At 48.2% G+C, this 288358-nt stretch overlaps 3 protein-coding genes and 1 non-coding gene across 7 annotated transcripts; 2 read left to right on the top strand and 2 right to left on the bottom strand.

Annotated features, from left to right (window-relative positions):
- Positions 1-14467: 14467 nt before the first annotated feature.
- On the top strand, positions 14468-14605 carry LOC114807021. The gene has a single exon (XR_003755074.1). It is a non-coding gene; the product is annotated as a small nucleolar RNA SNORA7 (small nucleolar RNA).
- A 16112-nt stretch (positions 14606-30717) lies between these two features.
- On the bottom strand, positions 30718-55915 carry SLC26A2 (solute carrier family 26 member 2). Of its 3 annotated transcripts, XM_029052000.1 has the most exons (4): positions 44011-44242; positions 37770-38424; positions 32348-33877; positions 30718-31890 (listed from the first exon to the last, which is right to left on the bottom strand). In XM_029052000.1, the coding sequence occupies exons 2-3, from the start codon at positions 38397-38399 to the stop codon at positions 32354-32356; spliced, it is 2154 nt and encodes a 717-aa protein (XP_028907833.1). In that variant the 5' UTR covers positions 38400-38424; positions 44011-44242; the 3' UTR covers positions 30718-31890; positions 32348-32353. The 3 variants fall into 3 exon arrangements, with proteins under 3 accessions (XP_028907833.1, XP_028907832.1, XP_007671512.1); XM_029051999.2 differs by lacking the exon at positions 44011-44242 and adding an exon at positions 55896-55915 and having other exon boundaries at positions 30718-33877; XM_007673322.3 differs by having other exon boundaries at positions 30718-33877; positions 44011-44241.
- Positions 55916-81576: 25661 nt separating this feature from the next.
- Positions 81577-137228, top strand: PDE6A (phosphodiesterase 6A). Of its 2 annotated transcripts, XM_001506033.3 has the most exons (22): positions 81577-82050; positions 93465-93617; positions 94074-94163; positions 94872-95012; positions 98834-98908; positions 102053-102117; positions 103259-103325; positions 103560-103607; positions 106986-107135; positions 111400-111543; positions 112664-112729; positions 113223-113369; positions 114875-114982; positions 119088-119197; positions 120229-120316; positions 123952-124052; positions 127165-127272; positions 131680-131743; positions 132984-133058; positions 134565-134648; positions 135168-135315; positions 137049-137228. In XM_001506033.3, the coding sequence occupies exons 1-22, from the start codon at positions 81577-81579 to the stop codon at positions 137126-137128; spliced, it is 2586 nt and encodes an 861-aa protein (XP_001506083.2). In that variant the 3' UTR covers positions 137129-137228. The 2 variants fall into 2 exon arrangements, with proteins under 2 accessions (XP_001506083.2, XP_028907266.1); XM_029051433.2 differs by lacking the exons at positions 93465-93617; positions 94074-94163.
- A 6321-nt stretch (positions 137229-143549) lies between these two features.
- PPARGC1B (PPARG coactivator 1 beta) lies at positions 143550-225148 on the bottom strand. The gene is made up of 12 exons (XM_039910156.1): positions 225038-225148; positions 181093-181311; positions 174214-174429; positions 170866-170982; positions 166302-167460; positions 165779-165815; positions 165319-165383; positions 161398-162226; positions 156575-156650; positions 154095-154216; positions 152865-153019; positions 143550-151996 (listed from the first exon to the last, which is right to left on the bottom strand). Exons 1-12 carry the CDS (start codon positions 225146-225148, stop codon positions 151893-151895), a joined length of 3210 nt encoding a protein of 1069 aa, XP_039766090.1. The 3' UTR covers positions 143550-151892.
- Between the last annotated feature and the right edge of the window lie 63210 nt (positions 225149-288358).

Here is a 288358-nt window from a genome sequence, read left to right as displayed (position 1 = left end):
AAATACTATTGAATGAATGAACATTAAGATTGAGTGATGTCCCTTTATTCTTAGATTGTGAGCCCCTGGAGGGAGGGATGGGAAACCATTTTTAATTTAATGTCTATTTAACTCTTCCCCAGTGCGTAGTACCTTGCTCTGAACCCAACTGGCACTTAATAAATAGGAAAGGAGGGAGGAAGGGAGGATACATGCCCAGAGACTCTCTCTTTTCTGGACTTCAAAGCCCCAAACTGATATTCATTCCAGGCAGACTGTCTTCCAGGAGACCACGTATTTTTCTTTTTTTTAACGGTAATCGTCAAACCTTAAGGTGTTTCAGGCACTGTAACAATAATAATAATAATAATAATGATACTTGTTAAGCGCTGACTATGTGCCAAGCCCTTCTAAGTGCTGGGGTAGATACAAGGTAATCAGGTTGGATGCAGTCCCTGTCCCACATGGGGCTCACAGTCTCATTTTCCATTTTACAGATAAGGTAACTGAGGCACAGAGAAGTGAAATAATTTGCCCAAGCTCACACAGCAGACAAGTGGCAGAGTCAGGAATAAAACCTATGATATTCCGACTCCCAGGCCGGTGCTCTATACACGACACCATGCTGCCTTTCAAGCTCTGTACTAAATTCCGGGGTAGATAATACCAGATAATCAGTTTGGACACACGTGTGGGCTCACAGTCCAAGTAATCTGAATCTCCACAGATGAGGAAACCGAGGCACAGATGACTCATTTTATCCCAACACGAACTTCCTTTCTCTTGGAAGCTCTTGCTCCTCCAGCCCAACTTCTCCCAGTTGCCGAGGCTGCTCAAGATTTTGAGAGAACCCTTGCTTGTTGAGCAGGCAACGTTCCCGTGACCAGCAAACTCCGGGGTTTCTCCTTTTCCCAAAAAGTCAAGGATGCATCTCTTTTTAATAATGTTTTCGTCTAGGTGAAATCCAAATTTCCCACTGGAAAAGCACAGTGAGACTAATGTTATCAAAGTCTTAAAATGAGGTCTAAAAGAATCAACCCATTCCTTGAATCGAGTTCCAGGAACTCCTTAAAATAGCAAATCCGGATTCTCAGACATGCTGAACGGATCACTGGAAAGTTTACAGGGATGCCCTTGTTTGGGTAAGAAAATGAATTTAATTAAGGAAAGTTGAAATTGAATTTAACTCATTCAGTGTGCTATGCTTTGATATAAATAGGATTTTTTTAATTTAGTCATCTGTGTCGTGCATTATTTACATATAGGTATGGAGCAGTCTGGGGCACCGAATCGAATGAGTTTTCAAAATTCTATTTACTTGTCTGATCTGCCAACTCCCTTTGGGCAATGGATGACCCTCAACCCTGCCTAAGATAGACTAGTGAATACTTTTTCAAATTCAAACTTGTTCTTTTGATTTACCTGAATGAAAAGTGAAAAAAAAAGAAAAGACCTAATGCAAAAAAGATAGGAAGGCATCCTAAATGAGGACAAAGATTAGATTAATAGAATTATTTGTATGTATATATATTCTTCACCGATTAAAGGAATAATTCTGATGATAATAATGATTATAACATAATAATAATGGTTTGATTGTATTAGTAGAATAATAGATCATTCTATTAATCTATAAAAGGAATATAGAGTTCCACAAAGTTACGACTATAAATCGATTGTATTTATTGAGCACGTACTGTGTCCAGAACACTATACTAAGCGCTTGAGAGAGTACAATATAAAAGAGTTGGTGGAGACATTTCCTGCCCACAGAGAGCCTCCAGACTAGAAGGGGAGGCAGATAACTAGAGATCGTACCACTATCGACAGGGAAATTTACCTGTGGGTGAGCGTGGCTCCAGAAACCTATGGGGTCCCAGAACCCCAACCCCACTGTAAACACCCGGTCTTAACCTCCTTTGAGCTTTCATGGTTGTTGTTTACAATGCCCGACACTGTACCCAACACTCTGACACTGTGGCTTCTCTAATTCACGATCCTGAGAAAGTCTCCGCTCGAGCCTGGGCTTCGGAGTCAGAGGTCACGAGTTCGACTCCCGGCTCTGCCACTCGTCAGCTGGGTGACTGGGGGCAAGTCACTTCACTTCTCTGGGCCTCAGTTACCTCATCTGTAAAATGGGGATTAACTGGGAGCCTCGTGTGGGACAACCTGATTACCCCGTATCTCCCCCGGCGCTTAGAACACTGCTCTGCACATAGTAAGCGCTTAACAAATACCAACATTATTATTATTATTATTATTAAGAATAATAAAAAAGACCAGCTCCTTCCCTGACTGCAGTGCGCTATGCCGGTCTGCCTCTAGTAGTTTTCACCTGTGACCCCTCCTTGTCTGGATCTTTATTTTATGGTCTTGTCCTCCTTTCTTTTGAGTTCCCAATTTCAACGCACCTTAGGGAAGCTGCTTGGATATCTATTAGAAAGAACCACAAGAGGTCATCAGTCACTCATTCATTCAGTCGTATTTGTAGAACACTTGCGTGCAGAACATTGTACTAAGCGCTTGGGAAAGTGCGACACAACATTATCTAGTGACATTCCCTGCCCACAACGAGCTTGAAGTCAAGAAGGAGGGAGACAGACATCAATACAAAGAAAATTACAGATATGTACGTAAGTGCTGTGGGATGACTAGACTGTAAGCCTGTCAGTGGGCAGGGATTGTCTCTATCTGTTGCCGAATTATAATAATGTTGGTATCTGTTAAGCGCTTACTATGCGCAGAGCACTGTTCTAAGCGCTGGGGGAGATCCAGGCTAATCAGGTTGTCCCACGTGAGGCTCACAGTCTTAATCTCCATTTTCCAGCTGAGGTCACTGAGGCCCAGAGAAGTGAAGTGACTCGCCCACAGTCCCACAGCTGACAAGTGGCAGAGCTGGGATACGAACCCATGAACTCTGATTCCCAAGCCCGGGCTCTTTCCACTGAGCCACGCTGCTTCTCCATACATTCCAAGCGCTTAGTACAGTGCTCTGCACATAGTAAGTGCTCAATAAATACGAATGAATGAATGAATGAATGAATTGGTAGGGAGGAAGAGCAAAGGGAGCAAGTCAAGGCAATGCAGAGGGAATGTGGAGATGAGGAAAGGTAGGGGCCTGATCTGGGAAGGCCTCTTGGAGGAGAAGTGCCTTCATTAAGGCTTTGAAGCGGGGGAGCGTAATTGTCTGTCGGATTTGAGGAGGGAGGGCGCCCCAGGTCAGAGGCAGGGTGGGGGTGAGGGGTCAGCAGCGAGACAGATGAGGTCGACAGTCTCAATCACCATTTTACAGTTGAGATCACTGAGGCACAGAGAAGTTAAGCGACTTGCCCAAGGTCACCCAGCAGAGTAGTGACAGAGTTGGGATTAGAACTCAGATTCTCTGACTCCCAGGCCCGTGCTCTTTCCACTAAGGACCACTGCTTCTCGCTACTGCTACTTCTCCTGCTCCAAGCAGGTTCCCAAAGCTCTTCCCTCGCCATTCCCTGATGACCAAGGGTTTCCAGAGGAACGTCTTCCTCCCCCCCGGGGCCTTCATCCTTCCGACGGGGAAGCGCGAGGAGAAATTTCATTTAACCAACGGAGGCCTCATTTAACCAACGGAAGCCAAGAAGACATCCTCTCTTTGAGCGTGGGTAGTGAATCTATTCTAGGTTCAGGCCTTCCAGCTATCGGTCATTAATAATAATAATAATAATGTTGGTATTTGTTAAGCGCTTACTATGTGCAGAGCACTGTTCTAAGAGCTGGGGGATACAAGGTGATCAGGTTGTCCCACGTGGGGCTCACAGTTTTTAATCTCCCATTTTACAGATGAGGTAACTGAGGCACAGAGAAGTGAAGTGACTTGCCCACAGTCACACAGCTGAGCTGGCTTCCCCCTGCTGCTTCTCCAGTCCATTCATTCAATCATGCTTATCGAGTGCTTACTATTAATATTGGTATTTGTTAAGCGCTTACTATGTGCAGAGCACTGTTCTAAGCGCTGGGATAGATACAGGGTCATCAGGTTGTCCCACGGGAGGCTCACAGTTAATCCCCATTTTACAGATGAGGGAACTGAGGCACGGAGAAGTGAAGTGACTCGCCCACAGTCACACAGCTGACAAGTGGCAGAGCCGGGAGTCGAACCCATGACCTCTGACTCCTAATGTGAAGAGCACTGTACTAAGTGCTTGGGAAAGTACCGAACAACAATAAACGGACACTTTTCCTGCCCACAGCGAGCTTACAGTCTAGAGGGGGAGACAGACGGTAATAGAAATAAATAAATAACAGATATTTACCTAAGTGCAGTGGGGCTGGGAGGGAGGATGAATAAAGGGAGTAAGTCCGGGTGAAGCAGAAGGGAGTGTGAGAAGAAGGAAAGGGATGTCGGGGGCCGGGAGCGAGGCCGTTAGGCCGTGGTTCGGAGGCCCAGTTGGGGACAACGGACATCCTGTGCCCGCGGTGGCCTGTCAGACAGCTGCCAACAGCTCCAGAACAACTCGGGGAGATGGGAACCCACCGCCCGAGAGACGTTTCAGGTTTGATCAGCCTTCCATGAAACGTTTTCTGTGACGTTACGTGATGCCGTGTATATCTGTCCGCTCAGTACTTTCAAAAGTCACCAGAAGCCACTCTAGCAGCCAACCCAATAGGCTAACTGCCCTTCTGCCCCAGCTTCCGCCCCCCGATCCCTGCCTAGTCTCTCTAACCCTCCCAGGTCACTGGGCTAAGAATAGCCAGGCATCTAGCTACAGGAAACTCTCCCACAGAAACTGAACAAATTGTGGTATTTGTTAAGTGCTTACTATGTTCCGGGCACTGTACTAAGCCCTGCGGTGGAAACAGGCAAGTCAGGTTGGACACAGTCCCTGTCCCATGTGGGGCTCACAGTCTCGATCCCCATTTTACAGGTGAGGTAACTGAGGCATAGAAAAGTGAAGTGACTTTCCTGAGGTCGCAAAGCAGGCAGCTGGTGGAGGTAGGATTAGAACCCATGACCTGCTGAAGACAAGCAGAGAGGAGAGGCAGAGGGGAGGGGGGAACGCGGGAGCTGGGGAGCCTCAGTTAGGAGCCTGTGTTTGAGTTAGTTTACGGCTGTGTGCCATTTAAGTTGTCTTGCCACAGCAATCAGTGAATAGTAATAATAATGATAACAATAACGATGGTATTTGTTAAGTGCCTACTAAGTGTCGAGTACTGTTCTAAGGGCTGGTGTAGATACAAGGTAATTAGATTGGATACAGTCACTGTCCCACATGGGCTCACAGTCTTAATCCCCATTTTATAGATGAGGTAATTGAGGCCCAGAGGACTTAAATGTCTTGCCTCAGGTCACATAGCAGAAAGTGGCAGAGCTGGGATTAATAATATTGGTATTTGTTAAGCGCTTACTATGTGCAGAGCACTGTTCTAAGCGCTGGGGGTGATACAGGGTAATCAGGTCGTCCCACGTGAGGCTCACAGTCTTAATCCCCATTTTACAGATGAGGTAACTGAAGCACAGAGAAGTGAAGTGACTTGCCCACAGTCACACGGCTGACAGGGGGCAGAGCTGGGAGTCGAACCCATGACCTCTGACTCCGAAGCCCAGGCTCTTTCCACTGAGCCACGCTGCGCACTGTATTCAGATCTTGGGAGAGTACAATTCTCCTCACAATGAACTTACAGTCAACAGGTGGAGATGGATATTAATATAAATAAAAAAAGATAAAATGTATTTATAGATATGTACATAAATGCTGTGGGGCTTAGGGTTGGGCGAATATCACACCAAATGCCCAAAGGTCACAGACCCAAGTAAATTTTACTATATTCTTAATATCTGCCACCTGCAGTCCCTTTCCCTGAAATCTTCTTTCTCCCTGCCTTTCCCCCGGTAACCCAATCTCTCCAACAGGTGTTTCTAAATGGGGTAAGTGGCATGGTTCCTTTAAAGTCCTGAGCACGTGGGGGCTTTTTCCTTCCTCAGGTAAGACTTATGAAAGGGAGACAGAGCTTGGCCCTCTGAGGTCTGGTGAGTAGGGAGTTGTGGTTGTTCTAGCTGCTTCTCCTCTTTTCTTTTTATATAAACAAGTTGGAGCTGCTAATGTGTAGGAAGGGATGGAGGGCTGGCTGGAAGTGGGAATTTGGGAAATGTCTATAGAGCGATGACTCAGATATAATTGGGTTGCTGATTTGTAGGGATACACAGGGTTGGACCGGGGGGTGAATAGCGTACAGGGTGAAAAATGTGCGTGGGGGGATGAACCTGGAAGAGGATGTATTGATGTCTTTTATGATATGGGTGATCCAGGTGTTAATTGTGATGATGGGGCTTGACGGTTGGGGAATGCCGTTGTTGCATCTATTGATAGAAATGGCCCAGAGCTGGAGTGGGTGACTATTATGTTCAGGGGGTGGGAGAGACTACTGTATAAATTTGTGTTTTAAAACTACAGTGATGGGCCAGGTGATGTGTTTTATATTGCTAATAATGGGACTGGAGGAGGGTATGGAGACAGTGGGGAATGAAGGGTTGGTGGAGGTTGCTGTTGCATATTTTAATTCAGAAAGGTGACTGATGTTCTACATGTCTACTGTATTGTTGGGCTGGTGGGGTGTGAAGGGGTTATAACTCCCTGACTCTAACTATAATGCGTAGCCTGGGGAAAGTAAGATGGTCAGAAGAGGGATGGCTGATGTTGAGGCTGGCTGACCAGGAGGAGATTTAATGAAATGGGAGAGTGAGAAGCATTACATTGGCCAGCGTGGATGACCAACAGTGGGAAGGGGTTGTTTTGACCACCCGAGCTTGGGTGAGGAGAGGACCTGTCGAGGCTTGAGGGTGATCGAACTGGGATTGAGAAGCAGCTTGGCTTAGTGGAAAGAGAATGGGCTTGGGAATCAGAGGTCTTGGGTTTGAATCCTGGCTCTGCCACTTGTCAGCTGTGTGACTGTGGGCAAGTCACTTCACTTCTCTGGGCCTCATTTACCTCATCTGTCAAATGGGGATTAACTGTGAGCCTCACGTGGGACAACCTGACTACCCTGTATCTACCCCAGCGCTTACAACAGTGCTCTGCACATAGTAAGTGCTTAACGAACACCCACATGATTATTTTTATCAAATCCCAGTCAGGCAGAAGACCAAAGCCACCTTATGGGTACATGTGGTGATGTGCATCCTCTGTCATCTGCTACTCCTCCATGCCTCAGTTAATTAGCCTTTCCCACTACACTGAGGGCAGCAATTGCTTGTGAGTCCTTCCCCGAGCTCCTCCGCCCATAATCCTTCTGGTGAAGGAGGATTTGCTGCTAACGTTACAACCCTGCAATCAAGTCTCATCTCTTCTACAGCAGCTTCTCCATCCTCAATCCTCAACCTACTTCTTCTCCATCCTCATTCTGCTTTACCAGCACTGGTGTTGTCTGTAATACCTCCTCCACCCTCGTGTCTGGTCTGAGAGCCCTTTACCTAGGGCATGGCCCCTCTGTAATGGTATTTAGGCCGTAAGCCCTCTACTGATGGTAAGGCTGCCACGTGTTAGCATCAGGTTATAAGCCTTCTGTCGAGGAGAGGGGCCTGTGTGGGGCCTGGTCAGGTTGGGAGCCCCACCACTGTAAGGACGGGATGGCCTTTTGGGGCCTGGTCAGGCTGTGAGCCCTGCCGTCAACCTCCTGTGGGTTGTTAAACTGGTCCCTTGAGGGCAGGACGTGTACCTTCTCGTCCGTTCCTGAGTTGAGGGTGCAATCTGGGGAATCTTTGAGCTACTCCCTCACCATCCCCACCGCTTTATGGGCTCTCTCTGTGCTGTGCCAAGACTTTCCCTTCCCAAACCCTCAGGCTGTTACCTTGAGCCCGGTTCTCTCACTTGGGCAATTCCTCTCATCTGGCATAACCCAAAATTCTCAAGGAAAGTCCTACTAACATCCCAGGAATCATCTGGGACCGACAGCGTGTTTGGAAGGGTGATCTTCAAGGAAAACCCCTCCAGGTGGGTCCTGAAGACCAAATATCATGACAGTTTCAAAAAGACAATCATCACTGCACTCTAAGCTCCTAGTGGGCAGGGAATGTGTCTAACAGTTCTGTCATTATTGTACCCTGAGTGCTTAGTACAGTGCTCTGCACATGGTAAGCTCTCAAGTGATTGAAGGAGGGCTGAGCTCGCAAGTTGTTAAAGCCCATGCTGTAATGAGCACTGGTTTAATGAGAGCTAGACATTAATATAAACTACAGATATGTACCTAAGTGTTGGAAGCGAGGGGGAAGAAAGGAAGCCAGTCAGGGTGATGCAGAAGGGTGTGGAAAAAGAGGGCTTAATCACAGAAGGCCTCTTGAAGGAGATGTGCCTTCAATAAGGCTTTGAAATTGGGGAGAGTGTCTGTCGGATAAAAAAAGAAAGGGCGTTCCAGGCCAGAGATAGGATGTGGATGAGAGGTCGCCAGCGAGATAGAAGAGATCGAGGTACGGTGAGCAGTCGGCATTAGAGGAGCAAAGCGTGAGAGCTGGGTTGAAGTAGGAGAATCGGGAGGTGAGGTAAGAGTGTACAAGGTGGTTGAAAGCTTTTAAAGCCAAGGGTAAGGAGTTTCTGTTCTATGCAGAGGAGGATGGGCGACGCCTGGAGATTCTTGAAGAATGGGGAAACGTAGGCTGAACGCTTTTGTAGAAAAATGATCTGGGCAGCAGAATGACGTATGGACCGGCGTGGGGCAGGCAGGAAGATGAGCAAGGAAGCTGGTATAGTAATCAAGGCGGGTTAGGATAAGTGCTTGGATTAACTTGGTGGGATTTTGGATGGAGAGGAAAGGACCGATTTTAGCCATGTTGTGAAGGTTGAACTGACAGGATTTAGTGAGAAATTGAATGTGTGGATTGAATGACAGAGTGGAGTCAAGGATAAGACCAAGGTTATGGGCTTGTGAGAGATAAGGATGATGGTGCTGTCTGCAGTGATAGGAAAGTTAAAGGGAGGACAGGGTTTGGGTGAGAATTAATACTTCCATCATGTTATATCCAAATAGTGTATTAGGGAAGGTTATTACTCCCAACACAAGTCTGATCTGGTCCAATCTGATCCAAGTTGGTGAAAAATTGTACTTTCCAAATGCTTAGTATAGTGCTCTACACACAGTAAGTGCTCATGAAATACAACTGAATGAAAGAAGCAACTATGAGCAATAATAATAATAATAATGTTGGTATTTGTTAAGCGCTTACTATGTGCCGAGCACTGTTCTAAGCGCTGGGGTAGACATAGGGGAATCAGGTTGTCCCACGTGGGGCTCACAGTCTTGATCCCCATTTTACAGATGAGGGAACTGAGGCACAGAGAAGTTAAGTGACTTGCCCACAGTCACACAGCCGACAAGTGGCAGAGCTGGGATTCGAACTCATGAGCCCTGACTCCAAAGCCCATGCTCTTTCCACTGAGCCACGCTGCTTCTCACAGTTGGCATCAGTTGTACTGCTTCTACAAGATTGTGCAAGAAATGTGTTTGATATTGTACTCTCCCAAACACTTAGTACAGGGCTTTGCACACAGTAAGAACTCAAATACGGTTCATAAATAACTGTGGTATGTGTATTAAGTGTCTGGGTGGATAAAGCAAATAGGGTTAGACACAGTCCCTGTCCCACCTGGGGCTCACAGTGTATTCATTCAATAGTATTTATTGACCGCTTAATATGTGCAGAGCACTGTACTAAGGGCTTGGAATGTACAATCCAGCAACAGATAGACAATCTCTGCCCACTGACGGGCTTTGTTTATTGTTGTCCTCTCCCAAGCCCTTAATACAGTGCTCTGCACACATTAAGTGCTCAATACATATGATAATAATCAGTCAAGGTGTGTGATGCTGCTACTCCTCCCCGCCTTACTGTTCTGTACCCTACAAAACTTTGTGCTTGGGAAACTTTACAGTATTTAACACGCTAAGACGAGTGACAAGGATGACACATCTGGGGAATGCCGAGCCTAGCTCCATTGCTGTCACTCTTTCTAGGCACATTCCTCTATCTTATCCATTAGAGGACTCATTAAATCAAAGGAATTTTTCCCTTATTATAGGGTTCTTTCATGGCACTGCTATGCAGTCATTAATTCTGTCAGAGCCCCTCCTTGGGAATGACAAACACAATCCCTTGTCAGGACTTTCCTGAAGTGAGGCAGCATGGCCTAGTGGATAGAGCACAGGCCTGGGAGACAGAAGTCCTGGGTTTTATTCCCCACCGTGCCACTTCTCTGTAGTGTGATCTTGGGCAAGTCACAACTTCTCTGGGACTTAATTATTCTAACTGTAGAACGGAGATTCAAGAAATGCGAGCTCTATATGGGGGATGGACTGTGTGGTTAGGTCAGTATCTGGCACATAGTAAGCGCCTAACAAATACCATTAAAAACAATAATTTGAGGCAAGGGGAAGACTAGGAGAGGAGGGAGGAGGGAAGCTGGGATGCAGAGGAGCCCAGTGGGAACACTTTGGAGGTGTCAACCTCAGGATTGAATCAGCCATAGTTAGAGCAATGTTGCTTTTTCAAGGGAAAATCCCAAGTCTGTGTTTCATCATGCCACGAAAAAACATTCCAAGGCGCCTCTCCAAGAAACCAAAGGGAGACTGTACCACTAAAATACTTGGGCCAATTTCAGGATTGATTGAAAGCCTCTCTTCAGTCTCTGCCAATAGAATGCTTGGTACATGCCATTCTCCTGGGTTGTGCTCTCACTTTGACAGCACACAAACTCTTTCTGTCAATGACACACCACTCTGTGTCCAAACAGGCTTGTGTTGTCAGATGACGGTTCCCAGGTGCTGCAACAATGTGTTACTGAAAAGTCTTTCTAACTGAATTAGATGTAATTGCATTCTGATGTCACCCACGTGCAATGGATAAATAGCTGCCTGTGAAAATAGGTGTTAGGTGTAGCTAATATTGCGGAGGAATATCATAAGTAGAGAAGCAGCATGGATTAGTGGCAAGAGCACAGGCTTGGGAGTCAGGAGTTGTGTGTGTCCGGCCACTTATTGCTGTGTGACTTTGGGCAACTCACTTCACTTTTCTGTGCCTGAATTACCTCATCTGTAAAATGGGGATTAAGATTGGAGGCCCTTGCTGGGACAACCTGATTACCTTGTATCTACCTCAGTGCTTAGAACAGTGCTTGGCACATAGTAAGCACTTAACAAATACCATCATTATTATTAGTAGTAGTAGTCCAAGTTTGAACTATCAGAAGGGCAGTCTTTTTTTGATTATATCCATGTAGATCACATTTTTTAGAAAATTAAAGAATAATCATTACTTAAACTAAGCCTCCTGCTTTAGCTGAGAGGGAAAAAAATATAACATTCCTCATTTATGGTACACCTGATTTTTTTTTTTTTTCAAAACAGTACAGTTCTCTGCCTACAGTAGGCCATCCAATTTATAATGGTTTAGAGACTACAAGAGAATCAGCCTCTTCCCTGTAGAATCTTATAATCCAATGGGGGAAACTACTTGGAAATAGAAGAAAAGCTTAGGTGCTACTGCCTACATTAAAAATATCATCTTACATACTCCACTTATTCATAAATTCTAAAGTGACTGAGGTTATATGACCTGGGAGTGGTGGAAATTAAAGCTCCCCCTGAAAGCCTTCCACATCCAGAAAGTTTACCCCAGTTAGGGGGAGAGGTGGTGGCTTTGAAGGTGGGGAGAACTTGAAGTGCAGGCCCAAGTGGACAGAACATAAGGACGGGGAGTTGGATGACACAGGTGTTCAAGTTCCAGCTTTACCACTGAGTGACCTTGGGTAAGTCACTTAACCTTTCTAGGCCTCAAGGTTTTCAGATGTCAAACAGGGATGGTAGCCCTGTGTGGAATCAGGACTGTTGATTGACCTCAACAGAAAACAGGCCCTCTGCTCCGCCTCCGCGCCCACAGCACTTGTGTATACTTTTACATATTTATTATTCTATTTTATTCTATTTATCTATTTTGATGCTACTGATGCCTGTCTTGTTTTGTTGTCTGTTTTCCCCCTTCTAGACTGTGAGCCAGTTGTTGGCTAGGGATTGTCTCTATCTGTTGCCAAAGTGTACTTTCTAAAAGCTTATTCATTCATTCAATAGTATTTATTGAGCGCTTACTACGTGCAGAGCACTGCACTAAGCGCTTGGAATGTACAAATAGGCAACAGATAGTCCCTGCCCTTTGACGGGCTTACAGTCTAATCGGGCGAGACGGGCAGACAAGAACAATGGCAATAAATAATAGAGTCAAGGGGAAGAACATCTCATAAAAACAATGGCAAATAGAATCAGGATGATGTACATCTCATTAAACAAAATAAATAGGGTGATGAAGATATATACAGTTGAGAGGACAAGTACAGTGCTGAGGGGATGGGACGGGAGAGGGGGGAGAAGAGGGTTTAGCTGCGGAGAGGTGAAGAGGGAAAAAGGGGGGAGCTCAGTCTGGGAAGGCCTCTTGGAGGAGGTGAGCTTCAAGTAGGGATTTGAAGAGGGGAAGAGAATTAGATTGTCAGAGGTGAGGAGGGAGGGCGTTGCAGGACCGCGCGCGAGACCGAGGGACGGTGAGGAGGTGGGCGGCAGAGGAGCGGAGAGTGCGGGGTGGGCAGTAGAAAGAGAGAAGGGAGGAGAGGTAGGAAGGGGCGAGGCGACGGAGAGCCTCGAAGCCTAGAGTGAGGAGTTTTTTGTTTGGAGCGGAGGTCGATAGGCAACCACTGGAGGTTTTTAAGAAGGGGAGTGACATGCCCAGAGCGTTTCTGCGGGAAGATGAGCCGGGCAGCGGAGTGAAGAATAGACTGGAGCGGGGCGACAGGAGGAAGGGAGATCGCACACAGAGCTCAATAAATACGATTGAATGAATAAACCTCATAACTACCCCAGTGTTTAGCACACAAGGCCTTAATAAATGCAGGAATTATAGGTGGTGGTATAAGGGCTTTCCCATACTGAGCCCTCCCTTTCCTTCTGCCCCTCCTCCCCTCCCACAGCACTTGTGTATATTTGTATATATTATTACTCTATTAATGATGTGTATATATCTGATTCTATTGATCTATTTTAATGATATTGATGCCTGTCTACTTGTTTTGCTGCCTGTCTCCCCCGTTTAGACCGTGAGTCCGTCGTTGAGCAGGGATTGTCTTTATCTGTTGCCGAATTATACATTCCAAGCGCTTAGTACAGTGCTCTGCGCACAGCAAGTGCTCAATAAATAAGATTGAATGAATGACGGGTGACAAGTGCTCAATAAATACCACTGATTGACTGAAGCCATGTTGAAGGAACCAAGAGGTTTCATGGTGTATTCAGTCAGTGATATTTACTGAAGGCGCAGCTCCTCCAAGAGGCCTTCTCTGACTTCTTCTTCTCCCACTCCCTTCTGGGTCGAACTTGGATTTATTCCCTTTATTCACCCCTGCCTCAGCCCCACGGAATTTATGTACATATCTGTAACTTATTTATATTAATGTTCTCTCCCTCTATACTGTAAGCCCATTGTGGCAGGATGCGTCTACCAACTCTGTTTTATTTTACTCTCCCAAGGGAGAGTACAGTGCTCCGCACACCGTAAGCACTCAAATAGGGTTGATTGGATGGCGGAGGAATGCATTAAGGACGTGGGAGAGCGCAGTACGGTGGAGTTAGGAGACTCGATGTCTGCTCACAAGCTTACAGACAGAGCGGAGTCCACTGGATGTCACTGAGGAATTCATTAGGAACTTGAGTGAGTGAGGTGAGGTTGTGGCAGAGGGAAAGAAGTGAAAAGTAAATTGGAGAGGAAGTAGAGGTTTAGTGTTGCCTTGTTTGAGAAGCTGAGTCATGGGAGAAAGGAAAACGGATGCCTGAGGGGAGATTCAATGCGGGCCCTTTTAGTGCAGAAGAGACTTGAGTGTGTTTGAAAGCAGAGGGGAAGTAATCAGTGGAAAACCAGAGGTTTGAAAGCAGTGTGGCCTAGTGGAAAAGCACAGGCTTGGGATCAGAGGACCTGAGTTCTAAGCCTGACTCTGCCATTTGGCTGCTGTGTAACCTGGGGCAAGTCACTTCACTTCTCTGTGCCTCCGTTTTCGTCACTGTAAAATGGGGATTAAATAACTATATTCTCCCTTCTACTTAGACTGTGACCCCCAAGAGGGGCAGGGAGTATGTCCAACCTAATTAATTGTACCTACTCCAGTCCTTAGAACAGTGTCTGACACATAGTAAGCGCTTAATAAATGCCATAGAAAAAGGCTGAAGATGATGCAAAGTGAGGACAGGAAATGAGTGCAAGTGCTTTTAGGAGGTAAGAGGCAATGGAGTCCAAAGCAAAGGGTCTTTTAAGAGGAGAGGCACCTGGAAATGAGGAGAATGTGGACTTTATTTGAGGACAACAGGATTGCAGAGGCTAGAGTGGCACCTGGGGGAAGTCTTCATTTCTTATTGTTGGCAAAACAGAAACCAAGCATGCCCAGTTTTCTTTAACACAGGGTTTTGTAAGAAATGATAATAACTATGACATTTAAGTCTCCTCTCAGGATTACATCTGGAGAGTTTCCAGTACTCTACCAGTCTGGGGTATGAGAGGGAGAGTCGAGCAGAGGCCTATCCATTCCATTCCTAGCATGGGCAGTGGCTAGCGAGAGGAAGGCCATCTGCTACAAGTCACAATTCACCAGGCTGGGCAGCAGCGGCGTGGGAGAGAGTCGAGGACGGAGACACAAGTTTACTGCAGGGAAGAAGGCGATGGTAAACCACTTCCATATTGTTACCAAGAAAATTCTATGGATACACTACCAGAACAATTGAAGATGGAGGTGGGGGCGTTTGGGAAGAGATGTGTCCATGGAGTCGCTATGGGTCGGAGATGACTCGACAGCATAAGAGGAGACACTCAGTTTTCTCTAACGCGGGTTTTATAAGAAATAATCATGGCATTTAAGTGTTTACTATATGTAAATAGTTCTAGATGTAGAGATAAGTTAAGGTTTATCAGGTTGGATGCAGTCCCTGTCCCTCATGAGGCTCACGGTCTCAGAAGGGGGAACAGGTAGTGAAACCCCATTTTACAGATAAGGAAAATGAGGCATGGGGAATTTGAGACTCGCCCAAGATCACACAGCAAGCGAGGGGATGAGCTGGGATTAGAATCCAGGTCCTCTGACTCCCACGTCTGGGCTCTTTCCATAAGGTCATCGCTGTTTCGCAGTAGAACCCACAGTTTAATACTTAGCCGTTCTGGACACACCACAGTCATGCATAAACACCAGTTTTTCTGACAACATAGAGCCCCAAATCCAAATAGGGAATGAGGGCTCTTTCATCCACCAATGCAAGCCTGATACTTTTCTGGCCAAAAGGCATGGTGAAAATGCACTTTTTTCCCTGGCATCAGCGGGGATAGAAGCTGGAGAAGTTGGGGGACGCTGGAAGTCTTAAGAGCGGGTTAACAATCCAAGGGAGGTGATGACAGCTGCAGGCATGAGTGTAAATGAGGGCTGTACAATACGGGTGCTGAGCAGAAAGTGTTATTCCTACCTGTTAAAACTGTGGGCTTGGCTTTGTGGATTTATGCCAACAACACTCTGCTTCCTGAGTGCAGGAGCAGGGCTTGTGGGGGTGATCCTTAGTGGGGGGTTAATAATATTTATGATATTTGTTAAGCTCTTACTAAGTTCCAGGCACTGTACTAAGCACTAGGGTGGATAGAAGCAAATCAGATCGGACAAAGTCTCGCGTGGGGCCCACAGTCTTTTTTTTTTTTTTTTTTTATGGTATTAAGCGCTTACTATGTGCCAAGCAGTGTTCTAAGAGTTGGGGGTGGCTACAAGGTAATCAGGTTGACCCATGTGAGGCTCACAGTCTTAATACCCATTTTATAGATGAGGGAACTGAGGCACAGAGAGGTGAAGTGACTTGCCTACAGTCACACAGCTGACAAGTGGAGGAGCTGGGATTAGAACCCGTGACCTCTGACTCCCAAGCCCGGGCTCTTTCCATTGAGCCACGCTGCTTCTCTATGGTCTTAATGGCCCTAATCTCCATTTTACAAGCGAGGTAAGGAGAAGTGAAGTGACTCGTTGGAGGTCACACAGCAGGCAAGGGGCGGAGCTGGAATTAAAACCCATGACCTTCTGACTCCCAGACCTGTGCTGTAATCTCCGTGCCACGCTGCAGTACAAGATTTTTGAGGAGATGGGGGGAAAGTGAGTTCTGTCAGGAAGATATCTGATGAAAGTGTGGGCTGTTGTATTAAAGGTGGGAAGGGTTGACAGGAGGCCCAGGAGAGGTATTAGAGGCAGGTGGAGAAGGGCCAAAGTTTGGTGGTCTCTGAGGCAGGTGAGGAGAGTTTGGGATGTTGAAGGGAGAGAAGCAGCATGGTCTAGCGGATAGAGTAATGTTGGTATTTGTTAAGCGCTCACTATGTGCAGAGCACTGTTCTAAGCGCTGGGGTAGATACAGGGTCATCAGGTTGTCCCACGTGAGGTTCACAGTTAAAGAGCACAGTCCTGGGAGTCGGAGGACCTGGGTTTTAATCCCAGCTCCATCACTTGTCTGCTGTGTGACCTCGAGCAAGTCACTTCACTTTGCTGTGCATCAGTTCCCTCATCTGTAAAATAGGGATTAAGGCTGAGCCTCACGTGGGATAGGGACTTGAACCCGATCTACTTGTATTTACCCCAGTGCTTAGTATAGTGCCTGGTGCGGAGTAAGCACTTAATAATTATTGTGGTACTTGTTGTTGTTGTCATTATTATTACTGGGGCAGGTTAGGAGATCAAGATTGGAAAGTAGAAATTTAGAGTCGGTGAAAACTAGAAAAAGTCACAGCATCCGGTGATGACAAGGCCCAGGGGTTGCTGTCTGAAGAACTAAGTGGGTTTTATGGTTATCGAATTAATTCTCATTATATCCAGCTGGAGGCTGGTTTGATGCTTCCAACTTTGCAGAGGAGGAAGGGGGCTAGAAAAATTCAGTGACTTGCTGAAGCGGGTACTGAGGCTGAGCCGGGATGAGAGCCAGTTTGCCGGCCTCCAAATCCAATGTTCTTGTTCATGCATTTATGAAAAGAGCCTTGGGCAGGATGCCTAGGATAACTTTTTTTTCCTTGGAAAACAAAATGGCTTTCGCTTTTCTCCCTCTTTCTGTCCTTTTCATCTGATTCCGTGCACCACCGGTAAAGTGCAGCCCTTTCTAGTAGCCGTGAGGGGGCAGGAAGGAACCGTGGAAAAGTCACCTGTCTCAAATCACGTTTTCGTAAACCCAGTTAAAAGACCAGGGAGCCACATTCTGCTGTGGCCAAATGGATGGATCTCCGACGAAAAAAACAAAAGCTTGGAGTGAAGGCCATTCCCTGCCATCCTTCATTTGGGGCCCCAGAATACTGGGATGGGTAATCATCCTAAAGCCACACTTCACTGTCCTTTATTAAGCGCTTACTGTGGGCAGAGCACTGTAATAATAATCATAATGTTGGTATTTGTTAAGCGCTTACTATGTGCAGAGCACTGTTCTAAGCACTGGGGTAGATACAGGGTCATCGGGTTGTCCCACGTGGGGCTCACAGTCCTAATCCCCATTTTAGAGATGAGGTAACTGAGGCACAGAGAAGTGAAGTGACTTGCCCACAGTCCCAAAGCTGACAAGTGGCAGAGCCGGGCACTGTACTAGCCACACTGCTGATCTACAAGCCCCTAAGGAATCGGTATTAACTGAAGTTAAAGAAAATCAATCATACTGAGCACTGACTTTCATTCGATCATTCATTCAATTATATCTATTGAGCACTTACTGTGTGCAGAACCCTGTACTAAGCACTAGGGAGACTATGATACAACAATAAACAGACACTTTCCCTGCCTACAACAAGCCTACAGTCTATAGGTGAAGACAGACATTAATATAAATAAATAAAATTCAGATATGTACATATAAGTGCTGTGGGGCTGGGAGGGGGCGATGAACAAAGAGGGTGCCGAAGCAGCATGGCGTAGTGGATAGAACATGGGCCTGGGAGTCAAAGTCATGGGTTTTAATCTCAGCTTGGCCAATTGTCCGCTGTGACCTTGGGCGAGTCACATTTCTGTGTCTCGGTCTTTTCTATAAAATGGGGATTAAGACTGTGAGCCCTACCTAGGGCAAAAAACTGTGTCTAACTCAATTTGCTTGCATCCACCCCAGCACTTAGTGCCTGGCACATAGTAAGCACTTAAATACCATAATTATTATTATTAAGAGCTTGAGAGCATACAATCCAATAGTGTTGGTAGACATGTTCCCTGCCCATAACGAACTTACAGTTTAGCAATGTTCTGCTGGAGAGATTTGTTCATTTTTACTGTTTTCTTATTATATTGTGTGGGGAAAAAAAACACGGTAAGCAACATGGAACATAATTAGTATAGGGAAAATGGATATATCCTAGGTGAGTGTCCCAGCAGATTTCTGGGTGAAAGCCAATAGCTCACACACCTATTGCTCAACTGCAGAAACTCCACACTGTTTCAGGGGTTGGTTGATGTGGTAATCACAATGTGGATGAATCGATCCAGTTGTGTTTATTGAGCACTTAGTGTGTGCACGATATGGTACAAAGTGCTTGGGAGAATACAGCAGAGTTAGTAGACATGTTCCCTGCCCACTCTAAGCTTAGTCTACAGGGGGAGATGAACATTTAAAATAAATGATGGCAAATCTCCTCCAGCGGGTCTTCCCTAAACCCTTCTTTCATCTTCTCCCACTCCCTCCTACATCACCCTGACTTGCTCCCTTTGTTCTCCCCTCCCGGCTGTAAAGCACTTATATATACGTTTGTAATTTATTTATATTAATATCTGTCTCCCCATCTAGACTGTAAGCTCGCTGTGGGCAGGGAATATATTTGTTGTTATATTGTACTCTTCCAAGTGCTTAGTACAGTGCTCTGCACATAGTAAGCACTCGGTTAATACGACTGAATGAATGAATTATGGGTATGTACCGAAGAGTTGCGGGACTGAGGGTGGGGTGAATAAATGATACAAATCCAAGTACAAGGGAGAGGAAGTAGAGGAAATGAGGGCTTAGTTGGGAAACTCTCTTGGAGGAGATGTGATTTTAATGAGACTTTCTCCCTCTGAAATATTCCACTTGTATCCACTACTTGTCAGCTGGGAAACATTTCCTGAACACTGGGGAGAGGGAGAGTTTTTGATCCCCTGGTACAAAGGAACAGAACCGTGTTTCTTCTCAACTCACATAAAAATTGATTCTGGTTATCACAAGAGCTCTAACCGAGTGCAACCGAGGCAGCCAGCTCACATTAGATTTCACAACCATCTGATTTCAAAACATGCCTGTGGGTGGAAAGGGTCTCAGATACCTGTCAGGTGCTGTTTAAAATGTCTACATGCACACAGCTAAACAAGTACTGGGTGTGTTCCATGAGGTAGTTTTGGGTGAAGCCTAGGGTTGAACTGAGGGAGGAGAAAAAAGGGAATTGCAAGGGAAAAAGTCAAGGAATTGTGAAGGATGGAGGGTGATAACTATCAGGCAGCTGTAAGGGAGGTAGTTCTTTGAAAAGGCAAGGTCGATCAATCAATGGGGAGAGCATTCATTCAATCCTATTTTTTGAGCACTACTGTGTGCAGAGTACTGTACTAAGCGCTCAGGGAGAGAACAACACAACAGAAGTGGTAGACATGTTCCCTGGCCAGAGTGAGTTGACAGTGTAGAGGGTCTAATGTAAAAAGCCTGGGCATGGCAGTCAGGAGACCCTCTGGTTTTATTTTTTGTTTTTATAAGAGTATTTAAGGGCTTACTATGTGCCAAGCACTGTTCTAAGCGCTGGGATAGATACAAGGTTATCAGGTTGTCCCACGTGGGGCTCACAGTCTTAATCCCCATTTTACAGATGAGGTAACTGAGGCACAGAGAAATGATTTGCCCAAAGTCACCCAGCTGACAAGTGGCGGAGGTGGGATTAGAACACGTGTCCTCTGACTTCCAAGCCCGGGCTCTCTCCCCTAAGTCACACTGCTTCTCTGAGCCATACACTGGGCTAAGGGCTGAGGTAAATACAAGTGAATCAGTTTGGAAACAGTCCCTGTCCCTACATGGGGCTCACAGTCTTAAACCCTGTTGATAATTATTATAATAATGATGGTATTAAGTACTTACTATGTGCCAAGCACCGTTCTAAGCACTGGGGTAGATACAAGTTAATCGGTTGGACACAGTCCCCGTCCCACCTGGGCCTCACGCTCTTAATCCCCCTTTTACAGATGAAGTAACTGAGACCCAAAGAAAGTAACTGAGGCCCAGAGAAGTAAAGTGATTTATCCAAGGTCACACAGCAGGCAAGAAATAGAGCTGGATTTAGAACCCAAGTCCTTCCGACTCCCAGGCCTGTGCTCTTTCCGCTAAGCCACGTAACAGAGATGAGGTAACTGAGGCACAGAGAAGTTAAACGACTTGGCCAAAGTCACACAGCAGACAGGTGGTAGAGCTGAGATTAGAACCCAGAGTGAGTCTCTTAAACCTCTCTGGGCCTCAGTTTCCGCCTCTGTAAAATGGGGGATAGGATGAATCGTGAGCCCTGTGTGGGCTGTACCTGACCAGATCTTGTACCTGAGCCAGTGATTTCTCCTTAGTAGTTATTACTGCTGTTGGATCCAAGCAAGAGATGATCAAGCGGTGGTATTTACTGAGTGCTGACCCTGACCAGAGTGTGGAGCAATGAGGCCCTTCTCAAAAGGCCCAGAATCTGACAGTCGACTCACTACGTCGGCTTCTGGAGCTCTTAATAACTGTAAAATTCCTCTTTCTAAGCACTAAGGGCTTCTGCCTGCCTCATCCACCCTCATCAGTCAGTCATATTTACGGAGGACTTAGTACACGCAGAGCACTGCGGAAGCAGCGCGGCTCAGTGGAAAGAGCCTGGGCTTCGGAGTCAGAGGTCATGGGTTCGACTCCCGGCTCTGCCACTTGTCAGCTGTGTGACCCCGGGCAAGTCACTTCTCTGTGCCTCAGTTACCTCATCTGTAAAATGGGGATTAACCGTGAGCCTCACGCGGGACAACCTGATTACCCCCTATCTACCCAGCGCTTAGAACAGTACTCTGCACATAGTAAGCGCTTAACAAATACCGACATTATTATTAGCACTGAACTAAGTGCTTGGGAGAATACAACAGAATTAGTGGACACATTCCCTGCCCATAACAAGCTTACAGTCTAGAGGGGCAGACAGAATACAAGAGGTGCTCGAACTCCTCATCCCTAAATTCCATCCCACCCCTCGATTTTCACATCTCCTCCAATAGACTTTCCCAATAAAACCCTCTTTTTTCCTACTCCCTCTCCCTCCGGTCACCTATGCGCTTGAATCTGTACCTTTTAAGCACTTGTTGCTCCCCCCACCCTCGGCCCCACAGCACTTATGTACTTATCCATAATTTATTTTTATTAATGTCTGCCTTCCCTTCTGGACTAAAAGCTCCTAATGGGCAAGGACACTTTTCTACCACTTCTATTGTATTGTTCTTTCCAAGGCGCTTAGTGCAGTGTTCTGCACCCATTAAGAATTCAATGAATAGCGAAGCAGCATGGCCTGGTAGAAATAATAATAATAATGTTGGTATTTAAGTGCTTACTATGTGCAGAGCACCGTTCTAAGCACAGGGATGGATACAAGGTAATCAGGTTGTCCTACGTGGGGCTCAGTCTTAATCCCCATTTTACAGATGAGGTAACTGAGGCACAGAGGAGTCAAGTGACTTGCCCACAGTCACACAGCTGACGAGTGGCAGAGCGGGGATTCGAACCCATAACCCCTGACTCCCAAGCCTGGACTCCTTCCACTGAGTTACACTGCTTTTCTAAGAGCACAGGCCTGCGAGTCCAAAGACCTGGTCTCTTATCCCAGCTCGGCAACTTGTCTGGTGTGTGACGTTGGGTGAGTCACTTAAATTTTCTTTCCCTCAGTTACCTGATCTGTAAAATGGGGTTTCAGACTGTAAGCCCTGTGTGGGGCATGGACTGTATCTAATCTTATTATCTTGTATCTACCCCAGTGCTTCGCACAATGCTTGGCGCATAGCGCTTAACAAACACCGTTTAAAAAAAAAACCTACAAAAAAATACTCCTGATTGATCGACGATAGCCAGCCCTTACAGGGCTGCTGAGTTCCCCCCTTACAAAGTCTGTCTGCTTTCAGGACTTCCTCTCAGTGTTGCGCTTAACACAGTGCTCTGCACGCAGTAAGCGCTCAATAAATACGATTGAATGAATATCGCAATCTTTGCAAACCCGCTGCCTAAAGAAAGCGGTACAAACTTTTCTGTCTGCTTTGTTGCTCTCCCACCAGCCTTCTGTTAGGTCAAGCTGTTTAACGCTATTTCACTGCATGTTTAGTTCATCAGATCTGCCCTCCTTGGGATCAGGGACGTATTCTCCGTCACCATTCAGGAGAGGTTTGCATATCCAATCACCCGTTCTCTTTCCACCTGCGCACCCTGCATGTAACAGATGGCATTCCAATACTAACTTATTGGTCACCTCATCCTGAGTGTTCATAATTACTTGGACTATAATAATAATAGTACTTGTTAAGCGTTTACTATGTGCCAAACACTATTTTAAGCACTGGGATTGTTACAAGTTAATCAAGTTGGACAGGGTCCCTGTCCCAAAAAGGGCTCAGTCTTCATCCCCCTTTTACTGCTGAGGTAACTGAGGCACAGAACAGTGAAGTGACTTGCCCCAGGTCACACAGCAGACAAGTGGTGGAGTGGGATTAGAACCCAGGTCCTTCTGACTCCAGGTCCGTCTCTAGCCACTAGGCCACGTTGCTTCTCCATGCGGGGGGAACGGCACCAGAGGTTAAATGGGTCTTATCGATCCGGGGTTCCCAGTCACAGAGGAGGTGGCCAATGACTCCATTCTAGTTTTTGTGCGTCCGGTTATCGTCGATATGTTGTGGAATCTCGTGTCGCCAAACTATCTGTTAAGGCGTCGCCCAACTATCTGTTAATGTCTCAAAAAAAAAAACCCCATGCTGTTCTTTATTTGGTGTCCTCCTTTTTAATCTACTCCTGCATCAGTGGGTAGGGTCGTGTCTAGGAGAATGTGATGACCTCATTATATTCTAAATCGCTGATGGATATCTCTGTTGCAGGTAGGGTGAAGGGTGGAATTTAACTGGTTTCCTTCAGGCTCCTCTGTCCCCAGAATGTGCTGAATCTGCCAAACAATTCATAGTCGTTTTCCTGGGTAGGCGACTCAAGAGGTTGAGCATGGTGGAGTCTTTGAGGTTCACATCCCTGAACTGCTGTTTTATGACGATGCTCTTTGAGTTGGAAATTCCCCGGTGGATGGGAAGTGGATTAGGATAGATTCCAGAGTGCTGGCAGCACACAACAGGTTTAGCAGGACTGAATCTCCCACCCAGATTTGCTTCAGGCCATTCCATTGTGGCAGCCATCTTTGTCAGAGCCCTTGAGTCTTTCGGTGGTGTGGTGGCCTCCTGGTTTTTTCCTGCAGCAAAGTAATTTGTTTTAATTGCTTTTGAATTTCTGACAGACTTGAAGATTTTTAGGTCTGTCAAGGCGGTGAAGCAATAGCCTTCTGTGGGCAAGCTTGCAAAACATGAGCCTGAGCTTTCTCTATCCAGAAAGATCTCGAGTTTAAAAGGACAGACAAAAGGTCCTAGAGGCACAGATGGATCCTGCCATTATATACAGGGTAAATGTCGCCTAGTAATGATGATGGTATTAAGCATTTACTATGTTGCAAGCACCCTTCTAAGTGCTGGGGTAGATAGAGGGTAATTGGGTCGTCCCACGTGGGGCTCACACTTTTGATCCCCATTTTACCGATGAGGGAACGGAGGCACAGAGAAGTGAAATGACTTGCCCCGGGTCACACAGCAGACAAGTGGCAGAGCCGGGATTAGAACCCGGGACCTTCTGACTCCCAAACCCACGGTCTTCCCACTAAGCCACACTAGGACAAAGAGCAGGGCATTTTGTCAGATTGATTCTAGTCCCAGATCTACCACTCGTCTGCTGCGTGACCTTTGTCAGGTCACTTATCTTCTCTGTGCCTTAATTTCCTCATCTGTCAAGTGGAAATAAAATACCCGTTCTCCACAGCTCTTAAACCCCAAATCCCATGCGGGGCGGCGGGCTGTGTCCGTTCCGACTGGCTCGTATCTCACCTCAATGCTTAGAGTGCTTGGCATCTAGTAAGCACTTTACCTTCCCAAATTAATTTTTATTAACTTAATAACAGGCTCCACTCTAATAGGCCACCAAATGGCTTCATCTAGCTTCTTATTTCTTCAGTAATGAACTCCAGTCTCACAGGAATAATTCAGACATGAAACACAAATGCAAAAGGTAAGAACAGCTATTTATTGGCAGATAAAAAGTTTCCAGGAGGGGATTTCAAAAACATACAAATATTTTCCAGGAACATGCCTGGGATCTCAGTACCATAGGCAAACAACATGAACACCACTCCCATTTTCTGCTTAGGGTACCCGCCCCTCCCTAATATGGGCTGCATATGGAGATGCCCTCTAGACTGTAAGCTCGTTGTGGGCAGTGGACGTGCCTACCCACTTGGTTATATTGTGCTCTCCCAAGCGATTGGTACAGTACCCTGCACACAAAGTGCTCAATGAATATGACTGACTGATGTCCGCAAGGATAGGACCCACTGCATTCTATTAATCTGGCTCTCCTGGCCTTGGTTAGGTTTATCACAGTCTCAAGGCACTTTGTATTCAAATCCTCATGTTACACTGTCCAATTTCTTAACAAAAGCGCAGGTAAGAGGCTGAAAATTTGGGCTTAATTCATCCTCTGCCCAAGTCACAGGCTTAGGGCACGAAGATTCAGGAGAAACACTGTGTCCACAAATAGATTCATTTTTCACCTCCCAGAAATCACGGGGTTTTTTAGCGTTGGGGCTCAGAATTCACAACATGTAACACACTCTTGGAGAAAAACAGATGGCTGGTATCAGGTATGGCAATTTTTTGGAAAAAACATTCCTCAGTGGGAATGTTTGGCTAATACCAGGTTCATCGTAAAGGAGGCTCCTTTGCCTATAAGCAAACCCTGTAGACAGTCAATGGTATTTACTGAGCGCTTACCGTGTGCAAAGCACTGTACTAAGCGCTTAGGGGAGTCTGATGCAATAGACACCTCCAGGACACCATGTTTATATTTTATTATCAACTCCATTGGTTATTTTTTTCCTTCCCGTGAATAATTCCGAAACCAAAAAATGTTATTTAGTGAGTGCCTACTGGTTTGCAGAGACATCCACCAGGAGCAAAAGATATGATGTCTGTCCTAAAGGAGCTTACAGCTTCATCAATTAATCAAGGGCATTTTTTGAGCACTTACTCTGTGCAGAGCACTGTACTACGCTTGGGAGAGTATAGTACCAACAGAATTAGCAGCCACATTTCCTGTTGATGGGAAGCCAAAAGACTAGCCCAGTTTTTTCCCCTTAGAAAAGGGATAGGTTCGTTACCTGATACTCTGCAGCCAAGGAAACAACCAAACCAGAGGTAGTAAGAAATTTAGTGAATTATCTTCACCCACAGAGATTCTATATAAAAGCAATTAACATTTACATAATTCCAGCTTTTAAATGGTAACAAACTCCCACGTATTTTGTACAGCCCAAACTTCGAAAAATAAAAATGACTGTCAAAGCATATTTAGCCAACTTATGTTCCTGATGATATTTAAGACTAGCAAAAGAAGATCATTAGTAAGCCTTTCCATTTTAGAAATGGATGCTTCCATAAACGGATTGTCAGGCTAAAATCACTTATAACAGAAACAGTCTACAGATTGCCTTCTCTCAGTGCATTTCCCAAAACTGATTAAAGAGAATCTGAAAAAGGTAACACTTCATTGCTCAAATGAGTAAAATGCAAGGCTATCAGGTTTAAAAATAAAACACGGTCATTGATTTTTCTTTTCCCTTAATTTTTGGTCTGTTTCACATTCCATGCACAAACGAATTTAGATTTTTATATATGTTCTTAATGTTACCCATGAAATTAAGCCATAAATAATCCCATCGAAACACTTCCTCCAAGCTCTATTTATTAAAAATCCACCTTCATTAGGTCGGCCGAACTTCCGGGCAATATGTTCTTAATCCCCATTCCAGTTTTTGAGGTATTTTAGCCCCAAATATGAATCAAAAAACTCTCCAGTTACTGCTTCTTTACAACAAAACAGAGGAAAGGAATGCAAAACCAGTTTACGACCTTTAGCAATAAATTAGAGAATAAATAGAAAGCAGCAATTCACAAGAAACTAATTCACAAACATCACTGAGTAGTGACCAACCGAAAGAGTTTTATGGTTTATTAGCGGCACTATCCTGTTTTCTTCTGGGTTAGAGGGATGATATTTTTTTCCATTCTCTCGTTCATTTTTCAGTTTTCCTCCTAGTGTTCTTTCCTTGATACTTTCTCCTCCTGACCCTGCACCCGTCGCTCATGCATGAACAAGATAAGGTAGAGTCTAAGTGTTCGGTAGATACTAGGGTCCTTGGCCACACATCAACACTGAGTGCCCCAGAAAATGCTTGTTTTTGTGTCTACTATGAATGGGATGTGTTTGTGTCTGTGTGTGTGGTGGGTGGAAGACGGGGGCCACTGCACATGGTAAACGGAGTTATGTTTGTGTGATGAGGAAAAGAGGACCACTTTACGCGTACATACATTCCCAGGAAATTGTCTCCCTTTTAATAACGCGGAGATCCAAGCTACCTCGATGATTATTGAGTGCAGTGGGTCCAATGTGAACGATTGTCCACCTAAAATAACAGCAGCTCCTCTATTTTAGAAAGTATAACTAGGTGTGTTTTTAACTATTCTCACTAAATTCACCGTACTGGTAGACTTCAATTCTTGCTCTGCTCAGAAACTGCCCGATGTTTAGAAAGTGAGGTCACAGAGGGGCCGAGGAACTTGAGCAGATGTAAAATAACCGAACCCACCTGCCATCCCCCGTTGAGGGTCGAGAACCCTGCCTCCAGGCGACTTGTAAAATGATTTCCCCAAGTCTCCTAAGAGAGACTGTTTTAATTGGGTCTCAACCTTGTGGCATTATCCTGAAACTACCTAGTTGAGAGACTCGTTTCTGCTACATTGTTACATGTGTTCTCGAAGAGCCTATTTTATGGGAAAATTGCATTCCAGCAGCCAACGATTCAATGAGAATTAGTTTGGGGTAGATGGCTTCAAAAAAAACCAACCACTTCGAAAGATATTTTTCAGTAAAAATGATTTCATTATTATCTACATCTACCACTAACAGAATGTTTTACACCTTTTCCTCTAAGTGTCTCTGTATCTATGCAACCTGATGATGATTCCTGTGGTAAAATTACAAATATATCCATGGAGTTGCTATGAATAGGAAGACTCGGCACTTAATAATTATAACAGTAATAAAATTACAAAGGAGGCTGGTAAACAGACAAATCCCACCTTGATTAATGCCTTGTGTGTGTTTGTCTGTTTCTTCCTATACGCCATCTAGAAGGACCGACCTGTGGCCCATGTTATACCCAGATCTGTACCGCGGGAAGAATGCTCCCGAATACTTCCATCGTGTCATTCGCAGATCATGTCATGAAACTAAAGGTGGCGGTCATTTTTCCTATATAACCAAGGCTTGGAGGCAGCATTACTAATTGCATTGTAAATTAATAGTTCCCTTTTGTTTGGTTAAAAAAAATACATTTACATAGTTCATACCCTATCGTTTGTGCCTTTTCATCCCTGGTAAAAGATCAAGTGCTGGCCACCACTGTACTGCAGTGGATGGAATAGTTACGAACAAGAGAGAATCTCTGAGACTTCCTAGTGGAAATCTGCATTTTCTTTCACTGCCTTATCAACAGAAACCAACATGACTGTAACATGGTTGTTCCAGAGCTGGCTATTTTTACATCCCCTCCACGCACAGACTCTACACATATGTGAACAGCATTCCGACAGATGATATGCACGGGAGAAAACATTCAGAATATTGTAAACATTTCAGAAAGTTGAAGATCCTGTTAATGTTAGTATGACTGAATAATAGAGTAGCAGGCGCTTACTGCGTGCAGAGCACTGTACTAAACGCTGGAAGAGGAGAATACAACAAGTGGAAATTAGACTCAGTCACTGGCACTCGGGAGGATGGGGGGTTAAACTGAGCAGCAATTAAAACCAAGGAAACATCACAAGACATACTGCGTCAATTATTCAGATATTTTGAAGTCGATCTTAGAGTGATTTAAATATTGGCAGTCGTCGGCCTTAAGGCGTAAAGTTCAGGATCCAATTGTGGCATAAGGAGGAACTGATTGTTTTGATAGTAACGGGATAAATGGGGGACTTGGTAAAATCAGAGACTGATCTTGGTTTCAGAACCAAAATTATCCAGAATTATCTTGTGAATCTATATCACGAACTCAATGAAGGGGTCAGTGAAGTTCTTTATCGGGAAAGCCAGCTATGTTATTTATTTGCATTAATGCTATTGATGCCTGTCTACTTGTTTTGTTGTCTGTCTCCCCCCTTCTAGACTGTGAGCTCGTCGTTGGGTAGGGATTGTCTCTATTTGTTGCCGAACTGTACTTTCCAAGCGCTTGGTACAAGTGCTCTGCACACAGTAAGCGCTCAATGAATAGGATTGAATGAATGAATCATAACTAAGATGGACTTTCTGGTCATCAGATTGCCCTCCCCTTTTAAATGTTTTTTAAAGGTACCCGTTAAGCGCTTACTATGTACCAGGCACCGTACGAAGTGCTGGGGTAAATCAGGTTTGGACACAGCCCCTGTCCCATATTAGGCTCACAATCTTAATCCTCATTTTACAGATGTGATAAGTGAGGCATAGAGAAGTGAAGCCACTTGCTCAAGGTCACCCAGCAGACAAGCGTGACCTGTGACTCCCAGGCCTGTGTGCTCTTTCCACTCTGCCGCGTTTCTTCCTCAAACTCCCATAATTTCCCTCTCCCCACCCCCCAGCTATCACCATGCCCATCCCCAGAGATTAATGCCACAAAGAAGGCTAGTGTTGCAAGACAAAAAAGGGTGCATCCGTAGAAACAGTAAAAGCCTCATTCGTCCCAGCTCGAAACATTTCACCCCGGATTGTCACTGAGAGCTCAGCTCTTAGAACAGTGCTCGGCCCATAGTAAGCGCTTGGCAAATACCGTCATCATCGAGTCTTTGCCGAGATGTGAGGCAACGAGCCTCTGGTTAGCTACATGGAGCGTGTGAATCCGAGAAGGGATCACGGACACCGACGAACTTGATTCTCCCTCATTTTAAAGGACGTAGAAGCGAGCAGGAGTGGCACAGGGCAAAGGTATCGCAAACAAGAACAGAGGTGACTTGCGGGCGTTTACAACTACCTTTGTCCACGTAAGCCTCCCAAATGAACTTACGCCACACAACTCTGAGGTAAAACATAAGTTCATTTAAAATTACAGCTTCACTGGCAATTCCTCATACTGCTCTTAAAAAAAAAAATTGATCTTGGTGCCCTCCACTTTACTTGGGCCAGAGAGCTACCATTTATTGCTTACTGCTTATCCATTTTCTCTTTGAGTGGGTTATATAGTTTTACGCCACTTCTACTGCAGAAGTACACTCAGAAGAGCGGGTTTTCTTTTATCAGAAGGAAAATCCTCATTTGGGAGCCACTCAGAGCAGCAACTGGACCCCCTTATCTTAAATTGTGTGGAATGTAGCTGGGCATCCCCCTCCCGTGTTTTAAAGAAGCTTCTCATTTAGGTAAGACTGCAGGAGGAGAGGCACCGTAAATCCTGGCAAATCATCGCTCTGTTCTGGTTGGGGCTCCATCACCCGCTCCCTTCAAAGGATGAAAATTGAGGTCCATGAAAACCCAGAGATTTCTGTCCCTCAACCCCACCCAACCCTCCCAGCTCCATATCTCAAATTTCAGTTCCTCCCAGGTAATGCTTGCCACTCAAAAAACAAATAATAATAATAATGTTGGTATTTGTTAAGCGCTTACTATGTGCAGCGCACTGTTCTAAGCGCTGGGGTAGACACAGGGGAATCAGGTTGTCCCACGTGGGGCTCACAGTCTTAATCCCCATTTTCAGATGAGGGAACTGAGGCACAGAGAAGTGAAGTGACTTGCCCACAGTCACACAGCTGACAAGTGGCAGAGCTGGGATTCGAACTCATGACCTCGGACTCCAAAGCCCGTGCTCTTTCCACTGAGCCACGCTGCTTCTGTAGCCACACTTCAACTGAACAAACTTCTTCTAGTCCCGGTTTTAAAAAGCCATGAGAGAAAAAAGCGCCCCAAGGATCCAGCAGTTTGAACAACGGTAAGTCCGATGTTACTAATCATTGTTTTTCTACTTGAACAATATTCTAAAGGACAGCTATTAAAATTTTGTGCCCTATTAACGGTAGAAACGTGACTCTTTAGAAAGATAAAAATTCAAGTTTTTCGACGACAGTTTAGCTTTTTCGGAGACACCAACGAAAAGTGATTTGGGTATTCCCTATGAATGACAATCGGTGCCTGGTAGGGTTTTATGAAAACACCTGATTGATTTCAGCTTCAGGCTAGCTTCCTCCCTTTATAATAACGTCGGTATTTGTTAAGCGCTTACTATGTGCAGAGCACCGTTCTAAGCGCTGGGGTAGATACAGGGGAATCAGGTTGGCCCACTTGAGGCTGAGTTAATCCCCATTTTACAGATGAGGTCACTGAGGCACAGAGAAGTGAAGTGACTTGCCCACAGTCACACAGCTGACGAGTGGCAGGGCCGGGAGTCGAACTCATGACCTCTCATCCATTCAATCCAAGTAATGAATTTTTATCTTTACGGATGGCAAGGGTGATCGGACCGAAGGCGGTTTTTACCCACCAGGCTGGCGATTCCCAACCGTTATAGAAAAAATGTATCCCCGTGGTCTCAAGATTTCACCGGTAGAATCTCTAGACCCTCTCCCCGCCACCGGTTTGCTCCCCAAACTACCATGGGCAGATACACCCACACGACCCTCCACTCGCTATAAACAGAGAAACACTCACCGGTGCTAAGGGATCTTCCTGCTGGAGAAGAGAACAGCAGCAGACGGCCCCGGGACACTAAACAAGGAAATCTCATGTCCCGGCTTCAGCCTGCCTACCTGCTGCGGAGGGAAGGACGGGCTCCCGTGGATCCCCATAATGGCTGAACCCCTTAATGGCTGCCACCCCCTGTAAAGCTTTGAAACTACCCCTAGGGGTTGGAGAATCCCATTGACAAAGTACACCGGGCAGAGGATCCTGCTGACTGGAAAAACAAGGTCAGGTCCAGAAGCGTCTCAGAAAAAGCATCGTTTCTCCGTCGATTCAGAACCTCCCAGTCGCTGCCTAAAGCCAGATGGAGCGCTGCAAAATCTTTAAATTTCCTGTCACTCAAGTGCATTTTTGCTTTCTCTAAAGGGTAACTAATTTTTAAAGAGCAAGGGCCTCTAGCTTTTTGGCACAGAAGGCCCCAAAATATAATTCAGCAATAAACATTTGAAGAGCATCACAGTACCGAGACATTCAGTTTTCCTTTATGCTCCAGTATACGCGTACTTTGGCCGCTGCCATGATTCTTCTGACATGATAAGCGCGATACCCAACGCATGGTGTGGGAAGAACACCTTCTGCTTTGCCAAAACACATAGTAAAGACTCACACTGTGGAAGAAATGGGTGTGTTTCAGAGGCACGGACGGATTGCAGGGACAGATATTTTGGCCTACAAAAATCGACGCTCGGAGTCCGCTTCCTTAGCACCGCAGTCCTAAAACACTGTTGCCCGCTATAAACCGCTGCTTCGGAGCCCATCTAACGGGCACACCCTCCGTGGCTTGAGAGCGGACCCTTCCTTGGACCGACAGGAGCTCGATGGATCCTAAAGAGAGGGGATTAGAAAAGAGCTCATCTTGGGCAAAGTGTCCGAGACCCATTTAAACAGGTCGCTGGCTAGTCAGGATAAGGGGCGGGGAACTAACGGGAAGGCACAATCAGAGGCTGAGATTCAAAGAGTCGGCTCCGGAAAAATGGCGAGGAATAAAATGGAGCTCAAACGTGGAAAATGCAGCCGTCTCTCCCCGGACCACGCACTGGCTGTCCGTCCATCCGGACCTGAAATCCCCTCAACACGCCAGTCGTCCCACATACCTATTTACCCCTGTATTCCCACACGGACTTCTATCTTCCTTGGTAGAAATCTGTATACCCGGATTACATTTCCCCTCTCATCTTACGTAGCGCTGAGATCTGCTGGGCCGGCCTGCATTTCCCTCCCCAAAATAGTGACCCCAGTGTCTTCAGAAGGAACTCGATTTGTTGCCTTCCTGGCCCCTCACCGGTGTCTAATCGCCGGGAACGTACATCCCATTGGAAGCACACTGTCCCCTCTGGGGGTGGGACTCCAGGGCAAAGCACACCGCGTCGTGCACGCTATAGAAGAGGAGGTCCTCCTCCCCCTGCTTGCAGTACTCGCCCGAGCTCAGGGAGTTCCTCACGGAGGGATTGCACTGGGCCAGAAGAAGCTGGATGCCGATTTCCTCGTAGTCTTTGCGGACGGCCTTGAGGGTGGCGATTCCCGCCGTGTCTAAAAACTGCACGGCGCCGCAGTCGACGACGACGGTGTGGTGAGCCAACGGCTCGTGAACGAGATGAGCGGAGACTTTCTCTTGGCTGCCGCTGAAAGTCACCGCGTCCTCTCTGAGCCTCCTCTTGGCCGCCGCCTTCCTCTCCGCCGTCACCGAGGCCGGGTCGATCCCCGTCGTCCTGAACAGCGCGGATTTGAAGCTCTCTTTGTTTACGTAGTAGAGCGGGGCGACGAAACGGAAGATCTTGATGCCCGGCGGGGTCCGGAGGTTCTTGTAGGCGGCGGTGGACTCGTACGTTTCCGACTCTTCCACCAAGCCGAGCGAGGAGGCCTCCGGCTTCTGGGTGCGGAGGATGACGCAGAACATGGAGAAACACACCCCGACCAGGAGGCCGATCTCGGTGCTGATCAAGGCGGACGCTAACATGGTGACGAACCAGATCACCGTATCGATTCTGCTCAGCTTCCACATCCTGGGGAGATCCGAGAACTTCCGCAGGGCCCCCCGGAGATTGACGATGGTTATCACCCCCAGGACGCACTTCTGAAGGGAATAGAATAAGGGAGCGATCACGAGGAGGACCAAGAGGAGGACCAACGCCGTCACCACCCCCGAGACCTGAGTCTGGCAGCCCGTGGACTCCTTGACCAGGGTTTTGGCCAGAGCGGCGCTGGTGGTGAAGCAGTGGAAGAAGGCGGGGACGATGTTGCAGAAACCGATAGCGTACATCTCCTGATTGGCCTTGACGGTGTAACCGTGCTTCTTGGCGAACATCTCGGAGAGCGACACGGTGATGGCGAAGCCGATGACGGCTATGGCTATCGCGTCCACGGCCACGTTCGGGATCAGGTTCCAATCCGGCGCCTTCGGGGGCAGGAACCCGGTGGGGATGTGTCCGGCCACGCTCGAGCCGTACTTCTCTTTCAGTTGGCCGAAATGAGAGGCCAGCGTGGCCGCCACGATCACGACCAGCTCGATGGGAATCGGAGCCTTGAGCTTGGCCTTGAAGTGCTCGTTGAGCTCTTTGGTGGGGACCAGGACCAGGAGGGACAGGATGCTGGTGATGAGGTCGCAGAGGTTGGTCTTGTGGATGTTTTGGAAGATGTGTATCCAAGTGGTGACGAGCGAGCCGACGCCGTTACTTCGGGGAATGTTCAGGCCCAGGAGATACTTGGCTTGGGACGTAAGGATGGTGAAGGAGGCTCCGGTGACAAAGCCGCTCAGCAAAGCGTCGGAGAGATAGACGGACACGAAGCCCACCTGAAAGAAGCCCATGGCGACCTGGGAAGAATCAAACAAGAGGTTAAGTGTGCAAACGTCCCCTCCGGGGGAACGTTCATTCTCGGCCGCTTTCAAAGATGAGATGCTTGGGGCACCTGTTGTTATCCTTTTGTTTATTATAAGTACTATCATCGTCACTATTGATAACAAAATAATCGAAATGAATAATGATGTGATGTTTGTTAAGCGGTTATTATGTACCAAGCACCGTACTAAGCAGGTTAATCAGGTTGGGCATAGTCCCTGTCCCTCCCGGGGCTCCCAGTCCAGGGAAGCAGCATGGCGTTGTGGATAGAGCACAAGCTTGGGAGCCAGAATAATAATGGTGGTATTTGTTAAGTGCTGTTCTAAGCGCTGGGGGGATACAAGGTGATCAGGTTGTCCCACGTGGGGCTGACAGTTTTGTTTTTTTTAATCCCCATTTTACAGATGAGGTAAATGAGGCCCAGAGAAGTGAAGTGACTTGCCCAAAGTCACACAGCTGGCAAGCAGTGGAGCGGGGATTAGAACCCACGACCTCTGACTCCCAAGCCCGGGCTCTTTCCACCGAGCCACGCTGCTTTGGGTTCTAATCCCGGCTCTGCCCCTTGTCTGCTGTGGGATCTTGGGCAAGTCACTTCACTTCTCTCGGCCTCAGTTACCTCATCTGGAAAACGGGGATTAAGACTGCGAGCCCCACGCGGGACAACCCTACCCCAGTGATTAGAACAGTGCTCGGCACAGAGTGAGCGCTTAACGAATACCCATCATTATTATCTGTGAAACGGGGATTAAGAACTGTGAGGTTCATGTGACACATGGACTTTGTCCAACCTGATTAACTTGTATCTACAAACCTAGAGCTTAGAATAGTGCCTGGCACATATCAAGTGCTTAACAAATACCATTTTAAAAGAATGGCAAGAAAGTCGACAATTTTCAAAAGCGACCATTTCACCCCATAGTATAGGAGACAGTAAGTGCTGATAGAGGAAAGAGCCTAGTGGCAATAGGAAAGAACACAGAACTAGGAGTCAGAAGGCCTAGGTTCTAATCCCAGTTTCGTGGGTCAATTTCCTCATCTGAAAAAAGGGTATAAGGGTAAGTCCGGTGCAGGAGAGAAGCAGCGTGGCGCAGTGGAAAGAGCACGGGTTGGGAGTCAGGGCTCATGAGTTCGAATCCCAGCTCTGCCACTCGTCAGCTGTGTGACTGTGGGCAAGTCACTTCACTTCTCTGTGCCTCAGTTCCCTCATCTGTAAAATGGAGATTAAGACTGGGAGCCCCACGTGGGACAACCTGCTTCCCCTGTGTCTACCCCAGCGCTTAGAACAGTGCTCTGCACATAGTAAGCGCTTAACAAATACCAACATTATTATTATTAGAACTGTGTCCAACATGTATCTCCCTCAATGCTTGGCACATAGTAAATGCTAAGTAAATACAATTTTAAAAAAATCCAGGCATTAAAAATGAGATTTTAAAATGTGAATGTAAATCCACATTTAAATCAGTTCAAATCCCCAAGTCACATCAAATTCCATGGACGAGTTTCCACTAGATGATTAACAGCCACCTTGGGGTGAATTCTTATGATTGGTTCTATAAAAATCACTTGAAAGTCTGATTTGGAGGAGAAAACAATCCAGGGATTTCTTATATTTGGAAAAATCAGACAAAGAACAAAAGTTATACAGAAGATGTGACATCTTTATGGCTCAGAAATTAAAAGACAAAGTATGTACATATATTTGTATATAAACATACATATGCCCAAATTTTACAAATTTGTAAAATTTACAAATTTACATATACAAATATACATATTTGTGTGTGTGTGTGTGTGTGTGTATATATATATATACACGTGTGTATTCTCTCTCTCTCTCTCTCTCTCCCTGTGGCCAAAATGTTTCTAAGAGTAACAGAGGCCAAGACAGAACAAAGGAAAGAGCGTGGAGTCTGTGAGATTCCTGGAACTACGGCAGAAGCCAGCACTCTAGCAGGTTTCCCCTCTTGCAGTGACGGTGGTTGGAGCCTTAACGGAAACATCGGTTCAGAAGGGTCAGAACGCACAGTCCTCGGGCTCAGAAGGTCTCATCTCTGGAGACCTGATCAGAATCAAGGAAAGGTTAGTGGATGGTCAAAAACTCTGGGATTATGTGTGTGGGAAAGCCAACAACCTTCTGGCCATGAGAAAGGTTTTCATAAAAGTGAGAAAAATGACCCTACCCTCTTCATTCATTCATTCAATAGTGTTTATTGAGCGCTTACTATGTGCAGAGCACTGTACTAAGCGCTTGGAATGGACAAGTCGGCAACAGATAGAGACAGTCCCCGCCGTTTGACGGGCTTACGGTCTGATCGGGGGAGACGGACGGACGAGAACAATGGTGATCCTCTTGTGTGTGTGTGGTATTTCTTAAGCCTTTATTATGTGCCAGGCACTGTTCTAAGCGCTGGGGGTGATCAGGTTGGACAAAGTCAACGCCCCACAGACAGTAGACAAAGATCACGTCTCCCAGTGGTACTATATTTTCCCAATCAAGCAACTGTATTTATTAAGCACGCTGTGTGCAGAGTGCTGAACTAAGCACTTGGGAGAATACCACAGAACAGTTGGTAGACCCATTTCCTGCCCATAATAATGATGGCATTAAGTGCTTACTATGTGCCACGCACTGTTCTAAGCGCTGATGATAACGATGGCGTTTGTTAAGCGCTTACCAAGTGCCAAGCGCTGTTCTAAGCACTGAGGTAGATACAAAGTAAGCAGGTTGTCCCACGAGGGGCTCACCGTCTTAATCCCCATTTTGCAGATGAGGTAACTGAGGCACAGAGATAAGTGACTTGCCCCAAATCACACGGTTCACAAGTGGCAGGGCCGAGATTAGAAACCACGACCTCCGACTCCCAAGCCCGTACTCTTTCCGCTAAGCCACGCTGCAAAGAGCTTACAGTCTAGAGGAGGCATTGAGCACAATGCTCTGCACACAGTGCTCAGACCATACCACTGATTGATCAAGCTCCTACAGCCTTAAAACACAACCGGCTCTGGAACCTCGGAATCAAGCGATGGTATGTACTGAGCGCTCACTGTGTGCAGAGCACCGTAATGATAATGGTGGTATTTGTTAAGCGCCTACTACGTGCAGAGCAGTGTTCTAAGCGCTGGGGTAGATACAGGGGAATGAGGTTGTCCCAGGTGAGGCTCACAGTCTTCATCCCCCTTTTACAGATGAGGGAACTGAGGCGCAGAGAAGTGAAGTGACTTGCCCACAGTCACACAGCCGACAAGGGGCATGTGCAAAGCACTTTTCTAAGCGCTGGGGGGATACAAGGCCATCGGGGTTGCCCCACTTGGAGCTCACAGTCTTCATCCCCATTTTCCAGATGAGGTGACGGAGGCACCGAGAAGTGAAGTGACTTGCCCAAAATAATCACACAGCTGACAAGCGGCGGAGCCGGGACTAGAACCCACGACCTCTGACTCCTAAGCCCAGCTCTTTCCACTGAGCCACACCGCTCCTCAACTAAGCGCCTCTGCACATAAAGCGTTCAATGGATACCACTGACTCATTCATTCATTCATTCAACTGTATTTATTGAACACCTACTGTGTACTAAGCGCGCTTGGGGAGAGTACGGTGTAACCATAGGCGGACACATTCCCTATCCACAACGAGTTTACAGTCGTTTAGAGGATCGACTGCGGGAGCACGACCTAACATTCGTTCCATCGTATTTATTGAGCGCCTACTGCGTGAGGAGCGCTGTACTAAGGCTCGGAAAGTACAATTCGGCAAGAGACGGAGACGTTCCCCGCCCACAACGAGCTTAAGGATTTAAAACTCCGGCCGGCGGCCAACCGATCCCGATTTTGGCAAGGGGGACGTCCCGCCCGGCTGATTCTCACCTGGTAGACTCCGGCGACGAACGTCACGGTGGCTCCGACGGTGATGGCGTAGCAGCTTCGGTCGCAGCCGAGTCCCGACGTCTGGTTCGCGGCCCAAGGCCCGGCGGTGCCGTTCACCGGGCCGGCCGCCCGGACCGCCTGCTCCGCGTCATAACCGGCTCTGTGCACTTCCCGGTCCACCACCTGCCCGATCATCAGGCACAAGACGCCGAAGATCCCCACCGAGATGTGTCGGGAGGTTCCCAGCAGGAAATAAATAATACTGGCGAAGAAAGACGTGTACAGCCCGTAGATGGGCTCCTGACCAGCCAGGAGGGAATACGCGATAGACTGAGGGACCAGCAAGATGCCCACGATCAATCCGGACATGACGTCTCCCAGGATGTATTTTTTGAACTTGTATTTGGGGAGCCACTGCAGGACCGGGAGGAAACTAAAAACGCGCTCTTTGACTTTGGCCGCGGAACACCTGCACGGGCCCTTCAGCTTTTGGATCGCAAGCTTCTTCGGGTCAACGGGCTCTTTCTCCAGCGGTTCCAAGAGGATCCTTGGATGAAGACACCACTGGTCGCTTCCTCTGACTTGGGCATCAGGTGCGTGGACAAGGTTATCTTCTCCTTCCTCTGACATTTCTGGAGATGGAGGTCTCGGGGCCCTAAAACGCAAACGTCAATTGTCAACGGAGGTCCTGACGGGAACGGGCTGGGAATCAGAAGGTCATAGGTTCTAATCTCAGCTCCGCCACTTGCTGTATGGCCTCGGGCGCGTCGCTTGGCTTCTCTGTGCCTCAGTTGCCTCGGCTGTAAAACGGGCATTGAGACCGTGAGCCTCTCCCATTCCCTTGGAGAATCCATCCGCTCCCATGGCTTCGACTACCACCTCTACGCAGAGGAGCCGTGTGGCGTGGTGGAAAGAGCCCGGGCTTGGGAGCCCGCGGTCACGGGTTCGAATCCCGGCTCCGCCACTTGTCAGTTCCCTTCTCTGTGCCTCAGTTCCTTCATCTGTAAAATGGGGATTAACTGTGAGCCTCCCGTGGGACAACCTGATTACGCTGTATCTCCCCCAGCGCTCAGGACGGTGCTCTGCACATGGTATTTGTTAAGCGCTTACTAAGATTATTATGATTCCCAAATCCACATCTCCAGTCCCAAACTCTCCCCTTCTCCACAGTTTCACATTTCCTCCTACCTTCAGGACGTGTCTACTTGGACATCCTGGTGACACCTCCAGCTTAACATGACAAAACAGAACGGCTCATCTTCCCACCCAAACCCTGCCCTCCTCCTGACTTTCCCATCACTGTAGACACCACCACCATCCTCCCTGCCTCAAAAGCCCATAACCTTGGTGTTTATCCCTGAATAACCTTGGCGTTATCCCCGACTCACCTCTCTTTCATCCCGGATATGCAGTTTGACACCAGATCTGGTCAGTTTTATTTCCAAACCAACTCTGGGACCCACCCATTCCTTCCCTCCAAACTAACTGTACGTCCTTAGCGCTTATTAGGTGCCAGGCACTGTACTAAGCACTGGGGTAGAAGCAGCGTGGCTCAGTGACAAGAGCCCGGGCTGGGGAGTCAGAGGTCATGAGTTCGAATCCCCGCTCTGCCACTTGTCAGCTGTGTGACCGTGGGCAAGTCGCTTAACTTCTCGGTGCCTCAGTTACCTCATCTGTAAAACGGGGATGAAGAATGTGAGCCCCACGTGGGACAACCTGATTCCCTTATATCTACCCCAGCGCTTAGAACAGTGCTCGGCACATAGTAAGCACTTGACGAATACCAACATTATTATTATTATTACTACAAGTTAATTAGGTTGGACACAGCTCCTGTCTCACAAGGAGCTCACATTCTAAGCAGGAGGAAGAACCATTTTTTTAAATATTGTACTTACTAAGCACTTATGTACCAGGCACTATACTAAGCGCTGGGGTGGATACAGGCTCATGAGATTGGACACAGCTTCTGTCTCAGATGGGGCCCACAGTCCAAGCAGGAGGGAGAACCATTCTTTAAAAAAAATTGTTCTTATTAAGAACTTATCGAGTTGAAAGTTCAACAGCCAAAAAAGGGAAAAGACACTGTCTGAAATGTGAACTTTCAACTTTATTATTTTCAATGGCTTACTTTCAACTTGATTTATTTTTTTAAAGATATTTATTGTTTACTATGTGCCAGGCACTGTATTAAGCACTGGGGTGGATACAAGCTAATCAAGTTGGACCCAATCCCTGCCCCACATGGGGCTCGCAGTCTTAATCCCCATTTTACAGATGAGGCCCAGAGAAGTTAAATGATTTGCCCCGGGACACACAGTGGACAAGTGGCGGAGCCAGGATTAGAACCCAGGTCCTCTGACTCCCAGGCCCGTTCTCTATCCTCTAGGCCACGCTCTTTCTCTCCTGACTTGGCCGGAAGTTAAACTAGGCTGCCTAGGGCTAAATAAATAAGAAATAAATCAGGAAATGTGTGTGCACGATGATGGACGGTCAAAGAGTCAAAACGGTGACATTTAGCCACTGGGTTCTTGGTTCATCATACCTGCCTGGGCAAACAGAGGATTATTATGGTCACGGGGCTCCAGTCAAGACAAAATGAGGCCCAGCCATTAACCCATCATAATAATAATAATGTCGGTATTTCCATTATTTCCAGGCTCTTTCCACTGAGCCACGCTGCTTCCCCATAGTATCACCCATGACGACGAACGGTTTGAGAGAATATGTAATCTAACGAGACCGTGTAACAATAACAATAATAACGTTGGTACGTGTTAAGCGCTTACTATGGGCCGAGCACTGTTCTAAGCGCTGGGGTAGATCAGGTTGTCCCACGTGAGGCTCACAGTTAATCCCCATTTGACAGATGAGGGAACTGAGGCACGGAGAAGTGACTTGCCCCACAGTCACACAGCTGACAAGTGGCAGAGCAGGGATTTGAACCCAAGAGCTCCGACTCCCCAGCCCGACGACGGCGTCAGCCTCCTCGCTGACCTCCCTGCCTCCTGACTCTCCCCACGCCGGTTCAGACTTCGCGAATCCGCCACCTGGAGGGACTCTATTTATCCCAAGCAGCTGCACTGAAAACGAGTAAAGGAGAGTGGAAAGAAAGAAACCAAAAAAACAACCACCCGGCAACCCAGGACTGACTCAGCGCGTTTGCAGAGCTTGGACATCTTTTCCCGAGCTCCTCCTACTTCCAGTAAGTTGTGGTGCCACACGGCTATTCAATAGCACTGATATAAAACTGATGATTGCTGAGTCGGGAGGTTCAATCGATGAATCGATGGCATTTATTAAGCTCGTGTGGGCGGGGAACGGGTCTCTGATACCGTGTCGCCTCCTCCCGGGCCGTTAGCGCGGTGCTCTGCAGTGAATACTCCATAAATACATCGATTGATTGACTGACTTGCGGTTGAGCAGACTTTCCGTGGGTGGGAAAAGAGTGTCTTGGTCCAAGGAGTGTTTATTCCTTCTTGTTGGGAATGAAATGAGCTAATGTCCCTATTACAGTAAGCTGCTTCTACTTGCAGCTGGACCAAATCACTGTAAAGTGAAACTTACCCTCCCTGCAAGTCTAGATAAGAGACAAGGAAAGGGCTCAGAACCTCCCGCCCCAATTTAGACTGTAAGCTCGTCGTGGGCAGGGATTGTGCGGGTTTATTGTTGCGCTGTACTCTCCCAAGCGCTTAGTACAGCGCTCTGCACACAGTAAGTGCTCAATAAATAGTAGCAGCGCTCAGCGGCGAGAGCCCGGGCCATGGGTTCGAATACCCGCTCTGCCACTTGTCTGCTGTGTGACTGTGGGCAAGTCACTTCACTTCCCTGGGCCTCGGTTACCTCATCTGTAAAATGGGGATTGACGGTGAGCCTCACGGGGGACGACCTGATTCCCCTGTATCTACCCCAGCGCTTAGAACGGTGCTCTGCACATAGTAAGTGCTTAAATACCAACATTATTATTATTATTATTATTATTAAATACAATTGAAAGAATGAATGAACCTCAACCCGCCGGTGTTCGGATGAAGCAGTGTGGCTCAGTGGAAAGAGCAAGGGCTTTGGAGTCAGAGGTCATGGGTTCGAATTCCAGCTCTGCCACTTGTCAGCTGTGTGACTGTGGGCAAGTCACTTCACTTCTCGGTGCCTCAGCTACCTCATCTGTAAAATGGGGATTAAGACCGGGAGCCCCACGGGGGACGACCTGATTCCCCTGTGTCTGCCCCAGCGCCTAGAACGGTGCTCTGCACATAGTAAGCGCTTAACAAATACCAACATTATTATGAAGGAGGAGCAGACAGCCACATGTTTTAATGGGTTTTGTTTAGCGTGTACTATGTGCCAGGCACTGCACTGAGCACTGGGGTGGATACAAGCAAATAGAGTTGGATACAGTCCCTGTCCCACACAGGGCTCACGGCCTTCATCCCCTCAGCACCGTACTCGTCCGCTCAACTGTATATATCTTCATTACCCTATTTATTTTGTTAATGAAGACGTACATCACCTTGATTCTATTTATTGCCATTGTTCTCGTCTGCCCGTCTCCCCCGATTAGACTGTAAACCCGACAGAGGGCAGGGACCGTCTCTATCTGTTCCCTATTTGTACATTCCAAGCGCTTAGTTCAGTGCTCTGCACATAGTAAAGCGCTCAATAAATACTATTGAGTGAAAGAATGAATCCCCATTTTACAGATGAGGCATCTGAGACAGAGAGAAGTGAAGTTGCTTACCCAAGGCCACACAGCAGACAAGTGGCAGAGTCTGGATTAGAACCCATGACCTTCTGACTTCCAAGCCCGTGCTCTATCCACTAGGCTACGCTGCTCCGCAATGCCTGGCCTGGTTCTCCGCCCACACAACTCTCAAGTTCCAGCCTCTTTGTGGGTGTTAAAATATCTCTGCATGCGTGGAAGGATCTAGAGACAAAGGTGGCTTTTAAAACTAAACTTGCCCTGTGGACCTCTTAGCCAACGGGTCTATTGCTCCAAACCCTGCATAGCTTGGTCTGGTGGATAAAGCACAGACCTGGGAGTCAGAAGGATCTGGGTTCTAATCCCGGCTCTGCCCCTCGCCTGCTGTGTAAACCTGGGCGGGTCACTTCACTTTCTGTGTCTCAGTTGCCTCATCTGTAAAATGGGGACTAAGACTGAGGTCCATGTGGGAAAAGGGAGCTGTGTCCAACCCAATTTGCTTGTATCCAGCCTAGCACTTAGTACAGTGACTGGCACATAGTAAAGCCCTTAAAGACCACAATTATTGTTGTTATTATTAAGTGCTAGACTATAAGTTCCTTGTGGATAAGGAATGTGCCAACCGACTCATATCGTGCTTTCCCAGGTGCTTTAAATCTTCTGCACACAGTTTTAGCCCTCACTAAATACTGTTGCTTGATTCAGTAATGCTGGCCACCCCGGTATTTGCATATGAAGGAATTCAGTCCACCAGGAAATTTGAATCCAAAAACCCTGCCTTAAACAAAGGTTAAGACGAGAGAATCTGGAAAAACAAGAGTAATGTTTGCCGATGATGATAATGGTGCTCTTGCCCAGAGCTGGATGGTTCATTGGGATTCCTTTAAAGATGGAGGATTGAGTCTCCCCGCGCGAGAGAGTGACGGATGAACTTCATTGCTGAGGTGGCCAGGCTGCGTGACTAAGACTTGTTCAATTGTTACCAAAAAGTAACCTTAAACTGCCCAGGCTCCTCACAATCCTTTGAATGGGGTAATATGGAACAGTCCGGAACCCCTGGGTGAATGGCCCAAACCTGAACCCATGGCTGGCTCCAACCAGACCAACTCTGCCTATCTGAGGTAAACTTCATAATAATAATAATGATGGTATTTGTTAAGTGCTTACTATGTGCAAAGCACCGCTCTAAGTGCTGACTTAACCAACTGCTCTCAGGCAAGATGAAGTAAAGTGAATACGAGATGGAGCCCGTCAAACGGCAGGGACCGTCTCTATCTGTTGCCGACCTGTTCATTCCAAGCGCTCAGTACAGTGCTCTGCACATAGTAAGCGCTCAATAAATACTATTGAATGAATGGGAAGAAGTGACGCTCTATCTTTAAGTACTCATGATCCCGGTAGCACTTGGGTACGCTTCTTATACGCTCTACTCCTGCTTCCTATCCATAATCTAAGTGTCTGTCTCCCCCTCTAGATGGTAAGCGCCTGGAGGGCAGGGATCCTGCCTACTAATTCCAATGTGATCTCTCAAACAGTACGTACAATGATCCGCACAAAGTAGATGCTCAGGAAGTGCTCTCAGTTGATGAAAAACATGCAGTCGACCCGGAAAAATGCTAGGAAAGAACGTTAACGTTAATTCGTTAATTGGTGTGCAGCAGAACGGTGGGTCAAAATGACCTTCACCCCGAGGTAGCGTGAAAAGGAGGGGCCTGACCAACAAACAGCCACTACATCACCCATAGTTCTTTCAAATATAGTGGTCCTTCTGTACATTTTTTTTTTTTTAAGTGGTATTTGTCATCTGCTTACTATGTGCAGGGCACTCTAACAAATACTGGGGTAGATACGTGCTGATCAGATCGGACGCAGTCCACGTCCCACATGGGGCTCAGTCTCACCGTTTTACAGTCGAGGGTAATGAAGAAGAGAGGAAGTGAAGTGACTTGCCCACAGTCATACAGCAGACAAGGGGTGGATTAGAACCCAGGTCCTTCTGACTCCCAGGCCCGTGTTCTTTCCACTAGGCCACGCCGCTTCTCCCAGCGTGGAGACTGGGGAGGGACGGGTTAGAGAAAGCTCCACCAATGCCAACCATCTGCAGGCGCTAAGAGATTGGTAGCGTGGCTCAGTGGAAAGAGCACGGGCTTTGGAGTCAGGGCTCATGAGTTCGAATCCCAGCTCTGCCACTTGTCGGCTGTGTGACTGTGGGCGAGTCACTTAACTTCTCTGTGCCTCAGTTCCCTCAACTGTAAAATGGGGATGAAGACTGTGAGCCCCACGTGGGACAACCTGATTCCCCTATGTCTACCCCAGCGCTTAGAACAGTGCTCGGCACATAGTAAGCGCTTAACAAATAACAAATAACATTATTATTGGTACCTTTTTTTGTTTAAAAATGATACGTTTGTATGCAGTCATGGTTACCAGAGACTTTGGATGAACCAAGACTGCCGACACTGGGCAGTGCCAATCCTCGTGTTGAGCAGCTTTGGCCATTGTTTTTACGAGATGTTCTTCCCCTTGACTCTATTTATTGCCATCGTTCTCGTCTGTCCGTCTCCCCCGATTAGACCGTAAGCCCATCAGACGGCAGGGACCGTCTCTATCTGTTGCCGACTTGTTCATTCCAAGCGCTTAGTACAGTGCTCTGCACATAGTAAGCGCTCAATAAATACTATTGAATGAATGAATGCATGAGTCTCCCCTCTGTCCGCGCTACCGGAACACAGCCAGGAATACCACTGGGTAAATTATACTGACGGTCTCGATTTTGGGTCCAGCCAACTACAAATAGGCAAACGCCAAATCTCTGAATGCCAAGGGACTAGGCTTTAGTATTCATTCAATGGTATTTATTGAGCGCTTACTATGTGCAGGGCACTGTACTAAGCGCTTGGAATGAACAAGTCGGCAACAGATAGAGACGGTCCCTGCCGTTTGACGGGCCTACGGTCTGATCGGGGGAGACGGGCGGACGAGAACGATGGCGATAAATAGAGTCGAGGGGAAGAACATCTCGTAAAAACGCTGGCGACTAAATAGAATCGAGGCGATGTACATTTCATTAACAAAATAAATAGGGTAATGGAAATATATACAGTTGAGCGGACGAGTACAGTGCCGTGGGGATGGGAAGGGAGAGGTGGAGGAGCGGAGGGAAAGGGGGAAAAGAGGGTTTAGCTGCGGAGAGGTGAAGGGGGGGTGGCAGAGGGAGTAGAGGGAGAAGAGGAGCTCAGTGTGGGAAGGCCTCTCGGAGGAGGTGAGTTTTAAGTAGGGTTTTGAAGAGGGGAAGAGAATCGGTTTGGCGGAGGTGAGGAGGGAGGGCGTTCCGGGACCGCGGGAGGACGTGGCCCGGGGGTCGACGGCGGGATGGGCGAGACCGAGGGACGGTTAGTACAGTGCCTGGCACATAGAAGGGCTTCAATGCCCTAAAAAGAAAAAGAATTCCACAGACTAAATAACCAACCCCAAATATCTGGCTCTTTGGTTTTTCCCCTTTTCACTCCACATGGGAATATTCTAGTTATTTACTCAAGTATTTACAATAATATTGGCTATTATTGGCTACTCCCGAGGATTGGCAGAAAAGCTAGAGAGAGAAAATTCACTTGGGCTGATCTGGTTGTAACTCCGGTTAAATACTTTTGGGGTGAAAGAGGCTGAAGTTATTAGCTAAAATGAGATTTTCACTGAGATGAGAACATAACGTGTGTGTCCAATCAGGATTAAAAACTCCCTGGGTGAGGCAAAGAATCCCAGCTCTGCCACTTGTCAGCTGTGTGACTGTGGGCAAGTCACTTCACTTCTCGGTGCCTCGGTTCTCTCATCTGTAAAATGGGGATTAAGACGGTGAGCCCCACGTGGGACAACCTGATTCCCCTGTGTCTACCCCAGCGCTTAGAACAGTGCTCTGCACATAGTAAGCGCTTAACAAATACCAACATTATTTTATCCTATAGTACTTTTATAATGAGAGAAGGAAATTGAAGGGCCTATTTAATTTGATCTCAGTTTCAAAAGGAGAAAATTCAGAAAGAATTGACAATCGATTTTATTTACTGAGTGTTTATTTTATGGAAGGCACTGTACCGGTATAGATTTGGGAGAGTACAATAGTTAGTAGACATAATCCCTGCCTTGAAGGTGCTTATAGTCTAGCGGGAGAGAGAGGCGTTAAATGTATTAGAGCCAAGAGGAAGCAACGGAGTCTAAATATACAGAATTTAGATGATATGGAACTGCTGAAATGGCATCTGGGGAGAAATGTGGTGTAGCAAGAGTTTTGAAAATGCTGTGGTCAATCATTTTTTAATAAGAACGCACAGGGTTGTCAGAAAGGAATGCTTCGTCTAGGTAGATAAATGCCAAGTAATCAACTATATTACCGGAGAGTCGAAAGGAAAAATCAACCCACCACAGCAGCTACGAAACACAGGGAGAAAAATCCAGAAGTGGGCTGAACGTATGAGGCTGAAGAACATGCTATTAAAGGCAGCTACTAAAAGGGGATGCTATTGAGTGGCAAATTTGAGGCTTAAGGGCGATAATTTTCCAGGAGGCACAGACTTTAAATGAAAGCTTAAATGTGTTTATACGTAGTTTTAACAGTTGCAATTCGTGCCCGACAAACTACAGGCATACCTAGTAGGTTATAACTTTAACAGCTCAGGAGCGAGAAGTCCAGTCACTTATTATAGTATTTGTTCAGTGCTTACTTTATTAAGCCACTATAATAAGCGCTAAAATAGATAAAAGCTAATCGGATTGGACACAGTCCATGCCCCAAAGGGGGCTCACAAGCTTAATCCCCACAGAGAAGCAGCGTGGCTCAGTGGAAAGAGCCCGGGCTTCGGAGTCAGAGGTCATGGGTTCGAATCTCCGCTCTGCCACTTGTCAGCTGTGTGACCTCAGGCAAGTCACTTGACTTCTCTGTGCCTCAGTGACCTCATCTGTAAAATGGGGATTAAAACGGTGAGCCTCACGTGGGCCAACCTGATCACCCTGTATCTACCCCGCGGCTTAGAACAGTGCTCTGCACATAGTAAGCGCTTAACAAATACCAACATAATTATTTTATGAACGAAAGTAAAGGAGTGGAATTACTTCGATGTTTCATTTTTTTGACAGAGAAGGTGAGTGACTTGCCCAAGCTGATAAGTGACAGAGTGGGGATTAGAACCCAGGTCCTTCTGACTCCTAGGTCCGTGCTCCATCCACTAGGCCATGCTGCTTCTCAGGTGTGCAAGAGAACACTTAAACACCCCTCCGTCCCAAGAAAACTAAGGGGCCATGCTTAACTTAGAGCCTATGGACAGCCTGATGACCAATCTTCCTCTCAGTTCCAGTTTGCTGCAGCGTGGCTCGGTGGAAAGAGCCCGGGCTTGGGAGTCAGAGGTCATGGGTTCGAATCTGGGCTCTGCCACTTGTCAGCTGTGTGACTGTAGGCAAGTCACTTCGCTTCTCTGGGCCTCAGTGACCTCATCTGTAAAATGGGGATTAAGACTGTGAGCCTCACGTGGGACAGCCTGATGATCCCGTATCTACCCCAGCGCTTAGAATACTGCTCTGCACATAGCGCTTAACAAATACCAACATTATTATCATTATTAAATCGCTTAACCTCTCTGAGCCTCAGTTTCCTCTCAGGCCTGGGGTAAGGATAAAATGTAAGCCCTTGTGAAAGATACAGAAGTGCTCTAGGAATTCAAGGTACAATCTGTATTCTTGAAGAATCCCATGCCAAGGAAACTAGCTTTGTCGTTCAAACCTTGCGCTGCCTAGCGCTCACATTCATAACCATTTCTTCCAACCCCGGACCACGCTCTAACCAGACAGACGTCAGTTGTCAGCCTAATTCTCCCAAAACACTCCATGGAAATGTTTTAACCAAAACACGGAGTAAAAGTAGACATTCTGGGAGGCTGACTGTGCGGAAGTATCAGAAGTGAGCATTTCAAAAGTCACTGAGTAAACACTGTCTATTCTGTCTTCCAAAAAAAACACCCTGTAATGTAAATATTATCATCCCCGTTCTGTACCTGAGGAAAATGAGGCAAAGAAAATTTTAAAGTGTCTTGGCCCTGATTTCAGCAATTGCCCTCTTTCCATTTAGGCACTACTTTGGGTGGAGCTGCTGAGTTTGCAAATTTAAGTTACCTTGGGGCCGTTTTCAGTTTTGTCTCCCCCAAATTGTGATCTTCTCCAAGCTTCTACTCAGAGCAACTAATTCCTGCTCCCACCCTGTTCTCTGGTCTTTCGGTCTCGTCCTACTCTTACACCACATCGTTTCAGCGTGTGCTTCTTCTGGGTCTTGATTGGGTCGGGGTTGAGGGGATTCTAGCCCACCAACTCTACCGTCCCGTGTTATAAGATGGAAAATGATAATACTAATAATTGCGGTATTTAAGTATTTACTATATGCCAGGCACTGTAATAATAATAATGATGGCATTTTGTTAAAAGCTTACTATGTGCAGAAGCACTGTTCTAAGCGCTGGGGAGGATACAAGGGGATCAGGTTGTCCCACGGGAGGCACACAGTCTTAATCCGCATTTTACAGATGAGGTAACTGAGGCACAGAGAAGTCAAGTGACTTGCCCAGAGTCGCACAGCTGACAAGTGGCGGAGCCGGGATTAGAAGCCATGACGTCTGATTCCCAAACTAAGCCACACTGCTTCTCTGTACTGAGCCCTCGGGTAGAATTCCTCAACCGCAAAATAATAATAATAATAATAATAATGTTGGTATTTGTTAAGCGCTTACTATGTGCCGAGCACTGTTCTAAGCGCTGGGGCAGATACAGGGTCATCAGGTTGTCCCACGTGAGGCTCGCAGTTAATCCCCATTTTACAGATGAGGGAACTGAGGCACAGAGAAGTTAAGTGACTTGCCCACAGTCACGCTGCTGACAAGCAGTGTTTCAATATCTTTCCTCCTTTTTACTAAAATTGTGATCCTCACATGGGACTGCTGCCACTGGGCTTTCAATATTGGCAGTGCCAACCCCCGCCAAAAAAAAAACAGCACTAGGCATGAGTAGTTATGCCTTGAAACTACCAAATTAGAATCTAAGCCTCCGCCCAAACCATTAACTTGTAATCGCTTTACTTTTCCAACTGTAAAATGTTATGACCTGTACTATACTGATTCCCAATTCACATCCGCCCCAAGCGTGTCATTTAGAGTCCAGTGTCCGGCGATGTGACACGATGACATGTTCATCATCTTCTAAACACTATTTGAAAACCAAACAGTAGTATAATTAACCGGTAAAGTTCTTTGGTTTCCAAGTTCCCTGGAAAACTGGCAGGCTTACAGTAGACCACTGTCTGCATCTGGACAACAGTCTTTTTAGCCTATTCTGAAAGGGTCTTTCACAAAATAGGCCTCACCTCTGGTAAAAAAGGTGTGAGTCCTCCACTTCTATTTCACATAGCTTTCTGATGCAACCTTAATAATCCAGCCAACAGTAGCTAAAACTAGAATCTCTCCTCAGATGGAAAAAGCTACAAAACCTGAATTCAGATGTAGGATGCCGCATCTCACATTTTGGAAAAAGATTTTCCAGAGCGAGTTCTCTGGGCCCATTCCCAGGCTTCGAATTCAACGTTCCCAGTAGCTCCAGCCTCAACGGAGGCTTTGAGAAGCTTACAATTGCCTCATAGTCAAGAATAATTTGCTATGAGAAAAAGAGAAAACAGGAAAAGGGTAGCATAGAACGTTTAAGCAAAACGGTCTGAGGGAAAAGTTGATAATTCTGATCCTAAGATAAGACATGTGTTCATTCTGCCCTAAATATTTTTCTAAACTCAACACACCGAATATAGACTAAGAGCCTCCTTTTCCTAATGGAAAAAATTTCAGCCTTAGAGACTGATTAAAGACAAGATCACTTTACTTCTCTGTGCCTTAAAAAAAAGAAAAAAAGAAAAAAGTTACCTAATCTGTAAAATAGGGATTAAGACTGTGAGTCCTATGTGGGACGGGGACTGTGTCCAATCTAATTATTTTGTATCTTAATAATAATAATGTTGGTATTTGTTAAGCGCTTACTATGGGCCGAGCACTGTTCTAAGCGCTGGGGTAGACAGAGGGGAATCGGGATGTCCCACGTGGGGCTCACAGTCTTCATCCCCATTTTACAGATGAGGTAACTGAGGCAAAGAGAAGTGAAGTGACTTGCCCGGGGTCACACAGCTGACAAGTGGCAGAGCTGGGATTCGAACCCAGGGCTTAGTACAGTGCTTGGCACGTAGTAAAGGCTTAACAAATACCATTTTAAAAAAAAACAAACAACCTCTTCACAAACACTTGTAATGCCATTTTTTTGGCCAGGGCTATCTTGACCTTGAATCCTGTAATAGACACTTACAAACTCAATTGAGCATTTAAAAGAAGCATTCATTAACAGCCTAAGCGTAGGTAATGTTTCACTCGATGTGAAAAAACATAAAAAAGGCTCACGTTTTCTTCCGACATACCGTAATGGAAAAATAATCGACAACATCAAGGACATTTGAAGAGAAACACCTAATTTTCCCCCTCTAAACTGTAAACTCCCTGTGGGCAGGGAACGTGTTTTGTTATATTGTTCCGCTGTATTCTCCCAAGTGCTTAGTACGGTGTTCTGCACCCAGGAAGCACTCAACAAAAACAACCGATTAATAATAAAACAGGGAGAATGAACAGGAACTACCTACTTTACATCAAAAGTCCATGCTTTAGTGTTTCTGATATTGAAAAATTCAAAAGGATAATTTGAAAACATAGCCAGATTCTTTTCCCAAGAGACACGTGCCGGTATTTCATTTGCTCAGGCCAGAAATTGTAAATTACTAGCAATGCCTCTTAGAAAGGTATAACTAAGTCAGAATTTGGTTTCAAAAACTGTGTAGTTCCTACATCTTTTGCAACCCAGAAAGGATAGGATCTTTTGGAGCTGAATCTTTGGAAGGATCCTGTTCTTCCTCTGGGACAGGGACTTGGGCGGACCTAACTTCTATCTACCCAGCATTTACAACAATGCCTGACACAAGTACACATTTAACAAATACCACAAAGAAAAAGTTTTCCCTTCTGTCACCGGTCCCTTCTAGATAGCCGCAAGGTTTCTTCTCCCCCCCACCCCGGCAATGGTTAATGACCTTTTCAGAGATCACGTAAAGAAAGCTTAAGCTCTAAATCTGATTTTAAAGTGACGGCAATGAATCTGCTCCCCTTATCTTCCGTCTCTTCTCGGTTTTTCCACCCAGCAAGCCATCTTCCACGTTTAACCTTGCGGAAGTACATTTAGGGGATCTGGTTTGTGCAGGGGAGAAGGGAGGAAGATTTCTCCAATAATAAGATCCATGTCCAAATGAACAACATTGATGGTTCTCTGCTCTAAAATTCAACAGCTCTTTGGGGAAGCTTCTTTTCCTATTCACTCTTGCAGCCAAGTTCATCGTTATAACCACATCTTTGGCGGGAGATTCAACAGAAAGGGCTATTTTCACAAGTTACGCGGTGAGGTGAGTCCAGAGGCCTCTCGGACGAGTTCCGTTCTGCCTCCTCGAATTCCCCCGCCCCACAACCCGGTTCTTCCGGCGTCCTAAGAGCACGGTGCAAGAAGATCTCTTCCAGGTGAGCCGGACGGGAATCCTGAAACCGGTCGGGGGCCGCTAAAATTCCTGAACCCCTCCATATTTCTTTCCACCTCTTCCTATTTTGTGGGAATTGAAAAGAAGCTTCAGAGACAAGGATCCTCTTCCCCAGTCCGCTCACGAGAGCATGGAATAAATGGAATCAACCCACTTTCCTGACCCATCTCACGATCCACACGGGTGATCCTGGTGGGAAGAGCCACCGCAGGGATGACAAGCAGGGCCTACGACAGGTCTTAGTGAAGCGGAAGAAGAAATCATCTACTCTCCTTGTCATCCATCGATCAGTGATATCTACTGAGGCCTACTGGGTGCAGAGTGCGTTCTAAGCACTTGGGGGAATAATAATGTTGGTATTTGTTAAGCGCTTCCTATGTGCAGAGCACTGTTCTAAGCGCTGGGGGAGATACAGGGGAATCGGGTTGGCCCACGTGGGGCTCCCGGTCTTCATCCCCGTTTTCCAGATGAGGTCGCTGAGGCCCAGAGAAGTGAAGTGACTTGCCCACAGTCACACAACTGTCAAGTGGCAGAGCGGGGATTTGAACCCATGACCCCTGACTCCCAAGCCCGGGCTCCTTCCACTGAGCCACGCTGCTTCTCTACAATACAACAGAGTTGGTAGACATGTTCCCTGCCCGCCGCGAGCTTACGATCTAGAGACTGTCATCCTCTTGATTGATCAATCAGTAGTATCTATAGGACACGTCTGTGTGTAATACTGTCATGGGGCTTTGGAAAATAGAATAGATGCTAAAGATATGGTCACTCGCCTGAAGGTGTTTTCTCTAAAGGAGGAGAGTCAGGTCAACCTAAATCATTAATGATTAGTAATAATAATAATAATGTTGGCATTTGTTAAGCGCTTACTACGTGCCGAGCACTGTTCTAAGCACTGGGGGAGATACAGGGGAATCAGGTGGTCCCAAGCGAGGCTCACAGTCTTAATCCCCATTTGACAGAGGAGGGAACTGAGGCACAGAGAAGTGAAGTGACTTGCCCGCAGTCACCCAGCTGACAAGCGGCAGAGCTGGGATTCGAACCCATGACCTATGCCTCCTAAGCCCAGGCTCTTTCCACTGAGCCATGCCATATCACCTCAAACAGACCCTATGTGTCCTAGACCTTTCTCCTTTCCTGTCCTTGATTAAAAGAAAAAAGTAGTATTTAAGTCCTTACTTTGTTCCAGGTACCGAACAAAGTGCTGGGGGAGATACAAGCTAAAAATAATCATAATAATAATGCTGGTATTTGTTGAGCGGTAACTATGTGCAGAGCACTGTTCTAAGCGCTGGGGTGGACACAGGGGAATCAGGTTGTCCCACGTGGGGTCACAATCTTAATCCCCATTTTACAGATGAGGTAACTGGGGCCCAGAGAAGTGAAGTGACTTGCCCACAGTCACCCAGCTGACGAGGGGCAGAGCTGGGATTCGAACCCATGACCTCTGACTGCAAAGCCCGGGCTCTTTCCACTGAGCCACGCTGCATCAGAATAGACATAGTCCACGCTCCACAGCGGGGCTCCGTCTTAATCCCCATTTTTACAAATGAGGTAACTGAGGCACAGAGAAATGAAGTGACTTGGCCTAGGCGACACGGCGGACGCGTGGCAGAGCCAGGACTAGAAGCTAGGTCCTTCCGTCTCCCAGCCCCTGCTCTATCCATTAATGTTGGTATTTGTTAAGCGCTCACTATGTGCAGAGCACTGTTCTGAGCGCTGGGGTAGACCCAAGGGAATCAGGTTGCCCCACGTGGGGCTCCCAGTCTTAATCCCCATTTTCCAGATGAGGGAACTGAGGCCCAGAGAAGTGAAGTGACTTGCCCCCAGTCACACAGCTGACAATAAGAAGCAGCGTGCCTCCGTGGAAAAGAGCCCGGGCTTCGGAGTCAGAGGTCATGAGTTCGACTCCCGGCTCTGCCACTTGTCAGCTGCGTGACTGGGGGGCGAGTCACTTCTCTGGGCCTCAGTGACCTCATCCGTCAAATGGGGATGAAGACCGTGAGCCTCACGTGGGACGACCCGATTCCCCCGTGTCTCCCCCGGCGCTTAGAACGGTGCTCGGCACATAGTAAGCGCTTAACAGATACCAACATTATTATTATGCTAATGATGATCATTGCTATTATAATTGTCTCATTATGATGCTGATCATTATTACTATTATTATGATCATCCCTATCTGTTGCTGAGCTGCCCTTTCCAAGTCACTAAGCGCTCGAGAAACACGACTGAACGGGGGAATCGAATCCACCCCAGCGCTTAGAACAGGGCTGAGCGCCTAGGAAGCCCTTCACAAATCCCATCATCATTATTCTAATGATGATCATTATTATCATTATCTGGGCAAGTCACTTCACTTCTCTGGGCCTCAGTTCCCTCATCTGGAAAATGGGGATGAAGACCGTGAGCCCCCACGTGGGACGACCTGATTCCCCTGTGTCTGCCCCAGCGCTTAGAACGGTGCTCTGCACATAGTAAGCGCTTAACATATACCAACATTATTATCATTATCTCGTGATGATGATGATGATGATCATTATTATGATTATCCCTATCTGTTGCTGAGCTGCCCTTTCCAAGTCAACCAAGCGCTCGAGAAATACGACTGAACGCGGGAATCGAATCCACCCCAGCGCCTAGAACAGGGCCGAGCACCTAGGAAGCCCTTCACAAATACCGATCATCACTATCATTATTATTATTATTGTCTCATTATAATGATGACCACTATTATTATGGTCATTATTATTATTAGAGAAGCAGCGCGGCTCAGTGGCAAGAGCCCGGGCTTGGGAGTCAGAGGTCACGGGTTCGAATCCCGCCTCTGCCACTTGTCAGCTGGGTGACTGTGGGCGAGTCACTTCTCTGGGCCTCAGTTCCCTCATCTGGAAAATGGGGATTCACTGTGAGCCTCACGTGGGACGACCTGATGACCCTGTGTCTCCCCCAGCGCTTAGAACGGTGCTCTGCACACAGTAGCGTGGAGAAGCAGCGTGGCTCGGTGGAAAAAGCCCGGGCTTTGGAGTCGGAGGTCATGGGTTCAAATCCCAGCTCGGCCACTTGTCGGCTGGGGGACTTTGGGCAAGTCACTTCACTTCTCGGTGCCTCAGTTCCCTCATCTGGAAAATGGGGATGAAGACGGCGAGCCCCACGGGGGACAACCTGATCACCCGTGCCTCCCCCAGCGCTTAGAACAGTGCTCGGCACCTAGTAAGCGCTTAACAAATACCAACATTATTATTATTATTATTATTATAGTAAGCGCTTAATAGCAACGTGATTAGTATTCTAATGATGATCCTTACTATCATAACTGTCTCATGATGATGAGGATGGTTATTACTGTTATTAGGATTATGCCTATCGGTGGCTGAGCTGCCCTTTCCGAGTCACTGAGCGCTCGAGAAACACGATGGAAGGAGGGATTGAATCCACCCCAGCGTTTAGGACAGTGTTGGGCGCATCAGAAATCCCATCATCATTAGGATGCTGATGACTGATTTCCAAGTCAGAGGTCATGAGTTCGAATCCCGGCTCTGCCACCTGTCAGCTGGGTGACTGTGGGCCAGTCACTTCACTTCTCTGGGCCTCAGTTACCCCATCTGGAAAATGGGGATTAAAACGTGGAACAACCTGATTCCCCCGTGTCTCCCCCAGCGCTTAGAACAGTGCTCTGCACATAGTAAGCGCTTAACAAATACCAACATTATTATTATTATTATTATTATTATTATTCTTTACCGCCCCGGCCCGTCCCTTCCCGTGCCCGCGCTCGACTCACCGGCGGTGTCGGGTCTGGGCGGTGCTGGGCGGTGGCGGGCGGCGCGGGGCTCTTTAAGGCGTCCGGGGGGCGGGGCCTAGCCGGACGTCGGCCTATCCGGGGAAGGGGGCGGGGCCTGGACCACGGCGGGGACCAATGGGATCGCGGGGAGGATGGGATGGGCGGGGCTTGGCCGGAGGAGGACGATCGGGGAGGGGGCGTGGCCTAGAGGGGCTGAGCCTATCCGGGGCAGGGGCGGGGCCTGGACGTCGGCGGGGGCCAATCGGATCGCGGCGAAGACGGGGTGGGCGGGGCTTGGCCGGAGGTGGACGGTCCGGGGAGGGGGCGTGGCCTAGAGGGGCTGAGCCTATCCGGGGAAGGGGGCGGGGCCTGGACGTCGGCGGGGGCCAATCGGATCGCGGCGAGGACGGGGTGGGCGGGGCTGGTCCGGGCGGGGACTCTTCGAGGGGGAGGACGATCGGAGAGGGGGCGTGGCCTCGAGGGGGCTGAGCCTATCCGGGGAAGGGGGCGGGGCCTGGACCACGGCGGGGCCCAAGTGGGATCGGGGGGAGGATGGGATGGGCGGGGATCCTCCCGAGGACTGTCAGGGGGCGGGGCCTAGAGTGGGATTAGCCTATCAGAGGGAGTGGGCGTGGCCGCCTCCCGAGGACTTTCGGGGCGAGGTCTACAAGGGATGAGCCAATCCGCAGCGCCCGGGGGCGTGGCCTTCAGGGGAGCGGCCTATCAGAGGCAGTGGGCGTGGCCTCCCCAGGCCTATCAGGGGGCAGGGCCTAGAGGGGATTGGCCAGTCCGGAGGGTCCGTGGGCGTGGCCTGGTGGATAATAAGCCTATCGGAGGGCGTGGGCGTGGCCTTCTCCCCCCTACATGGCGGGGTTGGTTCCCCCTCCGCGCGCCGGCGAACCGTGGGCCGCGGCCCCGCCCCTCCCGTCACGTGACAGGGCGGCGGCAGCCAATGGCCAGGCCACAACCGGCCTTCGGTCGCTCCCCATTGGCCGCTCGGGAGCACGTGATCCAGGCCCAGGGGGTGGGGTTATTAATTTTGAAAGGTTGAGGAGCGCAGCGTGTTGCGGCGAGTGCGAGCGCTCCTTCTCCCTGCCGGGAACCCCCAGGGGAGGGCAGAAGCCCCGTGGCTTCATTCATTCATTCATTCATTCAATCACGTTTATCATTAATAATACATTCATCAATTATTAATAAACAATCAACAAATGATTGTTAACATTTATTAAGAATATATTATCAATGACCATAATAATAATGCCGTTATTTGTTAAGGGCTCGCCATGTGCAGAGCACTGTTCGAAGCGCTGGGGGAGATAATGGGAATGGTATTTGCTAAGCGCTTACTATGTGCAGAGCACTGTTCTAAGCGCTGGAGTAATAATAACAATAATAATAATGATAATGGTCTTTGTTCAGTGCTTACTAGGTGCAGAGCATCGTTTTAAGCGCTGGGGTCATAATAATGGTAATTATTAAGCACTTACTATGTGCAGAGCACTGTTCTAGGCGCTGGGGTAATGGTATTTAAGTGCCTACTATGTGCAGAGCACTGTTCTGAGCGCCTGGGTAATAATAATAATTATAATTATGGTGGTTGTTAAGCACTTACGATGTGCTGAGCGCCGTTCAAAGGGTTATCAGAGTGCCGCACGTGGGGCTCACATTGTTTCAAACCCCCTTTCGATCCCCATTTTTCCAGATGAGATCACCGAGGCACCGAGACGTTAAGCGAGAAATCACACAGCAGGCAAGTGGCGGGGCCGGGATTAGAACCCACGACCTCCGACTCCCGAGCCCGGGCTCTTGCCACCGAGCCGCGCTAATGAGGTCGTTCCACATGGGGCTCGTGGTCCTAATCCCCCTTTTCCAGATGAGGCGACTGAGGCACCGAGAAGTCAAGTGACTTGCCCCAAGTCACTCAGCTGACAGGTGGTGGAGGCCGAATTAGAACCCATGACCTCTGACTCCTAAGCCCGGCCTAGGCTGAGCCACCCTGCTGCTTCTTGTATCCACCCCAGCGCTTAGTACACGCGCCTCTCGCGTAAAAAGCGCTTAATAAATACCGTCATTATTGTGATCATTATTATTATTATTATCATCCCCCCTCTGCCACTTGGCTGCTGGGTGATCTTGAGCAAGTCACTTCCCTTCTCTGGGCCTCGGTCATTTCATCTGGAAAAGGGGGGTGAAAACCGAGTCTTAGGGGGAACGTGGATCGTGTCCGACTTGTCCTTCATCCAGTAGTATTTATCGAGCGCTTACTATGTGCAGAGCACTGTATTAAGCACTGGGAATGTACGATTCAACCCGATTACCTTGTACCTACCTTCGTGCCTGGCACGTAGTAGGCGCTTAACAGGTCATGGGTTCGAATCCCGGCTCGGCCCCTTGTCAGCTGTGTGACCGTGGGCGAGTCATTTCACTTCTCGGTGCCTCAGTTCCCTCATCTGGAAAATGGGGGATGAAGACCGTGAGCCCCACGTGGGTCGACCCGATTCCCCTGTGTCTACCCCAGCGCCTAGAACGGTGCTGGGCACATAGTAAGCGCTTAACGAATACCAATATTATTATTCATTATTATTATTATTTAGCGGGGGTACGCTGGCGTCTTTGGGGTGCAGGAAACCCAGTGGTGCGCCTCTTCCCTTCCCGCCACCGCATCCCCTGCCTCCCCTCGCCTCCCCCCGTCCGACGTCATTTGGCTCTCACTCTCCCGGGTCTAGGAACGACATGAACAGTCCTTTGGCTGCTGTATGATGTACACGTTTTCTTATAATAATGTTGGTATCTGTTAAGCGCTTGCTATGTGCCGAGCACCGTTCTGAGCGCTGGGGGAGACCCGGGGAGTCGGGTCGTCCCACGTGGGGCTCACGGTCTTCATCCCCATTTTACAGGTGAGGGAAGTGAGGCACAGAGAAGTTAAGTGACTGGCCCACAGTCACACAGCTGAGAAGTTTGCAATTATCTGGGACGACAGCCCTAAGAAAATACCGCGTAGCATCAAAACCTTGAACAATCCACCGTTCCTTCCATGCGCACTAAAGCCCAGGAAATAGAACCATGAAATTTTAAAACATTCTAAACCTCTCCCGGAAGGATTCCGGAGTTAAGGACGTGGATTAGAGCTCGGTCCCTTTCTACCCCAGGTCTGCGCTTACGACGAAGCCGTCGTTCTGAGCCTCCAACTGACTGCATCCCATCCGAGTGTCCTGTTATCGCTTCAAGCAAACGATGCTTTAGTATGGCTGATGTTGGCCAAGAAGAGGCAAAAGATGCAAGACGCTTCCGGTGGAAAGACTGTACTACTCCTAGCAGGCAACGAGTTATCCTAATGAAAATGTACACTTAACCTCGAGGTTCGGAGTCGGACTGATTGATGCTTATTCTGGGCGGTGGCCCTTGGGCAAGACACCTGCGTCCCGAGTCGCATTAACCGATAACTGCTCCGGGTAGGGGATTCTATTCCGAACACCTGTGGCAGGAAGTAGAGTCGCTCCAGTCGATACCGGACTCGAGCAGATGAAGAGCCACAGCCGTCGTAGTGAAGACCTCCCGAATCCGGGACTTTCAAATTTCCGATTTATCTTGGGGGTCCTCGGTTATTCTCCGGGACTACTTCATCCTATGGGACTGTCGCTGAAAAGAGGGAGGGTGGTTTGTGCCATCATGGGTTCCGATCCCGGCTCGGCCGCTTGTCAGCTGGGTGGCTTTGGGCAGGTCACTTAACTTCTCGGTGCCTCAGTTCCCTCATCTGTAAAATGGGGATGAAGACCGTGAGCCCCACGTGGGACAACCTGATCCCCCTGTGTCTACCCCAGCGCTTAGAACGGTGCTCGGCACATAGTAAGCGCTTAAATACCAGCCTCATCATTATCATTAAGGATCGATCAAAAGTACGTATGGAGCGCTTACTATCTGCGGAGCACTACAGTAAGGGCTTGGGAGAGTGCGGTCCATCAGAGTTGGTAAATCTGCTCCCTGCCGATAAGGAGCTTACGATCTAGAAGAAGAGGCGGGCAGTGAAATAAATTACAGAGAGGGGAAATGATAGAGCCTAAAAGCATTATATTTAAGCGCCGTGGGGCTGGCGAAGTGTTTCAGCAATAAACAGCTAAGGTCGCGGTCAATGCAGAGGGAAGGGCAGATAGGGGAAATTAGAGGTTGGGGACGGGGGGGGGGGGGGAAGCTCCTTGGGGGAGATGCAATTTTAGGGCTGTTTTGAAGATGGGGAGTGTGGTGGACTGTCAGATATAAAATAGGAGGGAGTTTTGGGACCCAAAGGGAAAATGTGGGCAAGAGCTTGGCGTGGGACAGGCGAGGTCGAGGTACGGAGAGTAGGTTGGTATAAGAGAAGCAGCGTGGCTCAGTGGGCTGGACCTGGGAGTCAGAGGTCATGGGTTCGAATCCCAGCTCTGCCACTTGGCAGCTGTGTGACTGTGGGCAAGTCACTTAACCTCTCCGTGCCTCAGTTACCTCATCTGTAAAATGGGGAGTAACCGTGAGCCTCACGTGGGACAACCTGATGACCCTGGATCTACCCCAGCGCTCGGACCAGTGCTCCGCACCTAGTAAGCGCTTAACAAATACCAACGTTATTATTATTATTATAAGAGGACCAGAACGTGTGGGTTAGGTTACAGTAGGGGTTACAGAAAGTTAGGTAAGAGAGAGAGCTGATCGAGCGCTTCAGAGCCAATGGTTAGGAGTTTTTGTTGGATGCAGATGTGGATGGGCCACCACCGGAGGTTTTTTTAGGAGTAGGGAAAGACTGGACAGTATTTCACAAAAATGATCGGAGCAGAAAAGTGAAATACGGAGAGGAGAGAGGATGCAGGTAAGTCAGCAGGTTGATGGGATAGTCATGGGGGAAGTAAGTATTTGGATCAGGGTGGTAACAGTTTGGACGGAGGGGGGAGAGGGTGGATTCTAGGAATAATTTGAAGGTAGAACCGACAGGGTTTCATGACAGATCGAACGTGCGGGTTATATGAGAACAGTGAGTCAAAGATACTCCAGGGTTATGGGCTTTGAGACAGGGAGGAAGACGGAGCCGTCGGCAATGCTAGAAAAGTCAAGGGGAGGACAGGGTTTGGGTGGGAAGATGAGGAGTTCCGTTTTGGACGTGTACAGTTCGGGGTGTCGGTAGGACATCGAAGTTGAGGTGTCCTGAAGGTAGGAGGAAATGCAAGGCTGCAGGAAAGAGGAGAAGTTGCGGCTAGAGATGTGCATTTGGGAATCATCGGCATAGAAAGGGTAGTTGGAGTGAATTTGTTTTCCAAGGGAGTGGGCGGAGATGGAGAATAAAAGAGGACCCAGAACTGAGCCTTGAGGGACTCCCCCAGTTAGGGGGTGGGAGGCAGAGGGGAAGCCCGTGAAAGAGAACCGGTGGTCAAACGGATAGGAGGAGGACCGGGAAAGGACCGTGTCAGGGAAGCTAAGCTTAGATGATATTTCTAGCGGAAGGGGTTGGTCCTCAGTGACGAAGGTAACGAAAATATCAAGGAGAATTAGGATGGACTGGAAAGCCATTGGCTGGGCAAGAAGGAAGTCACTGGTGACCTTAGAGAAGGCCGTTATCATGGAGTGAATACGGCGGAAGCTTGCAGGGGCTAAAGGAGAGAGATGGCGAGAGAGACGGAGGAGAGGAAGTGGAGACGGCATGTGTAGAAAACTCACTCAAAGGGTTTGGAGAGGAATGGTGGGAAGGAGATGGAGTGGTAACTGGAAGAAGTGGAGTCAAGTGGGGATTTCTTTTTTTTTTTTTTTTAGACTAGTTGGTACAAGTCAAAGCCGTGAGGAAGGAGCCATTGGAAAGTGAGTGGTTGAAGATGGTGGTCAGGGAAGAAAAATGGGAGGGGCAATTGTTTTGATAAGGGGCGAAGAGAGGGGTTTGGAAGCACAGGAAGGGGCAGGTAGAAGTTGAGAAGAGGCAGGAGGTCTCCTCCTAAGGCACTGCTAGGAAAGATGGGAGAGTCGAAGAAGGGGCGGCGGGAGGGAGAGACTGGAGAGGAGCAGTGGGGATTTTAGGGAGCCCACGCTCGATGCGTTCAGTTTTATCAGTGAGGTATGTGGCCAGGTCATTAGGAGGAAGAGATGGAGAGGCCATGAGGGAATGGGATTTTTGGAGGGAGTTAAAAGAAACAGATGTCGCAAGCAACGGTCGTGGGGGTCAGAAAAGATTGAGAAATAAGATTGCTGGGTGAATGAAAGGGCAAAGTTAAAGCGGGCGAGGACTTTTTTTTTTTAACGACACTTATTAATTAGAGCGCCAGGCACTGTATTAAGTGCTAGCGTCTAGAAACGAGATAAATCAGGTTGGACACAGTCCCAGCTGGGGCTCGCGGTCTAAGTCAGAGAGAGGATCGATTAATCCCCATTTTACAGATTAGGTAACTGAGCCCCAGAGAAGTTAAGCGATGTCGCCAAGGCCACAGAGTAGACCGGTGACGAAGCGGGGATTACAACCCATGGTCCTTCGATTGCCAGGCCCGTTGCTCTTTCCACCAGGCCACGCTACTTGCCGGCATGAATTTGAGATGGAGCAGGTGGGCCCGATAGCTAGATTTCGTCCGGCACCACTCTGCTCTGCTGAAGGTGAGACTTCAGCTTCAGGAAATAGAGTCCTGGACCGGTGAGCCAGAAATTGGATCGGATGAGCTTGGACTTCTGGCGTCGACATTCGTCGCTACGATTTCTGACTTCTCGGTTTAATTCGTTCTCTCCGGATGTGCCGTGTTTTTGTCGTGTTTGAAGCTTCTTGAGGGTAGAGACTGCCTCTCACATGTCATTCTCAACTCTCCTCGGCGTTTAGCGCGGCTCAAATACGAGTTCTGTCCCGAAGCGTCTGTGAGAGGAGTAGTGAGGGCCCCCGATTTATATCGCAACTTAACCGTACGGCATTTCTGTGAGGTTAGGGAGATGCTCTTAGTATTATCTTATTCTAACAGATGAAGAAACTGGGAAGCAGTGTGGCTTAGTGGATCGAGCCCAGGCCTGGGAGTCAGAAGGATCTGAATTCTAACCGTGGCTCTAATCCCGAGAGAAGTCACTTCTCTGAGCCTCAGTTTCCCCATTATCCCCCCTAGATTCTGAACCCCGCGTGGGTCAGGGACCGAGCCCGATCTGATTATCCGGGATCTACTCCAGCGCTTGGCACGTAGGAAGGGTTTAATAAATGCCACCGTTCTATCATTATTGTCATCGTTATTACAGATAAACTCCAGACTTGTGAGAGACGATCGGTGACCTGCTGAGTTACCTCCTCTGTCCGATGAATAATTCAGTGAGTTAGATTCCCTCCTGCTTCAAAGACTGAATAAATGGGCTCTGTAGAACGGATGAGGATTAGAAATATTCTGAATGGGATTTTTTTGGTCTGCTGTGGGAACCCGGGCAAGTCACTTCTTCTCTGTGCCTCACTTCATCTGTAAAATGGGGAATGTAGGAGGCACGTAACAAATGTCATTAAAAAAAAAAAGAGACACAACTAGGAACAGCTTCACTACTTGCCTGTTCCGTGTCTCTGGGCAAGACACTTGATCTTAGCAGAAAGAGGCGGAGCTTGAGAGTCGGAGGTCGTGGGTCCTAATCCCGGCTCTGCCACTCAACGGCTGTGCAACTTTGGGCAAGTCGCTTACCTTCTCCGTGCCTCAGTTACCTCATCTGGAAAATGGGGATTAAGACTGTTAGCACCGCGGGGGACAACCTGATTACCTAGTATCTACCCCAGCGCTTAGAACAGTGCTCGGCACATAGTAAGCGCTTAACAAATACCATCATTATCATTATCTGTAAAGCGGAGGTTAATAATAATGTTGGTATTTGTTAAGCGCTTACTGTGTGCCGAGCACTGTTCTAAGCGCTGGAGGAGATCCAGGGGAATCGGGTTGTCCCACGGGAGGCTCACAGTTAATTCCCCTTTTACAGATGAGGTCACTGAGGCACAGAGAAGTGAAGTGACTTGCCCACAGTCACACAGCTGACCAGCGGCAGAGCCGGGATTCGAACCCGTGACCTCTGACTCCCACTTTTTCCACCGAGCCACGCCGCTTCTCAAGACTGTGAGCTCCGCGTGGGGCGTGGACTGTGTCCAGCCCAATTTGCCCGTATCTACCCCAGTTCTTAGAACGGTGCCTGCATATAAGTGCTTAACCAAAACCGTAATTATTATTGCAGCAGTTGACATATCTGCATTTCCTTCATAAAGAGGTTGTAAATCATTTCACAGATAAGCTTTTAAGATTTCAGATGATACTTTGCAGTTCCGGCCTAGTAACCTAGGGAACGTAACACTTCATTTACATGATTTTTTTGTTTCAATTCAGCTTCCTGGCCTAACCAGAACCGGGAAGTATAGAAATAGTAAAACATATTTATAAGGGGGAAAGACTGGAGGGGAAAAAAAAAAAATCTCTCCAGTGCCATTCAATCCTTAGGTCCCGATGTTGATCTTTTAACGGTTTGCGTTTTTCTGTTGGCCTAATCAGTACGCTGCACCCTGAGTTTATTATATGACCCCTCGGTGGTAAAGGAAGCCAGGACATAAAGCTCAAAGTACGACGCACTGCATCTCACTGCAAAACTGTCGCAAAGACGGCCCGTCGTCTGAACCGGCCCCTCAGATTGCAGCCTTCCATCTCCTCCGCCATGGCCATAAAGGGGAAGCCGGTTAGGGTGGTGATAGGGGTGAAGCGGTGGGGTCTAGTGGAAAGAGCAGGGGCCTGGGCGTCAGGGAGCCCGGCTTAATTAATTAATTAACATCGGTATTTGTTAAGCGCTTACTCTGCTGTTCTAAGCGCTCGGTAGACACGGGGGAGTCAGGTTGTCCCACGTGGGGCTCACGGTCTTCATCCCCATTTTACAGATGAGGTCACTGAGGCCCAGAGAAGGGAAGCGACTTGCCCGCAGTCACACGGCTGACAAGTGCCCCCCTCCACCACTCGCCTGCTTGCTGGGTCACCGTGGGCAAGTCACTTCTCTGAGCCTCAGTTTCCTCATTATCCCTCCCCCAGAGACGCTGAACCCCGCGTGGGTCAGGGACCGAGTCCGATCTGATTATCTAGTGTCCGCTCCAGTGCTTGGCACGTAGTAAGGCTTTAATAGATGCCACTGTTTTATTATTACTGTCATTATTATTACAAACGAACTCCAGACTTGTGAGAGACCTGTCGGTGACCTGCCGTTACCTCCTCTGTCAGATGAATAATTCAGTGAGTTAGAGTCCCTCCTACTTTGAAGATTGAATAAATGGGTTCTGTAGAATGGATAAGAATAATAATGTTGGTATTTGTTAAGTGCAGAGCACTGTTCTAAGCGCTGAGGGAGATACGGGGTCATCAGGCCGTCCCACGTGAGACTCACAGTTAATCCCCATTTTCCAGATGAGGGAACTGAGGCACAGAGAAGTGACTCGCCCACAGTCACACAGCTGACGAGTGGCCGAGGGGGGATTCGAACCCATGAACTCTGACTCCCGAGCCCGGACTCTTTCCGTTGAGCCACGAGAGGATTATAAATATTCCCAATGGGATTTTGGATGGTATTTAAGGGTTTACTATGTCCCAGGCACTGTACTAGGTGCCGGGGTAGATCCAAGCTAATCAGGTTGTGTCTCAGCCCTGGGGATTGCTCCCCCACCCCCAATATCAGGCCTTAATTAGCCCTACGAGCCCTTTGCCGGGTATAGTCTCTTAGAAAATGGCTTCTGCCTTACAAGATGGAGTCACTCTTGCTCACCACAGGTTGGACGCAGTCCATGTCCCCCCATGGGGCCCACAGTCTTATTACCATTTTGCAGATGAGATAAATAAGGCCCAGAGGAGTGAAGTGACTCGCCCGAGGTCACACAGCAGACAAATGGCAGAGCTGGAATTAGAACCCAGGTCCTTCTGACAGCCAGGCCCGTGCTCTGTGCAGGAGGCCTCCCTCCTTCTGATTATCCTGGATCTAATCCAGCGCTTGGCTGGTGATAAGGGCTTAACAAATACTGCTATTCTATTATTATTATCGCAACTTATATTATCACTGCTAATACAAATAACCTCCAAGCTTGTGAGAGAATGATCAGCGGTCTCTCGACTTTCCTCCGCTAGCAGACGTGTGATTCTTGACTCTATTTATTGCCACCGTTCCTGTCCGCCCGTCTCCCCCGATTAGACCGTGAGCCCGTCAGAGGGCAGGGACTGTCTCCGTTGCCGATCTGTCCATTGGAAGCGCTTAGTACGGTGCTCTGCACATAGTAAGCGCTCAATAAATACTATTGAAGGAATGAATGATTCAGTGAGTTTGTTTCTTTCATATTTTAAAGACTGAATAGATGTGGCTCTGTAGAATGGATGAGGATTGTGAATATCCTGAATGAGATGTGGTAACCACTCCGGAAGAACTACCGTGGTCTGGAATTCCTGTGTTCCATGCGAGCCCCCCAAGTCTGAAATGACACACCTCTCTAAATAAAGGAGAATCAATTCCGTACGTGTTTAGAGATTCCCGGTTTGCTGAGAGAGAGTTTCCTGGTTTCTTTTGATAGGATAATAATAATAATAATAATGTTGGTATTTGTTAAGCGCTTACTATGTGCAGAGCACTGTTCTAAGCGCTGGGGTAGACACAGGGGAATCAGGTTGTCCCACGTGGGGCTCACGGTCTTCATCCCCATTTGACAGACGAGGGAACTGAGGCCCAGAGAAGTGAAGTGACTTGCCCACAGTCACACAGCCGACAAGTGGCAGAGCTGGGATTCGAACTCATGAGCCCTGACTCCAAAGCCCGTGCTCTTTCCACTGCGCCACGCTGCTTCCTGATCTAGAGGAGGAGGATCTAGAGGAGACTTGGGTGAAGACGTGAGTCTTGGGTTTAGTGCCCAAAGTAAAATAGAGATCAATCAATCGGGGATATTTATTGAGTGCCTGTCGATAATGTTGGTATTGGTTAAGCGCTTACTATGTGCAGAGCACTGTTCTAAGCGCTGGGGTAGACACGGGGAATCAGGTTGTCCCACGTGGGGCTCCCGGTCTTCATCCCCATTTTCCAGATGAGGGAACTGAGGCCCAGAGAAGTGAAGTGACTCGCCCACAGTCACACAGCTGACAAGAGGCAGAGCAGGGAGTCGAACTCACGACCTCTGACTCCAAAGCCCGGGCTTGGGGGTCGGAGGTCATGGGTTCGAAACCCGGCTCTGCCACTTGTCAGCCCTGTGACCGTGGGCAAGTCACTTCACTTCTCTGGGCCTCAGTTCCCTCATCTGTCAAATGGGGATTAACTGTGAGCCTCACGGGGGACGACCTGATTACCCTGTAACTACCCCAGCGCTTAGAACGGTGCTCTGCACGTAGTAAGCGCTTAAATACCAACATTGTTATTTCAGTGCATTAGACAGGACGCCCAAAACCAAGGACATTGTCATCAAAACCTAGATGATGACACAACCTAGGGTAAACCCTCAAATATATCACCGAAGTCATAAAGTGCATTTATTTAAAGGGCAAACCCGTTGAATTAGGCAACTCCAAATCTAAATCGCATTTTAATCTAACATCCGTTGGCCGGCTCGTGACCTTTTGCCAAATCCGTATCGCTTTTATGTGAACGTGCCCTGCCAAGCCGCTATCTAGTGGACTTTCTCCTCCTCTTTTCTGGTTACCTTCTCCTCACATCAAAAGGAAGGTGTGGCAGACTGTACTCGATTTCTTTTCGTCTATCAGCCCCACGGCACTTCTGTACAGATCCATAATTTATGAATATTAATGTCCGTCTTCTCCTCTAGACCGTAAGCTCGGTGTGGGCAAGAACGTGTACTCGCCCAAGCGCACAGTAGAGCGCTCGGCACCCGTCCCCGCAGTCGTTGAATCCGGACTCCCAGATCGACTCGTCCCAAATGTCTGCAAAGACCTGAATGAACACCGTGAGGGCCAGGGACAGTGTCCCGATCTGATTTTCTTGTCTCTACCGCCTGCGTTTAGCGCAGCACTCACAATCAGCACATAGTAAGCCTTAAAAAATACCACAAATACCATAGGATGTAGTCCAAACGGGGTTGTGAAAACCCAAAATGGCGGCTTCCTGGCCTATTAATAATGTTGGTGTTTGTTAAGCGCTTACTATGTGCCGAGCACTGTTCTAAGCGCTGGGGTAGGTACAGGGTCATCAGGTTGTCCCACGTGAGGCTCACAGTCTTCATCCCCATTTTCCAGACGAGGTCACTGAGGCCCAGAGAAGTGAAGTGACTCGCCCACAGTCACACAGCTGACAAGAGGCAGAGCAGGGAGTCGAACTCACGACCTCTGACTCCAAAGCCCGGGCTCTTTCCACTGAGCCACGCTGCTTCCCATTATCATTATTATTATTAGCCCTTTGAAGCCTTCCCCTTTCCCTGCCTAATAATAATAATGATGATGATGGTATTTGTTAAGCGATTACTATGTGCCAAGCACTGTTGTAAGTGTTGGTATTTGTTAAGCGCTTACTCTGTGCAGAGCACACGCGGGAATCAGGTCGTCCCACGTGAGGGTCACAGTTAATCCCCATTTTACAGATGAGGTAAGTGAGGCACAGAGAAGTGAAGTGACTTGCCCACAGTCACACGGCTGACAAGTGGCAGAGCCGGGAGTCGAACCCCCGGGTTCCCGTGCCCCTGGACTCTTCCCCCCGTTTAGGGAGGAAAGGGTGTGCATACCCACCTTCAGCCTTCGGTTTCCCCGCGTAAATTTACCTGGGCAGGGTTGGGGTGGGAAGGTTATCGAAGTGCCACTCTATACCCCTCGGCAGGGACCGTCTCTCTCTGTTACCGATTTGTCCATTCCAAGCGCTTAGTCCAGCGCTCCGCACATAGTGAGCGCTCAATAAATACCGTCCGATGAATGAACTCGCTGCTCTCCTTCTGAAGCCCAGCCGGCAAGCTTCGTTCCTTCTAGGAACTAACCTTCTAAGGTTAGTTAGGAACTAGTTGGAAGCCAGTCGGGTCCTAACTGGTTCCTAATTAGTTAGGAACTAACCTAAGACGTCCGACTCTTCTATCTCGCCCCGACCTCTTGCCCTGCCTCTGGCCCGGAACGCCTTCCCTCCTCGAATCTTACGATGACTCTCCCCCGGCTTCAAAGCCTTATTGAAGGCCCGTCTCCTCCGGGAGGCCTTCCCTGATTAAGCCCCCCTTTCCTTTTCTCCCACTCCCTTCTGCGTCGCCCTGACTTGCGTCCTTTATTCTTCCCCTCGTTCCAGCCCCACAGTGCTTAGTACGGTGCTCTCCACAGAGTAGGCACGCCATAAATACCCCTGATCGATTGATCGATCTCCTTGGTTACACCACTGTCAACGCTAAATGGGGCAGATCGATCTCTTGGGAGCCTTTTCTCCGATAGGTTTCGCTAGAGTCCGTGGTGTCCGTGACAGAGAGAGCGGTACGCAGAGCAACTATCCTTTGCCAGCGGTGGGGCCTGGTCCCGCGGGAGCAGGGGGGTTGTTCCAAGATGGAAAGTTAGGGTGGTGAATTTATGGGATCGAGCGTAAGCCGGGAATTTTGGAGCTGACCCTGTGGTGTGGAGGGAAGGGAAGAAGGGAGCCGCGGAAGCGGAAAAAGAAAGGGGAGGCTGAATCTGGGGAGCATCGGGCAGTCCTGGAGGAAAACTGGAGGGGTTGGTTGGGGAGGAGGAAGGAGTGAGAAACTGAGCCGAGGGAGAAGGCAGTTCTAGGAAACCTGGAATCTAAAAGGGTGGAAATGGAAGTCAGGGAAAGTAGGGAACCGAGTTGGGGGATGAATACAAGAGAAAGGTGTTGGTCACTGAAATAAACCCCCTTTGCCTCCGCCCCGACAACCCCTTTGCTCTATCCTCTCTCCTCCCCTCAGCGCTCGTGGATATATGTCTTGTCTTATGCCGTCGAGTCACTTCCGCCCCACGGCGACAGCGCGGACACATCTCTTCCGGAACGCCCCGCTCTCCGTCTGCAGTCGTTCCGGTAGTAGATTCAGAGAGTTTTCTTGGTAAAAATAGAGCAGTCGCCTCCTTCTGTGCGGTAAACGTGAGTCTCCGCTCTCGACCCTCTCCCGTGCCGCCGCTGCCCGGCACGGGTGAGTTCTGACTCGTAGCCGATGGCCTTCCGCCCGCTAGCCCCTGCCCGGGCTAGGAATGGAATGGACAGGCCTCTGCTTGACTCTTCCCTCCCGTAGCCGAGGCTGGTAGAGGACTGGAAACTCTCCAGCTGCAACTCTGAGAGGGGAGTGTATACGTGTACATATCTATAATTCTATTTATTTATATTAATGCTTGTTTACTTGTTCTGATGTATCTACATCTACATATAGATGCCCGTTTACTTGTTCTGACGTCTGTCTCCCCCCTTCTGGACCGTGAGCCCGTTGTGGGCAGGGATTGTCTCTGTTGATGAATTGTACTTTCCGAGTGGTTAGTTCAGGGCTCTGCACACGGTAAGCACCCAATAAATATGATTGAATGAATAAATGAATGGGCGAGATGACCACAGTAACTGCCACTGCCTATCTGCTATCAAATGATCCCATTTATTAAGTGCTTACTATATGCAGAGCACTGTACTGAGCGCTTGGGAGAGTATCTTCGATCTCAACGTTGGTAAGTCATCCTTTCGGTTAACCACTATCCACTGTTTCATCCGAAGCTAAGGAAGTCAAGCCTAAAGCCATCGCGGGCCGATCCACGGCCGGGGAAGAAATATTCTCTCCCCGGTCTTTAACCGCCTGCCAAGAGTTGATATCTTTCCTTTACAGTCAGAACGAAGCAAAGGCCAGCCGGGTTTTATGCCGTGCTTTCGAGACCTGAGAAAACACTTTCAATCTTCAAAAAATATAGCAGGAGGCATCTGCCTCTGGAGGCTCTCGGCTTTAATATTCCTTTTCCCTTGTAACATGATGAAGCCTTTAATGTCTATCATTTACAAAAAGCTTTTGCTTGAGGATGTCGAGCAGTAAACTATTTATATTGCTTATGGTTTCTGCCTTGGAGTATTTTTCATTCACGTGCCTGGAGACCTCATCCCCTGATAAAATCCCATCACTTGAAGGAATTCCATAAATTAAGATGGATTAGAGAACGAGTAGTTTGAAGATCGCGGAGAAATCGTTGCTCTGACACTTTCAACAATCTTTTCATTTCTCCACTCTGCCGCAAAAAAAATCCCTATCCAGTGGAGCTTTTCCAACCCTGCTGGAATGTTTTAATTTTACGTACCGGGAAACCTTGAAGACGAGTGATGGATTGAAGGAGATAAAGGAGAGGATGATGACCATGCAAATCTTATTTTGTAATCCCCGTTTATGCAGTTCATCCCGGCCGGGATAAGAGAGGAAAGCTGTGGCAGAAGGACGGGATGAAGGGGAAAGAGGTCACCGTTGTTTCCGCCCTGTCCTTTCCCTTTTAGATGTCAGTCAGTCGTATTTTGGGAGCACTTACTATATGCAGAGCACTGTCCTAAGTGGTTGGGGGAGTACAGTATAACAATAAAAAGACATATTCCCTGCCCACAGTGAGTTTACAGTTTAGAGGGAGAGACAGAAATAAATTAAGACATCAATTCTGTGGCAAATTACAGATATCTACATCATTTCTGTGGCGTTCGTTGGGTGTGACATCCGTGAAAGGTGCCTTCTCCCTCTGCCCACCCGTGGTCTCCGCCATGCTCCTCTAATCCCACCCACTCCCGTCCTTCTCCTTCCTTCAACCTCAATGCTGTGCTAGCACGTTGCTCGTGCCGGGGGAGGGAACATGTCTACCAGCTCTGTTGTACTCTCCCGATCGTTTAGTACCGTGCTCTGTACGCAGTAAGGGCTTAATAAATACCTTTGATCCATCGGTCTCTTCAAGAGTTCTTATTACTCAGTCCATCAACCCCACATCCTCCCTCACAACTCATCCCAAAAGCCTATCCTTCTCCATTTGGCCGGCAATTATGATTGTTTTTGTCCGTCCGTCTCCCCCGATTAGACCGTAAGCCCGTCGAAGGGCAGGGGCCGTCTCTATCTGTTACCGATTTGTCCATTCCAAGCGCTCAGTACAGTGCTCTGCACATAGTAAGCGCTCAATAAATACTATTGAATGGTCATTCTGTTTAGTGCCGGTCATATTCCTCTCTCACCAGCAGGCCTTGCTTCTCAGCTTCATTAGGCAAAATATCATCCACGTAATTTGGACCGTATCGGTGGGAAGTAAACAATTCTTTCAAGTTAACTCTTCAATTGCTTGTTTCAGGCTTACGTGTATCCTCTATGTCCAAACTCCTATGGGACTTATATCCTAATCATAGTCTGTTCATTTACCGATTAATAGTCACTTGGTCAGTTTTATCATCTGGGAGTTATACAAGACGAATAGTCTTCCGCCGTACACTGGGTCACTGTGACTGCCGTGTCCGCTTCGAACTATCTTATAATATCAATCGGTGGTATTCATTGAGCACTTACTATGTGCACAGCACTGTACTAAGTGCTTGGGAAGAGTACAGTATAACAGAATGAGCAAAAATGCCCCCTATGAAGTGGATGTCTTGGAAACTGATCCATAAATGATCAATTAGCTCAATCTAGTTGCTTTCCTTCAGGTGTGGTTTTAAATCTTTTCTCTGCATGTGAACTGGGTGTTTCTTCAGCTCTTTAATTGCCGGTGGTTAATTCCTCCCAACTGTCAGAAGCTTTGATGTTTCATCATCGATAATTCGCCCTTCACTGGGGCAGTGAGTCCTGCTTTAACCATTTCCCCCAACTTGAATTTTTCCCTCTTAAGCCCCAACGTTTCCTATCATTTTTAATAGCCAATGTAGCTTCGTTCTAGAATTGACCTAGACTTCAAATTACCCATTTGGAGCAAATGGCTGATCATTTGAGGTTGACTTTGATGTCTTACCTCAAAGCTGTCCCCTTACTTGCTTTACTTAGAGGATTCGTTCCCAAAACTAAGCAAGTCTCCCTGAAATCTGACCTCCTTCATCAGTAGCATCCTTAATCTAACCATAATCAATCGCCCAGTCAGTCAATCGTATTTGTTGAGCGCTTACCGTGTGCAGAGCACTGAAATAATAATAATAATAATAATAATTGTGGTATTTGTTAAGTGCTTACTATGTGCCAGGCACTGTACTAAGCACTGGGATTGACACAAGCAAATCAGGTTCCAACTGAACTGAATCAGGTTCCCTGTCCGCCTTGGAGCGCACAGTCTCAGCGTGGCTCAGCGGAAAGAGCCCGGGCTTGGGAGTCAGAGGTCATGGGTTCGAATCCCGGCTCTTCCACTTGTCAGCTGTGTGACTGTGGGCAAGTCACTTTACTTCTCTGTGCCTCGGTTACCTCATCTGTAAAATGGGGATTAAGATGGTGAGCTTTACGTGGGACAACGTGATTACCCTGTATCTACTCCAGCGCTTAGAACAGTGCTCTGCACACAGTAAGCGCTTAACAAATACCAACATCATTATTATTATTATTTTACAGATGAGGTAACTGAGGCACAGAGAAGTGAAGTGACTCACCTAAGGTCACAGAGCAGACAAGTGGTGGAGCCGGGACTGGAACCTATGACCTTCTGACTCCCAGGCCCGTGCACTTTGCCCTGCTAAGTACTTGGGAGAGTACAAATAACAGAGTTGATCCAGGTAGAAGGGCAGAACGCCTACAGAAAAGATAAAATATGAGAAACAGCATGGCCTACTGCATAGCACATGGACTTTGAAGCCTGAAGGACCAGGGTTCTAATCCTGGCTCTGCCACTTGTCTACTGGGTGACCTTGGACAAGTCACTTCACTTCTCTATGCCTCAGTCCCCTCATCTGGAAAATGGAGATGAAGACTCTGAGCCACATGTGGGACACGGACCGTGTCCAACCTGAATGGCTTCTATCTACCCCAGCGCTTAAGACAGTGCCTCGCACATAGTAATCACTTAACAAATACCATCGTCAACAATAACAACGACCCTGCAGCCCAGTCTTGGCCCCTACCGAATGACGTGGATTCGGGTAGAGGAGCGGTGTGCCCTCGGGTTTAGAGCTGGGTTCTAATCCCAGCTCTGTCTGCTGCGGGACCTTGGGCAAGCCACTTAATGTCTCTGTGCCTAAGTTTCCTCATCTGTAAAGTGGGGATTCAATATCCGATCACCTTCCTGGAGCCGGGTCTCTAACGGTCTCCTCTCTCCCGTCCGCTCCCTTCGCTCTCATCAATCAATCCCATTTACGAGGCCAGAAGCGGTCAGAGGTCTTGACCTCAAGATTCACTAATGCTGGTTCTTCTCGGGTCTCCTGCCGTGTTCTTCGGCCGGGATGAGGAGAAGTGGCAGGGGGGGCTAGCGCTGGTACGGCGGTAATGGTGACTTTTCACTGCTTCGTAACTGCCGGGAAAAAGGGGGAAGGAGGAAGTGGTTTAGTAGGGTGCGGCACGGGCCTGGGAGTCAGAAGGACTTGGGTTTTAATCCTGGTTCCGCCACTTATCAGCTGTGTAACCTTGGGCAAATCACTTAACTTCTTCCTGCTTCGGTCCCCTCATCTGGAAAATGGGGATTAAGACTGTGAGTCCTATGTGGGACAGGGACCGTGTCCCATCCCATTACCTTGTATCTATCCCAGTGCTTAGTACAGTGCCCGGCACGTAGTATTGAATGAATGAGTGTCCGTCCCCTTGATTCTATTTATTGCTATTGTTTTTGTCTGTCTGTCTCCCCCGATTAGACCGTAAACCCGTCAATGGGCAGGGATTGTCTCTATCTGTTGCCGAACTGTACATTCCAAGCGCTTAGGACAGTGCTCTGCGCATAGTAAGCGCTCAATAAATACGACTGAATGAATGAACATAGTAAGGGTTTAATAATAATAATAATAATAATAATAATAATAATGTTGGTATTTGTTAAGGGCTTACTATGTGCAGAGCACTGTTCTAAGCGCCGGGGTAGATACAGGGTCATCAGGTCGTCCCACGTGAGGCTCACGGTTAATCCCCATTTTACAGATGAGGTCACTGAGGCCCAGAGAAGCGAGGTGACTGGCCCACAGTCACACAGCTGACAAGTGGCAGAGCCGGGATTCGAACCCATGACCTCTGACTCCCAAGCCCGGGCTCTTTCCACTGAGCCAAGCTGCTTCTCAGCAGATACCACAATCATTATTATTTTCATTGTTATTATTATTAAGGTGGATTGGGAGAACAGATGCTGGGCTCCTCTCTCCTGCAGGGGTGGAAGTAGAGCCTGATAATAATATGGTATTTATTAAGCACTTACTATGTGCTAGGCACTGTTCTCAGTACTGGGGTGGATACAAGCAAATCAGATTGAACATACTCCCCGTCCCATGTGGGGCTCACAGTCTCAATCCCCATTTTACAAATGAGGTAACTGAGGCTCAGGGAAGCGAAGTGACTCGTCCAAGGGCACGCAGCGGGCAAGTGGCTGAACCAGGATTAGAACCCATGACCTCTGAGTCCCAGGCCTGAGCTCCAGCCACTACGCCATGCTGCTTCTCCCTGATGGGTCCCCTCCTCTCTCGACAGTTCAGAAAGCTCATGAGACTCGGGGCTCAGAGGGTGTAGGGAAGCAGCATGAAACGATCAGAGCGTAGGCCCGTCAAAGGTCAGGGACCGTCTCTATCTGTTGCCGATTTGTACATTCCAAGCGCTTAGTACGGTGCTCTGCACATGGTAAGCGCTCAATAAATACGAATGAATGAATGAATGAATGAAAAAGAAAGAGCCTGGGCCTGCAAGTCGGGACCCGAGTTCTCATCCTAGCTCTGCCGCCTGCCTGCTGAGTGGCCTTGGGCAAGTTACTTAACTTTATTGTGCCTCAGTTTCCTCTTCTCTCTATCGATCACATTTATTGAATGGCTACTAAATGCAAAGCACCATATTCAACGCTTAGGACAGTACAATAGCACAGAATTGGTAATAATAATTGCTCTATTTGTTAAATGCCTACTACGTACCGAGCACTGTTCTCAACACTGGGGAAGATACAAGGTATTCAGGTAGACATGTTCCCTGCCCACAGCGAGCTGACAGTCGCGGAGGGGAGACGGACATTAATATAAATAAACTGAGACGCTTCCCTGTGCCTCAGTGACCTCATCTGTAAAATGGGGATTGAGACTGTGAGCCCCACATGGGACAGGGAGTATGTTCAATCCGATTTGCCTCTATCCACCCCGGTACTTTGATATGAACAGAAGTGCCGGGCCGGGCCGCGGGGCTCGGGGAGGGGTGAATAAAGCGAGCAAATACAAGTTCAAGGATGATGCAGAAGGGGAATGGGAGAAGAGGAAGTGATGATTTAGTCAGGAAAGGCCTCTGGGAGGAAACCCGCCCACCCATTGTCTAAATGCTGCATTTCCCCCATCCCGAAAAGTCTATCCGGCCCCACTGTACTGCTGTTATCTCCATTTTGCCAGTGGAGTGCCGGGAGACCAGAAGCTCATATCCAACGTCACCCAGTTCTTCAGAGAAAGAGGTGGAACTTTTGCTCCTGTCTTCTGCCTCCCTGGGTCAGAGTTCTGTCCACTATTGAGCTTGCCTAACTCCTATTGATTCAAGGTCACAGTTACCCCATTACCTAGAAAAGGCCTTTCCCTGCAACTGCTGTGTAATCTACATTTTGTTCCCAAGTGTGAGCCTCTAGAAAGTCTGAGAGGCACCCGGGCAACCTAAAAGGACTCAGAACCTGCTTCGGTTTCCTTCCCCCTGCACACAAAAGGAGCATTCATTAGGGATTGTAAAATTGTCCCGCTCAGGTCCCTTCAAGACTAGCCGCTCCTAAATGTTTTCCGATGGCGTTTTATCAAGTGTTAGCCCTGATTAGGAAAGCCCGAACCCTCTGGACTTTGCCTATTAAATGTTTAAATACGCTTTTAATTTCTTAGCTACAAAGTGGGCAAATAGTCGCGGTGGCTCTATTTGTGTTTGGTTTGGGAACTCCAAGGAAAGGTTGGAAAAACAAGAAAAATTGCGCGTGGTTATCAGATCTGTGAGTTGAGTTCTGTCACAGAAGTACCTAGGCCCCAAGCTCGGTCGATTTGTGTTTATCGAGTGTCCCCTGTGCGCTACTGGAGGAGACACTTCAACGCAAACCGAGAAGGAAAATATATATTTGTCCTAAATAAGTGATTCTTGAACGTTTTCATCTCTTAGCTCCCTCATGCCCTCCCACCGAGGTCATGATGATGATGGTATTTGTTAAGCGTCTACTCTGTGCCAAGCACTGTTCTAAATGCTGGGTTAGATACAAGGTTATCAGATTGGGTGCAGTCCCTAACTCGCGCGGGCCTCAACGTCTTAACCGCTATTTAACAGATGGAGGCACAGAGCAGTGAAGTGACTTGCCCGAGGTCACGCAGCAGGCACGTGGCAGATCCAGGATTAGAACCCAAGTCCTCCTGGCTCCCGGGACCGTGCTCTATCCACGAGGTCACGCTGCTTCATGGGAGTCAACTCTTCATAAATAGCTTTCGTCAGAAAGTCCACACCCTTCCCCAGCTGGGCAAGAGGTCCGGAGGCTGTGATGATTGTAAGAGGGAAGAAAACATGCAGAAAAACAGGGGAAGCTGTGGTTAAAAAGAAGACTCCGGCATGCAGGAATTGGAATGAACACCAGACACAATAATAATAATAATGTTGGTATTTGTTAAGCGCTTACTATGTGCCGAGCACTGTTCTAAGCGCTGGGGTAGATACGGGGTCATCAGGTCGTCCCACGTGAGGCTCGCGGTTAATCCCCGTTTTCCAGATGAGGGAACTGAGGCACAGAGAAGTGAAGTGACTTACCCACAGTCCCACGGCTGCCCAGTGGCAGAGCCGGGATTCGAACTCCTGACCTCTGACTCCCAAGCCCGGGCTCTTTCCACTGAGCCACGCTGCTTCTCTATAATGGGGGAAAGGGGAAAGGGGAGAAGATTAGAAAGGAAGCAAAATGGGGGGAAGGGTCCAGCGGCGAGGGCCGTCTCTCAACATTTAATAATATCAATAATATCAATTGTCAGATGCTTAATATGTGCCAAGCACTGTCCTAAGCACTAGGGTGTAGACACAAGATAATCAGGTTAGATAGAGTCCTTATCCCACAAGGGAATCCCTCTCTAATAATAATAATAATAATGTTGGTATTTGTTAAGCGCTTACTATGTGCCGAGCACTGTTCTAAGCGCTGGGGGAGACACGGGGGAATCAGGTTGTCCCACATGGGGCTCACAGTCTTAATCCCCATTTTGCAGATGAGGTAACGGAGGCCCAGAGAAGTGAAGTGACTCGCCCACAGTCACACAGCTGACAAGTGGCCGACGCGGGATTCGAACTCATGACCTCTGACTCCAAAGCCCATGCCCTTTCCACTGAGCCACGCTGCTTCTCTAGACTTTATTACTATTATTAATAATAATAATGATGGTATTTTCTAAGCACTTACTATGTGCCTAGCACTGTTCAATGATTGATGTAGTCTGGGACCACCCACTGTGTTATATTGAACTCTCCCCAGCGCTTAGTACAGTGTTCTGCACACAGTAAGTGCTCAGAAAATATGATTGATTGAAATATCAAATTGTTATTGTTATTACTCCCAGGGTCCCTAAATCGGAATCTTTTCCGATTATATACAGTGTTCCGCATACAGTAAGTGCTCAATAAATATGATTGATTGAAATATTAAATCATTATTATTGCTATCATTATTCCCAGGGTCCCTAAATCGGAATCTTTTCCAATTATGCCATCTTCAACCCTTCTATCCACAGCTGGAGAAGCTAAATCTGAGGCAGTTCTGATAGGATGGCTCGGAGAGAAGAGCCCGGGCTCGGGAGTCAGAGGTCATGGGTTCTAATCCTGACTCCACCACTTAGCTGTGTGATTTTGGGGCAAGTCACTTCACTTCTCTGGGCCTCAGTTACGTCATCTGGAAAATGGGGATTAAAAACTGTGAGCCCCATGTGGGACAACCCGATGACCCTGCATCCTCCCAGGGCTTAGCACAGTGCTGTGCGCATAGTAAGCGCTTAACAAATGCCACCATTATTATACGATGAAGTCGTACTAACAAGAGTAGTAATAGTATTTATTCAGCACCTTGTGCAGAACACTGTACACGGGTTGGAATTAGATGCAGGCCCCCTCCTTCAAGGGCGTCACAATCTCTGAATATGAGAGGAGAGAGGACAGGAGGCATTAGTTGCATCGACTGGCTCGGTAAAAACCAGCGCAAAGAAAATCTTTACGCCCCATGTCATCTGAAATCACCATTCAGGCCATCAATCTTCAGAGAACAGTCAATTAAGAAACTCCACCTCCTGCTCTTATTAAGCTAAATCTGGGATGGGAGGAACCCCCGAAAGGCACACAATTGAAGGGCCATAAATTCTGAGTCCATTTCTCGGATGTCCACGTTCCATTTCATGAATTTAATGGCAAAATCCAAAGCAGAGGGGAATACAGGAGTAGACTAGGCAAGTGATTCTGCTGTGTGCATTCCCCTTCACATTTGGAGGAGCACTGGCATTTAGCTCTCTGAGGTTCAGAGGGAGGGAAACCTCCTCACTCTAGGCTCACACCAAACTTGAGAAAACCCGGGATCTTTTTCCTACAAAAGTGTTCAGGACCTGTCACCCTGCTCTTCAGAGAACCCCAGTGGTTGCCCATCCACCTCCACATCAAACAAAAACTCCTCACCGTTGGCTATAAAGAAGTCCGTCAGCTTGCCCCCTCCCAAGCAGTAATAATATTATTATTAGAGAAGCAGCGTGGCTCAGTGGAAAGAGCACGGGCTTCGGAGTCAGAGGTCATGAGTTCGAATCCCGGCTCTGCCACTTGTCAGCTGTGTGACTGTGGGCGAGTCACTTCTCGGTGCCTCAGTTCCCTCATCTGTAAAATGGGGATGAAGACTGTGAGCCCCACGTGGGACAACCCGATTCCCCTGTGTCTACCCCAGCGCTTAGAACAGTGCTCTGCACATAGTAAGCGCTTAACAGATACCAACATTATTATTAACCTCTGCTGCTAACCCCCTCACTGTGCCTCCTTCTCGCCTGTCTCACCACCAACCCCTTGCCCACATCCTGCCTCTGGCCTGGAACACCCTCCCTCCTCTAATTTGACAATCAGTGACTCTCCCCCACTTCAAAGCCTTATTGAAGGCCCATCTCCTCCAAGAGGCCTTCCCAGACTCAGCCCCTCTTTTCCTCATCTCCCCCTCCCTCTGACTTGCTCCCTCTTCTCTTCCCCCCTCCTATCCCCTCAGCACTTATTTACATATTTTATTTTATTTATTTGTATTGATGTCTCTCCCCCACTCCCCGGACTGTAAGCTCACTGTAGGCAGTGAATATGTTTATTGTTGAATTGTATTCTCCCCAACGCTTAGTACTCCGCACACAGTAAGCACTCAACAGATATGAATGAATGAAGGAATGAACCTCTCCCCTGACACCGGAGTCGGTCACTCCGTCAATCATATTTATTGAGTGATTACTGTGTGCAGAGCACTGTATTAAGCTCTTGGGAGACTACCATATAACAATAGACAGACGCGTCGCCTGCCCACGATAAGCTTACCGTCTTCAGGGGGAGACGGGCGTTAACATAAATAAATTACCGATTTATTCATTGTCCACAACCACTGCCCAAGACGCCTCCTTACGTCAAGACGTGATTATATTACTGTCTGTGTCGCCCTCTGGACTGTAAGCTCACTGTGGGCAGGGGACGTGTCTACCGACGCTGTTCTTTTGTACTCTCCCAACTGCTTAGTGCAGAGCTCCGCACACAGAGCTCTCAATAAATACCACTGATTGAGTTCCAGGCAGTAGTGGCCACAGGGATCATGGAAGAATTTCTGTTCATACGTGGCCATGAACGCTGACCCCGAGGATGCCTTGACCGTGAACTACATGTCAGGGCTGGGCCGGAACCCCCTGAGTAGAGTCAGTTCATGTATGTGGGGCGGGGGAGGTGTGGAAGTTTGTATATCCGCTGGTTAAGCTCCGGAGGGGCTTTGCACAAACCATTTCCTCCCTGGCCTCTTTATTGTGGTATTTATAAATGCCACTGATAGTTTATTGTGAAGCATTTAAAATGCAGACAACCGGAGAGAGTTTTTACTTCACAAAATAATCCCGAGGGATGAATAGAAGACCGCTTCCTCTAGACGGAGAGCTTCTTGAGGGCAGGGGACATTTATGCCAACTCTATTATATCGTACTCTCTCAAGTGCTAATACAGTGTTCTCAGTAAAAAATGCTCAATAACTGTGATTGATTGAAAACAGGCATTTCAAAAACTTGCAGATATTTTTTTCAGTCAACATAGAAGCAATGTCTTAGCTAAAGCTTCTTTAGGGATTTCAACAGACCAGTGTTAAAAGGGAGTTAAGACAACTGCCCAGCTTTCTTGGCAGCACCCGGAGCTACCAGTTTCACAACGTAAATCATGATTAACGTGCAGATTAACTCACTTTAGATCCACATAATCCTCTTTTACCATGTTGCTTTAAGATACCACCATCTTTCTACCCCTCCAGGTCAGTTCTATCGTTCCTCTCCGCTTCCTCTGAAGCCGGGACGTATCCTGAACCGAGCTAATTAGTTCCTTCTATCCCGGGCGGACGCCCGGGGGTCTGTTCTTAACAGTCAAGGCAACCTCCCCTCATCTCTTGCAAGAGGAAATTGTCAAGCTCAAAAAAAAAGCTTCTCTTCAGCCATGGGTGAAGTGACCTCAGAAGAGGTAGAAAAGTTCCTGGATTCCAACTTTGTCTTCGCCAAGCAGTACTACGATCGCAGATTTAGAGCCAAGGTCATTTCTGAGCTTTTGGGGCCCAAAGAGACCTCGGTGGATTTCAGTCACTACCACACCTTGACAAGTGCGGAGGAGAGCGAAATTGTCTTTGAACTTCTCCGCGACCTTCAGGAGAACCTGCAAGCTGAGAAATGCATCTTCACCGTCACGAAGAGACTGTGTTTCCTCCTCCACGCGGACCGCATGAGTCTCTTCATGTACCGGACGAGAAATGCCGTCGCCGAGCTGGCTACTAGGTTGTTTAATGTCCACAAGGATGCTGTCCTGGAGGACTGCTTGGTGGCTCCCGATTCTGAGATTGTCTTCCCTCTGGATATGGGAGTGGTCGGCCACGTTGCCCACTCTAAGAAAATCGTGAACGTCCCAAACACAGCTGAGGTATTTCTGATTTCATTCATTCATTCGTACTTACTGAGCGCTTACCGTGTGCAGGGCACAGCACTAAGCGCTTCGAAAGTACAATTCAGCAACAGAGAGAGACGATCCCTGCCCACAGAGGGATCAGTTCTAGGGGAGGGGATGATGGTGTGTGAGGAGAGTGGGGGCAGGTCTTGGCCCTGTTGGGTGTCTCTTTGAGGGTCCTTTCTTCCATCTTGGGGCTAATAATAATAATTATGGTATTTGTTCAGCGCTTACTGTGGTTAATAATAATAATAGCTGTGGCATTTGTTAAGCACTTACTATGTGCCAGGCACTCTTCTAAGCACTGGGGTAGATAAAAATTTGTCAGGTTGGACATAGTCCCACATAGGGTTCACAGTCTTAAACCCCATTTTCCAGATGAGGTAACTGAGGTCCAGAGAAGTGGAGTGACTTGTCCACGGTCACACAGCAGACAAGTGGCAGAGCCGGGATTGGAATCTAGGTCCTTCTGACTCCCAGGACCGTGCTCTATCCGCTACGCCGTGCGAAAGGTGTTCTCTGGGCCCACAGAGCCATCTTTCCGCATGGGTCCTTGCTCCTTTCTCCTCTAGCATCTTTAAGACGATGGCTTTCTGTTGGAGGAAGTGTTGCACTCAAGGAGCGGCAAACCCTGTCTATTCAGTAGCAAAGAGTAGAGGTTAAGCTACGGTCCTAACCAGCTCTGATGTATGTGTTATTTTAGTGGAGCGATTCCGATAACGTTTAGTCAAGGCTCCCACTGTCACGAGGAAATTCATGCTGTTTTAAGATGCTAAAGCTTATCACGTGGTTAGCATTTCTCGAGCTATGGTGCGAGCCTGGTTGATTCACAATCTTTCATAGTTTTCTCTTCTCTCAGTATTCTTCTCTGATTCCTCTTTTGGCACACTGAGGTGCCACAGGAAGCTGAAATTGTCTTGAGTTTCTTGACAAAGACCCCGCTCACTGTCAGCACCAAGTCATTCAGTCAGTCAGTTGTACTTATTGAGTGCTTACCGTGTGCCGACCCCTGTTCCAAGCGCTTGGGAGAGTACAGTATGGTGATATAACGCCCACATTCCCTGGCCACAATGAGCTTACGGTCTAGAGGGGGGAGACAGACAGCAATATAAATAAATAAATGACAGCTATGTACAAAAGTGCTGTGGGGCTGGGAGGGGGGATGAATAAAGAGAGCAAGTCAGGGTGATGCAGAAAGAAGTGGGAGAAGAGGAAAGGAAGGCTTCTTGGAGGAGAAGTGCCTTCAATAAGGCTTTGAAGGAGGGGTTAGTAATTGTCTGTTGGATATGGCCAGAGGCAGGATATAAGCAAGAAGTTGGTGACGAGAAAGATGAGATTGAGGTGCAGTGAGAAGATTAGCATTAGAGGAGTGAAGGGCAGCCCGGTGCAGTTATTTTAAGCTGGAAATCCTGAGGGTGGTAAGAAAGAGAATGGAAATGTGCAGAGGAGCGTCCTTGGCATTCCTAACCAATGAGAGGTGTGGGGAATCTGGTGTCTGCTTATTGAACAATGACTATTTCCCTTCGCATCAGATCTGGAGCACTGGGATGGAGCTTCCATGTACCGGATTCTCCCCTGAACAGCGGTCGGGGGGGAGAATGACTCACACTGGGCTTTGAAAATGGGCTCGGTTTGCAGACATCCTATAATAATGAGGATATCTGTCAAGTGCTTACTGCGTGCCAAGCACTGTCACCTAGCTTATCAGTCACTGGTATTTACGGAGCACTTACTGGGTTCGGAACACCGTACTAAACACATGGGAGAGTACAGTACAGCAGAGTTGGTATGTATGTTTTTAGTAAACCCCTTCTGGGCAGGGAACATGTCAACTAACTCCATTAGATGTACTCTCCCAAACGCTTTGTACGCTGCTCTGCACACAGTAAGTAATAAACACCATTGATTGAATACTTTCTCAGGCAATTAATTGTCCGTTAGCTTTTCCTCACTATGACTTGGAGAGCCCCTCTAGGGTGCAGCTGTGGAGAAGTCACCGCCATCATCTTGAAAAGAATGTATCCCGGTGGAAATGTCAGAAGTGAATGTGTTCTTTTTACGGAATCTGTCAAGTGCTTAGTTTGTGCCCGACACTGCACTGAGCACAAGATAATCCAGTTGAACACGGTCCATGTCCCAGACAGGGTTCACGGTCTTAATCCCTATTTTGCAGATGAGATAACTGAGGCACAGAGAAGTGAAGTGACTGGCCTGAGGCCACACAAATGGCGGAGCCAGGATTAGAACTGTGAGCCCTATGGGGGACAGGGACTGTATCCAACCTGATTAGCTTGTTGATTCTATTTATTGCCATCGTTCTTTTCGGTCCATCACCCCCAATTAGACCGTAAGCCCGTCAAGGGGCAGGGACTGTCTCTATCTGTTACCGATTGGTACATTCTGAGCGCTTAGTACAGTGCTCTGCACATAGTAAGCGCTCAATAAATACCATTGAATGAATGAATATTCCAGCCCTTAATATAGTTCTTGGCACATAGTAAGCACTTAACAAATACCATTAAAAAAACTGAGTATGGGGTGTGTGAAGAAACGCTGTGATTTATATTTTGCAACTTGAGAAGCAGCATGTCCTAGAGGAAACAGCACATTCCTGAGGGTCAGATGACCTAGGTTCTAATCCCAGCTTCACCACCTGTCTGCTGTGTGACCTTAGGCAGGTCTCTTAACTTCTCTGTGTCTCAGTTCCCTCATCTGCAAAATGGGGTATCTGCAATACCTATTCTTAGAGAAGCAGCGCGGCTCAGTGGAAAGAGCCCGGGCTTGGGAGTCAGAGGTCATGGGTTCAAATCCCGGCTCTGCCACTTGGCAGCTGTGTGACTGTGGGCTTCGCTTCTCTGTGCCTCAGTGACCTCATCTGTAAAATGGGGATTAAGACCGTGAGCCTCATGTGGGACAACCTGATTACTCTGAATACCCCAGCGCTTAGAACAGTGCTGTGCAAACAGTAAGCGCTTAACAAATACCAACCTTATTATTATTATTATTCCTCCTACTTAGACGGTGAACCCCATGTGGGATCTGATTACCTTGTATCTCTCCCAGCGCTTAGTTCAGAGTTTGGCACATAGTAAGTGCTTAACAAATACTATTATCATTATTCTCAATGGGAGAAAGTATCCTCTAGACTCTAATGTCATTCTGGGCAGGGAACATGTCTAGTAGTTCAGTTGTATTGTACTCTCCCAGTCCCAGTCAGTCAAAATTATTGAGCTCTTACTGCGCGGAGCACTGTACTAAGTGCTTGTTATACAGTACAGTATAACAATGTAACAGACACATTCCCTGCCCACAACGAGCTTACAGCCTAGAGGGGGAGACAATCATTAATGGCTTAGTGGAAAGAGCCTGGGCTTCCGAGTCAGAGGTCATGGGTTCGACTCCCGGCTCTGCCACTCGTCAGCTGGGTGACTGTGGGCAAGTCACTTCACTTCTCTGTGCCTCAGTGACCTCCTCTGTAAAATGGGGATTAACCGTGAGCCTCACGTGGGACGACCCGATGACCCTGTATCTACCCCAGCGCTTAGAACGGTGCTCGGCACGTAGTAAGCGCTTAACAAATACCGACATTATTATTATTATTCTAAATAAATGCAATTACAGATATGTACGTAAGTGCTGTGGGGCTGGGAGAAGGGAGGAATAAAGGGAGCAAGTCAGGGTGATGCAGAAGGGAGTGGAAGAAAAAGAAAAAAGGGCTTAGTCAGGGAAGGCCTCTTTTCATTCATTCATTCATTCAATAGTATTTATTGAGCGCTTACTATGTGCAGAGCACTGTACTAAGCGCTTGGAATGAACAAGTCGGCAACAGATAGAGACGGTCCCTGCCGTTTGACGGGCTGACGGTCTAATCGGGGGAGACGCTCTTGTCAGATATGAAGAGGGAGGGTATTCTAGGCCAGAGTCAGGAGGTGGTCAGTGGTGAGATAGATGAGCTCGAAGTACAGTGAGAAAGTCGCCATGAGGGGAGCAAAGTGTGTGGGCTGAGTTGGAGTAGGAGAGTAGCTAGGTGAGGTAGAAGGGGGCAAGGTGACTGAGTACTTTAAAACTAAACACCATTAAATGAAGGAGGTTTTTTTTCCTAAATACCTGGATTCTAAAGACAACCCACAGAATAGAACCCAAAAGAATAGAAAAAGTTCCCACTTCCCCTTCGTCTTCCCTCCCGACTCTAAGAATGAAAACACCCCGAGAAATGATGGAAAGACATAGGCTAGAATGAGGGCGAGAAGGAGGAAATGAGAAGAGGGGGATCAAGGAGGTGCTTAACGAATGCCTCAGTTTTGTCTCTTTAGGGGAAATCTTAATTCTAATATTGCTTACAGACGGACACCGCTCAGAAAATAACTAGCTCCGTCGCAAGCACATGTCCTCCTAAAAAACGTTTTGGCAACACTTGCGAAATGAAATCGGACACATGAACCGGATTGAAAGAGCCGACTCAGACCCGTCTTTATGAATTTATCGTGCCCTCTTTGAGACTGTCATTTCCCAGTGGATATCCTTAGTGATAGGCTTGTCTGATCCTTGCCTCCGAATTGAATTGGGACAACGGAGGCTTAACGTAAAGTCTTTACCCTGTAACCAGTTTGCAGCATAATTAGGCAGGGCCACTCTGTTGTTTATTTACTTAGCCATGCCCCCCCGGATCAAAAGAAAAATATTTACCTCATGGCCAGAAAGTTTGAGTAAGGCAGTAGTCAAATCTGAGTCATCATTAGTAGCCCAATTACGTAGAGAAGCAGCGTGGCTCAGTGGAAAGAGCGCGGGCTTGGGAGTCAGAGCTCACGGGTTCTGATCCCAGCTCTGCCGCTAGTCAGCTGTGTGACCTTGGGCAAGTCGCTTGACTTCTCTGTACCTCAGTTAGCTCATCTGTCAAATGGGGATTAAAACTGGGAGCCCCACGTGGGGCAACCTGATCACCTTGTATCCCCCAGCGCTTAGAACAGTACTTTGCACATAGTAAGTGCTTGACAAATGCCACAATTTTTATTTCCTAGAAGTTAGTATTATTTGTTAAGCGCTTACTATGTGCCGAGCACTGTTCTAAGCGCTGGGGTAGACATAGGGGAATCAGGTTGCCCCACGAGGGGCTCACAGTCTTAATCCCCATTTTACAGATGAGGGAACTGAGGCACAGAGAAGTGAAGTGACTTGCCCACAGTCACACAGCCGACAAGTGGCAGAGCTGGGATTCGAACTCGTGAGCCCTGACTCCAAAGCCCGTGCTCTTTCCATTGAGCCACGCTGCTTCTCCGCAGTATTAAAGTTTGGATCTTGAGAATCTTGAACCTAAGCCCTTCAGGAGAACCCATGAGAAGCAGAATGACCTAACGGATAAAGCATGGGCCTGGGCGTCATAAGACCTGGGTTCTAATCCCAGCTCCACCATTTGTCTTCTGTGTGACCTTGGGCAACTCTTGTAACCTCAGTTCCCTCATTTGTAAAATGGGGATAAAATACCTCTTAGTGGAAAGAGCATGGGCTTGGGAATCAGAGGTCACGGGTTTGAATCCCGGCTCTGCCACTTGGCAGCTGTGTGACTGTGGGCAAGTCACTTAACTTCTCTGGGCCTCAGTTCTCTCATCTGTAAAATGAGGATGCAGACTGCGAGCCTCACGTGGGACAACCCGATCACCCTGTATCTCCCCCAGCGCTTAGAACGGTGCTCTGCACATAGTAAGCACTTAACCAATACCAACATTATTATTATTACTGTGAATCCCACCCATCTGGGACAGAGACCGATTCTGACCTGGTTATCTTGTATTTATCTCAGAGCTTAGTATAGTCTTAGTAACTGCTTAAAATATCATCATCGTCATCCTAATGAGAATTAACAGCAGTGATGTGGGAACTGGGGGAAAGCACAGCAGCTTTGCCGGGAAAGAGTCACTTGCACTTCTCCTCTACAGTATCGCCAAGATCCGCCCTTTCCTCTCCACCCAAACGGCTACCTTACTATTACGGGCTCTCGTTATATCCCGGCTAGACTACCGTGTCGGCCTTCTCTCTGACCTCCCTTCCTCCTCTCTCGCCCCGCTCCGGTCTATTCTTCACTCCGCTGCCCGGCTCATCTTCCCGCAGAAACGATCTGGGCGTGTCACTCCCCTTCTTAAACAACTCCAGCGGTTGCCTATCGACCTCCGCTCCAAACAAAAACTCCTCACTCTAGGCTTCGAGGCTCTCCATCACCTTGCCCCTTCCTACCTCTCCTCCCTTCTCTCTTTCTACCACCCACCCCGCACGCTCCGCTCCTCCGCCGCCCACCTCCTCGCCGTCCCTCGGTCTCGCCCATCCCGCCGTCGACCCCCGGGCCACTTCCTCCTCCGGTCCCAGAACGCCCTCCCTCCTCACCTCCGCCAAACCGATTCTCTTCCCCTCTTCAAAACCCTACTTAAAACTCACCTCCTCCGAGAGGCCTTCCCAGACTGAGCTCCTCTTCCCCCTCTACTCCCTCTGCCATCCCCCCTTTACCTCTCCGCAGCTAAAGCCTCATTTTCCCCTTTTCCCTCTGCTCCTCCACCTCACCTTTCCCATCCCCACGGCACTGTACTCGTCCGCTCGACTGTATAGATTTTCGTTACCCTATTTATTTTGTTAATGAATTGTACATCGCCTCGATTCTATTTAGTCGCCATCGGTTTTTACGAGATGTTCTACCCCTCGACGCTGTTTATCGCCATCGTTCTCGTCCGTCCGTCTCCCCCGATTAGACCGTAGGCCCGTCAAACGGCAGGGACCGTCTCTATCTGTTGCCGACTTGTTCATCCCAAGCGCTTAGTACAGTGCTCTGCACATAGTAAGCGCTCAATAAATACTATTGAATGAATGAATGAATGAATGAATCCTGACTCACTTCTGTGTGCTTTCGCTGAGGAATAAGTCGCTCAGCAAACCAGGGAAAAGAACTTAAAAGGGACCGGTTCACATGCCAACTAAGTCTCTGCAGATCACTACTTGAAAATCTTGTGGTGAAGGTTCTGAAACTTGGGATCGTTTCCAGATGCCAATTCATAAACGTCTCTTTGACTTACACAGTCCCTCTGAGATTGCAAAGCAGATCATTTCTACCAATACTGGACCCGGTGTAGAAGCCGCAGTTACGGTTGCAGATGCTTAAATGGATGCTGTCTGTCTGAATAGAAAAGTGATTCTCAGTGGTGAATTTTTGATGGCTCTTTTGTAAGCTCGTCCTCATGTCTGTGAGCTCACTGTGGACAGGGAAAGTATCTGTTTATTGTTATACTGTACTCTCCCAAGCGCCTAGTATAGTGTTCTGCAAATAGTAAGCCCTCAGTAAATACAATTGAATTTAATGAACGATTGAATGAATAGGTAAAGAAATAAATAATTTGTGGTATTTGTTAAGTGCTTACTATGTGCAAAGCACTGTTCTAAGTGCTGGGGGATACAAAGTGATCAGGTTCTCCCACATGGGGCTCACGGTTTTAATCCGCATTTTACAGATGAGGTAACTGAGGCACTGAGACGTTAAGTGACTTACCCAAAGTCACCCAGCTGGCAAGTGGCGGAGCCTGGATTAGAACCCGTGACCTCTGACTCCCAAGCCCGTGCTCTTTCCACTGAGCCACGCTGCTTCACTCTTAAGAAACTCCTAAACCTAAAGCTAGATGAAGCCCTTGTTTAAATAGGGGACATTTATGAGTTATGTTTTTGTGCTCTGCCTTCTTCTGGGAAACACCGAGAGTCCAAAGAGGAAATCAGATTCTTTGTTGTTGTAAAATTAATTGAAAGTGTTGCCTCTGTTCAACAAGATTTTCTAATCGTGTCCAATTTTTAAGGTGCCATATTTTGGAAAAATCTTGGCTCTGCCATTTTCGAGGCCAAAACAATGGCTCGGGAAGGTGCCTATTGCCTAATAGCTATAGGATAATCATCAGTCATATTTACCGAACATTTCCGGTGTGCAGAAAAGCACTTGGGAGAGTATAGTGTGACAGATTAGGAAAACCCATTCCCTGCCCACAGTGAGTTTACAGTCTAGAAGGAGCTTACAGTCTAGAGGATTTATTCAATTTATTTATTTATTTTTATATATATATTAAAAGAGAAGCAGCGAAGCTCAGTGGAAAGAGCATGGGCTTTGGAGTCAGAGGTCATGAGTTCGAATCCCAGCTCTGCCACTTGTCAGCGGTGTGACTGTGGACAAGTCACTTAACTTCTCTGTGCCTGAGTTACCTCATCTGTAAAATGGGGATTCAGACTGTGAGCCCCACCTGGGACAACCTGATTCCCCTGTGTCTACCCCAGCGCTTAGAACGGTGCTCTGCACATAGTAAGCGCTTAACAAAAACCAACATTATTATTATTAATGTCTGTGTCCCCCTCTGGACTGTAAGCTCATTGTGGGCAGGGAACGGGTCAGTTTATTGTTATATTGTACTCCCCCGAGCGCTTCGTACAGTGATCTGCGTACAGTAAGTGCTCAATAAATACAATTGATGACTGAGGATGATACTGTTTCCAATCTGGACAACTTCAGGAAAACATCTGCACGCAGAAATAGGAAGAGAATAGGATTGATTATACGAAGCAAATTTTTGTGCACTCTCTCCTGTGAGAAATAGTTCTTCTAATCCATTGTGTACTTCCGCCTTTATTTATGAAAGTCAAGCTGAAAAAGATCAGACTGGAACCAAAAGAAATTAAACCAACTGGACCTTTCTTTTTTGTCATTATAGTTAGGCTCGCCTGGGAATCGGTGACTCTGTGGGAATATCGATTGCCGTAGCACGGGCAAATGTTTGTTTTTTTTTTTTTCTCTTGTCCTAGTAAATAAGTCACAGCTAGCGGTTGGGTGGGGAGAGTGTCATTAAGGAACAGCTAGGGGATGGTGGGAGCCATTCAATAACTGCATAAGCATCAATCGAGTTTTTGCCGGCTAATGACTAATTTGGAAACTGTCTGCAAGGCCAAACATAAGGATCAGTCAAGAATTAGATTCCGACGCTGTGACATTTACGTAGTAGAGAGTAAATAAATTAATGACGGAGTCTTCCTTCCAGAACAGCAGGACTGCTGTTCAGGACTGAGAGACTGCACAGAAGAAGGGATGCTAGCGTGAGGTTTGCACCGTGTCACTTGTACTTTCCCTTCCCTGCGGGTCACGTTCCTACCAGGAAAGGAGAGCAACGAGTGAGTAGAAGGGCAGGCGCGCAACACATTAGGCAGCTACAGGCAGAATCAGAACCGGAGACCAGGCTTCACGATGTTCAGAGCACTGGACCGACAGCAGGGCTGGTGAGCTCGATCTCGTTCACTTTGGGAACGTCCGTATCGGGTAGGCAGGACGACACAGACTCTCTGAGGATTATAATAATAATAAACGATGGCATTTGTTAAGCGCTTACTATGTGCAAAAGCACCGTTCTAAGCTCTGGGGGATACGAGGTGATCGGGTTGTCCCACGTGGGGCTCACAGTCTTCATTCCCATTTTACAGATGAGGGAACTGAGGCACCGAGAAGTTAAGTGACATGCCCAAAGTCACACAGCTGACAAGTGGTTGAGCCGGGATTAGAACCCATGACCTCTGACTCCCAAGGCCGGGCTCTTTCCACTGAGCCACGCTACACGTTTACCAATTAACTCTGTTCTATGGCACTCTACCAAGTGCTTAGTATGGTGCCCGGCACGCAGTAAGTGTCCAATAAATATGATTGATTGACATTTGAACTCCGCACCCATTCTTACGGGGCCAGGTTGTTTAAACTGGCATGTTGGGACGCCGGGCAAACTGTATATATTTTCATAACTGTATATATTTTCATGACCCTATTTATTTTGTTAATGAAATGTACATGGCCTTGATTCTATTTATTTGCTATTGTTTTAATGAGATGTTCATCTCCTTGATTCTTTTTACTGCCATTGTTCTCGTCCGTCCGTCTCCCCCGATTAGACCGTAAGCCCGTCAAAGGGCAGGGACCGTCTCTATCTGTTGCCCACTTGTTCATTCCAAGCGCTTAGTACAGTGCTCTGCACAGAGTAAGCGCTCAATAAATACTATTGAATGAATGAATGAATGAAGTGGATTTGATTTCATGAAAGATGACAACTCAGTCTCAAAGCTCTGTCAGGAGACAATCTAGTTTGCTTTTATTTTCCTGTGTCTTTTTTTATGGCATTTGTTAAACACTTACTATGTGCCGGCCACTATATTAAGTGCCGGGTAGATAAGGATACAGTCCGTATCCCACCTGGGGCTCACGGTCTTTATCCCCATTTGACAGATGAGGTAACTGAGAGAAATGATTCGCCCAAGATCACAGAACAGGTCAAGTGGCAGAACTGGGATAATAATGTATATAATCATATAATGATAATTATACAGTGGAAAGAGCACGGGCTTTGGAGTCAGAGGTCATGAGTTCAAATCCCAGCTCTGCCACTTGTCAGCTGTGTGACTGTGGGCAAGTCACTTAACTTCTCTGTGCCTCAGTTACCTCATCTGCAAAATGGGGATTAAGACTGTGAGCCCCACGTGGGACAACCTGATTCCCCTATGTCTACCCCAGCGCTTAGAACAGTGCTCTGCACATAGTAAGCGCTTAACAAATACCAACATTATTATTATTATTACAGTAATTATATATAATTATATATTTAAATTTATTTTTATATAATCATCTGTATTATATACAATAATTATGTAATAATATAATGATAATTATAATAACAACTCAGGTCCTTCTGACTCCCAAGCCTGGGTTCTACCCAGTACCTTACAGTAGTGATGATATTTATTAATAAATAATAATTGTGGTATTTGTTAAGCACTTCATTCAATTGTATTGATTAAGTGCTTACTGTGCAGAGCACTGTACTAAGTGTTGGGATAGATACAAGGTGATTAGTTGGACTCAGTTCCTGTCCCCCAAGGGGCTCACAGTTTTAATCCCCGTCTAACGGACGAGGTAACTGAGGCCCAGAGAAGTGACGCGACGGTCAGGCAGCAGACAAGTAGCAGAGCCAGGAATAGAATCTGGGTCCTTCCGACTCCCAGGCCCGTGTTCAATCCACTAGGCCATCCTAAATGCTTACTATGGGCCAAGCACTGTGCTAAAAGCTGGGATAAATACAAGATAAACGGATCAGATCCCATCCCCGGGGCTCACAGTCTAAGAAGGAGGGAGAACACGTATTTAACCCCGTTTTCAAGGTTAAGCCCAGGGAGGTTGAATGACTCACCCAAGGTCACACAGCAGGCAGTGGCTGAGCCAGGACTAGAGTCCAGGTCTACTGACTTCGGGGCCCAGGCCTTGGCTCAAGAAGTACGTTGTTCGTGTTTTCCGCACTCCTGGCCGGTACCTCTGTCACACATCGTGCTCATATTCCTTCCCTCCTCAGGACGACCGTTTCTGTGACTTCGTGGACGTCCTCACGGAATACGAGACCAAGAACATCCTGGCCGCCCCTATAATGAACGGGAAGGACGTGGTAGCCGTCGTCATGGCCGTGAACAAGGTGGATGGGCCACACTTCACCAAAAGCGATGAAGAGGTAAAGAAAAACGGGAAACTTTAGAAACGCTCAGAGATGGGTCTTACCACCTCACAACTGCTCCGTATCTACTTTTGCGGTGGAGTTCCGGCAGCGGTTCGGAGAAAGTTTCAAGCTCCTTGCGGGCAGGGAACGTGTCTACCAACTCTTTTAAACTGTCCTCTCCCAAGTGCCTAAATACAAGATAAATGGATCAGATACAGTCCCTGTCCTGCGTGGGGCTCCCAGTCTAAGAGGGAGGAAGGACACTTATTTGTCCCCGTCTTATAGATGACATTCAGTGACTTGCCCAAGGTAGATACAGTGAGCACTCAATAAATATAATTTATTGATATTTGCAACTAGGCCCTAGATAATGCTGAGACCCGAAATTCCTATTTAAACATTTTCCTGATCTCCGCTTTCCCCAATGCCCTGTGAGTCTCATCCTCGTATTCCGTTCTCTTTGGTTTGTAGATCCTTTTAAAGTACCTCAACTTTGCTAATCTGATCATGAAAGTGTTTCATCTGAGTTACCTTCACAACTGTGAAACTCGACGTGGCCAGGTAAGGAGCCCGTCCCCCAGGGAACACTCACTTTTTTGGGGGGTCATTTCATGAAGCGTCCACATTTTTCTCATAGGCCAACGTGACTTTTGGGTGAAGACGAGCGATAAGGGGGAGGTGGTACTAAGTTCCCTACAATTTCACTTGAATTCTTTACATGTCTGCTAACTCTTCTGTATACTAAGCACTCTCCCAAGTGCTTAGTATAGCGCTCCGTACGTAGTAAGCACTCAGTAATTTCCTTTATTTGTTACTGAGCCCGTACTGTGTGCAAAGCGCTGCATTAAACACTTGGTAGCCAACTAAGATGGAATCCGCATCACAGGGAATTCACCTGTGAGTATAATAGGTAAACACATCTATGAGTTTAATAGAACAATAAACAGACACATTCCCTGCCCACAGTGAGCTAACCATCGATCGATTGGGTTTCAGCTATTCGGTTTTCTTTTCTCAACCGAACCTGCAAGTGTCTCTTTTGCGGCATGGCTCGGTGGCAAGAGCCCGGGCTTGGGAGTCAGAGGTGGTGGGTTCTAATCCCGGCTCCGCCACTTGTCAGCTGTGTGACCCTGGGCAAGTCACTGTGAGCCCCACGTGGGACCACCCGATTCCCTTGTGTCTCCCCCAGCGCTTAGAACAGTGCTCTGCGCATAGTAAGCGCTTAACAAATACCAACGTTATTATTATTATTATTTTGCTTTCTTTTAGGTACTGTTGTGGTCTGGCAGCAAAGTGTTCGAGGAGCTCACGGACATTGAGAGACAGTTTCACAAAGCTCTCTATACGGTCCGCGCCTTCCTCAACTGCGACAGATACTCCGTGGGCCTTTTGGACATGACCAAACAAAAGGTGCGCTCATCTGGAAATTATCTATCATTCCCCTTGATGCGAATTCCGTCTTAATTGGCTACCGGGCCGCACCAGAAAAAGTCTGGGAGATCTCTGAACAGTGTGAGCGCTGATGTAATTCACCATTCTCTCCGGAGTCATTCTTTATCGATGATGACGACGACGACGATGATGACGAGGAGTGGGGTGGATACAATCAGTCCCTGTTCCGCATGGGGCTCAGAGTCTAAGGGCGAGGGAGAAGACGTAGCTTCTCCTCAGGTTTACAGATGATGTAACTGAGCCACAGAGGAGTTAAGGCACTTGCCTAAAGTAGGTCAGTCAGTCATATTTATTGAAAGCTGACTGTGCGCAGAGCACTGTACTAAGCACTTGGGAGAGTACAATGCAACAATAAAGAGACACATTCCCTGCCCACCAGGCGCTAACGCGGCAGGCAAGGAGTGGAGGCGATATTAAAACCCGTATTGCCCGTTAAATATTGTCTGTCAAAGGGCAGGGACCGTCTCTATCTGTTACCGATTTGTACATTCCAAGAGCTTAGTACAGTGCACATAGTAAGCGCTCAATCAATACTATTGAATGAATAAAACTCAGGTCTCCTCTATCCCGGCACCGTGCGTTTTCCCCAAGGCCACACTATTTGCCAAGCAAACTGGGCCCTTTTCTCTTTGTTACCAAGTGCGTTGGAGTTACAGTGGTCACTACTCAACAAAGCGATCTCCCCTTAATTGCAAAAGAAAATTGAAAAAATTCAAACTGATGTGCTGGTTACCGATATACATCTCGGGTAGACGTAGTCCTAGATTAGACCTCTAAAAGAGACACAGAAAGGACGCTAACTCTCGGAGTTAAATCAAAATCCTCTCATGAGCTAGATGGTGATGCTCTGGGGTGATTTATCCCAAATCTTGATGAACGGTAACCCGACACAGTGGTTGCGGTGGAACGTTATTCTAGAAATATTTTCTCTTGTCTCTGGCGCACCCTCTTTCCTTGCTACTTCCCGACATTTGGGTCGGATGAAGTTCAGCTCCGAGGGTGTCTTGCTTGATGGCATTTTCCCCAAAGTCAGCGAGGAGCCGCTAGGCCGCTGTGCCAGTTAGGGAAACTCCGGGAATAAGATCATCGAAACAGCACATTAATAAGGACATTAAGCACATAGTAAGCACTCAATAAATGCTATTAAATGAATGAGTGGACAACCTCGAACATAGCAGCGTGGCCTAGTGAAAAGAGCCTGGCCCCGGGAGTCAGAGGACCTGGGTTCCAGTTCCAGCTCTGCCACTTGTCTGCTGTGTGACCTTGGACAAGTCACTTCTCTGTGCCTCATTTCCCCTATCTGTAAAATGGGGATCCAATCCCTGCTCTCCCTCCTACCTAGACTGTGAGCCTCACGGGAGATCTGACCATCTTGTATCTACCCCAGAGTTTGGTACGGTGCTCTGCAAACTAAACAAATACATTTATTATCATTACTGTTATTATTATTCAGATGTCAGCAATTAAGTTAAATGGTATCCAAAATGGGAGTGGGGTGTTTTGCTGATCCAGAGGTGTGTTTTGTATTTTGGTGCATTTTGGCGGAGCAAGCTCTCCTATCCAATTCCACATCGTTCTGTGCTCCTTTACTTCTCCACAGTGCTCAGATCAATAACTCTTCTTCACCAACTGACTGTCTGGTCACTTGAGGAATCAATACTTGAAACTGGGACATTTGAATTTTCATTTCCGCAAGCCAATCTGATGATGAAGGGGGTTTTTTGTTCCCCTAAGAGGGCCTCCCTACTATCAAACCTCGGGCAGAAATTAAGTTGAGCAAGAACAAGATGGAGAAGCAGCATGGGAAGTAACATGGCCTAATGGAAAGCGCCTCGTTCGAGGTTTAGTCCCGGCTCTGCTACTTGTCTGCTGTGTGACCTTGGGCAAGTCACTGAACTTCTCAATTACCTCATCTGTAAAATGGGGATTAAGACTGTGAGCCCCATGTGGGGCATCAACTGTGTCCAATTTGACTATCTTGGATCTACCCTGGTGCTTAATACTGTGCCTGGCAAAGAAGCAAAGGGATTTTTAATAATAATAATAATGATGTTGGTATTTGGTAAGCGCTTGCTATGTGCCGAGCACTGTTCTAAGCGCTGGGGTAGACACAGGGGAATCAGGTTGTCCCACGTGGGGCTCACAGTCTTCATCCCCATTTTACAGATGAGAGAACTGAGGCACAGAGAAGTTAAGTGACTTCCCCACAGTCACACAGCTGACAATAATAATAATAATAATGTTGGTATATGTTAAACGTTTACTATGTGCAGAGCACTGTTCTAAGCACTGGGGGAGATACAGGGTCATCAGGTCGTCCCACAGTTAATCCCCGTTTTACAGATGAGGTAACTGAGGCACAGAGAAGTTAAGTGACTTGCCCGCAGTCACACAGCTGACAAGTGGCAGGGCCGGGAGTCGAACCCGTGACCTCTGACTCCGAAGCCCAGGCTCTTTCCGCCGAGCCACGCTGCTTCCCTTTTCGTGAGCATCTACTGAGAGCAGAGCACTGTAGCAGGCATTTGGGAGAGGACAAAAAAAGGACACATCCTCTGCCCTCAAGGAGCTCAAAATCTAATGGAAAGACTGATAGATGAGAAAATGCTCCAGTGAAAATGATGGGTTGATTTGATCTCACAAAACACATTTGGAGAGAGGTTGGGCTGGGAGCAGTAGTGATGTCTACGCTGTATCTGAGCTTGTCTTCACCTCAAACCCTCATGCTCTCCTAGTTCTTACTGTGAACCCCTTATGGTACAGGGGCTGCGTCCAACCTAACTAACTTGTACCTGCCCCAGCGCTTAGAACAGTGTTTGACACGTAATAAGCGCTTATTGGGCAAGTAGCAAGGCTTAGTGGAAAGAGCACGGGCTTGGGAGTCAGAGGACTCGGATTCTAATCCCAGCTCCGACACTTGTCTGAAGCGTGACCTTGGGGAAGTCACTTAACTTCTCTGTGACTCAGTTACCTCCTCTGTAAAATGGGGATTATAGCTGTGAGCCCCCCTTGGGACAACCTGATTACCTTGTATCTACCCCGGTGCTTAGAACAGTGTTCGGCACATCATAATAATAATGATGTTGGTATTTGTTAAGCACTTACTATGCGCCAAGCACTGTTCTAAGCGTTGGTGTAGATACAGGGTAATCAGGTCATCCTACACGAGGCTCCCAGTCTTCATCCCCATTTTACAGATGAGGTAACTGAGGCACCGAGAAGTGAAGTGATTTGCCCAAAGTCACACAGCTGACAGGTGGCGGAGCTGGGATTAGAACTCATGACCTTTGACTCCTAAGCCTGTGCTCTTTCCGCTGAGCCTCGCTGCTTTCCAGCAGCAGCAGAAGCAGTGTGGCTCAGTGGAAGGAACCTGGGCTTGGGAGTCATAGCTCATGGGTTCGAATCCCAGCTCCACCGCCTGTCAGCTGTGTGACTGTGGGCAAGTCACTTAACTTCTCTGGGCCTCAGTTACCTCATCTGTAAAATGGGGATGAAGACTGTGAGCCTCGTGTGGGACAACCTGATTATCCTGTATCTACCCCAGCTCTTCGAACAGTGCTCAGCACATAGTAAGCGCTTAACAAATACCGACATTATTATTATTTCCCAAAGTAAGTACTTAACAAATACCATAATAATAATAATAACTTAAATACCATTTTAAAAACCCCTCTATTGAGCCATAAATGTCTCTTCCTTCCCCACCCCCCCCCCCTTCTTCCCCTATCCATTTTGAAATCACCTCATCAGTGATAACAGCTTTCCACTGTTATCTTTCTCAGGAATTTTTTGACGTGTGGCCGGTCTTGATGGGAGAAGCCCCCCCGTACTCCGGACCCAGAACCCCAGATGGAAGGGTAGGTTGCTTCACTTCTTTTTCCTGACAGATTTCTAAGTGAAGTGCAGGGAAACTGATGGCCAAAGGAATCACCAAATCACAGGTGAGGGAAAATGTCCAGCGTGGCTCGGTGGAAAGAGCCAGGGCTTGGGAGTCAGAGGCCGTGGGTTCTAATCCCGGCTCCGCCGCTTGCCAGCTGTGTGACCGTGGGCAAGTCACTTCACTTCTCTGTGCCTCAGTTACCTCATCTGTAAAATGGGGATTAAAACTGTGAGCCCCAGGTGGGACAACCTGATTACCTTGTAAGCGCTTAGCACGGTGCTTTGCACATAGTAAGCGCTTAACAAATACCATCGTTGTTATTATCTTCACCCGAGGAATCTCCTTTCTCAAAACCTGTTTCCCAATCAACTGTAAAGGAGCAGCACATGATAAAAGCCTCTTTCCCCCTATTCAAACAACACGCTGCCGAGTCTCCGTAGCCTGGTTTGGGCCAGAAGCAAAGACCATCAAAGCGCTCTCAGGGGCACAGGTGGTGAGCTGAGGAGGTTTTAAAGGAGAGAAGAGTGTGCTGCCTCTAGAGCAGATGGCATCTCCGGTAAAGAACAACGAACGACTCTATCCTGCATCTCCAAGACCACCACCTGCACGCTGGATCTGATTAAAGGACAGTTGGTTTGCTTAGTGTCTATTCCGCTCTCCCGTCCCTTCCAGCCATATTCCCACAGGGGACAAGGAGTGAATAAACAGGACTTCTGTAAACACAGGTCGGAAACGAGGGATTAAGACGGTGAGCTCCATGTGGGACGTGAACTGTGTTCAACTTGATTAGATCTACCCCACACCTAGTACGCCGCCTGGCTCGTAGTAAGTGCTTGATAAATACTATTATTAATATATATGTATATATATTGTGTCTTCAGCGAACATAGCATGGATGGAATTTGATTGGTCATCTTTAAAATTCCTCTTCAACAGGATGCCACACAACAGCTGAGTATTCTTTTTGCTAGCAATCTTTCAGATAGGCCGTTTTGGCATGAGCTGAATTACTGATATCTCCGAAGACTGCCGGTCATCTGAAAGCAGTTGCTCTCCTGAAGATTGACTTTAGCATCGGTTAATTCTTAGGTTTTGACTCTCAAGGGTTTAGGTCTTTCTACATATGTAGTGATAAAGCTGATGATTATGGAAGAAGCATGTTGGCAACGGAATGGATTTTGAGGTTGCTGTACAAGTAGAAAGTTGTGTTTCCTTGTGCCACAGCGACTGTTCGATTCCTCATTCTTTACCCTGAAACTCTAGTTTTCATTTTATGTCAACAACTAGGTGAAGTTGGGGAACAAAGAAATGGGGAGCAGCGTAATCAATTGTATTTATTGAGTGCTTACTGTGTGCAGAGCACGACACTCATTGGACATGTTCCCTGCCTACAGCAAATTTACAGTCTCCTATAGACCTGACTAACCAAAATCCTAGAAACCAATCCTCCCTGGGGGTTAGAAACTACTTGCATCTCCCTCTGTTTTTAAAAGTGGTATTTATTCATTTGATTTACACTGCCTGGCTTACAGTACATGCTAAACAAATACCATCATTACTATCATTATTATTATATAAGCTCTGGGGGCAGATACAAGATAGATTGGACACGGTGTTTATCCCACATGGGGTTCAAAGTCTTAATCCCCATTTTGCAGAAGAGGTAACTGAAGTCCAGAGAAGTGACTTGTGCAAGGTCACCTAGTAGACAAGTGACAAAGCTGGGATTAGAATCCAGGTCCTCGGATTGCCAGGCTGTTTTCACGAGGCTCCACCACTTCTCTCGTGGGATTTGTGTGGTGGTTTAACCCAAAGCTCTTGTGGTAGCCATGTGCCATATTCCTTCTCAGAGTGGGTCTTTGTTTTTGGAGTCCTCATCCTCGGAGCCCCCGTTGCTATGTAGCTCAGTGGCAGATAATAGGACGTTTTTCTGGAGCGGAGCCATTTGACAAATGTTATCCCCATGAGATTCCCTTCCAGTTTTACCCCTCGTGTTTCTTCTCCTCCTCCCTGGCTCTTTTGAACTTATCTCCCTTCTTTCTGTTCTCTTTCTGCCCTGCTTCCCTTTTCTCTCTTCATTCTCCTCACCATTCCAGCTTGCTGCCTGTGCTTGCTTTTGGCCCTGGATACTATTAAATCCCAACTCTGGGATAGAGAGAGGGCCAACGGGGATCATGCAAGAAAGGAGTTTGGGGGGATAACTCTGCCTCGCCCTGATGGTCTACTTCCCCTGCCCCCTGATTAACATTTGCTAGCTGGATTCAGAGTCGGGGAAGTTTATATGGAAGTATGAAAAAGGATCAGGAAATCTCATGGGGGAAGAGTGTTGCTCACACGACCTCAGCTGGACGCCTCCATCTTAGGGCAGTGAATAATATGAAGTTTTTAAAAAAAATGCACGGTCTCTATTAAGGACCAAAACGTCTCCAGGGCTTGACATGAAAACTTCAGACTGATTTCTGCCAAGGGTGAATGTTTGATAATGTGCCATATAGAGTGACCTCCGTAACGTGTCACTGTTCTACAGCTGTTTTTGCCCCCTTTCTATCATGTCACTAACCCTTGGTTCTGGAAACTTGTGAGATATAGTAACTGTCCAATAGAAGTAGCTGCCCAGTAAATTGCATTTCACTGGTAACTTTGCAATTAAACTCTTGCCCTAATTATTAATTAAAACTCATCCCCTAAAGTTGCCGGTTTCCTTTCAATCTCATATGAAAGCGTAGGTGCATCTGTTTGGTAACCTCTGTTATCCCCTGGATCAGTGAAAGGCACTGTGGGATTGCTGAAGTCATGAAATGATCTCAATTTGTCACACAGAAACAAATGAAAAGCAATAGTCACTAAAATAGTCAATGTGAAGTTGATTTAAATTCAGTGCAACTTTTTCTTTTGTTTTCAGATGTCGCAGAGGGAGATATAAATATAGGCTAGGACTATAATTACTTGTAGTTGAGTTATAGTTCCCACCCATATGAAGTACTGTTAAAAACTCTTGCCTGTGACCAGAGAATATGAAGCTGACCCCTGGATAGTTTATGCATTAGAATCAAACATTAATATTGTGTTTATTGCCCCTTTCACTCATTATTTCCTTCCTCCTTTCTCCCCTTTTACACAGGAAATCAACTTTTACAAAGTCATTGATTACATCTTACATGGCAAAGAGGACATTAAGGTGATCCCGTAAGTTTCCAAGTTGAGTTCCCATGACTTGGGTCATCCAGGAGAGGCTTACTCCAAACTTAGTAGAAGTAGTCATAATAATAGTCATAGTACTATTTGTTACTCTAGTAGTAGTAATGATAATATTATTTATTAAGTGATTACTGTATGCCGAGCACTGTACTGAGAAGTACTGAAAAAGCCATCCTCCTCCTCCTCTCCTTGTTATTTTCCTCCTCCTCCTCTTCCTTTCCTTGTTCTTTTCCTCCTCCTCCTTCTCTTCCTTCTACTTCTTTTTTCTCACTGATAGTGAATTTGCTTCACAAAGAATTTGAATGCACTACTTTCTCCTGCTTTTCCCCACCTCCCTTGTCCCTTTTTTATGGTATTGGTTAAGCACTGATTATACAGCTTATGATAGAGGTGAGTATCAAACTCGGTCCCTGTCCCTCAAGGGGCTCACAATCTAAGAGCAATTCAAAGCAATCTTATAATATTAAATAAATGATTGGTAGTTTATAATTCTTTTTTTTAATTGTATTAACCTTTTGTCCAAAAGAGCTAAGCAATAGCCTTATTTTCTTCTTAAAACATCCTGAAACAACTAAACTCCGTTCGAGCTTCTCCGTGCACCTTTGAAGTCATCTCCGTATATTCATTTCTTGAAAATCAAAGCCAACTCAGGCATAAGGCCAACAACCATAAAAAACAAAAGGTGGATTTACATGGAGATCAATATAGCAAAGATCGTAAAGCCTTTACAAGCCTTCAGTTCTTGTCACATCTAGAGGAGATCGGGTTGAAATTTGGTTTCAGAAACTTCAATCAGGAATCAACTCTGTTAGCCAAGGGAAGGAGGATGGAGAAGAAAAGAAGCCAGGAAACCAGGGGCAGGGGCAGGAGTTAAGTTGTTTCAAGATTTTTGAAGAAGAAAATAAGGCTATTGCTAAACTATATTGGACAAAATTTCCAATACAATTAAAAAACAATTACAAATTACAAATCCTCCTCCTCTTTCTTCTTTTTCTTCTTCTGCTATTTTGGGTCTCTAGAGTCTGGGTTGAAAAGCACCTGCCACACAGACTACCATCAGTGAAAAATAACCCACATTTCCAAAAATCCAGACCAATACCACGACAATGTATATTCTTTGCTTTAACAGGAATCCAACTCCTGATCACTGGGCCTTAGTTAGTGGCCTCCCAACCTATGTTGCCCAAAATGGCCTGGTGAGTATTGGATGAGAAAAAGGCTCAACTCTCACTCAGGTTTGAAAGGATTTGGGAATGGAATGGGAAAGGGAAGGGGAAGAATGATGCATAGAGGTTGTCTATAGTCTGTCTCTATGTTTAGAGATTGTGTGTAGACATTAGACTACGCCTATTGAATATCTGAGTAAAGCTACGGACACTCTCAAAATATCAGTTAGCATCAATAATATGTTACTCCTTTGTTTCTTCCAGATCTGCAACATTATGAATGCTCCTGCAGAAGATTTTTTTGCATTTCAGGTAAGGGGTATTTTCCATGAACTAGCTATCTGATCACTTTCCCAATTGAGAAGTAGCGATAGACTTCATCAGTTGTTTGAGCGTGAACTCTGATCACCACTGAAGAGAGATGCAATTTAAGTGAAGGGGAAAGATGAATGGTAAAAGGATAGATGAGCCAATGAATGACAATCGCTAAGCAGATCATTAAATCCAGTAAATAATAATAATAATAATTGTAGTATTTGTTAAGCGCTTAATATGTGCCAGGCACTGTACCAAGGTAATCTGATAGGACACAGTCCTTATCTCACATAGGGCTCAAAGTCTTAATTCCCACTTTACAGATGCAGTAACTGAGGCCCAGAGAGGTGAAGTGTCTGTCCAAGGACATACAGCTGATAAGGGGCAGAGTCTGAATTAGAACCCAGATCTTTCTGACTCCCAATCAATCAATCATATTTATTGAGTGCTCAGGTGTGTGCAAAGCACTGTACTAAGTGCTTGGGAGACCATAACACAACAATATAACAGACACACTCCCCGTCCACAATGAGCTCATTCATTCAATAGTATTTATTGAACGCTTACTATGTGCAGAGCACCGTACTAAGCGCTTGGAACGTACAAATCGGCATCAGATAGAGACAGTCCCTGCCCATTGACGGGTTTACGGTCTAATCGGGGGAGACGGACAGACAAAAACAATAGCAATAAATAGAATCAAGCTTACGGGATTAGGGATATGTACTTAGGTTCTGTGGGGCTGGGGGTGTGTGATATAAAAGGGATTAGAGGTGACACAGAAGGGAGTGGGAAAAGAGGACATGAAGGCTTAGTCGGGGAAGGTCACTTTCAATAGGCTTTGAAAGTGGGGAGAGTTTTCTCTGTCAGAATGAAGAGAGATGGCATTCCAGGATGTTGGCGGCAAGACAGATACGATGGAGGTACAGTGAGTAGGTTGGCATTAGAGGAGCCAAGCATGCAGCCTGGATTGTAGCAGGAGAGCAGCAAGGTGAGGTAGGAGGGGGCAAGGTGATTGAGTGCTTTAGAGCCAATAATAATGATATTGGCATTTGTTAAGCACTTACTATGTGCCAAGCACTGTTCTAAGCGCTGGGGTAAATACAAGGTATTCAGGTTGTCCCAAATAAGGCTCACAGTCTTCATCCCCATTTTACAGATGAGGGAACTGAGACACAGAGAAGTGAAGTGACTTGCCCACGGTCACACAGCTGACAAGTGGCGGAGCGGGGATCAGAACCCATGACCTCTGACTCCCAAGCCCGGGCTCTCTCCACTGAGCCACGCTGCTTCTCTATAAATACCATGAACCTGTTCTTGAGGAGTTGGGAAACGTGGACTGAATGTTTTTGTAGAAACAATGATCCAGTCAGCAGAGTGAAGTATGGAGTGGAGTGGGGAGAGACAGGAGGCAGAGAGGTCAACAAGAGGGCTGATGCAGTAATCAAGGCAGGATAGGGTAAGTGCTTGGATGAACGTGGTAACAGTTTGGATGGAGTGGAAAGGGTGGATTTTTACAGCGTTGTGAAGGTGGGACCGACAGGATTTGATGACGGATTGAATATGTGGGTTGAATGATAGAGAGGAGTCAAGGATAACGCCAAGGTTACGAGCTTGCGAGACAGGACGGATGGTGGTGTCATCTACAGTGATGGGCAAGTCAGGGGGAGAACCTCCAGGCCTGTGCTCTGTATCCACTGGGCCTTGTTGCTTCTCTTGAAGTAAAGTGACCAAATGAACCCAGAAGAATCTCAGAAAGAATTATGGTGAATCGGGTGCGCTGTGTTTCCACAGCAGAGTGGAAGAATTTCTCGAGGGTCAACCCCTAAAAGTGGAAGAATTTCTCGAGGGTCAATCCCTAAAGTCAACTATTTGTTTTGCGATGGGGAAATAGGGAGATGTTGGTTTCCGCTCTAGAATACTTTAAATTTTCTTGCAACTTAACTCTGAGAACTTGTTTAGGCAAGTTTCTGCGAATTTGGACAGGGCCAGACTGACAGCCCCCGAGTTCTTGGGAAACGATTGGAGGACCGGGACCCCATAAGGATGGCTCTGAGCCCTGCCTCATCCGAGAGGCTGGCTCCTTACATGTTTGAAGCTCAGAATCGAAGCCTCTCAGAAATAACTAGCAAGAAATCCCAGTGTGACCATTTACAAAAAGTGTGAGGAGCTCCTCAAACATTATTAATAATAATAATAATGTTGGTATTTGCTAAGTGCTTACTATGTGCCGAGCACTGTTCCAAGCGCTGGGGTACATGGAGGGTAATCAGGTTGTCCCACGTGAGGCTCACAGTTAATCCCCATTTGCCAGATGAGGGAACTGAGGCACAGAGAAGTGAAGTGACTTGCCCACGGTCACACAGCTGACAAGTGGCAGAGCTGGGATTCGAACTCATGACCTCGGACTCCCAAGCCAGTGCTCTTTCCACTGAGCCACGCTGCTTCTCTCCTCCCCTCTTTGCCAGTGCCTGGGTTTTGTTTTTCCTGCTGATGATTTTGAGCTAGTTTCTGGTTTTAGAATCTCTTTGTCTTTCCCATGGCTGTATCTTCAACTATAGAAGCCTGTGTCTGGACACCTGAGAAGCAGCGTGGCTCAGTGGAAAGAGCCCGGGCTTAGGAGTCAGAGGTCACGGGTTCTAATCCCGGCTCCACCACTTGTCAGCTGTGTGACTGTGGGCAAGTCACTTCACTTCTCGGGGCCTCAGTTCCTTCATCTGTAAAATGGGGATTAAGACTGTGAGCCTCACGTGGGACAACCTGATTACCCTATATCTACCCCAGCGCTTAGAACAGTGCTCTGCACATAGTAAGCACTTAACAAATACCAACATTATTACATATTCTCTCTGCTCAAAGGTTTAAAGAGCATGAATTTCACCAGCGAGTTTGTCTCCCTTTGGGATAAAGAAACCAAGAAACTTCAGGATCCATCTGCCGTAGGGAGGGATTGCTTGAGCATCTCACAAAGTATTTTCCCTCTCGTGATCGGTGAAAGGAAATTAACAAAGCATCAGTTCCAGGTTTGAATGATTTCAATCTTCCGCCGACATCAGTAAGGTTTACTGACATAATCTTCATCTTTTTGAAGGTAATAATAATGGTATTAGTTAAGTGCTTATTCTGTCCCAGGTACTGAACTGAGTACCGGGGTGGATACAGTCCCGGATTCACGTGGGACTCACGGTCTCAACCCCCCCTTTCCAGATGAGATAATTGAGGCACGGAGAAGAGAAGTGACTTGCCCAAGGTCACACACCAGGCACGCGGCAGATCCGCGATTAAAACCGAGATCCTTCTGACTCCCGGGCCTGTGCTCTTTCCACTAGGCCGTGCGGCTTCTCTAACTTCTAATCACAATCTATCTTTATATAGAAAGAACCTCTGGATGAGTCTGGGTGGACGATTAAAAATGTCCTTTCCATGCCGATAGTCAATAAGAAGGAAGAAATCGTTGGAGTTGCTACATTTTATAATCGAAAAGATGGAAAACCCTTTGATGACATGGATGAAACACTGATGGAGGTACATTAGTCTGGGATCACAGAAAACCTGTCCTCGACCAGCTTGAATAAAGCAGAGAGGCACATTTGCTATTGAAACATGTTGTCATATTAGAGAATGTTTTATTTATGTTTCAGAGTGGGTGTGCTTTCTTTTTAAGGAAGACATCTGGAACTACTATATCAGAGCAGAGTAAAAATTCTCTCAAGAAATGTCATTTTGGTCCATTCACTTCTAGCATCAAGCTTTCTTTGGTTGCTTTCTTGGAGAAGTGGGTTTGTGTCCAACCTTGCTAAAAACTAAATACACAAAAAAGCCTGTTGTGGTCCGTAATAATAATAATAATAATGATAATAATGATGATGGCATTTGTTAAGTGCTTACTATGTGCAAAGCACTGTTCTGAGCACTGGGGTAGATACAAGGTAATCAGGATGTCCCACTTAAGGTTCCCAGCCTTCATCCCCATTTTACAGATGAGGGAACTGAGGCCCAGAGAAGTTAAGTGACTTGCCCAAAGTGACACAGCTGACAAGCGGTAGAAAGGGGATTAGAACTCACGACCTCTGACTCCCAAGCCCGGATTCTTACCACTAAGCCATGCTGCTTCTCATGTGGTTAAATGTCTAGTGCCGGAATTCCCAGTTAATAATAATTGTAGTAATTTTAGTATTAATCAATTGTATTTATTGAGTGCGCAGAGCAATGTACTGAGCACGTGGGAGAGTAAATGTAACAATAAACAGACACATTCTCTCCCCACAACGAGTGCTTAGTAGAGTGCTCGGCATACAACAAGTGCTCAAAAATACACCTGAATGAATGAGTGAAAGGTGGATTTAGGGGTCCATTAATAATAATGTTGGTATTTGTAAAGCGCTTACTATGTGCCAAGCACTGTTCCAAGCGCAGGGGGAGATACAGGGTAATCAGGTTGTCCCACGTGAGGCTCACAGTTAATCCCCATTTTCCGGGGGGGGGTAACTGAGGCACAGAGAAGTTAAGTAATAATAATAATAATGTTGGTATTTGTTAAGCGCTTACTATGTGCAGAGCACAGTTCTAAGCGCTGGGGTAGACACAGGGGAATCGGGTCGTCCCACGTGGGGCTCACAGTCTTCATCCCCATTTCCCAGATGAGGTCACTGAGGCCCAGAGAAGTGAAGCGACTTGCCCACAGTCACACAGCTGACAAGTGGCAGAGCTGGGATTCGAACCCTTAACCTCTGACTCCCAAGCCCGGGCTCTTTCCACTGAGCCACGCTGCCTAGAGTCCTGGGCATGGGAGGCGTCAAGTGCAGTCTGGAAGGAGTTGCCTATCATGCGTAAAAGCCGAGTGCAATGTCCCTCTCACTCGGGGTCCAGTGATCCCATGGCTATGGAATGGAAAATGGAAATGCCAGAGGTCTTGAATCAGGGAGGAGCCGTGGAATCTCGTATTGGCAGCCCTTTCATCAACCTCTAGACTGTAAGCTCGTTGCGGGCAGGGGATGCGTCTGTTATATAGTGCTCTCTCAAGCATTAATACAGTGCTCTACACACAGTAAGGGCTCAGTAAATATTACTGATCGATCATCCTCTATCCCTTCTCGCCAGTCACCAGGAAGACAGTGAGTGGAATGCGGGAGGCATCAAAGATAACCTTTGTCCCCGACATCATTTGGCACAGGGTTGGACCTGCTTTCAAAAGTAATTCTTGGGAACAGTTTAAGGAAGCAGGTTTTAGGAACCAGGGCTCGACGGACCTGGTTTAGGGGTCTCTGATAAATAGTCCCCCGTACGGCGATCGACTCTGGGAGACCTTCCCTGTTCATTTATTCCTTGAACCCTCATGGCATGCCCGTTTTACCGGTTCAAGCAAGGCAAGCCAATTGATAAACACCAATCTTCTCTTTAGCGAACGTCGGAGGGAGTATGAAATGTGAATCCAGTTCCATTTGTTCCAACATTTGGGTAATTTCCTGGATTCCTCCCTCGAATCTCCATGGTGAGTGGAGACTTTAAACCAAAGACAAACTGAGTTACACATTCCAAGGGAAAAGCAGCCCAGCGTGACCAGATAGTAAGCCAGTATAACCAGTTCCAATCAGAAAAACAGACACACCATTCCCTCCCCACGTTCCCCATTCTCCACACGTTCCTGTGGAGAGCAGAAGATAGAACGGTTGATATTTAGCGTTCGTATAGTCTTCGGCAACCTGTTTTTCCGTGGAGGAAGAATAGGTTATCGGCTGTGAGCCCGTTACTGGGCAGGGATTGTCTCTATCTGTTGCCGAATTGTACATTCCAAGCGCTTAGTACATTGCTCTGCACATAGTAAGCGCTCAATAAATACTATTGAATGAATGAATACAAGTGTCAGTGATCAGAGCAGCATGGATTAGTGGAAAGAGCACAGGCTTGGGTGTAGGTTCTAATCCTGGCTCTGCCACTTGTCTGTTCTGTGACCTTGGGCAAGCCACTTCACTTCTCTGTGCCTCAGTTACCTCATCTGTAAAATGGGGATTAAGACTGTAAGCCCCACATGGGACAACCTGATTACCTTGTATCTTCCCTAGTGCTTAGAACATTCATTCAATAGTATTTATTGAGCGCTTACTATGTGCAGAGCACTGTACTAAGCACTTGGGATGAACAAGTCGGCAACAGATAGAGACGGTCCCTGCCCTTTGACGGGCTGACGGTCTAATCGGGGGAGACGGACGGACGAGAACGATGACGATAAACAGAGTCGAGGGGAAGAACATCTCGTAAAAACCGATGGCGACTAAATAGAATCGAGGCGATGTACAATTCATTAACAAAATAAATAGGGTAACGAAAATCTATACAGTCGAGCGGACGAGTACGGTGCCGTGGGGATGGGAAGGGAGAGGTGGAGGAGCAGAGGGAAAAGGGGAAAATGAGGGTTTAGCTGCGGAGAGGTAAAGGGGGGATGGCGGAGGGAGTAGAGGGGGAAGAGGAGCTCAGTCTGGGAAGGCCTCTCGGAGGAGGTGAGTTTTAAGTAGGGTTTTGAAGAGGGAAAGAGAATCAGTTTGGCGGAGGTGAGGAGGGAGGGCGTTCCGGGACCGCGGGAGGACGTGACCCGGGGGTCGACGGCGGGATGGGCGAGACCGAGGGACGGCGAGGAGGTGGGCGGCGGAGGAGCGGAGCGTGCGGGATGGGCGGTAGCTTGGCACATAGTAAGCACCTAACAAATGCCATTATTATTATTAATAATAAATATGGAGTTCCTGCTGTGTTTTAACTTCTGGCCACAATACAGTTTTTTCTCCCCTAGACGAGGTTCTGCCTAATTGTTTACCGAAAGTCGATCTGTTGAAACAGAAGGAAAAATTAAAATATTACTTCTGGCTTGATCATCGAAGTAGCATTAGTCAGAACCTTTATGGGAAGAAGCTACATATTATCCGCCGGCCGAAAGCAGCCAAATCTACTTAAATTTACTGAAGCATAGAGCTATCGATCAGTAGCATTTATCGAGTAATTTAATTGAATTAAGGCATTTACTAAGCGCTTACTAAGTCAAGCACTGTTCTAAGCACTGGAGTCGACGCAAGGTAATCAGGTTGGGCAAATCCCCTGTCTCACGTGGGCTTCACATATGGGGTTAAGTGATCACTAAGCACTTGAGAAAGAACACAATAATTAGAAGATATGGGCCCTACCTGCAAGGAACTTGCAATCTAATGGGGGAGGCAGCCACTTAAGTGACAAATAAGGGGAGAAATAGAGTATATATGATATGTACATAAGTGTTCTGGGAATTTGGGGATTTCAGTGACTTAGGTGACACAGGGTCTGAAGACGTTGGCTGTGTAACTCAAGTTTCTATATCTTCTCAAGCATCCCTACTTGTACGAACTCAGTCTTCGAAATATTACGAAGAGATTTGAAGAAAATAGAACCGTTTTGTGGTTATCGATTCCTTGAACAGAGGGGTTCGGGTGCTAAAATAGATTGATTTTCTACTTCACTTATCCCGTGCTAAAGGTAACGTTGATCTGAGCCAGTTTTCCTTCTCCTTTGAGGCTTCCTTGAGCACACTGCATCTGCTTCTGGGTATTGCAATGTAAATTTCTCTGAAGATGGCTTTACCTCATCATTGTGGTCTTAGTAAGATCTTAACAGACAATGTTATGCAAATATTATATTCCGATATCAGTATCAATGTATTCGTTGAGTGCCTACCTTGTGCCATGAAAGTGTGGTTTAACTATTCCTATAACAGAGAAGAGTAAGAAGAAACTTTCTAACGATGATGCCCTTTCTTTTTTTTATTTAGTCCCTCACCCAGTTCCTTGGGTGGTCGGTCTTAAATCCTGACACCTACGAGTCAATGAACAAACTGGAAAACAGGAAGGATATTTTTCAAGATATGGTAAAATATCATGTAAAATGTAGCAACGATGAAATCCAGGGGATATTGGTGAGTATTTTCCCCCTTATTTTTCCTGCTGGCTCAGCTTGACTTCTTTCCTTGACGTTGTTCTCCTATGCTATTTTGTTATCACTAGGAAAATGTTAGAGTCAGAGGTCATGGGTTCGAATTCCGCTCTGCCACTTGTCAGCTGTGTGACTGTGGGCCAGTCACTTCACTTCTCTGTGCCTCAGTTACTTCGTCTGTAAAATGGGGATTAACTGTGAGCCTCACGTAGGACAACCTGATTGCCCTGTATCTACCCCAGTGCTTAGAACAGTGCTCTGCACATAGTAAGCGCTTAACACATACCAACATTATTATTTATCAAGTGCTTACTGTGTGCAGAGCACTGTATTAAGCACTTGGGAAATTACATTACAATAGAGTTGACAGACATGATTCCTGCCCTCAAGGAATTTACAATTTGGAGGTGAGGGTGGGATAAGGGATGCTTCAATCTAGATTATAAACTCGCTGTAGGCAGGGATTGTGTCTACCAGCTCTGCTATATTGTACATTCCCAAGCGCTCAGTACAGTATTCTGCACACAAAGGCTCAACAAATGCTAAAGATTGATTGATAATGGAGAAATTTACAGTCTAGCGCCTCAACATAAATCACAGCCCATGACAAAATCTTCCATCTATGTATACAAATGCTGGTCAAAGCCAGACACGGTAGTGATATCTGTATATATATATATATATATATATATATATATATATATATATATATACGTGTGTGTGTGTGTGTGTGTGTGTGTATATACATATATACAGTACAGTCATGTACTGTACAGTCATCTTGCTAGGAATGTCAGACTTTTCTTCAGCGGATTTATAGTGTAGAAATTGAACAAATAAAAAGCTAAGGCACTTGATGAAAGAACAGCAAAAAGAGCAAGTGTCAGTTTTGAAATTATTCCACGTTTGTGCCGTCAGGGAGAGCAAGGCTAAATTCCACCCTTCATTCTGGTGCATTCTGAATGGGGATCAGGAGGCTGAGCAAATGAAGTTTGGGCCGCATTGGTGGACTTAGACTATAGTAGGCATCCTCAAAGTTCTGAGGAAATCGGGTTCATTTTTTCGGGGTGGCTCTTGAAAATTCTTTGCCTCTACCTTTCCAGAAAACAAGAGAAGTGTATGGAAAAGAACCCAATGAATGCGAAGAAGATGAACTTTTTGAGATCCTCGTAAGTCGGATCGGGGATTACCTCAGATAACATCCCATCCGGTCTTGGTGATGGCAAGGAGAGGAACCCAGGGAGGGGAGTGAGAAATGAGCCTTAAATTGACATGAGAGGGAGTGAAGTTCTATCCCTTCCTTTCAGGGGACAGGGCAGTAGAATGATTCCGAAAATCTCGATCGTCATCCCAATTCTGCCTCTGCCTCACCCTATGACTGGACCTCGGTTTCGCCACCTCTTAAAGGGGATTCCAACAGCTGATGGACACCTCTCACTTTGTTGTCGCTGGTGACATCCTTCTGTAAAAAACCACTCCCATCTGGCTAGATCCTAGAAGTGCCAGGGGAATGGAGAAACATCTTGGAAACCCGCTGCTCGTTGGAGATACCTAAACAAGCACCCCACCCTTCTGAACTTAACCACAAATCTAAAGATACCCTAAAAATTCCTTCTCCTGCTCTCTCCCCGGTAACAGAGCTCATTTCTTTCCTCTGTATAGCAAGCTGAACTTCCAGACCCAGAGCAATATGAAATTAATCAATTTCACTTCAGCGACCTGCCCCTGACGGAACTGGAGCTGGTGAAGTGTGGGATCCAGATGTACTACGAACTGAAAGTCGTAGATAAATTTCATATCCCCCAGGAGGTGAGAGCCTGCCTATGATCTTTGGCTTTCTTTCCTTTTTGAAATTTGCCGTAACAATAATCTAGAGATGAGTCTTCGGCCCTGTAAAAATCTTGACCCGTTTATCACGGACAAAGAATCTTTTCTGACGGAGGCATATTCTCCTGTAATAATAACAAATACTAATATTGATAATAACCGTGGTATTTGTTCAGTGCTTACTATATGCCCAGCACTGTTCGAAACACTGGGCCGGATGCAAGGGAAGCGGGTTCCACACGGGGCTCACAGGGAGAATAGGAATTGAATCCCTATTTTGCCGATGAGGGAACTGAGGCACAGAGAAGTTAAGTGACTTGTCCAGGTCACACATCAAGTACGTGGTGGAGCTGAGAGATAAAAGCAGCATGGAGAGAGCATGGGCCTGGAAGTCAGAAGGTCTTGGGTTCTAATCCCGGCTCTGCCACTTGTCTGCTGTGTGACCTAGGGCAAGACACTTCATTTCTCTGGATCTCAATTACCTCATCTGTAAAATGGGGATTGAGACTGTGAGCCCCACATGGGACAGGGACTACGTTCAACCCGATTTACTTGTATCCACCCCAGTGCTTAGTCCAGTGCCTGGCACATAGTAAATGCTTAACAAATACCATAATTATTATTATTATTGTCATTATTATTAGAACCCAGGTCCTCTGACACCCAGAGCCAGGCAATTTTCACTAGGACGCACCGCTCCCTATAGCACATCAATCAATCAATCAATGGTATTTGTTGAGCACTTATTCTGTGCAGAGCACTATACTAAGCACTTAGGAGTGTACGCTAGATTAAGTAGACATGATCTCTGGCCACAAAATTTCTACAATCTATAGGGGTGGGATATAGATTGTAGGGGGAGACTGCCATCGAAAGCAATTGTATTAAGGGGAAGCAACTAAGAATAAGGTTGTGTGCTATGCTCGTGGAAGGTGGCATGAATGCTTCAGGGGGTTCAGTTCCAAGTGCATAGGTGATGCAGTAGGAAAGGAAAACAGGGTGTGGGGTTGAGAGATTCGTCAGGGAAGGCTGCCTGGAGGAGGAGATGTGATTTTAGTAGGGTTCTGAAGATGGGGAGAGTGGTGGTCTGTCAGATATGAAGAGGGAGTTCCAGGTAGGAGGGAATGGCATGAGCAAGAGGTTGGCAGAGAGAGAGAGAGAGGAGAGCAAGGCACAGGAGCCAGGTGGGGGCTGGAGGTGGTATTTCAGAACGACTTTGAAAAAGAGGAAGGATGAAGCCATGGTGAAGACATCACCTCTTCTCCAAAAAAGTTTCCAGCTTCTGTTGAATTTATTATGATCCTGAACTAGGCACTTCGTGCCGTGCTCGGCACACGGTAAGTGCTCAGTAAATAACACAGATTGATTGATAACCCCCCAAATGATTGATTGAGCCATTGTTATGGGGAGAAGAGACCGAGAGGAAGAGCAAAGGGTGCTCCCTGCCCTCAAAGAACTGACGATCTCCTCCTTTTCTCTCTTCACAGGCCCTGGTGCGTTTCATATACTCCCTCAGTAAAGGCTACCGCAAGATCACCTACCACAACTGGCGTCATGGATTTAATGTGGGCCAGACCATGTTCTCTTTGCTGACGGTAGGCTGATGATCCTTGAAACGGCCGTGATCGGGTTGGAGGTGCAAAATGTACTTAATAAGCTTCCAAGTGTTCTTCAAGATATAGGGAGCCTTAGTGGGGCCTGAAAGTTCTAGACAATCGCTGTGCTTCCCCTGGAGCCTAGTAAAAGGACTTTTTTTTTTTCAATGTGGCATTTGTTAAGCTCTTACTATGTGCCGGACACCGTACTAAACGTTGGGGTAGATACATGCTAATTAAATTGGACACAGTCCATGTCCCATTTGGGCTCACGGTCTTGATCTTCGTTTTCCAGTTGTGGTAACTGAGGCACAGAGAAGCGAAGTGACCTGCCAGGGGTCACAGCAAACAAGTAGCGGGGTCGGGTTTTAGAGTCCAGAATCCCAGAACAATCTGGTCCTACGGTTCTCCTCTCTTTTCTCTCTTCCTGACCTTCTAATGGTTGTAGCTCCAAAATGGTGGAAGAGACTAAGAACCGAACAACTTCTTCAGATGATTCAGGTGGGGAGGAAGGAAAACAGGAGGGTACATGGAGTTTGGGGCGGGGGGTGGATTTTGGATTAAAGTTCACAAAGTGGAGTGCGCCAAAGAGACCTTGTGGATGTGAGTTTTGGCACTGTCGACCTTTCACCGTGCTTTCTTGGCGTCACATCCTAATTTCCAGTTCTCCTCTTGCTCCTTGGCCAGAACAGGGAAGTTCATGTCAAACAGGGCCCCTGCAGCAAAATTTGGAACAGCTTGTTTTGTCCCTGGATATCAGAGATCTTCTGGTCCCGTATTCCAACATAAAGGACTGGATTTTTTCTTCTCGAGCGTCTTTGCAGGTTGAATTTTGTCTACAGTTGGGGACCTCAACTAACAAGTTAAACTCAGATGCTCAGCATTTGACTCCTAGTTTTCAGCTGAGATGCACCATTAGCAGAGTCAGTTGTAGGCAATCCTTTCTGTAGAACCAAACAAAAATGAAACTCGGAGAAGTTGGTGTGTAAGGAGCCAGGCAGTTTATTATCTCCTCCCCTCCCCGCCAGCCCCGATTTGAAACCGAATCTCATTAGGAAGAGGGGAGAGAAGAAGGACCAAACTGCGGTATTCATTAGGCACTTTTTATATGCCAAACACCGTACTGAGCCCTGGGGTAAACATGAGCTAATCCCATCTGACATAGTCCAAGTCCCACATGAGTCTCACCATAGAAGGGGGAGGGGGAACAGTCTTTTAATTCTCATTTTACAGATGAGAAAACTGAGGCACAGAGAAATTGTGACAAATCCAAGATCACCCAGCAGGTAAACGGTGGAGTTGGGATTAAAACCCATGTCCCTTGACTCTCAGGCCCGGGCTCTTTCCCCTAGGCCATGTTGCTTCTTGAAAAGGGAATAGAAAGAGGGGGAAGGAGGGAGGGTAGAGAAAGAGAGTCAGTAACAAGTAGCCTCACAGAGAAAGCCTGTCAGTGTAGTAATACTAATTATTAAGCACCTACTCCGTGCAGAACAGTGTCCTAAGTGCTTGGGACGAGGGTGGTTATTTCTCTGTTGGATATGAAGAGGGAGGGCGTTCCAGGCCAGAGGCAGGTCATGGGCCAGAGTTCAGATGGCAGGATAGATGAGACTGAAGCCTCTCTTGGTGTGGTGTGCTATACTAATACTAATAATAACATTGGTATTTGTTAAGCGCTTACTATGTGCCGAGCACTGTTCTAAGGGCTGGGGTAGATACAAAGTAATCAGGTTGTCCCACGTGAGGCTCACAGTCTTCATCCCCATTTTACAGATGAGGTAACTCAGGCACCGAGAAGTTAAGTGACTTGCCCAAAGTCACACAGCTGACAGGTGGCCGAGTCGGGATTAGAACCCATGACCTCTGACTCCTAAGCCCGTGCTCTTTCCACTGAGCCATGCTGACACTGGGGAAGTACAGAATAGCCAAGTGACATGTTTCCGGTCCACAGGGAGCTCCATTTCTAATGTTTGAGGCGAACCTAAAAATATTTACAACTAGAAAAACTCTGATCCCAATTGGGTATCTTTTATTGTATTTAAGTGCTTACTACTTTCCAGGCACTGTACTAAGGGCCGGGTAGGTCCAGGCTTTTCAGTTTGGATGCGGTCCATGTCCCGCATAGGGCTCACAGTCTTAATCCCAATTGTTCAGATGAGGTAACTGAGGCAGAGAGAAGTGAAGTGACTTGCCCAGACTCACACAGCAAACAAGTGGTGGAGCTGGAATTGGAACCCAGGTCCTTCTGACTTGCGGGACTGCGGTCTATCCACTAGACCACTCTGCTTACCTATGGCCAGTCCCGATCCATGGTTGCTTCCAAGGGGGACACAGCCTGAGTCTAATCATTGAACTTGTCCGAACTTCCACCTTCCTGTCTCAGGGAAGGACAATGTCACTAGAATGGTCCCCAACTAGCGTCCCAGGGCGGCTGAGGAGTTGCTGCCGATAACATCCAAAAGGGACTCTCGCTACCTCTCAGCCACCCAGAGTACTTTGTTATCGACATTAGTTAGCAGACCCATAATTTCCCAGATTCCCTGATAAATGGAACCGGCACTTTCCGGACCCTTCTTATCTGACCTAGTACCCAGATCGAACAAATAACATCAAAACAAATACTGCTAGTTGTTTTCCTGTTGCCCCAGATCCTACCCCCCGAATCCCTAGGTGCTTCTGGAGAAATGTGAAGCCGCGTAGCCTGGAGGAAAAAGCATGGATCTGGGAGGCAAAAAACAGTGCCTGGCACATAATAAGTGCTTAACAATGATTTATTATAATAAATGAATTGTTATGATTAATCCCAGCTCTGCAACTTGCCTGCTCTGTTACCCTGACCAGGTCACTTAACTTCTCTGTGCTTCAGCTTCCTCGTCTTTAAAATGTAAGCTCATCGTGGGCAGTGAATGTGTCTGTTTATTGTTTTATTGTCCTTTTCCAAGCACTTAGTAAGCACTCAAAAAATATGATTGAATGAATATAATGCGGAGTCAGACTTGTTCTCCCTCCCCCTTAGACCCAGAGCTCCATGAGGAGCTCTTAAGCCCTACTTAAAGCTCACCTCCTCCAAGAGGCCTTCCCAGACTGAGCTCCCCTTTTCCCTCTCCTCCCTCCGCTCCCCCTCCACCCCCACCTTCACCTCTCCTCAGCTAAGCCCTCTTCTCCCCCCATCCCTCTGCTCCTCCCCCTCTCCCTTCCCCTCCCCTCAGCACTGTACTGGTCCGCTCAACTGTATATATTTTCATTACCCTGTTTATTTTGTTAATGAGATGTACATCGCCTCGATTCTATTTGTTTGCCATTGTTTTAATGAGATGTTCATCCCCTCGATTCTATTTATTGCCATCGTTCTCGTCCGTCCGTCTCCCCCGATTAGACCGTAAGCCCGTCAAAGGGCACGGACTGTCTCTATCTGTTACCGATTTGTACATTCCAAATGCTTAGTACAGTGCTCTGCACATAGTAAGCGCTCAATAAATACTATTGAATGAATGAATGAGGGGCAGGAACTGTGTCAGACCTGATTACCTCATATCTACCTCAGCGCTGAGTACAGTGCTTGGCATCTTGGCACATAGTAGGTGCTTAATGCAATTATTATTATCGTTCATAATAATAATAATGATCTGGCCTGACTCGAATTAATATCAAATGAGTCTCTGCACCACAGTCGTCCCCTCCCCTGCAATATCAGTCAGATCACGTCCTCCTTCCTCCTCCGCCTCAGAACCAATCAACCAGTCGATGATATTTATTGAGCACTTACTGTGTGTAGAGCATTCATTCAATAGTATTTGAGTGCTTACTATGTGCAGAGCACTGTACTAAGCACTTGGAATGTACATATCGGCAACAGAGAGAGACAGTCCCTGCCCATTGACGGGCTTACGGCCTAATCGGGGGAGACGGGCAGAATCAATAGAATCAATAGAATAGAGCACTGTATTAAGCACCTCGGGAGAGTACAATACAATAGAATTCGTAGGCACGTTCCGAGTCCACAACGAGTTTACAGTCTAGAGAACGGGCTTACCATCTAGAGGAACAAAGTTTTGGAGACTTTTCTAGTGAATGGCAACTCATAAGCATGCCCTGTCCTCTTATTTAGACTGGGAAGTTGAAACGTTACTTCACAGATCTGGAGGCACTAGCCATGGTGACCGCCGCATTCTGTCATGACATCGATCACAGAGGCACTAATAACCTCTACCAGATGAAGTAAGTTTTGTTTTGGTTTGGTTTTAACGGTATTTGTTCAGCAATTACTATGTGCCGGGCACTGTACTAAGCACTGGGGTAGATACAAGCTAATCGGGTTGGCTCATCTCTAGGCCCCACTGTAGAGAGTAAGGAACTGAGGCACAGAGAAGTGAAGTGATTTGCCCAGGGACATACAGCGGGCAAGTGGTGGAGGTAGGATTAGAACCCAGGTCCTTTTGACTCCCAGACCCTAGCTCTATCCACTAGTAAGAAACCCAACATCAAGGACCAAATGTTCTAGAGAGGTGAAGGTGACTCCTTTCTTTCTGCCTTTTCTTCTGAATTCCTAGCTGCCTCCAGACCAGGTTGATTTCACCCACAGACACTAAGCTCAGTCCACTTCTTAGTTTTAAAGAAAAGGATTCTCACGCTGCCTCCACCCCGCCATTTCTGGGGTGTGTTCACTGCCTAAATTCCATAGTCAATCAATGGTATTTATTGAGCATTTAGTGTGCTAAGTCTTTGGAGAGCACAGCACAGCAGAGTTGGTAGACACGTTCTCTGTCCACAAGAGGTTTACAGTCTACAGGGAGAAGCAGAGATTAATATAAGTAAATAAATTATGAATATGGCTGTAAAGGTGCTGAGGGGCTGAGGGAGGGGGGAAAAAGAGACCTACGCTACGTGCTATCGGAATTGCAACGAACTCCGGTAGGTTGTAGGGCTCAAGCTGCAATTGAAAAACTGAAAAGGAACTTGGTAATATTAAAAGTTTTTAGGCATTTGAATTTTTTCCCTGAAAAATTGCCACCCAGCAAAAATTCGCCCCCTAGGCTGGGGCCTCTAGGGCAATCTATCAGCCTGCGTATCCCTTTCCTTCTTTTATTTGCTCATCAATCCTACCCTTAGGGAGCCTGGGTTTACCCCTACAAATAAGCCATTTCGCTTTTCACTTGTCCAACATCTTTGCCCTTTGGAATGTGTACGATGATCATGAAAGCATGCAGTGAGGATTTCACGGGGAAAGGGTCTTACTCTTCTCTTTTCAGATCACAAAATCCACTGGCTAAGCTGCACGGCTCCTCCATTTTGGAAAGACATCATTTGGAATTTGGCAAGACGCTGCTGAAAGATGAGGTACAGGCATTCCTTGGTTTCCTCATCTTTTCTTTGGTGCTAGAACATGATAGCAGCTCACTTTGCAACTGGATGAAGATCCAGAAGTCCTCCAGAATAACCCCTCCCCAGGCATTAGATTTCCACTTCAAACTTATCCAGAGAAGCATTGTTGGCTTCTGCGGTGAACCTGTATAACTCCGGGGATCTTAGTCAGTCATATTTAGTGACCGCTTACGGTGTGCAAAACACTATAACAAGCACTTGGGAGAGTAGAAGCAGCAAGGCAAAGTGGATAGAGCACTGGCCTGGGAGTCAGAAGGTCATGGATTCTGATCATGGCTCCCACTGCCTGTCTGCTGTGTGACCCTAGATAAGTCATTTCACTTCTCTGGGCCTCAGTTACCTCATCTGTAAAATGAGGATTGAAACTGTGAGCCCCAAATGAGATGTGGACCGCGTCCAGCCTGATTACCTTGTATCTACCCCAGTGCTTAGTACAGTGCCCGGCTCATAGTAAGTGTTTAACAAATGCCATTTAAAAACAAAACCAAACAAAACAAAGGGCCTTGGAAGCTCATCTCTAGCTCTGGGGTGTAGGCTAGGAGGGGAGGGAGAGGGGCAACTCCTTGGATAAGAAAAATGGCCAGATACTCGGGAATTTCTAGTGCACTAGAGGCACTTCCCAGAACAGGCCTACCTGGCACTCTACATCCCTTACAAACACCCAGAGAACATTCCCTGTTGATTGAAGGCTCACCTCCTCCAGGAAGCCTTCCCAGACTGAGCCCCCCTTTTCCTCTGCCCGTCCTCCCCTCCCCATCGCCCCGACTCCCTCCCTCTCCTCTACCCCCTTCCCCGCCCCACAGCACTTGTGTATATATGCACATATTTATTATTTTATTAATGATGTGTATATAGCTATAATTCTATCTATATTGATGCTATTGAGGCCTGCCTACTTGTTTTGTTGTCTGTCTCCCCCCTTCTGGACTGTGAGCCCGTTGTTGGGTAGGGACTGTCTATTTGTTGCCGAATTGGACTTTCCAAGTGCTTGGTACAGGGCTCTGCACCCAGTGAGCGCTCAATAAATACAATGAAATGAATGAATTTTGCTATATGTTGTCACGGGAGGATCATATCCTCAGTAGCAGGAGCTTTGCGTACGTCCAGATGGAGATGCATAAGACAGACGATAATCTCTGCCCCTGGCTGCAGTGAAGTGGACTATTTGTCGAAGAGTCAGAGCGCACTTCTGATTAAACAGTGGTATTTATGGAGCACTTCCTGGCAGAGCACTGTACTAAGCACTTGGGCGAGTGCCATGCAGCAGAGCGGAGGCCTCTGCGGAAATAAACCCTGAGTTCAGCTAAACCTCAGCTTAGACCGAGAACCTCAGAGTCATCTCTGGGTTTGTGGTGCTCATCACAGAGCCTCCACCTTGAGGATGTCGTTCACCAAGCGGGGAGGGAGGAGCAGTTTATATTGATAATAATAATTGTGGTCTTTAAGTGCTTAATACGTTCCAAGCACTGTACTAAGCGCTAGGGTAGATACAAAATAATAATCAGGTCCCACCGAGGGCTCAGCCTAAGTAGGAGGTAGAACAGAGGAGGCAGATGAGGGAACTAAAGTACAGAGAAGTCAGATGACTTGCCCAAAGTCACACAGCAAGTATGTGGCAGAATTAGACCCCAGATCTTCTGACTCCCAGGCCTATGCTCTTTCCACTCTTTCCAGTAATGCTTCACTGCAAAAAACACACCGAGCCCCTGACCAGTCCTCAGCTCACAGCATCTCTCAGCTTTCAGAAATTGACTTTCTACACCTGAGGAAGAAAAAACAAACACAAGTAAATAACCCAAATTTGTCCTCGAGCGGGCCGATTTCTCAACCTCCTGTGTCTGCGGACTCAGGAAAATCGTATTCGGTCTTGCCTTTCTCCATCTGGGTTAGCTCACAAATTCCAGTGAGAGAAACAGCGTAGCCTAGTGAAAAGGTTAGATTAACTCTGGTGCTCAGTACAGCTCCTGGCATATAGTAAGCACTTAACAAATACTTTGAAAAAGAATAATAATAATGGTTCAGAACTTACTAATTAGTGCCGAACATTGTATTGAGCACCGGGATAGATACACAGAGTAAAAGAAGCGTGGCTCAGTAGAAAGAGCCCGGGCTTGGGAGTCAGCAGTCGTGGGTTCGAATCCCGGCTCTGCCACTTGTCAGCTGTGTGACTGTGGGCGAGTCACTTCACTTCTCTGGGCCTCGGTTCCCTCATCTGGAAAATGGGGATGAAGACTGTGAGCCTCACGTGGGACAACTTGATTACCCTGTATTTACCCCAGCGCTTAGAACAGTGCTCTGCACATAGTGAGCGCTTAACAAATACCAACATTATTAAAAGAACACTGATCAGGGAGTCAGAGGATCTGGGTCCTAATCCCAGTTCTTCCACATGTCTGTTGTGTGAACTTGGGCGAGTCGCTTCACTTCTCTGTGCCTCAGTTCCCTCATCCGCAAAATGGGGATTCAATACCTGTTCCCCCTCCTGCTTAGACTGTGAGCCCCATGTGGGACCTGATTATCTTCTGTCTACTTCAGTGCTTAGTACAGTGCTTGGCACATAGGTTTAAAAAATGAGGGAAATGCACAGTGATGCACTGTCTGTTTCACTTTCTCTAGGTAAGGTCTCCTAGCTGCATTCAAATCTCACTCTCATTTAATAATGTTGGTATCTGTTAAGCGCTTACTATGTGCCGAGCACTGTTCTAAGCGCTGGGGTAGATACAGGATAATCAGGTTGTCCCACGTGAGGCTCACAGTCTTAATCCCTGTTTTACAGATGAGGGAACTGAGGCACAGAGAAGTTAAGTGACTTGCCCACAGTCACACAGCTGATGTAGCAGAGCCGGGATTTGAACCCATGACCTCTGACTCCCAAGCCCGGGCTCTTGCCACTGAGCCACGCTGCTTCTCTGGTTACAATCTCAGTCACGTTGATTCACTTATTGTCCTTCAGATGATCCTGTTACAAAAAGAAAGCTGGATTTTCCCAGTTTTCTGGTTTGAAGAAGGCAGACAGAAACTGCCTTCAAAAGGAGGGGCGTGCATGACACCTGTTGACGTACGTTTTATTTGGGATAATTCTCAGGTATCGAGCCCAAAGATCCCAGCAGTTAAAAACTTAAAATGGAGGTGGCATAAAACCTACAGAGGACTTGTTAAATTTCAGCCCCTGCAGTGCTCCAATCTAGTTTTGCAGGACCTGGATAAGAAGTCTGGGAAGAGATTCCTTTCTGTCTCTTAGTGTGAAGGAGAAAATATTACTTTGGCTTTTGGAAAAGGTCAAGAACAGTTCTGGTTTCGCTTCTGAATTTCTGTGGAAACCTCTCTGGACTCAATTTCTCATCTGTAATCAAGTGACAACACAGAGGAATGCTGAAAGGATTGATATGGGAAGATGAAGAAGCCCTTTGGAAATATTACTGCTATATAAATACCGAGCTATTCATGCCATTTCAGGCATAGACATGCAGGCTGCTCTAGCTAGATTTTCTCAACTGCATCTGTTTCCTTCTGGGAAAATGTCAGAAGGGTATTTTCCCGTTCATGCTCCACTAATGCACTTTTCATGAATTTCCTCTTGGTTTCCTCAGAGTTTGAATATCTTCCAGAACCTCAACCGAAGGCAGCATGAACATGCGATCCATATGATGGATATTGCCATCATCGCTACAGATCTGGCCCTTTATTTCAAGTGCGTATACCCGCTGAGGGACAATTTATATTTATTCAAATCATTTGTAAGGCTTGTGACCACCGCAAGCTAGCAATTCCATCTAGCGCCTTCTTCCCTCCCCCCCTCCTTCCAAGAGGACACTTCTACCTTGAAAGAATGAGATCGGCCTACAGCTTCTTCATGTGAGTATAAAGAGTCTTGGAGACCCATGGTGACTTTCTGGGGAATTCCAAGGAAGAACACTCTGCCATCAGAACCAGGGAAGAAACCCCCAGAATCCCAGCTCTGCCACTTGTCAGCTGTGTGACTGTGGGCAAGTGACTTCACTTGTCTGTGCCTCAGTTCCCTCATCTGTAAAATGGGGATGAAGACTGTGAGCCCCACGTGGGACAACCTGATTCCCCTGTGTCTACCCCAGCGCTTAGACCAGTGCTCTGCACATAGTAAACGCTTAACAAATACCAACATTATTATTATTATCACCACCCAAATGCCCATCTGACTGTTTTATTTTTTTAGTGGTATTGTTGAGCGCTCACTAAGCGCTGGGATAAATACAGGAAAAATAGGTTGGACACAGTCCATGCCCCACATGGGGCTCACAGCTTTAATCCCCATTTTACAGATGAGGGAACTGAGGGCCAGTGAAGTGACTTGCTCAAGGTCACACAGCAAGTGACGGAGCCAGGATCAGATCCCAGGTCCTCCGACTCCTAGGCCCGTGCTCTTGCCGCTAGGCCACACTGCTTCTCTTGTCCCTGTTGTCCATTTATAGGCCGAATTCCCTTCCCCAGAAACACAGGAAACTAATCGGACAAGGGATCCAAAGCCTCGCGTCTCTCGGGACCACCCTTCTGAGATCCAAGCCATTACTTCGGGAAGAATTTTCTACCAACACACATACCTTTCCCAGATAACCGTTCTGGCGAAGAGCCAGGCCCTCCTTGTTCTCTCCTTGTTCTCTACTTAAAGAGACTCTCCCCACTGCCCCTCCCAATGTTCCAGGCTGTTTTCTTCAGGGATAGATTTGCAGTTATGCTGTTTAAACCGGTTGGAGATAGTCCACCAGCTTGCGAAGTGCAAGGTTTTCATCAATTATCAACTTCCAGCCACCGAGGGCCTCACTGTGATGGTGATTTCTTTGAAACTCCATTAGTTTGCAGTGGATTTGGAGATTCTGCAGAGAGTTGTTTCGGTGTTACATCAGAGATCCGTAACAGCAACCGAGGGGAGAGGCCTGCTAGGCCAGAGTTCATTGCAGCCTCCATTAGAGCAGGGTAGTTTCAAAGACCACAAGACCAGAGACTTCAAGGATTAAAGGAATTACGACCCATTTACTGCAAGCCAGTGACCCCTGGCCCTTCCAGTCGGTGAGGAGGTGCCACTGGGAACTTCGAGGAAGAGGCCAGATACCATAGGCAGAGCAGGGAATATTTTTTAGCTTGTATGGTTTTTAATGGTATTCATTAAGTGTACTAAGCACTGGAGTATATACAAGTTAATCATGTTGGACACAGAAGGACACTGAGGTTCAGAGTCATTAAGTGACTTATGCAAGGTCACAGAGAAGGCAAGTGGTGGAGCCAGAATTAGAACCCAGGTCCTCTGATTCTCTTTCCAGCATGGGAGGGTCGGGGATTTGATAAATCCTATGTTCTCTGGTGTACACTCTCAGGTGGTTTTTACTGTGTCCGTGTTTTTTCTTAGCATGTCAACTGTGCTCACACGAAAATTTTTGTATTTTTTAAATATTTGTTAAACGCTTCTTATGTGGCAGGTACTGCTCTAAGCACTGGGATAGATACAAGGTGATCGGTTGGACACAGTGCCTGTCCCACGCAGGGCTCGTACTTGCCATCCCCACTATACAAATGAGGTAACCGTGGCACAGAGAGGCGAAGTGACCTGCCCAAGATCACAGAGCAGCAATCGGTAGAGCCAGCGTTAGAACCCAGGTCCTCCCAGAGAGGCAGTGAGGCTTAGTGGAAAGACCCCTGGCTTGGGAGTCAGAGGTCGTGGGTTCTAATCCCGCCTCCGCCACTTATCAGCTGAGTGACTTTGGGCAAGCCGCTTCTCTGTGCCTCAATTACCTCATTTGTAAAATGAGGTTGAAGGCTGTGAGCCCCATGTGGGATAACCTGATTACCTTGTATCTACCCCAGAGCTTAGAACGGTGCTTGGCACATAGTAAGCGCTTAACAAATACCATCATTCTTCTTCTGCCTTCCAGGCCCGTGCTCTATCCACTAGGCCCCGCTGCTTCTCTGGGAAGTCAGAAGGTCGGGCCAGAGTTGTCGCAGTGGCAGGACTAGTGAGGTGGTGGCCAGAAAATAGTCAGTATAGAGATACTGAGGAAGGAAGGAGAGGAGGGGCAGGAGGATTGGTGAGAAAGTGTGGTTTAGTCCTTTAGACTATAAGCTCATCCTCTAGACTGTAAGGTCCTCCTCTAAACTGTAAACTTCTCCTTTAGGCTGTAAGCTCACTGTGGATAGGGAATGTATCTACTATCCCTGTTGTACCCTCCCAAGCATTTAGTACAGTGCTCTGCACACAGTAAGCGCTCAGGAAATAAGACTGACTAATCGTGGAAAGAGCACGGGCCTGGGAGTCAGAGGATTTGGATTCTAATCCTGGCTCCGCCACTTGTCCGCTACGTGACCTCGGGCGAGTCACTTCTCTTCCCTGTGCCTCGGTTACCTCATCTGTAAATTGGGGATTAAGACTACGAGCTCATCATGGTCTTTGTCCAACCTTGCATTTACCCCAGTGCCTGGTACATAGTAAGCGCTTAACAAATACTGTTAAAAAGAACTCCAGAAAAACAACAGACTAGCCAAGGGAGGCCAAACTAAGTGGAGAAACCCGGCAGTGGGAAAATGGGGGAGGTTTGGCTGAGGATTTCTTCATATCTCAGTGACAAGGGGATGCAGACACAGGAAATTCTGATAACCCCTCAACATGTTGGCTGAATTTATGGTCATTAGGAGGGAGTTAGTGGTTCTCTGTTCTTTATCTCCATTCGAGGTTGAAAGGAGGAACTGGGATTGCATTGCAACATTCGAATTCAGATTATCCTTGAATCATCTCATTTACTTATCTGTCCTCTCACTCGGTCTGTCTCCGTTTTCAGGAAGAGAACTATGTTCCAGAAGATAGTGGATCAATCCAAGACATACGAAAGTGAACAAGAATGGACCCAGTACATGATGTTGGAACAAACTCGGAAAGAAATCGTCATGTGAGTCTTCTTCGTTCAACCTTGGGTGTTGTGAGAAGTAGTGGAAGTTCTTTTTTTTTTTCTTTTTAATGGCATTTGGTAGAGCGCTTATTATGCGCCGGCCACTGTACTAAGCGCTGGGGTAGAAACAAGCTAATTAGGTTGGTCACTGTCCATGTCCCATATGGGACTCTCAATCTTAATCCCCATTTTATAGATGAGGTCACTGAGGCACAGAGAAGTGAAGTGACTTGCCCACTCTCGCAGGTGGTGGAGCTGGATGCCGAGAACCCACATCTTCTGACTCCCGGGCCCGTGTTCTTTCCACTAGACCATACTGCTTCTTGTTCTTCTAAAAGTTCCTTATTAATGTCTGTAGTAGTATGAATTATACTGTGAATATTTGACTATTCATATCTTCAGGAGTCTAAATCAGGGAGTCAAATGGGGATGATTTAGGAGGGGGTTATCGCCCCTTTTTGTGTTAAATTTTGATTCAAGGTATAAAATGAATGAATGACCCTTTGTATGGCCCATGAAAAGGTATTTTTATTTATCATAAGATGCTTATATTCACGCCAGACTTCATTCTTCACCCTGATACAACAGAATAAAGCTCGACAACACATACGGCTTAGTTTTCCTTCACCACGGGGTCAAATCCTTTCAGAACCCTGTATTAAGGAAATGTTTTTCAATCAATCACTGGTGTTTATGGAGCACTTACTGTATGTAGAGCATTGTACTAAGTGCTTGGGAAAGTCCAATGCAATGGAGTAGGGTAGAGCGCTTAGTACAATAAATACGATTGAATGCGATCTCTGTCCACAAAAGGTTTATAGTCTACATTCTGTAGACTATAGACTCTAGACTCCTTTTGGGCAGGGAACATGTCTATCAACTCTATCGTACTGCACTCTCCCAAGCGCTTAGTACAGTGCTCTGCAGACACTAAGCGCTCAATAAATGTCATCGATTGTTGGCGTTATTAATAACAATAATGACGGTATTCGTTAAGCGCTTACTATGTACCAAGCTTACTATGTACCAGCGCTTAGAACAGTGCTCTGCACATAGTAAGCGCTTAACAAATACCAGCGTTATTACCAAGCACTGTTCTAAGAGATGGGGTAGATACAGGGTTATCAGGTTGTCCCACGTGGGGCTCACAGTCGTCATCCCCATTTTCCAGATGAGGTAACTGAGGCACAGAGACGTTAAGTGACTTGCCCAAAGTCACACAGCAGACAAGTGGCGGAGCTGGGATTAGAAACCACCACTTCTGACTCCCAAATCCGGGCTCTTTCCACTGAGCCCCGCTGCTTCTCTGCTGCTTTGTGTCATAAGTTCAACACGTTCGGAAAGTTCTCTTTCGAGTACTCATCCCATACCACGCACACAACCTTCACTCCTAACACCACGTCACACTGCATGTAGACGGATATGCAATGTCAGAAGAACGTTCCCTAACTCTGCCATCACGTTCTATTCAAAATGTGTGGTGGAAGCTCGTGTGCACCAAGCCTCCCATTCGTTTTTCATTTAACAATTTCCTTAGCTCCAGTCCAAATATCTCCAGCGAGAAAACTCAATCCCCTTTCCCCACCTCCCTTTGAGTGCCAGGGACTAAGTCTTATTTAGCCTTCGATAAATTTTTTTCTCACACCGTAGGTGTGCATTTAATACCGCTGAAGGGATGAATGATTTGGTCAGGGTTAGGCATTGTAGGCCCTCTAGACTGTAAGCTCACTGTGGGCAGAGAACATGCCTCCAGTCAGCTGTGTGACTGTGAGCAAGTCACTTCACTTCTCTGTGCCTCAGTCCCCTCATCTGTAAAATGGGGATTAAGACCGTGAGCCCCACGTGGGACAACCGGATTCCCCTGTGTCTACCCCAGCGCTTAGAACGGTGCCCTGCACATAGTAAGCGCTTAACAAATACCAACATTATTATTATTATTACTTTCCCAACAGCTTAGTACAGTGCTCTGCACACAGTAAGCGCTAAATAAATTTGATTGATTGAGCGTTCTCAACTGTTCCACGTGACTCAGATGCTAGAGAAGCAGCGTGGCTAGAGAAGCAGGGTGGCTTAATGGAAAGAGCCCGGGCTTTGGAGTCAGAGGTCATGGGTTCGAATCCCGGCTCTGCCACTTGTCGGCTGACTGTGGGCAAGTCACTTAACTTCTCGGTGCCTCAGTTACCCCATCTGTAAAATGGGGATTAAGACTATGAGCCCCACGTGGGACTACCTGATTCCCCTGCGCTTAGAACAGTGCTCGGCACATAGTAAGCGCTTAGCGAATACCAACATTATTTTGCTAAGGTTTGATTGGGAAAGCACCGATCACCATGGTGCAAGGGAGTTTGAAAGCAGTGCCATTCCGGCATAAGACAGGCTCCAAGGGTAATAATAATAATGTTGGTATTTGTTAAGCGCTTACTATGTGCCGAGCACCGTTCTAAGCGCCGGGGTAGATACAGGGTCATCAGGTTGTCCCGCGTGAGGCTCACAGTTAATCCCCATTTTCCAGATGAGGGGACTGAGGCACAGAGAAGTGAAGTGACCTGCCCACAGTCACACAGCTGACAAGTGGCGGAGCCGGGGTTCGAACTCATGACCTCTGACTCCCAAGCCCGGGCTCCTTCCACTGAGCCATCAACCTGTAGCTTGCGGACTATGATGCGCTTTGGGTGCTGCATTCTTGCTCCTCTCTGAGCCATCAGCTCAGCTCTGTGATCCAACTTCTCAGGGCATTTCCAAGGTCTGGTTCTCCAGAGGTATTATGGCCCAGTGGTCACTCCTGAAGGCATTTTTCCCTGGGACTAGTGACCTAATGAAAAGGGGCCTGGGTGTTAGAGCACCTGGGTTTGACTCCCGTCTCTGCCACTTGCCTGCTGGGGGACCTTGGCCACGTCGCTTTACTTCTTTAAGCCTCTGTTGCCTTATCTGGAAAATGGGGTTTAGATACCTGTTCTCCCGCCCACTTAGACCGAGTTGCCATGTGGAACGGGGACCGTGTCTGATGTGATTAGCTTGTATCTACTCCAGCCCTAAACAGAGAATAAGTGTTTAACAAATACCATAACTGTTATTATTAGGAGGATTATAATGTTGGTATTTGTTAAGCGCTTACTATGTGCAGACTGTAAGCCCGTCGATTAGACCGTAAACCCGTCAGACGGCAGGGACTGTCTCTATCTGTTGCCGACCTGTTCATTGCAAGCGCTTAGTACGGTGCTCTGCACCTAGTAAGCGCTCAATAAATACTATTGAATGAATGAATGAATGAGCACTGTTCTAAGCGCTGGGGTAGATACAGGGTAATCAGGTTGTCCTACGTGAGGCTCACAGTCTTAATCGCCATTTTACAGATGAGGTGACGGAGGCCCCGAGAAGTTAAGTGACTTGCCCACAGTCACACAGCTGACAAGTGGCGGAGCCGGGATTCGAACCCATGACCGCTGACACCCAAGCCCGGGCTCTTTCCACTGAGCCACGCTGCTTCTCTCATGAGAGAAAATAAATAATCTGCATTTTCAAGACACTCAGTGGTGTGTGCTGAAACATTTGCTCTTATATCCCTTTTTCTCTTTAGTAGCATTTAAACTTTTGTGCATAGAACATTGAATTCTGTTTGCCATCCTGTCTAGATCTTTATATATGATATCAATTTAGCACTACAAGACTAGCATTAAATTGTCGCTGGACGTCCTCCAGACTGTAACCTCATTGTGGGCAGGGAATGTGTCTATCAACACTGTTTTACTGTAGTCTCCCAAGAGTTTAGTACATTGCTTTACACACAATAAGTGCCCAAAAAATACGAATGATTGATTGATTGATGGGATGGCCGTGACCAAGAGCTAGATCCTGGCCCTCAGACTGTAACCGTAAGCTCCTGTAACTGTTATCAGAACCGTACGCTCCTTGAAGGCAGGGAACGTGTCTACCAGATCTCTTCTATTAAACTTTCTCTCTCAAGTGCTCTGCCCACAGTCAATATTCACTAAATAGTCACTAAATGAAGCAGCGTGGCTCAGTGGAAAGAGCCCGGGCTTTGGAGTCAGAGGTCATGGGTTCAAATTCCGGCTCGGCCGCTTGTCAGCTGTGTGACTTTGGGCAAGGCACTCAACTTCTCGGTGCCTCAGTTACCTCATCTGTAAAATGGGGATGAAGACCGTGAGCCCCACGTGGGACAACCTGATTCCCCTGCGTCTACCCCAGCGCTTAGAACAGTGCTCGGCACATAGTAAGCGCTTAACAGATACCAACATTATTAAATACGATGGATTGATCTATCAGGAAGAAGGGGCGATTTATCTGTCCCAATCAGCCCTACTTGAGATCCCCAGATTTTCGACCGTCCAGTGAGAACCCGGCTGGCATCTGACAGGCTCAACGGGCTATGTTCCATTTCTCCCGTAGGGCCATGATGATGACAGCCTGTGATTTATCGGCTATAACCAAACCCTGGGAGGTTCAGAGCAAGGTACGAGTTTACGTTCTTATCTCTCCGTGATCTCTCCGCATCTCCGTGGCTTTTGTGGTGTAACTCGGGAATGACTACTCCCCTGGACCTTCTAGACCACCTTCCTTCCCTCCTCCACGCCATCTTCTCGGTAAGGGGGGTCTTTAGCTCCACCTGTCCACCGTTTTCCAAAATAAAAACTTTGTTTTTATTTTATTTGCCTTTATTAGCCCACAGTTCAGCAGACTCCATACTCCTCATCTTGCTTTGCCAGCCTTTGACCCTGGCAGGGACCGTGGAGGAGGAAATTCAGAGAATGTCAATATTTCCATACCCTCCTGCCACGTAGCTGATTCACCACCCCTTGTCAGCCGGCCCCGGCAGCAGTTTCGGGCCTAGGTGATAGGCTGGCTGTTTCCGGAGTTGAGACGGGGGGCCCTCGAGCTAGTAGAGGGGTTCGCCAGAACCTGAAGGGAGGTAAACCTTGAAATCAGAGGAGGGGAACAAGTTGTTGAAGCACATCTTACTGGGTGACCTTGAGCCAGTCACTTCACTTCTCTGAGCCTCAATTTCCTCCTTGGCAAAATGGGGATTTAATATCTGTTCTACCACCAACTTAGACTGTGATCGGGTTTGATTATCTTAAATCTATCCCAGCTTTGGTAATAGTAGCACTTTTAATAATGTTGGTATTTGTTAAGCGCTTACTATGTGCAGAGCACTGTTCTAAGCGCTGGGGTAAATACGGGGTAATCAGGTTGTCCCACGTGAGGCTCACATTCTTAATCCCATTTTACGGATGAGGGAACCGAGGCCCAGAGAAGTGAAGTGACTTGCCCACAGTCACACAGCTAAGTGGCAGAGCCGGGATTCGAACCCATGACTGACTCCCAAGCCCGGGCTCTTTCTACTGAGCCACGCTACCTTTACTCTGTGTATCTATCCCGGTGCTCAATACAGTGTTCGGCACTAATTAGTAAGTACTGAACAATGACCATTATTATGATTATTTTTCATAGTACTTGTTAAGTGCTTACTATATGCCAGGAGCTGTACTGAGCACCAGAATTAATCCAAGCTAATCAGGTTGGACACAGTCCCCACCCCACACGGGCCTCAGTCGTAATGCCCATTTTGCAGATGCAGTAACTGAAGCACAGAGAAGGTGAGTGACTTGCCCAAGGTCAAACAGCAGACAAGTGACCTGAACAGGGGATTTTAGGGGTCCATTTTGAGGTCTTTGCTTCTTTGCTTTCTGCAGGTGGCTTTGTTGGTTGCTGCAGAGTTCTGGGAACAAGGAGATCTGGAGAGAAGTGTGCTGCAACAGAATCCCATTGTAAGTACAGCTCTTCGATTCTTTTCCCGGAGCTGCCGCTCACAAAATATCCCCTCAGGTAAAACTGTCCCTTCTAGTTCAGGAATAGAATCCTCTTAGAAATATCCGGGTATCAAAACAACCTGTCTTTCCTGAATTTCTTCTGTGATCCAGGGCTTTAAAAATGACTCTCCTCAAACCCAATCAGTCAATCATATGTATTGTGTGCTTACTGTGTGCAGGACACTGTATGCAACACAACAATATGAGACACATCCTCTACCCCCAAGGAGCTTACAGTCTAAAGGACGAGCTTACACAAGATGGCTGCCTCAGGCCCCATATAAAAGGTTGATAACACCGGTCTCATAATTAAAGTTGTTTATTGATGGTATCTTGCCTCTGAGGAGCACAAATCCCGTGTGAGGAACTTCTAAATAACGTTCATCTCCTACACCCCGCGACAGCACAACGAGCGGGGAAGCCGACGGTGTGCTTTTATCCCACATGGGGACCTCCCCCTCTGCACTATAAGCTCACTGTGGGCAGGGAACATGTCCACCAACTCTGCTACATCGTACTCTTCCAAGCATTTAATACAGTGCTCTGCACACAGTATGGGCTCAAAAAATACCACTGATTCATTTGGCTCCCAAACCAGACCCTTTCACACAAGCAGAGCAGAGGTGATTTTTATTACTTTGTTAGACGCCTTCATCCTCACATGTAATTATCGCCAAACTCAGATCACTCCTAGATTTTCCTCCTCACAGAAAAACAAAACCTTCATTGTCCCTATAGGGAGAATGCCGCTTAACCCTCGGCTACTTCCCCGGCCTTCAAGAGGGTGAGATCACCCTGTCAGCCCTCTCGCTAGCCGACTCTCAACTTTCTAGATCCATCGTGAGGCCCGAGGGCGCATCTGCTCAGCTCCAGGCTCGAGGCGGCCTAGAGGATAGAGTACGGGCCTGGGATTCAGAAGGTTGTGGGTTCTATTCCTGACTCCACCACTTGTCTGCAGTGTGATCTTGGGCAAGTCACTTCACTTCTTTGTGCCTCAGTTCCCTCATCTGTAAAATGGGGATTAAGTCTGAGAGCCCTATGTGGGACAGACTGTGTTAACAATTGACCTGATTATCTTGTTTATACCCTGGCGCTTAGTACAGTGTCCGCCATTCGGTAAATGCTTAACAGATACCACCTTTAAGTAAGCCATCACTGCACACCAGGTCCATAACTTGTTTTCCCATAACCATGCACAAGGCCTTCAGGATCTCGCAAGACAGTTTCCCCAACAAGTCTTAGACATTACTACAAATAAAGTTGCGTGGCACATATACTGGTGCTGCTGGGGATCCCTGGTGATGGAGCTGGGATTAGAACCCAGCTCCTCTGACTCCCAAGCCCACAATCTTTCCACTAGGCCATGCTGTTTCTTTATAAGTTATGTATGGGAAAAATACATGAACCCTTTCAATAAGAACAAGCACTAATGTTCTGTGGACTCTTTGTCGCCTTCTCATGTAGCCCATGATGGACAGGAATAAAGCTGATGAACTACCCAAGCTGCAAGTTGGTTTCATTGACTTTGTCTGCACCTTTGTGTATAAGGTAGGCTCCGCTTCTTTTTCTTTTTTTAAATGGAATTTCATAGAGGAGCAGTGTGGTTTAGTGGAAAGAGCAGGGGCTTGGGAGTCAGAAGGTCATGGGTTCTAATCCCAGCTCTCCGCCACTTGTCTGCTGTGTGACCTTGAGCAAGCCACTTCACTTCTCTGTGCCTCAGTTACCTCATCTATAAAATGGGGATTATGACTGTGAGCCCCGCGTGGGACGACCTGATTACCTCGTATCTACCCCAGTGCTTGGCACATCGTAAGCACTTAACAAATACCATCATTATTATTATTATTATTATTATTATAAACCTCACGGACAGTAGTTTCAGATCATGATCCTGGAGCGGGCCCGGCTGGAGATAAAACAGTCCGAGAAAGCCGGCAATTCGCTAAAGTTGCTCACGTGGCCAACACGGAAGGTTGTGTACTCACCCGGGAATTTACACACATGAGTTAGTTGCCACATTTCTTCCTAAAGTTCTCTGGATCTGAGAGCAGACTCACTTTCTTCTAGGAGTTCTCCCGATTCCACGATCAGATCACCCCCATGCTAGAAGGAATCACCAATAACCGGAAAGAGTGGAAGGCCTTGGCCGATGAATACGAGGCCAAGATGAAAGCGTTGGAAGAAGAGAAACAGAAGCAGGAAACCTCCAAGAAAGGTTTGTGAATCAGACTCAAGGCTTTTAGACTGCCCAGAGTTCTAATGTCTTAAAGCTACTTTCCACCCCGACGGAGCTCAGCAATATATTCATCACCAATTCTGATCTATTGGAAAATGCTGAGTGCAGAGCACTGTGAAGGGAGCAATGGAAAAGAGAAAGAGATTCAATCAATCAGTGGTATTTCTCGAGTGCTTACGGGAAAGTACACAATCCCTGCCCACGAAGAGCTTACGTTCTAAAAATATGTCGCTGGAAAACTCTTTGAGGCTTCTATTCTAAGAAAAATGAAACTGGTAAAGAACAGGCTGAGGTAAATGGGGTCTCTCTCTCTCTCTCTCTCTGTATGACATTCTTCAAACATGAGTTTGGAGGGGCATTTTGGTCCCTTTGTCTCCTTAACAAAGTGAAGGGGAAAGTGAGAAGGGACTGAGTTGTCAGAGAAAGATAGAGGAAAATGGGATGAGGGATGATCTATCAGTTGGGTTGTAGTCTCCCAAGCGCTTAGTATACCATACTCTGCCCATAGGAAGCACTCAGCAAATACCACTGATTGATTTTTGAATTCAAACGTCAGTGCAAGTTTAATGACATTTCTGAGTGACCTGCTTGGGTTAACGTGGTAGCCGTTTAGATGGAGAAGAAGGGGCGGGTTTTAGTGATTTTGTTGAGCGCTTACTGTGTGCAGAGCGTGCTACTAAGCACTGGGGAGAATACGACAGAGTTGATAGATACGTCCCCTTCCCGAAATGAACTTACAGTCTAGAGATGCTCCTATAATCTACAGTCTGCTTTAGACAGGGTCATCCATTATTTGAAGAAAGTCCCCTGCCCATGGAAAAAACACGTAGATCTGTGATTTCTTTTCCCTGCAAAGAAGCACGACATCTCGCTCTCAAAGCTTCCTACAGAACGCAAGTATCCCTATCTTTGACCTGTTGAAAGAATCTAGCCAAGTCCCCCAACTTTATTCCCTTGGCTGGAAAACCGGGTGGAGCATCTATTAATCCTTATTTTCTTCTTTTCTCATTTGCACTAATAATAATAATTAGGGTATCTGCTAAGCACTTACTGTGTACCAGGCACTATTCTAAGTGCTGAGGGTAGATACAAGGTAAGGGGGTTGGACTGTCCCTGTCCCACATAGGGTTCACAGCCTTAATGCTCATTTTACAGATGAGGGAACTGAGGCATGGAAAAGTTAAGGACTTGCCTAAAGTCACACAGCAGACAAGTGGCAGAGCTGGAATTAGAACCCATGACCTTCTGACTCCCAGGCCCGTGCTCTATCCATTAGGCCATGCTTACATAAGTTCTTGTCACCCCTGTGTTTAGAAATCGAAAACCCAGTTATTTTAGGATTATAGTCTAGCTGTATGAACTGGGAATGCATTCAACAGCTCCGTCGAAGGTTTGAACTAAGACATTTCAAACTCAAGAGAAAGGCTTTCTATAAACTCATATTTCTTCTTTATTATTAGACGCTCATATATTTAGCACTGATAGCAGTCCATTTTTAGGGCTACTGTGGGTCCATTCAAATTTGCACAACGGTAGTAGATGGATCTTTTGGAAAGCAATCCAATTGGCCATTAGCCAGATTCCCAGGGAGTTTTAATGCCACATTATGGCCTATGGAGGTGGGCCCAGTGGCAAAGGAAAGAATGAAAGAGAGAGAGGATGAAATTAAACTGCTACGATCACTGATTTTGCCTTTTCTTTTTGAATTGCAGCTGCCGCTGGAAATCCAGCTGGAGGGAATTCTGCAACTGGAGAAGGAACCACACAGTCCAAATCATGTTCTCTCCAGTAGCAAAGGCTACTGGAAGCGGAGTAGCAAAGATTACTAGAGAAGCGGCATGGCCCAGTGGAGAGAGCGTGAGTCTGGTAGTCCGGAGGCCCTGGGTTCTAATCCCGGCTCTGCCACTTGCCTGCTGGGTGACCTTGGGCAAGTCAGTTCACTTCTCTGAGCCTCCGTTACCTCATCTGTAAAACGAGGATTAAGGCTGTGACCCCAAGGTGGGACAGGGACGGTGTCCAACCTGTTAGCTAGAATCTACCCCAGTGCTTAGTACAGTGCCTGGCACATAGTAAGCATTTAATAAGTACCATAAAAAAATGCCTGGCTATATTCTTCCTATTGAATACTCCTATGCATGCTTTTGCAAGGTTAATTGGGCAATTGCTTAACAAATACCATAATTATTATTATTATTATTATTAATTATCATAGGGACCACCAGGACAGCTGCTTCATGACTCCATGAGTCTCAATGGCCCCCTTCTTCATTCCTTTAATCAATGGTATTTCCTGAGTGCTTACTTTGTGCAGACCACTGTACTAAGCAGGAAAGTACAATACAATAGAGTGGGCAGAGGTGAACCCTGCCCACGAGGAGCTTACGGATAAATTCCAGATAGGGGAAATAGTAGAGGGTAAGGATGTGTACGTAAGTGCTGTGAGGCTGGAGTAAGGATAGTAATAATAATGATGGTATTTGTTAAGCGCTTACTATGTGCAAAGCACTGTTCTAGATCGGTGCTGAAGAGGTACACAGCCAAGTGCATACTCAACACAGAGGGGAGGGCAAATAGGGGAAATAGACTGAGAAGGCTTCTCGGAGGAGATGTGGTTTTGGTAGTTTTTTGAAGAATAGGAGAGTGTCAGTCCGTCGATTGTATTTATTGAGCGTTTGCTCTATGTAGAGCACTGTACTAAGTGTTTGGGAGAGAACAGTGTATCAGACACATTCCCTGCCCACAGCGAACTTACTGTCTAGAAGACTGTAGAGTGGTGAAATGCTGGATAATGCAAGGAAGACATGGGCTCGGTCACAGGATAGTTGAGATTGAGGTAGAGAGCTCTTAATGGATGGGTTATAGTAGGAGTTTAGTGAGATCAAATCCTTTAACCCTATGCCGTTTAGAGGCTGTTCACCGGGTATCACCTCCCCGGTCACGGTGGTTCTTCTGTCCAGGGTGGTACATGCCCCTTATCAAGATCTTCTGGGACTAAAAGGGGCCTCAGGCTTCACTTCCCCAAGCATTTCCAGCTCACAGTTCCTCCTCGTGGAAGGCATCGCACCTCTAACTCTGCCCTGGGGCCCCGGGAGAAGTTGTTCTGCTGCTGTTTTTCTTAATTTTAAGTGAAAAGCTATTCACTTAAACCTCAGTGAGGTTTAAATTCCAAGGAATTTAAGGAAATTCCAATTCAGAAGGACCTCACTGGAAACTTCAATTTCTTAGGCAGAAAAAAAGAAAATCTTCAAGGACCGAATGCAGATTCTTTTGAGGAAAACAGTGAAAGAGTTAGGTAAAGGCAAGCTTCAAAGTGCAAATACCGAGACCTACAGATTGCGGGAGCCAAACCTCACAATAGCTAAACACAGGGACTGATTACCTTGTATCCCAGTGCTCAGTACAGTGCCTGGCACATAGTAAGCACTTAACAAATACCATAAAAACAAATGATAAACAAATAGCTTGTATTACCATGACCAGTTCCCTCTCAGGGTTGCATCTGGAGAGTTTCCAGTATTCTCCCAGTTTAGGATATGGGAGGTAGAGTCAAGCAGAGGCATACCCATTTCGTTCCTAGCCTGGGCAGTGGCTAGGGAGCGGCAGGCCATCTCCTACAAGTCAAAACTCCCCTGTGCTGGGCAGCAGCGGCACGGGAGAAAGTAGAGGGCGGAGACTCAAGTTTACTACGCGGAAGGAGGCGATGGTAAACCGCTTCCGTATTTGACCAAGAAAACTCTCTGGATCCACTACCGGAACGATTGCAGATGGAGAGCGGGGCGTTCTGGGAGAGAGATGTCTGTGGTGTCGCTATGGGGCGGAAATGACTCGATGGCATAAGAGAAGACAAGATCATTACCAGAGAAGTAGCGTGGCCTAGTGGATAGATCATAGGCCTGGGAGGCAGAAGGGCCTGGATTCTAATCCCAGCTCGGCCACTTGTCTGCTTCATGACCTTGAGCAAGTCGCTTCACTTCTCTGGGCCTCAGTTACCTCATCTGCAAAATGGGGATTGAGACTGTGAGATCTCATGGATTGTGACCAACCCGATTAGCTTGTATCTACCCTAACGCTTAGAACAGTGCCTGACACATAGCTTAACAAATACCACTGAAAAAAAAAATACCACAGGCAAGAGCGTGTCTTCAAGAAATGCGAGGCTGAATTCAAGGGTGAGAGATCCATAATGGGGCATCCGTGGGAAGGAATAGGGATGTTGAACGGCACATGCCAAGGATGATACTGAACAGAACCACCATCCAAGCGACCTTCGCCCTATCCATCAGTGGCATTTATTGAGAGTTTACTATGTGCACAGCACTGCACTGCGCACTTGGGGGAGTACACTACACATCCCTTGCCCAGAACGAGCTTTTAGCCTGTTTCCACTATGTTATCCCTGTTGAAATATGGCATTTAGAAGAGCCCATAGAATTCCAGTGTTCCATTTCCTTACAATAAGCTCGTTTTGGGATCTGTATTGACGTATTTCCCCTTCCTTCCCCTTTCAACTGCTGCTAAACACTGGACGGATGGGGGAAGAAAGAGAAGCAGCATGGCTCAGTGGAAAGAGCCCGGGCTTCGGAGTCAGAGGTCATGGGTTCTACTCCCGGCTCTGCCACTTGTCAGCTGTGTGACGGTGGGCAAGTCACTTCACTTCTCTGTACCTCAGTTCCCTCATCTGTAAAATGGGGATTAAGACTGTGAGCCTCATGTGGGACCACCTGATTCCCCTATATCTCCCCCAGTGCTTAGAACAGTGCTCTGCACATAGTAAGCGCTTAACAAATGCCAACGTTATTATTATTATTATTATTAAGAAAGGGAATCAGTACGGTCTGGTGGGATTGAGAGTTGCGAGACCTGGGCTCTAATCCCAGCTCTGCCACCTGGCTACTGTGTGACCTTGACCTAGTCACCTAGCTTCTCTGGTCCCGTTTCCTCATTTCTAAAACAGGGATAAAATACCCGTTCTCCTTCCCACTTAGACCGTGAGCCCCATATGGGATGGGAGCTGGATCCGACCCGATTCTCCCTGCGTCTATCCTAGTGTTTAGCATAGCGCTGAGTACATACTAAATGCCTAACCAATACTATTCTACTATGATTAACAATGAATACATGACTCGTTAACCCTTGGAGATTCTGGAGGAAGGATAGAATTTAGTTCCATTCTGCATTCTTTCACAACTGCATGTCCTGAGGGAACACCTGGGCAAACCCTGCAATCGACTTTCTCCTCCCAAGACGTAATCAATCAGGCACTTAGCAAATACCAACATTATTGAGAAGCAGCATGGCTCAGTGGAAAGAGCAACGGCTTTGCAGTCAGAGCTCATGGGTTCGAATCCCGGCTCGGCCACTTAGCTGTGTGACTTTGGGCAAGTCACTTGACTTCTCGGTGCCTCAGTTACCTCGTCTGTAAAATGGGGATTAAGACTGTAAGCCCCACGTGGGACAACTTGATTCCCCTGTGTCTACCCCAGGGCTTAGAACAGTGCTCGGCACATAGTAAGCGCTTAACAAATACCAACATTAATCAAACGGGCCCCTGACTGGAGGCAGCGACTATTTTCTTTGAATGCAGTGTCCGGGGCATTCCCATTAAGGAGGATGGGCAGGGATGTGTCTGTTGATTGTTATATTGTACTCTCCCAAGTGCTTAATACCCTCTCAGGGTCTCATCTGGAGAGTTTCCAGTATTCTACCGTTCGACTATGGGAGGGTGAGTCAGGCAGAGGCCAACTCAGTCCATTCCCAGTTTGCTAGAGAGTGGGAGGCCATCTGCTACAAGTCAAGACTCCCCTGTGTTGGGCAGCAGCGACAAAGGGAGAGAGTTGAGGGCGGAAACTCAATTTTACTGTGTGGAAGGAGGCAGCGGTAAACCACTTCTGCATTTTTACCAAGAAAACTGTGGATTTACTACCAGAATGACGGCAGACAGAAGCGGGGCATTCTGGGAGAGATGTGTCCCTGGCGTGGCTACGGGTCGGAGACGACGGCATAGGACAAGTGCTTAGTACAGTGCTCTGCACACAGTAAGGGCTCCATAAATACAATCGAATGAATTAATGAATTTGGTTTGGGACTGGGCTGGGTCCCCAGGTCCCTTGATGAGGCCCCTTTCCCTCAGGAGCTTTAACTCGGGAATTGTTCAATTGTATTTATTGAATGCTTATTGTGCGCAGAGCACTGTACTAAGCGCTTGGAAAGTACAATTCAGCAACAGAGAGAGACAATCCCTACCCTGCAATGGGCTCACAGTCTAGAATCGCCTTCTCTTCTGCTGGGTGAGGAGGAAGAGTTAGTTGGCCGATGCCCTCCCCCACCCGAGCTGAGGACGGGGTGATGAGGGGTTCTGACGTTTTATTCGGGTCCAACCCAGGCAAGCCATCGATTGGGCAGAGCGGGGGTGTGACTGGTCGTATTTATCCCCCAGGGCACATCCCGCAAAGAGCACACCCCCAGATGGTTAGAAACAAAGCCAAACCAGTTGGGAAAAGACAGCTCCGCACCCAATTCTGGGCTGATCCGGAATGGCTGCCCCACCCTAATTATAACCCAGAGGACGGAGGAGAGGAGAAGCAGCCTGTTGTTACACACTGCAATTTAATAGGGTTGTTTTTGTAGGTTTTTTTTAATCCTAAGGCTTTTGATGAATGGGCCAGTGGTTGGAATTGCCGTGAAAACAATTTTTAAAAGAGCAGTTTACACTTTCTCCTTCAGAATGCATTTCGCTCGTACGGTCCTCCGGCTTGAAAACAGCTCAGCCCATTCACTAGGAAGGGCACGTGACTCTGCAGAGCAGATGAAAAGCTCTGCCTTGGATCAACAACCTAATCTGGTCTGTTAAAGGCCCTCCCTCTCAGCCGGTTTGGACTGGGAGAGTCAAGGAGTTGAATCCTACCTCTGCCCCACTTTTAGGTGGAGGGCAGGTGGGGAAGGGGAGAAGGGGACTGGAACACAGGACGCCCCAAAATAAAGACGTGATTGCTCTCGTCCCTCCTTCCTTCATCCATTTTTTTGTTGGGCCCAGACAATTTCTCAGTGAAAGGAGCTTATCTCTATCATCCCACTGACAGTCTCTGTCTTCCCACCCCCATCTCCTACCTGCTTGTACCTCTATCACACCGACGTGAAACCTGGAAGCGGCGTGGAGTGGTGGATAAAGCACGGGCCTGGGAGTCAGAAGATCATGGGTTCTAATCCCAGCTCCGTCACTTGTCTGTTGTGTGGCCTTGGGCAAGCCACTGCACTTCTCTGTGCCTCAGTTACCTCATCTGGAAAATAAAGATTGAGACTGTGAGCCCCACCTGGGCAGGGACTGTGTCTAACCCAAGTTGCTTGGATCCACTCCAGTGCCTGGTACATAGTAAGCGCTTAACAAACGGCACCATTATTACTACTTTCGTTTTTATCGGAGGCAGAGATGCTTTTATGATGGTGGGAGGGCCCGCCTTGAGGCGGAAGAGAGCGCACACCAAGCTTTCTGCGTCACAGAGGAGAGGCAGGAGGGAAGCAGCGTGGCCTTAGACAGGCAGAGTGGCCTAGTGGATAGAGAAGCAGCGTGGCTCAGTGGAAAGAGCCTGGGCTTCGGAGTCAGAGCTCATGAGTTCGAATCCCAGCTCCGCCGCCTGTCAGCTGTGTGACTGTGGGCAAGTCACTTCACTTCTCTGTGCCTCAGTTACCTCATCTGTAAAATGAGGATGAAGACCGGGAGCCCCACGTGGGACAACCTGATTCCCCTGTGTCTACCCCAGCGCTTAGAACAGTGCTCTGCACATAGTACGCGCTTAACAAATACCAACATTATTATTATTAGAGCACAAGTCTGAGAGTCAAAAGAACCTGGGTTCTAATCCCGGCTCCACCACTGCTCCACTGTGTGTGACCTTGGGCTAGTCACTTCAGTGGTCTGTGCCTCAGTTACTTGATCTGGGGATTATGACTATAGGCTCCACACAGCACAGGGACTGGGTCCTACCTGATTACCTTGTCTCTACCCCAGTACTTAGAACAGTTCCCGGCACATAGCAAGAACTTAACAAACGCCATAAATAAATTACAAAAGACAACAACAAGGGAACATCGAGGTTCCATTCACAGCTCCATCACACAACCTTCACCCACACAGGAACAAACCCTGCTTGTTTCGGAGCACCGCAATCCGAATGCAACGCGTGACTACTAATGAACACAACGTTTGCCAGAGGAGGTGTAGAGTTTTCCTTTTTACTTTATAGTATATTTGTTATAGTTTATTTTTAGGCAGATCACTTCACTATTTACAGTACATGAGCGTAGAGATTCTACAGTCTTTGTGATGTAAACAAGTAACTCCAGGCGGGAGTCTGAAAAGAGAAGCCAGTTCCGAAGTATTTACAGAAGTTAAAATAGAACTTTATGCTCACGGGATAATACACAGAGCGATTTGGTTAAATTATCTACGAAACTATAGAATCTGACAATGTAAAAATACAAGAAAACATTTTCTCGTTTCGAAGGTAGACAGGTAAATCACACCGGAAATAAAATAAAAATAATAACAGAAACCGGCATAGACACCTAGGCCGTTTAAGGTTAAAGTATAGCATATAAATAAGGACACAACGGAACATATGGAAAAATTAAGTAAAATATAAAAACCCTCTACCAATTAAAAAAAAGCAAAACTAAAAACTCGATTCTCAATTATTACTGGTGTCCTTAAAAAAATTTAAATTTAGCTTTTTTGTATAAATAACAAAGCAGATGTGTCCCTTTTATAGGTGAAATTCTTGCACCTTTCTCAAGAAATGCATCAATTTAATTTTTCACATTTACTCACACACACACACACACTCTTTGTCTCTCTCTCTCTCTCTCTCTCTCTCTCACACACACACCCCACCCCATGCTGTATTTACCTTGTTTAGCTCCTTAATAAATAATGCCCCTTACAGTACCACTTGGGGAAGTAAAAGCTGTTCTTCCTTAGCCAGGGCCAGATTCCAGAATTTTGGTGAACAGCAGTAACACTGGGAAACTGGAAGGCTAACCTCGGCTACGTATTGCTCAAGATTGTCAAGGTCGGGCTGCCACGGCGAGAACCGAGGATTAAGGCCCATCTACAGGGGATGCTTCATTCAGATTGCAGAGCAATGAAGAAACAAAGGTGCTAAAGAAAGCAGGGTCGGTAAAAAAGGCCTGGTGTCCTTAAGAGAGTGCTCACAACCAGGGTCCGTAGTGTTGCACTAACGGCAGAAGAAGGTGGGGGGCTGGGTTTGGGGTTTCTCAGCTGGTGTTTTGGAGGGATGTGTTCCTTCTAGGAATAAATTCCACAGAAAACCAGCTCCCAAGCCCACCTAAGACATTCTCAGATTCCCAAGGACAGACTCCTTTTCGAACAAAACAAATACTTGAGCAGCCCAGGCTGGCGAGCATGGGGATTTTATGACTTAATTCCTGATAGGCAAAGCATTTGAAATCTAGTTCACTATAAAAACTTTATCCCTCCCCCATCACAGCTGATCGGCGGCATCTTTATTGAGCAGCCACGCTGTGCGGGGCTGAACACGGAAAAGACTTTGGGTCCGGGAACCGTCATCTCTTCCCTTAATTTCAATTCCCTTCAAGAGTTCCTCTAAGAGCGCTAGGAAGGAAAGAGATGCCCGAGGGCAGGTCAAGCTCAGACCTACTCTTACAAAACCCCAAAAACATGAAGCTCCATCTTTTCCATCTTTCAGGCAAGTGGTTAAAAAACCGAAGGATCTCCCCAGAGAACACCTCTAGTCCTCTTCAGGAGAGATGAATCAAACACATGAGGGCAGGTGCACATAATAAATATTCAGATTGGTAAACAATCACAGGTTTACACCTCCTTCACAGAAGTGAATTCCAAGTTTCCAAAATACGCTGTAGGCCGTGCCCAGGACCTTCCCCGATGAGGCCTTCTCAGCAGATCCGTAAAATTGCCAAGGTGATTTTTCAGTCGGGTTCATCCTGTCCGGCTTTAGCTAGCTCGCTTGGACCTCCTCCCACGAGATGAAGGTGAACTGATTCAAGAAAAATGGGTTCAAGTTTTTACCCTCTCACTATGGCTTGAACTACGCATCAGCCGAGGAAAGGTCGATCAACGAAGCATGTGGAACTAGTTTGTTTCAAAGCGAGCCGGGTACTCTCTGGGGGCTGTCCCCGCTTCACATGAAGTGTTGCGCCAACCACTTTTTCTACGCATCCACGCAGTTGGTACTATGAGGCATCGGGATTAGATTATTTTATAAAATTCATCGCTATCCGATTCTAGAGTTTTGTATAGGGTTTTATAAAGTGCCACACTCGGGTTTCTTTTCTAAAAGATCACCTCAAAATAAAAGATTCCAATCCCTGCTTTCTCACCCTGAATCCTCTTCCTCTAGACTGCAAACTCATGGTGGGCAGGGAACATGTCTAAGAAATCTATTATATTGTACTCTCCCAAGCGCTTAGTACAGTGCTCTGCACACCCTAAGCGCTCAATAAACACGATCGAGTCCCCTTTCTGATCTTCACCCCCCAGAATCACTCCAACAGGCGTTGGAGGGAGTTTTCACTTTTGTAAATGACCAACTCGGACTGGAAGTGCTGACGGGGATGGAAATAGACTGTTTAGACTGTGAGCCCGTTGTTGGGCGGGGATTGTCTCCATCTGTTGCCCAATTGTACATTCCAAGCGCTTAGTACAATGCTGTGCACACAGTAAGGGCTCAATAAATACGATTGAATATAGGGGCCAAACGTTCCATGTTGAGCCCTGATTTTAGCGGGGGCGGGACTCGGGAGGGGACAGGCTCCAGAAGGCAAACACGCCAGGAAGCTGACCTTTTGAGTCTTTCCGACATCGACTCTCCGGTCTTGTGGGAGCCCTGGGTTGAGCGAGGCCGGAAGTACATGCAGATCACGCAGCTCCTGTGGGCAGTTGCCCCCTCACCACCCCTGGGTAGTGGGCCCCCGTGAGAGCCTTATTACTTTAGCGTGAGGAAAAAGAGCTCATCTGGCCCCATCTGTTTTCCCACGAACGTTAAAGAACCGGTCTTGACCGAAAGGATTAAACCAAGGGGTGGGGACCCCGAGTCCAAACTATAAAACGTTCGGCTGACGCCGGCACGATTTGCGATTCTCTTACGGTCTTTTACACAGGCCCTTAATAATCTCCCCAGGGCTAAACCGTAATACCGTTTAACTGGCTGCACTCGAGTCGACCTCCTCTCTGTGGCACCACCGTCAAGAGCCCGGACCTCGATTCGGCCTATCGCACCGATCTTATCAAATCTATCTTTTCTCACAAGTAGGGCACAGACAGACAGCTCTTCGGCCAAGGGAACCGTTAAAGTATCTTTTCCGAATCCACTTCCCGTCCCTTCTCCAGGGTCACCCGGTAACGGAGTCCTTCAAGCGAAGGACCGAATCTAAAAGCTGGCTTACAAAAATAGAGCGAGGAGCTTCTCCGTCCCACCCGAGTGATACGATGGAAGTAAATATGGGCAGATGTGCTTCACAGTTTTAATAACATCCCGTTCTCGAAAGCCAGCGAGTCGAGCCTCGAGTACCGGCCACGGCTGAATGCAAATCACATTCCAAACCACCGACCCTCCCGTAAAAATCCAGCAGTCCCAGAGTTTTGGCCACCGAGCCACCCCCTCCGCGGCCCGCCGACCACAACGCCCCTCCCTCGGGAGACGCGGCGTGAGCGCGTCTCGGACACCCCGTGCGTATTGCATAAGTCTCGGAGAAATCTCTCCCCTTAATATATTATAGGCGTCGGGCAATATAAAGACCACTTATTGCATCTCTTCCTATCCTAGGATTCCAGTACTGATTGGCTCTCGGAATTACGGACGTTCTTTCCCCTGGCGTGAAGGACGGTCATTCTGCTGATAACCTTGGGCCACAGCGAAAAGTCCAGCCTCCGAAAAGCACGGTGAGATGGAAAAGCCCGTATAGAGGACCGGTGTTTCTGAAGTGAATGAGCAATTCAGACCAAAGGAGACCTTCTAGGGACCAGGATCCTTAGCTGCATTCAACCCATTCACATCCTTAAGCGTTTTGATGCATTTTCCTTCTGCAACCAAAGCCCAAGCGAGAGCTTTGATTCAGCCTGGTACTGAGGAAGGAGATGGAAGAATTCCACTTAGCAATTTGATCGTTTTTCTGAAAACATCAGCACAGCACAGACAGTACGACCCACCCTAATTGTGTCGCTATATACACATTCTACGGTATAGCTGTATAGCAATCACATGTAAACATCATTGTTGTGAGGAAATACTAGGACCGAAAAAGGCAAAGCTACGATGAGGTGATTGCCAAAGTCAGTTTCTCACACGGGATTAGCAGGTACTCTTGGGGCATCTTGGTTTACAGGTCAAGAAAGCCTTTAGCAGAGATCATGGCTTTCCAACTGGAGGATCTAGGTCCGGTCAAGGTGCTGTAACGCAATTTGCACAGCTTGGTTAAAACACATGACGATACGCTTGTACAGACTGAGGAGTTATTTTGAAGGACACCATTTGGAGACCGATGATTCTATGGCTGGTCATCGGAAAGGCCCGAGGGCCCTACCCTTGTAACTTGTTAAATCGTCCACCGTCGCAAAGTGAACGGATACTAAGCGGTAGCTACCATGCTACGAGCTCGCATGTGCCCTACACAATCAAGCAGTAAAAAACGGAAATACACTCCATGAGATGGTTGGCGGGGGGCGGGGAAGGGCGTGTGCGTCCCGGATCTAAAGCCCGGCAGCTTAAATGGGAGAAATGAAGTCACCTTAAAACTGGGATTTGAGCTCATCTGCTCTGAACGGCGCTAAAACCATCATAACGCATCCAGCGTTTCCACCCGAGGCTGGATTCTCCGGTTCTCTCACTAGTGGTATAGTATTCTCTTCTTTAGACTCCAGGTGCCACCCGGGGACAGGGTTTTCCCAAACCTACCCCTCTAGAGGGTTTCGGAATCCTCTGGAATTGAACTAACCTCCCGGGATCCAGGCGCTGCACTTCTCTGATAATAATAATAATTATGGTATTTGTTAAGCGCTTACTAGATGCCAGGTAAGGTATGGGCACCGAACATTGCCGGGATCAGGGAACGGAGGCCCAGGCAAAAGTCAGGATGGCCTCCTCTTCCTCTGAAAGTCGTGGACAGGGTCGGATACACCGGGTCCCAGATGGGGCTATTTGGCACGTGGTGAAGAGTCACCGGAGGCACCCGTGATGATCCAGGGCAGAGTTCCAGGCACAGGATGAGCCTTCCCCAGTCAAACTAGGTCAAACCCAACAGGTGGCAACCATGGAGCAAAAGATTTCTTTTGTCTTCCTACAGGTATGAGCTGGGCTTCCTCCCACCTGCCTCCCACTGAAACTCCAGTATGGCTTTTCACCATGGCAAGTACACAGACTCAGGATCCAGATTTGAACACATCCCTATATCCCGTCCCCAAGAACTACTTGCTTTGGGGATTCTGTTTCCAGAACCGGGAGAGAGGACACAGAATGGTGTTAAAGGGATACCCTAGGGAAAATTATCTGGGGGTCCAGCAGATAAACTGCTTCGACCACGAGCAGGTGAGCCTCCATAGCAAGCTTAAGGCTACTCTAGACTATTGCTTCTGAGTGGTTGAATCTCTAGGTAAAAACAAGTCTGCAGTGGCTATTAGAGCGGTTAGCAACGAGTCGTTACGGTTCATGCTCGACAGGAATCTTTCCTTGGTTCTTTCCCTGCCTCCGATCCACCTGCCAACAAAATGTGTCAGTGACGCTCTGTTCCGGGCTAACGATCAATCAATCCGTGGTACGTATTGAGCGCTTTACTGCTTGCAGAACACTGAACTAAGAGTTCGGGAGACTAGGCTGCCGGACTTCCTGTCTGGCAAAGGCTTCCGATCTTCCTGCTTTCCTCGACCGTTACATGGGAATTAGAGAGGTCGGGTGTACCGGAGCTAAAATATCCAACCGTTCCAGACCCCGCTGTGGCCTTGTGACTTAGGGAAGCCATCGGCGGATGAAACCCTGGAGTTCTCCATCGGTGTTGGGCTGCCGAGGCCGGCTGAGCCCCCGGTTGCCAGAGAACGCCTCCCACCCACACTGCCGTCCTGGGGTTTAGGGAGAGGAGGGGGGCCGTTGCCGACCGAAAGAACCTGGAGGCGCCCACAGCTAACTACGAACGCAACTGGAGGCAGAGGTGTACGAGATGGAGGGGCCTGGACGTGCAAACCTCAGCCGGGGATACTTGCGTGCCCCCGGCAGACCCCTAGGCTTTGCTGGCCTGTGGTCCGAGGGAGGGGGAGGCTCTTGGGAACGTCTGGGATCCCAGCTGCTTCCCAGACATCATAGGCCAGAAGGGGAGCCTCATCTGTAAGACCCGCTGTTATCAGAAATCTCTACCCAAGAACAGCCCCGGGAAAAAGGGTAATCGCGGAGCAGACGTCCTATCGCTTGGCAAAGAATGTGCTCCGATTCCCTCCCCCGGGAAAAGTCAGAGTGCCACAGTCCAGGGTCCGATAATTAAGCAGGCTAAATGTTGGTCATCAGACTCCTTTGACAGGTCTGATAGCTTTCCCTCCGACTCTAGCACCTCTTCACCCCTACCGCGTAAACACCGGAGCAGCGTACCTTCCGTGCCTTGGCAATCTCCCATGGCTGAAAGGGAGATCGCTGCCAACGACGGTCCAGGTTCACCCTCGTGCCCCTGTGACCTGGGAACCAAACAAACACCATCGCTTTTTCCTGCGGGGCCGGAGGTTTCACGTGGCTGCGTAACCACGGGACTTTGGGTTCACTCTCTGAGCGCTGTACCCTCTAAGCCACCTAAAACACTCCCGAAATCATCTCTCTATGCCCGAAAGGGTTGGAGCTGATATCTGTGAGTTTAGCTCCCGTGGAGTTCGGGATAGATGAGGGGTTGAAATCCCTCAAGGGCCTCCTGCTTTTTCCTTTCACTTAAACCTAAGTCTAGGCCGTCCCTGTACAAGGCGTCCCTTCCTCCGGATCAGCGGAATTAGCGACAAGGCTTTCCTGAGGGGCTCGGGCCAATGGTACTGCTGTGGCCATTTGGGATTTGCCGCTCTTTGAGAGGCCCGAGATTTTGGAGAGAATGAGGGGGAAGATGAAGAAGAAATGAAGAGGGGGCCCTCTGATGAACAGAAATGGAAAGAAGAGCTACTGGCATCCTCGACCCCGTGAGGCTCGGAGAAGAGCTACAGATGCAGGCTGTGACGTTTTTATTCTGGGAGCAAAAACTAGAGGAAAGGGTACAGAGTTGGCCGAGGGCAGCATCCCACCTCTGGACACTCAGGGAGCCCCAGCGTCCGATTTGGGGCAGGGAGGCGCAGGGAGAGCCGGGAACAGCCGGACGATGTTAGCCCCCGTCTGAGAATCTGAGAATTGTTGCCGAATTGTACATTCCAAGCGCTTGGTACAGTGTTCTGCACATAGTAAACGCTCGACAAATACTATTGAATGAATGAATGAATCCGGAGAGGGCCCCGACAGTCAACCGTCTGGGGGTCACCGCTACCCGGGGCGGCCTCTCTTGCCCCGAACGAATTCCTTACAGAGCAACCAACCGTTATAACACCCAACCGTCACCAGAGAAAGCGCCGACACCGTGTCGTCGGCAAGGCCTCGGGAGGCCCGCCTCGGTTACACTCGCCCCCGGCCCTCTCCTCAGCCACGGGGGGTTGGCCGGGGGGGGGGGAGATTCCCGGGGGGGGAACCGCCCCCGGGGTCGGGCTCACAAGGGACGGTGGGCGTGGGCCGGCCCGGCGGTCGATTCCTACGGCGGAAACCGGGTGACCCCGGCAGACCGGCAGGGAGCGTGGCTTTGGCAAGAGGGCCCACCCGCTCCCCCGAGGAGGCCTGAAATGCTCCATCGCCGAGCACTGAAGGGATAAAAGCAGCTTCCTGATGATCTGAGGACACCCTACTAGGCGGATGCTATCTGCGCAGTGGCAAACACCTCATTACAGTGCATAGTTAAAAATCAAGGAAGCAGTACAATAAATCTGAAGTACAGTACATCTGAGCCATAAATACATTATTTTTTAAGTATATACTTTTTTCTTCTATTAAAAATTAGTTTATAATCCTGATTCTATTCACAACCGACAGTTTCATCATCACACGCTACGGACCAAAAAAACGGTATGGTGAACACGGCTGCGACTCCACGACGGAAGGGGGGATCGGAGGGTGGTGCCGGGAGGGACGGCGGGAGGGGAGGAGGAGTGGCGGGGGCGCGAGGGGAAGGGAAGGAAGGGGTGTCGTGAAGGAGGGACCCGGGGGGAGCGAGAATAGGGTGACAAGGCTTACAGGTACGCCCCAAAACAACCAATCAGAAGCAAGGGTATTAAAGTGTGGCAGTGGAACATTAACACCATGGAAACTCACAGACAGAAGCAGCTTTTGTTCAATGTAAACATTGATTTAAAGGGACAGCAGTCTCTTTTTTTTTCTTTTCATATACTTAATAATTTCTTTGAAAACGTAAACATATTGGAAGGGCCTTGACTGAGGTATTGAGGTATTCCTCGAAGGTTAAGGCTGTTATCGATGCAGGCTGCGCTGGGCCTCCTTTAGTAAGCTGTCGAAATCCATGGCCTCATACTTGTTTTTCACGGACGCTGGGGAGGGCTCTTCTGCATTGGAATCTGCGGAGGGCAGGGACAAGAGGATACAGCGTCAGAGAGAGAGATCGGAGAGACAGAGAGAGGGAGCGGGAGAGGGGCCGACTCGTCTGGGGCCCCCGACGGAAAAACGTGGTAACGAAATGTTCGGTTCCTTTGGAAGGGGAGCCTGACTTTGAATGGACTTGACTCGGACCGGGAACTGAGGTGTCTGTTAAGTGCTTACTATGTGCAAGCACCGTGCTAAACGCTGGGGTAGATACAAGTGGAGCAGGCCCGGTCCTGACCTCTTCAAACTATCCCATTGGGAAGCTTTAAAAGAAGATGGTTTTAAAGAGCGCGGCCCCGTTCCCCAAAGTCTGGCCCCTCTTCCAAAGATACGCCGACATAGCCCACTGAGCTAGGCCCTTCCTTAAGGATCAATCCTTCCTTAAGGATCAGTGGTGGTCATCTGAACGCTTACTGTGTGCAAAGCACTGTACTAAGCGCTTGGGAGAGTACCATACAACAACAGACAGACACATCCCCTGCCCAAAACGAGTTTGCGGTCCAGCGAATGAGCTTCCAGACTAGAGGGTAACAGATGGACACTACGTCTCCCGGTTATGCGACTCCAAAGACTGAATCACTTTGGAAGGTTTCCCTCTGGGGTCCTCTCCATCCTTGCTGCTCCCTGCTGAGCCCCAGCTTAACACTCCGCCAGATCCAGATGAGATCCCACCTGGAGACAGAATTCAACCCCTCCAGGGCAGACTGAGAGACAGATCGCTTTTGTTCTCTCATGCTGCCTGGCAGACGGAACCGTCTGTGTGTGTAATGTACTCTGGCCTCGGCAGAAGGCTGGGAGACTCTCTCTCTCTAAAGACGTGGCGCAAAATGTCTGGGGTCTTACCCAACTCAGTGCATCTGGTCCAAAAGAAGTGCCTGAGCCCACCATAGCTCAACTGGAAGGAGGGCTCATTCCGCTTCCTCAGCGAGGCGCCCTTCTTCAGAGACAGGGCGGCGTGTTCCGAACAGCGGTAGGTGATGAAGCCCCACTTCTCCCCGCTGCGGGACAAATGAGAGGGCTTGGATGACCAACGGGCGGGTTACCCGGGGACCGTCTGAGGGGCGGTGCCCCCTTGCAGCTCCAGGCCCCGGCTGCTCGTCTCGGGCTGGTCCGGTACAGGCGGGCGGGCCAGGACTTGACATCAGACGCCCGAACCCCCAAGGCCGAAGGGCAGCGGTAGCCTGCGGGGCCCTGCCCCGGCCTTCCTAGCCCTGCCAGCCTCCTCCTATTGCCGTGCCAGGCCCTGGGGGAGACCCCGCTCGGGGAAGTTTTGCACCAACGTCGACCTGTTCTATTTCTCGATGGGGAAACCTATTCTGCTTGAACAGAGCCTCTGACCCTCAAGAAACTGTTGGCATCACATAGCTCTTCTTGCCTGCTCTCAAGTGAAGCCAGGACACTGTTTGCCTTTAAAGAATAAACAGTCATGTCATTCAGGTTCATAATCCTCCCAGGCGCCACCATATTTCCTTCTTCCCTCGGACCTCCGATTCCGGGAGCTCAAAGGGTCCAGCTGGCATTACTACTGGCTGGGATCTGAACCCTATCTGCGGCATTGATTGTGCGAGAGGATGAACGAAGCCCGGATCGCTGTTCAGATTCCCAGCAGCTCCGGGTGCCATCCCGAGTCTGCCTCTCACGGGGCAATGTGCCACCAGGTATTCCACTGGCACAGGAGCAAGTTCAGGCCCACTTCCCCTCCCCAGCAGGCTCAGACTCCCCCGGCTTCTCTTGACCCCTTTCTGGCACATGTCCAGGGCCAGGGAAGACAAGCAGACAAAGCGGCACGGTTTGGTGGATACAGCCCGGGAGTCAGTAGGTCATGGGTTCGGATCCCGACTCGGCCACCTGTCTGCTCTATGACCTCGGGCAAGTCACTTCACTTCTCTGGGCTTCAGTTCCCTCATCTGTAAAATGGGGAGAGACTGTGAGCCCCACGTGGGACAGGGGCTGTGTCCAACCCGATTTGCTTGTATCCACCTTAGCGCTTAGGACAGTGCCTGGCACATAGTGAGTGCTTAACAAACACCATTATTATTATTATTATTATTATTGTTATTATATGGGACTCACCTGTTATTTCTGGTCAGCACTCGACACTCCACGATCTCCCCGAACACTTCGAAGCGCCTCTTCAACTCACTTGAGCTCATGTTGCTGGACAGGTTCCTAACACACACCACCCGGCCTTCTCCCTGTTCGAGCAAGGGGGACGCACGCTTAACTGCTGCTCTCCCACCCCCTCAGACCTCTGGGGCTGCCTGGGCCATCATCCTCAAATACCGTTTTCTGCACATGCCCCTCTGCGCCTCGGAAACATCCGATGGCTTTGAGTTGCCCTTCGCGCATCCAACGCTACCATCCTGACCATTGGCTTTGAGGCTCTCTGCCTCCATCCGCCATTTTAGACATAAGTTCTCTTCATCCACGCCTTCCCAACCAGCATCCAAGCTCATCTCCTGACTTTCTCGTCGGCCTCTGGCCCCTTGCTCCCTCCCAACACATACAGGCTAGATCTAAGCTCTCCCCACTTACAAACCCCTCCTAAAAGTCTCACCTCCTCCAGCAAGTGTCTGTCCTAAATACCTGCACTAAGTGCCTGATGGGCAGGGAATGTCTATGATACTCTCCCAAGCGCTTAGAACAGTATTCTGCACATAATAAGCATTTAAATACCACTGATTGATTGACCGGCTGACCCAATTATCTCGTCTCTCTCCCAGCACTTAGTATAGTCCTTGACACAGAGCAGGGGCTTAACAAATTCCAGAAATATTATTATTATTTTCCTTGAAAAATTTCCCAAACCCTTGCGAATGCAACCTTTAGGATGCATGCATTTATGAGTCTCATGGCGGGGACGGGAACTGCGTCCGACCTGATAATCCTGTATCCACCCCAGTGCTAAGGACAGTGCTCAACAAATAGTAAGCGCTTAATAAATACCATTATATTGATAATAAAAATAACAATCCACCCTTAGCACATGTATGTAAATATGCAGTCAACTGTCCATTCCATTAATTCCACTGTTGGGAAACAATCTGTTTCCTCCATTATTTTATAAGTTCCCTGTGGGCGAGGGATGCGTCTTGGGCTTCTGTTGCATTTTGCCATACACTTAGCAGTACTAGTCAGTCAGTCGTATTTATTGAGTGCTTACTATGTGCAGAGCACTGTACTAAGCGCTTGGGAGGGCACAATAATAACAGATCTGCATTCAGATAAATCTGAATTGCTGTAGTTTACTGACTCCAAGGTGGGGAATTGACTGAGTTTCAGGACCTCAGTGTGGATTCTTTGAGTACAATCAGGGGTGTACAATCTGAGGCAATCGCCCAGAATCTGCTACATCAGGATGATGGTAATAATAACGACTAGTACTATCGTTACTAGTGTTATTGCTACTGCTATTACTGTTAATAATAATAATTATGGCATTTGTTAAGCGCTTACTATGTGCCGAGCACTGTTCTAAGCGCTGGGGTAGATGCAGGGTAATCAGGTTGTCCCACGTGGGGCTCACAGTCTTAATCCCCATTTTACAGACGAGGTAGCTGAGACACGGAGAAGTTAAATGCCTTGCCCAAAGTCACACGGCTGACAAGTGGCGGAGCCAGGATTAGAACCCAGGACCTCTGACTCCCAAGCTCGTGCTCTTTCCACTAGGCCACGCTGCTTCTTAATATTAATATTAACACTATTACTATTGTTATTACTGCGGGGAAGTCACAACTTCTCTGTGCCTTAGTTACCTCAGCTGGAAAACGGGGATTAAGACTGTGAGGCCCCCGTGGGACAACCTGATTACCTTGTATCTACCCCAGCGCTTAGAAAAGTGCTTGGCACACAGTAAGCGCTTAATAAATACCATCATTATTACAACTAGCACCACCACTGTTATCGGGAGGGATGGTTATTCTTCCTGTTGACATTCCTGTCGGCTGAGTGGTCACCAGCAGTGCGTGAGGAGGGAAAACGCACCAGAAGGACTCCATTGAGCAGGTAAATGGCAGAAAGAAAGGAAACAAGATTGACTTGTTTCAGATGATGCTGGGGAAGGGAGACTGGCACTTGTGACGGTTTTTTTGGTCTGTGTGACGAGGTGGAACGCTTCCACGCCTTGTCCCCTCCCACCCCTGCCCTGGGTTTCGGGGGTGCCACGGACGGACGTTCTGTCTTGCCTGTCTCTGCTTTTTCCACTTGCCTTCATTAACATTTACGCCGAGCCGGTTTGAACTGGCCTAACGTCAGCTCAGGCAACGTCTCCCCTGCCTGCTCGGTGCAGATGCTGGAGCCCGAATCCATCAGTCAGTGGTATTTGCTGAGCACCTACCGTGGGCGGGCCTCTGAACTAAGTGCTTGGGAGAGAGTTGGAAGACGTGATCTCTGCCCTCGTGGGACTTCTTAGGATCTCAGGGGTCACTGGAGAACAATCCCGTTTGGGCCTTTTCGGTGATTTCCGCCCCCTCCGGCAGGAGCCCTTGCTAGAGCCCCCTCATTCCCCGGTCGGCGCCGGGTGCTTCTCGTGGAAGAAGCCCCAGGTCACTTACGATGGCCTTTTCTCTCCTCTTCTCGGCCTGCCTTCGGCTTCCGTTTCTGTCCGGGCACGGTTCTTGGTTCTCACACCTGTGTGTAGACGAGGAAGGCGGAGGAGTTCACCTTTGGAGGTGGGTAAGCTGAGAGGGGCAAGGACCGTTGGTGACCTTATCACTAGATGAAGACTCCACTGAATAGAACCCAGGGGTTTTCTCCCGAGCGGACATTTTAAAAAAGTGACTACCAAAATTTTCCTCAAAACGAGACCTCCGTTCCCCCAAGGGGGCTCAACCAGTAGCAAGAAATATGGGATCTGCGGGCCTTGGTCCTCCCGCCTCTTGCCCCTGCTCCTTCCTACCCGTTCCCAACACCCCCTGCTCCAGCAGGCAAAACCTCAGAAGCTCTTGGGTTTGCCTGGGACATCCTCTCTATATCCTCTCTCTTTCGAAGCCCTCCCCATCCAAAGCCGCCCTCGACGATCCGCTCAAACAGATGGGTTCATTCAGGAAGCGTAACAGAGGTGGCACCGGAGGAGGTGGCTTGGGCTCTCGGTCACCCCGGAGATTGGTGGGAGGGAAGGTGTATGGCTCCCTGGATGTGGGGTGCTCAAGGGCTCAGGGGGGCTGAAGCCAGAAGCCTAAATGCCGGCCTGTCCTAACTGCGCCTCCGGCACCGTGGGGTTCACCTTCCTCAGCACACAGAACAGCCCGGAGGAACAAACCTCCAGATAGTGGACCAAGCTCCGCTGAGGTGACCACCCACGGTGCCTTTTCTCTGTTCCCGGCATCCTCTGTGCTGGGGAAAGAAGGCACTGGGACGGAGCTGCTGCAGCTTGGGCCATCCCAATGTGAGCCAGTAGCTTACATGGATTCTGACCTAAAAATGGTAATAATAATAATTATGGTATTTGTAAATCCTTGCCGTGTGCCAGGCACTGTACTAAGCGCTGGGGTGGTTACAAGGAAATTGGGCTGGACACAATCCCTGACCCATGTGGGGCTCACAGTCTTAATCTCCATTTTACAGATGAGGTAACCGAGGCCCAGAGCAGTGAAGTGTCTTGCCTAGGGTCACACAGCGGACAAGCGGCAAAGCCGGGATTAGAACCCAGAACTTCTGACTCCCAGGCCCTTGCTCCATCCACTAGGCCACGCTACTAGGCTCTATCCCAGGCCCTCGTACGAGTTCTCAACGGGGTGGCCACCGCTGGCACGGAAGTAACAGGGACGTTTTACGGGGTATTCCACTACAGGGGGTCTCCTGGGACACCTCACAACTCCAGAGCCGGCTTGTTCCTCTCCCGGGTCCCGGTGAATTCGAGACTCACGTCCGAGTAGCGACGTTTCAAATAAACCTCTCTGACATAAGTCAACCCGTGTCGGACCGGTACCGGACAGGGAGAGACCAGCTGAAAACCTGGCATAAAAGCGGGTGAGTGGCCACCTCAGTTTTCACTCGGGCCTCCCCAGAAATTCCACCAGTGTCATTAAGGACTAATTTTAAGAGTGCCGAAAGTCTCTGGGGGTGACCTTTAATCCAAAAGTGTGTTTCCAGACTTTCCCTGCACCCCCAGAGGAAGCCTGTTGGACGACAGGATGCTCTTTAAACAGAAGATTTTCCCGGCTTCTGTCGTTCCCCGGCTTGGGAGGGGGGTAGGAAGGGTGACGCTCCGCTAGCTGAGGCAGCGGGCTGGTAGGGACGATGGAGAGATTTCTCCAGCTGAGGGGAACGTCCGGTCACCAGGCCCGGTAAAAGACGCCGTGGAGCCTGTCTGGGGAACGAGGGTCGGTTCTGAGGACTCCTCATGGCTTCCAAGCAGGCAAAATGGTTTCCTCCCCTTGGAAGGAAGACTCTCCTCTGCTCTCTCCTTGCAGGGGCAACCTGAGGCCCCATCCTTCTCGGACTGGTAGCGGGGACAGAGAGCCAAGCCCCCGCACGGCCCGGGGGTGGGGAGAAACTGGCTAGAGAGAGAAGCCGTGAGAGGACTGTCCTTTTTAGGTTGGGGAGCGTGGACCCCCAAAGTCTGAAGACTCAAGTCCCCAGACTCAGCTCCCCCTTTTCCCTCTGCTCCCTCTGCTCCCCCTTTACCACCCCCTTCACCTCCCCTCAGCTAAGCCCTCTTTTCCCCCCTTTCCCTCTGCTCCTCCCCCTGTCCCTTCCCTTCCCCTCAGCACTGTACCGGTCCACTCAACAGTATATATTTTCATTACCCTATTGATTTTGTGAATGAGATGTACATCACCTTGATTCTATTCATTTGCCATTGTTTTAATGAGATGTCCATCCCCTCGATCCTATTTATCGCTATTGTTTTTGTCCGTCTCCCCCGATTAGACCGGAAGCCCGTCAGAGGGCAGGGGCCGTCTCTATCTGTTCCCGATTTGTACACTCCAAGCGCTTAGTACAGTGCTCTGCACATAGTGAGCGCTCAATAAATACTACTGAATGAATGAATGAATGAAGCGAATACAGGCAGGGTGAGGCAGGGTGGACCAGGGTGGATAGAGCACGGGCCTGGGAGTCAGAAGGACCTGGGTTCTAATCCCGGCTTCGCCCCTTGTCTGCTGTGCGACCTGGGGCAAATCACTTCACTTCTCTGTACCTTAATTATCTCATCTGGAAAATGGGGATTAAAGGTGTGAGCTCCACATGGGACAGGGACGGTGCCCAGCCTGATTAACTTGTATCTACCTCGGCACTCGGAGCGGCGCTCGGCACATAGGAAGCATTTAACGAGTACCATAATAATAATAATAAGGATTATTATTATTAATAAGTAGCTGCCGCCACCACGTGGACGGACATTGGCCTGACCCAGCCCATTCCCTCTCGGTTTTTTCGGTTTTAAATGAAAGGGCAGGGCTGAGACACTCCCCTATCCCCGAGGCAGGAGGAGAAAATCGTAAGCCAGACTCCCCGGAAGACCAGAGATGACTCCAGGGGACGGGGCTGGCTCTGGCGCCAGAGGAACAATCCTAGTTTGGTGCACAGGAACCCGCCGGGTCCCTTCCGGAGAACAGCGTGGCCAAGAGGAAAGAGCACCGGCCTGGGAGTCAAAGGACCTGGGTTCTAATCCCAGCTCTGCCACTTGTCTGCTGTGTGACTCTGGGCAAGTCACTTAACTTCTCTGGGCCTCAGTTACCTTATCTTTAAAATGAGGATTAAGACTGTGAGCCCCACGTGATTACCTTCTATCATCTACCCCAGTGCTTAGAGCAGTGCCTGGCCCGTAGTAAGCGCTTACCAAATACCATCATTATTATTCGAATCCCTATTCTGCCACTTGTCTGCTGGGTAGGACCTGGGGCAAGCCACTTTACTACTTTGTGCCTCAGTTACCTCATTTGTAAAATGGGGATAAAAGACCTGTTCTCCCTCCCACTTAATAATAATAATAATAATAATAATAATAATAATAATAATAATAATAATAATAATAATGTTTGTATTTGTTAAGCACTTACTACGTGCAGAGCACTGTTCTAAGCGCTGGGGTAGATACAGGGGAATGAGGTTGTCCCACGTGAGGCTCACAGTCTTCACCCCCATTTTACAGATGAGGGAACTGAGGCCCAGAGAGGTGAAGTGACTCGCCCACAGTCACACAGCTGACAAGGGGCGGAGTCGGAATTCGAACCCATGACCTCTGACTCCCAAGCCCGGGCTCTTTCCACTGAGCCCTGCTGTTTCTCTAACAGACCGTGAGCCCTCCGTGGGAAAGGGACTGTTTCCAACTTAGTCAACTAGTATCTACCCCAGTGTTTAGCACGGCTTCTGACATATATTAAGCACCTAATAAATAATACTTCTGGTACTCGTTACGTGTTTACTAAATACCACGCACTGTTCTAAGCCGTGGGGTAGATAAATACCAACAGTTGTTATTTTTCTTCTCATCACCTGTTAGGTCCTGGGCTCCCCAGCTACCCACGTGCTCTAGCTGTGTTCTTCCGATGGCAGGGAGCGGCAGGGACAATGTCTAGAGACTCTATTATACCGAACTCTCTTTAGCACCGATTACAAGCGCTCAATAAATCAACATCATGGCCTAACGGATAGATCATTCCGCAGTGTTGTATTGTACTTTCCCATTAACTTAGTACAGTGCTCTGCACACGGTAAGACTCAATAAATACGACTGAATGAATGAATGAATGAGAGCAAGGGCCCGGGAATCAGAAGGTCATGGGTTCTAATCCCGGCTCCGCCACTTGTCTGCCGTGTGACCTTGGGCAAGTCGCTTCACTTCTCTGGGCCTCAGTTACCTCATCTGAAAAATGGGGATTGAGACTGTGAGCTCCATGCGGGACAGGGAGCGCGTCCAAATGTGGGACGGGGACCGTGACCAACCCGATTTGCTTGTATCCGCCCCCGTGCTCAGTACGGAGCCGGGCACCTAGTGAGCGCTTAATAAATACCTTAATTATATCGTTATTATTATTTTTATTATTAATAGAGAAACAGCTTGGCTCAGTGGCAAGAGCACGGGCTTGGGTGTGGGTTCTGATTCCAGCTCCGCCACTTGCCTGCTTGGGTGATTTTGGGCAAGTCACTTCGCTTCTCTGTGCCTCAGTTACCTTATCGTAAGCCCCATGTGGGACAACCTGATTAGCTTGGACTTACCCAGTGCTTAGAACAGTGCTCGGCACATAGTAAGCACTGAACAAATACCAGGTTTACAAAGACCATAATTATTATTATGACTACTATTACTAATAATAATAGATATGATTGACTGATCGGAAAGTCCGAGGCTCCAGAGGCCTCACCCCTGCTCCCTCCCACCCACCCCGGCCCCCCTCCACCCACCGTCCGGCGACGTGTCCGCCGTCTCTACCTGAAAGCCCTCCGGTTGGCGGGAGACCTAGACCTGCAGCACGAAGATCCGGAACTGGATCGGCTCCGGGGGCAGTGATGCAGACCGGCTCTGCTCGCGGGGGTCCGGCGCAGGCAGTGCTGAGACTGAGGGGGGCTCGCGTACATGTCTTGGTCCTCGTCCTCCTCCTCCTCCTCGTCGTCCTCCTCTTCCCCGTCGTCCTCCTCCTCGTCGTCGTCCTCCTCCTCCTCTAGGAGAAAGCCACTGTCGCTGCTGCTGTCCTCGAACACCGTGTCGTATCCCGGGCTCTTGCAGCCGGCCAGGTCTTCGTCCTCTAGGGCGCTATCCAAGAAACCGAAGTGTTTGGTCAAGCTGGCTCGGATCTCGTGGTCTCTCAGCTGCTTACTGTCCTCCGCCGTCTCCGGGGCGCCGCGGCCGCCCCGGGCCCGGGCCTCGGGCCGGGGGGCCTCCTGGGGCCGTCCAGTCCCCGGGCGGGCCGGGGACGGCTCCCAGGACCGCAGCACTTTCCGCTGAAAGGAGCCCTCGGGTCTGAGGACCTGGCAGTAGTCGTGGTCCCCGAAGGAGCGGGAGAAGGGCCTCTTCTGACCGACCTGGGACGAGTGCAGGGCGGCTCGGGTCAGGTGGGCCAGGAGCTCGCTCCGGGCCGGGTGCTTCTTCGGGGGCTTCGTGGGGGCCGCCGCGGAGTCGGCGGCACGGAGAGTCCCGCTGGGTGGCTCCCCCAGGGGAGGGGGGGTGGGAGCCTCTTCCTTGATGGGCCTGTGGTCGATGTCCGGCTTGAACGGGTCCTCCTCCGTGGGCTTGTACGGCGGCGTGGTCGGGGGCGTGAGACCTTCCGCCCGGCACATAGAGAAAGACAGACAGGGCACGTGAGCTCGTGGACGAAGCCTTCGCCACGCAGAACTCTGGAGACCCCGGCCCGAGAGGCCTTCTCCTCCAGGAAGGCCCCCGGGCCTTCCCTCTCTAGCACTGTCGCCTCTGCCCTAGCCTTCCTCAACTCGAGCCCGGACCCCGGCGCTGGCCATTCCGAGGATCAGTGTGACCTAGAGGGGAAAAAGGCGCGGGCCTGCGAGTCAGGAGACCTGGGTTCTAATCCCAGCTCCGCCACTTGTCTGCTGCGTGGCCTTGGGCAAGCCATTTAACTTCTCTGGGCCTCAGTTTCCTCCTCCTTACCATGGGGTTGAAATAGCTGTTCTCCCTCCTGCCTCAGACCACGGGCTGTGTGTGGGAGAGGGACTGTGTCCAATCTGATTTTCCTGACGCTAGCCCGGCTCATCGCGGTACATAGTAGGCACTGAACAAATGCCACACTTATCATCATTATTACTGTCGATAATATTATTAGCTCAGCACTAGAAGGTCAGAGGGGTTCCACTCCCTTGGCAGGGCCGGCCGGGCATCTGGGAGCACCGGGAATGAACGGTACCCGGAAAGATGCTGGTGCCAGTATCCCTTCTCCCTGGGTGGGCATTTCCACCCGCTGAGTCTGGCCCAGCTGAGACTTCCATACTGCCAGTCAGTCGTATTTGTTGAGCACTTACGGTGGGCAGAGCGCTACACTAAGCGCTTGGGAGAATACAATATAACAGGCACATTCCCTGCCCACAGTGAGCTTACAGTCTAGAAGGGGAGAAAGATAGTAACGTCCGGACACGGACCTAAGTGCTGTGGGGCTGGGAGGGGGGAGCTGCTGCTTTGGAGGTCAGCGTGTGGAGTGAAAGGCCCGATCCCTAAGGACCACCGAGGAGATGTTGGTTGGGGTCAAGATGGTGGCCCAGAAGTGCAGCCTTAGTCTCCTGACCCTCTTCCTTTTGGAGGATGGTCATTTTGTAGTTTCCCTCCACCCTATGCTGGTTCCCTTTACCCCCTTCCCTGCATGCCCCTTCCACTCATCCCCTGTAGATCTGGGGCTTGGGTATCAAGCCCCCCCCCCCCCGAGGCAGCGTGGCTCAGTGGAAAGAGCACGGGCTTTGGAGTCAGAGGTCATGGGTTCGAATCCCGGCTCGGCCACCTGTCAGCTTTGGGCAAGTCACTCAACTTCTCGGTGCCTCAGTTACCTCATCTGTAAAATGGGGAGGAAGACTGTGAGCCCCACGTGGGACAACCTGATCCCCCTGTGTCTACCCCAGCGCTTAGAACAGTGCTCGGCACATAGTAAGCGCTTAACAGATACCAACATTATTACTCACCCGGTCCCTCTGCTAGAGAAGGGTGGGAAGCGCAGTGGTGAAACTCTCTCCATCTATTTCATCCTCTTCACCAGGATGGGGAGTATTAGGATCACTAGGTAAAGGGTCTCTGGTTTCTGACCAGGGCAGGAAGAAGGAATGTAGTGTGCTTCTAATACTAGTAATAGAAAAGCGGGTGGCTTAGTGGAAAGAGCACAGGTAGGGCAGTTAAGGGACCCGGGTTCTAATCCTAACTCTGCCGCTTGCCCGTTGTGTACGACCTTGGGCGAATCACACAACTTCCCTTGCCTCCGCTTCTTTATCTGTAAAATGGGGATCCAATACTTGTTCTGCCTCTGTGAGCTCCACGAAGGACAGGGACTGGGTCCAACCTGATTATCCAGTATCTACTCCGTTGCCTTCCCGGACACATAGTACGTGCCGACTAATTATTATTATTTTTATTCTAGTAAGGAGACCACCTCCCCTGACTGGTCCCGAGCCCACTCTAGTTCTCGAGGAGTGTTGAGGAAGGGTCCTCTGTGAAAACAGACGTTTGGCAGCAGTTGCAGGGCTGTCTTTGGAGTTTCCGGCTAGGATCCTTCCAGAACGCCGCCACCCTCTGCCTTTTAGATTTGACTCCCCTCCCGCAAAGGCTGGGGAAGCACTGTGGTGCAGCTCCCGGGGCCTGGACTCCACGGGGCCGGCGGTTACGGTGAGGAGGGGGCAGCTAACATGGCGGAGTGGGTAGAGCACGGACCTGAGCGTTGGAAGGTCATGGCTTCTAATCCCACCTCCGTCACCTGACTGATGTGTGACTTTGGGTAAATCACTTCACTTCTCTGTGCGTCAGTTACCTCATCTGTAACATGGGGATTGAGACGGTGAACCCCTCATGGGACAGGGACTGTGTCCAACCCAACTTGCTTTTATCCACCCCAGTGCTTAGTACAGTGCCTGGCATACAGAAACCGCTTAACAAATACCCTCATTGATATTATTATTATTTCCAAATTACCAGGGATCCCCACATGCAAGCAGATTATTAGGGGCTGCACAGATAACCTGCATATACTTAGTATATAAAGTTGTCAGTGTTGAGCTTTTAGGTAAGGCACAATATTTGGTACAGCTTGTTGCGGGCAGGGAAAGTGATTGCTGATTGTTATACTGTACTTTCCCAAGAGATTAGTGCAGTGCTCTGCACACAGTAAGCACTCTATAAATATGACTGAATAGATAAATGAATGAATGGTATAGAGGTTTCAACAGGAACCTGGAACAACGGTCTACTTAATCAACTCCTGGAATCAACACAGATGATTCCCGAGCCTTGAACTTGTCCTAACTTTAATCTGGAGCGCCCAACACCCTGAAATACTGCTCGAGTTGAGTTATCTCGCTTTATTTCCAAAAGTAGAGCAGGGTTTCTCTCACCTGCTGGGAGGAAAGCCCCTCACGTCCCATCCCTGAGTGTCTTTGTTACTTTTCCTGTCCCCTACCCGACTCTTTGCCCAAGTCGTTCCCTGGGAAATGGCTGTGCTCTAGCTGATGACATCGGGTGAGTGAATGACGTGCTCTGTAAATAGCGAAGGAGGGGTTTGTCCTGAAGACTTCCCCAAACTTTTACCTTATGTACAAGAAGGAGAAGCCAGAACTGGCCCCAGCAGCCTGTCTCAAACCCTCCTCCTCCCAGAGGAAGAGTCAGGGGGTGGACCAATAAGTGAATCAATTCTCCTGCTAACGGACAGCTCACCTGCTGTGCCACACAGCTCGACAGTCAGCACCTGCTCGAAGCTCTTCTTCCCGAAAGAAGGGTCACTAGAAAGGATGGGAGGGTAGAGAGAAGATTGCCCATTAGCACAGGATTCAGCTAATTCCCTCGGGAAGGAACTAGGGAGATTGTCCAGAATTTCCCCAGCCCCTAAACCGTTCACTGAATTGAAAGAAGAAAGGGTTTCCTGAAGAAGACAGGTGTCTTGGGGGGAAGAGGAGAACGGAGAGGAGAAAAGCAATGGCAACTTTTTGTGGAATCGTGATTCTGAAGCCCCTTGCCCCAGCTGCAGCCTCCAGCCCTTCCTCCGGGACAGCTGAAACCCTCACATCCCTCCTGATCTCCATGAAAGGGACCCCGGCTTGGGAGTGGAGCCAGTCTGAGGGAGGCTGGGGAGGGCCGGGATTTACTGAGGTCATTTAACGAGATGCTCCGAACTTACTTTTGGGACAGGGCCAGCGTGAGACATCTGGGATTTTCTGAAAAGGAAAAGGACGGGAGAGATTGTCAGACAGGGCCTGACTCCTCAAACACATTCCAGGGGCTCCTACAAAACCAGCACCCCAACATTCCCAAGGTCAGGATGGTCAGCGATCAGTGGCAGGGGGTGCCGATAACTCAGAGCATGGCAGGTTGGATTCCCAGCAGGGACATTTTTCTGGACGGGCCAGGCTGGTGTGACTGCCAGGGAAGCTGGGGACGGGGGCAAGGGGCAGCTGGCAATCGCCAACTCTTCCCCACCCAGAGAAGGTCTGTCCGCCTCCACCAGAGGGGAAGAGGGGCACGACAGGGAGAAACTCCCGTCTCGGGGGCTCAGCTTGCACTAAAATAGATGGGGACCGGCAGCAAACCGGAGATTCCTCTTGGCGAGGAGGCCGGTGAGCAGAAAGGCAGGGGAAGACCTTTCCCCTCACCAGCTTGGCCCTGGCCTCCCTTCCGGCTCCCGGCCCGTACCCTCGACCTACCCCCGGGGTGAAACCGACTGTAGATCTGGTCCTCGTCGGTCTCCCCTCCCCCGCTCTCACTGGGGCTCTCCAGAGCCGGGATCCGGAGTCCCCCGGGGAGGAGCTGGAGGCTGCCGTTGTCTGCCTCCTCCCCGCCGTCCACCTCCACCTCCGCGTCGTAGCTCGAGGGGACCAGGCCCGGCGCCGTGGGGGGCTCCGCCTGGCCTGGGGCGGACGGTTCGGAGGGGCCCTCGTCCAGGAAGGAGAGCCACTGGCTCAACTCGGGGTTCAGCCTCTTGGAGCGCCGGACGGCGAAGATGGAGCTCTCCGGCTTTCTCCCCAGCTTGGGCCCCACCGGCAGCGGGGCACCCCTTGTGGGCTTCCTCGCCACAGCTTCCTCCTCTTCCTCCTCTCCGTCGTCCTCTCCGTCCTCCTCCTCTTCCTCCTCCTCCTCCTCCTCATCTTCCTCTTCCTCCTCCAGCGGGCTACTGGCTCTCTCTCTGAACGGCACGTCCGGGAGCCGGAGGGCGAGCCGGGGGTCCGCCGCCTGAGCTCTCGCCCCACAGGCCCCGTCCTCGGCGGGCCCCTCGTCGCCCTGGCCGGCGGGCCGGAGGGGCCGGGCGCCGGCAGCCAGGGAGGCGTAGATGGGCTTGGCTAGTCGATAGGGCTTGCTGACATCGCAGAAGAGGTCTTTGGCCAGGAGCTCCCTCAGGATGGAGAACTCCGACCAGGTGGGCTTGGGCCGCCGGTCACCCGGGGCCTCCCGAGCCGGGCAGGCCGGCCGCCGCAGGGGACAGTCCGACTTGGCTCTCTTCAAAGGGGCGTCCCGGGGCTGCTGGCGATGGGGGTCCGGGTCCCGGGAGGGCAGCTTCCGCGGCGGGAGGCAGTAGGTGTGCATGTAGCGGATCAGCTCCACCACAGCACGCATCTCCCGCTCGCACCCGAACTGGGAGCTGGGGCTCGGACAGTCCTCACTGGCATCGCTCTCTTCCTCGGGACTCAGCGGTGGGGGGGGTGGGGGGGGCGGCGGGGACCGCTGCCTCTGCTGCCTGCCCCTATCCGGGGATTTAGCCTTCGCCCGGGGACAGCACGGAGCTGAGGTGAGATGCTTGTGCAGCTCGGTGCAGCTCCGACTCTGAGGCGGGAGAAAAGCGGGCTTCCTGTCCTGGTTACTGTCCGCCTGCAGAAGACAGAGAAAGAGGCAGAGAGACGCTGGATGAGGTGACCTCTGATGGCGGAGACTCTTGGCCCCGAGAGGACAGAGCCACCGCGTCTGCGCCTGCCTTGACTAGCGCTCTGGGCTCTGACCCTTGAGGCTGGGGAGAGGCCTGAGGTGGAGCCAAGATGGAGGCACCACCTCCAGGGCCATCCTGTGGCAGGCAGCGCGAAATTGGGTCTCGGGGCAGAGTTGGGGCTCCACTAGCCCCAGCCTGGCATCCCGTGTACAGGAGCCATCCGCCCCCTCGTCCTCCAGGCGGCCCGGGACGCTTCCCACAGGGAACTAGGGACTAGTCACGGCACCACGTTCTTGCCCGTTGGAGATGGCGTAGCGGATAGAGCACGGGCCTGCGAGTCAGAAGGTCATGAGTTCTAATCCCGGCTCTGCCACGTGTCTGCTATGGTGACCTTGGGCAAATCGCTTCACTTCTCTAGGCCTCGGTTCTCTCGTCTGTCAAATGGGGGTTGAGGCCGAGAGCCCCATGTGGGACAAGGACTGTGTCCAACCCTATTTGCTTGTATCCACCCCAGCTCTTAGTTACAGTGCCTGGCACATAGTAAGAGCTAAACAGATGCCGTAATTATTATTAGCATTATCATTATTTTGGCCCTGGAGCCGGGTTGCTGTTGGCTCAGCCGTGGTCCAAGCGGAGAGCAGGGCACCGTTGGGTCCCTGAGGCTCAGAGCTCCCACTCCCGTGTCGTCCCGAGGACCCCCAGGTGGATCGGGGCATGAACAGGGAGTGGGTGGGGTGGAACTGACAGGCAGCTCTCACCCTCATTCCAGGAGCCTGGCGAGAACCGGAAAAGCGGTAGGGGATGGCGGAGGAAGACGAAGAGACCAGCGGCCGAGTTGTTTCTCCTCCCTCTCCCTCCTTTCCCGCTCCATCTTTGCCCCCCCGCCCCCCCCCCCCCGGCCCTTCGACCTCCTCAGAGCCCAACCTCACCCTCATGCTCAAACAGCACAGTTGACACTGCTGGAGACACCCCTGGCCGGCTCACGACCACATATCACACACTGTGGGAAGGATGGTCCTCGGGGGCGAGGTTGGCCACTGGCCCCTTAGGCCAAGTCCGACCGAGGCAAACCTGACCCCGGAAATGGGGGGAGCCTCGCGTTGGCTTAGCGGTGGTCTCTGGCCTACACGCTCTTCCTAGGTTAAGGCAGTTAAGGAAACGGCCTCCCCAGGAGTTGTCTGCCACCTAAATTCTAGAATAGTAATAGTCACAGTAGCACTGATGATGTAATAATAAGAGTTTACTATGTGTCAAGTCCTGCCCTAAGCACAGATTGGACCCATTCCCAGTCCCACATAGGGCTCACTGTCTCAGAGGGAAGGAGAGCGGGCACTTAATTTCCAATAGTATTTATTGAGCGCTTACTACGTGCAGAGCACTGTACTAAGCGCTTGGGATGTACAAATCGGCAACGGATAGAGACGGTCCCTGCCCTCTGACGGGCTTACGGTCTAATCGGGGGAGACGGGCAGACAGGTTCCAGTGCTTAGAACAGTGCTTGGCACAAAGTAAGCACTTAATAAAAACCACTATTATAATAATGTTGGTATTTGTTAAGCGCTTACTCTGTGCAGAGCACCGTTCTAAGCGCTGGGGGAGATGCAGGGTCATCAGGTTGTCCCCCGTGAGGCTCACAGTCTTAATCCCCATTTTTACAGATGAGGTATCTGAGGCACAGAGAAGTGAAGTGACTTGCCCACGGTCACACAGCTGACAAGTGGCAGAGCTGGGATTCGAACCCAGGACCTCTGACTCCCAAGCCTGGGCTCTTTCCACTGAGCCACGTTACTTTTCCAATAATATTATTACTATTATTACTATATGATTTGCCCAAGGTCATAAGCAGCAGCTAAGTGGCGGAGGGGAGACTAGAACTCGGGTCTCCTGGATCTCAATCCTGCGTTCTTTTACTATTCATTCATTCAATAGTATTTATTGAGCGCTTACTCTGTGCAGAGCACTGTACTAAGCGCTTGGAATGTACAAATGGGCAACAGATAGAGACGGTCCCTGCCCTTAGACGGGCTTACGGTCTGATCGGGGGAGACGGGCAGACGAGAACGATGGCAATAAATAGAGTCGAGGGGAAGAACGTCTCGTAAAGACAATGGCAAATAAATAGAACGGGGCTCCGCCGCTTCCCTACGCTAACTGCTGCAAAAAATGTTCATCGTGTAAAGGGAAAATCTATGCTGGTCTCTTTGGTGAATTTTCAGGGAAACCCCTGAATGACTGACCTCCAGGCGTAGAGGCCTGAATTAAGGAATAGAGGGATTTCTTCGTCTTAAATATTCTTCTTTAATATTATTAAATATTCTTAATAGAGGAATTAAGACATGTATCGCTTTGCTGAGCAGCCTCCCCTTCAGCTCTTAAGCACTCTGGGAGTCTCTGCGGGCAAGGATTGCTTGCTCTCTCTCTCTCTCTCTCTCCCTCCCTCCCTTCAGAGCAATAAGCCTAGACCTTCAGAGGGAGAATAACCGCGGAAACTGCTGTTGGACTGTGGGTGCCTCAGCAGGAGAGAAGGATAATAATAATGATGGCATTTGGTAAGCGCTTACTAGATGCCAAGCGCCTTTCTAAACGCTGGGGTAGATACAAGGTAGTCAGGTGGTCCCAGGTGGGGCTCACGGTCTTAATCCTCATTTTACAGACGAGGGAACCGAGGCACAGAGAAGTTAAGTGACTCACCCAAGGTCACGCAGCAGACAGGTGACAGAGCCGGGATTAGAACCCACGTCCTCTGACTCCCAAGTCCGTGCTCTTTCCACTAAGCCAGCAGCTTACCTAGGAGGAAGGGGACTTGGGAGTCAGAGGACCTGGATTCTAATCCTGCCACTTACCTGCTTTATGATCCTGGGCAAGTCACTAAATTTCACTAGGTCTCAGTTTCCTCAACTGAAAAATGGGTTTTCCCTCCCCCCATACACTGTAAACTGCCCGTGTCTGACCCGATCACCTTCAGCGTGGCTCAGTGGAAAGAGCCTGGGCTTCGGAGTCAGGGGTCATGGGTTCGACTCCCGGCTCTGCCACTTGTCAGCTGTGTGACCGTGGGCGAGTCACTTCACTTCTCTGGGCCTCAGTTCCCTCATCTGTAAAATGGGGATGAAGACTGGGAGCCCCACGTGGGACAATCTGATTCCCCTGCGTCTCCCCCAGCGCTTAGAACAGTGCCCTGCACATAGTAAGCGCTTAACGAATACCGACATCTACCCCGGCCCACAGCTAACTCTTAACAAATACCACAATTAATCCCGAGGGGACTTCTACGAGGGCTTTCGGAAGAGACTCGAAACCACCACACCCCTCCAGTGCCCCCGACAGGATCTCTTGACCCAGCTCAGACATACCTTTGTGCAAGGTCTTTGGGATTTGGATTTAAGACTTCCCTGCCGCCGGGAGCTCCCCTCCCTTTGATCTTCGCAGCTCGGAGCTGTTTGGGACGGAGAGAGGAGTAACTTCTGTAGCTGTCGGGAGAAGTGAGAGGAGAAGGGTGTGACTTGGCTCTCGGCAACATCCTAACACAATCCCCTGAGTAGGGAAGCAACCTCCAAGCGATGACGACGAGGAAGTCGTCACCTTCGAGACGATTCTTGGAAAATCATTTACCAGCAGAAAGCGAGAAGGAATCCATAATCTAGGGGCCGGTCAGGAGGGATGAGTGAACATACAACAGTTCTCTGCAAACCGTCTTTTTACGCGTATCGCGGTCGATGACGACGCCACAGGAGAACGGCGTGGCTTTTCAGTGGGCTGCTTCATGGGGACCGTTGGAAGTAGTGAAAATATAGAGAGAAAAACAGGGTGGTCTGAAATGCACACCCAGGGCTCCCGTCGCAGTGCCGGTGGAGAAAAGCCAAGTAAAACGAAGGTCATTTAGATCGCACTGCCTTTTCTCTCGAGGCGGAGAGGCTGCCTCGGTTGGTGTACGCGTATTGGGGGTGTGCACGGAATGGTCTTAGAGATGCTTTCCACTTCCTTCCACTTTTCCACGAGAGAGCAGCGGGGCTCAGTGGAAAGAGCCCGGGCTTGGGAGTCAGAGGTCATGGGTTCGAATGCCGGCTCTGCCACTTGCCAGCTGCGTGACTTTGGGCAAGTCACTTCTCTGTGCCTTAGCTACCTTATCTGTAAAATGGGGATCAAAACTGTGAGCCCCACGTGGGACAATCGGATCACCTTGTATCCCCCCAGCGCTTAGAGCAGTGCTTGGCACGGAGTGAGTGCTTAACAAATACTACCATTATTATTTGGGATAAAATCACAGATACAGACAGAATGGTGTCCAACCTGGCACCAAGGGTGGGGAGGGTTGGGTGCCAGGGCCCAAAACTGGGTTTTGACTTCTACCACCAGCCATTGGGAGGTATTGAGGGCGCTCAGAAAATACAAGACTCATTCACACTCCCTCCCTCCCTCCTTCCCTCCCTCCCAGAGGGGCTGCAGGCTGGAGGTAGGACATGAGTGCTCGATTCTAGACCCTGACCCCCAGAAAGTCTTTGGCGAGTGTCCCTCAGTAGAAACTCCTGTGCACCCCAACTTGGCCACGTTGTACCAAGTAGCTCCCCTAGCCTGCGGCCTGGGAGGCTGCAGAGGGATGGAATTTGGTTAGAAATTGTGCCGGAGACTCTAAAAACTGGGAGGGAGGGGGACCACGGGAGACCCCCGAAGGAGAACATTCTGGAAGGGGGTAGAAATCCGGACATCCACTGCGCTTAGGAAGGGATGAGGGAGACTATAAGGTCATTTTTTTCAATTCAGTCATACTGATTGAGTGCTTACTGTGTGCAAATAGAGACAGGGAACGTGTCTAGGGACTGTTTTATTGTACTCTCCCAAGTGCTTAGTGGAAAAAGCACGGGCTTGGGAGTCGGAGGCCGTGGGTTCTAATCCCGACTCCGCCACTTATCAGCTGCGTGACTCTGGGCAAGTCACTTCACTTCTCTGTGCCTCAGTTACCTCATCTGGAAAATGGGGATGAAAACTGTGAGCCCCACGTGGGACAACCTGATTGCCCTGCATCTACCCCAGTGCTTAGAACAGTGTTACGCACATAGTATGCGTTTAACAAATACCCTATTACTATCGCAGTGTTCTGCACACAGTCAATGCTCAACGAATACCGTCGACTGACCGTTTGCGCGGGGGGACTCTGTCATCTTAGCCCACACCCCAGGCTCCGCTAAGGGCGAATGCCCTGAAAACGCGCTATAGCCACAGACGTGGGAAGCAACAGACGGCTTTTCGGTGAGTCACCGACTAGAATCACGCACTACGGGCCTAAGTCCCTCCCCTCCCCCCGTATCGCGCACACAAACACGGGCCACACGCAGGGATTTGGAATGATGAGGGATACTCAGACTACAGGTGGCCGGAGGATGCCTGCGGGATGAGGAAGAGGCCTGGATGCAAGAACTTGCCAGGTCAGCCGGCAAGTCGTCCGTCACCCCGTTAATACGATCCGAGCCGAGAGCCAGACCAGATCACTGAGTTATCGAGGCAGGGCTCTTTTGGCCAGACGCTCACATCTCCCTCTCTCTCCGGCTCTGCAGGCGAAGGTCCCGCAAGGGGAGGGAGTGAAGGGGATGGGAGAGCGGTAACAGGCCTACCTGAAACCTGGCAACGGGCCTACTGGGTTCCGGCAAAGGAGATGCCAGGAGCACGGACATCTGCTCGGCCCTGGAATTGCTTTTTATTTGATTTACATGATTTGAGCAGCGTGGCCTAGTGGAAAGAGCCCAGGCCTGGGAGTCACAGAACCGGGGTTCTGATCCCGGCTCCACCACCTGCCTGCTGTGTGAACTTGAGCAAGTCTTTTCATTTCTCTGGGCCTCCGTCATCTAATCATCGCCTTGATTCTATTTAGTTGCCATTGTTTTTACGAGATGTTCTTCCCCTCGACTCTATTTATTGCCATCGTTCTCGTCCGTCCGTCTCCCCCGATCAGACCGTAAGCCCGTCAGACGGCAGGGACTGTCTCTATCTGTTGCCGACTTGTTCATCCCAAGCGCTTAGTACAGTGCTCTGCACATAGTAAGCGCTCAATAAATACTATTGAATAAATACTATTGAATAACGTAAAATGGGGATTAAGAGCGCGAGCCCTTTGTGGGATAGGGACCGGTCCAACCTGATTACTTTGTATCTACCCCAGCGCTTAAAACAGTACTTGGTACATAGTAAGCGCTTAACAAGTACAATGATCATTATTCTTAATTATCATTCCTCCGTGCCTCGGTCACCATACCCGTAAAACGCGGATTAAATCCTACTCCCTCCGATTTAGACTGTGAGTCCCTTGTTGGACAGGGCCTGTGTCTGCCCTAATGAACTTGGACTCTCCCTCAGTGCTCAGTCTTCCCCAGTACTCGGTACAGTGTTCAGTACATAGTAAGCACTCAACGACTATTATTATTATCATTATGATGGTTACCATCATTATCATCAGTATCAGCGGTCAGGAGTTGCCGCTCGCCATGGATCGGAGTCGGCAACCACTGGAGATTTTCGAGGAGTCACGAGAAATGCTATCTGACAGTGCTGGGCACACCGTAAGCGCGGAACAAGCACCATAATTATTTATCGATTATCATTATTACGAAAATGAAAAAATTCAGACCTGGTTGCCTATCATACCCATGCGGCCAGCTTATCGGGGGCTCTTCCACCCCGACTTTAAACAGCGGGAAGTGAGTTCTTACTAGAGACAGGTCATCGAGCTCGGGGGCTGGGGGCAGGGTGCTCGCAGGAGTCGGGGCGGCGGGAGGGTGCGAAGGTTCGGCCGAGGCGGAGGCCAGGCAGGCAGGGTCCCCGTCTTCCAGAGCGCCCAAGACAGCCAGGCCGATCTCATCTTCCTGGATGTCGTCCAACGTCTTGGTCAGAGCTGCCAGGAAGGCTTCGTTTTCGCCGCCTATGATCTGGGATCGGGAAGCAAACGGGAGCACGGGAAAGAAAACTGAAATCAGATGGCAAGAAGCCACTGCTGGACATCCGGCCACGTCTTCCCATCACGGGGCATTTCCCCCTGAAGCCCCGCACCCTCCCGTCCTCCCGCAGCCACCCGGACCCGGGGTTCCACCTGATGGTCCCTGAAATGCAGCTAGTTCTGGGGCGGGCTATGGCAGCCAGGTCCCAGCGGAGAAAACCATTTTAAAGTTGGAAGGGAGGAGGAAGTCAGGATTCCTCTGGGGAGCTAGCTCACGGGAACTCTCCGAGAGGTGCCGAAGACATCGCTGGCTTTTTCGACCCACGGGACAGCCAGATCTAATAATAATAACGATGATGGTATTTGTTAAGCTCTTACTATGTGCCAAGCGCAGTTCTAATCTACCATACCCTAACGTGTCTGCCGTCCTGCTCAGAACCTAACGAGACTGCGACCTAAACATGCGTAATGAAGCTACCCTCTAGACCGTCAGCTTGTTGTGGGCATGGGATGTGCCTCCAACTCCATTCTGTTGTTCGACTGTACTACCCCAAGTGCTCAGTACAGTGCTCTGCACACGGTACGCGCTCAATAAGGACCATCGATCGATTGATGGATTGAATGACACCGAGGAGGAAAAGTGAATCCAGCTTTGCAGAATAAATCCTTGCAAGTGTCGTCTAGAAGCCAGGCAGACAGTGAGCCCATCGTTGGGCAGGGATTGCCCCGTCTGTTGCCGAAGTGTACAATCCAAGCACTTAGTACAGTGCTCTGCACACAGTAAGCGCTCAATAAATACGATTGAATGAATGAATGAATGATGCAAATAATAGTGATGGTATTTGGTAAGCGCTTACTGTGTGACAAGCATGACAAGAGCTCAGAGGTGATCCCCTGACAGGGATCAGTCGATCAATTGTATCTGTGTGCAGAGCACCATACCGTGTGCTTGGGAGAGTACCATACAACAGAGTTGATAGACAAATTCCCTGCCCACATCGAGCTCACGGTCTAGAAATGGAACCAGAAACCCAAACCTCTTGATTCCTACAGGGTTCCAGCTGCCCTTTCTCACACAGACAGAAAAGAAACCCCGAAGAGAAGGATGACCGACCTTCACCCCAAATTGAAAAAAGTGACTAAGAAATACGGAGAAACATCCTGACTGTGAGGATGAATGATATTTGCCTCATCCTCGGCCTCGCAGCCTTTATGTACATATCTATAAGTTATACAGTATGAGTTATTTATTTATAATAATGCCTGCTTCCCCTTCTAGTCTGTAAGCTCACTGTGGGCAGGCACAATGTCTTTAGAAAAGTGATGTCGAACCATGCTCCACGTCGGGGCCCGGAGGAAAGAGCTCATTTCCAGGCAGCAGGTTCAGGGGCTCAAGGTCCCAGGGCAGGGTGTGTGTGGGGTCGGGGGAGAGGCAGCACGTCGGTGTGAGGGGCTGAAGTAAACTGGACTCAGACATCAAGGCATAAGGCCAAAGATCGTTTCCAAGGACCTGGGAAACGGACGTCACATCCAGTTGGAAAGAGTCGGGAATTTGGGCACCTGGGTTCCAGGCCCGGCTCTGACCCCGACCTGTGGACCGCATCACCCGAGGCAAGTCACTTAAATTGCCCTGGCATTCGGTTTCCTCATCTGTGAAAATGACACGATCGATCGACTGTGAGCCCAGAGCAGGACGGGGACTGTGCTGGCTCTGAAAACGTCTATCTACCCTACACACTGCCCTTAGTAATGGCCCAATAAATGTCCTAAGTATTACCTGAAGAATTTACTCCAGAGAGCAGTAAAAAAGGCCCAGATTCAAAGAAAAGGCCCCTGGCCTTGAAGCTAGAGTTTTTCTGACCGACTTCTCCTTCCCTGTGCTGAAATCTGGCCAGTGTCCCCAGTGCTTGGAGATTTGGCAGGAGAGTCATCTCATCACATGATTCTCCTCCCTCCCTCCCTTTCAAATGGCCTTTCTTTAACATTCCTGTCCTGTTTATCCTCTCTTGAGGAAGTTCATCTGAAATACGCATCTCATGATGGCTTGTAGGCACAACTGGATTTCTTCCCAGCAGTGCAGAAACAACAGTGTTTGAAGAAAAAAAAAAGGAGGAGGCGGGGAAAGTATGTTATTTCTGTTACAGGATTTAAAAATGAAAGGTCAAAACAAGCGTCTCTGGGTCTGGCAGAAGTGACCTGCGGTGACCAGGAGGGCCACGGAAGCTGTTTGATGGGCAATGCCAGCTGCTGCTGGGTTCGGCGGGTGGGTAGGGGCCGAGGGGAGACCCGATGCCAATTGCCATCAGCGGGAAAGTTCGGCCGCGCCCCCCTTTCGGTCCCGTGGGGTCCGGGGGGGGCTTCGGGGGGCTTTCAGGCCCGGAAGAGGAGTATTGGCTTGGTTCCGTGACTACGCACAACCCAGGGATGGGTGAGCCACACGACGACCCACCGGGCATGGTGGGTGAGCCGGAGGACCCAGGACCCAGCCTGGAGTTGGCAGGGGCGGACAGTGAATTAACGTGGAGAGGAGATGGGCGGGCGGAAGGGCAGACCGGGGGGTCGACGGGATGAGAACGGGCACTCAAAACCCTGGGCACGCATTCTCTGGGGAGCCCCTCCCCTCTCCCTTATGCCCCCACCTCTTTAGGACAAGGCCCAGTGGATCCCTGATCCCAGCTGCCAATTGGTCACTGGACACTGCTCAGCTGCTTCGCTTTAATTTGGCCGCCGAAATGAAAACTCAACCGCCAAACTGCTGGCATGGGGGTTTTTTCCAGTTGAAAATACGGCCTGCCCTTCACCCAGAGCCTCTGCAGCCCTTACGTCACTGAGTGGAGGGAAAATGAAGCTCTGAAGGCACTATCTGAGGAGATTAAGTAAATCCCAGGCCTGAGGGGAAGAGGTTTTTGGGGGGGGGGGGCGTTAAATGGTATTTGTTAGGCACTTAGAATGTGCCAAATTCTGAGGTAGATACAGTTAATTAGGTTGGACACAGTCCCTGTCCCACCTGGGGCTCACAGTCTCAACCCCCATTTAACAGATGAGGTAACTGAGGCCCAGAGAAGTTAAGTTCACACAGCAGTCAAGTGGTGAAGCCAGGATTAGAACCTACGTCCTTCTGCCTCCCAGGCCCGGGCTCCATCCACTAGGCCACGCTGCTTCCAAAGACGGCCAGTCCAGCGCACCCAAAAGTCCAAAGCTTTTCTTCAGAGAAGGAACAGGGCGTAGTGGATAGAGCCCGGGCCTGGGAGTCAGAAGGTCATGGGTTCTACTCCTGACTCTGCCACATGTCTGCTGCGTGACCCTGGGCAAGTCGCTTCACTTCTCTGTGCCTCAATTATCTCATTGGAAGTCAGAGGTCATGGGTTCTAATTCCGACTCTGCCACTTGTCAGCCGTGCGACTTTGGGCAAGTTATTTAACTTCTCTGTGCCTCGGTTACTTCATCTGTAAAATGGGGATCAAGACTGTGAGCTCCATGTGGGACAACCTGATTACCTTGTGTGCCGCCCGCAGCGCTTAGAACAGTGCTCGGCACAGAGTAAGCGCTTAACAAATGCCATTATTATTCCAGAGCTAGAACAGTGCTCCGGTGCTTAGAACAGCGCTTGGCACAGAGTATTTAGAGAAGCGGCATAGCTCAGTGGAAAAAGCCCGGGCTTGGGAGTCAGAGGTCATGGATTCAAATCCCGGCTCGGCCACTTGTCAGCTGTGTGATGGTGGGCAAGTCACTTCATTTCTCTGTGCCTCAGTGACCTCATCTGTAAAATGGGGATGAAGACTGTGAGCCTCACGTGGGACAACCTGATTACTACCCTGTCTACCCCAGCGCTTAGAACAGTGCTCTGCACATAGTAAGCGCTTAACAAATACCAACATTATTATTATTATTATCCTGGATTATCTGCTGGCCTGCATGGAACGGGACGGCCACCGGGAACCTCAGCCCGGGTCCCTGGGGGTCGGGATCCCTTTCCCAATGATTTCTAAGATTGAGTGAGCCCTCCGTGACCCAGATCCCGGCCTCCGTTTTAGCCTCTTTGCGGATCAGTCGACTTTATTGAGCGCTTACTATGTGCAAGAGCAACGCACTAACAGTTTGGGAGAGACCAATATAACGGAGTTGGTAGACTAGTTCCCTGCGCACGAGGGGAGAGAGGCCCTCTTAGATTGCTCAGAGTCAGGAGTGATCAACCTCATTTCAAGGATCCTGGACCGGTTCCCAGCTAGCCCGCAGATCAAGGACAAGGTGGTTTGGGGAAGAACGTTTACCCATAAAAGGCCCACGGATGGGTGCGTCATCAACTATTTTTTTGTTAGCGGTGTCGACGGAATCTGTACGTTAAAAAGGGACACCAAGAAGCAGCGTGGCCTAGCGGACGGAGCACGGGCCTGGGAGACGGAGGACCTGGATTCTTAGCCTGGTTGTGCCACTTGTCTGCTGCGTGACTTTGGACGAGTCACTTTACTTCTCTGTATATCAGTTTCCTCATCTGTAAAATGGGAATGAGACGTCCGTTCTCCCTACCTTTGAGACTGGGAGCCCCAAGTGGGACAGGGATTGTATCTGACCTGATTATCTCGAATCTACTCCAGCGCTTAGTACAGAGCTTGGTAGAATAACAATGATGATGGCATTTGTGAAGTGCTGACTACATGCCAGTCGCTGTACTAAGCACTGGAGTGGGCTCAAGCCAGTCAGGTCGGACAGTCCCTGTCTCACATGGGGCTCACGATCTTCATCCCCATTTGACAGATGAGGTAACTGAGGCCCAGAGCAGCGAAGTGACTCGCCTAAGATCACACAGTAGACAAGCAGCGGAGCAGGGAATAGAACTCGGGTCCTTCTGATTCCTGTGCTCTGTCCACTAGGACATGCTGCAAACGCTTAACAAATATCCCAGTTTTTATTATTCCATTTCATTCAGGCCCCCAGTTTGACCAAGCCCCGGCTCTGCGGCTCGGAAGTGGTGTCCGGGTGAACCGGGACTGGGGAGGACAGAACAGTGGTGTCAGAACAGTGGAAGGGTTGGAGTTCCACTTGGCATCCACCCTGCACATATCCCCGAGGTCCTTTTCAAATGTGTCCCAATCAATCAATCAATCAATCAATAAATCAACCCATGGCATTGATTGAGTGCTTCCAATGTGCTGAGCACTGTACAAGTGCTTGGGAGAGCACAATACAACAGAATTAGCAGACACGTTCCCTGCTAGTTGTGGGCAGGGAATATGTCTGTTTATTGTTATAGTGTAATAATAATAATTATGGTATTTGTTAAGTGCTTACTATGTGCCAGGCACCGCACTAAGTGCTGGGATTGATACGAGCAAATCAGGTTGGACACAGTCCCTGTCTCACGTGGGGCTCACGGTCTCAATTCCCATTTTACAGATGTTGCAACCGAGGCCCAGAGAAGTAAAGTGACTTGCCCAAGGTCACACAGCAGGCAAGCGGCGGAGCTGGGATTAGAACCCAGGTCCTTCTGACTCCCAGGCCCGTGCTCTATCCGCTACGCCATACCGCTTTGAATGGCACACTCCCAAGCGCTTAGGCCAGTGTTCTGCCCACTGCTATTGAACACGATTGAATGAATGAATGGATGGATGAATGAATGATCTTACAGTGTAGAGGGGGAGCTAGACCCTAATGACGCCTTCACTTACGCAAGGCAACGTCAGCTACGTTACAGGTCGGGCAAAGAGATATCTGGAATTCTTTAAGGTCACCAGTGGCCCCGCTTTTCAGGATGCTTGAAATGGTTGCCCCCTGAACCGAGAGGTCAGCGGGGCACTCGGGGCGAAAGATGACCACCAATGCAACATAAATGAGCTTTCCTGGGCAAGCGGGGCATTCGAGTTCACTCTCATGCGCGGGGCTGGCCTTCCAAGGGCCGCTCACTTTTGTCCCCGCGACCTTTCACGAAGCAAAATAGAACAGAGCGCGACACTCCCCTAGCCTGTAATTTCCTTTAATAATGCATCGCAAGAGTAGCTGCGGAACAGCCCTGTTCTTTCAGCTCCCCGTTACGGCCCCATTCCACTTGTTCGCCTTAAAAGCTGAGTGCAAATTAATGGAGTGCTAATCAGCTGGGGAAGAGCTATTAATAGATTTGTAGTCTCCCTCATTCCCTCGTTCTTCTTCTAGTCCAGGCTGATTTTCAAGACGGCAGGAAAGGAGGCTCTCGGCTACCTGAGGAGCCACGGATTGGCCCGAAAAACCAGGCACAGAGACAGCAGAGGGAACTCTTCTGATGTCCCTCAGCTCATAGACAGGGAAAGGAGCTGGTCCAGCGATGGCCAAGAAGCGGCAGGACCTGGGTTCTAATCCCAGATCTTATCTGCTGGGCGACCTCGGGTAAGTCATTTCGCTTCTCTACGCCTCAGTTCCCTCACTTGTAAAATGGGTATTGAGCCTGGGGGTCCCATGTAGGACAAGGATTGTGTCCAAATTTGCTTGTATCCATCCCAGTGCTTAGTACAGTGCCTGACACACAGTAAGTGCTAAACAAATACCATTATTATTAATTATTACTAAGAAGGCTCACAGAGCCGGGCCCGGGGCCATCTTGAGGGAGGCTCTCATGGCCCGAGGGCTCTGGGTGAGGCGATAACCTGTGACCTGTTCGGAGAGGATGAGGAGGGAATGGACGTACCTGGAAAAGTTCCGAGTCCTCGGTGCTGTACTGGCTGGACTCGTTGTCCGAGTGGTCGGGGCCCCACTGCAGTTCGCTGAAGCAGCTGGTGGTGTCCAAGTCGCCGGCGTCCAGCTGGGATAAGTCAATCTCAGGGAAGTCGGAGTAAAGCTGCTCCTCGCCGGACACTCCATACTGCCCGGACAGGAGGGAGACAGAGAGATAGAGACACGGAGGCCTCTGTAAACATGGAGCCACCAGACCCGTCAACCATTTGTCGGGTGTCTACCGTGAGCCCAGCACCGTGCTAACGTCTGCGGAGAGTTCGCAGATATGCCTTCCTGAAGGCCATCAGGGAATCCGGCTGCTATTTTGTTGTATTGTACTCTCCCAAGTGCTTAGTACAGTCTCGTGCACACAGCAAGCTCTCAATAAATACAAACCAACTGACTGTCACGGCTCCCGTCCCAACGGGATTCCAGATCCTCCCTCTGGAACCTCACGGTTCCCCAGCTCTGCCAGGTCAGCTCGATTCATCAGCACCACCATGGCCCCTCTCATGAATCATTTTTGAAGCCCCCACAGTGCGCCTGGCACAGCGCTAAGACCCCCCCCCCCCTTGACTGTCAGCCAAGGGAATGTGTCTGCTACATTATACTCTCCCAAGCGCTTAGTACAGTGCTCTGCACACAGTAAGCACTCAATAAATACGATTAACTGAATGGAAATTCAAACTGCAGATAGAAGACTGGATCCCACCCTCCAGGAAATCATTCCCATTTCTTTTCCCCCGCCTCCGCTCACGGCTGGGGAGAAAGCTGATGCCCGATGACAGTGTTTAAGGCTTCGCACGCGCTACTTACGTGTCCCCAAGGGATCAGAGGGCTACAGAGGCTACAACTCCCAGCGGAAAGAGGGCTCCTCAACCCAGCCCCGCCTCCCACGTTAGACTCTGGCGCGGGCCTGCCGTCTACGATAAAAACGACGATAGACTACTTCTTTGTGGAACCAGTTTGAAACCAGGCTCTTCCTCAAGAGCACTTTCTCCTGAATCCCCTTGTGTGATTCCTTCAAGGAGCAGTGTGGCCTTGTGGTGAGAGCCCAGCACTAGGCCAGGTTGCTTGTCCGCTGTGTGACCTCGGGCAAATCACTTCTCTGTGCCTCAGTTGCCTCATCTGGAAAATGGGGGTTGAGGCTGTGAGCCCCACGTGGCACAGGGACTGTGTCCAACCCAACCTGTTTGTGTCCACCCCAGTGCTTGGTACTGGCACGTAGTAAACGCTTAACAATTTTGATGGGCCTGGGAGTCAGAAGGCCCAGGGTTCCAATCCCAGCTCTTGTCAATCGTTTGCTTCTAATCATTTCACTTTTCTGAACCTCAGTTTCCTCAACTGTAAAATGGGGACACCTGCTCTCCGTGCGACTTAAGACCGTGATCCCCTTTCATTCATTCATTCAATAGGATTTATTGAGCGCTTACTATGTGCAGAGCACTGTATTAAGCGCTTGGAATGTACAATTCGGCAACAGATAGACAACCCCTGCCCAATGACGGGCTCACAGCCCTTATGGGACAGGGATCGTGTCCGAACTAATTAATTTGCATCTACCCCAGTGCTTACATATAGTTTGACATATAGTAAGCGCTTAACAAATACCATTAAAAAAAAAAGGGGGGGAGTGGATCCTCCTGGGCTATTCGGGAAAAGATGAGATCTGACAGGAACTCTCATGATGCTTAGAGAAGGTCAACTTCCCAGAGGTTGTCTCCATCTAAAACTCCCCCGAGTTTCTGCCACTCAAAAGATGCACCCTTTCGGTCACACTGGCCACCGAATCGCTCTATTATGCCGGTTCCAGGCGGTTACTCACAAAACTAGGTTAGTCAACGGACACTGGTGGTCCCACTTACGTAGGCTGAAACCGATAATACCCAAGGGGACCCTGAAATGGGTACCTCTCTCCCATCATCAAACCATCAGGACCAAAACAGCAAGGTCTACACAGAAGAGGCGCCACTGACCCTTTTTTTCCCTTGTGGTTGTTTTAAAGAACACAATCAACTTAGAAGTAATTGTTCTGAGATTACAGTTCACTTAGTCTCATCGTTAGATTAGTCAATTTCCTTAATTGTATTCACTTACCGGACCTCATACATTAAGACTGTCTGGGAAAGATGTATTTTTAGCCCATACCATCCCACGGATGCCTTTCATCCGAATTTGGATGAAATGTTTTGTTGGCACATCGAGAAGCGCGAAAACATTTTCATTAAAAGCGGGGTCTGTCAAATCAGCTTGTTTCACAGGCTTGGAAGTCGAGGATCCTGGTGTCATCCAAGGTAGCTATTTCCAGAATTTCAAGGGGTAACTGTCCTCGTCTCCTCGGTTGAGGGGACGCCTACAGCTCTAGTCTTGGCCACATCTCCACCAGGGGATCTGGCGACTGCTTCTCCCCAGATGTTTTACAATTGTTCCATGAATGGGAGTTGGAAAGTCAGTCAGGAAGTCAAGTGTATTTACTGAGCACTCACTGTGTGCAGACCACTGAACCGAGTACTTTGGGAGACTACAATATAAGAATAAACTGTAAGCCCGTCAAAGGGCAGGGACGAGGGCGATTTGTACATTCCAAGCGCTTAGTACAGTGCTCTGCACATAGTAAGCGCTCAATAAATACTATTGAATGAATAAATGAATGAATAAACATAGTCCCTACCCACAACGGCCTTATAGTCTAGAGGGGGAGGAACTGACCAGTTGTAGCCCTTGGGCTGGGTTGCCCTTCCTGGCTGTGGCTGAGCCCTCACGCCAACCTGGAGCTCTGTTTAGGGAGGGGATAGAGGAGAGGAGAGGCTTGTAAAAAACAGAAGAGCGAGGAAGGCTTCTCCCAAGCTAACTCTAATCCCAGAAAGCTCTAGGACCAAAGCAGAGCTACTGACGCTCCGCTGAGGTTCAGATCGGTCCATGTCCCTGTAGCTGCCGCACGCAGAAAGGAAAGTGGCCGGCGGTCATGTGAGCCAACGGTACCACCAGGTCTGGGGCTGTTTATCATCACCAATGGTCCAGTGGAAACCAACTGGCCATACGGGTGCCCTGGAGGCCCTACTAAATACATCACCATTTCCCCTGCCTGCAGTGTCTCAGAAACAATCGTGGGCTATACATGCCAAAGGCTCAGAACTGATTTCTGTCTATTAATAATGACAAGCTTTTCCTGGGTCTGTAGAATTTATGGCTTGTCATTTTCAACTTTTTTTTGCTCAAGGGGCCCCGAACACCACTGTACAATTTCCAGAACGATTCTCCTTCATCCTCTGCTCACCAAGAGGGTACCAGGGGAGGTCTCAAATCTTGTAGTTTCACTAACCTTCTTTGTCCAGCACTCTTATAGGGAGACAGGAAAGAGACAGAGGAGCCCCGAGAGAGCAGGGGCCCTGTGAATTGGAATACTGGGGTGCCGGGAGCCGCCGGGGGCACCAGGGAAAGGCACGTGGTGGCGGAAGGGAGAAAATGTTCCAGGCGAGATTAATGTTGGTATTTGTTAAGCGCTTACTATGTGCCGAGCACTGTTCTAAGCGCTGGGGTAGACACAGGGGAATCAGGTTGTCCCACGTGGGGCTCACAGTCTTAATCCCCATTTTACAGATGAGGGAACTGAGGCACCGAGAAGTTAAGTGACTTGCCCAAAGTCACACAGCTGGCAAGTGGCAGAGCCGGGGTTCGAACCCATGACCTCTGACTCCAAAGCCCGTGCTCTTTCCAGTGAGCCACGCTGCTTCTCACTTACCGGACCTCATACATGATCTTTACCCTTGAGAGAAGGAAAACTTCAGGACTACATCCTCTATATCCTCCAATTTTCCAGGGTCCAAGCCTGAGCCAGCGGAGAAGAAGCACGACTTAATGGATACGGCACAGGCTTGGGAGTCAGAAGGACCTAGGTTCTAAAGATGGTTCCGCCACATGACTGCTGTGTGAACTTGGGCAAGTTATTTCACTTCTCTGAGCCTCGGTTACTTCGTCTGTAAAATGGGGATTCAATAGTATTTATTTATTTATTTATTTACTGAGCGCTTACTATGTGCAGAGCACTGTACTAAGCGCTTGGGATGAACAAGTCAGCAACAGATAGAGACAGTCCCTGCCGTTTGACGGGCTTAAAGTCTAATCGATTAAGAGTGTGAGTCCCATGTGGGACAGGGACTGTGCCCAATCTGATTAGTTTGGGCTCTTAGAAGAGTGCTTGGCACACAACATTTAACAAATACTATTATTATTATCATCTAGCAAACCAACTCTTGAACTGGCAGTCTCAGTAGCCATTTAGGGGAGTGAATTCTGCATTTCACCAGGCAAAATCATGGGTAACCCAAGAGGTTTTCTTGGAAGTTTGAAATAGTGCTGGAACAGTCTTAGGAAAAAAAAAGGGGGGGGGGATGATCACCAAGCAGTCCCAGGGACAATGAATGGAAATTCAAGGTGTCGGTACCCCCTAGGAACCAGCTCCAGGCTGCAAGGAAGACGATGGGGTGGGGTTGGGAGAAGATGCAGAGTTGGCTTCTGGCCTCTGGACCAGCCAGTGGCTCTATGGCAGAGGAGGGGATGGAAGGGGATTAGTGCCCAGTTCCACAGCACTTAGGTTCATATCTCTAATTTTATTTATTTATATTAATGTCTGTCTCCCACTCTAGACCGTAAACTCACTGTGGGCAGGGAATGTGCCTGTCATATTGTTACAATGTACTCTTCCAAGCCCTCAGTACAGTGCTCTGCACACATTAAGTGCTCGATAAATACGATTGACTTAGGGCTAGCTCGTCTTCTGGGGTACGGGAGTACTCTAGCTAGCACCTCCAGCTCTTCGGAACCTGACAAGGATAAGAAGTGGAGCCAAGATGGCAGCTGCAGATTTTACCCATCGCTGGCAAGCTGCGGCTCCCTCGCACGGCCCGGCCCTGGTGCCTCTGACTTTCCTTGCCTAATCGGGGTTTTGGGGCCCAATGTAAATGAGCCTTCTTCCTGCCTCACCTTTGGCCTCTCCAGGTGCCTCTGGCGCGAGGTGGATGTCGAGGTGCTTGGTGACCACCCTTTTTTTCTCTCCAAGACTTCCACTGGCAGAGGCTCCAACTAGGCCGGAGGCCGCTCCTCTAGACGGTAAGCTCCTTGTGGCCAGGGAATGTGTCCGTTATATTGATACATTGTACTCTCCTAAGCTTTAGGTACAATGTTCCATACCCAGTAGGCGCTCAATAATAAAGTTGGTACTTGTTAAGCGCTTACTAAGTTCTAAGCGCTAGTGGAGATACAAGGTAATTAGGTTGTCCCTCGTGAGGCTCACAGTCTTAATTTCCATTTTACAGATGAGGTAACTGAGGCCCAGAGAAGTGAAGTGACTTGCCCGCAGTCACACTACGATTGACCAACTGACTCCCGAGGCAGGAAGCAGCCACAGTAGTGCAGCCGCTGCCAGGAATTCCATCTTCCTTTCCTCTCCCTTCCACCATATTCTGGTTCCTTCTCCCCTTTCCACCCCACATTCACTACCATTCTCAAAATGGAAAAATCAGCCTCCCATTCCTCGGTGCTTTCCATTCTGGAAGCAAGTAGGGTCCCTTCGATGTCCATTCATCAGTGTTATTATTATCAACCCCAATGTTGAACAAATACCTATTTTTATCATCGTCATCATTATCATCACCACCATCATCATCATTATCATTATTATTATTACTATTATTAACACAGGCGGGCTCCCCCTGCTGGGCGAATTCCAATCTGCTTGAACCTTTCCTCTTCCCAACAACGGCTCTCTTCTTTGGGAATTTCATCATCTTCAGATATGAAGGGTTTATACATTCCCTCTCTCCCCACGACTCCATTCCCACACCTTGTAGATGTTCGACTACTGGCTCTCCGAGGGAAGCGCTGTATCCTAGTGGATAGAGCGTGGGCTTGGGAGTCAGAACAACCAGGGTTCTAATCCCACCCAGCTCCATCACGTATCTGTCATGTGACCTTGGTTAAGTCACTTAACTTCTCTATGCCTCAGTGTCATCATCTGCAAAATGGGGATTCAATGCCTGTTCTCCCTCCGACTTAGCCCTTGAGCCTCACGCGGGACCTGTCTTGTATCTTCCCCCATGCTTAGCACGGTGTTTGACACATAGTAAGCGTTTCATGAATGCCACAAAAAATACCACCATATCACATTCCATAATTATCAATAAATCAAGGCCAGCCCCATCTGCAACCCTAACTAGCAGTCTGAAATTGTCCATTGGTGGAGACAATAATCTCTCCAAATAATTGGTTCCAAGGTTTGGGAACTGAGACTTGAAAAATCCTGGACTCCCAACATTCCACCAACTCCCCGGACTTTCCACCTCCTGCAAAAACTCTTCGATATCAGCGTTCGGACTCTCCGCCAGCTCACTCCACCATGCACATCTGCTCTAATCAACTAACGGCCCCCACCCCATTCCCCGAAAATTAACCGTCCGACAGAACCTCGTACTCTACTCTCCCATCTCCTTCCTTCCTTCCCCTCTCTCTCACCGTTCCCTCCCCTCTTTCTCTCACTATTCCCTCCCTCCCTCCCTCCCCAATTTTGACAAGCCACAGCCCTCCACATATTCCAAGTTCTCCTGAAAGCCCTTCCTCTCCAGTTGAACACCAGCATCCCAAGTCACATAAACCTCAGTTAATAATAATAGTAATGACGGTATTCAAGCGCTTCCTATGTGCCAAGCCCTGTTCTAAGTGCTGGAATAGATATAAGTTGATCAGGTTGTCCTATGTGGGGCATACAGCCTTAATCCCCATTTTACAGATGAGAGAACTGAGGTCCAGAGAAGAGGCCCAAAGTCACACAGCTGACAGTGACAGAGCCGGGATTAGAACCCACGGTCTCTGACTCCCAAACCTGTGTTCTTTCCACTAAGCCATGCTGCTTCTCTAATTCAGTTAATTCCCTACATCCCAAATCATCAAACCCCTCAGCAACTGCTAGCACTGATGTTCCTTGTTCATAACCAACATCTGCACTTACATGAATATATACATTGATTTCAGTGTACATTCCATTTTTCATTTTGATTACTCTTTTTTCCCTGCCTCCCCCATTAGAGTGGAAGGTGCTTATGGGCAGGGATGTGTCACTTGCTTGTTTGGTACTTCCCAAACACAAAGGACAGTGCATCGAACCCAGTGTACATTCAATAAATGTTAGTATTACTACTATGCCATTCGTCTCCTCACTGACTTCTCTCTCCCTTCTCCAGTCCTCTCTGCAGTCACTCTCCGGTCCATACTTCACTCAGCTGCCCAGAATATTTCTCTGAATTGTCATTTTGGATGCATCTCTTCACATGGTTGCCTAATCCTCTCAAAATGGAGCGGAAACTCGTGATCACTGGTTTAAGGAGGCTCTCAAAACACTCTCTTTCCCCAACTTCTCCCTGCTCTCCCACTACAACTCAGATCCCACGCTTCATTCCTCAAGCCAACCTACTCCCTCACATCTGGAAGACCACAGTGCTTCCCATCTCCAAAGCCCTTCTGAAATCACATCTCATTCCCTGATTAATCTCTCATCAATCAATCAATCAATGGAATTTATTGTGGGTTTACTATGTGTTTACACTGGGAGAGTACAATAAAACAGAATAAGCAAACAAGTTCTCTTCCCATAATGAGCTTAGTTACCTTCCCACCCTATTTTCCCCTTAACTCTGACTTCTGCACTTCTAAAATCATCTAAATATTCCCAACCCCCACCTTATGTATATATCTTTATACTCTACTATTTCTTCCTGTTTGGAATTGATTTTAATGTTTGCCTACTCCACTAGCTAGTAAGCTCCTTGGGGGTAAGAATCGTGTCTACTAACTCTACGGTATTCTCCAAGAGCTTATACAGTGCTCTGCACAGAGCAGGGGCTCAGTAAAAACTATTTATTGATGATACCGCTAATCTCTTTGGGTAATATCCTTGTGGTCCACCCTTATGGTTGGAGGGGTATCTACAACTGGTTTACCTGGAAAACATCAAGATTCTCAAAACTGTGCTAAAAAAATGAAATAAAATATGTTCACGGAAAGCAACCGAGACCAAACTATTTCCTCCTGGATCCTAATCAGCAAACGTCACTTTCAACACCCAGCACAGACAGACCTCCACCCACCCAGCTGGCCACTTATACCTCACCATATCCTTGGGCCACATCTGGATTTTTTTAGGGGAGAGAAAACACATCTAGAAAGTTGAAATATATATAGGAAATTGAGTAATCTATTTCTTACAATGAATGACCCAGGCAAATTTTTTTAATGGTAGTTTTTACGCGCTTACTACGTGTCAAGCTCTGTTCTAAGGGCTGGAGTAGATGAAGCATCATGGTCTAGTGGATGGAGCATGGGCTTGGGAGTCAAGTGGCCCTGGATTATATTTCCATCTCTGCTACTTGTCTGCCACTCGGGCAAATCATTTCACTTCCTCTGTGCCTCAGTTCCCTCATCTGTAAAATGGAGATTAAGGCTGTGAGTGCCTGTGACTGTGTCCAAGCTGATTAGTCTGTGTACAGAGCACTGTACTAAGTGCTTGGGAGAGTATTATACAGTAAAGTTGGTGGAGACATTCTCACCTCACAAGGAGTTTACGGTGAGAGGCTTTACTTACTGATACTTTCCTTTTCTCCTAGCATCCTCCAAATGAGTGTCTTAGCTTAGCTAACAGCACACAGCAAGGCCCGGCCCATTAGAGAGGCAGGGAGCAATATTTCCATTCATTCATTCATCGACTCGATCGTATTTACTGAGTGCTTACTGTGTGCAGAGCATTTCCACTTCTGGCAGTGAATGAGAGGAGGTAATAGTAGTAATAATATTTATTAAACGCTTCCTGGGTTCAGAGCCCTGTACTAAGGTAATAATAATAATAATAGTATTTGTTAAGCTCTTACTATGTGCCAAGCACTGTTCTAAACGCTGCGGTAAATACAAGGCAATCGGGTTGTCCCATGTGGGGCTCAAACTTTTGATCCCTATTTTACAGATGAGGGAACTGAGGCACAGAAAAGTAAAGTGACTTGCCTAAGGTCACAGAGGAGACAAGTGGCTGAGCCGGGATTAGACCTCATGTCCTCTGACTCCCAAACCCGTGTTCTTTCCACTAAACCATGCTGCTTCCCTCAGTTCTGAGGTCTGAGAGCTCCCCGGGCAGCTGATGCTGGACATCCATTTGGAAGGGTGATCCGAGCCAGGAGAGATATGGTTACGGCCAGCGTGGATCCAACAACCTTCCGGACACTCTCCAAGACCCAGTTGTGCTGTTGTGGGTCTGACGGCGGCTGGCTCGGACCCAAATGGGAGCAAACTCTCAAAGGCCTCTCAGTCTCTCCATCTCCGATGTTACTGTAACTCTGTTTATCAACAGAGGCCACAGAGCGTGAGCAGTTATAGCCCATTCATAAGGACATTTCCTGGTCGGGACTAATGGCAGGCTTCGAGGAGCAACCGGAAGCAAATCGATGGGCATGATTCATTCCTTTCTCTGGATAATGGATGCATTTCCCTCTTGGAATGTCTTCCCCACTCCACCTCGGGCTGCCATGATGCCACTCGGTGCTCATCTGTAACTCCGTTGATCTATTTTTGTTATTTATGCAACTGCACTTGATCTAATTAGACATTCGGTTTCCTCCTGCTCTCGGCACCCAGTGTTCTGCAGTATTCGATAACTGCAGTTGATGATAATGATCATGGTGAGAGTACGAGTATTCGGTTCTTTGCATAAATGAAGATTTTTTCAGGAGAAAACATGAGCTTTAGGCAATCGTCTTAATTGCCCTTGGAAATGTGACCTGAAATTCCCAAAAGGAACACGTATTTCCAACAATCAAGCCTTGGGCTACTCATATGATCCTGAATTTTCAGGGGGAACACCCCCCCACCCCCACCCCACCAGCCCCAATACCTGAGGCTGGGTCTACACCTAATTATCTGGATTATTCAATCTCAAATGATGCACTTGGTTTTGAATTACCTGGATGTTCCAGGAAGGTGGCATTTTACAATCTGAATTATTTGGATATTTGGATGAAAAGAATGTGGAAAGAACATGGGCTTGTGAGTCAGAAGGACCTGGCTTCTACTACTGACTCTGCCTCTGGTCTGCTGTGTGAACTTGAGCAAATCGCTCAATTTCTCTGTGCCTCAGCTACCTCATCTGTAAAATGGAAATTAAGACTGTGAGCCCTGTGTGGAAAATAGACCGTGCACACCTGATTAGCTTGTATCTACCCCAGTATTTAGTACAGTTCCTGACACACAGTAAGTGTCCAACGAATGCCATTATAAAAACGAGGCCAGACTGCATTTTAGGTCTTAATTCTCCATATCTTGTCATCTATTATGGTGTCATTTACGGATAGATGAAATATACAAATAATAAAAAATGATAATGTACATACTGCATTTTCTTATCTTCTGAACAAGTAAATACCCTTGGTTTTCGCTCTCCACACTTAAATCTTCTAGACTGTAAGCTCGCTGTGGGCGAGGAATGTGTTTATCGTTATATCCCACACTCCCAAGTGCTTAATACAGTGCTTTACACAGAGTAAGTGCTCAATAAATATGACTGACTGAATGAATGAAATCACTTCTTCAACTGAGGAAGCCCAACCTCCCCAGAAACTACCGATGTTAAAGATGGAGGGTCTAAAGGAAAAATAACTGGTGAAGAAAGTGATATGGAAATAGAATGGTGCAGGTCCTGGCCATTCAGAAACTCCTCAAGCCCAACACTCCTGTTCTTTAGATTCCATGAACACTGAACCTGTCTAAATGGAAATATACTTTTTGACTCTATGCATATGGACCAGATATACAATTTAGCTGGTAAATGTGCAAAAACTACCCTAGCAAGTGATCTTAAAAAGCAGGAGCCAAGTTCCCGTGAAATAGATATTCCTAGACTCTGCTCCACCTGGGCTGTCCAAGTGAGAACAAAACCCTGAAGAGCATCCCAGTTCCAAAGAGATTTGCCTAGTGGATACAGCACAGGCCAGGAAGTCAGAACCCGGGTTCTGACGCCCCCCGCTCCACCACTCGTCTGCTGGGTGACCTTGTCACTTCTGGGGCCTCAGTTACCTCGTCTGTAAAACGGGGATTAAGACTGGGAGCCCCTTTGGGACAGGGACTGTGTCCAACTTGATTAGCTTATATTTTCCCGACTGCTTAGTACAGTGCCTGGCATATTCATTCATTCAATCGTATTTATTGATCGCTTACTGTGTGCAGAGCACTGTACTATGAGTTTGAGAAAGTACATTACAATAGTGAGCGCTTAACAAATACCGTTTAAAGGGTCTTCCCAAAGCCTGGTCAAGATCTCCATTTTCTTTTTCTCCTGCTTCTGATTCTGCCCAGGTTTTCATGACCGAATCGAGAGATTTTTCCTTCTCCTGCAGATGAACCCCACTACTGGCCTCCTTGGCTTAAGTACTTCCCCACCATCCCCCCTCAACCCCAGTCTCCTCATTGCCCCAATTTACCCAAAGTCTTTTGGGCTTGGCCTCTTAACTGGCCACGATCTGTAAATCTCTCTTTCCCTTAATCCTACACGAGATCAAACCGATTTTTAAATTCTCTTCGGTATTTCCTTTGTGACCTCCTCTGAGTGTTGGGTTTGATTATAATTGCAGGAGGCTGCACTGATTTAATTTACATATTAGAGAGTTAGGGCCTCTTGACCTCAATATGCAAATTAATGTCAGGGATGATGGAAATTGGCAACGGGGTTATTGGGAATGAAATCTGGTTTCTTCAGCACCGACTCCTTCTGGCTTTAGAACACCCTGAGACTGATGCCAGAGACATCAAGCGCCTTGCGGACAGGAATCGAGTCTACCCGCTCTACTGTATTGTCTTCTCCCAAGCGCTTAGTACAGTACAGAGCTCAGCAAATACCACTGATTGATTGATTTTACCTTTCCTTATTCTGCATCCTGAATATGCACTCCGGGAAGAAATACTTGTTCGCACAAGCTGTTGTCTTATGCTGCCGAGTCGTGGCTGACCCATAGCGACACCATGGACGCCTCTCTCCCAGAATGTCCCACCTCCAGCCGCAATCGTACCGGTAGCGTATCCATAGAGTTTTCTTGGTAAAAATACGGAAGTGGTTTACCATTTCTTCCTTCCATGCAGTAAACCCGAGTCTCCACCCTCGACTCTCTCCCTTGCCACTGCTGCCCGGCACAGGTGAGTTTTGACTTGTAGCAGATGGCCTTCCAAGCTAGGAATGGAATGGATATGCCTCTCCTTACTCTCCCTCCCACAGTTGAGACTGGTACCTGCCATTAACACTTCTGAGCCCTTCTTCTGATCATCTTTAAGGGTGGCCGCGTCAAACGATCACTGAGGGATACCTATAAAGATGAACTCCTGCCATCCTACGCTGTTTGAATCCGCTCCGTTAACCCTCCAAAGAACACCGAGCCAGAGACTTGAGGTGCTGCTGCAACCAGAACTGGTTGCCTTCTCTGTGCCTCAGTTACCGCATCTCTAAAATGGGAATTAAGGCTGTGAGCCCCATGTGAGACATGGATTGTGTCCAACCCGATCAACTGTTCCAAGCGCTGAGGGAGATACAAGCTAATCAGGTTGGACACAGTCCCTGTCTCTCATAGGGGTCACAGTCTTAATCCCCATTTTACAGATGAGGTGACTGAGACACAGGAAAGTGAAGCGGCTTGCCCAAGGTCACCCAGCAGACAAGTGGCGGAGCCGAGATTAGAACGCGGGTCCTTCTGACTCCCGGGCCACGCCGTTTCCCCCAGCGTAAAGTGACGTCCAGCAGGACGGCGCAAAAGCGTTCAATCTTCCGGTCCGAACCCCCGTGGATCGGCTCTGCGGAGCTGCAGCTTTCCCCGGAAGCCAGGTGGCAGTGCCCGTTATCTCCGGGGCCGGGAGGGAGAGGAGGCGAGTCCTGAGGAAGCCGGGTCTGAATTACTCAGCCATAAATAAACAGATTCAGGAAGAAGGGTCCTGGCTCAGGGACTGAAGGTCAGAGTCCCATGGAGCAGGAAACACAAAAACCTCTCTGCCTTGGCATTTGAAGAAATGTCACGCTGGACGGGTCAGCGTGGTATCAACTCATGGCTTTTGTCAGGCTGCTGCCGGCAGCGGGGTGATATTTATAGCCGCAGCCTCAAAGCCGGAGCCAGCGGGTCCCCCCCCACTCCATCCCCCTTCCCACCCCCGGGGCGGCACCGCGATGGGCCCGGGCCCACGGCTCTCCCCCGCCTGCCGACGTTCGGGCTGGGCAAGGGATAGTGCGGCCCTCCCGTTAGGTGGGGAAGGAAGGAGGGCAGAGCCGCCGAAGTGCCCGGTGAGGGGGAACTCTCTGCCACTCTCTGTGCCACCCACTGATGGACTCTCCTGGAAAGCGTCAGCCAACGTTTGACGTCCCCCTCCCCAGAGGGCAAAGCACCCGATCCCCTCAAGAAGTAACCCATCGTTTAGGTGAATGGGTAAGGGGCAGGAAACTGGTCACTTCCGGCCAGAGGGAGGCCAGCGGGGCAGAGCCCAGGGCCTCGGCCTTCAGGACTCAACCGAGGGGAGCTCGAGTTAGACAGGGATCGACTCAGCAAATGGCGCCTCCTCCCCCTCAACCTCACCGTCGACGGCTCCCCCATCCCAGTGCCGCTCACCTGCTCTCTCCCTCCCGCCCTCCACTAGCGAGAGCCAACCCCTCCTCTCCCCTTCTCTAGTCCCTTAAGGAAACTCCCCGTCGTTCCCTGAGGTTTTCAGAGGATGAGGAATACAGGCCTGGAGCAGACAGAGCTGTTTGGAAGCAAATATTTTTGGTTAGGGCCACACTTGAGAGGAGCTGAGGTGACCATCTTCCCAGAACTGGATACTTCCTTACACGAGGAAAGTATAATGAGGGTTATCCTCACAGGCGCATCCATGCCATGCCTTCTGTGAGTCATTTAACTTCTCCGGGCCTCAGGGACCTCCTTTATAAAATGGGGATCCGATGCCTGTTCTCTTCTTAGCCTGTGAGTGGTTCTCCCTCCTGCTTAGACTGTGAGTCCTCTGTGGGACAGGGCCTGCGCCTGACCTGATTAACTTGCATCTACCCCAGTGCTTAGAACAGTGCTTAACACATAGTAAGCGCTTAACAAATACCATTTAAAAAACCCCAAAACACATCCTGTTAGTCTTATGATTTTGAGGTTCTTTACCTCACTGTCTGAGATTCCTGCACCCTCCTTGAGGGGGACTTGGGAGCCTCTTTTCCCTCATAGCAACCCCATATCTTCAAGCCCAACCCACCATCGCTAGCAACCTTCTCAGCATCCAAATGTCAGTGTTAATTCCCAATCCCGCCATTCCCCAGAGCCCAGACGGAGCCTGGCACCTCACCCGGCACGTTGTTCTTGTTCTGCGAAGAACCGGGAACACGCGACATGGAGGGGAGGTGCCGGATTGCTCTTTCTCCCAGTTTGCCTGCAATCTTCCAGCAGGTTGAAGTCAGCTCCCCCCGGCCCGCCCAAACCCCCTCCTAACGCCTGTCCGATTGATGGATGACTCCGTTCCCACTCAGCGATGGCCCCGGCACATCCGGAGGCTGTGGCAATCACACTCCCACTAGGGCAGCTCAGGGGGATCGGGAAAGGAAAAGGGGGATAAACAGGAACACCACTGCACTACGCGACAAACCCGGGAGAGAGGAGATTTCATCTCGCTTCTGAAAATCGGCCGCAAGCCAGCCGACGCTTCTGAGCAGCTGTGAGGAACGAGGAGGGGTTTGGACAAAAGTCTCTGAAAAGCTGATCATTTACCACGTCTTTTCACAAATAAAATTTCCCTTCCCTCATTTGGCAAAGGAAACAAGCGGATGCCTTTCTACATCCTCTTTCTGCCAGGAGCCTTGGGCATGAGAGAGAGGCACGGGAGATTTTTTGGGGCCCCAGATTCAGGGGTCCATGGATCTGTCTGCACCTTGGTAGTGTGCTCTGAAACAGGTTCTAGTGTCCGAGGAGACGAGACGAGGAAGTTCCAGGAAGTATACAAAGCATCGGAAATCAGAGACTTCCCGTTTTCTGTTTAGTGGTAATAATCATAATTATGGTGGTATCTGTTAAGCCAGGAACTGTACTAAGCACCGGGGTGGATACAAGCAAATAGAGTTGTACTGTATCGTGAGCCCCGTCTTGCGTGGGGCTCACGGTCTCAATCCCCATTTTACAGATGAGGGAACCAAGGCCCAGAGAAGTGAAGTGACCTGCCCAAGGTCACACAGCAGACAGGTGGTGGATCCAGGATTAGAACCCATGACCTTCTGTCTCCAAGGCCCGTGCTCTATCCACCACGCCATGCTGCTTCTCAAGATGCTCCTTTCCCTTCCGGAGGATTTAAAATCTTTGGTTTGTCCCTAGCCCCCGCCTCCCTCCGACAACCTAGCAAAGCATATTTCCATCCTGTTTTGCTTCCCAGCACAGTGAGTCCTTGCTGCACCAGGGAGTGGAGAGAAGGAACCAAAGCACAAATGCAACTCTTGGAGCCCTGCCCGGGGCTTGCTTCCTTTAGGCCAGGAAATGAACTGGAGTGCAAATCACGCCGGGAGAAAGTAGATTCCGTGCCCTTAGGGGTCTCCAAACTTCATCACGTTGCTGCTTATTAAATGAAAGGGCAGCCGAAATAAAGTAAACCTCTCTCACCGCTGGAAAGTGGACCCGAGGACGGGGGTTTGCGTGAGGACACAGGAAGTCTGATGTCTGTTCCAGTCCCGGCCTGGGACCACGGGCCAGTCAGTTGGCTTGGACGTGCAGCCGAACCCCCGGCTCGGAGGGATAATAATAATAATAATAATTATGGTATTTGTTAGGCATTTACTATGTGTCAGGCACTGTAGTAAGAACTGGGACAGATATAAGCAAATCAGGATGGCCACAGTCCCTGTCTCACATGAGGCTCACAGTGTCGATCCTCATTTTCCAGATGAGGTAACTGAGGCATAGAAGTGAAGTGACTTGCCCAAGGTCACACAGCAGTCCTCTCCTGGTTCTCCTCTTACCTCTCTGGCCGATCATTCTCGGTCTCCTACGCCGGAGCCTCCTCCCCCTCCCATCCTTTAACTGTTGGAGTTCCTCAAGGGTCAGTTCTCGGCCCTCTTCTGTTCTCCATTTACACTCACTCCCTCGGTGAACTCATCCGCTCTCACGGCTTTGACTACCATCTCTACGCAGATGACACGCAGATCTACATCTCCGCCCCCGTCCTCTCCCCCTCCCTTCGGGCTCGCATCTCCTCCCGCCTCCGGGACGTCTCCACCTGGATGTCGGCCCGCCACCTAAAACTCAACATGAGCGAGACTGAGCTCCTCATCTTCCCTCCCAAGCCCGGTCCGCTCCCAGACTTCTCCATCACCGTGGATGGCACGACCATCCTTCCCGTCCCCCAGGCCCGCAATCTCGGTGTCATCCTTGACTCGTCCCTCTCGTTCACCCCACACATCCTATCCGTTACCGAGACCTGCCGGTTTCACCTCTACAGTATCGCCGAGATCCGCCCTTTCCTCTCCACCCAAACGGCTACCTTACTATTACGGGCTCTCGTTATATCCCGGCTAGACTACTGTGTCGGCCTTCTCTCTGACCTCCCTTCCTCCTCTCTCGCCCCGCTCCGGTCTATTCTTCACTCCGCTGCCCGGCTCATCTTCCCGCAGAAACGATCTGGGCGTGTCACTCCCCTTCTTAAACAACTCCAGCGGTTGCCTATCGACCTCCGCTCCAAACAAAAACTCCTCACTCTAGGCTTCGAGGCTCTCCATCACCTCGCCCCTTCCTACCTCTCCTCCCTTCTCTCTTTCCACCGCCCACCCCGCACACTCCGCTCCTCTGCCGCCCACCTCCTCGCCGTCCCTCGGTCTCGCCCATCCCGCCGTCGACCCCTGGGTCACGTCCTCCCGCGGTCCTGGAACGCCCTCCCTCCTCACCTCCGCCAAACTGATTCTCTTTCCCTCTTCAAAACCTTACTTAAAAATCACCTCCTCCAAGAGGCCTTCCCAGACTGAGCTCCTCTTCCCCCTCTACTCCCTCTGCCATCCCCTCTTTACCTCTCCGCAGCTAAAGCCTCATTTTCCCCTTTTCCCTCTGCTCCTCCACCTCTCCCTTCCCATCCCCACAGCACTGTACCCGTCCGCTCAACTGTATATATTTTCGTTACCCTATTTATTTTGTTAATGAATTGTACATCGCCTCGATTCTATTTAGTTGCCATCGGTTTTTACCAGATGTTCTTCCCCTCGACGCCGTTTAGTGCCATTGTTCTTGTCTGTCCGTCTCCCCCGATTAGACCGTAAGCCCGTCAAACGGCAGGGACCGTCTCTATCTGTTGCCGACTTGTTCATCCCAAGCGCTTAGTACAGTGCTCTGCACATAGTAAGCGCTCAATAAATACTATTGAATGAATGAATGAATGAAAGATAAGTGGCGGGGCCAGGATTGGAATTCTAGGCCCGGGGGTCTATCCTTTATACCACCCGGGGGCTGTCCTGTGGACTTTAAAGGTTCCTCTGGTCAGGAGTGCTACTCATTCGTTCATTCCACCGCATTTTTTGAGCAGTTATTGTGTGCAGAGGACTGTATTCAACGCTTGGGAGAGTACAATATACCATAAGCAGACACGTTCCTCTGCCCACAAAGAGCTTACAGTCTAGAGGAAGGGTTCTATCTGCGCTATCCTGGCCCAGACCTTTTCACGATCAAGAGCCGTTCAACTGCTCACATCAGGTCATCCTACTTCTGGCCAAGAATAAAGCCATTGCCTTACTTGCACGCTGTCCACCCAGTGACACGACTTAAAATAGACAGGTTTGGGTGTCTCCCGGCCTTGTCAGGGGTCCTCTTGCCAAGCTGACGATGGAAGAAGTTAGCCCATTTAGCTGGCCAAAATTCCCCTTCATCCTGCTGATCCATCTTGAACTCCTAAACGACTGCTAAGCCCCACGGGAAAACCATCTGAAGACGGCCGCCCCTCGCTGTGTCACTGACGACTGGGCAGTGTAAAAATGAAGGGCCAGGCTGACATAATCTGCTGCTGCCCCCTCTCCCCCGTCTAACCCGGGATTCGATGGGAATGATGGATATTCTCCCCTCCGGGAGACGGGGCGGGCTGAGGCTGGGCTGCTTGCCCCCGGAGTCGCGGAGCGCAGTGTGCTACGAGCCCTCTGGGAGTCGGAACCAACGGGCCCAGGCGGGATCACGGCGGCCGTGGCCGCAGCCAATCTCGTCCCCGGTCACACGGGGGGGAACCCAAAAGCAGCCCTAACAGCCTTCCGCCCCTAGCAGGATACTGAGGAGAAGGAGCCTGCAACCGAGGAGTCCCGGCACGCGGGAATCCTTAACCAACTGAGAAGCAGCATGTCCGAGTGGAAAACAGCACGGGCCCGGGTTCTAATCCCGGCTCTGTCGACTGTTTGCTCTCTGACCTCAGGCTAGGCACCGAAGTTCTCTGAGCCTCAGTTTCTTCCACTGTAAAATGGGAATTCAATCCCTGTTCTCCCTCCAACTTCGACTGCGAGCCCCGCGTGGGACAGGGACGGGGTCCAACCTGATTAATCGGTATCTACCCCCGCACTTAGAACACTACTTGACACACAGTAAGTACTTCACAAATATAATGATAATAATACTAGAATACTAGAAAAAAGAATTTTAGGGCCTTGGGGGCAATTCATCTTAAATAACCGTTGACAGTTTGGAAGGGTTCAGAGGTCTTCAGCTGTTATGTTGTTATCCTTTAGAGATCACCAAGTTCTTTTAACGTGCGTGGGGGGAGGGGGTGGTGAGAATTAGGAAGACCTCATTCTGTTGACTCATAGTCTGATGTCATGTACCCAAGCGGACTCGCTTTTCACTCAATCATTCAATTCATTCATTCGATCGTATTCATTGAGCGCTTACTGTGTGCAGAACCCTGTACTAAGTGCTTGGGAAGTACAATTCAGCAACCAAGAGAGACAATCCCTGCCTAGTGCGGGGTCACGGTCTAGAAGGGGGGAGACACACATCAAAACAAGTAAACAGGCATCAATAGCATCAATAGAAATGAATAGGATTATAGATATATATATACACATCAAAACAAGTAAACAGTCATTAATATAAATAGAATTATAGATATGTAGATATATACACAAGTGCTGTGCGACGGGGAGGGGGGAGGAGCAAAGGGAGTGAATTGGGGCGATGGGGAGGAGGGGGAGCTGAGGAAAAGGGGGGCTTAGTCTGGGAAGGCCTCCTGGAGGAGGTGGCTCGCTTAGTCGAATGGCTGCAATCCTGATGGGCTGAACAGGATTCTAACCAAAAGTCACAGTGAAAACATGCTCTGTAGTACAACCCGGTGAATCAATCAATCATTTAATGGTATTTGAGTGTTTACTATGTGCAGAGCACTGTACTAAGCATTTGGGAGAGTAATACCAATAATAATAATGGTATTTGTCAAGTGCTTCCTATGTGCCAAGCACTGTTCCAAGTGCTGGGGTAGATACAAGGTAATCAGGTCATCCCAAGTGGGGTTCACAGTCTCCATCCCCATTTTAGAGAGGAGGTAACTGAGGTACAGAGAGGTGAAGTGACTTGCCCAAGGTCACACAGCTAACAATAGAATTAAGAGATATGTTTCCAGCCCCTAAAGAGCTTATAGTCTAAAGGATGTCATGAACAGCCTCCGAGGCTGTCCTTCCTATCCTCTCCGGAGATAGAATGTGATTCCTTTTTTCCTTTGCTTCCCCTCCTCTCCCCATCACCCCCACTAGCTCCCTCTGCTCTACCTCGCTTCCCGCCCCACAGCACTTGTGTGTATACATGTATATATTTAATATTCTATTTATTTTTATTAACGATGCGCATATATCTACAATTCTGTTTATTTATACTGATACTGTTGCGGCCTACGTACTTGATTTGATGTCTGTTTCCCCCACTTCCGGACCGTGAGTCCGGTGTGGGCAGGGATTGTCTCTTTGTTGCTGAATTGGACTTTCCAAGTGCTTAGTACAGTGCTCTGCACATAGTAAGCACTCAATAAATACGACTGAATGAATGAATCTCCTTGAGGGCAGGGATTGGGTCTGCTGATCTTCCCTGGCACTTTCTGGAACGTTCAATAAGTCACCCACCGAACGGTGATGGTCCCAGCTCACCGTAGGCAGGGAATGTGTCCATTTATTGTTGCATTGTACTCTCCCAAGCGCTTAGTACAGTGCTTTGCACGCAGTAAGCGCTCAATAAATACAATTGAATGAATGAATGATTGAATGAATGAATGAAGGGGGCGCCTGCAGAGAAATTCCAGGCCTCTACTGCCACCTAGAGGCACAGGGAAGCAAAGACATTCTGCCTCCTTCCCTCTCTTCCTTTCTCCCTTCCTTAATAATGCTGGTGTTCGTTAGGCGCTTACTACGTGCCAGCCACTGTACTAACCCCTGGGGTGGATACTAGCAAAACGAGTTGGACACAGTCCCTGTCTCATGTGGGACTCCCAGTCTCAATTCCCATTTTACAGATGAGGAAACTGAGGCACAGAAGTGAAGCGACCGGCCCACGGCCACACAGCAGACAGGTGGAGGAGCCGGGATTAGAACCCATGACCTACTTCTGACTCCCAGACCTGTGTTCTATCCACTACGCCACGCTGCTTCTCGCCAACAGAATCCCACATCCCCCTCCACGCACCACCCGGAAAAGAGCTCTGGTTATGACGAAGGAGTTCATACCCCGCAGGGTGGCGGGGAGGGAGGATCAGAGGATCCCGGACCTCCCATTTGCAGAGGCAAATGGAACTCCACGAGGTGGGATGGGAGCTGTCCTCTAGACTGTAAGTTCACTGTGGGCAGGGAACATGTCTATTAACTCTGTTCCAATTGTCCTCTCCCAAGAACTTAGTATAGTGGTCTGCACACAGTAAGGGCTCAATAAATCCGATTGATTGTAACTGTAGGCCGAGAGGGTAATGTGGGCGTGGGGCCGGGATTCTCCAACCAACTTCCTACCATCCTCCAGGCCCCGTTGAGCATGGAATAATTTGAGGAGGTGGACGGGGCCATTGGGGCCCAGCCCTTCCCTTTAACCTCCATACTGGGCATGCTGAGGGAAAAAAAAATATCAGAAAGCTTAAGGTCGGTGCTTTTTCAATCTGTTTTCTGAAGAGTCCTGCTCAGACAGTACTTCGCCCCTGACCTGCACCTCCGGAACTGGGATAATTAGCCTCTTCACTGTGGAGTTCGACCAGTTATCTAAAGCAAACAAGCAAAATGATTCCCCATATCCTGCAGGTGCTAGAGCAAGCACTGCAGTGACTGATGAGGAGTGGTTCTAGAATCACTGATTCCACAATAATAATAATAATAATAACGATGGTATTGTTAAGTGCTTACTACGTGCAAAACACTGTTCTAAGCGCTGGGGGGGGGGGGAAACAAGGTGATCAGGTGGTCCCACGTGGGGCTCACAGACTTCATCCCCATTTTACAGAGGAGGTAACTGAGGCACAGAGAAGTGAAGTGACTTGCCCAAAGTCACACAGCTGACAAGCGGCAGAGCTGGGATTAGAACCCATGACCTCTGACTCCCAAGCCTGCGCTCTTTCCACTGAGCCACGCTGGTTAAAGAAAGGGCTTGGGAGTCGGAAGGTCATTGGTTCTAATCCCGGCTCCACCACTTGTCTGCTGTGTGACCTAGGGCAAGTCACTTCACTTCTCTGTGCCTCAGTTACCTCATCTGTAAAAACCGGGGATAAAGAATGTGAGTCCAATCTGGGACAAGGACTGCATCCAACCCGATTAACTTGTATCTATCTTAGTGCTTACAACGGTGCTTGGTGCGTAGTAAAGTGCTTAACAAGTACCATTATTATTATTATTATTACCGTTCCAGATCAGCCTAGGTTAAAAAGTCAGCCAGAGGCCCTGAGGCGGATGTGAGAAGCCAACGACACAAGGTAGCCCAATACAAAATTGAAAAAGGGTGCTAAAAAAGAAACTGCATTAATAGTAAACCCATTACCACAGTCTGAAGACCATTTTAACTCTCATCTGTAACCATGAAATGGGAATTGAGTAATGATGATGGCATTTGTTAAGCACTTACTACGCGCCAAGCACTATTCTAAGCGCTGGGCACAGTTCTAAGTACTCTACCAAGCACCGGGGTAGATAGAATACGATCAGATTGGACACTGTGACCTACCAGGGCTCACAGTCGAAGGGGGAGGGAGAACAGGTATCTAACCCCACGTTATAGGTGGAGAAATTGAGGTTCAGAGAAAGTTAGTGACTCGCCCAAGAGACAAGTGGTGGAGCTAGGACTAGAATCCAGGCTTCCTGACTTCCAGGCCTGCGTTCTATCACGGCCACGTGCGGAACATGCAACAATCCCACATCCCCTTCATTGTTTCTGTTTCTCTATTTCAGGAGTTTTAATATTCCCGGGCAACCTCATTCAATAGCTATAATACTATAATGAGTGAGTAATTCTTCACGCCCATCACTCTTTCCCTTCAAACACAGTACCGAACAACTTTATTCTCTGAGATCTTGTGTCTATTTCAGCAATTCCCACTGTTCCATGGGCCTGGGAAATCATTTATTTTATTTTTTTCATTCTTCAATACTCTTACTGTTACCAATAGCCCCTGTACCTTTCCTGCTGCTACCAACGTACGTGAAATAAACTGCCTGCCCATGTCTCCCATTTGATTGTAAACACCTTGACAGCTGAGACACTGCCTTTTTACATTTTGCGTACTCTTCCCGGGGTCTACGACAGAGGTCAGCACTCAACGGGTGCTCAGTAATAATAATGATGTCGGCATTTGTTAAGCACTCGCTATGCGCCGGGCACCGTACCAAGCGCTAGGGTGGATGCAAGCAAGTCAAGTTGGACACAGTCCCTGTCCACATGGGGCTCACATTCTCAATCCCCATTTTCCAGATGAGGTCACTGAGGCCCAGAGAAGTGAAGTGACTTGCCCAAGATCACACAGCAGACGAGTGGCAGAGCTGGGATTAGAACCCATGACCTTCTGACTTCCAGGCCCATGCTCTATCCACTACACCATGCTGCTTCTCCTAGTGAATGAATGAGTAGGAGAGGGACCCACCCCATGGAAAGAGCATGGGATTGGGTAACAGGAGACCTGGGTTCTAATCCCAGTCCTTGCCTGCTTTGTGACCTTGGGCAAGTCACTTGAACTTTTCTGGGCCTCGATTTCCTCATCTGAGAAATGGAGATCCAATACCTGTCCTACCCCTCCCTTTAACTGGCAGCCCTGTGTAGGAGAGGGACCGTTGTCCTATCTGATTACATTGCACCCACCCCAGTGCTGGACACACAGTAATCAGCTTGGCCTAGAGGATAGAGCACAGGATTGGCAGTCAGAAGGAGCTGGGTTCTAATCCCGGCTCCACCACTGGGTGACTTTGGGCAAGTCGTTTAACTGCTCGTGCCTCAGTTACCTCATCTGTGAAACGGGGATTAAGACTGTGAGCCCTCTGTGGGCCAGGGACTGTGTCCAACCTGATTTGCTTGTATCTAGCACTTGTACAATGCCTGGCACACAGTGAGGGCTTAACAAACATGAAAATGATGATTATTTTTACTTAAATACCACAATTATTAATATTACTATTATTATAAAGGTTAGCAAGAGCTCTGCCTAAGCTATACCTTTATATTATTAATATTATTATGAATAGAAAGGTTAGCAAGAGCTCTGCCTAAGCTACACCTTGAACCGATAATTGACTGTCGGCTGGGTAGAAAGACAGTGTTTAAAAGGTCACTGCGAGGGAAAGGCGGCCATAGTTAAAATTCTGCAGGCTCTTCTACTCCGCGACAAGGGCCTTGACTGAACTTCCGCCATTCCTGCTCCCATTCCACCCCCCCCCCCCCCCCCGACTGATTCGTATGGAAATGGGGCACCAGCTCCCGTAGCTACCGGGGAACAGAGGCGGGTTCAGTTCCTGTTAAGGAGGCCCACGGAGACGGTCTCCTTTATCCCTCCTAGAATGAGCATGTGACTCGCGGTGAGGCTCAGAGCTCCAGCACACCTGGTGCCGGCCGCTAAAGAGCGAGGCCCCGGGTGGAGCTCGGGATGCGGGCCACCATTCCTGGGGCGCTCACTTGGTCTCAGGGGAGCTGCGGCTTGGTCTCAGGCGGTCACTTCGCGCGCTTTCAGGGAGGCCGCGAGAGTCCCGTCACTTAGCGGCCACCCCCCAAGCTCGAGAGCAGCTTCCGGATCCCAGAGGGCCATGTCTCCCTCACAGCCGGTGTGGCCTTTAACGCCCACGCCTCGGCTCCTCTTTAACTGGCTCGGCTCCCTCGGGGGGGGACCAGAAAGAGAGGGACTCCCCGCCCTCCCCGGGAACGATATTCTGAAATATAAGATGAAATGTTTCTCGTGGCTCGGGAGGACCTACAGAAAACACGAAACCGCACGCCGGCAACCGAGATGGCAAAAGGAAAACTGAAAGTTACGAGAGAAGAGAATGTCTCCCGAAGGGGAAGGGGGACGATGGAGGGTGCGATTGGCTCGGCTGTTGGGAACTCGTGACTCGTCTCCCACATCCCCTCGTAATCCGCTGTCCTGTTCAGACCTGCCCTTCTTTAGGCACCTGGAGGAGGCTCAGCCTTCCTGGCTCCCCGAGGCCACACTCCGCGGTTCAGGCCCATCCTACAGCAGAATGGAAAGTCCCACTTCTGCTCCCTCGGCCAGCTCAGCCGGGCTAGCGGGGGAGGAATCCGTGACCTCTTACTTGCAGTTTCTCTGTCAGATGTGCCACTTCCCTACCGGCTCTGGTAATTGCAGAATGTGCTTTTGCTTTTCTCCCTGGAAGGGCGTGTGGGAGAGGAGATGAAGGGAGGATCTGACCTCTCTCATTTCCTCATGAAAGAAAAAAAAAATCCCCAGCGGTTTAATAGTAATGGTATTTGTGCAGTGGCCTGTCGTAATAATAACTGCGGTATTTGTTAAGCGCTTACTGTATGCCAAGCACCAGAGTGGACGCAAGATAATCAGGTCCCCCATAGGGTTCAATTGAATTTACTGAGTGCTTACTGTGTGCAGAGCACTGTACTGAGTGCTTAGGAGAGTACAATGTAACGGTATAACAGACACAATCCCTGCCCGCAACGAGCTTACAGTCTAGAGGGTTCAGGCTCCACGTAGGAAGGAGAACGCGTAAGGAATACCCATTTTGCAGATGAGGGAACTGAGTCACAGAGAAGTTAAGTGACTTGCCCATCGTCACACAGCAAAAAGGTGTTAGAACCCAGTCCTCTGACTCCCGGGCCCATGCTAGGCCATGCTGCTTCCCACGCACTGTACTGAGTACTCGGGAAAATGAAGGAGAGGCGAAAGACACAGTGCCTTTCCAAAAGGAGTTATAATCTAATAGGAGAGGCAGCAGACATTCAAATTAGAGGGAGAGTAGGAAGAACAAGTCACAGATAGAGAGAAAAATGAATGTCAGTACGAAATAGCCAAATAAATTGAACGTGCCACTGAATATTCATAAGTGCCGAGGGTAGCTTCATAGGTGGCTGTCGGGATGACAATATTTGGTGGGCGGGAAAACTAATCGAAGAAGACTTGCTGGAGTAGGTGGGGGTGTTGTAGGAGGGCTTAGAGGAGGGATAGGTCTGACGACTAGGGGCTTTTTGGAAGGGGGGGAAGTTTCAGGCCAGAGAGAGAGCAGAAGCCAATGGTCAGCGCCAAACAAGAAGAGAGCAGGAAAGTGATGGTGGGGAAATTTTAGGAGCAGGGAAGAGTGTGAACTGGGGAGGGCTGGTGAAGAGAGTGGATATGGAAGAAGACGGAAAGAGGTGGCGGACAGCCGTGAAGCCAACAGTGAAGAGTTTTGGTTTGACGAAGAGGCCGAGGGAGATGGGCAACCACTGGAGGTTTTCGAGTAGTGGAGGGAACGTAGGCTGAATGACGTTTCAGGGTTGTTTTCTGGGAAGTAAAGTCGGATTTCTTTACCGAATGACACTGGCTAGGGAGCATTACCATTCAGCCGGTGATTTCTTAAACTACCTTCCGAACATCATGACTCCATGAAGATTCCTCAGGGACCAATCACAGAGGAAAGAAGCAATAAGAATAGTCCTCCATCCCGCATCCTTTGAAGGGCCAACTATTAAGAAAAATCCTTCCTCCGGGATCCCAGCAACAATCCCATCCCCTCTAAAGCTGAGGGAGACCACTCCCTATCCAAATTCTCTCGAGAAGTGCATTTTCAAAGCTCAAAGGCAGCCGGGCTCCTCCAAAATGATAATCTGGTGAGAAGAGGGCTTCCCAAATTTATTCTCGCTAATGGGCACTTCCAACACGAACAGAAGCAATCCTAGATTCTGCTTGTCTGTCTCTTTTTCTAGCTCAGGCAGGATGGGTGACTGGACCTCATTCTCTCCGCCTCTCACACTCCCACCCACACCCAGCCCTGAAAGAGAATAATGGGGCTTTCAGAGCAAACTGGAGGTGTTAGCACAGCAGGTGCTGTTGGAAGACAACTGAGAAAGCACGACAAATTTTCAAAGCGGGAATGGACCTTCCGATTATGAATTTCATTTAAGATATTGGGGCTCCTGCCCTTTCCGTGTTCCAGGAATGATAAGTTCAGTCTTTTGGGATCACCTTATAGGACACCCCAAGATTAAGGCACCAGGCCCATGCTCTTTGAGCACAAAACTCTTAAAAAAAAAAAAAAGAAAAAGAAATTTGCCTTCCTAGTAGCACAGCTGGGGGCCTAATTGTCTCATTTTTCTCTCTTGGGCTCTGACTACCCTAATGTATGGGCACTACAGGTGCCAGGTTGCTCTAGGCTTGGCTGCAAGCAGGTTACAGTGCATCATTCCGCTTTCCTCTCTTCTGAGCAACACTTATGTTCATTGCACCGCTGTTGCTGAGGAACAGCAGAAATAAAGAGTAAATGATCCTCTCATCATGAGCTTTAACACATGGGGTTTTTAGAGCTCAGCTTCCTGGTGCTAGACTAGCCCACTTCAGCGGCAACCAAACAGACCGTGCACACTTCCTGTTCCAGAGAAAGAAAAGTAAAAGTAATGGTGCGTGTTCTTTAACCAGGGGTTTCCTGGGTGTCGAGCCTAAAACCATTTGGGCTGCCCGCCTTTCACAGCTCAGGCATCACTCAAAACTCTCCGGTTCTAGCTGTGGTTTAACACACACCATCGTGAATTTAAAGAGCACTTTTATTTTCTAAAGCATTTTGGCATCAATTTTTTCATTGAAGAATTTTTTCATTGAGGAGAGAAGAGAAAGTATTTTGGCATCAGTTTTTTCATTGCACCCCATGACATCACCTGGAAGCACGAGAGGCATTGACTACAGTGAGTGTCTTACCGTAGGCCAGGATGCTTTTGTGCCAAATCAGTGTGACGACGGCAGAATAAAGATTAAAATGTGAGTGTCCTGACTCTCCGCCTTGCGCGCTTTCCACTAGGTCGGACGGCCTCACCGGTTCAGCCTTAGAGATTGTTATTCCACTGGAGTACGATTTTTGCAGAGCACCGCTGGATAAGATGCTTATCAAGTTAAGTATTTGCTGCGGCTTCTTAAGCACAGTTGTAGCACAGCCCCCAAAAACATGACCGAAGGACTGGTTTATACTCCACAACACCTGCCAGGCTCTCCAAAACATGACCGTGGAGGTATTTGTTAAGCACTACTATGTGTCAAGTACTGTTCTAAGCACTGGGGAAGAGAGAGGATAATCAGGTCAGACGCAGCCCCTGTCTCACACAGGCCTCACGATCTATGTAGGAAAGAGAACAGGTATTGGATTCCCACTTTAAAGATGAGGTATCTGAGGCAGGGAGGAAATGAAATGACTTGCCCAAGAGCACGCAGCAGGCACGTGGTGGAACCGGCATTAGAACCCAGGTCTTCTGACTCCTAAATTCATGTTCTCTCCACTATGGCACGCAGCTTCTTAACGTGTTCATCTTGTGCCCGGTTCTAAATTGAAGGTTTGGGCCTGTTCCAGAATTTGCCTTTTATGACACAATGATATTAGGGACTTAAGCCCTAGGGAAGCAGCGTGGCCTAGTGGATAGAGCACAGGCCTGGGAGTCAGACGGACCTGGGCCCTAAACCTAATCCTGGGACCTTGGGCAAGTCACTTCACTTCTCTGTGCCTCAGTGACCTCATCTGTAAAATGGGGATTAAGACTATGAGCCCCAAGTGGGACAGGGACTGGGTCCAACCTGATTAACTTCCATCTACCCCAGAGCTTAGTACAGTGTCTGGCACATAATAAGCGTTTAACAAATACTTAAAAAAAAAAAAAAAAGCCAGAGCAACAGCAATGCAGCCACTAGGCAAAATGTTGTAAGTGATCTTAAGTCTCTTCATGAGTGAAGATTTCTGTCTCTGTTTACACATCTGGATACTGGACTGTTCCTGGCCCAGGGGAAAGAAAACATGCTGCAGATAAATCATGCCATGGGCAGGGAATATGTCTTTTTATTGTCGTATTGTACTCTCCTAAGCACTTAGTACAGTGTTCTCCACACAGTAAGCACTCAATAAATATGAATGTGATAGAGGTAATTATGATTTGTTTAAGGTAACTACTGGCATTTTAAATTATGCGTTGAGCTCGAAGTAATCAAGCCTCCTCTTCAAGCATGAGAACTCATCATCATGTCCCTCCTGTGTAGCTCTTCACAGCTCCCTTTCAGAGTCGGCCCCCCCGACCCCACTTCCTCTGAAACATCAAATGAAAGCCGGTGCCCGCAGTAGTCCACGTCAAACAAGAACAATATTTTCAAATACCATGACCAATTTCTTCCGAGCCACTAGGCCCTTACCCCTAAAGAGGCAGTCGTCTCTCAGTAAACCGTATGAGAAAAAGCCGTGGAAAGTGGTCCGGCGAAAACAAATGAAGCTAGATCGCTGTTGCTTTCAGGATAGCCTAATGCCGACCGGAAAAGCTTCAGGCATTCCCAGGCTAACTGGTTGGGTGTCAAATGCTTCTGTCATCTTCATACGGCATCTAGATTTTCCATTTTGATTCCGCTTGCTTGTCCCCCTTCTGATGAACGTAATGGTCACAATCAATCTGCCCCAACCTGGGCAAAAGAGGGACCAGAAAAAAACAGAGGTGGGAAGCTGGGGAAGCCCAGGAGTTTCCTTGAAATCTCGTTAGGAGAACCCAGAAGCTGAAACCGATCAAATGACAGCTATTCTGCCTTGGATTGCAAAGTGGATTGAGGGAGGAGCAGCGTGGCCTAGTGGAAAAAGCACAGGCCTGAGAGTCATGGGACGTGGGTTCTAATCCCAATCCCTGCCAATTGTTTGCTGTGTGACCTTTAGCAAGTCACTTAACTTCTCTGGGCCTCAGTTGCCTCAACTGTGAAGGGGAGTAAATACCTGTTCTCCCTCCTGTGAGCCCCATGTGGGCAGGGTCTGTGTCCAACCTGATTAACTTGCACCTATCCCAGTGTTTGACACTTAGTAAGTACTTAACAAATACCGTAAAAAAAGGAGGAGCTGAGTTCTAAACCAGTCTCTACTACTCCCATGTCACTGGTGGTGGACTTACGTCCCAGAGTGTCATGGTAAGAAAGAACTGGATACTAAGTTTAAGTGTGTAGAGTTCCTCAGAAATATACATATACAAAATGCCTGTCCCACCCAGTCTCGTGGCAGGGAAAATAGGTACATCAACCCCATATTACAGATGAGAAATCTGAGGCACAGCGAAGTGATGTGACTTGCCCAAGGCCACACAGCAGGCAAGTAGCTGAGCCGGGATGAGATCTCCCAGGCCTGTGCTCTTTCCACTAGGCCACGTTACTTCTCGATTGTAATTTAGAGCACCCGGGGGATACCTGGAAAACGAAAGACGCTTTTAAAAAACACAGTTTCCTTCCGTACTCTTTCTCACCAGCCACCTTCTTGTCACCCCTCTCCCTTTCCCAAGACAAGCCCCTGGGAACCAAAGAAATGTGGTTGAAATCCTACTCGGGTGTTCCATACAAGACACCCAACTAAAATAGTTTTCTCCACTCCCCTCAAGGCAATCAGGATGCACTTTTACACTCTGCTCGAACAGCCCACACGCAACCACTCTTCTGTCACACCCTTTCCTCCCCCAGCTCACCCCACCCCGTTATGGTTTTTATTGCAGTGCTGCAAAACCCAGAACTGACTGGGGTAGGAGGAGGCGGGAAAAATTGAGTAACTTCATGAGAAACGGGAGGGATTTGCTTCAGGCCTCACGACTCATTGCAGGGGTGAATGAGAGGGGTGGAGGACGGACACTATGGCGGGAGTTTGTAAGTGATTCAGATTGATTTAATGGCATTTTTAAGTGATTATGTGCCAGGCACTGTACTAAGCGCTTAGTACAGTGCTCTGCACACAGCAAGCGCTCAATAAATACAATTGAATGAATACTAAGCACTGGTGAGGAGGAGGGTGGCTTAGTGGAACAAGCATGGGCTTGGGAGTCAGAGGACCTGGGTTCTAATCCCCGCTCCGCCACTTGTTGGCTGTGTGACTTGGGCCAACTCACTTCGCTTCTCTGTGCCTCAGTTACCTCATCTGTAAAATGGAGATTAAGACTGTGAGCCCCACCTGGGACAACCTGATAACCTTGTTCCTACCCCAGCGCTTAGAAGAGCGCTTGGCACATAGTAAGCGCTTAACAAATACCATCATTATCATCATTATTATTATTGTAATACAAGCTAATCAGGTTGGACACAGTCCTACATGGGGCTCACAACCTTAATCCCCATTTTAGAGATGAGGTAACTGAGGCACAGAGATGTTAAATGACTTGTCCAAAGTCACAGAGCAGACAAGTGGCAGAGCCGGTATTAGAACCCAGGTCTTTCTTAGGAGCTCGTAATGGGTAGGGACCATGTCTGCTAATTCTGTTAGACTGTACTCTCCCAAGCGCTTAGTACAGTGCTCTGCACATAGTTAGCGCTCAATAAATACTATCGATTGATTGATTAACCCTGGGCCCATTATCAATCCACCAGGCCGTGTTGCTTCTCCTTATTCATCCTTCCTTCAGTCCTTGGATCACCATCAACTGGAAATGACTATTTCGGAAAGAGGAGTGAGCATTCAAACAAGCAAGTGTGTCCATTTATCTATACATCAAAGGGAGGCAGACCCCGCGCTTCTCTACAGATGGATAGCCAGGAGGCGTGGAGCACGTAGGCGGAGGAGAAGGGGATGAGGGAATTGATGGAGGGGGAAAACGTCAACTAGGGCAATTACCGGGACAGTTATCGGAAGAATCGAATGAATGCAACACGGCTCGTTTCCATTGTTGCGGCACAAATAGACATATCCCCACAAGAGAATTCAAATCCCTCGACTTATTTTTTCCTCTGTAAACCTTCAAAGACACAAAAGAAAGAAACCAGTTCGCTCTGGCCAGAGCCGGATTTCTGCTGCAGCTGCACAGCCAGGGAATATTGGCTTCGTGCGGCTGTCAGTTTTCAAGTCGGCGGAGAGGAGCTCGGTCCGGAAATTTCACGTCGCGGGAGAAGAAAACGGAACGGAGGCGGGGCAGGTGATGTGTCCTAGATGGATGAGGGAGAGAATCTCCGCCTCCCCTCCCCTCTAAACCCCAACTAAGCAACAGGAGGTAATAGACATGAAGTTTTCTACTGCTTTGGCTCTGGTCCCTAGGGACTCCAGAAGATGCCCCTGAATCGACCGAGTCAGAAACACCCCCAGCCACGGAGACCGAAAACGGTACGATCGCCTTTTGCCTCGTGCCTCTGGAGAGGTCTTAAAAGATGCTTATCGACTCAAGCGCTTGTTGTTGCTGCCGCTCAGCCACGGGTCTCACAGAGCGAAGGAAAGCTAACTCATGTGCAGGAAGAGGTGAATCTTCGGAGAAGCGAGGGATGGCACCTGTGAGTGGCAGCTGTCAATCAACCAGGTGTTGGCAGACCATATTCCAGATGTGCTCATGTGACTGAAGGGGAAAGAGCTCAGGTTCGGGAGTCAGAGGTCGTGGGTTCTAATCCCGGCTCCGCCACTTAGCTGTGTGGCCTTAGGCAAGTCACTTCACTTCTCTGTGCCTCAGTTACCTCATCTGGATAATGGGGATTAAGACTGTGAGCCCCAACTGGGACAACCTGATTACCTTCTGTCTAACCCAATGCTTAGAACAGTGCTTGGTACGTAGTAAGTGCTTAACAAATACCATTTTATTATCATTATTATTATTACTTAGGCTGTGAGTCCCATGTGGGACAGGGACTCTGTCTGACCTGATTAGCTTGGATCTACCCCAGCGCTCGGTACAGTGACTGGCACATAGTAAGCGCTTAAGAAATATCATTAAGACGACGAAGAGATCGGAGCTCCTCCGATTCTCCCCAGATAGGCCGAGCGCTCTCACCAGGTCTGAGGGAAGAGCGGGAGCTTCCCAGTGCGCAAGCTGACATGGCTGTAACAGGAGGGAGGTCTGGGAGAGGTCACTACCCTGTTCCCCCGTCAATGCAATCATATTTATCGGACGCTTACTGCGTGCAGAGCACTGTACTAAGCATTTGGTAAAGTACAATATAACAGAGTTGGAAGACCTATTACCTGCCCACAACGAGCTTACAGTCCCCCGCCATGTCAGCCCTGTCCTGAGGGCCCCTGGCCATTCAGTCGATATTCAGGCATAGCAGCCACCCCACAAATCGTGACATTTCTGGCCCAGTGATTTGAGCAACTTCTTTAGTCCAAGAAGGAGTGGATAGAGAGGGGGCCTGGGAGTCAGAAGGTCATGGGTTCTAACGCCGGCTCTGCCACTTGTCTGCTGTGTGTCCTGGGGCAAATCACTTCACTTCTCTGGGCCTCAGTTACCTCATCTGTAAAATGAGGATTAAGACCGTGAGCCGAATGTGAGACGGGGACTGTGACCAACCCCATTTGCTTGTATTCTCCCTCATTGCTTAGTAATAATGATAATGAGAATAATAATCGTCATGTTTGTTAAGCACTTATTATATACAAGGCAGTGTACTAAGCGCTGGGGTGGATATAAGCAAATTGGGTTGGACGCAGTCCCTCTCCTGCATGGGACTCACAGTCTTAATCCCCATCTTTACAGATGAGATAACTGAGGCACAGAGAAATTAAGAGACTTGCCCGAGGCCACACGGCGGACAAGTGGCAGAGCTTGCATTAGAACCCATGACCTTCTGATTCCTAGGACCGGCCTCTACCTACTACATCATGCTGCTTCTCTGGAACACAGTGCCTGGTTCAGAGTAAGCCCTTAACAGATACCACTATACACATATATGTATAGTGGTATCTATATATGGTACGTAAGTCAATTTTCCTTGCTGGTGACCTCTGATCAGCTGAGCCTGCTCTCTGGGCCAGCGGATGGGGCTTGGCACCAGCAATGTCACCCCCTCCTGGTGCTCTTAATAATAGTACTAATAATAATACTGGTATTTGTTAAGCGCTTACTTTGTGCCAGGCGTTGTGTTCCAGGGAACACCAGCTCCTCAACACTGAACTGTCTCCTGGCTAGGGGAGCTCTGGACTCAGATTGCAGCCTCGCGTCTTTATCTCCTTACTGTTCTACTGTACTCTCCCAACTGCTTAGTACAGTGCTCCGCACCCAGGAAGCGCTCAATAAATACCGCTGACTGACGTACTTGGGCCTGCAGCCCAGCCTCCAAGGTCACCTTGGAAGGAAGCACTGCCGCACCAACCTGGGAGGGAAGGAGAGGGGAGGGAAGGGGGGGGGCAGAGATGTGGGGAGCACAGAGAGTCTAGCGCAGAACAGCTGGGTTTGGGCTAAATGTTTGGGCTGTTTGGGCTTAATGAGTGTGTTTGGGCTCGGCCAGAGAGAGCCAAAAAAGAGGAAAGGAGGCTTTCGGGCCACTGGACTTCCTTTCATTCAATCATATTTAATGAGTGCCGATTGTGTGCAAAGCACTGTACTAAGCACTTGGGAGAATACAGTTCAACAACAGACACACTCCCTGCCCACAGTGAGCTCACAGTCTAGAGGGGAAAGCCTTTCCTCTGTTGTCTTTCTCAAAAGCAGCTTGGCCCAGTGGATAGAGTATGGGCCTGGAAGTCAGAAGGACCCGGGTTCTAATCCCGACTCCGCCACTTGTCTGTTGTGTGATCCTGAGCGAGTCATTTAACTTCCCTGGGCCACAGTTACCTTATCTGTCAAACGGGGATTAAGACTGCGAACCCCTTGTGGGACATGGATTGTGTCCTACCTGATGCTTGTATCTATCCCAGTACTTTGTACAGTGCCTGGCACATAGTAAGCGCTTAACCTCACCCCCTCTGGCCAGCAGCCTCAGGCTCTCTCCTCTTCCCGGCACCCTGATTCCAGTTAGAGGAGGAAGTGCAAAGACAGTGAGTGACTTACCCAAGGACACTCTGCAAATCAGCGCCAGACCCGGAATGCCGGCTCGCTCGTGACTTCTTATCCCTCTAACCCAGTAACAGTGCCTCCTTTATGATATCACGGACGGCTCCGGGAGGTCATCCTGAACCGGACTCGGAGGCTGGAAGTCAGCCTTGCCAAGATCCAGGCACCTAGGGTGTTTAAAGCCCAAGCAGCAGGGTTCGAGGGGCATCTTCTTGACCCCTTCCCTTCCTCCCACACCCCCCCATGAGAGGAAATGAGCGGAAGCCCCTGGGGAGTCAGCAGTGGCTTGGTTCTTTTTTCTCTTTAAGCCCCTCCAGAGCTGAACGATCTATTGAGAATTTGGGATGCTGCCTTTTTTAACTTTCAAGGTTGCCGGGGGAGGTTCTCTTCTCCCATGCCCACCTATCTCCACTTGACTGATGGCCTTCTCATTGGACTGAGAGTGGGGAGCAAATGGTCAGATTGCCACATGTGGTAAAACCAACCAGACTAGAACGAGCAGCTGGTCTCCATTATCACGTTATAAATAATAATATAACGTGATAATAATAATAATGGTATCTGTTAAGCACTTACAATGTGTTAAGCATTGTTCTAAGTCCCGGGGTAGATACCAGCTAATCAGGTTGGACACAATCCCAGTCCCACATGGAGAACACAGTCTTAATCCCCCTTTTACAGATGAGGTAACCGAGGCACAGAGGAGTGAAGTGACCTAACCGAGGCACAGAGGAGTGAAGTGACTTGCTCAAGGTCACACGGCAGGCATGAACCCAGGTCCTTCTGGCTTCCCAGGCCTGTCCTCTATCCACTAGGCCATGCTGCTTCCCTAGGGCAATCCTAGTTGCTCCCCTCCCATACCCCAGCATTACCCCAGGGTAAGAATAATAATAAAAATAGTGAAAGGAAAATTAAAATGGAATCTATTAGGTGTTTACTCTGTGTAAGGCACTGTGCTAAGCAGTGAAATAGATACAAGATAACTGGAGTGAGCATAGCCTGCCCCCTCACAGGGCTCACCTTCTAAGAGGGAGGGAGAAGAGGTATTTTATCCTCCTTTGACCGATGAGCAAACTGAGGTATGGAAGCTAGGTGGTTTGCCCAAAGCCACCCAGCAGGCCACTGGCAGAAAGACTAGAGCTTTCGGTCCCTTGCGCTTTCCATTTGGCTACCTTGCCTCCCGGCTGCATCCTCTCCCCCATAAGATCTGGATATAATTAATTAATTCACGTTGGTATTTGTTAAGCGCTTACTACGTGAGAGCACCGTTCTAAATGCTGGCGTAGATACAGGGTAATCAGGTTGTCCCACGTGAGGCTCACAGTCTTCATCCCCATTTTAAAGATGAGGGAACTGAGGCACAGAGAAGTTCAGTGACTTGCCTACAGTCACACACCTGACAAGTGGCGGAGCCCACATTCGAACCCATGACCTCTGACTCCCAAGCCCGGGCTCGTTCCACTGAACCACTCCGCTTCTCTATAGAGCAACATGAGGAGACAAGATGGATCTTGGATCCCGGCAAAGCATGTGGATTCTTGTCATCTGCGTGTTCGGCCCGAGAGAGCGTTGAGCCATAACGGGGAATGGGCTGACGGGTATGTTTCAAATCCTCATTTGCCATTTCAGGATTAGGGAGACGGGGGGAGACCCAGGACAGTAGTATGTATCAGACTGTGATAGAGGCCTAACTTCAAGGTAAGATAAAAGAACTGCTATCGTGGGATAAGAACTCAGAACTGGAATCGCAGAGGGCAGAGGGAGCCGCCAATTAGGCCGGAATGATCAGTAGAAGCCACGGAAGTGGGCTCTCAGCTTCTTATCTGGCCCAATTCACCAGAAGCAGGTGAACAGATTTTATGGGGGCCCTCAGGTTAGGGGACAAAATGCTGATTTGGAGCCCGACTCCATGATGGAGGACAGAAATGGAGATGCCCCAGCAACACTCCACTTCATTCTACTCTCCTCCTAGTTCCAGTGCCTCTCTGAGAAGCAGCGTGGCCCAGTGAAAGAGCACGGGCCTGGGCTCTAATCCTGGCTCCGCCGTTTGCCTGCTGTGTGACCTTGGGCAAGTCTCTCAACTTCCCTGTGCCTCAGACTCCCCCCCTGTAAAATGACTGTGCCCAACCCGACTAACTTTTATCTACCCCAGTGCTTAGAAGAGTGTTTGATATATAATAAATACTTACTAAATGTTATTATTATTATCATGCAGTGCCTCTTCCATTGGCTTGAACCCCTATTTTCTGTGCCAGGCCAGAGTGGAAACTCGTGGAAAAAAACAGGTGCCTGGTCAGTGTTAGGCACTGAATTTGCAAACAGCAGCCCAGAGTGCCTCAGCAGCCAAAACAGAGCCACGGGGAAGCCTGGCGATGGCTACCGTGGCTGAAGAAACACAAGCCAGTTAATCCTTGGCTGGCTAGTTTTTGCTAGCCGGAGGCACAGTGTGGGCAGGCTCAGTCCTGCCTACCCCTCCTTACTACCTCAGACAGGAAAACTCAAGGGTGTCCTGACCCGAAAACGGTCCCGGTTTCCGGAGACTCAGATTGTTCCATTTTCCCTGGAATTCTGATTTCAGAAGCTGGGAAAATCAGAGATCAAAGAAAGAAGCAATTGGTGCCCAAGGTTACAAAACCAATCAATCAGTAAATCAATCGTATTTATTGAGCGCTTACTGTGTTCAGAGCACTGAACTAAATGCTTAGGAGAGTATAGCGTGGCTCAGTGGAAAGAGCCCGGGCTTGGGAGTCAGAGGTCATGGATTCGAATCCCAGCTCTGCCACTTGTCAGCTGTGTGACTGTGGGCAAGTCACTTCACTTCTCTGTGCCTCAGTTCCCTCATCTGTAAAATGGGGATTGACTGTGAACCCCACGTGGGACAACCTGATGACCCTGTATCTCCCCCAGTGCTTAGAACAGTGCTCTGCACATAGTAAACGCTTAACAAATACCAACATTATTATTATTATTATTACCATACAAGAGAATTAGCGTCACGTTCCCTGCCCTTAACGCGCTTACAGTCTAGAAGGGGAGACTTTGATATGAATAGGTAATTTATAATGTGTAATTTAAAGATACGTACAGTAGGTCCTGTGGGGTAGGGGCGAATAAGATGAACATGGAGTAGAACCTAGGAATCCTGATTCCCAATCCCACCCACTTCTCAGGCTCTAATTAGCCCAAATCCAAAGACATTCTGTCGCTCTTGGCCCCTAGACGCTTCTGGGTAGGAAGAACTGCCTCCGTCCTGCCGGATGTGGCACAGCTTCTCCTTTTTCCCCACCCCGACGCCATCCATCCGCCCCCCCCCCACCCCCCACCCCGCTTCCCCACTCGGTTTAATGACAGGAATCACCACAGCTCAAACATGAAACATTCCCGGAAACGGGATTCTAGCCTCAGAGGGCCATTGCTCTCACCTAGAAATTGCATTTCTCAGTCTCTTCTATGTTAGAAGCTACTCTCATGGTGTAGAGGAACTGCTGAAATGACAGGGGCCAGGTTGAGGGCCGATTCTGAAAGTCCCAGGAATGTCCCAGCAGGGCGGTCAGAGGGAGAGGAGACTGAAAAACCAGTGACCACAGGGGTTGTTGTGGATGGGGAATGTGTTTTGTTTGTTTATTTTTATATTGTACTCTGCCGAGCACTAGTACAGTGCTTTGTACACGGTAAGCACTAAATAAATACTGTAAGCACTCAATAAATACTGCTGAATAAATGAACGAAATGAATGAAAGGAAGGCATGACTACATCCAGGTGGGCGGGACCCAGGAGATGGCTCCGTCCTCAGAAAACACTGCTTTGTGGCCAATTCCAAGCCCTCCCCCTCTCCCAGCTCCACGTGAGCCAAAGAGCCCTTTTAGGGTCCAGCAGGAACTCTGTGCTGATGCAAGCGATGACGCCGGGGGCCCATGGGATTGGGGAAAACCTGGCCGCATTGTGTAGTAAGATGTGCAAACAACGCTGTGGCGGGGTTACAGGCGGCACGGCTAAATATAGAACCCTAATTTGTTACCGTGCCGGTAACGGAGTCAGCATCCAACCAGCAAGGTTGTCCGGGCTGCCGGGTGACAGGAGGGGTGTTGGCGAAGCGGAAGGGTTTCCTCCCCGAAACCTGGATGCTCATTGTCTCCGAGCCTCGGCGGGGAATCCGAAAGGGTCCGCAGGAGCCCTTCCGGAAAGGGAGCGTCTGAGAGAAGACGAGCAAGAAGCGCCTCTAAAGCAGAGCAGGGAGCGTGGTTTTGCCTCCCAGCAAAATGGCTGCATGGGGCACGGATGCATGAGGAGGCGGCAGAGCTCGGGCTAAATCGGGGATGCGGAGGAAGAGAAGTGGAGGAAGGAAACCAAGAGTGAAGTGGGGTGATATAACAGCTTGGTCGGGGGGGAAGCAATGCGGCCTGGTGGAAAAAGCACAAGCCTGAAAGTCAGAGGCCCTGGGTTCTAATCCTGCCTCCGCCATTTGCCGGCTGGGTGAAGTTGGGGAAGTCACTTCACTTCTCTGGGCCTTAGTTTCTGCATCTGTAAAATGGGGAGTCAATACTTATTCTCCCTCTTACTCAGATTACGAGCGCAGGGGATGTGTCTGACCTGACTATCTGGTGTCTTCCCAGTGCTTATTAAAGTGCTTGGCACATAGTAAGCTCTTAAAAAAGCCAGACTCAATCAAGGGTATTTATTGAGTGCTTACCATAGGCAGAGCACCCTGCTAAGCACTTGAGAAAGTACAATATAACAGTCAGTAGCCACGGTCCCTGCCCACACCGAGTTTACAATCCAGAGGGGGTCTACTTGGTGAATCAGGACGAGAAATGAGCGAGAAGGGGTGAAGAACGAAGAAGCGGTCCTCTTTTTGATTCAGGTACTGACTTTCCTAACGGTCTGAGGAGGGAAAGGTGAAAGACTTAACTCCAGAGCAGCCCCTGCTTCGGAAGACTCCGAGGCCTAATAACATTCTCCTACCCACCTGGCCACCTCCTGCCCTTCATTTCCAACTGACCACTGCTCACGCCATCCTCAAAGCCCTATGAAAATCACATCTCCTCCCAGAGGCCTTCCCTAACTCATGCCTACACTCTATTCACCTTCTCTATAGCATCGCCTATGCACACACAATTCCTCATCCCCTGCTCTTTGCTGACTATCCATATCCCTCTTTTGGTGTACCTAATACCGTCTCCGATGGGCTCCCAACTTTTCCAACTCTCCCCCTCTCATTCTCCCTCGCTCTAGATTGTAGGCTCGTGGTGGGCAAGGAACATGTACCAACTCGGTCAGTCGATCGTAATTATCGAGCGCTTATTGTGTGCAGAGCATTGCACTAAGCACTTGGAAGGTAGAATATAACAGATATATAATAGAAATCATCGGTAACTCTTATGCCACTAAAGATTTTAGACTCAACTTCTCTGGCAAAGATCACTTCTAGCCACTTGGAGGATTCCTGGGCCATTCATCTATGCGGGGGAGCTCCTCTCTTCCTCAAGATCCTCCGCGGCACGCCAGGATCGCACAGTAGCCATTCCTCCACGTTCTGGTCGCAGTGACCTCGGTTCGAATCCGAGTTACGGCAGAATTCAGTGGTGAGAATTCTCTCTCCAGACTGTAAGCTCATTATGATCAGGAATCACGTCTGCTAACGCTATTATTGCACTGCATTCTCCCAAACGCTTAGGACAGTGCTCTGTACATTGCAAGCGCTCGCTTAGTTCCACTGACGATGACAAGCACTACAGTGATTTTTGCCACTCTACGTGTACGTATAAAGAGCTGTCTTTCAAATTTGAAGTCCAGCTGCGGGAGATTGTACGGTCATCAATGAAGAGATCTGCCGGGGCATACCTGGCTCTGGCCCAGCCAGCCCTGAGGTCACGAAACAATTTTGGAATCTTACTGAACGACTCGGGACAGCCAGATTTATTAGGCAATTTCGAGACTCTAGATTTACCGATGGTGTCAAATGCTTTCACGAGGTCCCAGTCGACCGTAAAGTAGTCTTAGTGCTGCTTCCCGCTTATCTCTTTTATGCGTTCCCCGGCCACACTGTAGCCTGAAGCCTTATTGTGATTCTGGGGGTGTGTGAGGTCAATGATATTCTTTAGTAGCCGGTCCAAGAGGACTCTGGCTACCATCGGGCCAGTACTGGAGAGTTATAATAATGTTGGTATTTGTTAAGCGCTTACTATGTGCAGAGCACTGTTCTAAGCGCTGGGGGAGATACAGGGTCATCAGGTTGTCCCACGTGAGGCTCACAGTTAATCCCCATTTGACAGATGAGGTAACTGAGGCACAGAGAAGTTACGTGACTCGCCCACAGTCACACAGCTGACAAGTGGCGGAGCTGGGATTCGAACACATGACCTCTGACTCCCAAGCCCGTGCTCTTTTCACTGAGCCACGCTGCTCAGTAGCGTAGTAGAGTAGTGACACGCCTTGAAAGTAGTCACATTTTTCACCTTTCTTCCTCGAGATCTTTAGGTCAAATAGAAACCCCTCACCATGGACTTGCTCCTCCCCCCTCCCAGCCCCACAACACTTATGTACATATCTATAATTTTATCTGTATTGATGTCTGTCTTCCCCACCCCTAGACTGTAAACTCGTTGTGGGCAGGCGTTTATTATTGTATTGTACTTTCCCAAGCACTTAATACAATGCTCTGCATGACTGAATGACTTTAAGGCACTCAGTCGGCTTTCCCCTCATAATTACCACCCCATCTGCACGCTTCGCCCCTCTAATTCCAACCCCTTCTAGACTGTGAGTTCGTTGTTGGGCAGGGATGGGCTCTGTTTGTTCCTGAAGTGCACTTTCCAAGCGCTTAGGACAGTGCTCTGCACACAGTAAGCACTCAATAAATACGTCTGAATGAATGAACTACTCACTGTACCTCGGTTTTGTCTATCTCAGCGACTGACCCCTCGCCATGACCTCCCTCCGGAGTAGAACTCCCTCCCACTTCATATGCAGCTGCTCACCATTATCCCCATCTTCAAAACCTTGCTTTAAACGTTTCTCCTCCGAGAGGCCCTCCCAGACTAAGCCCTCATTTCTGCATCTCTCCCTTCTGCGTTGCCTAAAGCATCTGACATTCACCACACCTCCAGCCCCTTAGCATTTTTCTACATATCCCTACGGTTCTCCCATTTCCCCTGTGTGTAATTTACTTTAATGTCCGACTACAAGCTGCTTGTGGGCAGGGATCATGACTTCAAACTCTACTGTACTCTCCCAAGTATTTAAGGCAGTGCTCCGCACGCAGTAAGTACTCAATGAATACTACTGATTGATTGATCGAAGATGGTGATGATAGAGACAGCTTTGAGATCCCATGGCATTGCTTTACTACTCCACAGGCGAGGGGTTCTAATCCTGGCTCCGGCACGTATCTGCCCCGTGGGAAGTCACCTGACTTCTCTGTGCCTCAGTTAGCGCATCTGTAAAATGGGGGTTCAAGGCTGTGAGCCCTATGTGGGACGGGGAGTGTGTCCAACCCGACTTGTTTATATCCACCCCAACGTTTAGAACACTGCCTGGGACATAATAAGCACTTAACAAATACCACAGATATTACGTTGAGAAAAGGCTCGCATAAACCATGTGTCTCGTCCATATTTGTGAAGCTTTGCTCGGTTACTGCCCCTTCTGATAAAAAATTTAAGGTAGATCCCCATTTCAAGGTATCTTTTATCTATAGCTCACTTTCTTTTAAGCAAGTCTGAAAAGTAGTCACTTCTCGTTTTCCCTCCGTCACTGACTTCCTCTGTGACCTTGGAACACATGCACACAAAAGTTCCTGTTATGGACAGATTAAAATCTATCATCCTGCACACTCTCTATCAGATCTTCACACCCGTAACAAAACGACAGTAAATGTGCAGTGCACTTTAGTGTTCCCGTGTACGGATTATATTCATACACACACACACACACACAAACACATGTGATAAATATACAGCCCCCACACCCAATCGTGATGTCACCTTTGATCTCTACTATCAAGCACATATAATTAACTCACAGTGCACCCAAAGTTTAGACAGGTAGTAATGGCCAGCGATAAGTGTATGGACAACAACCATAAAAGCAAATCCACTATCCGTGAGGATAAAAATAACTACCCAGTTCCCAAAGAGGATAAAAGTGATTAGATTTTTCAGGAGAGCAAAGAGAGGGAGTGGCCACATGACAACAAAAACAACAACAGCAGGGCCTAGTGGATAGAGGTCGGGCCTGGAAGTGAGAAGTCCTAGGTTCTAATCCCGACTCCACCACCTGTCTGCTGTGACAAGTCTCTTAACTTCTCTGGGCCTCAGGCACCTCATCTATAAAACGGGGATTAAGACCGTGAGCCTCATGTGGGACATGGACTGTGTCCAACCTGATTATTTTGTATCTACTCCACCGCTTTACAGTGCCCGGTACTACGTAAGCACTTAGTAAACGCCATTAAGTAAAAAAAAAAATAATAATAATAAAAACACCAGCAAATTTTCAGCAGAGGACAAATATTAGTAGAGTATGTGTCGTTATGGGAAAGAGAGACAGAATGAACAAGGGGCAGGTAGGCTGTCAGTCAGCTGGGCCTTTCCCTAATCTTCACTCCGAGATAGAAGCTCAGATTCCCAATTTATTCAGTTCTGCCACAGCACATGTCTCCACTATATATTTGAGCTGGAACATCCATCCAAGAACGCAAACCTGTTTGGATTACCACCGTTACAGAATTTGCCAAATGCTTACTTTGTACCGCGGTACTGTTCTAAGCGTTGAGGTGTATACAAGATCATCAGACTGTTCACAGTCTAAGTCAGAAGGAGACCAGGTATTGCATCCCCATTTTACATATGAGGATACTGAGGGGCTGAGAAGCGAAGTGACTTGGCCCAGGTCACAAAGCAGCAGGCAATCGGCAGCACCGGGATTAATAATTACGGTATTTGTCAAGTGCTTACTATGTGGCAAGCACTGTTCTGAGCACTGGGGTAGATGAAAGCTAATCAAGTTGGACACAGTCCCTGTCCCACATGGGGCTCACAGTCTCAATCCCCATTTTCCAGACGAGGTAACTGAGGCCCAGAGAAGGGAAGTGACTTGCCCGAGGTCACACAGCAGACATACGGCGGACCCGGACTATTGGGCAGGGAATGTCTCTATCTGTTGACGAATTGTACATTCCAAGCACTTAGTACAGTGCTCTGCACATAGTAAACGCTCAGTACATACTATCAAATGAATGAACCCAGATCCTTCTGACACCCAGACCCGGGCTCTATCCACTAAGCCACGTCAAATACTGGCTCCCAGACCCAGGTTCTATTCACCAGGCCACCCTCCTCCTCTACGGTGTGCCTTGGCGTCGGAAGAAATGGCGTTTGCGCCACCGCGATGCCAGTGACTGGTACAGCGTGAATCCTCCTCGTGGCAAACAAGGATAGCAGCGTGCCTGGCACTGAGTTCTGGACGACGCGAATGTGAGCACAGACATTTACCTCCTTCGCCTGGAGCAACCGGACCACCAATCCCAGACGCCCACCCCGTTCTTCCCGCTCCTCAACTCCGACGTGAGTCGTCGCCACCATCACCCCGCCCGCCGCCACCATCGCATGAGGAAGGAATCGTCGCGAAAAGGGAACTACAGAGCTGCTCCTGCAGCCTCGGCGGCCCCGGCCTCGGCGGATTTTCCCCCGGATGGTCCTAATGCCGGCAGCGAGCCGGGAGGGGAAAATTGGGAAGACGGGCCGGGGGAGCTGAACCACCTAGCTATTCACGGCAGCATGCTGTGGCGGACAGAGGATGGGCCCAGGAGTCAGGAGGTCATGGGTTCTAATCCCGGCTCCACCACTTGTTGGCTGTGTGATCCAGGGCAAGTCACTTCACTTCTCTGGCTCCCAGTTACCTCATCTGTAAAATGGGAATTGAGACTGTAGGTCCAACGTGGGACAGGGACTGCGTCCAACCCCACTTGCTTGTTTCCACCTCAGTGCTTAGTGCAGTGCCTGGCACATAGTAAGCGATTAATAATAATGTTGGTATTTGTTAAGCGCTTACTATGTGCAGAGCACTGTTCTAAGCGCTGGGGTAGACAGGATAATGAGGTTGTCTCACATGAGGCTCACAATCTTCATCCCCATTTTACAGATGAGGTAACTGAGGCCCAGAGAAGTGAAGTGACTTGCCCACAGTCACCCAGCTGCCAAGTGGCAGAGCCAGGAATCGAACCCACGACCTCTGATGTCCTAAGCCCGTGCTCTTTCCACTGAGCCACGCTGCTTCTCTACAGATACCACAGTTATTATTATTACAATTTTTCCAGTGGGGAACCGATGATGCCGTGATGCATGACCCCTTAAGCATCTTAATGACAACCTCCTTCCTGTCTCTGTACATTCTCCTGAGGACAAGGCCTCAAAGACCTAACTCTTAGTGAGAGAAGAGAACGGTTACATAGTCTTCACTAGGGTCTCCAGAGAGAAGAAGGAAGGCTGGACCTGGAAGGGACAGGGATATATTAATCTCTTTTACAACCCCATCATTTCCCCTTAATGTCAATTTCCTGCTAATGAGTTTTGGCAGTCCTGTACATTACATAATCCAACAAGGCCTTCCTAGCGAGCGGCAGGCCAGCGAGGTTACCTCTGCCCCGCAGCCCAGGCAAAGGGGTTTGCTGCTATGCTCTGGCTCCTGTAGTGAACAGAGCACGAGCCTGGGCATCATAAGTCATGGGTTCTAATCCCGGCTCCTCCACTTGTCTAATGTGTGGCCTCGGGCAAATCGCTTCATTACTCTGGGCCTCAGTTACCTCATCTGTAAAAGGGGGATTAAGACTATGAGCCCCATGCAGGGCAGGGACTGTGTCTAACCTGATTTGCTTGTAGTCACCCCAGCACTTAGTAATAATGTTGGTATTTGTTAAGCGCTTACTATGTGCTGTGTCGAAGCGCTGGGGTAGATACAGGGAAATCAGGTTGTCCCACCTGAGGCTCACAGTTAATCCCCATTTGACAGATGAGGTAAATGAGGCCCAGAGAAGTGAAGTGACTTGCCCACAGTCACACAGCTGACAAGTGGCAGAGCCGGGATTCGAACTCATGACCTCTGACTCCCAAGCCCGTGCTCTTTCCACTGAGCCACGCTGCTTCTCTGTACAGTGATTGGCACATAGTATGTGCTTCACAAACACCACAATTATCATCATTATTATTAAGTGGACCTGTAGCATCAAGGAGAAACCTATCTCTCCGACAATCCTCAACTTCCCTTCGGGTGAACTTCCAATCCCTAAAAAGAAAGCGTACCTATGAAGAGCACCCCTGAAACTTTTGCCATGAACAACGGTGGAAGTCGCCCAGAAAGAGGGGGAGGATTCTCTGCCCTCATCCAGTGACGAGCTGGGTTTCCCAGCAAGCCGGCCACCAGTGACACAGAATTCCTCCAAACCCACCCTCGCCCTTCCTTATACACACCTTGACCGTTCATGCCGCCTCATCAGAAGATCAGAAATAAGTTGCTCTTCACCCCTGAAATGGAAGAGAGGGGGGTCGGAGAGTCAGGGGAGGTGGGGCGGGTAACGTGAAGGGCTCCTTTGCTCTACCTGCCGTTAAGATGGTTTCTCAAACCAAAAAATACGGAGTACAGTACTAATTGCTAACAGGGGACTTCTTCAGCGACACCTAAGATCAATCAATCCATCAAATTCGTTGAGCACTTACTGTGTGAAAAGCACTGTATTAAACGGTTGGGAGAGTGCAATAATGATAATAATAATGGTATTAAGCGCTTACTATGTGCCAAGCCTAAGGTACAAGGTCATCAGGTTGTCCCACGTGGGGCCTCACAGTCTTAATCCCCATTTTCCAGATGAGGGAACTGAGGCACAGAGAAGTCAAGTGATTTGCCCAAGGTCATACAGCAGACAGGTGGCAGAGTCGACATTAGAACCCAAAACCTCTGACTCCCAAGCCCGTACTCTTTCCACTAAATCATGCTGCTTCTATAAAGTTGGTAGGCACGTCCCCTGCCCACAAGAAGCTTAGTACAGTGTTTGGGCCTATAATAATAATGGGGGCATTTGTTAAGCGCTTACTATGTTCCAGGCACTGTACTAAGCGCTGGGATAGATACAAGCAAATCGGGCTGGACATTTGACAGGTGAGGTAACTGAAGCTCAGAGAAGTGAAGTGACTTGCCCAGGGGCACACACAGCAGTCAAGTAGAACCCATGTCCTTCTGACTCCCGGATCCGCGTTCTATCCACTATGCCATGCTGTTCCTCCATATAGGAAGCGCTTAACAAGTACTATTATAATTACTGTTATTATTATTACCGCTCCTACGGTCCAGAGGACTCGATGCAGAGACGCCCAAGACCTCCGCTCCCCAGCGGACAGGAGCGCTACCTGCTGACCTCCCCCTTTCTTTCCAAGAAATTCACCATCACCTTAATGGAGGTATGGGCTCTACTCACATCTTGCTGGCATTCAGACCTCCAGAACGATTCAGGTGGGATCAGAGGCAGCTCTAGAGCGTGAGGGAATGTAACTCTGTGGTGCCCCAGACTGCAGTGTGAATGAAACGTTGAAACAATACGGGCAGCGGATGGGTGGAATAGCAGCAGCTTGGTCTATCGGAAAGAGTACGGGCCTGGGGGTCGGAGGACTTGGGTTCTCATCCCACCTCTGCAGCTTGCCTTCTGTGTGACCTTACGCAAGTCACTTAAGTTTCCTGGGCCTCAGTTTCCTCATCTGTAAAGTGGGGATTCAATACGTTTTCCCTCCCTCTTAGACTGTGAGTCCTGTGTGAGACAAGGACTGTGCCCGATGTGATCATCTTGTATCTACCAGAGCGCTGAGTGCTGAGCACACAGTAAGCCCTTAACAACTGCCAAAATAGTAATAATAATATTTAAGTGCTCATTATGTGTCGGGCACCGTGCTAAGCGCCGGGGTGGATACAAGCAAATCAGGTTGGACCAAGTCCTTTTACTCTCTCCATCTCCATTTTACAGATGAGATCCCAGAGAAGTGAAGTGACTTACCCAAGGTCACCCAACAGGCAAGTGGCAGAGCTGGGACTAGAATCCACTACCTTCTGACTCCCAGGCCCGTGCTCTGTCCGCTACACCATGCTTATCACTATTATTCATTTATTATGTGTGTCTGTGCAACATTCTTCAATTCAATCTAATTTTTTGAGCGCTTACTGGGTGCAGGGCACTGTACTAAATGCTAGGGAGAATACAATAGAACAATAAACAGACACATTCCCTGCCCACAACGAGCTCACAGTCTAGAAGGGGACATCCAAAGAATGTGCAAAAGGGAAGCTGCCCCAAAAGTCTACTTGGTGAAAGGCCCAGTGACGCCTTTCCTGGAAATTAAAGCACCCAGGTACGCTGAAATTCCTCTGCTTGGAGGAAGAACGGTTGAAATGGAAATTGTTATTCCGATAACTTGTCTGAAAGGCTCTCCCGCAAAGGGCCCCAAGGGCCAGTGAGCGTTGGGAGCACTGAGACATTCATTAAGGCTTTCCCTCAGTCCAGCAGAGACCCGAAATGCCTTCGGTTAGGCAGACGGGGCTCCTCGGGTTCCCCCCGAAATGCCGCTTAACGGAAAACCTACGGGAATCGGAGAGGAGGCAGACAAGCTTCTTGGGCTTCTCTGCTCTTGAGCAACAGGAGCGTTTTCAAGCAGATGGCAGCAAGCTCAGCAGCAGCGCACAAGGAAGAGGATGAGAAAACTTCCAAGACGCTAAGGGCCACACCTCGTTTCACCCCCTAAAATATGTGAGGCTATCGGCACATCTTCGGCTGGAGCCCAGGATGATGCAAGGAGCTGATCTACAAGTTCCCCGAGCTCCCGGAGGCCACTCAAGATAAATACACCATCATTTTCCCGCTCCCAGCCCAGCGCACTTCTTCTGGTCCGGGGTCAGTCGATCATATTTATTGAGCGCTTACTATGTGCAGAGCACTACTAAGCACCCTGGAGAGTATAACAGACACATTCCCTGTGCACAACAAGCTTAAAGTGCTGGCCTTCACCTCCCAATCTCCAGCCTGGACCTCCCAAGGCCTCCCTCTAGATAGGGATAATAATAATTCATTCATTCATTCATTCTTCAATGGTATTTATTGAGCACTTACTGTGTGCAGAACCCTGTACTAAGCACTTGGAAACAGATAGAGACAATCCCTTGCCTAGTATTTGTTAACCTGGTTCTTGGCCCTCGTGAAGAGGTGGTTGGCACAAACACACAAAGAAAGATGAAACAACAATAAGAAAAGCAAGAATGACAAGTATGACAATAAGTATGGCATTAGCAGAAAGATTTCGGGCTCCTCATAATTATACTAATGATGGTATTTGTTAAGCGCTTACTATGTGCCGAACACTGTTTTAAGCACTGGGGTAGATCCAAGTTAATCAGGTTGCCCCACGTGGGGCTCACAGTCTTAATCCCCATTTTCCAGATGAAGTAACTGAGGCCCAGAAAAGTGAAGTGACTTGCCCAAAGTCATACAGCAGACAAGTGGCAGGGCTGGGTTTAGAACCCAGGTCCTCTGACTCCCAAGCCCGTGCTCTTGCCATTAAGCCAGGCTTCGTGGCTCTGGTCTTTCCAAAAGTGGAAAAATTGAGCTGACTTCACACTGCCGTCGTTTGGAGTCCTTGGTTTTGGTCACGACTTGTCACCCGGTCCTCTTCCTACCTCTCTGACCGCTCCTGCTCAGTTTTGTTTATCGGCCCATCTTCTGGTTCTCATCCTCTCACTGTGGGAGTCTCCCAAGGCTCTGTTCTGGCTCCTCAAATCTGTTTGCTCTCTCCTCACTCTCTTGGGGAGCTCTACTCCCATGGCTCTAGTGACCCCTTCTAAGCGGATGACTCCAAAATCTCTCTCTCTCTAGCCCTTACCTCTCACGTGACCCACAATCCTGCATCTCCCCTTGTCTCCTGGATGTACCTTCAGCTCCTCAAACAAAACTTTTCTAAACAAAACTCCCCATCTTTCTCTATCCCTCCTCCTGCCTTTCCTACCTCAGTCAGCGATACCATCATCCTTGACTCCTTGCTGTCTTTAAACTTTTCACATTCAATCTACTGAAAAATCTTGCCACTTCTTCCTACCCAACAACTCCCAGATAAACTCCTTCTTCCCCCAAACTGCAAACTTCCTGGTTCAAGTTCTGCTTATATCACAGACAATAACAATAATAATAATAATAGTATTTGTTAAATACTTACTGTGTGTCAAGCACTGTAGGAGAACAGGGGTAGATTCCACATAATCAGGTTAGACACAGTCCCTGTCCCATATGGGGGTCATAGTCTAAGTAAGAAGGAGAAGCCGTGCATTAAGCACTGATGTAAATATAAGAGAATCAGGTCAGACACAATTTCTGCTCCACTTGGGGCTCACAGTCTAACTTGGAGGGAGGAGGATTTCATCTCCAGTTTACAGATAAGGTGAATGAGGCCCAGAGAAGTTAAGAAACTTGTCCAAGTGGCAAAGCCAGGATTAGAACCCAGGTCCTCTAACTCCTAGGCCCATGCACTTTCCACTAGGTCAAGCTGATTCTCAACTAGGCATCAGTCTCATTGCTAGTCTCCCTGCCTCCGGCCTATCGTTCCTCCCATCTGTACTAAACGCTGCTGCCCAGATCAAATTACCTCTCTTCTCCTCAAAACCCTCCCCTGGTCCCATGCGTCTCTCTGTAGCACACAAAAACGTCTCAGAATTGGCTTCAGAGCTCTCCATCAACTCAGCCCACCTTACCTATCTCCTCTCTTCCCCAGCTCACTTTCCCCACTCATTAATAACGATAATTGTAGTATTTCCTAACCTCTTACTAAGTGCAAAAACACTACATTAAGCTCTGGTATAAATACAAGAGAATCAGGTCAAACATATTTTCTGTTCCCACAAGGGGCTAATAGTCTAAGTAGGAGGGAGAACAAGTATTTCATCCATTTCACCCATGAGGGAACTGAGGCAAAGAGAAGTGAAGTGATTTGCCCACGGTCACAGTGCCATTGAATGGCAGAGCTGGGATTAGAACTCGGGTCATCTGGCCCCCAGGCCTGAGTTCTTTCCACTAGGACAGGCTCGCTCTCGTCTACCTGATCCCGTCCCCTCGTTCACATTGCTTCCAAATCTTGGAATTTCCTCCCTTCCCAAATTGGACAGATCACTGTTCTCCCCAAAGCCTTCCTAGAAGCCCACTTCCTCCAACAAACTTCCTCTGATTAATCTCCTGGTCTCCTAAACTGCAGAAGTCCATGAGCCCATCTTAGAAGCAGATGTAGGAGGGACGCTGAGAACCAGCACGGCTTAGTGGATAGAGCACGGGCCCGGGAGTCACAGGGACATGGGTTCTACTCTCAGGCTCTGCCATGTGTCTGCTGTGTGACCTTGGACAAGTCACTTAACTTCTCCGGGCCTCAGTTACCTCATCTGTAAAATGGAGATTAAGAGTGTGAACTCCATGGGGGACAGGACTGTGTCCAACCTGATTAACCTGTATCTAACCCCAGCCTTGGCCCAGTGCTCGGCCCATAGAAAGTGCTTAACAAGTACAATAATTATAATTATTATTATTAAGTTCGATTTTCGACCAATTGAGGGTGAGGTGCCCGGCGGGCACCCAAGTGGCCATGTCCCGGAGGTAAGAGGCGAGGGGAGACTGCAGGCCGGGTGAGAGGTCAACACCCAATTCTAAATGGCCGCATCGTCCGTGACCCTGAGGACTGTGAATGGGCACTACACAAATGGAGCCATCTTGGCCCATTTTCCTCCATCTGCAAATCAAGGTGAGATCAAGCTGCAACCCACAGATTCACCGATCAGAGGCATCTGACTCTCTTTCGGGGGAGTTAAGAGGAAGAGGTTGAGGGATGGCCAGCCCGGGAGGATAAAAAAAAAGCCGTGCTGAGGTTGTGAAAGGGAGTCTAAAGGGGACACACCCCTCTCTCCTGAAGGGAACTGCCCAACATGTGCTAAACCAGGCCTTGCTTCTCCACCCTGTCCTCTGGATGACCCAAATGTGAGAGCTTGTCTGGAAACTAACAGCTGCTCTCTCCCTCAACACATCCCTGCTGGGATCGGAGGCTGTGGGAAGGCGCCCCCAGGGCTGAAGCTCGGGAACAAATGGAGGCTTATCTTACAGATTCATCCTCCTCCTCCTTCTCAGTTGCCTCTTCCTCCCAGGCCTACCAAACTCCCACTAGGGGAAGTTGAGAATTTGGAGGGAAAAGGAGTCCCATGGTAGAAAACCCAGAAAGGCTGGGGTCTCGTCTTCCGACTGCCGCCTCCCGCTTCCCTTCCCCACCATTTCCTGCCTAGCTTAGAAGGGCAGGCCAGATGCCAGGGACTCCCAGAGATTACCTCTGCCCGGCAAGCGACGGGAGGAATGGGACGAGGCCCCGCTGGCTGTTTTCAAACAAGGTTTTTCTTCTTTCCCCCTTCCCTTCCTGCCTCCCCACTGTCCCCCCTTTATTTTTCTTCTGGCTCTCGGCATGGGATCCCGTGGAGACAGGCTATATAAGTAAGAAGGGAATTTCAGACATTCGGTCTCCCAGTGCCAGCCCTTTCCAGTTCAAGCTAGGGCACCTGCTCCGCTCGAGGCAAGAGAAAGCCGGTCCTCTGATTGGCCGGTGTGCAATCTGACCCCCCGGGGGGTGACACCTCTGCTCAGAATACCCGGGCCATGTGATCCAGAGACCCGGCTATGAATAGCTGAGCAGTTCCTTCCAACCCCCCAGCATTTCCACCGGTCTCCCCTGTCTCCTTCGCATCAGATGACCAGAGAGGAACCTTTAAACTTCATAATGTGGGTCAAAGCATTTGGCTTATGTGGGAAAAGTGAATGACACCGACATACCTGGCACGTTTGGGGTTTGGAATTCCGAAGACCCCAAACATATTTGCTCTCCTAAAGGGTCTACTAATCCACTTCCTCCCTACGAGAGCTCCTCCCAGATTTCAAATCATTGGCACTTAGTCTTCAATATCCCGCCATTGGATGATCTATTTTGGGCGAGAGCAGAACCTCAGAATTAGAGACACTGCCAGTGTGTCTGATTTTATTTTAATGGTATTTGTTAAGCACTTATTATATGCCACGAGGTAGATACGACGTAGATACAAGGTGATCAGGTCGGACATAGTTCGCGTCCAACAATGGGGCTCGCACTCTTTCTCCCCTTTTTACAGATGAGGTAACTGAAGCACAGAAGTGAAGTGAAATGCCCAAGGTCACCCAGCAGACAAGTGGCAGAGCAGGGATTAGAACCCAGATCCTCTGACTCACAAGCCATGAATTGTGATGGAATTCTGTGCCAGTGGTGATCCAGCAAACCTGGAAGGAACGGTTGTGCGTATTCACAGGGTGCTGGACCCGACCAGTATGACGACATGACTATTCCTTAACTTGGAGAACACAGCTTCAGTCAGTCAATCGATGGCATTTATTAAGCGCTTTCTGTGTGCAGAGCACTGTACTAAGCACTTGGGAGAGTACAACGTACACTCTAACAATATAACAGAGTTGGTAGACACGTTCCCTGTTCACAACTCCCCAAGCTGAAAATGAAAACCCAGCAAAGCGAGAACCTTTCACAGTCTAAAAGCTTCATTTGTTTCATTTTTCCAAACTTAGTAGGTGGATGACTGGAACTGCTAATCCCAAGGATACAGAGGAGCCTACAACCCGGAGAGTCTGCAACAGAAGCCGAACCTACTTCCATTTATTATCATTTATTATTACTAGTAATGATAATAATAATAGTATTTGGTTAGCACTTACTATGTATCTAGCACTGTTCTAAGTTAATCAGGCTGGACACAGTCCCTGTCCCACATGGGGCTCACAGTCTTAATCCCTGTTTCCAGATGAGGTAATTGAGGCAGGGAGAAATTTAGTGATTTGCCCAAGGTCACACAACAGAGAAATGGTGGAGACAGGATTAGGACCCAGGTCCTTCTGACTCCCAGGTCCGGGCTCGATTCACAAGGCCAAGCTGCTTCCTATGGGTCTTTTTCCCATTTCTCCTGCATTTTGGAAGGTTACGATGCCATTCTTGGTGGAGCTGCTGCAGTGCCTGCGCAGCAGCTGGAAAACCAGGCAGCCCAAGGCCTTGAGAAGCAGCATGGCGGAGTGGAACATGAGCCTAGGTGTCAGAAGGTCACGGGTTCTAATCCCGGCTCCGCCACTTGTCTACTGTGTGGCCTTCTCACTTCTCTGTGCCTCAGTTACCTCATCTGGAAAATGGGGATTGAGACTGTGAGCCCCGCATGGGACAGGGACTGTGTCCAACTCGATTTGCTTGTACTTAACGCAGCGCTTAGTATGGTGCTTGGCACATAGTGAGCGTTTAACAGGTACCACAGTTATTGTTATTGAATTCTTGCAGAATGAATCCTTCGGTTTCTCCGTGCATCATTTCCTCCTGCAGTAGTGGCAGCAGTGAAGATATTTACTGAGCACCCACTGGGCACAGTGCTCTGTATTAAACGCTCGGTCAAGCCCAAAAGGTGTGTCTTTGGAACTGCTTTTTAAATTGAAATGGAAAGGAAAATACCTACAGATGCCCTAGATCTGAATCATCCTTTCACCCTGAAAACTCAGGGTCAGATGCCGATGGAGTCACACTTTGAGATAGGTCACATGGTCCTCCGACACCAAAGGGCTCCGCCTGCTATCTGATAGGATCTGGCATGATTGGTGGACCCCACTCAAATTCATCCCAGGACCAGAATAGCTGAGCTCCCTATAGGTCAGGATGGAAATGCCACTGGAAAAGTTTGGAGGACAGGAGGTAATTCAAGGACAAGGAAAGGGACCAGGAGGTCGAAAGGGATGTCCGTGCAGAGCTTGGAGAAGCTGCACGGCCTAGTGGATAGAGCACGGGCCTGGGATCAGAAGGACCGGCGTTCTAATCCTGACTCTGCCACTAGTCTGCTGTGTGACGCTGGGCAAGTCGCTTCACTTCTCTGGGCTTCAGTTACCTCATCTGTAAAACAGGGATTCGGCCTGTGAGCCCCATGTGGGACAGAGACTGTGTCCAACCCGATTTGCTTGTATCCACCTCGACGCTTAGTACGATGTCCGGCACATAGTACGCGCTTAAGAAATATGATCATCGATTAATTAATTATCAGGGCTCTCTGCCACCTTCTGTGGGAATCTCTTTCACCCAGATCTCCTTTCACTTCTGCAAGTCTTCTACCTCAGAGCAGCCATGTCCGCCAGCCAGAAACAGTTGAGAAACAAAGAGCTGAAAGAGAAAATCTGGCTAGAGTCGTCCAGCCTCGTGGGTTACTGTGCAAAGATCCACAGCAGGCAAGTCTGAAGCCAGGGCACATCACTCCCTTGGAGGAAAAACACGCTTCAGGTGTCTCTCTATGCACCCAGACACAAACTGCAGGACTCATTCTCCTTGCTAATCAATCAGTCAGTGGTATCTGGTGAGCACTCACTATGTGCAGAGCACTGAACTAAGTGCTTGGGAAAGTACAGTACACAGAGTTGGGAAATGAAAGTACAGTACACAGAATTGGCAGATAATCGAAGAAGCTCCAAGATTCTTAAAATGTGGGTCATGAAATACTTTTTTTAATGGTATCTGTTAAGCCATTAAAAAAAGGAAGTACAATCCTACTAGCAGAAAGTGAAGAAGATTTGAAGAGCTTATTATTAAAATTTAAGGAACAGAGCAAAAAGATGGGCGTATGTTTGAATGTCAAGAAAACAAGGATCATGACAACTGAAAGTTTTAAAACATTTGTAGTGGATGGAGAGAAGATAAAAATAGTTGACAATTTTCTCTCCTGGGATCGATAATCAACAATAAAGGAACTGGTAGCCAAGAAATATGCCGAAGATTAATGTTGGGGAGACTTGCTATGAAGAGCCTGGGAAAAGTCATGATATGTGCTGATGTAACAATTGCCATAAAAATAAGAACTGTCAAGTCTACGGTGTTTCCAGTGACAATGCATGGATCCGAAAGCTGGACAGTGAAAAAACAGGATAGACAGAACATCTTTTCTTTTGAAATGTGGTGTCTGTGAATACCCTAGACTGCCCAAAAGACAAACAAATGGATGTGAGAGCAAATTAAACCCAAGTGGTCTTTGGAAGGCCAAATGACTCGACTTCGATTAGCATATTTTGGACACATCATCAGGAGGACTAATTTTCTGGAGAAGACACTGATGCTGGGAAAAGTCCAGGGAAAACGTGGAAGAGGCAGACCAGCTGCTAGATGGATTGAGACCATAACAACGATAACGGAAGAACTGTTAGACAGGTTGCGCATTATCGCAGAGGACAGTACATTCTGGAGGAAATATATCCATGGAGTCGCGATGAATCGGAAACAAATCGGCAGCATGTTAAGCACGTACTATGTGTCCAGCACTGTAGTAGACCCTGGGGTAGATTAAAGCTAAGACTGGCTCACAATCTTATTCCCCATTTTACAGATGAGAGAACTGAGGCACAGAGAATTTAAGTGACTTGCCCAAGGTCACAGAACAGACAGGTGGCAGAGCCAGGGTTAGAACCCAGGACTTCTGACTCCCGGGGCTGTGTTCTTTCCACTAGGCCTTGCGGCTTCTATGCTACCTACCAATTGGGAACAGGGTGACTTCAAAGCTTTAGCCTCATTTATGCTTCTCACGATTCAATCTCTCTATCCTATGGCTGTAGCTGGGACTGCTAGACTCCGAGCTTTAGAACTCTGCTCCTCTAACCACTACGGACTCCCATTTCTCACTGGGTTTACTGCTATCTTCGTCTTTTATATTGCCACTGAAACGGCCCTCTCCAAAGTCACCAGTGACCTCCTTCTTGCCAAATTCAACAGACTCTTCTCCATCCTAATCCTCCTCCACCCCTCAGCTACCCTGTGAAACCATGAGCACGCTTTGGGACTCACCCAAAATCCAGCCCCACAGCCCCTTCCTACTCTGCCATTTTCACTACGTTTAATTTATTTTAATGCCTGTCTCCCCTTCTAGACTGTAAACTCCTTGAAGGCAGGAATTAGGTCTATCACCTCTATGGTACCGCACTCTTCCCCAAGTGCTCAGTATTAGTGCTCTGCAAATAGTGAAGCGCTGAATACCATTCATCGATGGGATGATTGTCCTTCGGCTGTTATCGTTTCATCCTTCCTTAGGTGTCCGTACCCCACCCTCCTGCTCTCTCTGATTTTTAGATCTGTGAGCTCCTTGATGCCCAAGGAGCACATCTTATTTGGATCTGTGTTTATTTTTTTCCCCAGAGCTCAGTGTGGGGCTTTGCACAGGGTGAGCACTTAATAAATACCATTACCAATGCTATTACTTCTCTCCATTTTTCAGGCGAGGTAAAGGTGTTGGAAGATTGTGATATGAAGAGGGAAAATCACAACTGGCACAGGAGGAAGAAGATGTAACATTACAGCAAAAAAAGATCTCTCTATAGAGAGATCTTTATGAGTCAGGCCTGGTGCTGTGTACCAGGGTGTCAGTCGATCATATTTATTGCACCCTTACTGAGTGCACGGCACTGTATTAAGCGCTTGGGGGAGTACAATATAACACTATAACAGACATTCCCTGCCCACAACGAAGTCACAGTATAGAAGGAGAGAGTGCTCTGCGGCTGGGAGTGGGGGATGAACAAAGGGAGCAAGTCAGGGTGACGCAGAAGGGAGTGGGAGAAGAGAAAATGAGGATTTAGTCAGGGAAGGCCTCTTGGAGGAGGTGGGCCTTCAATAAGTCTTTGAAGGTGGAGAGAGTAATTGTCTGTTGGATATGAAGAGGGAGGGCGTTTCAGGTCAGAGGCGGGACGTGAGCAAGGGAGAAGTCGGCGGCAAGATAAACAACAACAACAAAAAATAGGGTTAAGGTAAGTGAGAAGGTTGGCATTAAAGAAGCAAAGTGTGTGGGCAGAGGCAGGAGAGGAGCAAGATGGCGGGGGGGGGGGGGGAGGGGGCAAGGTGGGTCTGCCTGACAGTTTAGATATCTAAATCACACCAGTAGTGTTATCACTGAATCTGAAGGACAGTGCTACATGTATGTAAATATACACGTACATGTGCATTAGTGCAAGTTAGAGGGATGGGGAGAGGGTGTGTGTGTCTATGTGTTGAGTCTTAAGAGACGCAGAGAGTGTGTTACATAAGGCCATGCAGTGAGTCAGAGGCATAACTGCCAAACAGAAATCCACAAAGCAGACCCCTATATAAACATAAGCTATCCTCTTTCTTCCTTCCTCTTCCCCATGAGCAAAAGTATCTATTTGGATACACGGCTTGGAAGAATATCTACCCATCGTTTTCTTCTTTTGGGTGGGTGCGTGCATGCGTGCGTGCGTGTGTACACGCAGTCGGCATTTGAGCTTTTTTGGGAGGGAAAGCCGCCCTCAGTCCCCAAAGATGTTCTCCTGGAAAAGCCAAAGAGCCTGGAATGAGGCAAACAGGGAGGTACAGCGGTTCCACGGGCCGGGAGAGACGACCAAAGAAGGAAAGGAGCAGAACAGAGGCCGGAGGAGATGACTGCAATGCCTCGGCCAGCCTATCCACACTGTAAAAGGAGCGGGAACACTCCGGGGCCGTGGAATGGGGCCCTGCCTTGCCCTGCCTGCTCACAGAGAACAAGGCTTGGAAACTGGGAGAAAGAGGAGGAGGAGAAGGAGGAGGAGAAGGAGGAGGAGGAATAGGAGGAGGAGAAGGAGGCTAACCCTTCACTTCCTGAGGGGAAGGAGCGAGGGTGGCCAGAGCTTAGGAGAGATTTGGGGGCTCCTGGGAGCTACGACAGCTCCTGGGAGATATGATGTCTGTCTCCCCTCTCTAGACTGTAAGCTCATTGTGGGCAGGATATATAATAATAATAATGTTGGTATTTGTTAAGCACTTACTATCTGCAGAGCACTGTTCTAAGTGCTGGGGTAGATACAGGGTAATCAGATTGCCCCATGTGAGGCTCACAGTCTTCACCCCCATTTTACAGATGAGGGAACTGAGGCACAGAGAAGTGAAGTCACTTGTCCTTAGTCACACAGCTGATAAGTGGAAGAGCCTGGATTCGAACCCATGACCTCTGATGCCTGCTTATGTCGTATGTACTCTCCCGGTTCCACCACTTGTCTGCTGTGTGACTTTGGGCAGCCTCAGTTACCTCATTTGTAAAATGGGGATTAAGACTGTGAGTCCTATGTGGGACAGGGACCGTGTCCAACCTTGTATCTATCCCAGCGATTCGAACAGTGCTTGACACAGGAAGCATTTAACAAATAGCATTAAAAAAACAAAAAAACTTTCCCTGGGCACAGTTGGCATGCTAAAGAAAAACCATGGACAAAATAAAAGCCACTCCGAGAGCCTATGCCAGAGAACATTAGATTTATCAGATCCCTAAGCCTACCACGCAGAGAAGCAGCGTGACTGAATGGAAAGAGCGCAGGTCAGGGAATCAGAAGACCTGGGTTCTGGCTCGGCCACTTGCCTTCTGCGTGACCTTGGGCAGGTCTCTTAACGACTCTGAACCTCAGTTTTCTCAACTGTAAAATGTGGGGGGGGGGGGGGGAGGGGGATGTTCAATATCTGCTTTCCCTTCTACTTAGATCGTGAGCCCCGTATGGGACAGGGACTGGGTGGACCAGATTATGTTGAATCTACCTCAGTGTTTAGTGAAGTAAGTGTTAAACAAATAGTAAGTGCTAAACAAATATCACTATCATTATTATGATGATGATGATTACTATTGTTATTATTATTATTGATCATTATTATCTCTGCCCGAGGCCATGCCCCACCCAGGCCGGCTCTGGAGCAAAGGTACAATCCATCAGCTTGCCCCCTCCTACCTCACCTAGCTACTGGCTACTCTCCTACTACAACCAAGCCCGCACACTTGGCTCCCCTTTACACCGTGCCTCGATCTCGCCTATCTCAAAACCTTCTCACTGTGCCTCGATCTCTCCTAGCTCACCGTCGACCCCTCCCCCACATCCTGTCTCTGACCAGGAACTTCCTCCTTCCTCAAATCCAACAGACAGTTACTCTCCCCCCCACACCCTTCAAAGCCTTATTGCAGGCACATCTCCTCCAAGAGGCCTTCCCTGACTAAATCCCCCTTTCCTCTCCTTCCACTCCCTTCTGCGTCACCCTGACTTGCTCCCTCTGTTCTTCCCCTCTCCCAGCCCCACAGCACTCAAGTACGTAACTGTAATTCAGCGTGGCTCAGTGGAAAGAGCACGGGCTTTGGAGTCAGGGCTCATGAGTTCGAATCCCAGCTCTGCCACTTGTCGGCTGTGTGACTGTGGGCAAGTCACTTCACTTCTCTGTGCCTCAGTTCCCTCATCTGTAAAATGGGGATGAAGACTGTGAGCCCCACGTGGGACAACCTGATTCCCCTATGTCTACCCCAGCGCTTAGAACAGTGCTCGGCACATAGTAAGCGCTTAACAAATACCAACATTATTATTAATTTATTTATTTGTATTGATGTCTGTCTCCCCTCTCTAGACTGTAAGCTCATTGTGGGCAGGATATATAATAATAATAATGTTGGTATTTGTTAAGCACTTACTATCTGCAGAGCACTGTTCTAAGTGCTGGGGTAGATACAGGGTAATCAGATTGCCCCATGTGAGGCTCACAGTCTTCACCCCCATTTTACAGATGAGGGAACTGAGGCACAGAGAAGTGAAGTCACTTGTCCTTAGTCACACAGCTGATAAGTGGAAGAGCCTGGATTCGAACCCATGACCTCTGATGCCTGCTTATGTTGTATGTACTCTCCCAAATGATTAGTACAATGCTTTGCACACAGTGAGCGCTCAATAAATACAGTTGAATGAATGAATGAATAAGTATGGGACAATAATGGCAGGGAATTGCTTCCACATTGCCCGAATAAATACATACTAGCCAGGTTAGCAAATTGTAAACTTGATGTGGGAGGGAATGTATCTGTATATTATTTTGTACTCTCCCAATTGCTTAGTACAGTGTTCTGCATACAGTAAGCGCTCAGTAAATATGATCGAATGAATGAATAAACACTTCTAGGAGCCTGGTCTTCCCGGAATGTCCCCAGAGTAGGTGGAATATCAGGTTTACTGATGCCTTTCACCTGCTGCTGATCATATCTTGAGTTTGTAGTGTGCTTCTATTTTCTAAAGTGCACCCATAGCCTTAATTTTCTTTTGTCCTCACAACAACCCTGTGACCCAAGAAGTGGGTATCATCAGCCCCACTTTTCATTTGGGAAAACTGAATCACTGCAGTTAAGAGATTAATTTCACTTAGCTTAAGAAGGGAAGCAGCATGGCCTAGTGAATAGAGCATGGGCCTTGAAGTCAGATTAGAACCCGGCTCCACCACTTGTCTGCTTCGTGACCTCAGGCAAGTCACTTCACTTCTCTGGGCCTCAGTTACCTCGACTGCAAAATGGGGATTAAGACTGTGAGCCCCCATGTGGGACAGGGACTGTGTCTGACCCGATTAGCTTGGATCTAACCATGTGCTTAGAAAAGAGCTTGACATATGCCCTTAACAAATTCACACAGGCTTGGGAGTGAGGGAATGTCATCACGGTTCTGCCACCTGTCAGCTGTGTGACTTTGTGCAAATCACTTAACTTCTCTGTGCCTCAGTTACCTCATCTGTAAAATGGGGACTAAGACAGCCCCATGTGGGACGACCTGATAACGCTGTATCTGCCCCAACGCTTAGAACAGTGCTTGGCACATAGTAAGTGCTTAACAAATAGCATTCAATAGCATTTATTGAGCGCTACGTGCAGAGCACTGTACTAAGTGCTTGGAATGTAAAATTCGGCATTAATTATTATTATTCTGTGACATCCAAGATCACTCAGCTAGAATGCTCCCTCTTGGGCAGCTGTTTCCCTCCAGCGCCAACAGGATCAATTTGGGGTTCATCAGAATCCAAGTTCAACTACGACATGGCTTTGGTGAAACACCCTGGAGCGTGACATGGCCTGGGTGATTTGGGAATGAACTTCAACGGGGAATGAACACCAACGGGTGTTATTTGGATAAATGACTCCCACTACCAGCTTCCTTTCAGGTTAAGCATTCCTTTCAGGTTTCCTTTCAGGTCAGGTTAAGGTTTCGTAAGCGCTTACTCTTTGCCATGCACTGTTCTAGGTGCTGGGGTAGATACACTTTGACTTTGGGGCTCAAAGTCAGTCTCTCATGGCCCAAGCTCTGGGGGAGTCCCCTGAGACCTGAGGGGTGGGGATGGAGGGGGGTGGGGATGGAGGGGGGTGGAGATGGAAGGGGGGTGGGGATGGAAGGGGGGTGGGGATGGAGGGGGGGTGGAGATGGAGGGGGGGTGGGGATGGAAGGGGGGTGGGCGCTGAGCCAGTCAACCTACCAAAGACCAAAGTCCTTGGTTTCTAACGCTTTTCCTTTCTGCTGCAGCCTGAGAATCCTCTATAAAGTCCCTTGGTGTGGCATCAGGCAGAGTTAATCAAGGACCAATGAGAGTTCAAGCACTTCAGGTTGCCCCGAATGGCTTTTATAATACTTTATTGGGTTGTAACACGTTGGCAACTGGCCTCGGGCGTGGGGTACCTGCCACCCCTTCTCCTCTTAGCCGTCTCCACAGCCACACGTATACCCCATGACGGTAAACAGGGGAGAGGAGGGCTGTAATTGTGAAATCAATTATTGCCAAGGCCAAGGCTCGCCTGCCTGTGAGCAACCCTCCCTTCCAGAAATCAGTGTGGCCTAGTGGATGGAGCACGGACCTGAGAGACAGAAGGACCTGGGTTCTGATACCGTCTCTGCCACCTGCCCGCTCCGTGACTTTGCGTTAGTCACTTCACTTCTCGGGTCTCAGCCGCCTCATCTGTAAAATGGGGATTAAGACTGTCAGCCCCGTGTGGAACAATGCCCAATCTGATTTGCTTGTATCCACCCCAGCGCTTAGTCCAGTGCCTGGCACATAGTAAGCCCTTAACTACTACCATAAAAAACAACAACAATCATGTGAGCAAACCACCGAATGAGACCGTGGTGGCCGGGCTTCATAAAATAACTCTGCCCTGGTGGCGGTTTACGCCTCTCCTTTCCATTCATTCACTCAGTTGTAGTTATTGAGCGCTTGGGAGGGTAGAATATAACAATAAACAGACATATCCGCTGCCCACAACGAGCTTACCGATCTGACAAGCTCGGGGAGAACTTTCTCCACGTCCTGAAGATGTAGCCCCAACCATGTTCAATTATGAGTTTATCTAATCAATATGGTAACTGACAACCCAGGGTGAGAGGTGGGATGGTTTAGTGATCTGCACATGGGCCTGGGAGCTAGATTTTCTGGGAACAAATCTCAGGAAAGTCATTGAACTGTAGTTATGCCTCCGCTCTGTGTTAATAATAATACCCTACCTCCTGAGGGAGGGGAGGGAGACAGTGTCAATGAGCTAATTAGTGTGTGTGGGAAGCGCTCTGAAAGCTGGTTTTAAGGCAACGCAAGAGGAACCTCTCTTGCGTCGAGAGTGCCGAGAAGCCGCGTGGCCCAGTGGACAGAGCACTGGCCCGGGCATCAGAAGGACCTGGGTTCTAATCCCAGCTCCGCCGCTTGTCTGCTGGTTGATCTCTGCAAAAAAACACTTCGATTCTCTGGGCCTCAGTTATCGCATCTGTAAAATGGGGATTAAAACCGTGACCCCGATGTGGGACAGGAACGCTGCTCAATGCGATTTGCTTGTATCCACCCCAGCGCTTAGCACACAGTGAGTGCTTAATAATTACCACAATTATTATTATTTCTTTTAGGTAGAAGAAGAGGACCAGGGCAACTGCCCAGACCCAATCAATCATGTTTCTTGAACATTAACAGTGTGTAGAGTACTCTACTAAGCCCTTGGGAGAATACAACCTAACAGAATTGGTAGACACGTTCCTTGCCCATGATGAACTTACAGTCTGAAGTCGGGGAGGCAAGGAATGAGAGGAAAAATGGTGGGGAACAGTTGGGAGTCTATAGGAGAAGAAACCCAGGGCCCTGACACTGACAAATTCCCTAGCAGAGGAGTCAGTCAACCTGACCATGGCTGCCCTGGGACTACCTGGTCCTTCAACCGACCAATCCCACACTGTCTACCTTATCCTACTACTCCTACTAATAACAATAATAACAATACTACTAATAATAGTATTCGTTAAGCACTTACTACGTGTCATGTACTGTTCTAAGCACTGGGATAGGTACACATGGGGCTCACAGTGTCCTTCTACATTTTACAGATGAGGTAACTGAAGCCCAGAGAAGTAAAGAGACTAGCACAGGGTCACACAGCAGAAAAGTGGTGGAGCAGGGATTAGAACCCAGGTCCTTCAGACTCCCAGGCCCGTGCTCTAAGCTGCACCTGAGAGCTGCAGAAAGGAACGGAAAACACTTTTAAATTGGGCCCTGGCAGCGAAGGGGTAGCATAGCAGAGCTCACTGTGTGCAGAGCACTGTACTAAGTGCTTGGAAAGTACTATTCGGCAACAGATAGAGACAATCCCTACTCAACAATGGGCTCACAGTCTCAAGGAGCTTGCAATCTAGTGGGGAAAAAAGACACTAAGTTATAGGCAGAAGGAAGTAATAGGGATATAAAGATAGGGTGCCTAAGGGCTGCAAGGTGGGGTGTGAGTGCCCAAATGTTTAGGTGACACCAAAGTGGCAGTTAGGGGGCGGGGGAAGTAGGGTGGGGTGATGAGAGATTATCCAGGGAAGGCCTCTTGGAGGAGATGTGATTTCAGAAATCAATCTTTGACCAATTAATGGGGCTGATGTCTTATCTACGGTACTAAAACGGGAGACTGCGGCTGAAATAACAGATAAATGGGGCAGAGTTCAGCACTTTTCTTCAACCCGAAGATTACACTGGGTATGAGGGGCAGTTAAAATATTGGGGGGCATTTTGCCCCGTTTTCACTCGGAGGTCTGGCCCAAGGGGGTGAATGTCTCAGTGTCCGAGTAGAAATCCACATGAACTCTCCTTGGGGGATGACTTGGAGGAAGCGCCTCTGATTGTGTCCGATAATGGAAACGTTGCAAGAAATCCTAATTCATTCAGATAAGGAAGGGCAAAGTTTCTCACCTAGATTTTCTAATCACCCCCATTATATAGCTCTCTGGTTCAGTTAGGGCTTTTCGGTTACTAAGCCAATTCGAAGTAAGAGTGTATGCTGGCAGCCCTGCAGGAAGGGGCTAAACTACATCCCAATCTCCGTTTTGGCTCTCAAATGTACCGGGCTCCGTTCTCAAGGTTGGCGGGGTAAAACCAAAGGAGCAATGAAAAGCAGAAACAGCTCAAGCACGGGGGAGAAACATTCTCTCTATCCATTCTCCACCCCAGGGTCTGTTCTTCTATCACATCTCTCACCCACTTTCTCACCTTTCACGGTTTTTCCCCAGAGACCTGAGGGAAGATGGATAAATGCAGAGGAAGTAAACAAGAAGGGAAACAAATCAAGAAATGACAACAACATAATGACTCGATTAAAGCTGGAGACAACAGAGTGACACCGGGTTCCTCGTTTTTTTGTAGAACTATGCCAAGGATTCTAGAAATCATTTTTATTTTCACTACCTCTACTGACCTTCTTCCAAGAAGCTCAGTGCACTTGGAAGACACTATTTCATTAATTCTAAACTTCTGCATTTTCATTACGGTATTACCACAGGCTAAGCGCCAGAGTAGTTACAAGACAATCAGATTGGAGACAGTCTTTGTCTCACGTGAGGCTCACACTCTATTTTAACCCCATTTTGCAGATGAGGAAACTGATGCACAGAAACGAGGTGGCTTGCTCCTGACTCCCAGGGCTGCGCTCTTTCCATTGGGCCATGCTGCCTCCCTACTAGAGAAGCAGCGTGGCTCAGTGGAAAAAGGCTGGGCTTGGGAGTCAGCGGTCATGGGTTCGAATCCCGGCTCCGCCACTTGTCAGCTGTGCGCCTGTGGGCAAGTCACTTAACTTCGCTGTGCCTCAGTTACCTCATCTGTAAAATGGGGATTAACTGTGAGCCTCACGTGCGACAGCCTGATTACCCTGTATCTACCCCAGCGCTTCGAACAGTGCTCGGCACATAGTAAAAACTTAACAAATACCAACATTATTATTATTATTACTTAATTAAGCCCTTATCTTTGGAGACCCAGAAGACACAGCAGCATATCAGCGGCGGAGCCATGCCTAGAAATCAGTTCTTTGTGCTTCTGTTGTACTTCCCAAATGCTTAGTACAGTGCATTCCACTCAATGGACGCTCAGTAAATAGCATTCACAAGCGCTCCGTTGTGCCAACAGATCTGATCAAACTCCTTCTAGTTGCACTCTCCAGGGGCCTGTGTCTTTCCTTTTTGAGTTGCCCTTCGGAAAAGAGCAGGCGGCCTTCTAGAATCTTCTTATCACCAGAGGCAGCTTCCACATGCTGCACAACCCACTGGAATGGCAAGTGGGCAAAAATCACACTGGAGAGGAAGGAGAGTAGGGGAAAGTGAGACCTTCTTCCTACAAAGTCTGGGAAGCTTCTCTTGTGGGAATGAAATGGTCCGACTTGTCCATAGCCCTCAGAGGGAAATTATTGTAAATAATAAGTCCCTCCTCCTGCTGCAGTGAGCGTGTGCAGAGAAGCTGCATAGCCTAGTGGATAGAGCACAGACCTGGGAGTCAGAAAGATCTGAGTACTAATCTCTTACTTGTCTGCTGTGTGACTTGGCCAAATCATTAACTTCTCTGGGCCTGTTACCTCATTTGTAAAAACAGAGATTAAGACTGTAAATCCCATGTTGGACAGGGACTGTGTCCAAACTGATACGCCTGTCTCTACCCCGGGGCTTAGCACAGTGCTTGGCACATAGGAAGTGCTTAACAAATACCATATAAAAAAGATGCAGTTCCAAAGCGGGTCTAGGGCTAGAGGAAAGAGATACAACTGAACTACTAAGAAATCTTGGTCTCTGCATTTACTTCCTTTACCCCATAAAAAACTCCACTGGGCATGTGGCATGAAGTCCTCAAATAATAATAATAATAATGATGATGAGGACGGTATTTGTTAAGCGCTTACTATGTGCCAAGCACTGTTGCCAAGCACTATTCTAAGAGCTGGGGTAGATACAAGGTAATCAGGTTGTCCCACATGAGGCTCACAGTCTTCATCCCCATTTTACAGATGAGGTAACTGAAGCACAGAGAAGTTAAATGATTTGTCCAAGGTCACACAGCTGCTAAGTGGCGGAGCCACGATTAGCACCCACGACCTGTGACTCCCAAGTCCGCGCTCTTTCCACTAAGCCACGCTGCTTCTGTATGTCGGAAACCACAGATCAACTGCCCCTTTTAGAATGTGCTTCAATAAAGCCCACGGAGAGGATGATCAGAATCAATCAATCGGTCATTCAGTCGATGGTATTTATTGAGTGGCTATTTTATGCAGAGCACTGCACTGAGTGCTTGGGTAAGTACAATACAACAGAATGATCATTATTATTACTACTACTATTATGAGATTATTAATTATAATAATCGTGGTATTTCTTAAGCACCGACTATGTGCTAAGCCCTGGAACAGATACGAGGTAATCAAGTCATACACAGTCCCTATCCCACACGGGGTCTTAAATAAGAAGGAGAACAGGTATTGAATCATTATTTTACAGATAAGAAAACTGAGGCTCCGTGAAGTTAAGTGACTTGCCTCAGGTCACACGACAGGCAAATGGAAGACCTGGGATTAGAACGGAGATCCTCTGACTCCCAGGCTCCTGCTCTTTTCAGAATTCCCAAGAGAATCTTGGGATGAAGAAGACATTCCAGCCTCAGGGGTCACCGCTCAGTAGGTTCCAGGGGTCCTCGCCAATGGCCAGACGATGCCCATGCCCCCCTCCCTGGGGGTTAGGGTTTGCTTTTATTATTTTTGCTAAAAACAAGGTGGGTCTGACAGTGGGAGCGGCAGGCCTGGGTCTCTCCCAACCCTGAGCAGCCTCTCCGGGATTGGCCGAGACAGGGGAATGCAGCTTTTCTCCCACATCCTGGGGGCTTGGATTTGTGTGGGAGTGTGGGAGGGGGACAGGAGGGAGAGGAAGTTAGCGAGGAGTGCAGAGGGCCCAGCGGAACTCTAAATGGAGCCCGAGGGACCTCTATTTAGAGCAGCTACGGGAGTAAACGAGGAAAACAGGGCACTCTACAAAGACATTCCCTCAGGAACAGAAAAACCCTTATCTAAACAGCCCGAAGGGTTGTCAGCCTCCTGGGCTATGGTGGGATGATGATGATAGAGATGGAGGGAGGAAGAGAGCTTTGCCCAGCTGTGACAGACAATCTGGGGCTATCCAGACTATCCAGGAACTTTTCTGGGGACCTTGCCCGAGTCGAGCCAAGGATCAAAACTGCCCCACCTAAACGCTGTCCATGACTATTTTTGAGGGATTGAGAATTCTGAAGGAGAGAGAAGAACGAAGAAGGTTACGCCGTACACTGATAAAAGAATCACCCCCCAAAATCGAGGAATCTTGACCGAGGATTAGCCACCAACAGCCCACAATCCAGTTCTCTTTTTAAATATTTCCAATTTTCTCTCCATTATAATTTAAGCTCCTTATGGGCCAGAAAGGTGTCCTTTCTTTATTCTGTACTTCCCAAACTCCTAGCATCGTGGCCACACCAAATACACAGTCAATAAATGCTGCTGCCCCTACTAGTACTTTCAATCAGTCATATTTCAATAGTATTTATTGAGCACTTACTATGTGCAGCGCACTGTACTACTACTAATAATAAGAGAAGCAGCGTAGCTCAGTGGAAAGACCACGGGCTTTGGAGTCAGAGGTCATGAGTTCGAATCCCAGCTCTGCCACTTGTCAGCTGTGTGACTGTGGGCAAGTCACTTCACTTCTCTGTGCCTCAGTTACCTCATCTGTAAAATGGGGATTAAGACTGTGAGCCCCACGTGGGACATCCTGATTCCCCTGTGTCTACCCCAGCGCTTAGAACAGTGCTCGGCACATAGTAAGCGCTTAACAAATCCCAACATTAAACAAATCCCAACATTAATAATAATAATGTTGGTATTTGTTAAGCGCTTACTATGTGCAGAGCACTGTTCTAAGCGCTGGGGTAGATACAGAGTAATCAGGTTGTTCCAAGTGAGGCTCACAGCCTTAATCCCCATTTTACAGGTGAGGGAACTGAGGCCCAGAGAAATGAAGTGACTTGCCTACAGTCACACAGCAGACCAGTGGCAGAGCCGGCATTCGAACCCATGACCTCTGACTCCCAAGCCCGGGATCTTTCCACTGAGCCAAGCACTTGAATATTTTATTGAGTGCTTACGGTGTGCAGAGCACTGTACGAAGCGCTTGGGAGAATACAACATAAAAGAATCCGCAGACACGCTCCTTGCTTACAACAAGCCTCTGTTATAGAAGGGCAGACATTAATATAAATAAATAAGAATTTATAATATATAATTTAAAGATATATACATAAGTATGCCACCACTCCTCTTCCTCCTAATAATAATAATAATAATTGTGGTATTTAAGCGCTTACTATGTGTCAGGTACTAAGTGCTGGGGTAAATACAGGCTAATAAGATTGGACACGGTCTTACTATTCATTCATTCATTCAGTAGTATTTATTGAGCGCTTACTACGTGCAGAGCACTGTACTAAGCGCTTGGAATGTACAATTCGGCAACAGATAGAGACAATCCCTATCCCAATGATGGGCTCACAGTTTAAGCACACAGTCTTACTACTACTACTCCCTGTAGTGGATAGGGCACTGTAGTGGATAGGCCTGGGCATCAGAAGGTCATAGATTCCAATCCCGCTCTGCCGCTTGTCTGCTATGTGACCTGGGGGAAATCACTTCACTTCTCTGGGCCTCAGCCACTTCATCTGTAAAATGGGGATGGAGACTGTGAGCCCCGCGTGGGACAGGGATTGCGTCCAACCCGATTTGCTTGCCTTTTCCCCTGCGCTTAGTACGGAGCCTGGCACAACGTAAGTGCTTAACAAAAAGTCTTAATTATTATTACCATTACAACTCCTACTTCTATCCCTACTACTATCACTCCTCCTCCTACTACGAGAGTTCCACATGGCCCAGGTTTAGACCCAGCCTAAAGCAGCACGGACTCAGGTCCCCGCTCCTCCTCGAGGCTTGGCCGTGTCTCCGCTCGCTTGTCTAAACTTCGAGCCAAGGCAAGTCCAGGGCCAAGTCCACCGCCGGAGCGGGACCACGGCGTCTCCGGCGCCAACGTAGCCCTGAATGCCCCCGGCTCACTGTCCCTTCCGTGAACTTCTGGCTCCGAATGGAAGACGGTGAAAAGTGTGGCCCATTGAACTCTAAGACCCCATGTCTCAGCTTGAGCTGGGAACTGAGCACGGTCTAGGTAACTCTGCCCTTCAACTGCTGATTCGGGCGCGGGGCACTTGAATCACGAGCCCAAGGCTGAAACAACTGTTACTGCTAAAGATGACCTCCGCCACTTATATAACCGTCCTTCGTGTTTGAAAAGACACCGCTCGGGGGGAGGTTAATAATAATAAAATTAGGGTATCTGTTAAGCACTTACTGTGTGCCAAGCACTGTTCTAAGCACAAGATAATCGGGTTGGATCTAATACTCTGCCACTAGTCAGCTGTGTGACCTTGGGCAAGTCACTTAACTTCTCTGTGCCTCAGTTACCTCATCTGTCAAATGGGGATTAAAACTGTGAGCCCCACGTGGGACAACCTGATCACTTGTATCCCCCAGCGCTTAGAACAGTAAGCGCTTAACAAATACCACAATTTTATTTACCTGTCCCACATTGGGCTCACTGTCTCAATCCTCCCTCTCCCACATTGGGCTCCCAGTCTTAATCCCCATTCTACAGATGAGGGTAACCGAGGCACAGAGAATTTCAGGGACTTGCCCGAGGTCACAAAGCAGATAAGTGGCAGAGCTGGAATTAGAACCCATGATCTTCTGACTACCAGGCCCGTGCTCTAGCCACTAGACCATGCTGCTCTAGGGGTGTTTGTGTGAGACTGACTCAGAAAGTCAGTGGGAGACCTATAGCCTGGGCGATATTGTTCACCCAGAAAGGCTCTTCCTTGCACTGTTGTGTTCCCTCTAGACTGTAAGTTCGTTGTAGGCAGGGAATGTATCTATTATTATATTGCACTCTCCCAAGCGCTTTGTACAGGGCTGTACACACAGTAAGCACTCCATAAATACGACTGACTGACTAATGTCCGTAATACCTGGCATCGTTCCCTCTTTCCTTCTTGCCTCTCGTTCCTCACAAAGCATTTGCGTTCCTTCCATTAGCGAAGAACCAGGCTTTTCTATCCTCAGCCATCAGCGCCCAGTTTTTGGCTGTGCTGTGGCTTGGTCCGAGGCATTTATGAGGATGGTGCGAGGCAAACCCAGAGGCCGGATTCTCCACGATCCAAGATCAATGCAGGAATTGCTGGGATGTACAGCTCTTCCCGTAATTAAACCAAGGTTTTCGTAACAGCCTGGTGAAGTGGCTATAGCATGGGCCTGGAAGTCAACAGCTCATGGGTTCTAATCCCGGCTCCGCCACTTGTCTGTTTGACCTCGGGCAAGTCATTTCACTAGGCCTCAGTTACCTCATCTGTAAAATGGGCATTGAGACTGTGAAGCCCATGTGGGAGAGGGACCGTGTCCAACCCGATTTGCTTGTATCCACCCCGGCGCTTAGTACAGTGTGTGGGACATAGTAAGCGCTTAACAAATACCACAGTGATTACTCTTATTATTATATGCTGTGTGATATGCCAGTGCCGGTATGTGAGAGTTTGGTGGAAAAGAAGACCTGTGGCTAGTGAGAGCTTAAACAAGTCCCGCAGATAATGCAAAGTGGATAATCCATTGGCAAATACTCATGAGTTGACAGACTCACCAATCCCTTTCATAGGCTCCCCTTTCTTCCGGTTCTACAAATGGGCAAGAGAAAGTTTTAAAGTTTTTTTTATTAATGGTATCATTAAGCGCTTACTATGTTCCAGGCACCGTACTAAGCACTAGAAGCAGCGTGGCTCAGTGGAAAGAGCACGGGCTTTGGAGTCAGAGTTCATGGGTTCGAATCCCGGCTCGGCCACTTGTCAGCTGTGTGACTTTGGGCAAGTCACTTAACTTCTCTGTGCCTCAGTTACCTCATCTGTAAAATGGGGATTAAGACTGTGAGCCCCACGTGGGACAACCTGATTCCCCTGTGACTACCCCAGCGCTTAGAACAGTGCTCGGCACATAGTAAGCGCTTAACAAATACCAACATTATTATTACCAGCTAATCGGTATGGACACAGTCCCTGTCCCACATGGGGCTCACGAGTCTTTATTCCCATTCTACAGATGAGGAAACTGTGGCACAGAAATGTAGTGACTTGCCTAAGGTCATACAGCAGACAAGTGGAGGAGCCGGCATTAGAACCCAGGTCTTTCTGACTCCCAGGTCCATGCTCTATCTTCTAGGTCATGTTGCTTTTTTCATAAGCTACACAAAGCAAGGAGACCAAGGAGTTTAAACACAAAAAAAAATGCAAAAATCTCAGTGCCTTTTTGTTCTAGTAGGAAGACTATTGGTTAAAAGACAATATATTGTCACTTCCCTCACCCTCTTTCATTTGTCCTTGAAACTGAGTGGAAGAACAGAAAAGAGAAAGATCACTTACAGAGATATCACTGGCCCTTCGCCAGACCATTTTTAATCTTCTCCTTGCTACTACTTCACTCCAGAGTTTTGAGTTCAGACAACTCTGTTAGTCCACCTTTTCTCTCTTCAGAATCCTTAGAAAAAAACAAATAACCTTGCACTAGGGACAAATGGAGCTAGAGTCGAGGCCACAAATTTGTGCTGTTGGGAAATAGTTGTAGCAGTCAGGCTTTGCTTAAATAAAAGGAGAGAACATTACCTTGGCAACTCATCAAAAGTTGAGGGTAACAAATGGCCAAAATGAGAGGTCACGGATGCCCTTAGCTAGAATAAGGAGTTGTGGGCTACTTATTTATTTATCTATTTATTTATACTATTGTCTGTCTCCCCCTCTAGAATGCGAGCTCATGTGGATGGGGAATGTGTCTGATGTTATATTGTACTCTCCCAAGAGTTTAGTACAGTGCTTTGCACACAGTGAGCGCTCAATAAATATGATTGAATGAATGAAAAATAATGATGGTATTTGTTCAGCGCTTACTATGAATGACTACCATGACTTTTGATGCCTGTAATTAAAGGAGCCTGAATGATCAAATGGACAGGAAGTCACTCATTAAGGTTGATGGCAGCCCTGGGCCAATTGCTTTCTCTGAATCCTAAAGAAGATCAGCTCCGCGGAAAAGCTCCTGGTTTCTGTCCCAAACGATTAGAAAAGGCAGCCGACATATTAACGGAGGAGGCCAAGAAAACGATAAAAAGTGAAAGAAAAGGGATGAACAACGAAAAGCTGAAAGTCAGTGGCACCTTCTAACCTGTTTTCAAAAGGAGGTGAAAGGTTCTGTTGCTTGGAAAAGCAGTTTCTCCACAGAACTTTTACATACCCTGTTTGAAAGAAAACTGAAAGGTTGGGGAAAGAAAACACGAGAATCTTCTTTCAAACGCTCAGCTGGCATCATCACAGATCCTGGTGGAGCCAACACTGAACTATGGAGGCAGGCCCCTCCTTTGACCAAGCAAAGAGCTGTCCTAGCAACGCACTGGATTGCCACAAAGACTTCTCCACCGAGGCCAGCTAAGGAAGTCCTGGGGGATCCGACCCCACAAGGTTTTCTGTGCGGTTTGAGATGGGGAGGATGGAAGGCCCAGAGGTTAACGATCACAGGAAAAACAGGCCTCGACGGTTGGAAATCTAAATCTATTTCCTATCCTACGAAAGGAGGGAGTCAGGTTACTTGGTTAGTTGGATTTTCAGATCATTTTCTTAAGCCACAAACCTAAGTGTCAGGACCCAGTGGACATCAGAGGTAGGGCAGTGTGGCAGCCCAGAATGTTGACCTGTCCGTCCTTCCTCCTTCCCTGACCAAAGGATAGATTCAAGAGAGCTGGGCTTGGAAATGATTATTGAGAAAATCATTTAGAAATGACTGATGACCCGGCTCCCCTCCTCCTCTTCTTCCTCCTCCTTCTCCTCCTCCTCCTCCTCCAGAGGAAGCCCGTCTCTGTGGCCTGTTCATTTCCTCAGAAGTGAGAGACTGCCAAGTATTTTTAGATTACTCCTGTGACATGCATGGGAGAGGGAAAGAGAGACAATGGCAGCGCTGGTTACTACAGCAACCAGAGCGGCACAAGTCTTATTCCGGTGTAAGACAAACTTTCAGTGTACACGTGTACATGTGTACCCGCACGAGTACATGCACCTATCAGGATTCTCCTCCAATTCTCCAATCTATGAAGAGTCAAAATACTTCTCAGAGCTAATACTACTTTAAAATCTCTCTGTGAGTCCCAGATGGGACAGACACTTTGTCCAACCTGATTTTTTTCTTTCTTAAATGATACTTGTTATGAACTTACTATGTGTCGGGCACGGTTCTAAGTGCTGGGGTAGATACAAAGTAATCAGGCTGGACAGAGTCCATGTCCCACGTGGGGCTCACAGACAATCTCCATTTTAGAGATGAGGTAACTGAGGCACAAAGAAGTTAAGTGATTTGCCACAGCAGACAAGTGGCGGAGTCGGGATTTGAACCCAGGTCCTCTGACTTCCAGGCTCATGCTCTATCCACTAGGACACACTGCTTCTCCTTCCCCAGTACTTAGCACAGTGTCTGGTACATAATAAGAACCTTATTATTATTACTGCAAAGTTGAGGAGCCTGAGAGGTGAAAAACTTCTGTAATCCCCATCATTATTTATCGTCACTGCTGCCAAGGCTTCTGCTTCAGTGTAGCTCAGCACGCAGCTACCTATCCCCGTGAACTAGGAATCAGCTTCAAAGAGGAGGCAGGTTATCCTTCCTGTTGCTCTTCCTGCTGCTTCTGCTAGTCACCCCTCTTCAGCCTAGGAATGGAGAGTACTCTTCCCAACATACCACAGCTTGCCCTGTGGCCTGGCACGCTGGTCCTGGGGACACCCCGGCTTTCACATCACAAAGCCTCTTCGGCTGCTGCCGGAAGCTCCCGGGCGGCTCAGCTTCCTGTTTCTGGCTACACCGACCACTTACTTCCTGGGGAGTCAACCTAGAAAGCGGTCGCGTAGGGACTGAAAGAGCCGGGGGAGTAAGGGAAGGGAAGGCAGAGAGGAAGAATTAACAGCAGCAGGAAGGAGGTCCAGTTTCCTCTCTCCCTCTTGTTTTTTTCCTCATTTTGGAGAGGGGGGTATCACTCTTCCTTCCCTGTAAATAATTACCTGGATCCAACCCTTAAATCCTCCCATTGCCAGGCAAATACCTACGTGCTTGGCCGCTTTCTGGAATTGGCAGGAAATAGATACGCTCTCAACCTCGGGACATTTCCACAGCAGGTGATGGGAATAAAATCAGATGTGCCCCTATCCTAAATGAGCAAACCAAATTTTGTTCCATCATCCAGACTTCCACTAATCTGCATTAACCTTGTTTCCCTTGGTCTGGGTAGTCTTCTTTGGGGATTAACCCTCGTGAACCCCTTAATTGCGGTATTTATTAAGAGCTGACAAGTGCTGGGATAGAGAATCATATGGTGAAGCACACAGGAGGCAGGAAGAGAGGGTTTCTGATCCTCATTTTACAGATGAGGAAACTGAGTCCCCCGGTCACACAGCAGGCAAGGAGGGGCAGAGCTGGGACTAAAACCCAGGTTCCCTTGACTCCTAGGGTCTATGATCCTCTCTCTCCAAGGGCTTCAGGAGTGGGGGATATTGGGGAAATTAATGACCATGGCCAATTAGCATCAGCATCTTGTTTATTCTTCCCCGACTGGGAAGACTCAATTTCCTCAAATGATACCCTCATGGAAGGACCCGTCAGCTTCCCGGTACGAACCCCTGTGAAATGAAGTCAACTCCGATCCCGTTCTGATCTGCGCGTAAGCCAAATGGGGAAAGGGGTGAGAGGCCTTTCAGATTCTGGTAGGTAGCCAGTAAGCCAGTCCAGTGATGTTCCTCAGCCCTGAAAGTGTCTTTCCTCTGGATGTAACTGAATGCAGTTTGGCAATCAGGTTCCAAAATCTCTCATCCCATATAGCCACTCTAATCCATCTAGAATCCCAAACACACTCACTCTGGAATTCAGGCTCAGAAAGCTAAAGGAGAGTCCCGGGCGCAACCCCTGCATGTCCCTTTGAGGGCCTGGCGGGGGGCGATGCAAGGAGCTGGCTGGTATGAACAGCTCTTCGTGACCCTTTCTATTTCTCTAGCTAGTAAATCCTGGTTTGGGGCACGTCCTCCCTTCTTGGTGCTCTACTAATTCTCCCTGTGGAGAAAGGGCTAAACAGCCAGAAGGCCCTGCTTTAGCTGTTTGGGGAACAAACCAGTGAAGCTCCATCCCAACAGGCTGAGAGAACTCCTCCAAAGTCCCCAGTTCCCCCACAAACAAAAATCTAATTAGGAACAAGAAAGAAGGGATGGGACGGTCGGCTGCACCTGGTTCAGGGCTGCTGCTGCCCGATTTCTTTTCGATTCTGGTGTGAATATGAGTATCTCTGTTTTAATATTGCAGGGACCTTTGAGGACCCCTTCAAAGAACCCTCTTGAGTCCCCAAGGAAATATACGAAGGGGAGCAGGGAGCTGCTTTGCTGTGGATGTTCTAGGCCTGTCAGGGGATGTTCTAGGCCTGACATGGGAATCGTACCTTTCATTTCCAGCCCAGCCCGCTCACTTCATGTGTGTCTGCATCAGCAGACAAAGGTGTTCATGAGGTACGATTCCCTGCCGTGTCCTCAAAGTATGCTGGTTGCAAGCATTCCCGATGCAGACTCCTTCTAGCCTGTGAGCTCGCTGTGGGCAGGGACTGTGTCTGTTTATTGTTGTACTGTACTTTCCCAAGTGCTTAGCACAGTGCTCTGCACACAAAAAGCACTCAATAAATATGACTGACTGAATGAATAATCACCATCAGCATTTACTGAGTGCTTACCATGTGCAGAGCACTGTACTAAGTGCTTGGGAGAGTACAGTACAACAGATTGGGCAGACATGTTCCCTGCCCTTGATGAGCTTTCATTCTAGACTTCACTCATTCACTCCCAACCTATTAATTGTACCGGGATCTCACCTAACTCACCGCTGACTCCTTGCCCATGTCTTGCCTCTGCTCTGGAACTCTCTCCCGCTTCACATTCATTCATTCAATAGTATTTACTGAGCGCTTACTATGTGCAGAGCACTGTACTAAGTGCTTGCAATGTACAAATCGGTAACAGATGATACAGTCCCTGCCCTTTGATGGGCTTACAGTCTAATCGGGGGAGACAGACAGACAAAAACAATAGCAATAAATAGAATCAAGGGGATGAATATCTCATTAAAACGATAGCAACATCTGTCCATCACTCTCCCCACCTTTAAAACCTTATGAAAATCACCTCCCCTCCAAGAAAACTTCCCCAACTAAATCCTCATTTCCCTTACTCCTTCCCCTTTCGCATCTCCTTTGCAATTGGATCCGTCCCCTTTTAAGTGCTTGATATTCACCCAACCCTCACACCCGCAGCACTTAAGTATATATATCCGTGATTTATTTTCATGTCTGTCTTCCCGTCTAAAGGGAAGGGAAAGGGTCTACCAACTCTTGTGTAATACTCTCTCCCAAATGCTCAGTACAGTGCTCTACACACAGTGAGTGCTCAATAAATACCCCTGATTGATGGTTGACCAACTAGGTCACACCCAGACCTCTGGTAACAGCCTGCAGCCCTCTCTGACTAATAACTTTACTGAGAAGCAGCACGGCGTAGTGGATAGAGCACGGGTCTAGGAGGCAGAAGGTCATGGGTTCTAATGTTGGCTCTGCCACTTGCCTGCTCTGTGTCACTTCATTTCTCTGTGCCTCAGTTACCTCAGCTATAAAATGGGGATTAAGACTGTGAGCCCTATTCATTCGTACTTATTGAGTGCTTACTGTGGGCTAAACAGTGTACTAAGCACTTGAAAGTACAATTCGGCAACAGAAAGAGGCAATCCCTACCCAACAACGTGCTCACAGTCTAGAAGTGGGGAGACAGACAACAAAACTAAACAAGTAGACAGGCATCGGTAGCATCAAAAGGATCTGTGTCCAACCTGATTAGCTTGTATCTACCCCAGCGCTTAGTACAGTGTCTGGCACATAGTAAGTGCTTAACACATACCATCATTATTATTTACAATTTTTGCCTCAAAGACCCTGTGGGCAGATCACAGGCTCCAACCCCTCTCTCAACACCACTCTCTTTTGCGTCAAGGAGTCTGATTTCTGATGCCTTGGATGTTTTCATTTCAGCTTTTCCCAAAAGGCAAAGGAGTCAGAAAGTGCCTGTTCTTTGACGCTGGCTGGAATTTTAGCTCCTTTACTTCCAAGACCCTGCTGCTCTGGTTTACTTGTGTCCTGTTTGCTTTCTCTCTCTGCCTCTAGTTGTCCAGCTCTTAGGCTGCTTTAGTGGTTTTATGTTTCATCCTCTTTAGGTGCCAGTCCCCAATCCCCTCTCCTCTCTTCTATACTTAGATTATCAATCTCGGGAGGGCTAAGGACCTGGTCAAATTCCCACCCTTATATTCTTTCCCAGAGCTTAGGGCAGTGCTTTGCAGTAAGGGAATAATACATACCATTATTTCTATTACTACTATTCTGGCATTTTATAAGTCTGTAACCTCCTTGGCCCTCTCAGGGTCGCACCTGGAGAGTTTCCAGTACTCTACCAGTCTCAGCAGATACCACTATTATTATTATTACTATTACTATTATTATTATTGGTCAAAGTGGCCCGAATAAGGAAAACACCCCTTAGTTGCAAGCTCACAGCCAGCTAGACCAGAAATCCATCTTTTTAATGCAAGGAAGTAGGCAGAAGAACGAAAAGGACTGTAAAAGCAGCACGACCTAGAGGAAAGAGCACAGGCCCACGAGTCAGAGAAACTGGATTTCTAATCTCCACTCTGCCAGTTGCCTGCTGTGGGGCCTTGGGCATGTCACTGAACTTCTCGGTGCCTCATTTCTCCATAAAACAATAACAATAATAATAATGATATTTGTTAAGCACTTACTACGTGCCAAGCACTGTTCTAAACACTGGGGTGGATATAAGGTAATCAGGTTGTCCCACGTGAGGCTCACAGTCTTAATCCCCATTTTACAGATGAGGTAACTGAGGCACAGAGAAGTTAAGTGGCTTGCCCAAGGTCACACAGCAGACAAGTGGCGGAGCCAAGAACCCACGTCCTCTTCCTTCCAAGCCCGTGCTCTTTCCACTAAGTGCAACACACATTTCAGATCTGGCTTCTTAGGCTTGGAAGCCAAAGCATATTAGAATAGTCATACAGATTGAAAAAAAAAACCCGTTCCCTGTGATATTTAGAAAAAGTTGGAATCTATAAGCTCCTTCACTAGAATACTGGATCTTTGAGGGCAAGAATCATATCTCCTTATTCTGCGGGACTTGGCCAGGTGCTTAAAACAAAGCTGCTGTAGGACCTAGGGATTAAGTACCTGGGCTTCTTCCTCAGACTACATCTAACTTGATTATCTTGTGCCAACCCCAGAGTAAGCGCTTAACAAGTACCACCCTTACTATAATTATTATTAGGAGCGTAGGACGTTGAGGGCTCGGCCCGGAGACCAGGCAAAACCTTCGGGTCCCTCCCTTCAACACTTAAACATTAAGTCGAGGTGACTTCGTTACTAATTCTCCGGAATCTTCAAATCAAGCAATGAAGTAGCATGGCCCAGTGGATGCAACATGAACCCGGGAGTCAGAAGGCCCTGAGTTCTAATCCTGTTCCACCACCTGTCTGCTGTGTGATCTTGGGCAAGTCACTCAACTTCTCTATGCCTTGCTTCTCTATGGGTAAAATAGGGGTTACATCCCTGTTCTCCCTCCTACTTAGACTGTGAACCCCATGTGGGATAGGGACAGTCTCTAACCTGATTATCTTCTGAACACAATTTATAATGGTTAATGTTTGAAGATCTTATGGGGCCTTTTAATTAAAAGTATTATCGAAGAGTGAAAAGCTTATTAGTTTTCCCCTTAATTATTTGACAGGACCTTTTTTTTTTAATTTTATGGCACTTGCTAAGAGCCAGGCCCTATACTAAGCGCTGTGGTAGATACAAGATAATCAGGTTGGACAAAGTCCCTGTGCCACATGGAGCTGACAGTCTTAATCCCTGTTTTACAGATGAGGCAACTGAAGCACAGAGAAATGTTTGTGCCTTGCCCAAGGTCACACAGCAGACAAGTGGCAGAGCCAGAATTAGAACCCAGGTCCTTCTGACTGCCAGCCTGCGCTCTATTCACTAGGCCACACTGCTTCTGGCCCTAATCTGGAAATTTCAGCAGAGTGGTTCAGGGCTGAAGTGGTCCTTGAGGGCCAGGGACGGTGCCTAATTCCCACCTGGGCATTTCTTTCCCACTGTTTAGTACAGTGCTCTGCCCACAGCAAGTGCTTAATAAATACTATTACTAGCACTGAGGTGATGCCAGGTTCAGACAGAAGGATAGAGAGATAAGGGATGTGGCAAAGGACGAATCAATCAATCAGTGATACTGATTCAGTGCTTACCGCATGCAGAACACTAAACTCAGCGCTTGGGAGAATACGAGAGAATAAATCTGAGTAGGAAGTGAAGGGGAAGAGGGGATTCTATTCTTAGTTTGCTGCTCCAGTTGGGAGATGAAATCACTCAATCAATCAATAATATTTCATGAGCATTCATTCCATGCAGAATCCTGTACTAAACATTCATGATCCCTGTCCTCAAGGAACTTACAATCAAGACCACCTGGAATGGAATCCCCACTTCCCCTTAATTTCCTACTAAGATTTACTAATTGAAGACAGAGGATTAAACACCCATTCAAAAGAGCAGAGCCAAATGAAGTTTGCTGGACGATGGTGTCCAAAGGATCAAGGAGAGGCTTGACTTCCTAGATTGAACTCCCACCGAAGGGACATGGACCATGTCTAATTCCCTCCTCTGTATTTTCTTCCAACATTTAGTATGGCGTTGTGCCCACAATAAGCGCTTAATAAATACCACTACTACTAGTGTGGGGAAAAAAAAAAATCAGGGTTCATTTTTCCCATGTAGTCAGGTTCTGTTGGAGACACAGGTCTTTTGTTCATCGAAGTTCAAAAATCTCAGCCATATCCTATCACATTTGTATTCAGAGGCACTTGGTAGGCTCCAAGGTGGAGTGGGGAGGGAGGAGAGAATGGAAAACATCGGTTCTCCCCTTTCATCACATGACGGCCTAAAATTGGCCCAGCTCCCCTGAACCCTCTGGCCTGGAAATTTTCAAGGTCTTCACCTCCCTAACCAGACACCCCCTTCTGCTGTCACTGACCTACTGCTTTGTTTTGTTTTGTTTTTTAAAACAGTACTTGTTTAGGGCTTACTAAGTTCCAGGCACTGTACTAAGTGCAGGGGTAAGATAATCAGGTTGGAACCAGTCTATGCCTCACAGGGGGCTCCCCTGTCTTAATCCCCACTTTATAGATGAGGTAAAAGGCACCGAGACGGGAAGTGGCTTGCCCAAGGTCACGGCTCTGGCCAGGATAAGGACCCAGTTCTTCCGCCTCCCAGGCTTGTGTGCTTTCCACTAGGCCACGCTGCTTCATGCTGCTGGTCCTTGAAGTTGGCGGTGCTGAGTACCTTGCCAGTTTATCACCACGGCCCTGACTTCCTCCTTTAAGCAGTTCCATTTTACCTCATCATTTCAATCGGCCCACCTGACCTCTGAAATCTTCCGTTTTTCTAAGCGGCGCTGCTGCAATTCTTAGATCCAGGAATGGAAACAGACTCTGTGAAGGAGTTTCGGCTCTCCTTCGTTTCACGCATCATGAACTCGGCCATGAGCGCGTGCCCGGGTTTGGCTGTTCTGGGGGTGTACACAAATATACCATTGCTCAGAGATGACAGTGCTGATTACAGCTAGCCATGGGGTGAGTGATCGATTGTTTCCACACATACACGCATGAAGGCCATCTGATGGTTCTCGACTCTGGTCAACTCTTGTCGGTTCCACTGCTATTTGCAACTTGCAGACTGATTAAAGCTTAGCTCAAATCATGCTCTTCTTCCCCCGCCCCCCAACCGTTTCTCTTCTAGCTACAATCTACACTAAGTAGTTTCTCAGCATTTACAAGATGTGCTCACCATGCAGCTAGTTCTCACCAGGAGGCTTTTTTTTGTTTTTGGTGTTTTTTTTTGTTTTTGTTTTTAATGGTATTTGTTAAGCACTTACCACGGGCCGGGAACTGTACTAAGCTCTGGGGTTGACAAGCTAATCAGGATAGTTTCTGTCTCATATAGTGCTCACAATCATAAGCACATTTTACTTTTGAGGTAACTGAGTCACAGAAGTTGAGAGACTTCCCCAAAGTCACACAGCAGACAAGTGGCAGAGCCAGGATTAGAACCTAGGTCCCTCTGACTCCCAGGCCTGGGCTTTATCCATTAGGCAGTGCTGCTTCTCTGGTACAGCACTTCAGGACTGTATTATTAAAAATAATAATAATGGTATTTTTTAAGCACTTACTATGGGCCAGGTGCTGCATATTAAGCACTGGAGTATATACAAAATAATCAGGTTGAACAAAGTCCCTGCCTGACATGGGGCTCAAAGTCTAGAGGGAAGGGATTACAGATATAATAATTGTGGTCCTTAGTGCTTACTATGTGCCAGACACTGTACTAGGCATTGCCTGCACGCAAATCTGGATGGACACAGAACCTGCTCCACGTAGGGCTCACAGTCTTAATCTCCATTTTACAGATGAGAAAACTGAGGCATGGAAGTGAACTGGCTTGTCCAAGATCATCTAGTAGGTATGTGGAAGAGCTGGGATCAGAATCTAGGTGTGACTCTCTGATCCACCCTCTTTTTGCTAGGTTACGCTGTTTCCCATATCATATTGCTTTGACATGTACAATTATCATTACTATGTATCGTGTGCTTACTCTATGCTTAGCAATGGGGTAGATACAGAGTTTGCAGATCAGACACAATCCCTGGCCCACATGGAGCGCAATGCTTATCTTATCCCCAATTTAGAGATGAGGAAACTGAGGCACCCAGAGGCCAAACGACAAGCCCACAGTCCCCCAATTAAGCCAGCGGCTGAGCTGGCACTCAAACCGGGATCCCCTGACCCCCCAGTTCCTTGTTTTTTCCAATAGATTACACTTATTCCCCATATGGAGGAAAGAAGGTGGATATATGGGAAGACAGTGTCACACGTGAATCTGTTCAAAAAGCCGGCTGGGGCATCTGGAGCAGAATTTTCCAGATGGTACGATGTAGAAGTTTGTCGGTTACGAGCTTTCTGAAGACCTTCAGGTTTGCCTAGCGGTTTGATTCCCCAGTAAAGTCAGCCCCTGGTGTTCTTTAACTGGCTTCCTACTTTGACTAAGAGGCAACAGATACTTTTTGAATAACAGAATGGAAAGTGTGCTGCTTAGGTAGCAAAATTCAGGGCAGTGTTCAGCTGTGCATTGCCAAAGAAAATCTCTCTGTACGATTTCCCCAGTTCTGCCTGGTGAACGGCCCCGGGTGCCACCTATAGCACTTTCAGCACACAGTTATTGCAGCCATCAGCATTCAGGATTTCCTGGATGCCTGCCTCTGAGGGACAACCTTTTGAGAGGAAAACTTCCTGAAAACCTAGAACAGTCTATCACCACGTCCTTTGCTGCATCCCGTGCGTTGTGCCAGGCACTGTGGTAAACGCCGGGGTGGATACAAGCAAATCGGGGTGGACACGGTCCCTGTCCCACCTGGGGCTCACGGTCTCGATTCCCATTTCCCAGATGAGGTAACTGAGGCACAGAGAAGTGAAGTGACTTGCTCAGGGTCACACAACGGGCAAATTTTGGCGAAGCTGGGATTAGAACCTTCCGACTCCCAGGCCCGTGCTCGATCCACTACGCCCTGCAGTTGGTACAGTGCTTTGCGTACAGTAAGTGCTCAATACATACGACTGAATGAAGTCTGTTGTGGGCAGGGAATGTGACTGTTTAGTGTTGTATTGTCCTCTTCCAAGAGCTTAGTACAGCGCTCTGCACACAGTACGTGCTCGATAAATACGATTAAATGAATGAATGACTGCCTGGGCTGAGAGCAGAGTACAGTGCCTAATTAAGTATATGGCAGTCACTATTTGGGGGTGTTTTTTTAAAAATGGTATTTGTTAAGCATTTACTCTGTGTAGTAAGTGCTGGGGTAGATATAAGACGATCAGATGGGATGCAGTCCCTGTCCCAAGTGAGAGTCACAGTCTTAACCCCCACTTTACAGATGAGGTAACTGAGGCACAGAGAAGTGAAGGGACTTGTCCAAGGCCACACAGCAGACAAGTGGAGGAGCAGGCACTAGAACCCAGGTCCTCTAGGCCCAGGCCATGCTGCTTCACTTAGGTTCTCTTCCTCTGCGTCGCAGTAGACCACGAGGCTAACCTTGGCCCTGACTTACACTCTAGAACTTTGGACTCGTATCTTTTCTTTGTAGATATTATATGTGGTTAATGGGGAATTGCATGTATATCAGTAGCAAATCTAGGTTGATCGAGTTCAGTGATATTCCTATGTTCACTGAGCAAGGTTCCTTGAGGTTTAGCCATAAACGAAACATGTCTTGGGCAGGAAGACAAGCAACACTGAGCAAAATCCCAAGTTAATCCTGCAGCTTTCATTATTATTTTTACTATTATTTATCATTAACATCAATATAGTAATGATGAAAAATAATAATAGTAATTTTGGTATTTGGTAATTAAGCACTTACTATGTTCCAGGCACTTTACTAAACGCTAGAATAGATACAAGGTAATGAGGTTGTACACCATCCCCGTCCCACATATGGCTCACAGTTGGCTTAGTGGAAAGAGCACGGGCTTGGGAGTCAGAGGATGTGGGCTCTAATTCTGACTTGCCACCTGTCTGCTATGTGACCTTGGGCAAGTCACTTCATGTCTCTGTGCTTCAGTGACCTCATCTGCAAAATAGGGATTAAGACTGTGAGCCCCACATGGGACAACCTGATGACCTTGTATCTACCCCAGAGCTTAGAATTACGCTTAACAATTACCATCATTATTATTCTTTTAATCCCTGTTTTAAAGATGAGGTCCCTGAGGCCCAGAGAAGTGAAGTGACTTGCCCAAGGTTACAGAGCAGACAGATGGGGGAGCCGGGATTAGAACCCAGGTCCTTCTGACACTCAGACCCGGGCTCTCTCCACTGGGCTACGTTTGCAGTGTGCCGTGCAGATGGACGACAGTCCGACTCATTCGACATGGGGCATCTGAGGTTGACTGCTTTCCCAGACTTTGGATTTGTTGGGGGTTTAGCCCGAAAGAAAGCCAACAGGAAGAAAACCTTCCAAGAGGGATCAGAAGGTGCTGCATAAGTTATCGCCAAATCGATAAATGTGATTTACTGGCATCGGTTGCCTCTCGCAGACTGCAAAAAACAAAAGTTGGTCTACTGCACAGTCTGACACAGCCTGAAATCCCCCATTTGTCAGCCTAGAACAATTATGGGTAATGACACTTCCCTTCCAGTGGATGGAGAGGAAAGAAAAGGAGATGGGAGTGACGAAGAGTGATATATATGTATACATATATGTATGTATATGTGTATAAAGCACAGCTGAGCCCTTACAGGGCTTTCTTTTCCCTAGGATGACATCTTAAGCTAAATATCGGCCCGAAACCAGACTTTCATTAATTCATTCATTCAGTCGTATTTATTAAGCGCTTACCGTGTGCAGAGCACTGTACTAAGGATTTGGGAAAGTACAATTCATTCATTCATTAGCATTTATTGAGCTCTCACTGTACGCAGAGCGCTGTATTAAGCGCCTGGAAGAGTACAATATAACCATAAACGGACACAATTCCCTGCCCAGAAGGAGCTCACAGTCCGGAGGTGGGGAGACATATCAACATAAATAAAATTACAGACATATACATAACTGCTGTGAGGTTGGGGATGAGGGGAGGAGCACTTGTTAAACAGTTAACAAGTATTTAAAGTGTTCATTTTCTCTGACACACAGCATCCCGGCCTCTCTCCTCCTTCCCAGTTACCAGTCAGATCACTAGCTAGATCGGTAACGACTTCAAACCGATGGGCTGAGTAACAGATTCTAAATTGGGCGGCCTTTGGTTTAAATACCGGCTCTACAATAGTGCAAATGTGTTTAGTGCACCACAGACAGATGCATTACCCACTGAATTTAATACTATCCAAACATATGCATACGATTTAACAGTACAACATACCTCTCGCTGCAAGGAAACAAGGTGCAGCGATTAGACCGTGCCAGCTTTGAAAACTTTGCCTCGTCTATTTTTACCACTCTGTTATCTTTCTGGGTTCAGGGTGAGTCTGCAGGTAGGTCACTCGGGGAACTGGGAGCAGAAGCATTAAGTTCCTTGGCAAATGTACGGTACGGCCTATGTTATGAATCTTTTCCACTAGATGTGGATTTCCTGAATAACCACAGAGCTTCCAGATTTGACCCAGGGACTCTAAAAGCTGCTACCTAGAGGACTCCGAGGTTGGAGTCCAAACGTAAGCTCTCTGGGCCCCAGAGCCAAAGGCACCCGAGGCAGATTCTTGTAACTGAAGCCTCTCAAAATTCAACCCCTTGAGTGGGGCAGGACAATTAAAAAGGAAAATGGAGCTTTGTAAATAGATGATGATTCATCTCAGAGAATACAGTGCGGTGAGTGGAAAGAGGAAGAAACCGTTACATCCATCACCTGATGATTTTTAGTAACCCTGCTTTCTCAAAGACACCGAGCTGAAGTTCTGCTTTTTATCCATTTTTTCCGCCTCAGGGCAAAGAAGAGTGACCAACCCACAGTGAGTCAATGCGGCTCTGAAGATAGACTAGAGATCTGAGATTCTCTTTAACTACAATGTCTCCCTCACTTCTAAATCTCAGTCGTGGGAAAAATGTCTCTCTTAAAATCACTCCCAGATTTCAGGTCGATGGCGAGTTTTTTTGTGGGGTTTTTTTTTTACCCTCCACTGGTACTTGTTAAGCCCTTACTATGTGCTAGGCGCTGCACTAAACACCGAGGTAGATACAAGACTATCTGGGTGGATGCAGTCCCTGTCCCACAGGGGGATTATGGTCTACGTAGGAAGGCTTTACTACCCATTTTACAGAAGAAGTAACTGAGGCTCAGAGAAGTTGTGACTTGCCTATGGTCACACAGCAGGTAAGTGGTAGGGCTGGGACTAGAACTCAGGACCACTGACTCTATCCATTGCTTCCCCAAAACCATCTAGGAGATAAGGGAGCTCGATCGAGTGGAGGTCACTGGAGATCAGGAGATCTGGGGTTTTAAGACTTTAATAATAATGGTGGTATTTGTTAAGCGCTTACTATGTGCAAAGCACTGTTCTAAGCACTGGGGGGGATACAAGGTGATCAGGTTGTCCCACGTGGGGCTCACAGTTTTAATCCCCATTTTACAGATGAGGGAACTGAGGCACAGAGAAGTTAAGTGGCTCGCCCAAAGTCACACAGCTGGCGAGCGGCAGAGCCGGGATTCGATCCCATGACCTCTGACTCCCAAGCCCGGGCTCTTTCCACTGAGCCACGCTGCTTCTCATGCTCTCTAAGGGGAAACAGCATGGCCTAGCAGAAAGAGCAGTCAGAAGGTCTGCGTTCTAAACCCAGTTGTGCCACTCTTTTTCTTTTTTAATGGTATTTGTTAGGCACTTACTATGTATCAGGCACTATGCTAAATGCTGCAGGAGGGTGGATACGAGATCATTCATTCATTCATTCATATTTATTGAGCGCTTACTATGTGCAGAGCACTGTACTAAGCACTTGGAATGTCCAAATCGGCAACAGATAGAGACAGTCCCTGCCCTCTGACGGGCTTACGGTCTAATCGGGGGAGACGGGCAGACGAGAACGATGGCTCAGGGTGGACACAGTCTATGCGCCACATGGGACTCACAATCTCAACACCCATTTTACAGATGAAGCAACTGAGGTACAGGAGTCAAGTGACTTGCCCAATGTCACCCAGCAGACAAATGGAGGAGCCAGGATTAGAAACCTGAGCCTTAGAGAAGCAGTATGGCCTAGTGGATAGAGCACGGGCCTGGGAGTCAGAAGGTCATGGGTTCTAATCCCAGCTCCGCCATTTGTCTGCTATGTGACCTTGGGCGAGTCACTTCACTTCTCTGGGCCTCGGTTACCTCATCTGTAAAAGGGGGATTGAGACTGTGAGCCCCATGTGGGACAGGGACTGTGTCCAACCCGATCTGCTTGTATCCACCCCAGTGCTTAGTACAGTGCCTGGCGCTTAACAAATACCATTATGATTATTATTATTATTCTGACTCCCAGGCTCATACTCTATTTACTATTAAGTCACTTGAACTCTCTGAACCTCGGGCTTCTCATCTGTAAAATTGGGATTCAATACCTGTTCTCCCTCCAACTTAGACCATGAGCCTCATGTACCTCAGGGATTGTTTCTGACCCAATTACCTGCTATGTACCCCAGCCCTAAGTACAGTGCTTGGCACATAGTAAGTGCTTAACAAATACCATGCTTATTAATATCATTATTAAGCACTTTGAAACTTAGCCCAACTTCACAGTTCTTATATGAATATTCTAATACTCTTCTATTTCCCCTACCCTTAATTTATTTTAATGTCAGTCAGCCCTGTAGACTGTAAGCTCCTTTCGGGCAGAGATCGCATCTCCCAGCTCTTGTTGTATTTTATATTTTCCCAACCGCTTAGGATACTACTCTGCACACAGGAAGCGCTCAATAAATACCACTGACTGGCCAATCGAGCCATTGTATAATAATAATGCTGGTATTTGTTAAGCATTTACTATGTGCAGATCACTGTTCTAAGCGCTGAGGTAGATACAGGGTAATCAAGTTGTCCCACGAGAGGCTCACAGTTATTCCCCATTTTACAGATGAGGGAACTTAGGCCCAGAGAAGTTAAGTGACTTGCCCACAGTCACACGGCTGACAAGTGGCAGAGCCGGATTTCGAACCCATGATCTCTGACTCCCAAGCTCAGCCTCTCTCCACTGAGCCACGCTCCTTTCCATCTTGGGCCAACATGTAAACCTTTGAGTGCTTTGGTGTTGTGGTGTGTAAAACCAAACTACCTAACCTCCTTTCTCTCTCACAGTATTCTGTTAAAGTAAAATCAACATCTGCATGGCATATTGATTGATGCCACAGAAATGCAGGCTATCATCTGATAATACTGAATCTGTTCTTGGAGATGTCTATATAAGCCCGCTGTGGGCAGGGAACACGTCTACCAACGCTGTCACGTACTCTCCCGAATGTTTAGTACAGTGCTCTGCACGCAGAAAGTGCTCAATAAATACCAGCGATGACGATGATGACTTTCCCCAGGTCTTTGCATTTTCTGCCAGGGAAAACAGAGTACGGACCAGTTAACTGGGCAAATTATCACATCCCGGGGCTCTAAAGAAAACACACTACAGACAAATAGGAATGATTAAAAATTGAAAACAAACTCCATTACTCCGTGCTTCTTCAGACTACCGACAGTCAAACTATCGGTTTACATCTTCATTAAGATATTCTTAAGTGTGGGAAGCAGGGTGAGAATTCTTCAGACCGGGTAGAACACTTACAGACTCGGGGGAAGTTTTGGAGAGCTCAGCCCACCAAAATGTAGCAAGAGCCGGCGCTGTAGGACTGAACTAACATAATGGATCTAATCTACGGTTTGATCATCATAATTGCGGTATAGGTTATGCACGTACTATGTGCCAAGCACTACACTAAGCTCTGGGGTGGATAAAAGATAATTGGGGCCCACATGGGGCTCACAGTCTATGTAGGAAGGAGAACAGGTTGTTCTTCCCCTCTAGACTGTGACCTCATTATGGGCAGAAAATGTGTCTGTTTATTGTTATATTGTCTCTCCCGAGCACTTGGTACAGTGCTCTGTATATAGTAAGCATTCAATAAACGTGCCTGAATTGAATCCCCATTTTTCAGATGAGGGAACTGAGGCCTAGAGAAGTTAAGTGATTTGCCCACGGTCACAAAGCAGACACTCAGCAGTTTTGTATATAGTAAGCATTCAATAAACGTGCCTGAATTGAATCCCCATTTTTCAGATGAGGGAACTGAGGCCTAGAGAAGTTAAGTGGCTTGCCCACAGTCACAAAGCAGACACCCAGCAGGTCACGCATGCTGCCCCATAGATGACAGCTCCTTCCTTGAGTCAAGATGTGGGCCTATGGGAATGTTTGCATTTCATAGCGATACAGGTTGGGTCTTCTCATTCTCAGACTTACAGAGAAAACCATCATCTTCGTCATGCTCCCCCAGGGACTTAGTAGAGTGCTCTGCACACAAGGTAGGTGCTCACTCCTTCTGACCTGGAATGTCCTCCCTTCTCAAATCTGACAGAAAATTACTCTCCCCCATTTCAAAGCCTTATTGAAGACACATCTCCTCCAAGAGGCCTTCCCTAAGTCCCCCTTTCCTCTTCTCCCACTCTCTTCTGCGTTGCCCAGACTTACTCCCTTTCCTCACCCCCGCCTCCCAGCCCAACAGCACTTATCTACCTATCTGTAATTTATTTATTTGTATTAATGTCTGTCTCCTCCTCTAGACTCTAAGCTCACTGCGGGCGGGGAATTGTCTATTATATTGTACTCTCCCAAGCTCTTTATACAGTGCTCTGCACACAGTAAGAGCTCAATAAATATAACTGAATGAATGGCCGAATTAATGACTTGATTAACGGACTGATGGGCTGGTATCCCACTGGGGAAATCAGATGGAACTATCTGTTACACTATCTGAGATCCAGGCTAGCCTGCTGCGGAAGATGGTCCAAACAAAGCAAGGTTCCCAGGTGACACTTTCTAGTAACATCCCATCCAGTGATATCCGCTTCTGGCCTAATCAAACTCGATAACGTCGACAGTGAATCCCGGTCTGCCAGAAGAGTGTGACATTTCAGGCCGGAGCCAGCCCCCTCCGCCGCTGCCAGGGTGGCAGACACTGGTCCGAATGCTGCCGAGCGGTTTAAGGTGCTGTCTGACAGGCAGGGGTAGAATACCAGGGACCACCCAACCACCCCCGCTCTCCGAGCCTCTATGTCGGCAGGGTTTTCGGATGGGTGGGCGGCAGGACTGTTCAAATGCTCCGATCCTAGATACTATTCTGATTCAGACGATTCAGCAAAGCCTACGGTTCATCAGCAGCACCTGGAGTACCCTCTTGCCAAACGAAGCAGAGCATAAGATGATGCCAGCATGACGTCCCGATCAAACTGTGCGCCACGCAAAAGACGCCGATACTGATCGTCCAGGGAAATGTGTAGAAAAATGCACCTTTTGCCTTGCCTATTATTTATTCATTTATTCAATCGTATTTATTGCACGTTTACTGCATGCAGAGCACTGTACTCAGCGCTGGGAAAGTACAATTCGGCAACAGATAGAGACAATTCATACCCAAGAATGGGCTCACAGTCTAGAAGGGGTAGACAGACAAAGAAACAGAACAAGTAGACAGGCATTTATTTGTATTGATGTCTGTATCCCCCTTTGGACTGTGAGCTCGTTGTGAGCAGGAATGTGTCTGTCTGTTCTTATATTGTACTCTCCCAAGCGCTTGGTACAGTGCTTGGCACCCAAAGCACTCAATAAATATGATTGAATGAATGAATGAAAGTGGGACTGAGGGGCATGGAGAGTCCTCTGACAAGGAAATGGGAGATGATTTTCAATACTTTTAAAGGTAGGCATCAGCTTCGAGGATGATAATAATAATAACGATGGCATTTGTTAAGCGCTTACTATGTGCCAAGCACTGTTCTAAGCTCTGGGATAAATATACGGTTATCAGGTTGTCCCATGTGGGGCTCACGGTCTTAATCCTCCTTTTACAGATGAGGTAACTGAGGCAGCGCGAAGTTAAGTGACTTGCCCAAAGTCACAATGCAGATAAATGGAAGAGCTGGAATTAGAACCCACGACCTCTGGCTCCCACGCCCGTGCTCTTGCCACTAAGCCACGCTACTTCTCATCTCCTCTTGGATCTCTATATTACCTGGCTGCCTCCCACGATGCTATTAAGCGTGGTATATGTTAAGCACTTACTATTCTTCATTCGATTGTATTTGTTGAGCGCTCACTGTGTGCAGAGCACTGTACTAATAAGCCCTTGGGAGAGTACACTATAACAATTAACAGACACATTCCCTGCCCACAATGAGCTTACAATCTAGAGGGATGAGCTTACACTCTACATTCTACTCTATGCTAGGCACTGAGGTAGATACACTGCAATCAGATCAGACCCAGTCCCTGACCCTAAGGGCAAGTCACTTCACTTCTCGGTGCCTCAGTTGCCTCATCTGTAAAATGGGGATGAAGACTGTGAGCCCCATGTGGGACATCCTGATTCGCCTGTGTCTACCCCAGCGCTTAGAACAGTGCTCGGCACATAGTAAGCGCTTAACAAATACCAACAAATACAAATACCCTGATGGCCTGAAAGGAAGAACAGGCACTTAATCTCCCATTTTACAGATAAGGTCACTGAGACCTACAAGTTAAGTGACTTGGCCGACGTCACCTAGCAGACAAGTGTCTGAGGCAGTATTAGAACCCAGGTCCTTGTACTCCCAGGCCCGGGATATTTTTCCCCCTGTATTTGTTAAGTGCTCACTATGTGTCAGGCACTGTTCTAAGCACCGGGTTAGATCCAAGCTAATCAGGTGGGACACAGTCCTTGTTCCACGTGACGTCACAGTCTTCACCCCCATTTTACAGATGAGGTCTCTGAGGCAAAGAAGTCAGGTGACTCGCCCAAGATCACCAGCAGGCAAGGGGCAGAGGTGGAATTAGAAGCCAGGTCTTCCGACTCCCGGGCCCGAGCTCTGTCCACTAGGCCACACTACGCCTGTGGTTGCCAGAATGTATCTACCTGACGTCCTGGGTCCAGCTCATCCCAAGAGGAAGCGCTCCAGGAAAAATGGCAAGGTGCCACAGCCTGAAGACATCCCTGCTGCAAGAATAAAACCTACCAATGTAGCACTCTAAATAGATGGATGCATAATCTCTCTTTATGTGGTAGGGCCAGAGGCATCCCAGACACCAATCTCATTAATACCTCTGGAAGTCACAGGAGAACACTGCCAGGACAACTTACTCTCCCCATCTCCCTAAAAGCAAGATCTTGGGCAGAGTTCCACCAAATCATCTCCTGCGTCACCCAGCGAAGGATTCACACCCGAAATCCAGTCTTCCTTGGGACCCAGTGAATGTGATCTTCACAGTACACGTGAAGAACGCAGAGAGAGGCATCCCTCCAAATCTTAAACCAACCCATCGATTGGTCAGTACTTTTTTAACGGTATTTGTTAAGCGCTTACTACGGGTTAAGCACTCCCCCAGTAGCTGGGGAGGAAAAAGAAAAATCCCGGGCCTGGGAGTCCCAAATTTATCAGGTCGGACACAGTCCACACGACGCTCACAATCTAAGTAGGAAGGGGTAGTATTTAATCATCATTTTACAGTTGAGGCAACTGAGGCACAGAAGTGACTTGCCCAGGGTCACGCACAGCATGCAATCGGTAGAGCCAGAATTAGAATGCAGATTTCTGATTCCCGGGCTTGTGCTCTTTCCATCTGGCCGCGCTGCTTCTCACGCTGACTGAGACCCTTGAACTGATCTAGCTCACTTCCCCCCTCCAAAGCCCTACTGAGAGCTCACTTCCTCCAAGAGCCTTCCCAGACTGAACCCCCTTTTCCTCTGCTCCTCCTCCCCTCCTCATCGCCTCTACTCCCTCCCTCTGCTCTTCCCGCCTCCCTGCTCCACAGCACTTGTATATATACATATTTATCATTCTATTAATTTTATTAATGATGTGTATGTATCGATAATTCTATTTATTTTAATGCCTTTAATGCCTGTCTACTTGTTTTGTTTTGCTGTCTATCTCCCCCCTTCTAGACCGTTAGCCCGTCGTTGGGTACGGATTGTCTCTTTCTGTTTCCGAATTATACTTTCCAAGCGCTTAGTACAGCGCTCCACGCACAGTAAGCGCTCAATAAATGCGATTGAATGAATGAATGACCTATTTGACCAGCAAAACTAATCAGCGTCCCAAGGCCTGGGAGAATATCTGGTTCAACGAGTATCGATGGTTCTCTTGGCAAATTCACTTCCCATCGCTAATGATGTCCCCAAATCGGTGGTCCTAGGCTGCCGCCCTGACAGATGATGCAGAGATTTGCCGCTCGCCCCCAGCCTGCTCTTCGCCTGGCACAGACCATGTCGATCTGAAAATCTTGTTTCAGATTGTTTCAGACGGGCAGGGAAGTTTGTTGCTGGTTGTTGATCATTTTATCAACTGAGCTAGCATTTAAGCGGATGACAATCCTTTAGGAGACAAACGTCATACACCAACATGCACTGGGAAATACAGACAGTCATCATAAAATGCCACACCAAAAAGCCATCACCCACTAGCCTATTATGGTCTTTATTAAGCATTTCCTAGAGACGTGCTCTAGTCTAGTAGAAGCTCTGCCACTTGTCAGCTGTGTGACTGTGGGCAAGTCACTTCACTTCTCTGTGCCTCAGTTACCTCATCTGTAAAATGGGGATTAACTGTGAGCCTCACGTGGGACGACCTGATGACCCTGTTTCTCCCCCAGCGCTTAGAACAGTGCTCTGCACATGGTAAGCGCTTAACAAATACCAACATTATTAAAGAATATGGCTTCGGAGTCAGGGGACCTGGGTTCTAATCCCAGCTCTGCCACATGTCTGGTGTGTGATCTTGGGCAAACCACGTGACTTCTCAGTGCTCAGTGGGGATTCAATACTTGTTCTCCCTCCTACTTAGATTACGAGCCCCATGTAGGACCTGATTATCTTCTGCCTACTCCAGTGTTTAATACAGCGCTTGACACCTAGTAAACCCTTAATAAAAACCACTGATCATCATCATTTTTATTACTATATTTCAGTGTGCCGATCACTGTACTAAGCACCGGGGTAGATACAAAATAAACAGGTTGGACACTTGTGTTCCACATGTAACTCACAGTCTAAGTAAACTAAATTTGTAAGGTCCCTTTCAATTAGCCACTGATATTTGAGGGCTTGGGAAAATACAACGTAACAGATTTGGTAATAATAATAATAACGACGATGGCATTTGTTAAGTGCTTACCAGGTGCAAGGCACTGAACTAAGCGCTGGGGTGGATACAAGCAAATCAGGTAGGACACAGTCCCTGTCCCACGTGGGGCTCATCGTCTCAATCCCCATTTTACAGACGAGGGCATTGAGGCACAGAGAAGTGAAGTGACTTGCCCGAGGTCACACAGCAGGTAAGTGGCGGAGTCAGAATTAGAACCCATGACGTTCTGACTCCCTCTCATGCTCTATCCACAGGGAGCTTACAGACGACAGGGGAATCCCTGAGGAGGGGGTGGGGAGAGGGGATTGTACTCTCCCCAGTACTTAGCACCCTGCCTAAACACAAAAGGCACTTTTTATAGTATTTATTAAGCACTTACTCTGTGGCAGGCACTGTACTAAGTGCTGGATGATACAAGGTTGGACACAGTCTAACTCAACAAATGCACTCCAAAAATGCCTTCGATTAAAAATTGTGATATCTGTTAAGCGCTTACTAAGTGCCAGGCATTGTTCTAAGCGCTGGAGGAGATAAAGATATTCAGGGCCCACTTGGGGCTCATAATTCTAAGTAGGAAGGAGAACCGCTGTTGAATCCCCACTTTGTACAAGCTCATCAAGTTGGACAAAGTCCATGTCCCAAATGGGGCTCACAATCTTAATCCCCATTTTACCAATGAAGGAACCGAGGCACAGAGAGGTTTACTGCCTCGCCCCAGGTCACACAGCAGACAAATAACGGAGGCGGACCTAGAACCCGGGACCTGACTCTCAAGCCTGTACTTTCTGCTTTCTTCTGTCAGTCATCGTCATCAACAGTAATTACACAGCACAGGAGCCGGGTATCAAGCAAGTTACTTAGAGCAGGCTTCCAATTCCCAAATACCTTAAAGTCCAGCTCAGGGGGTCTAAGCAACACTGAAACCAACGTTCGGCATACCTTGTTCATTGACCTATCAAAAGATAGAGCAGAGCCCAAGAGACAAGAAAGCTAAAATTTATGCTCTAGACCGATTCATGGCTAGTGGCCTTTGCTATAGAAAAAGGATTGGGAATGAACCTACTGCTCCTTATCTGATCAGGACAATGACCTGGTTTCTCGGTGGCCTTTGCTGAGAAGAAGGGAGGGCGTTAGAGGAGAAAGGGCACCCCGAGGCTCAGGAAGAGCAAGGCGGAAGCTGCGGAGTCAGCAGAGGGTGGCCTACCAATATGTGTGGGCATCAAGCCCAGAGAACAGACGAGAAAGTTGACCTCTAGACTGTCAGCTCCCTCTAGACTCTGAGTTCACTGTGGGCAAAAAATGGTATAAATATCATTATATTGTTATACTGTACTCTCCCAAGCACACAGGACCGTGCTCTGCACCCAGTAAGGCCTCGATAAATGCAATCGATCGCATAACGTGGATCGGGGAAGCCCCTCGGTCACCCGGAAAGTCAATCTGACACTACCCAAGGTGGCTAGAGATAAACATCCGCCAATAATAAGGATGGTATTTGGTAAGCGCTTATTACGTGCCAAGCACTGTTCTAAGCACTGGAATGACCAATGACTAGAAGCTTACTGACTAGCTGCTCCCATTGCTCTTTGCCATTTGTAGATTTAAGAGTAGCTGGTAGGGGATTTGCCTCCAAAATTTGCCCTGAGTGCCCAATATTTTTGGAGCCGACTTTTACTACCATAATAACCTTAGATAAATCCCCAACATTTTTTTTAACAAAAAAAATCCCCAAACATCACCAAATTGAATATACTCTTTTCTTTCCAGGTAGAATACTTAATTGGATACTTAACAGTATGAAAGATGATGTCACCTTTCATACTCAGATATGAAAAGGGCAACATAAACACAGTTCGGCTGGTCAGCTTATACACGGGAGGTGTCATGAGAGCAAGAGAAAATTTCTTTATGGACGGGATTGCTTATCCCGGATCTAACCGATCAGCCAACTCATCCACAGGAATAAAATCTCGCCATTAGTAAGACCATTTTTGAATGGGGACAGAAATTGGGAGAAAGATGGGGTGGGGAGGGCGGCGGGTGAAAGAGAAAGAGAAAGAAAAGAAGTGGTGGAGTTGTTTACTTAGTAATGCTGAAATGCAGTGTTTGGGTGGGAGGTTTATTTTATTCCTGGAAGAAACTTTGGAGAGGGCCAGTTCTCAGGGACTACATACTATATGAGACACAGTTTCATCAACTGGCTGCCGCACCTACTGGTGGATTTTTGTTGCGAACCGCTTTCTAAAGGAATGGGAACAACTTCTTCCACTCCCTCCTCTTAAACATCACACCTCCTCCAAGAGGGCTTCCTAGAGTATGCCCTTTATTTCCCCTATCTGCCCTTCCCCCTTCAACTATGAACTTGTCTGGGTACCCCTTAAGCATTTGGACATTCACCCCAGCCCCACAGTAATTGGTAAATATTCTTATACTTTACCATTTCCCCGAACTGTAATTTATTTAAATGCCTGTCTTCCCCTGTAGATTGTTAGCTACTTGTGATAGTGAATTTCCAAAGTGCTCCGTACAGTGCTCTGCACATAGTAAGCACCCAATAAATACCACAAATGATTGATTTCCCCACCACCCCACCAGCACTTAGGTGTATATAGCTTTAAATTATATATTAGAAATGACCTACTTATTCATATAAATGTCTCCTCTAAACTGTAAACTAGTTACGGTCAGGGGGGAATGTATCTGCTAATTCTGTTGTACTGTACTCTCCCAAGTGTTTAGTACAATACTCTGCACACAGTGAGAGCTCAATAAATAGGATTGATTGATTTCCTCATCATAGATGCTGGAAGGGTGGAACCCTCCACGGTGAATGAACAGGATTTTTCACGAGAGGCAGACAAGGAATTGTTTCAGCCGACCACACCCAGCACCCTGGGCTAAAACAGATTATCAATCAGATTGTCCATCCTTCTAAAGTGGGTTAAACTTGACAGATAAATGACCAGGAGCATTCAAAACTAGCAAAGGCAAGTGTGGAAGAAAAATCCTCAAACTGCAGGGGAAATGGCCTTAGCCAGCTGTGGGCAGAGGTTGTCTCTCTTTATTGCTGAATTCTACTTTCCGAGCGTTTAATACAGTGCTCTGCGCACAGTAAGTGCTCAATAAATACGATTGAATGAATGACTTTGTTAAGCACCGACACTGTACTAAACACTGGGATAGGTACAAGATAATCAGGTTGGACCCAGTCCCTGTCCCACACGGGGCTCATGGTCTTAAACCACATTTTACAGATGAGGAAACTGAGGCACAGAAGTGACTTGCCCAGGGTCACACACAATCAATCAATTAATCGACCGATCAATCAATTGCCTGTTTACTTGCTTTGTTCTGTAGTCTATCTTCCCCCCTTCTAGACTGTGAGCCCGATTTTGGGTAGGGATTTTCTCTATTTGTTTCAGAATTATGCTTTCCGAGTGCTTAGTACACAGTGCTGTGCACACACACAGTAAGCTCTCAATAAATACGATTGAATGAATACGATTGAATAAATACAATTTTAAGCTCTTGGTAAAACACTGTACCATAGGACTATCCCTACCCACAAGGAGTTTACAGTCCAGCAGAAGTGGCGGGGCCGGGATTAGAACCCGGGACTTTCTGACTCCCAGCCCTTCCTCTTTCCACTAGGCCCCACTGCTTCACTAGGCCTAAACTGGTAACGATCCTAAACTGGAAACATCCTCTGGCCAAGCTGGGGTAGAATGAATTAGAAGAGTGCTCTAGGGTTTAGAACAGTGCTTGGCACAGACTAAGAGCTTATCAAATACCATTATTAACTGATTAATTGGATTGCCTATTCATTCGTTCAATCCTATTTATTGAGCACTTACTATGTGCAGAGCACTGTACTAAGCGCTTGGAAAGTACAATTCGGCAACAATTAGAGACATTCCCTACCCAACAACAGCCTCACAGTCTAGAAGGGAGGAGACAGACAACGAAACAAAACAAGTAAACAGGCATCAGTAGCGTCAATATAAACAGAATTAGAGATATGTACACATCATTAATAAAATTAATAGAAGAGTAAATATGTATATATATATATATACACAAGGGCTCTGGGGCAGGGTGGGGGGATAAAGCAGAGGGACAGAGTTGGGGTGATGGGGAGGGGAGGAGGAGCAGAGGAAAAGGGGGCCTTCTGAACTATAAAAGGGCTCTGGCTACTTCTGGTCTTTCTCAATCCCAGTGCATTTTTTTTTTTTTTTTGCCAAAGCTAACCCACATAGCCAGATTCCACTATTAGAAGCTAGATTCTGCCTCTCTGAATCCTTTACGTTGAATGTGTAGTTGTCCACTTAGCCTAAGAACTCTTATCCATCCACCCATCCACCCATTTACTCCTTCAGCGTTATTTACTGGGCATCCAGTGAAGAGAGCACTGAGCTAGCCACTAAGAGAGGTAGGAAAAAGCAGTCGGTCGGTCAATCGACTGAAACCGACCTGCTTCATTTGTGATTTGTATCTACCCAGCAAGGCGTATCTAGCCAGCAAGGGTCTGGGAGTCAGAAGGTCATGGGTTCTAGAATCCCAGCTCTGCCATCTGTCTGCTGTGTGACCTCATCTGGAAGATGGCGATTGAGACTGCGACCCCACGTGGGACAGGGACTGTGTCCAACCCTATTTGCTTGTAATAATATTGATGGTATTTGTTACGCGCTTACTATATGCCAAGCACCTTTCTAAGCACTGGGGTAGATACAAGGTGATCAGCTTGTCCCACGTGGGGCTCACAGTCTTAATCCTCATTTTACAGATGAGGTAACTGAGGCATAGAGAAGTGAAGTGGCTTGCCCAAGGTCACACAGCAGACAAGTGGCAGAGCTGGGATTAGAACCCAGGTCCTCTGATTCCCAAGCCCGGGCTCTTGCCACTATCCACTCCATCACTTAGTAATAATCATAATAATGTTGGTATTTGTTAAGCGCTTACTATGTGCAGAGCACTGTTCTAAGCGCTGGGGGAGACACGGGGGAGTCTGCGTAGTACAGGGAGTAGTACAGTGCCTGGTATATAGTAAGCACCTAACAAATACCATTATTATCATCATCATTATTATGATTATGTTACCCCAGTGCTTAGAACAGGGCTTGACACATAGTAAGCGCTTAACAAGTACCATTTTTTTTAAAAAGCAAGCCACAGTCTGAGTCCTTAAGGCACTCCCAAATCTAATCCTCCTGCACCCCCTCACCCACCCTGAGGCTCCAGTGTTCACATGGCATAGCTCCGCTGCTGTGTACATAACAATGTCCCAATGACTGTTCTGATCACTGCTCATTCCAAACCAGCCCAACTATCAGGGCGATTGACTGGTTCCTGGGGGCTTGAGAGTAAAAACAAGATAATTAACTACTGTACTACTAACTGAGCATTCTTCAACTTGGTCAAAGAGCAACAGAAAAAATGCTGAAGGCTATAGGTCACAGGATATGAAAGCCCTCTCTCCAGATTCCCCCACTGCAGCCCCAGAATAACACCACTGAGAACTGTTATTGCTTAATAGCTTGGTAGAGAATAAGCAGTGGCTTACTAGAACTTTAGGCCATGATGCCCACTCGGGGCCAAGAATTCGTTTCCAGTAATAAATACATTAAATAAATGGTATTTAAGCACTCTGTTCTGAACGCTAAGATACAAACTGGGTTGGACAGAGTCCATGTCCCACATGGGGCTCACAGTCTTCAGCCCCCTTTTACAGATGAGGGAACTGAGGCACAGAGAAGCAGCCTGGCATAATGGCCAGAGCACGGGCCAGCAGGATGATGGTGATGATGGTATTTGTTAAGTGCTTATTAGGTACCAAGCACTGTTCTAAACGCTGGGGTAGATACAAGGTCATCAAGTTGTCCCACGTGGGGCTCACAGTCTTAATCCCCATTTTACAGATGAGGAGAGTGAAGTGACTTGCCCAAAGTCACGCACCTGATAAGTGGCAGAGTCAGGATTAGAACCCAAGATCTCTGACTCCCAAGCCCGGGCTCTTTCCGCTAAGCCAGGCTGTTTCTCCGTATGAGTTCTGCGTAACCTTGGGCAAGTCACTTCCCTTCCCTGTGCCTCAGTTACTTTATCTGTAAAGTGGGGAGTAAGCCTGTGAGCCCCATGTGGGACATGGACTGTGTCCAATCTCGTTAGCTTTTATCTACCCCAGCGTTTAGAACAGTGCCTGGCACATAGTAGGCAATCAACAAATACCATGAAAAAAAAAGGACAGCATAGAACACCACCCTAGAAAGAGCAGAAGAGTAATTTTACTATGGAAGTTGGATCCTTTATGGTACTGTTCCGTTCAGAAACAAAGAAAAAATCTGTGAAGAATGCATCCTTCAATCCCAAGGGCCTTGGGGCAGGGCGGTGCCATGATGTTTGTCCACAAAGCCATCAGTACCTCCTGCTTACATCAAAAAGGAAACAAAACACTTGGGAGAGTACAATAGATTGAATTGACAAGATCCCTCCCCTCAAGGAGTATACAATCTAGGGTGGGATCAGACGTTAAAATAAATTACAGATACGAGGAAATCATAAGCACTGCAGGGAGGGATATCTGTACCTAAGTGCTTAGAAGGCATGCAAGTGCTGAAGTAGAAATAGGGGGAATACAGGGTGGGGAGATGAGAAATTAATTAATCAAGGAAGGTCTCCTGGAGACCGTGAAGAGGGAGAGAAGGGTAGTCTGTCTGATGGGAGGGGGGAAGGTTTTCCAGGTAGAGGACGAGGTGTGAGCAAAAGGTCAAGGGCGAGACGGATGAGAAAGAGGCACAATGGGTAGGTTGGCTTGAAAAGGGAGAAATGTGTAAACTGGGGTGCAGTGGGAGAGAAGGGAGGATTAAGTAGGAGGGAGAGAACTGATTCGGTGCTTAAAGTCGATGGTCAGGAGTTTCAGCTTCATACAATGAGGAAGGAGTAAGCGATGGAGGATTCTGTAGTGTGAGGAATAGAAAATCAATCACTGAACCTTAATAACCAAGCACCTACTCTCTGCAGAGCACTACACTAGGAGTTGCAGAGTACGTGAAAGTAAAATCACCATCCCTGCCCTTGAGCACTTTACAATCTAGAGATATCTGCCACTCCCATTCCTCAGTTTCCCCCTCCTGAAGAGGCAGTCAGAAGGACTCCAGCAAACATGGCTGGAAAAATCTTTGGGCTTCCACCAAAGTGCTGCACGGGCCTCCCTAAATAAAGGCTGAGTTCCAGCACTCCGACTAAACCGCTACTGTTTGAATGTCCTGTTTTGGGAACATCCCTTTATCTGTAATTGTTTGTTTGAGCTGAGATTTGTATTCACATCGCATTTTTTCTCTAAGGAACTCAAAGCACTGAGTAATCATTAACCCTTAATCATTAATCCCGTTGCCGGGTAGGGATTGTCTCTATCTGTTGCCGAATTGTACTTTCAAAGCGCTTAGTACAGTGCTCTGCACACAGTAAACTCTCAATACAATCAAATAGATGAATGGGTTGACAGGAAGAGCTGAAGAGGATGGGGGGACAAGATTCCTATAAGAAACGCGATGATGATGCTGATGATAATGATGAGCTCATTGTGGGGAGGGAATGTCTCTGTTTATTGTTATATTGTATTCTCCCAAGCTTTGTGCAGTGCTTTGAAAACAGTAAGCGCTCAGTAAATACGATTATAAGGAAAGCATTTTCCCTTCTATGCTCCACATGGAAAAACTGCGGTATGAGAAGGGAAGTCACTTGCCTAATATCACTCACCCAGTACTATGTTAGTAACCAAGCCAAAAGCAGGGCCCAAGAACAGTGCTTGGCACATAGTAAGCAATTAACAAATATTATTATCCATGGTGAAAAATGTCCAAAGTTCACCCTCCCAACCACCTCAACATTTCATTTGATTAACCTGGATTGGGGCAGGTTAATTTACCTTCAAGAGAAATAAAACCAGCGATCATCCAAATGGCCTAGAAAAGAGTTTATTTCCTTCCACCTCCTTAGTAATCTGAGCTGGTTCATTCTGATGTCAACTGAAGATTTTTTCATTTTTACTAATGAAAAGTTCAGATGGACAGCATAGACTTGTCCATGTCAAGTAACTCTTGGGTCCCACACGAGGGCAAGTTCATCATCTAGTACAGACCACTGGCTCGGCCCGGCCCAGTCTTCCCTCTGATGAGGAAACCAGAGGCCACCTTCTATCCACCAGTCAGTGGCATTTACTGAGAATCTGCTGTACGCAGAGCACTGTACTGAGCATTTGGGAGAGTACAATAACAACAGAGCAAGAAAACACATTCCCTGACCACACAGAGCTTACAGTCTAGAGGAGCTTACAAAATCAGAAGGACCTGAGTTCTAATTCCAGCTCCACCCCTTGTCTGCTGGGTGACTTTGGACAAGTCATGTCACTTCTCTGGGCCTCAGTTCCCTAATCTGTAAAATAGGGATTCAAACTGTGAGCCACATGCGGGACAGAGATTGTGCCCAACCTGATTAGCTGGCATCTACCTCAGTGTCTTAAGCAGTGCCTGGCACGTAGTAAGCGCTTAACAAATACCATCATTATTATAAGACAAATAGCAGTGAATCAGACAACTCTGTCCCTCTTAGTGTTCGGTAAATAACACTGATTGACTGAGTACAATTTCCAAGTGCTGTCTGACCCGGGGCAGTCCCCCTAATTCCAACTTCCTCTTTCTTTCCCTGTCCCCTTCTTAACTTTCCTTCCCCTTTACTTCTCCATCAAAGGTCTTGCCTCTGAATAGAGCACAGGCCCGGGAGTCAGAAAGACCTGGGTTCTAATCCCGCCCTTGCCACTTTTCCTGCTGTGTGACCTTGAGCAAGTCACTTCACATCTCTCTGCCTCAGTTGCCTCGTCTGTAAAATGTGTGAGCCCCGAGTGGGACAAGGACTGTGTCCAACCTGATTTTCTTCTACCCACCCCAGCTTAGTACAATGTCTGGCACATAGGAAGCGTTTAAGAAATACCACTGTTATTATTATTATCTCCGATCCAGTCGTGATGACAACCCTGTGCTGCTCCCCTGATACCAAGACCCTGGAGCCTGCCCTGAGGTTCGCCAGGTTCCCAAGAGGGCAGCAAGGACTGGAGGCAAGGCCCTGAGACGATAAGCCCAAAATGTAGACAGTCAATCTGTCAACGAGGAAGCTATTAAATTGGAATTACTGGGTCAGGATTTGAGGCTGAACTGATGATGGATCTTAAGATTTGGTTTTCTCCCTTACAAATTCGGTTGAAAAATCGAATTTTCTATTAAGAAATTCCTTTCAAAAAATGTCTTCATTCTTGCCGGGATATCTTGTTTTGGCAAATGACCTAGAGCAGGTCCCTGGAATGCGGGAGATGAGGTGGAGCAGGGGATCCATCTCCCAGTGAGGAGAAGAAGAAAATAATTCAGAGAAATTCCTTTCAAAAAATGGCTTCACTCTTGCCGTGATATCTTGTTTTGGCAAACGACCTAAAGCAGGTCCCTGGAATGCGGGAGGGGAGGTGGAGCAGGGGATCCATCTCCTAGTGAGGAGATGATGAAATAATTCAGAGATGGGAGCCTGGAGAATGTGGGGAGACTGAGGGAAAGACCAAATATCTTCATATTCATTTAACAGAATCTAGAGATGTCGGGGGAGGAAGAAGAGGGGTCTCCAGCTTCTCGATTCATCATTTCAAAGATTAATCAAGCAGCGGCCCATGGCCACAACAGGGGATAGTCCAGGGGAGAGCACAATACGAAAGACTTGGCAGACACATTCCTTGCCCACAAGGAGCTTACAGTCTAGCAGAGGAGAAAGACACTAAAATAAATGGTGGATACATACACAGGTGCAATGAGTAGAGGATGGGGTGAATGTCAAGTTCAGATGACCAAGCGTGACTTTGACACTTTTTCCCCAGCACCTAGTCCAACACTGAACCCGAGTCATTCCCAATATAATAATAATGGTACTTGTTAAGCGTTTACTATGTGTCAAGCACTGTTCTAAGTACTGGGATAGATACAAGGTAATCAGGTTGTCCTACATTGTCCCCATCTTACAGATGAGGTAACTTAACTTGTTAAGTGGCTTGCCTAAGGTCACACAACAGATAAGTGGCGGAGCGGGGATTAGAACCCAAGTCCTCTGACTCTCAAAGCCGGGCTCTTTCCGCTAAACCATGCTGCCCAATGGACGGGGTACCATATTTCCAGAGACGAAGTGAGCCAGAAACAGAAGAGATGGGGCTAAGGTTGACAGGGCCATTTGCCATAGTAACATCGTTCAGAGAGTCGGACGGGACCAGATTGTTGGCAGCATCCATCAGATGGGGTTTAGAAAGCTTCCTTTCCTCTAAATGATTTGATTCTGCCAAACGATCCCAAGAAATAAATACAATCGCAGGGTTGCCATGGAACGTAAATCTAAACTAAGGAGTCCAAAGCACTAATACTGATTTCCTTGGAGACAACTCTTATCCCTACCCCGCCTTTTTTTAAAATGGTACTTGTTAAGCACTTACTATGTGCCAGGAACTGTACTAAGCGCTGGGGAAGATAACAAGATAATCGGGTTGGACAGTCATTATCCCACCTGGAGTTCACAGTCTAAACTGGGAAGAGAGGAGGTTTTAATCCCCATTTTGCAGATGAAGTAATTGAGGCACAGAGAAGTTACGTGATTTGCCCAATGTCACCCCGCAGAAAAGTGGCAGAGCCAGGATTAGAACCCAGGTCCTCTGACTCCCAGGCTCATGCTCCATCCACTAATTATAATAAATAATGACGATGATGCCATTTGTTGAGTGCTTATTCTGTGTCAAGCACTGCGGTAGATACAAGTTGATCAGGTTGGTCAGAACACAGTCCTCGTCCCACAGGGGGCTCATGTTCTGAATCCCCATTTTACAGATGAGGTAACTGAGGCCCAGAGAAGTCAGGAACACCCCCCCCCTCCCCAAATTGGTCCCTTAAGTTTCATTATAGATTAGGTTTCAGTCTATCTAATGAGTCCCCACAGGGTGTTTGACACTATTCTCTAGGAAGGTGGCAGGAAAGAAGTTGTTAACTAATTCCCAAAAGATTATTACCCTCCCTAGGTAACCTGACTTGCAGGAGGTCATTCATGATTTGAAAGTAGCTCAAGGCCTACCAGGGTCAATATTTAAATGCAACATTGATGGCCAGAAGGCAGACCAAATTTCTGCCCAGATGTTCTTGTTAAAAGAACGCATTTGAAATTGACTTTAAAATGGAGTCTATTTTAAGTGGGTCACTCTTACGAAGAATACTACCCGGGTCTAGAACACTGGAGATTTACCTGTCGGGTATTCATTAAGCGCTCTGGCGTGCATGGTCTCCGACGGGGCTCTGAACTAAACGAGATAAAGAGACGTTGCCCAAAAAGTGGTCACCCAATGTATTTGCCACAGAAAAGTAGCGTGGCCTGGTGGATAGACCGTGGGTCTGGAAGTCAGAAGGACCAGGGTACTAATCTCAGCTCTGCCACATATCTGGTCTGTGACCTTGGGCAAATCACTTCACTTCTCAGTTACCTCTTCTGTAAAATGGAGATTAAGATTGTGAGCCCCACGCAGGCCACGGACGGTGTCCAAACTGATTAACTTGAATCTACTCTGGTGCTTAGTACGGTGCCTGGCACATAGTAAGCGCCTAACGGATACCATTAAAAAAAAAAAAAAACCAATGCTGATGCAGTGACAGGGTTGGCATTTCCATCAGTCAATCCATTAATCATATTTATTGAGCATTTACTGCGTGCAGAACACTGCAGTAAGTACTTGGTCTCCCCAAAATGCAACAGACTTGGTAGAAATGTAAACCTGTCCACAGGGACCTTAGTCTAGAGGAACTATTTTGTCCTGTCTGACCAACCCAAGGAAAGCCTATCTCGCCACCGACCCCTAGTCCACATCCTGCCTCTGGCCCGGAACGCCCTCCTTCCTTAAATCCGACGGACAATGACTCTCCCTCCCTCCGAAGCCTTATTGAAGGCCCATCTCCTCCAAGAGGCCTTCCCAGACTAATCCCCCTCTTTCCTCTTCTCCCTCTCCCTTCTGTGCATGCCCTGACTTGCTTCCTTTATTCTTCCCACCTCCCAGCCCACAGCACTTATGTACATATCTGTCATTTATTCATTTGTATTGATGACTGTTTCCCCACCTCTAGACTGCAAGCTCCTTGCGGGGCGGGGAATGCATCTGTTTATTGTTGTACTGTACTCTCCCAAATGCATATTACGGTGCTCTGTATACAGTAAGCGCTCAATAAATACAATTGCATAAATGAATGAATGAAATGATCCTGTCCTGATGAGGCCAGATGGCTGCAGGTCAGTTGTTTATCTCCACACCCAAAACCAGGCCACCAGTTGTCTCCCTTCCAGGGTCAGAGAGAGGATTTCCAGCTTCAGAGCAATCAGAGTTGTGGGTTCGTGC

Source organism: Ornithorhynchus anatinus, chromosome X1 (genome assembly GCF_004115215.2).
Source record: "Ornithorhynchus anatinus isolate Pmale09 chromosome X1, mOrnAna1.pri.v4, whole genome shotgun sequence".
In the NCBI taxonomy this organism is placed as follows: Eukaryota; Metazoa; Chordata; class Mammalia; order Monotremata; family Ornithorhynchidae; genus Ornithorhynchus; species Ornithorhynchus anatinus.
Note: the sequence above shows the minus strand (reverse complement) of the source record. Positions and strands in the feature narration are given on the sequence as shown.

What these genes read in the sequence shown, in the direction of transcription:
- SLC26A2 (XM_029051999.2), bottom strand. Translation starts at nt 38,399, where the DNA reads ATGTCAGAGGAAGGAGAAGATAACCTTGTCCACGCACCTGATGCCCAA. An exon ending in TCGTCGCCGGAGTCTACCAG is followed by an intron (nt 33,878 to 37,769) that starts GTGAGAATCAGC and finishes GATTCTTCCCAG; the next exon opens with GTCGCCATGGGCTTCTTTCA.
- PDE6A (XM_001506033.3), top strand. Translation starts at nt 81,577, where the DNA reads ATGGGTGAAGTGACCTCAGAAGAGGTAGAAAAGTTCCTGGATTCCAAC. An exon ending in TGGACATGACCAAACAAAAG is followed by an intron (nt 95,013 to 98,833) that starts GTGCGCTCATCT and finishes TATCTTTCTCAG; the next exon opens with GAATTTTTTGACGTGTGGCC. An exon ending in CCATGTTCTCTTTGCTGACG is followed by an intron (nt 114,983 to 119,087) that starts GTAGGCTGATGA and finishes CCTCTTATTTAG; the next exon opens with ACTGGGAAGTTGAAACGTTA.
- PPARGC1B (XM_039910156.1), bottom strand. Translation starts at nt 225,148, where the DNA reads ATGGTGGCGGCGGGCGGGGTGATGGTGGCGACGACTCACGTCGGAGTT. An exon ending in CAGTCGGTTTCACCCCGGGG is followed by an intron (nt 165,816 to 166,301) that starts GTAGGTCGAGGG and finishes TTTCCTTTTCAG; the next exon opens with AAAATCCCAGATGTCTCACG. An exon ending in GCCAACCGGAGGGCTTTCAG is followed by an intron (nt 156,651 to 161,397) that starts GTAGAGACGGCG and finishes GTCTACACACAG; the next exon opens with GTGTGAGAACCAAGAACCGT.